At 36.0% G+C, this 288358-nt stretch overlaps 1 protein-coding gene and 1 long non-coding RNA gene across 5 annotated transcripts; both read right to left on the bottom strand.

The window, feature by feature from the left end:
• Positions 1 to 32921: 32921 nt before the first annotated feature.
• On the bottom strand, positions 32922 to 63151 carry LOC107322263. The gene is made up of 3 exons (XR_001558877.2): positions 56392 to 63151; positions 54811 to 54847; positions 32922 to 33043 (listed from the first exon to the last, which is right to left on the bottom strand). It is a non-coding gene; the product is annotated as an uncharacterized LOC107322263 (long non-coding RNA).
• Positions 63152 to 105164: 42013 nt separating this feature from the next.
• GBE1 (1,4-alpha-glucan branching enzyme 1) lies at positions 105165 to 245386 on the bottom strand. 4 transcript variants are annotated; one of them, XM_015880095.2, is made up of 17 exons: positions 245215 to 245386; positions 214719 to 214888; positions 210614 to 210729; positions 192755 to 192880; positions 190673 to 190808; positions 188645 to 188735; positions 187992 to 188201; positions 173374 to 173489; positions 173030 to 173157; positions 168418 to 168516; positions 166310 to 166420; positions 162287 to 162458; positions 136531 to 136715; positions 132971 to 133101; positions 119411 to 119528; positions 117632 to 117694; positions 105165 to 107220 (listed from the first exon to the last, which is right to left on the bottom strand). In XM_015880095.2, the coding sequence occupies exons 1-17, from the start codon at positions 245313 to 245315 to the stop codon at positions 107164 to 107166; spliced, it is 2130 nt and encodes a 709-aa protein (XP_015735581.1). In that variant the 5' UTR covers positions 245316 to 245386; the 3' UTR covers positions 105165 to 107163. The 4 variants fall into 4 exon arrangements, with proteins under 4 accessions (XP_015735581.1, XP_015735591.1, XP_015735609.1 ...); XM_015880105.2 differs by having other exon boundaries at positions 117632 to 117691; XM_015880114.2 differs by lacking the exon at positions 105165 to 107220 and adding an exon at positions 116377 to 117235.
• Between the last annotated feature and the right edge of the window lie 42972 nt (positions 245387 to 288358).

Below are 288358 nucleotides of genomic sequence, written 5' to 3'. Positions count from 1 at the left end.
GTGATGCCTGAGTGTAGGCTTTTAGCCAGTAACTCAAGAAGGCTGATTTGTCAGCCCTTTGAATGGTTTCTGCCATGTAACTGTGCTTTTGATGGAAATTATACTAACAGTGAATGAACAGAAGTTCCAGAAATTATTTTCTATTTTATATATAATTATTTTACAACATACTCCTTATTCAGTATTTACAGTTCTCAAGCTTTGTGTAAAGTCAGAACCACTACTTACAGTAAATACAATCCAGCATTTCATGTGAAACACAGGCTGTACTCAAAATTCATGTCTCATCATTCTCTATAGTTATACTTTGTAAGCTTACTATTAAAAATAGGTTTTAATCAGTTGCTAAAATGCAAGCAGGGAATTTCTCTTCTATCTTACACAACACATACAGGCATGTAATGATATCTCATGGAATTATTCTTGAAATTTAGGCTTATCAGCATTCAGATGTAACTTTGCTTTGCAGTCTGCAGTATTCAATGTAACAAGGACTAATCAGAGCAGAAATTTTTAATCTGAATGAAAGAAAGGTAATGCAAAATTACTTTAAGATATGGAGTTTTTCTGTTGATCCTTTATTATCTTCAACTAACATTTAATCTTACAAACTCATATATCTTGTATTATTTTTTAAATTACTTAGAGTCAAACTAGTCATCTATCTACTTGGAAAACAGACGACAGTCAGTATTTATTAGCATACAAATGCTGCTAATTCTTCAAACATTAGTGTTTCCTGCATTATATTTGAGATTATATTTTAAGAGTCAAAAACGCTGTTTGTTTCCTGATTACACAGATGACTGTGTTGGTTCTGAAGGCTGCTTCTAGAGGCTTTGTGTTAACAAGCTACTTCAGTTTGCATATTCCATCTTTCAAAGTAACATATGCATAATTTTATCATCGTTGTGTGCCATCTGGAGCATACTGATTGAACTGCAGTTTTAAAGTGAAGTCTATGGAGTATTTTGGTTGATTTTATGTGGAAGAATTACACACTTCAAAGCTTCTCTCAGATAATGTGCATGGAGTTTGTTTAGGACTTTGCACATATTTATGTTAGCGTATGAACTTCAGTTTGAAATTAAGCTTTTTTCTTTTTTCACTCTTTTTATTTTATTTTTACAATGAGCAGGAGTCCTGTAGAGTAAAAAGCAAACCTTATGCTTATCACACAGGAGATTTTCCCATCATGATTCCTCAGCCAAGTGGAACAAGATAAGGACAACAAAATAGCTGTTTGCTGCTTTATATTTCTAAATCTGAAGAATTAATGGAGAGGTTAAGCCACAAACCTCCTGCAAAGAAAATGTAATAAGCTGGTGACGCCAATCCAGGGTCATTTGACAAGGAAACCTGAATGCTATTAGTTCCCACTAAATCTTTTCAGAAAAATAGGTGGGAAGTCACTTTTTAAAGGAAGAAGGTCAAGAGAAGATCTGGAAAGGAATTACTATAGGATCAGAAATGTCATTATCGGTGCTAAGTTCATCCAAATAAGAGCAAACTTATTCACAGAAAAGAAGGATTCCATGGCCAAGTAATGCAACAGATAATGAAACCCAGAAATAATAGATTAGGGGCAAAGAATATAAAGAGAAGACACGAGTGTCATATGTTCATTTCATGAATGAGAATTCTATTTCCTTGCACTAAACAAGAACTCGTTTGCTTGTTGTTGTTGTTGTTTTCCTTTTAAAACATAAAAATCTATGTCTGGCTCCATTTTGCTCAAGACCATATACTCCTAAAAGGTGAAACTGCAATAATTGCATTGTTGGCACACTAGAAATGGCTGAGCTGAAGCCTTCAATGGTGGATCTGTGGATCTAGAGGAGCTAGACACAAGATCCTGTTTTCCTAAGAGGCTCACAGACACAAGGCAGTGGGAAGCCACTTTCTAGGAAAACCTAGATTTTTGAAGGTGTCTTCCTTTATGAATTTCATCAGGCTCACGTGGCAAAGTGGTTTGATTAAAATTTGAATTTCTATAGAGATTATCTTTAAAAATGCATCAGTTGAGGATGATCTCACAAAAGGTAGATTGATCTGACATTGTTAATTCGGTAGCTAAGAAAACATAATTTAGATGAAGTTGTATTTGCATCTCAAAGTGTAGTACCAACTACAGCTCCTCTGTCACCCTACTCAAGTTCTTTAATGCATCTTTGTTAAATGGTGACAAAGACTAGACTCAGACAATTTATATCATGCAATCTAATGTCACTAGGACCACACTTGAGATTACGTTAGGTAGAAAAATTTATCAGGGTTCATCCAGTAGAAACAGTATAGATTAATTCTGTTGCCATAGAAACACATGATTTTGGCATTGCAAACACAAGAACACTACATCTATCCTACTATTTCACTTCCAACTAAGAACTATCTGATTCTTCCAGGGATGATTAGAATAAAACACAGGCCAGATGGACAGCTCTTTAAATCTGAGACTTTCAAAACACACAATGTTCAGAGATTCTCTAAAGCTGATGTTAAACTATATCACATTATCTTTCCCATAGAGACAAAAACATAAGGATTCCAATCACAAAATGTATTCAAGTAAATTAACTTCCTCTAAGATAAGACAAGATCTGTCTTTTGCTTCTGGAAGCTAATTGTATTTATTTTGGGCATCTTTCAGACATTCTTAAATATAATTTACAAAAACAACTTTATCTGCTTGCAAATAAAATAAATAACATGTAAAACCATATTATTATAGCAATAACTTTTCCTGTGTATTTGATTAGACCTGTGATTGATGTTTGATTTTGCTTATTTCTAACAATTTAATGTATTTAAGTGAGTGTTCGGGTTTTTGTTTTGTTTTGTTTTGTTTTGTTTGTGTTTGATTATTTTTTTTTGGTGGTGTTTTTTTTCTGTTTTTTTTTTTTTTTTTTTTTTTTTCCTTATGTCTATGTGTCTGTGAGACTTTCTTCAACATTCACTTTTATTCTGTCTCTTTACAAGTGCACAGGACACAAGTAAACTCAAAGTCTGTGTTATGAGTCTCACAATTACTTTCAACTCAGCTGCCTTGTTTTCTACCAGTGCACATTCCTATGTATTCATCTAGTGAAATTTAGATATGTATAACTTCTTCATAGGTAATGTGTTACTAATTCAGATCAACTTTCTTATTAACCTACTTTACAAATAAATTTTACAAATACATTATTAAATATATGCATAAAATTTATGCTACTTAGTTTTTCACTTCAAGGATTGTCATTTAAAGACTGCAAGCAAAATTTATGCATATATGCATTGGAAAGAGTAAGATACTGGTAGCAATAACTCAGTGGAACCAGAGCCTGTTTCATTACTGTAACATCTTTGCTTTAAGGTGGTATTTATTCTACCAAGAAATGTAACTCAGAAACTGCAAAATATCAAGACAATTTTCACTGAACTAAATGTACTCTTTCACCCCATATTAGATGTCACTTTCTCTTCCCCATGGGTATACCTTACCAGTATTAAACACAGATGGAATCTTACAAGTGAGGAGAATTCCCCCGTTTCCATTTTTAAGTGCAGCCTTTTATTACTGCTCTGATACAGCGGTTCTGCTTAGAAAGATCTTTGTATTATACTATATTCCTCATTGTAAATAGAGGCCGATGAACTGTTTCAAAATGTGCTACACTTTTAATGCAAGATAATCCAGATGTTTAACTAAAATATCAGTTCCAGCAGAAATCAGTGTTCTTATTAAACAAGTATCCTGTATAATTCTATTGTTACTTGGGGTGATAACTGCTCAGTGAAAAAATACTCTAAAGATCTTCAAGATGTACTCTACCTTAGTAGGTGAATAGAAATAGAGATTATTCAGGAAGATATACAGGCAGATTTTTGATAGGATACAATCTCTTTGCTCTAAGGAATATTTACTGCTATTTGAGCATTACTCTTAATATTGTAAGATTCCTATAAATCCTTTATCTTTCTACAGTGAGCTGTACTATGGTGGGTTGACTTCAGCTGGCTTCCAGTTTCTTCCTCAGATTCCCCCACATATCCCCTTTTCAGTGAAACCAAGGGGGAAAATATAGTGAAAAAGCTTGTGGGTTGAAATAGACTAGGAGAGAACCTACTATTTGCCATCACACAAAAAAACGGGCTTATGAAAAACTAATTTAATCTATTGCCAATAAAAACAGAGTTTAGTAGTATGACACAGAGACAAAATCTTAAAATCATACCTTTCCTCCTCTTGTCCAGATTCAGCTTAATTTCCCAGTCCTGTGCTTCTTCGCTCCCCAAGTAGTATAGGGGATGGGGAATAGAGGCTCTAGCCATAATAGATCTTCTCTGACACAGAATGGGATCTTTACAGAGTGCAGCTCCTTCAGGAAGTACTCACTTGCTCCTGCTCGGAGTCCTTCCCAGGCTGCAGTGTGGATACTTGTCCTCTACATATACTGCAGAAAAATACCTTCTTCATCTAAGGAGATGTTTCTTTGATTTCTTTTCATGTTTCTGGAGCTGCCTGTAAAATTTCCAGTCCCTCACCACCTCCTCTCACATGCAGTATTTGATTATTCCATACCAGTGTTTAAGTACTTGCAAAAGTGCAAAAAAGTTGTCCCAGACTTTATGAATTTTCTCTCATAGTATTAAGCACAAGTCAGAGTGAAAATTTATGTATAAAGATATATTTTAAGATTGTTCTCTCCTTCCTCATTCAGCTTTTTACTAAAGAGCAGGAGCACTAATTATTTCTGCTTGGAACCAGAGGAAGGATGGCAGGAAGCAGGTGTGGAAGACTGAAGACATTAAAGACCAGGTTCCATAACTCCTTAATTAGCAATTGGTTTTGATATGAGTTTATCTTGCAGTATACGTGTTAAACTGTAATACGTAAGTAATGTGAAACTTCATTCTTGACTACAAGGTGCAAATGTCTTTATTTTTAAAGATTATTAGGCTGGAAGGGAGCTTAAAAGAGTTTGTTGCGTTTCAACAATGCATAAAAAGATCAGACAACAGATTCAATTCCTCTTCTTATTTTATGGTATATATATTGCTTTATGATTAGTATTTATGATTTTCTGATTTAACAGTGTTTTGTTCAAGTTTGATTTGCTCAGTCCTAGAATTATGCGTCTTTTGTATCACCGTCCAAAATTAGTTATGCTTTCACACACAATTTTAATACATAAATTTTACTCCCTTGTGTCTTCCAATATCTCTTTTTTGCACTATTTTTAATAACTGTGTTGATAAGCCATTACATATACTGTTCACAATGATCATGTAAACAAGTCCTATAATATCTGCACAAATAAGAAATTTCTTTTCTGCAATCATCTCATTAAAGTGAAATATAAGTAGAATTAGTCGAGTGCACAAAGCAATATAGACATGTAAAAGACAATTATGTTAATTTCACTCCATTTTAAGTCAAAAGGCATTTTCCCCTTGACTGAATAGGAGAATGCTTGCATTATTGCTGTAATTCTGCTCATTTATTAGAAATAGTACATAGAACTATAGGTTCTCTCAATTCTAACTACTTGAACTCAGGTGCTTTTTCTTTTAAGGATAATCAGATTGGTATTCAGAATTTTCTAATATATATTTATACATGATACCCACTTTTACAAAGTAAACCCCAATAAATTTCTATGGTTAAAAAAAAAGTCCACTTTAATACCTTTAATACTTTATTATTGTTATTGTTTTATTTTTACTTTTATTTACCTAGCTAAAATGTAATGTTGGAATTTTGTAATTTGACAAAAAGTTGAATACCTTTTGATAGCTGACTTTCTGTAAAGCATGATGCCATAGACCTCCAGCCTAGATAGCAGTAAAACATGCTGCTTCAGAAGACAGGCATGAGCAGTACTAATGATGAAAAAAAAAACTCCAAGGGTAAGCTTGCTTTTGATGGCTTCCAGAATTTTAGATCTTTACACAAAAATTTCTTGCACTTCAATTTTTCTCTACGATTTTAGATATTGGGAAAATATAATCACTTAATGACATTCCAATACTGTCTTTTTTCTAAGTCAAACAAGATTTGCCACCAGGATTGCCCATTCTACATTTCTACTGTACATCCAGTTTTTAATTCTTAATATGTCTTTTCGTGTTTGGTTTTTGTTTTTTATTTTCATTTTTGCTAACCAGCAGGAGCTTGGCCTCATTCTGGTTTGGTTTCAACAAGCTGCTGACAGCTATGAGACAGTGCCTGGGCTAGCCTGGTGTCAGTGTTTTCATGCTCTATGAAGGACAAGCCTACAAATTTACATCTGCATATCAATGATATTGTTGATACAGACGTCAAAACTGAAAATATCTCACTAATTTCTATACCTTTATGAAATGTTGCTAAGAACAGAAAAACAAAAACAATGAAACAATCAAACAAAAAATCAATCTAAAGCCAGACTGTTTTAGTACCAGTCTTCTCTGTCTTGTAATTTCCATTATGTAGGATATTATATCACTGCAGGCAATGCCAGAGGCACACGACAGGCCCAAGCTATTGAATGGAGAAATCATCCTCCATTAATTAACAGACAGTAAGCAGTGCTAAATACTATTAACCTGGTAAAAATCCATGACCTCCAGACTGTTTCAAGTCTAGGATGTAAGCTTAAACTGAGATGATGTCAGAGGTTGCTATTTTGCTTCTCAGTAGAATAGACCATTTGGCACTCAGTGGAAGTCTGAAGTAGCAGGTGAAATCACCACAATGTTTAGGAACTAAAAAGTTGCTGTCCTGTCCAATATTGGCATTACCATCTCCAATTATTTTGATGCAGGGAGACAGAACTTGAGACTGTGATATGTGTCTCTTATTAAGACAAGTAACTGACCTCTGTTAAATCAAACAGTGGCCAAATCTCTACAAACCATAAATACTATCCAGAAGTGATGGACAGAACATCTTACTGTTCAATTGACTTGAATCAGATCAAAGAATTTCAGTAAGCTGTATGTCTTCAGCATTGATCTTTCTAAACATGAAAGAAGTTACGTCAAATTCATTCAAAGATCACACTGGGCTGTAGGCATGTTATTGAAGACAAGGGACATAATTCCATATTTCATACAATCCAGTATGCCTTTGGAGCCTTTGCTAACATGCAAATTTCTACCTATATGTGTAACTACATTTGACATATTAAAGGTTCCAAAACTCAAAAGTATTTTCACATACTGAAGATTTTCTTCCTAAGGAAATGATAAATTCAAGACTCATACTCTTCAGCAGTTTTACTGCATCTGCATCCACAGTGCTTTCCTCAGAAAAGTAAACAACTCCATCATGTCTCCTCTTAATCTTTCATAAAGACTACAGGCCTAATTTTTCCTTTTACAATGCAAAAATTCATCATCCTAGTGACAATATTCTTCTACATGCCTCAAATATGACACCTAAAATATAGAATTACTTTAGACATGTTTTTACATTGGGGGGAGTGGGGTGGGGTGGGGAATTCTTTTTGTTTGTTTGTTTGTTTGTTGAGAGAAAAATAGCAATCTATCTTCATTTTCTTCTTTCTCTTTAGACCAAAGAAGTTTTAATTTCTTTTCTCTCAATTTTCTTCATTTTCCTGGACATTTTAAACCAATGCTCATTGGTTTAAAAAGATGCACTCAAAAACAAACAAACAAACAAACAAAAAGTTGGAACAATTCCAGATTTTAAAATCTTATGATCCTGTATAAATATTAGAGCAAATCTGTTAGAAGGTCACTCAGGCATTTCTTTAGAGCCACGTTCTATATTTGTATGCATTTACTTACCTTACAATTGTTCACCATCTAGATATGCTAAATCTTTCAATTCAGTGAGGCATCATTTAAACTAAATTGAACTAAATTATTCATGATCATTCATAGGCTATAATCTTCAAGTATGCTAACAAATGGCATGACACTTCTTAAAATTTGAAAGCTAACCCTGATAACATATTTTGGAATTTGACCAGAAATAACACTGCAGCTATTTTAATGACACAACAAAACAAATTACTTTGATACAGAAAAACCTTTCACTAAAGGTAAGAAATGGCTGTTCAAAAAGAAAAAAACAAGGCAGGCATCTACAAAATGGACAATGCCATTACGTTACAATCAGAACTGTGAGAAGGTAAATGATTTATTCTTATTAAATGTTGTGTTTTTGTAGGCAGTTTAGTAGTCCATGACAGGTATTCCTCAAGTGTTCCTTAGTTTTTGGCTTTTCTTTGAAATTAAAATGTCAAGCACTGGAATAAACAATTCCATTTTTTCTATAGATTCCTAGCTTTTTACTCCTCATCCTTACAAAAACACTTATAATCAGATTGGTTTAGTACTCATCCATTTGTTTCTATCTCTCACTTCCTCATTTCTAGGTATGAAAAAACCTACATAAGCCAAGAAATTGCCCTTTGCTTAATGAGTCAACTTCCTCACTTGTTGGGTTTTTTTTTTCATCTTAAAGACTGGAATTGTGTAAAAGAGAGTGCTTCTCTGTGGTTGCTCCAATACCACAATACTCAGCCAGGTCTCACTGCTGTCTCTCTGTACTTAGGTTTGGGGAAGGGGTTGTGCACCCTTGCCACACTGGGTCCCCAGTGCAGTTCTCGCAGGCACCTTCAAGCCTGACGGCCTCTTAAATCTAACCTCATTGGCAAAAGGACAACTGACAGGCACAAATGGAGTAATAGGAGGGAATCTATTACACAAGAAACAATTACCAAAGGTTTAAGAGGAAGACCTGCAGATTTCCTCACAGAGCACCTTCGTCAGTCAGGGACAGATGAAGAAGCATCCAGGCGTCACTGAATTTAATCAGTTCCAGAAATATTTGGGGCTCTGTCTAAATACAAATATGTCCTTTATGCTACTTCTGGTAGTAGCATTTAAAATCCCATAAGGATTTTGAAGAGAGATACTACCTCATTTTCTTATTCCTTAAAAGCCCAAGACACCACCAAAACTGTCAAATTCAGTAGACTGAAAAGGGACTTATAATTTGTTAAAGGTATCACATTTTGCCACTCATGTTCTTCAGTGCTCACTCACACATCTTACCACCACAGCTTGTGAGTCTAGGTATTTAAAAGCTTAAGTAAATATGTAAGTTTTCTAACAGTCATGCAGTCATATGACTGTCAGCTTCATGCTCTCTTGATTTCACTTGCCATAGTTACAGAAAAATGTACCATATAAATTTCCTAAGAGCCACTTATAACAAAGAATATATTCCTTTCTCTCTTCACTGTTTCCCAAATCCCTTCTCTAAGTGCAGTGAATTTAGAGCTGTGGTATTTTACATCTTGTGAGGACTTCTGCCATAGGACTTCCAATACTCTGATTTCTGTCCTCCTTAAAGGTCAAAGCACTGAACAACTAAGTTTTGAATTCTACCTAGATAACTCCTGTGAGTTGCAATAACCAAGAATATAGATTCATGTAGCATAAGCACATTTGAACTGATAACCGGAGCCAAAATGATGTTACTTTAGTCCACATGGAAACTCTGTGCATTTTCAGCAGCAGAGATTACCTACAATATTGTCTTATATTTCATTATTTTTTTTCCAAGCATTCCCTAATAAACATAAGAAAGAATAAATAATAGACGTTTTATTGCCCATACAACTGTATTGATCCCGGTTAATCTGTAAATGTGACCCTTCCTTCTGATGTCACAGGCCCAACAGCAGTATCTATAGTGTTCATATGGTTACAGATTAATAGAATCCATGTCACATTTTTTGAAACAGTATTACACTTTGAGCCCGTAAACATACTAAACAGATCATTTTAGAAATGTCTGGGATAATTTTTCAATTCAGTCTGCAACCAAAACATAGCAGATACGTGAGTGTAATTGGAAATGAAAATTCTGATATCTTTTTCAAAGACTCTGGAAGTAATCATTTTGTGCAATAATCTTCTCTATAATTTCCTTTTGCTAGAAACACCTTGAGAAATTATTTTTAACAAGTGTTATATCATATACTAAGTGATGTGAATATAAAAAAATCCACAAGTTCTTAATTCCCAAAAGAACAACTCTGTTTGTGTACTTCACTGTATGACAGGCAGAACTCAGAATGAGGAGACATAGATTCATAGAGTCACTGTCCTTGGATAATGCTATCAAGATCAGAAGTCCAGCCATCAACTTAACACTAAAAAAGTCCACCACTAAACTAGGTTTCTAAGTGCCACACCCATACAGTTCTTAATTGTGATGATGTCTCCACTACCTCTCTGGACAGCCTGTTCCAGTGCCTAACCATCAATTGAAGAAACTCTTCCTGATAACCAGTCAGAATCTGCCTTGGTACAGTTTGAAGTTTTGCTTTGTATCCTTTCACTTGTCACCTAAGAACAGAGAACCACCCTCCTCACTGCAACATCCCTAGAGGTAGTTAATGGCAGATTAACTAATACAGTATACATTAATTATAATGGCAGACCATCTGAGCGAGTTCAAAGAAAATCTATACATAAATATTCAAACATATACAAAACATGTATAAAAGTATCTTTCCCTTTTAATACCTGATTTGATTAATATTTGTCCATTTATTTATTTATTTATTTATTCTTAAGAATAAGAACATTCTTGGTAAACATAAGACTTGTCAAACTTTAAAATCTCCTAAATTTGATCTCCTTTATGTGTCCTTCCCCCAGGCAATGTTTACTTTCAGTCTCTGCTGTGCAGCTCTGACATCTATTGAGCTGGGCAAAAAACATTTAACTAAAAGATACATGGCTTCCAATGCTGGTCCTGCAATAGTCTTACTGTAGAACACCTTAGGCCTCCATGTCTACTTCCATCTCTGTTCTTTCAGACACCTCAACATCTTCATCAGGTCTATGATGGAGAAGAAGCAGCTAAAGAATTTTAGATTTTAGCAGGATAATACACTCAGACCAAGAAAGCTGGTGCTTTTCCCACAGTCACGTCTTCTCAAAGGAAGAATCAACATTTTTTTTGGACAAAAATGAGGAGCACTCCACAGAAACTATTATAACAAGGTGACTGTGGCTTTGTATTCTCCTGATTACTTACAACAGCATCCTAAGTGAATTACTGCTGAGTGACAAAAATGTAATTAAAGTCCAGAAGTCATGTACTTTATCTGAAATCTTGATAGAAATATAAATTTAAGGACATTTTGCAGGCTCTCTTTTATTTCACATAGTGTTTATCTCAAAAGGTGTTCATTATAGCAGTGCTTCCTGTTCTGGCCCCAGGTCCCTGAGGAACTCATCAGTGGTCCTTCAGGAATCAATAGGAAACTTTTACTTGACCATGAAACTGAGCTACAGATTATAAACTGGGGTCCTTGCAGGACAGTGGAGGTCATTTCCGGGGAGTTTTGATGTGGAAAGAAGGAAATCAATATGTAGTTTTAAAAATAACTTTGTTCAGAGGAGAAAGATAGCAGTCATACAATGGAGAATTTTATAATTGTTTACCTCTGCAGTACATCCAAAGGCACAGAAGACTTTTTTTTTTTTTTTTTTTTTCCCCAATTGAAACTACATAGATGGCTCATTTCTGTGGAAATACGTGGAGTACAATAGCACTATTTGATATAGCAAATTCCGAGCTACAAAACACTACTTTTCAACACAATCACACCAACAAGCACTTTCACCAGTGATTAACAAGAGACTGCGTGGTACGCTAATAAATATCTGAACCAGTGGAGGTGACTCACAGTCACTATTACCACTGCTCAAACAAAACTCCCACTGCCTCACTGTACTCACATCCCCTGTTTGGTCTCCATAAATGTCCAGCAATTCTTGATGAATATCAGTGGGTCCCTTTTTTTTTTCTACACAGAGAAATTCAGTGACACATCTTTGCTTCCTACACACTTTCATGTCAGATACCATTCTATCAGACTGCCCCTCCGCTGCCATCTGTCACATGGCAACAACATGTTATGATGTATTGGTGGGAAAGGTACAATTTCTACTGCCATAGCACCAAAAATAATCCCTGTGATTGTAGACCCTCATAATAAAATAGGAGTCATTACATTTGGAGCAGTATTTATAATACTTATAGTTGCTATACTAATTTATAATATATTTCAGAGACAATATGTTTCTAAAGAGAAAAAGAAGCATCTAACAAACATGGAAAAGAAATGCTAAATGACATGTCATTACAAGCTCTGGTTTCAAACACTGCTCCTTCTAATGAGATCTCTTATAACTACTTTTCTTCACTGGACAGAGGACTGCCGCTCAAGTTTACAAGGGAGAAATGTGTGTCCTACAACATGAAGACTGCACCAATTAACACCAGATTTTCATAGATTAACCACCTCTCACTTGGTCATGTAAGTTTTGACAAGTGTTTAATATTTCAGAGTTCTCATTTGGGAAAATAAAGTCCTCTCCATTTCCAGTTCCCTGAAATTTAAAAATCCACTGTTAGATGCTAATCAGTGCCAAAACTCTTTTGAAAATCTGCCCCGACCATTGTTACAATCACAGTAGCGTACCTATAATCTGTTACATAGACATTCACAGGCAGAACATTTATTAAAAAACTAATTTAGTTTTGAGATCTTTGCAGAGAGTAGCACTTTCAGGGGAGAGGGGGATCAAATCTCTTAAACTGTGTGGTCAGAGGAAGCCTCTGTTGCAAAGATCCCTGCAATGACTCCTTCATCTAGGCTGGACAAAGATCACCAAACCATTATTTTTCTCATCTCCTATAATCCATCTGGTCTTAATGTTACCAAACTAGCACATTCACAATCCGTGGAAATTGGCTGTGTTAAACTACATTAAAAACACCTCTAACACACAAAATTCCTACATGACCTTTTCTGCATCTGTGGGAACACTTTTTATTAAGTTGTAAAATTTCATCAATTTTGCATCAGCAACCACCTGGGGAGACTTTTTAGAAAGAAGATGCACATTCTCCACCATGGATGTCAATCACATTTAAGCACACAAAGTAGACCAGTGAACAGTATGAATAGGTTTTCTGTTTGTTTTTTTTTCCCAAGCTCTTCATTAAATTTAATTATTTGAAACATTTATCAAAGCATCATTTGAACAGAGCTGTTGAGAAGCACCTGCCTGAGCAATACAGTGCATGTTTTGTCAAAAAGTATGCAGTCAGGATAGGTTAGGAAACCTAAGATACCCGTTGAATTCAGGGAGGCATATTTAGACACATATAAACTCCTCGACTTATGTACCACATCAACCAGCTTCAAAACACCTCATCGTGGAAATTACACTCATGCATTAATACTGTTTAGCAACAGCTACTATTATAGAATCATAGTCTTGGGTTGGAAGGGACATCAAGAATCATCAATTTCCAACCCTTCTGTCACAGGCAGTGTTGTCAGTCACTATATCAAGCATTAGACCAGTTGCCCAGGGCCCCATCCAACCTGACCTTGAACACCTCCAGGGACGGAGCATCCACAAACTCTCTGGGCAACCTGTGCCAGCAGCTCATTAAAAAGCTTCCTCCTGACTTATAATCTGAATCTCCCCTCCTTTAATTTAAAACCTTTCCCCCCTATCCTACCGCTACATATGTAATAAGTTGATTTCCCTCATGTTTATAAACTCCACTGAAATAATGGAAACCTTCAACATGGCCTCTCCACAGCTTTCTCTTTTCCAGGCCGAACAAGCCTAGCTCCTTCAGCCTGTTTTCACAGGAGAGGTGCTCTCCTATGCCATCTCTGTGGCCTGCTGCTGGACCCTCTCCCAAAAGCTCCACATCTTTACTGTATTAGGGGCCACAGACTTGGATGCAGTACTCTAGCTGGCACCTCAGAGTAGAGGGGGACAGTTACCCCCTTGCCCTGCTGGCAATGGCATACCAGAATAGAGCAACTGTATGGGTTTTTAGATTGGATAATGTTTGCATGCAGTTGAAGGGGACAAGGATTGTCTATGCAGGTGTAGACACTCTGTGAACACTGGAAAAAGTCATTCTTAAGGCTGAATTCAGTAAGCTTCATGCCTCTGAAAAGGGATGAATTTTCACAAGTAGTTTATGCTAATCTAGGTCCATGCCACTAGAGAAAATGAAAACTAAAACTTTTCCCTAGGTATGTTCCTATCCTTTCTACTCTGGTCAACAATGCCCCTGTGTGAAGCCAAGTTGTGGGCAGGACGGAGTATAAATACTCATCTCACGGATCCAGTTCTGCTTAAAGTAATGGTCTAGTGAGATTTTTGATACAACTACAAGAGAGTCCCTGAAAACCTTGTCAGGCAATACGTGGTATAAGGGAGAACAAATCTGAAAGCAGAACAGAAGAAAAAGATAAGGACAGAAGGGAATATGGACGGTTGCAGAAGTGTAGCAGAAAACTAGAAGAAATTATGCAAGGAGTTTCTTTTCTCTTGCAGCCGGGTGAAAATATACTTTTTGGCTTTTTACAATGACCTTTTGGAGAACCAAAATCTGTGTAGAAGCCTACAGCAAAATGAAAGATATCAAAACCAGTTATCAGTTTAGCCCATAAGTTTCAAATATATGACGCCCAGAAAGAGATTTTTTTCTTGAAAGTGAACAATTTCATCTGGGAACACCAAGATGGGAAGAAACATGTGGAAGAAACATATGAAGCCTTTACAACAAATCTGAAGCTCAGTCCAGCTCCTGTTGAATAGAAATTCCTTTGAAATCTTTAATCTGAACTTAAACAGTAATTGCTTTAAAATCCAAGTCAATGAGTAAGATTACTATATTAATAAATTACTTAAACAATTGATTACATAATAAAATAAAGTAGTATCAGAAAGAATAAAGTGAAACTGACCAGTGAAAACTAACTGATGGACAGAAAACAAAGCAGTGTCTCTAGTTAGTAAACATTAAGGCTTAAGGAGCATAAAAAAAAGAAAACAGCTGAAGGTTAAAAGGACATATCTGCAGAGTTCTACTGAAATTAATTGATGTAAGATGGTACTAAAGGTAACTCAAAATTCTGACGATGACACAAACCCTTAGCAGCATTCTGTGCTTAAGCAAGGTCATTACACACAAAATGTAAACAATTTGCAGAAGCCTGCATTCAAAGAACTGAAGCTACCTAAAGAGAAACAAAATATGAATCAAATGCACGTTGAACAAAGAACTAAATTTTATTACAGGAGCTGCTCAAGATAAGGCTACACTGAGAGGCTTTATATATCACCTTGAATATGAAAGATGCTCTATGACTTACAATTTAGACACTGATACATAATTTAATATAATCTCTTGTATTTCATTAAATCATGTCGATAAAAAGACAGTCATATTGAACACAGAGAGATAAAACTCAGCTTGCATAGTGGTAAAAACACTCCTATTGTAAATGAACATATGTTTGTTGTAAAACAAAATCTTAAAAAAGTGGTTTGTATTGTTTCAGGAAACAGTATGTATACCTGGATAGAAAACACAGCAAAGCCTACAGCTCACTGAAAGAAATACTTTGGAAGAAAAATGGTAGCCAATGTGCATTTTAAGAAAACATTCTTCAGCTACATATATTCTACAAGTCTATAGAAATGAAAGAATCAAGGAATTTGGAAAAGATCTTCAAGAACATCTAGCCCAACTGTCAATCTGACCTACTAAGTCGTGTGACGAAACCACATCCCTGCCTGCCACCAGTATCAGTGTGGCAAAGATCAGACTTTTGTTTGGCACCATGTAATTGGCATCTTCAAGATGAGAATAGCTTCTTGATATTGAGTAACTATTCAATAGAATGCTTAAAGGGAGACTGCCCGATTATACAATAGCTTATAATATATTTTTAGAAACGCTATGCCAACAAAAAGAGCAGGAAAAAAAGTACTGTTGATAACCAACTGCCTGAGCTAGATTTTGCAGCCACAAGAGAATTCATACAATACATATTCAGAGCAGCTAAATCAGAAACAGCTGGAAAGACTACTTCTTGTCAAGTTGCACCTGACTTCTACACAGAACAGAGAAACCACTTTCAGCTTCTTCAGCAGAAAAATATGGAAAAAGAAATGGGTATTCAAAACTGATGCTGAGTGCTCAGGGGAGGAGACGCTGCAGAAAACAGACAGGAGAGAGCTTTAGCACCTATGATGGTTTGTATGCTTCCTGACAGGGTCATGTTACAGACTGGCTGCAATACCTTGATGTGAGGCTCAGAATACCAGACCTAGCTGACTTTTATGTGCCACCCTGAGATGCAGTCTCCCATGTGTCCAGCCTCATCTACGGAAGGTCAGACCGTATCACTGCTTCCCTACAACTCCTGTTTCTTTCTGACTTCTTTCTTGCTTCAGGTGTAGCAGTTTGGCTTTCTCCAAGGAGGAAGATCTGTCAGAAAATACGTTGTCTGAGTCTGTTTAGTAGCAAACTAAAGAGCCAGATGGACAATCTGAGGCCTACAGGACCCTACGGTTTAGCTAATCTGATCTATTAATTCAGGAACCATTTTCTCAGTTTTGACAACATTATATGACGTGATTTTAGAACAATCTCCACATAAGCATATATGCCTTACTGGTTTTGTACTCAGACTATATCACTGGAATATCTATAACAAGGCCCTTATCCCCTATATATATATATATATATATATATATATATATATATATATATATGTAGAGTTCCGCACCAAGAAGGAAGAAGGGCTAGAGGGGAATAAAAGAGAACTAAAACTGTAAGGAAACACAAATCTGTTGACTGAAATTTCAAACTCTGATTTCAATAGCTGAGATTTCTCAGAGTTCACCACTGGCATAGCTCCTTTCTTCACTAAAATCTCCTTTCAGGGTATTTAATAAGTAAAATTTATAAGCATACCAACACACAGTTTATTAGAAATTGGTTTATCCAAAGGCAGTCGCCTAAGCAACTTAATTATGCTGTGCATGCAATCTGCTTCCATTGAATGTTCAATACTGATCATTTTATGCAATCACTGTAAACAGAGACATAGACAATACCTGGTGTCTGGATGTGTGCCATGTCTTTTTAAGATAGATGAGGTTTACTATTATTCTATGCAGGAGAATAAAACTTTATGAGTAACTCACATTCTCTTACCACTTTGATCCTGTATACTTTCTTCCCAATGGCTATGTAGAGAATATAATTACAACCTGTCATTTTTTTTTTTTTTTTCAGCTACAAAAAATGCAATTTGGTTGAAGCAAAATGTTTTGTGAAAATGAATCAATTTCAATTAAACATTTGCTAAGATTAATTCTTATGCAGAGAAGGCTTCAAGGGAGAGCTAGAAAAGGAGAGGCTGTGGAAAGAATCTGTCAGATCCAAAATAACAATTGTTTAAATGTGAATGGAGAAAAAATAACAAAAACCCTTCTATTCCTAGAGAAGAATAGTAAAGAATCAAGTCCAGCCAGAAGATGACTTCATGAGCAGAAGACTTCATGCTCTAAATGCTCAGTAGTAGATTCTTCTGTGAAAACACAGTCTCACAATCATTTTACTGTAAAATTAAATAAACTTTGAACCTTCAATATATCATAAAATGAAATTGCTTTTCTGCTTTAATTAAAATAGTGCCTGACTTAGAATGCTGGCCAGCTTTGTGTCACCACAGAACCATGTTTCAATCGTGCTTCTCCCTGTATGCTAATTGGAAAGACGTAGGCCTCAATAAGCCTCTGTTGAGTCAATCAACAAAAGAGTATAATGCACAGTAACATTTCTGCTTGCAGAGACATTCCTAATATTTTATTTATTTGAATAAATTACTGATCAAAGAACAATGATGAACTTCTTAGATGAGCAAAGAAGTTCCTAAAGTAAGGAAGGAAAGGTAGAATGGTGAATAAATCAGGTGAGACAGAAACCTTCTCCAGTAAGCTAGAATAAATATATTCCTTTTTTAAGACCCAAAGATCCAGTTCCACACTGTTTCAGCTAGCTAGTAGTTGCTTTAATACCCACTAGGTCAGATAAAAATCTAATTAGCATCAGCCCACTGCTTGATATGACTGTGACTAAAGTCCTGTAGTCCAAGGTAGGAATTCCAACCTAGAAATGTCAGTGTAGCTGATAATGTCTATTAACGTTTGCTCTGTACACATTTATAGTAAATTACAGTTCTTACCACTATTGTGAAGTTAGAAGAAAAGATAAATTAATCTAAATCAATGCCTTCTCTAACTCAATCCTCTCGGTGTTATCAGAAAAAATACTATTTTGATCGACTTTGCTTTATGAAAACACACACACACACAAAAAGCACTACTGCATAATCCTACTATCTAGTAGTACATTACCTACCAGTAATGTAAAAGGATCTATGAAACATTCAAGTATTTAATACAAAAATTTCTGTAATGATATGTTTTTAAAATAAAATAGATTTAGTAATGTGAATAAATAATGTCACTTCTCTTTGAAAGTCAGTGCCAGGCAAATGGTTTAGTCTAGTATGAGTGCTGGAAAAGTTTGTGAAGAGACAGAAAGAACCATCCATATGAATACCCAGTAATATGTGGAAACAATTGATTTTGTCCTTTCACTGGTGACACTTCAGCAAACTGTCACTGATAGCCCATATGAGCTATGAATTCATATTGCATATTTCATTATCAGATTGATCACACAGTAAAATCTGTGTGGTTATACAATTTAAATGACACAAGATACAGCTATGTATGTAATTCCTCATTGTGCCAGCTCAGTGTGCTATAGTACAGGCAATGCACATCCCACTATTCACTCTAAGTTGCATATATGTATATACACACACATGATGTATACCTATATGTTCACACAGCTCCTCAAATGATACAAAATGATATTGCTTAATTGTTCTCTCTCGGTAGAGAAGCAGAGGAAACATTATCTAAGAGGCCCACAAATACTCCTGAGAAGCACATCCTATGCATACCCATGCACCACATTCCTCTGTGCCCCTGGGGTCACAAGTAAGCTCTCCAACCCTGGTGCAGCAGTGACACGCACTATTAGGTGGCAGTACCTCAAGCCTTCTTACCACACTTTCTGTGTAGTGCTCCCCCTCACCCTGCTCACTACCTACCCCCTTTTTTTAATGACTAGCCCATAATACATACCCATATCTTTAAGGCAAGGTAGTGTCTTGCTCCAATTTATTGGAGGGAGGGAGGTTCTCAGATATTTGTATATCTGGCATGAGATTAAAAAGCAACGGTTCAAATGTTAGTCTGACCACATTATTACAAATCTTAATCAGGAAGATGGGGAAGTGGAGGACAGACAATATTATGATTTAAGGTAATGGGGAAGGGAAGGTGGGCAATAAAAAGACAGAAAGAGGCAAGAATTGTGAAAAGTGGGGATCCACCAGGATCCAGCAGCGGTCCCATTGCACAAAGTTTCAGTAGTCCAGGGCAAAAGTGCAGGCAGAGAGCAGCAGCAGAGTGGGCAGCCTTAGGCAGCAACCAGGTAGCAGGAGGAAGCCACAGGTTAAGTCTGGGAGAGTGAGGCAGGTTGTGGGGCTTCATGTGTCAGCAACCTTTTTGTTCTTCAGCATGTAGGGCTCAGATCATGAGGAATCTGTTGTCAGAAACCTAACTAACTTCATGATTGCTGATCCCTCTTTTTTCCTTCTTTCCTGCCTATGTGACATCCCTGGGTGCTTGAATAAGAGTCATGTGCAGCATCCCCTGAGATGGCCACCTTCCTTGAGATAAGCCCACACAAAAGATTGCTTCCCAACCACGAAGGTGCAGTTTACCTGTCTCTCGTTGACCCTGGCCTTGTCCTTCTGTGTCCGCAGACAGGATTTCTCAGCCCTTGACTAGGACTTGCTTGGACTAGTTCATCTGTGTCCTTCAGCAAGATTTGAGACAATAGTATAAAAGAGTAATCTCTTACAGGCAGAATATCAAGCTGTTCCAGGTGATCACTCCTTTTATATCAAATCTATCAGTTTTAGCAGAAAATACAAACTATGCAAGACCAGTGTATATGCACCCTATTTTCACCATGGGTGAAGATGTTTCATCCTTTTTTTCTGCAACATGCTGATACTTCTGAGTGACGTTTCCTATTTCCAGATGCTGCTATGTTCAGATCCGAAACAGTAATCACGAAGTGTAGCATGTGCTGTGTCCTGATTGAGACAGTGGAAATATTAGTAAAGGTTGCATTTGTACATGCATCTGGGGAATTAATGAGTAGCATCATGCATGAAATACAAATAAAACAGCATACTAGCTTGATACTAAGTCAGATCTAATCAAAGGTCCATATGGCTCAGGATTCTGCCTCAAGATAGGCCAAAAGAAAGGTAGTTAGAGAACACAAGACCAAAACAAGTGCACAGCAATGCATACCCAAAATATCATGGCATGGTTATAGATTGGGTTACAAATCTACACTGTTTGTTTAGACACAGATATCTGATGATTTCATTTTATGTCCCCATGTAGTGGATGCCCAGTCCTTGGGGACATTCAAAGTCAGGCTATACAGGGCTCTGAGCACTCTTGATCTAGCCCCTGTTCATTGCAGGGGAGTTGGGCTAGACGACCTTTAAAAGTCCCTTCCCACTCAAAGGATTCTATGATTCTATATTGCCATACTAAAGAAGGTAGCAAACAATTTCAGTCATCTCCCATCCATTCATCAGTGCACAGGTCTTTGCCATATTCTGGCAGGCCCTTCACTGTATGTTTCCCAGAACGAAGAAAAGATAACTTTTTCATGCCATCTGTTGGAGTTCTATAAATAGCTGGGATTTTATACACGGCCCTTAATAGCAATTCCTAATGAGCTCAATACTTCCTAAAAGTGGGTCAAAACTCCTCAACATTTTCTTGGATGGATGCTAAGCTTTAGCCGAGATATATCATACACACAAGTACACTGACAAGAAACACACTGAATGCAAATTTCTCAATATTCCAGAATGAAGAAAAGTTGTTGGACAGCAGTTCAGTAGCACAGTCATTTTGTTGAAGAGAGAAATTACCTAAATCATCTGAGTACTTACAGGTATTTGGTAAAATTAGAAAAATTAAAAGAAACAATAGAAATGTAATGTTTATTGTCACAAGTAGCATCTTGGCAAGTATAAGCAGAAATTGAACTTCCAAGATACAAAAACATCTGCTTCCATCAACAATGTCCCACTAAAAAATACTGGAAAGGTCAAAATATTGCTCTCAACTACCTGTTTTTCCTAGCATTATGTAAACAGTAAAAAAAAAGATTAAGATATAAAAGATGTTTAGACTTCCATCTTTATCTGCTATCAGTGGAATTTAGACACCTATGTATTTTTACAGATCTGCCTACAAGTGCTTATATTAAAAATTTTTTAAAATTAAATACAGATCTAGATCAGTTTTCACACCTTTGAGGCTCTTTTATCTGCTACCTATAAATGCTCTCTCTTATTCTAATATATAGAAAGAAAATATAATTTTATGTCATAATTTGTTTTACCTTTGAGTTATAAAAAACCTTTTGTTTCAAAGACATTTTAAGTCATGAGGAGATCTAAAATAATTGGCAAAGATATCAATCTTTTCTCTGTCCCTAGTGAGTGATATAAGGGCTGCAAAATAAGGAGAAAATTGCATGATAATTGAAATGAAATGTCAACCAGAGCATTTTTAGAGGACACTGTTTTCATTCAGACTAAGAATTTAAAAGGAAAATGTTGCCTTTCTTGAACTTATAAATCAGAATATAATAGTGTAAATAAAGTAAGTAAGCCATGCTATGAATTATCTTCTCTGTGATCAAATACATCATCTGTTCAGGGACTTCCTTCCTTGCTAGGTCACTGAAATCATGAGATTCAAAACCATATCTTTATGATGATGAGGTAATAGAAGAGAAATCAAACAGAGGTTGCTGTTTGCCTCCACCCAGACACAGATGATCACAGGCATCTGGTCTTTCCATTTTCAACTTGCTCTAAGAAGAGTATTAACTGCACTATAATAAGCTTTACTAGATGACTCCAGGTCATGAGAAATCAGGTTCACCAAGTTATAGTGCTAAAAATTATTGAAGAGTGGAAATTAAAATTATAGAACATTCCAGTTAAATCATAAGTCTTCATGAATAAAGAACATAATATTTTATAGATGAGTTATTCAGAAATGTAAATATCTCATGACTCAGAAATGCTCAACACTACAAATTGGCAAATAAATAAATAAATAAATAAAAATTCAGAAAAGGAGATATTGGCAGTTTCAGACAGATGTAACCTTCCAGTTGTCAGCGGTTTATGGGCTGGTTCGGCTCAGTTCCATGACTAGTGGGGCAGAGGATTTGTAGATCCATGCCTCCAGAAAAGGGAAATAGGGGACGGCAAATAATTAAAAACAGCAGCAACAGTCTAAGAAGAAACAAACTGATTTACTAAATATGGTATCAGAATTCAAGATGACACACTATAATACAGTATAATTAGAAATTAAGCTAATAAATCAAGTATAATGAGAGAGAGTGTCTGAAAGGTGGAAAGGCCTCACCATAATGCTGAGGTGAGATGCGCAGTCAGGTTGAGCAGCAGGGAGGAGAGCACGAAAAAGGGAAAGGATGGTCAGATGATCTACAAAAGCTTGTATCCTCTGTCTGAATGCAAAGTCTTCCAGGGTATGTAGTTCTTCTTCTCTTCCAGACAGGTGCCCAAAACTGGAGCATTAAATTTTTAACTCTCAGTGCACTACATGATGTTATGATGTGGGATACCAGTAACCAAAAATCATAAAATTGTGACACCAATATTGAATTCTGCACAGGACAGAAAAAAATCACTTGACCCCTATTTCTCTAAGGTATGATTTTTTTTAAAAAAAGCCAACAATAATAGCAATGAAATGGATAAAAATGACATTAATATAAACTGTAGCTTTACATAATGCTTTCTAAGTCATTGCTCAAAGAGTAATGACTTCTAACATTATTTTTAAGCCATGCAGTTGTTCAGCACTGACCCATGTGATGTAGCTCTTTGCTACTGTAGTGCACCAAAGTATTTTGTAGGAGATCTGGATCCAAATTCTTCTCAGGCCCCTCCTTTGCTGAAGGTTTCATTTCTCATGAGATCACTCAGTTCATGAAGTATGACAAAGAACAGTATGGATTTCTCTCTAAGCTACTCTTCAAACTGTGAGCTGTCAATCTCTGAAAGAAAGAGCAAGCAAGTGAGGGAGGTAGAGGGATAAGGGGAAAAAGGCATGCACGTTCGCACATATGAAGGAGATAGAAGGCATTACTGATGATGGATACATAAGACACTGAATTCTGAAATCAAATCCCCAAATTCACCCTCCCCCTTTTCATCTGTCTTTTATTTATGTACAGTTTGTCATATTCTGTTTTCCCATCTGGTGGCAGTTATGTGTGTCTGATGAATCCTCCAAAAGTTTCAACTTTATATTCTTTACTCTCTTAGTGCATTTATGGATAACTTCTTGAAAGCTTTTCTCAAAAGCAGTCACTTGGGTAACATGCTTCTACTTTGCAGGTATTATGGCTACCCTGTGTGTTACCTGCCCTGTTTTGAAGACCATTTTTATAACTCTGTGATTACAACAATAGGTATACGTTATACGAAATAATATTCACAAATGACCACATTGTTCAGTATACTGCATCCCATATGTTTACTTGTGGCAATAAATCCAATCACGTTACTTCAGCTACAGCAGATTTATATCTGCTTCCTTTCAGTCAACGCATTGACTTTAAAATTTTGTTGTGAGTTTTTCATTACCTGTCTGAAACATCCTTTTCATACCTATCAAACCTGATCTCCATTTATACATACCCTCAGTCCCTACTTTCTAATAATAAATCTCAAATTCATCAGCCTGGTTGTCAGGTCTCTCATCTGTGGGTAGCAGAGCATTCGCCTGTTACGCCCCTGAGCTGTGGGATTCGCTGAACTGGTCTCATCTCCAAGTCCCCTGAGCTCTTCTAATCCCTCTTTGATTCCCACTTATTAAAAATTACTTTTAATATTTGATCCACTACTGACACATTCTGTAGGCTTTACTGACAAGAAAATATTTCTGTGTTCTTTACAGAGGATGCAGTGACACTTTCAACACTAAAAATGCAATTATTTTTTGCATTCCACATGGATTACAAGTCTTGCCTTTCTTTGCCTTTCATTTCTGAAGTTAAACATCAGTTCATCTGCTTAGTCTGTGGTCTCCAGACCCCAGATCTAAAACAAACAAACAAATGAACAAAGTGCTGTTGCTTTTAGTAACCTACCAGGAATGAAATACTGAGTACTGAGTAGGCACATTGCCAAAGCTCTCCTAATTTGTATTTTCTTATTTCAGGAGTGTTATGTCGAAGCAGTAAAGTGAAGTACACACAACTCTGAAGCATACTAGGACTGTAATTCCTGAAGGTGGATACAGAGATTCCTAGTGACCTAAGCTTCATCTCGCTCCTTCAAGGTATAACAAGTGATAGCTTCAAACCCCAAGCAAAAGCTGAAAAGAAAGCACATTTATAATTTGCGTATTTATTGTTTGTTTTTTATCTAATCCTTCCAAGTATGTTTAATCCCACATATAAATTTGTATACATGATCACGCACACTCTAAAGCTGCTGAATTGATGCTGTATCACTAATAGCCCATTTAAGAATTGCTTGGAGAAGTCAGCAGGGCATTGTCTGACAGTTTGTGTAAGCCCAGTGGGGATCAAATACAAAAGCACATTTGTGGTATGTGAACATAAGAAGGGGATTTCTTTTCTGTTCATGAGAAATGGCTGCACTTCTGATTATACCTATTCCCTGACCAAGTTTCATAGAATTCTTAGTAAAATGCAAAGATGTCTCCTGCTTTGCATACTCTACTGAACATCATGCACTAGGGCATTTCTGAGCTCTGGCTATAGTGAGTGCAAGCAGATTTTCTCTCTGCAGCCCCACGGAAGGCTGGTGGGAAACACTGTCCTTTACTGCTTGTTGCTGTCCTAACAGCAGCACTAAACAGCATTAGGCCAAGGAGGAACCCAGGCAGAACAAAGCACCAAATGATGATGATTTCAAGTGTACACTTACATTCCCCATACACAGTTAAACGGTTTATCACAGCAGGCTACATATATTTACTGATTTGAGTTCCATAACAGCCTTTCTGAGTCTTGGCGCAAGATTAATGTTGGGTTGCCAAATAGACTTATTGCAATATATTTTAGCTCATTAATTATTGGTACATTGAATTTGTTTCAGTACTCTGGAACTTCTTCATTGTTCCATAGTTTATTTAAAATCAACATTAATGGTTCAGAAAGTTTCACAGTGAGCTCTTTTAATACTCTTGGGTGCAAGTTATCTGGCCCTGTCAATTAAAAAAAAGTTTAGCTCTGACAGTTGCTGTTTAACACCCTCCCAGCTTATTGATTGAATAGGAAGTAGTTCTTATCACTGTCAGATATGAGTATATCAAAATGCTTTGTTCCAAAGCGGAATAGAAATATATAGTGAGTTCTTCTATGTGTTCTGTGCTATGGTTGATACATTTACCATCCTTATCTAGTATCAGCTGTACACCATTGGTAGAATTCCATCTTTCTGCAATACTGAAATTATTTCTTCCTCTTCATCCCACACTGTGTTATCCTTAACTTTTCACATGTATCTGTAATTCCTAATTAATGGTGTATGCTCCTTCAACAGTTTTCTGTTTTTCCAAATGTTTTACATTGGCTTTAATGAGAATTAATTTAATGTTCCCTTCCTAGCACCATTTTGGAGTAAGCAGTTTTTGAAGCTTTCTTATACCTTTTTGGAAATGTGTGTGTCTTGCTCTGAAAGCAATGCTTCCTATTTATTTCCATAGAACCTACAACAGAAACAAAGAGCACAATAGCACTCTTTGATGAAAAAAAATTCTCAGCTACAAAACACTATTTTCCACCATTAGCAATGCATTTTCACCAGCAATGAACAGGAGTCTGCATGTTGCTCTTTTAAAAATCTGCACCAGCAGAGGTGATCCACTGCTACTATTACCGCTGCTGAAACACATCACACACCACCTCATTGGGTTCACATCCACTCCTTGGTCTCCATCAACATTCTTCAAGCATTGATAAATGTCAGTGGGTGCTGGTCACCTTAGTTACTCTCCTGGAGCAAGTCTATTATAAATACTTTCAGAAGTAAAAAAATATATTCTAACATTTTTAGTTAGGAAAATTAGGTTATTACAAAATAACTAAGTTTGAAACAAGCTTTACTTTTTCTTTAATAAAGTGAAGCATGTCCTCCCCTCCCCTCCCTTTTCATCCTCTCTCATCCTATACCTTCCTTTCCCCTCTCCTCTCCATCTTCTTCTCCCTTTCCTCTTTCCATCTTTTCCCAAATGTAACAGAGCTCTTTTGTACCTTGGCAGAGAATATGGTTAAAGACTTCCTCTGTGCTTGCTCTGAAAGCACTTTAATGGAGGATGGTCACAGCCAGTAGTAAGTATCTTGGCTCTTCCTGCCCCAGCTTCCACAGCACTCTCACCTGGCACCTGCTTATGAAACTGATGGAAACTGCAGGCTTTTAATTTCCTCAAGCTATTTGCTCTTGCCTCACCTTACTCAGCTTAGGGAGAACACTGATAGGCAAAACTGGCAAGAGAAAGGTGTAATTTTTACAAAGTTAGGCAGTATTTTAATCAGCATGAGATTTCACATGCTTATCTTGCCTCTGCCTTAATATGCTGCCTCCTCCTCACAGAGTTCACTCCTCTCCCCTTTCTTTCTATCTGTTCCTCACAAAACTTACTCCTTTTTTTTTTTTTTTTTTCTTCCTAAAATGCCTTGAATTCAGAAACCATCTTGCTGTTCACTACTTCATCAAGTCATTTTTTTTCTTTTTCTGTAGTGTTTATTTAAAATGGTTATAAAGATTGCTGATAGGAGGAGTTCCGTTGTCTCTTTTAATTACATCTACCAAAATAAACCAATATTTTGTTTTCTTTTCAGTTGGGTCAATTAGAAGTTGTAAAACAGAAGGAAAAAGAGGCAACATATCTATTTTCCTCCTTTTTTAATGAAAGACCGTAAAGCATTGCTCAGGTACACACCACTCATCACAAAGGCCTGTTGAAGAAACTCCTTTATGCACTGAGCAGAGATACATGCTTCAAATTGATGGTACAATGTGCCATAAGATGATTAGTAACTTATCATTGTGGTCTCTTCAGTTACCTACAGCACGAGTCCTCAGGGTTTTGTATGATAAATGCCCACCATGAGTTACAGAGCTTCAGAGATCTAGTTACATATGCTGGGGACAGTAAGCAATGGACAACAATATTTTGGGCTTTGAACTCAGAATTTAGAAAGAGGTAGAGTCGAAAGTGCCTGTTTAGTTTAAGTTTCTGGCTGGAGAAGCTCTTCCAAGCATGACAGGCAGCACAGGAGTACATACACAAGTGGCTGTTTAAAAATTTAACGAGTAGGCAGTGGAGGCTGCTGTAATAGGTTGATCAAAGGCAAGAGTCAGCATCTTGACAGTGAATGAGTAGTAATAGCTACAGCAAGGTTGGACTCTAAAGAACCTGGAAGGCAAAAGCAGTTATTTCTGATGCAATATAGAAAAAGGAAAGCTGTGAGAGAGGGATACCAAAAGAGAGTGATCTTTTCAGCAGTATCCTTCATGGCTACAAGTGGAGCAGAACGCTATTTGTCAAGGCCAGAGTGAAGGATGTTGCTGTAGCTGAGATAAAAGAAGAGACTGAATGAGCTGGATAGAAAATCTTCTGTATGGAAATATTTTCAGAAGTGCTGAAAAGGAAGAAATGGTAAGGCTGAGACACTGTCCAGAAACCTCACTAGTCAAAATGAGCAGAACCCGGGACAGACTGACAAGTACAAGTGGGCAGTGGGCAATGAGCTCTTCAGTTGTACTGAGCCTGCCTAATGGCTACCTATATCGATGTGGTAAAGGCAGTAAAATAGGCTAGTTAAAGTTAAATATATTACTAAGTAAATGAAAGGAAAGGGAACTAAACTAGGGTTTGCAGAAGGCATTAATCAGAGAAATGGAGACAGAGAGATGAGACAAATGAGAGCTTCTGGTAACCAGCTACAGAAAACAGGAAGGGGTTAGTTGAGTTAGATCTGTTTGTCAGTGAATTTGGCCCTGATTATTGAAAGCCTCATCAGTTCAATTACTTCATTCCTTTGGCATTCACTTTTATACTATACAGGCCTGCAGTGGAACAGTCATCTCATGGCAGGGAGCACCAGGACCTTTTTCTGCCAGGCTCAAATGGGCTACCAAAGCAGGCAAGAAACAACACACGAAGAGCTAAGTCCATCACCTGCATTCATCTGGCCAAACAATCACCATATCTTAGATAAAACAATCTGTAAATTGGAGAGAATCTGTGAGTCTTCTCTGAAATGTAACCTACTGCCTTTTTTTTTGTAATGCACCATTTTTCTTCTTCGCCTATTTTGCTTAGTCATTCTAAAATGTTCCCCATCTGTTTAGTTATACACCACATGGCACAGTGGGAGTACTGTCTGGTTAGAGACTAATTCTAAAAGCAATTTAAATCAATGTGAGTGTAATTTACCATGTATAAGTCTCTGACATTCCCTTGTCAGTTTTACCCTTTATTGCAATCAGGGAAGCATTCTGTTGCAGTTCCCTGTTTTTCCACTCATTACTATTTTAAAATAATATCCTTATCCTCTGAATGCATATTAGAAGTACACATGATTCTTTCAGAAAACTAATCCACTTACCTCTCTAAGATTCATCCCATGAACACGGTACGCTTAACTTAGCTTAAGTTTTTGGCTCTAGTCATTCTTACTTGCAGTTACTACAAAAATTATACTGCCAAGAGGGAAGATGAAGAAACTGATTCCCTATATTTTATTTTCTCTGAAAGAAAAAGTCAAAGGACAATCTATTAAGAACCAAAGAAAGGAAGTCTATGAAAGAAGAAATCCCTGGTCAAGTATGGATGAAACTATGAAAGGCAATTAGTACTACAAGAAATATAGTTTTGGCTAAAAACAAAATCAGAAGCTTCAGAATCCTCATGAAAAACAGTCTGCAAAGGACTGAAGCTAAATTTTAGAAGAGCTAGAATGGAAACACAGTTGATATACTCCAGACAGAATCAAATGGGACACCTGCATTAATTTATAATAGGAAGAAATTAACCAAAGGAAGGTGAGGATGAAATACCAATGAATGAATCAAGAAAAACAAAAAGAAGAGGGAAAAGAAAGAAAGAAAGAAAGAAAGAAAGAAAGAAAGAAAGAAAGAAAGAAAGAAAGAAAGAAAGAAAGAAAGAAAGAAAGAAAGAAGAAAGAAAGAAAGAAAGAAAGAAAGAAAGAAAGAAGGAAAGAAAGAAGGAAATAAGACGACGAGAAGGAAAGAAAGGAGAAAAGAAAGAAGAAGAGAAGAAAGGATAAGACAGGATAATAGAAAGATAAGAAAGAAAGTGAATCGAAGAAAGAAAGAAGAAGAGACAGAAAGAAAGAAGAAAGAAAAGAAAGAAAGAAAGAAAGAAAGAAAAAGAAAGAAAGAAAGGAAAGAAAGAAAAAAGATAAAGAAAGAAGGAAAGAAAGAAGGAAAGAAGGAAAGAAGGAAAGAAAGAAAAAGAAAGAAAGAAAGAAAGAAAGAAAGAAAGAAAGAAAGAAAGAAAGAAAGAAAGAAAGAAAGAAAGAAAGAAAGAAAGAAAGAAAGAAAGAAAGAGAAACAACAATAACAAAAAAAGTAAACCAATGAATCAACCAAAAGCACTGAAGGAGAACAAACCAGAGGGACCAGAAGGACAGTAAGGTCACTTCTGTTAGTCTTTACATAGAATAAATTTTCAAGAACCCTTGAAGAGGGAGGGGAGGAATCAAGATTTGAGACTGCAGCTGCAAATTACCACCCTACCACTGAATTAGAAAATTTGGCAGAAATGGGAAAGTAATCAGAGAAAACAGTTTGATGCTGGAAGAGGACTGCTACCTGTGATTGCTATAGAACTAGACATTACTGCATTATTTAAATAACATCACTCTAGTTTTTTTTCCTGAAATTATTAACAAATTTAACACAAAAATACCAAATACAAAAAGAGAGGGCAAGATGTAGATCAGAATCTAAAAATATTCCACTCTTCTTTTGTATAGAGATACAAAGTGTTCCTAGGACACTTTTACAATTTCCCAAATAAAGCTGCTGCTTCATTTGCATAATATCCATTCATTTTTACTGCATTAAATTCATAGCTAAAGACAAAAACAATATATATTTCTCCTACCTCAAATGTACATAATATACTTAGAACATTACCAGGACCTTGGATCTCTCAGGCTTTGGCTTTAGTATTCATTGCCTCTTCTGTCCCTCTGAAAACAGTCTGACCTCCAGATCCTGTTGGTAACTAGAAGGTAAGACTAGGAATTATTTTCATATATGCAGTTATTTCTTATCAGAGCGAAAAGAATGGGCTAAATTTATCCCTTCTTGTATCTTCACTGAAGGTCAATGAAGCACCACACAATAGAGCAGAGCAATCCCTACTAATCCACTTTAACTCAACCAACAGAAGAATGGTTTTCTGTTCTAACCTAGAAGATTAGAAAAGACAGGAAAAGCATTTCCTGGAAAACTACAAGCAATTAAGTGCATTTCAATATCAGGCACTATATGTGGGGGGGGGGAAAAAAAAAAAAAGAGAGAGAGAGAGAAGGAATGCACAGAAGTTAAATCAGGCATTTAACTCAAGAGGTCCCACATTTGTTTCTCTCACCTTTTCTATCATAAAATGTCAGATTGCACCTTTCATTACCACTTCCAAGAACTATTACGGAACATAATTGCATAGAATGTGGATTGATGCTTTGGATTGCTAGTTCTTAACAAAACAGTTTCTAACAGAAAACATCAAAGAATTTCATAGGGAGATTGGATTCCTAGTCAGAAGAAGAGAGCATAAGCCCAGCGCTGAGCTCTGTGACTAGAGCTAACTACAGGATGGCAGATACAGGATCTGAGCCCAGTTCAGAGAAGAAATCTGAAATTGCTCATCTCATCTGCAACCTCTAACTAGCAGGAGATCTGCATACAGCAGGGCAAAACAGAAGAGGAGGAAAAAGTGATTCTGTCTTTTGCAGCTTGTCTCTACTATGCACACCATGCCAGCATCTCAAAAAGCAAAACCCCCGAAAGTCAAACCTCCTCATTCAAGTATACAGGCTCACAAGCACATTAAACAACAGTAAGCTCTGTCTTTTGATCAAAGGTCATCACAAAGTGCATGCCAATAAGCTTCCCCTTTTGTAGTGGATCATGATATTCCATTCTTTAAACTTTTCAAAGCCTTCTCAAAAACTGCCAGCCAGAAACATAACCAGAGGAAAGAGCAGAGTGTTCTTTTAACCAGGAACATCCTGCTGTCCTTTGTTATATGCATACTTAAAAACAGTGCTGATTCTTTTGCTCAGCTGCAGGTATTACCCAGAGTACAGAAATATGTTTCACGTGTTTCATTAATGTCAATTATATAGCAGCAAATTTTCCCACTAGGTACAGGCATTTGATCTTACTTGCAGGAATGCACATATAAAGACAGCTTCATCGGTTCAAGTGCACTGCTAGAAAGACCTGAGCTCATGCCTTCAGACGTCATTGAAAAGAGCAGACAAATAATGATTGCAGAGGTTATCCAATTTGAACGCAATGTGTGTGTCACCCAGCGTCACATATATAAAGCACAGGAAGCATTTATTCCCCACAAACCTGTTTTCAAAATGTGTCTGTGGCACAAGATTAAAAGAAAAAAAAATCAGAGCAAGAACTCAATAAAGCATGAGACATGGTACTCCGAAGTTAAACAGAAAGGGAGATTTTGTGTGATTCAGACATTTTATTATTATTTTTTTAACCAAGATCCTATTCATTACATGCCACAGAGGTGTAAGGAATACAGCTTTCACAGAAATTGTTTCCAATTTCCACTGTCTTCCAAAAGAGATGCCAATGTTTTATGTCAAGAAAGCAACCAAGCTTTTTGTTTCACTGAAAGAAAGTGGTAGATGAAATGGAGCACAGAGAATCAGAGAAACAGCTATTTCCAGTTCTAGCACTGAGAGTGCCAGTGCAACCCTACTGTACTCTTTCCATACTCTCAAAGAAAGCCTCTTGATCACAGCCATTTCAAGCAGGGAGCTGAAAATAAGCAAAGAAATACAGGATATTTAAGGAGAAAAGAGTAGGTTATAGGAAAGCCACAGAAATTTTTGAGCCAATCTTTTGCTATCAAGAGGTAATGATATTTCCTCATCTCTGAGTGGTAGCGCAACTCTCTGTAACAAGTGGTACAATACAGAAGAAGCAGCCAGTGTGTGCTGGATCAAGGAATACCTCCAGAGCTGACATTCATTCACAGAAATAAAGCAATGTGTACTTGGGTGACACACCAGGCTCCAGGAATTTAAGTTGATGCCTGTTCATCAGACAGTTTGAATAAAGCTTCTTTAGACTTGTAGATTGCTTCTCAAAAAGGAGATATATATATGTATTGCCATATATTTATATATTTTTTCCTTTTTATACCATGAGGAGTGAAAGTGCACTTTAATATCTGATTTCAATTATTTTCTTAGTTTAGTTACAGCAGGCAAATAGATAACATCCTAAATTATCCAAACTCTTATCATTGCTTTGTAAGGAAAAACTTTCTCAAGCTATCCCAGATCATCCATCATCTTTCTGTTCTGGAAGGAACACTGGGATTTTTGTGGGCTCTTTTTTACCTCCTGTTTCTTTCCCTTAGAATGAACAACAGCCTAACAACAATCATACCAGCAAACAAGCCTTTCCACAACTATCAACACAGAATGAAAATAGCACATTTCTATAGAGGAAGATAGTGAAAAATAATTTGTTTACCTGTATACACAGCAATATAATTAACAAAAGACAACTTACCTGACAATATGGGTACACTGTTTTGTTTTCACATTCTTCCTGGAACTTACACCTTTAAAAGATGCCTCTGAATCACCATCAAATGATGAAGTAGCCTCCCTTTCTAATGTCCAGGGAAGAACTTTTAGCTGAAAGAAGGAGAAATAGATAAATAAATAAATAAATAAATATCTTGATTAAAAAAATGAATTCTGGAAACCTTTTGTCCATTCTGGAAACTTTGTGTCCTTGTGGCTATTTTAATAATTTATCTGGAGAGACAATGATTTGCTTGAATGTGTGTTAATTACTGAAAACACTAAGCCAGTATAAAATAAATTTGTATGGTAGCAATTCACACCCTTTGTATGTTTTCAGGCCTATTGAAATAGAAGGGGAAAATGTCTTATGAACAATTAAGTAGTGCAAGGTTGCAACTTTGAAGGTGCAGATAGAAAACATTGCTTATTTCCATTAGAATTAGTATTGTCTTTAAGCTTCAAAATTACCATTACCAACTATAAAATGGAAAGCTGTAGGGTTTTTACAGGAAACTAAAAGTGTTGCAGAAATTTAAATGTCCTTAAGCTCATGTGGAGGTTTCAGAAAGTCCTTGATTTGAAGTGGTTCTTTCATACTAGCTAATTAAACTAACTGTTCTCAAGGTTTAGCTAATTACTAGCCATGTACTCTTTTTTTTTTTTTTTTTTTGTGCAGCTCAGATAACTTTGGAGGATGTTGAATTTAGGCCAACTTCCCTCTCTTGAGAAGTCTGAAAGAAGAACTGAAATTAGAACCAAACTCTACTAAGTATGAACCTCAAAGTGAAACTTGGAATTTCCACACATATCAACCAAAAACTCTACTAGAACTACATAGGACAGTAAAGGATGAAAAAGTAAAAATAAAAATAAATGAAAAACAAAGTAACAACTGCAGAGCAAATAGGAAGAAAATCACTGTGAGTCCAGTAAGGAACACATTAAATGATGTGAGACTCCTCTGCACCTATGGATCATAACCCACCATCACCAGCTTGGTTTCCCATGCACAGCTGCAGGGAGCTCCTGCAGTTCTTCCTGCTCCCTTCCTAGAGCAGCCCACCACATACCTCCTTCCCTCACAGATGAGCCATGTACAGGACAGGCCACAGCACCCTCATTGCCAGAGGTGCTTTTTACCTGGGCAGCCAAGCAGAGCAGGTAGTCACCAACCCACATTGCAGCATTTCTGTCTTAGAGGATGTGAAATGCAAGTCACCAAGGTGACTTTGAACCATATGAGTAAGAACATGGTGCTCCCAAACCTGTTGCCTGCATGCAAAGATTTGTGACAAAGAGAGAGGTGGAGCGACTGACATAGAAAACCTGCACATTTTGTTGTCATGAGGAAAAAAAATAAAAATGTTTAGAGGGAGAAATTACCAAGTTTCTCACATTTTTCAGTCTTATGATACATTTTTGTCCACTTTCAGCTATCAGTTCATTATTTCAATTCCAGCACTACCTGCTATGTTATTCAAGTACCATACAGTAAATTCATGCTGGGTAGTTTCTCTGTACTCTGCTATTCATATTTCCTAAGGAGACAGCACAGCTCTTGCAAGAACAGGCATTTAATTCACAGCCCTGCCATGGGCTCCCTGCCTGACCACAGACAAGCCACTTAACCTTTCAGTGCTGTGGTTTTCTCAGCTCTAAAAAGGGAAGAATAACGATGCATTTCTTGCTTTTTATTCATTTTGCCTACTTAGACTGTATGCTCTTTAGGGTGGAGGTTATCTGCATGAAGTTATAGTACTGCAGTATTTATCAGTATAAAGATATCAATTGCCCACATAAAATAGTTCAGAATTTATTCTTTTTATGCGAATTGAAGTTCATCACTATCAGAGGGAGCACAAAAGGTTCAAATGTTTTTAAAAAGCAAGCAAATTTCTCCACATTGCCTGTATTTATAGATACTGTGCTGTCAGCCTCTGAAGTTAAAGTAGCATTGCACATGTAGCCTTGGTTTCTGACAACTGGGAATCCTACAGCTGGAAAAGGGATTAGGATCTGCCTCAGCACTGAGCTTCCCAGCTTTCTTGTTCAGAACATAGGAACTGCAATTTTAATGTAGATTTACCACTATTTTGTTTCTGTTTGTTACAGTGGTGATAAAATGCATAGTGGCCAAGACACACACATAGTCCCTTTTTCAGACCATAATGGGTAATAATATTATCATTTATACTGTTAGACTGCTAACTTGTTAATCTAGCCAGCTACTTTTATATGACAAAGAAAAAGAAAAAGCACGTGTACCTGCTTGCAGAGATTCTTAACTCTGTATTAAGAAAAATCTAGAACCAAGCATAGATACTACACCTTCAGTGAGATAATTTATGACTCTTCTTTTGAGGGTGAATGAAATGGACACAAATTGAGACATGACATGGAAGACAGAAGAACTGTCTGATGTCTGATTATGGTAATGGAAGTGCATTTGTTTCTATACCATTAATGATGTAGTTTGGCCTACAGGCTTTATTTACTTAAGATGTCATACATAGTGAGGTTTTGTTCATCACTGGGAAAGTCCCCTCCCTCCGTTTAATGGAATTCAGCAAGGCTGACTTACCCTTTCTAGAAAATTATCACAAAAATCCTGGGGAAAGCAAGGTGAGAAAGTGAGTATGGAGGCTGCGATGAAGAAAGGAAATTCTTCAAACCACCTACACTATTAATAATGTGCTTCCAAAAGCATTACTAATTTGCTATGTCACTACTATGAAAACTTTTTTTTTTTTTTTTTTTTTTTTGTGCTATTCTTAGGGCATATGGGACCTTTGTAAGGTTGAAGTTTTTAAAAAAGATCTGACTATCCTGGGATATTTTCCTGACTTTTTTTTCTTTGTTTTAAACTTGCACATTCAGATGTACTCAAAATACAAATTTACTGGTACTGTCTGAAATCTGTATCTGAGGTCGTGTTTTACATTTGTAGAAATAACAAAGTTCCAAATCACAGTTTAGATTTATCTTAATATTCCATACTGCTGGTGGCACAGGTGTGTCAGATGCTTTTTTGTCAGACTTCCCTTCTTCTGTCATCTGTTGCATGACAACAAAATGTGATAATATTGGTGGGAAGGTTCAGTTTCTACTGCCATGCCACCAACATCCACCTCTGACACTGTGGACCAACATAATGAAATAGAAGACAGTACTTTTGGAGCATCCCTAATATGTATGCATATATTTACATATGTATATGGTAGCATGATGGTTTGATATACTAATTATAGCAGAGGTTTGCTACCTGCTAAAAAGCTGAAAAAGCAAACATTTTGTAGAATGAATACATGCATGCATTCACACATGGTTTATTTCCGTTGCAAAAATGTGTTACTCAGTATTGCAGATGTTGTTAACCTGATGTCCTGCCTTTGTGATGTATCCTAGAAGCTGCAGGCATAACAGAAAGATTCTTTTCTGCTAACTGGGAAAATAAATTAATAAGGTATCATGAGTTTTCTTCTCAATGGAACAGCATCATTAATACCATGTTACTTCAGGCATAATTCCTAAATAAACCCTTGAGGTTTATATGCACCAGAACCACAACCAAGGCCATTTTCTATCAAAACAAAACAAGAACAAAACAAACATAAGGCAAACATATATGTCTGAATATTTCATTGAAACCACAAATTATCAAAGGAAAACTACTTGAGCAGTAAGAGAAAAGCTGTTCATTTAGTAAACAACTGTAGATAGTAAAATGTAATTATCACAAAAGCAAACTTTGCTAAGGGGATAACTGTGAAAGCTGTTACAGTAAAAGGTCTCTTTATATTTCTGTATTAGCAGCATGAGATCTCTCTGGAGAAAACAGTTCTTAATAAAACCACACATGGAGAAGATCTTTTCAGTCCTTGCTCTCCACTGCACCTTTGCTTACAAAACAAATTAAGCTCATTTGTTTGCAGTAATGACCACATGCAGAAAATGAACAAAAGACTTTCTCAGTATTTCTTGGCAAAATAATTTAATCAGATTTTAGACACTAAATCACTCTTGACTTACAGGATGAATGACTAATCTGAGCTCCAATTTTAGTTTCAGGCTTTCATTTGATAAATCTCTAAACTGACTTTTTGGAACTAATCAAGAGGAGAAGTTAAAATCAGGCTTCTTTTGAGATCAGTTTTCTAACCTTAAGGACAGAGATAAGATACAGTTAGACAAAGGCAACAGCAGACTGTAATAGCAACCATACACACACAGTTTCTTCTTATATTGTACCTCTAACGTCATTTTCTAAGGAGTATATTCAACACTATAAATAGTATAAGTGTTCATTTTAGCAGGGAAAATTAGTCTCCAAATTCTATAATATATTTTCAATTATTATTAATTTAACCATGCTTATCTCCAGCGTCGACATACTACTTTCTAAACTAATTTTGAAAGATGCTAATTGGCTTTTTTTACTTCTTGGTCTTCAAAAATACATCACATGTAAAATTTTGTCCAATAAAGAAACAGATGGTGAACAAAAATCTACATCCAGGATGCTCTTGGCTTCTGTCCCTTTCCTTAGGGTGAAGGTATTCTGAAAACTGTGAGGAGACTCACACAGATATGAAGGATCAGAACTACCGATTGCAAAAAGATAAAGACAACAACAACAACAAAAACAAAAACAGCTGATAGCTGATAATATTAGAAACACTTGTTTGTTTTTAGCTTGCCCAAAAAAATTAAAGTGCAATATAAGAGGACTAGGATGTTTAGATAACAAGAAGCAATCTAAACTTCCACTTCCTTACTTCCCAGGGGAATAATTCTGTAAATCCCTGCCATGCATGTCAAAGCCCAGTCAGCCTTTTGAAGGTCTAAAAGGTCTTCTGAGAAAGAAGGTTATCTGGTTATCATTTCATCACTTTAGTCTGTTCGTGAACATGCAGTTTGATGCTCTGAACATTCATTTCTTGCTTTCCCAGTCCCCAAGGACCAGAAGATCTTTGAACCAAGAAATCAGTGATGTTGCCTGTGTAGTTTACTTAAAGACCAATCTTTTCTTGGTTAGTGACCTTAGTTCAGCACAAATGTTTGATTGATAATTCTGATGACATCGCTCCACATTTTGTACTTGTTTCGACTCTGCCTTTTCAGGCAGAGTTCACACTGAAATTAAAAGGAATTACACTGTGGTAAAGATGGCTGCTTTCAAAGTAGCACGTTTCTTTGCATGCAGATTAGTAGTTTGTGGTATCTTAATCACCCTCTCCATATGATTAAGGAGCATCCATTGTCTTAAGTTTCAGGGATATAATTTCACATTGATTTTTAAGCAAAGTCATCATTGATTTCAGTAGGAAGTTCTGCCTTGAAAGGAAATAAATAAATAAACAAATAAAACCAATGATATATTATGACTCTTAGAAGGTAAATAGTCTAAGAGAAATCATTTGAAGATGTTTCAGATGTTGCAAAGGGAGTTTGTTTCAGAACACGAAGAAATGAAACTGGTGCATTGTCTGAATTTTCTCACTGATCTCTAAGAAAAGAGAATTTATAAAGAACACATACTCAATGTGCATACCTGTCTCAGGGAAAAATATATTCAAACTACAAAAATTATGGTGCTGATCATGTCCAGAGCATGACGATAACAACAGCTGCTGGATGAAGAGCTCTGCAAAAGAAAAAAGTGACTATAGTTTCCTCCACATAATTTATTTCTCAGCTAGACACAGACAAAGAAAATGTCTTTATTCTAACCTACAACCACCAGATTTTTATTTTTATTTTTTTTAATTTAATAAAAATTGCCATTTGTACAAAAATTTAGGTCCAGAGCATATTTGTTTTAGCAAAATTAGAAAAGTAAATATAGAAAATACAGAGAAAATATTCTGCTTCTATTGTTTCAAGATTTGTCAGGAAGAAACAAACGAACAAAAAAAGTTGACAAGACAAAGAACAGAATACAAATCAAATCAAAACAAAACAAAAACCCAGTGGTTCACCGAAAAGACCTCACAAGGTGTTCCTGTGATTTCGTCTCTCACTGGATCCTTGAGAGAGTACTTAGTCTCTAGAAGAGGTTGTTTCTCTTCTACGACAGCATTTCCAATGGTTTCTCTCTCCACACCTGACAAAACTTTATGGCACATTAGTCTGTCAAAAAAAATCTCTGTAACAAAAATCTCTTTCATTCCTTGTTCACTTAGCTTCACTACAAAATAGCTGTCCTCATTAGGTTATTCCTCATTCCACTGTATGTAATTTATTGTGATCACTTATCCTGTAAAACTATCAGCCAAATGGTTTATAGATATCTATACCACCCAGGAATAACAGACTTGTACCTAACTAAGCATGCAGAATGAGGAGAGGCAGCTTGAATCCACCTGCAGCCAGCCATGCATGCTGTATCAAATAGCAGTTGGATGCACTACCAATCTCATCTTGATACCTCCTTCCTCCATTTTCTGCTATTTCCATTACAACAAAGAGTGAAAATAGGAGCGAAGTTGAGCAATATGCAAGTCCTTCTTTGCACAGACTACAGCATGAATAAACACTTTTAATCCCTTGCATATAGACTGAGATCACAGCTGTCAAAGTACAGCTGTATCTGTAAAGCTGAAAATTTAAGTTGCTACTGTCCAAAACAAAGAAATAAAGTCTCTAGATGGGACTATAATAGATACACTCTGTATACTGACATGGGTAGGTCGCTAACATATGCTCAGCAATAGGTTACATGTCACCACTGACAATGTCAAACAGAATTATTCTCTCCACTTCCCCTTCTTTATTTGTGCTCGGATACAAGATACTTGATCTTTTTTCCTTAGGAAGATCTTTCTACCTTAGGAGGATCAAATTCACACTCAAATTACAGCAAGAGGAAAGAGATTCTATCCTCCTTTGGTATGGCAGTAGCAGTCAGAACCAGGAAGGAAAAGATTTCTCTCTCTCCAGAATTCCCTAATTACCTTTCACCTCTATGCTTGTGGCAAAAAGTTACTGAAATTTAAAAATGAGTAGATTGCACAAAATAAGATGTTAAATAATATATAAAGCTATTAGTTATTTCATCATTTTGTCAACAATTCAACAAATAAATTAAGAGTTTTTTTTTAATGCATAAATGTAGTGAAACAATAAATTAATCTAAATAAAAGGCCAACTGATTAAAAAGAAAGATCTATGCAACCAGCTCCACCCACAGAGATATATGAATGCCTCTGTGATCATTTTTCTCCTTGTCGCAAGGGAGAAATAATTGATTTCAATATCAAACTTTCTCTCCCTTCTAATCAGCTGCTTTGATTCTCCTAGCTGCCAAACAAGGGGCAGTCCCCACACACACATACATGACTTCCATGGGTCAGCTTTTGTAAGAAAGAATACGATCCCCAAAATGGGAGAGAGGCAGAAATTACTTTACTAACACAATGGCGATAAAGCTACCTCAACAGACCTTCCTTCAAATGCTATGCACTGACTATTCAACGGGAAAAATAAAAATGATTGAGATGTTATTTTTTTCTCAAAGTGAGTCTGAAAATGCAGTACCATCTCCTATAAAACTCTCAAGGGGATTTTCAGCTTGAAGTCTTAGCACACATTCATGACAGATGAATAATCCATAGCTCCCAAGGTCTGTACAAATCCATGGACATGCTACTCTAGGGCTTCTCAAAATTAAAAATAAATAAATAAGGCAGAAAGAAGTTTTCATTACTTGCTGCATTATTAGCTTATAATGTACCTTTTGAATGATCTTTTAATGACAGTTCCTAAAATGCAGGTTAGTCAGACAGGGAATACACATAATACATTTTTTTAGGACTTACCTATCAGTTTTGCATTCACCTGAGAGATTCAAATGGCTCCTACAGAGCAATTATTACCATCTAGAAACATAGCGCAGTCTGGGACAATACTGTGCTAAGAAAAAATGGAAATATTCAGAGCACTGTTTACACCACAAGAACCTAATTCAGAATTCAGGTTGAAGCTGTGTCCTGAATGCATTGCACTGGGAGATCAGCCTTTCCTGCTGGTCAGAGACCAGCTGAAAGCAAATCATAGCATGCGATCCTAGGGGAAGAGGAAATTTTATATATACTTGTTATTCAAAACAGAATTCCCCTGAAACTGTCGCTGTAAAGTGACCCCTTGAAATTCTTTAAATTTCAAATGCATCTCCTTTCTCAAGTAGTAGCTTAGTACTTAATAAGAGGGAGAAAAAAGTGATTCTATTTTTAAAAATACTTACGGTATAGGTGGTGAATTTCAAAGCACTTTATATTTCTCTACTATTATCTAGAGTGCAAATGTCACAGAATAATTCTGCTGTTATTTTTCCACATTATTTCTTGAGTTAAAAGACCTGACTGCTATACAGTCCAGGGTTGCTGATTTCCATTGCAATTCCTCTACTTTCAAGCTTACATAATTTATACTGCTTTGTCTGCTACCTTCATGCTCAGCTGCTGTCTCCTTAAGTATTCAGGGAATATTAGCAAATTTTAGGCTTGCTTTATACTAAAAACAGTGCAGCATGGCAGAAAAAAAAAAGACCTCGTTGTCAAGACTAAAAATCAACCATTTTACTTATTTCATTTCTGTTTGGCTCTAAGATAAAGTACCCTGACATATATTCCATTGTACTGTTTGCATTTGAAAATCACAAAGAAGCATTATCAAATGGCTCTGTAGTCATACAAGATGATCTAACTGAAAGAGAGATCATGTAAGCTATTGTTAGAAGAAAAGGACAGGTTAGCGGAACATGATAAAACAAATGAACAAGCGAGGCAGCAAATGAATCAGAAGAATTACCCCATCATAGCGTATCTGTCACTGAACTAAGGTTACATAGCAACAACAAAACTGTCTTCAAATAATCCACCTTGCTAACATTGATTCTTCAGTTCAAAAAGATGCTGCTCTTTGGGGACTATATATAAATGCTGGTGTTCAGAGCATCAAAGCTGTTTGCTTCAGAAAGGAATGCTCAGGTGGATTAAACAATTCCAAGACCTTCTCAAAAGACTTTTTGGCCTGTTAAGGAGCTGGCTGGTATTTGCTGTGCAGTACAGGGATTTGCAAAGGAATCTCCCTTGAGACTGTCACAACATGAGCTTTTGACTGATGATAGACCTGACTGGAGGCCTGGCATCTGGGTCCAGAACAGAATAAGGAATCTTTGCAGTGCAGACCATTAGTTGGCACCAAAGACAGATAAAGTGGCAAAGAGGTGCTTGCAACAAGAAAGAGACTCTACATAATATGAGGTCATGCTTCTAAAGGAGGAGCTACAGTTCTGCTCTCATCAAGGCTCTGTCCACTTAACTTTTGGCTGAAAATAACAGATATTAGGTTTACTCTGCACCAGCTTCTCTAATTCATGATGGGTATATGTAGAATACTAGAATTTGAAGATGTGTTAGCCTTTTTTTTTTTAGCTGCAGTTTAAACAAAGTTTTGTTTAGATTTCAGTATCTCTGGAATAGAAAAATGTACACAACAGTTAACTCCCAAAGAAAATTAGACAAAGAATGAAAATTTCATTGGAACCTTTCTTTGAAAATGCTGATCTTCTAAGACTTGAATGTTTGATTTGGATACATGTGCAATGAATAACAAGCAAAGCTTACCATTTCTTGGATCTCACATACGAATCCCTCTGATTTTTCTAAAAGAGAGCTTGGTATTGTAGAAATGGAAATCTTGATTTTTGTAGTTGTCATTTGTTACAAGAGAGAGGGAAGGATTTTCAGTCAGTTTCTCTGGATTTCAAATAGCATAGAAGAGAAAGTTGAGATATGGAAGCTGATTTATACCAGTGTCTATTACTTGTTTTAGTTTCCGTTTAGTTGATAATTAGGAGAAAACATAATCAGGTCTTATCAACAGTGTCTATAGGTAAAGACTAACATTTCAATTTAAACATAGATTAATTAATTATAACAGATGGAAAAAAATAAAAATAAATCTGACTTTCCATACAGACTCCTATGCTATTAACCAAATAAATTATTAATGGCTATATTCCTCTTCCCTGTCTGTTCAGTGTCTAACCATTGCTGTGCATATACATGGAAATGGAGAGAGATGGTATAAACAATGTGCACCTTTAAAATATGAAGGGCATTTATTTTTTTTTCTTAACTGGTATGTCCATCAGCAAACAGGACAAACAGACACTTATTTTTATGGCAGCCTTCTAGTTCAAGATTTAATGGAGAAAGAGGAGCAGAAAAAACTATTTTTCTTCAGAAGGAAAGAAATGTACACCTGGGACAGTCATGTTTCTAACACAAACAATAAGCATTCAGATTCTATTATGGCATAGTAACACTTTTAATAGCAATGGATTGCATTTTAAGTCTGCAACACTACTGACGAGACTAGCCTCTTCTTTCAAAACAAGTTTTAAAACAAGTGAAGAAAGCAGCATATTTTGAAATGTTAGCTATTTCATAAAAGAAAATCTAAATAGAACAGCTGTGGCAAGACTAACTTCTCACAATTATACAGCATCACAAATCCCCTTGGGATACTGATTCCATTATATTTTATCGTTCCTGAGTTCAGTGAAATTCTTTACAGAAAGCATTTTCCTAATCAAGCTAACAGCAATTCTGAAAATGTTGCAGTAATCTGTATTCTTTATTAAGCATATATTTGCTGACTAAACAAATGACTCTTGTTTACTTCCATGAGATAATAGCTCTGATGCTATGTTTTCCTGCAAGTCTAATATATGATTTGATGCCACAAAGAAAGGAGAATTTTAGCAATGAACATGATCCAACTGCTGAACAAAAACTTGTTTTTGTAAAACTCACCTGATCACACCCATAAAATGGTAATGTTCTGCTGCTCTGTGTTAACAAGACCGACCATTTAAGTCTATTAAGATACATTTCATTACCTCTGCCAAATGCAAATGACTTTCAACCTTTTCACAGCAGTAAAGATTTACTGTACAGTTTAAAGAACGATTGTGCCTTTCTTCTTATACAAACAGGATTTGTTTTCATGACTACATTCCCAGCAATTTAGGAGCTATAATTCATTGGGCTTGATATACTTCTGTAAATGTTTGTTAAGGAATTTGAGTAACAGCCCAGGCACATCCAAACTGATTTATTGAGAGATACTTGCAGGAATGCTACCTCATATCACACTATAGTAAACATTGTCACTAGTGGAATATTTACTCAGTTATCAAATACCACACAATGCAGAGATAAATACAGTCTGTAACTCCCCTTAGAAATAAGATATATAATTTTATAATAAGACACAGGGTGAGGGTTATGGTAAAAGTTAATCTTTATGAATACATTTTCAGCCTCAGACTTTGATGTTTATATATCACAATAAGTAGGTTATAGAATTAATAAGCTTAGTGTAAACATATGAATACGTCCCAGAATATGCAGATCAGGAAGGAAATGAAAGTTCCTGTTCGACCAAGTTCAGCATACATTAAATTATTTGTAGGACGTTGGCCTGAAATGTTTATTTCTACATTTAAGTGGAAAATTGTGTGTACTACTGAGGCAACAAAGCTTTCCTCAAAACCCAGGAAACACCACACTACTATAATCAGTTCTGCTCAACATCTTCTGTATCTTGTTCTGTCACACACCATTACAGTGGCAAGAATCACAATGCTGCAGTTGCAGCTTCTTCCATCCATCACCTCACCATCACTGACAGCCAACAGGGTAGATGACTGAAAACTCAAGTACAAATATATACTTATTACCAAACACCAACACAGGTGTTCCACAGTTACTACTTGGGTGAGTGAGTAGTAATCTGCAGTGATATAACAATGTGCATATATATACAGAAGACCATGATGCTGATCTCACAAGTTCAGTATTATTTTTTCCACTTGTAGTTGCCCAAAATGATACTAAGCCTTTAGTAACAATTCTTCAAAAAGGAAATTCTTTTGGTATTAAAGTAGAGCCCAGAACGGAGTACAATTATCTAATCTTCCAAACTACATACTTTATTTTTTTTGTTGGCCTCAACTCAGAACAATATGTGAGGTCCTAAACAAGCAGTCTTTTGAAATGAATAAGGCTGTGCTTGTATTGGAAAATAATCATTTTCACATAAAGGTCTCTGACTAGGTTTGAAGCAGTAATATTAAGTAATATGAAGGTAGATGAGTAATATGGAGAAATAACTGGAGGTAGTCCCATATGTCAACAGCCTGACAAAGTTGTTAATCTATTTTGTTTCCTGTATCATAGAATCATAGAATTGCTCAGGTTGGAAAAGATGAGATCATCAAGTCCAACAGCAGCCTAACCATTCCACCCTAACTCCAACAACCCACTGCTAAATCATGCCCCTGAGCTCCACATCCAAATGGTTTTTAAACATTTGGGGATGATGATTCAAACAGAAGAGCTTAGAACACAGTTTGCAAACCTAGAGGACAAACTATACAGTGTCATCTTAATTACTATGAAACTGTTCAAAGATGTTAGCATGGGAATTATTTGAAGTTAATCGCACAAAAGAAAGAAGAATTGAGCAGTAAAAGGGAGTTAAACCAATACTTCAGCACCAGGAAGACTACAATTACTAAGCACAGGTTTGGGAAAAATCTGTTTTCTTTTTTAATATCAACTTTCTAGAATTGCTGTGGTAAAATTCCACTTGAAAATAGATCTGATCACCCACTTAGAACCCAGTTCAGTAGTAGGAAGGCTGTGGACTCAGAAGGCATACAGTTTTAATATATAAGAGTTAGTTACATTGACAGTTAAGTCAATAATTACATCCCTGAGTGGCTCTCCTGGCTTCAGATTACCTTTTTCAAAATACCTTCAGCTCATTTTTTTTTTTTTTTTTTTTTTTCACTATAATGAGATGCCTGGAGCAAAAACATATTGCTTAGTCTGAGAAGCAAATGGCAGCATAGATCTGTCTGGTTTTCAGGAGGATCCAGAAGGTTTGGGTCATCAAAAAGTAGCCCGGCCTCTTTCCACTAAAACCAGGGATAAGGCAATGCCTTTTTCATCCTCACTGTTGGATTCTTCACATTTGGTAGCTTTCTGGAAAGACCTGAAGTTACCCCAGGTCCTGAGCAGCACCCAAAACTGGTGATGTTTAGAGGCACAGATGGACCCTGCAGACAAGCCTCACATCCTTTCTTGTGCTCTGCCTTTTGGCTGCAGATAAAACCATCAGTTAGCAGGGGACATTCTGAGTCCTCAGCTCACCGGTAGGAAAAAAATTCTCCTTCTACTGAGAGGAATGCTTTCATGTATTGGTAGAAACCTGATTTTCAGAGAGCTTAAGTTCCTATTGGTGTAACTGCAGTACCAGTTAGTGTACCTCTGAGAAGATCAGTCACTAAAGCTTTCTGGGAACCCCACAGCCACCTCTGCCAATGAGATCTGAAGCAGAGACTTCAAGATATGCTTCTGATATATTCTAGCCAGAACATAAAACTGTCGATAAATGTTACACAGTCAGCGTGTGGAACTTTGGAATGATAAGAAAAATATAGGCTTCTTGAAGGAACAATGAAAAAACAATAAAATTTTTCCTGAGAAACAGTGAACAATAGGATTTCTCCATGGATGCATAATCTTTTAACCCAAATTACATTACAGTTTTTATAAGAAAAACTCACATAACTCACTGTCTCTATGAAGCCATCTTTTGCTGGATCAAACTGCAATAATTGCCAGGTACACTACACTTGAGTAGCAATTATGGGAATAGAAATTTAGGCTATTAAGGTAAATGCTCACAATAGAGAATTCCACAAGAGAGCACTAATTGTATGTCCAGCCACCTTCATTATGTTCCGGCTTTAACCTGAAAGTGATATTCTTTCTTGGAATTAATGTTTTTCTTTCTTTTTGCTAATGAAAGATTGCTGTTGTGTGTGTGTGTGTTTCTTTTTTTCCTATACTTGATATGTAAGTATACTTTACACAGTGAAATTAAGCTATGAAATATAAAATATGCATATTTACAGTTTCATATACAAAAGTTTTGAATAATCTCTCCTTTAAATAAAAGGATTCCAGGACAGAATGAATTGGAGTGAAAAATTCTGAACACTGCACTTTGTTAAGAAGAAACAATTTACATGGTGTTTAAAAGTGGACATGAATACATGTAATGGATTTTTGCCCTGGTACTATTTCAGACACTCTTATTCTGGCTATTCAAATTATTGTTCTATCTTAGTAATACTATCTACCTGTAATTTATAACAGTACAATACTTTTTATAATAAAATAATCTATGGTCACTAACAATATAAATACTATTACAATTTGAGATGTGTATGCACCAGTCATCACAAATCACAAAAGGAGAGAGAAAGGGACAGGGAAAGGAAAGAAGAAAATGAATGAAATGTACAAGTTCAGCACCACTTCACAAGGTTTCCTAAGTCATGTAATTACATCAAAACATGCTGAGCTGGAGATAAATCAGCTCATATTCATTCTGTAATAAAAACACTCACCTCAAGTGCGTCCACTACCCTGCAATCTCATTCATATCCTAGAAGTATATTTTTTAAGTTCAGTAAAAATTTTCTGGAACAGCTTTCAGAGATCTGCTTTAACTTACCACATACTTCCAGAGTAGACATTATATTCTTAATAAAAGAAAAAAAAAAAAAAAATCATAACAAAAAAAAGACTTTTTTACCCTCTGCCTCTGGGGAGTTTTAAGGGTTGACACCAGATCTATGTAATTTTCTGTGAATTTACAAATTCCAAAATACTTATAAATAGGAACAGTTACGTCCAAGTTAAACAGAGACTTTCGGTTTGTAATACATATACGATGTGAAAGCAAAAGTGAATTGGTGAAACTATATTTTATATTCTATGAATTTCAGAATCTGAATGTAAGATTTTAAATATACAGGTTAATCTTAGCTGTAGTTTTTACATTCTAAGCAACAGAACTGGCCAGTAGATATCAATGCATATTGCCAGATGGAGATTTTTACATATCTGCATAAAAGCACTGGAAAGACATACAGTTCTCCATCCAAGCTGTTCCACATGCTGACTCCAGCATAAACTTTTACTGAGGCAAATGTAAGAGGTTGAGAAAATGAGGTGCTTGAATCTCTTAAAGGGAGCCAGAGATAATTTGGAGACCTGCAACATGTCAGAGGTGCAAAGTTTCACTCCCAGAAAATGGGGCATGAAGCCCATTTCTTGATCATCATGAGGATGCTTGGCTAGATTATGATGAAAATGTAAGAGCAGAAGTGTAACTCACTGACAAAATATGAATCCAAAGTTTTCTAATTTGTTAGTAATGTTACATTATTTCCTTTTTATCTAATCATAGCCCTGCTCCTAGTTCTCCACAAATGAAAAATGTAAAATAGTTTTACTTTCAAATTAAAGTATGATTATTCATTATCAAATTATCAAAACACAAATGACATACTGTATTCCATGTATTTCATGACAGATGCCTGGATTAGAATTTCCTCATGTAACCATATTAATTCTCCTGGCATGCAAAACTCAGAAAGAGAACAAACTGAATCCCATTACTTCGGAAGTTATTCAAAACCATGTAAACCAGATACTGTCTTCTCAATCCAGCAAGCACAAATAGTACTGTGTAGGTGCATTTGGAATGACAGAACAAGACTGTATCTTTTAACTTTGCAAAACATGAGATTCTAATTGGTATCTCAAGAAGTACATTCTTGTATAGTATTCAGATAAATAACATAAGGCACACATCAGTTCAGCTTAATATGTTCGCTATTTGAAGGAAACAGACAACAAACCCTCACAGAATTAAATAGTGTTAAAAAAAACTTGGCTAAGATTCAGAAAGATAGGTCTTACAAAACAAAACAAAACAAAACAAAACAAAACCCACAAAAAACAACCAGAGCCTTAGTTCAGTCAAATACTTCATTATAAAGGTAGATATAATAAAATGCATAGTGATGGTTAACAAATGTCTTTTGAACCAAGAAGCTTGACACAATAAAACACTGTGCTCTTTTGAACAAGAATGTAGTTAGATTGACCAGGAGAGGGGAAAAAAGGGAATTTCTTACACATTTTTCTTACATCACTCTGTTCCTTTTCTACCTGCCTGTTAGAGAGCTTCTAATTAGACAGCTCCGTATTCTTCTGAGGCATGTGGTGTCTGTAATACACCAGCCCTGCCATGATGGGCAAACATATCACAATGATGGGACTTCATCAGACTCAGGATCTCAGCATCCCCTGATTTGGCCCTCTGTTTTCAGATAGGTAGTTGTGTTCGGACCATGCCAATGCTGCCACTACTCCCATGCTGTAGCAAGGTCCAGAAAAGTAAAGTCATGAGTTCCCTCTGCTTCTGGTTTGTATTTCTTTACTTTCTGCCAAAGCTTTACCAGCACTACCTCACCTTCTTATCCCAGTCTATCCACATCAAAAACTCCCTGATCAACAAGTCCTCAGCAAAGAAAAGAGAGATTTTTCTTCTTTCACTCATACATTGTCATTTAAAAACCACTAACTTAAAACTTTAATTTAGGAATACCATCATAATGGAGTTTACCAGAAACTGCTTTAGAAGAATTCAGCAGTACTGATTGATCCTGACCTAGACTTGTTTCTGAGATGTCTGGACTGCCTAGGAATAATTATTTATCACCATTAAAGGGTTATGCTGTCAAAACCTTAAAAATATATTGTATCAGGCAAATGAATCAGAGTTGACTTGGTCATTCCTGTATGCAGCAGCCTCCTTGAAAGCTAAATTTTTATATTTGCAACAAATGAATTGATTTACTGTTCATTTGTTAATTTTTAAAATCTATTCCATGTTCATGTCTTTATTCTTCACTTCCTACAAAGTCTTAGAAAGCGTATTTTGTCTGCTTGCTGTGCAATGATGTAGAAACTGTTGCTGAAGATATAAAATATATTATTTCATTTATCACAAACACTACCACCCATTGGCAGTACCACACAGGTTACTGAACGCTGCAGAGTGGAGGGTAAATCTTTCTGGTTTTCATCAAATGATCTGCCAACATGGAGCTGACAGCAGCTGATCTGATGCTGAAGTTCCTGTGACAGCCAGAACCAGTCCCCAAACAAGACCTCTCTCTGCTGCACCAACAAAACATTCCAAGCCTAACATCATAAACTTAGGGAAAGCTGAAGGACACTGTTCTTTTTGTGAGATCATACAGCCAATGCTTTGCAAATTCATTTTACTGTGAAGTTATTCAAGACACATGACAGAACAAACAAGCTTGCCTTTCTCAGACCTCACCAAAGATGCAAAGATTGCTTTTCTACCACAGAGAAAGCTAATTCTCTCTCAATCCCATGTCCAAATACTTTTGAAATTATACTAATCATATATGTAAGCCAGCGTGGCTTAGGGAAGGACTTAGGGTACCTAGTCCTGTCATTTGTGTTCATAACAAAGCTTCAATCAATGAATAACTGCACACTTTTCTTTTATCATTAAAAATAATGGAATAATTTCTTTAATTCTAAAGGTATTCTTCAAAGTATGGTTGTCTAGCGTATCATACAATGACTTTTAACCCAACGAACGCTCTTTCCCTACTGTTTTGGGATTCTTTTTTCTTTGCCAAAAAACAACACTTGATAACTGCCTAATTCGTGATGGAACTGAACATAGTTTCCTCATGTGATACTGTGTGTGACCCAGATATGTAGCTTACTGCTTTGCAAAGCATATTCTCCTATACTGACAGATAAATCAGTTCCTTGTGGCTGCTTAAAAATAGCATCTAGCTGTTGGAGAAGTTCTCTGCAAGTACAGCTGAAAGAGGAAATTGCAAGAGTAATCTACCACACTCTTGACAAGCCCAAAGAGAGCCTGATTCACGCTATCGCGAGCCCCACATGCAACCCCACTGGCAAAGTGACAAAGCTGAAAAACCCTCACGGTACAGTGAAGACTGTCAACAGAGTTAATATGATTAGTTCAGGCGGATCTGCTTGTTTTCCTCACACAGATGTGATGTGCTAATGTGGTTAAACTTAGGCACTCTTGTTAACTAGGTCATCCCTGCTGTAGGCCCTAAGTAGACATAAAAGCCATCAATCCTTTCTGACACTGTCAAAGCTAGCCTGTCACTTTTCCTCAGGTGTCTGAGCTTGACCAAGAGGTAACTCAACTATCTGTTTATATACCACAGCTTTTAGCCAAGGGCACTTCACCATTATGTCATCTTCCAGTACAGACAAGCTCCCACATTAGTCTTGAATGGTAAAAAGCAAAACAAATGAACAAACAAAACACATGCGCACACACACACACACACACACAAATTGTCTAAATTATATTTTCCCACACTTGGAACATTGAAGACTAAGCAGAGTGTCATGGTTTTATGATTTTTGGTTACTGGTATTCCTCATCATAACATCATGTAATGCACTGGGAGTTAAAGTGTTAATGCTCCAGTACCTGTCCAGAAGAGAAGAAGAACTACATTACCCAGGGGGTTTTGCGGTCAGAGAGGAGATAGAACTCCTGGCAAGGTCTCCCGATCCAGCTTTTCTCTTCATCGCTCTTTTCCTTCATCTCTCCTCGTTGCTGCCTGTCCCGACTATGCACATCACTTCAGTGTTACTGTTAGACCTGCAGCTCTCAGGTACTCTTTCATTATATTTGATTTATTATCTTTAATTCTAATTATATCGTATTATACTGTGTTATCTTGTATAATGATACCATATTTAGTAAATTAGTTTGTTTCTCCTCAGATCGTTGCCACTGTTTTTAATTATTTTGGGGCCCCCTGTTTCCCTTTTCCAGAGGCACAGATTTCACGAAATCCCTCCGCCTCACTAGTCACGGAACTGGGCAAGACCAGCCTGTAAACCACTGACAGAATGCTAAACAGTCAAGAAAAAAAGAATGTCCTCCTCCCTCATCTGACTTAATATAGCATTCTTCACAGATGTTTCCTAAAATGGTTTTCAGATAGGAAATTCTAAAATATAATGATCTAAATAAAATTTTAAAAGAACAAGTAGTAGTAGAATTGGCTTCAGAAACTGATCGAGTGAGAGGATCTTAGCTGCAATTCATCATCTAGTCAATATATTTAATCTATGCCTCGTGTAAAATTATTCTTCTCTGATTGATTTTACTTCCAGGAAACAAGAAGGAAAAAGTACAAGAAAGATATTGGTAATTATTACTTCCTTACCCTCTTTTTCATGCCAAAAATTAGTATTTGGTTATGCATTTTATGCATGATGGCTGCTCTAGAAGTGATGTCTCCTATTTTCTTATGTTGGCCTGTGATATCAGAGTCATATGTTGGTGGTATGGTAACACAGGTTGAACCTTTCCACCAATATTCCATTATATTTTGTTGCTATGTGACAAATGGCAGAGAGGGACAGTCTGACAAAAAGGCATCTAACATGGAAGTGTCATTGACGTGTTATTGAATTCCTCCATGCAGAAAAAACAGCAATCACTGACATTCAGCAATACTTCTTGAAAGTTTCTGAAGGCTGAACAGTGGATGTGTGCACGGTGAGGCAGTAAGTGGTGCATTTCAGCAGTGGTGACAGCAATACGAATGGCAAGCCATGTTCTAGACAGCCATGCACATTTTGTTAAGTGTGGCATGCACACAATTGTTCATTGCAAGCAATGCATAGCTAATGGTGGTAACTACATTGAAAAATAACATTTTGTAGTTAAGAATTTTCTCCACCAAAGAGTGTTATTATACTTTTTAATCTGTTGTAGTTTCCATGGAAATTAATAGAAGGCACTAATTTCAGAGCGACCTATATAGATTTCATGTCTTTGAAGAGAACAGGAGTCTCATGATAGATGTGTTTGACCTGTATGGGTCTCAAGTGAAAAATCCAAAATAAGCAAAACAAACATATTTGGAATGGTGAATTTTTCCACTGTAATAATTAGGTCAGCATAAGCCATTCTCAAGATGTTCTTAAACACATAGGACGAGTATGAAGCATATGTACTAAAGAACAGCAATGCTATGTTGATTGATTCTACTGAAAATATCACATTAAACTCAGACTAATTAACCGTCTGACTTGATGGATATAGTTTCTAAATTACAGCATATTTTCCTGCAGCGTCACAGATCTTGAATATTCACATTAAGCTGGTCAAGGTGATCTGAATACAGCGAGATGAAAATATAATCTTCTTAGGGTTTTGTGATACATGTTGTAGACAGGAGATCAAGCTCTGATCAGAATGGTCTACTCTGACCTTAGGTGCCTTTTCACATACATGTGAAAATACTGGCATGCCTAGATTTTTATCCAAACTGAATGCTGTCCGTAATGAAGACTTTCATATGGCTCTCCAACTACCATGAGCAAGATTTTCAGCTACTTGCCTGTCCAGTCTTTTTTTTTTTTTTAATTAAAAAAGATTTAAACATGAGTTAAAAATAAATTAATGTTATACAATTTACTTCATAAAACAGCAAATTAAAAAAAATCTCAATTACAGCATATTCAATTTTATGAAAAATGACAGAAGATAAATATTTCTTCTCTGCTGGTTTTCATTGAAAACACCCTTGTTCTTTAATTGCTTTGTAGCTTTTCACACTACATATATTTTATACTGCACATTATTTTACTCTGACCAATGAGATCAGTCAGCAGAACTCATTTCCCAGTGGGAACTAATTCTAGCAGTATATTCTCGAAATCAATTAGAAGCAAGCCAGATCCAACCAGGAAGCTGCAGTGGTGTGAAGTTTGATTCAAACTGAAATGTGATGTTTCTCATCCAGTTTGTGGCAAGGCCACCCCTGTACACATATAACAGTACAGAGACTGATCTTCTCTGGGCATGAGCTGAACGGATGCATGACTGCCTCTGCACAGGGATATGAACTCACTGAAAATGATGCTGAAGCAGTTCAAAGGCTGAATATTTGTAGCCTACTTATAAGTCAGTTTTGCTCAATAGGACTGGCATCTTTAGATGTCTCTGCAAATACTCCTTTATGAAGCTCTAGCCTTAAAAGTCTCCCTCACTTCTATCCTCATATAACTTTCTTGCTCCAGTATTTTCCCCATGTCAGTAATCAGTTGGGTTTGTGGGAGTCATACAGAAAGCTTCTAATTAAACTGATACTGCTACTGCAACACTGGTGCAAAGGTGGCCTTAGTGGTATCCAAGCAATAAACTAAAAAGGAGGAAGAGTAATTGCTGAAATTAATTGGTGCTTTAAAATGGGAAAGAAGGAGGGGGGTGCGAGGGGTGTATAAAAGTGTACTTACTTGTGCTATACTGCGAATACCAACTAATGTTACCAGCTAACTTCAACCCTTGTCAGAGCTGCTTCTGAACTCAATAAAAGCAGGTTTAGACCTTTTGAATGCAGGCAATCGCTTTCATGATGAGAATCATCATCGCCAGTATCATCATTAAGATGATTAATGGGAATAGCTTTGTTGCTAGCATCTCACTTCATTTGTAGCAGCATCCAGAGCACAGTGCCAGTTAAGATAACTCCCTTGCTTGGTCACTGCATGAATGGATTTGCCTTTAACTTACTGTTCTGTTTTCTGTTGAGACAGTGCTAACAGCACACCAATGTTTTGGTTGTTGCTGAGAGATTGGAGCAAGGCCATTTTGCTTTCCTGTCTTAGTACATAGTACTAAGGGGGAGGGGGGAGTGGGAGGGGAAAGGGAGGGAAGGGGAGGGGAGGGGAGGGGAGAGGAGGGGAGGAAAGAGAAGAGAGAGAAGAGAAGAGAAGAGAAGAGAAGAGAAGAGAAGAGAAGAGAAGAGAAGAGAAGAGAAGAGAAGAGAAGAGAAGATTAAAAAAAAAATAAAAAAAATCAGCACACAGGCAAAATGTGCAACTTACTTTGGAACCAGCTGCCTTGATACTCTCCGATGACTGACTGGAGTGGCCAGAATTTTCAGAAAGGGAAAAAAAAAAATAAAAAATTAAAGTCTTGCACTTGTTGGAGAAGTACTGAACTCATACTACACTAAAGGAAAGAAAGAGAGGAGAAAATTATGTACTGTGTTTAGATATGTAGTAGATGATTTATGTAGAAACTCAAAGTTGTGTACAAAATCCCCAAATCTTAAAAACTGTGACAAATTAGGCTAATTTTATCTCTGAGATTTGTATCTAATAGAAAATGTAGTAACCATATCAGTCAGTTTAAAACTAATCGCTTTAGGGAGTGATCATATATTTTATTTTTCTACAGCTCTGGAAATGCACATTAACTTCACAACTCCATTGACTGCACAACTGCACTGTCGTTCTCCAATGTTAAACATGCCTGCAGCAAGACAGATCTCAACTTATTAGCATAGACTAATCAGTTCACCTCCTCTCTTTTTTCTCTTTCTCTGTCTTTTTTTTTTTTTTTAAATTACTACTTTAAAAGTGCTTTGTTGTTCTTGTTGTTTTTACATAAAATTTAAGTTGATGCAGTACATAAAAACCTGCGCTATACCAACTGGCAATAAATACATTTATCTTACAGACTTGTTTCTTTACTAGCCATGTGTTCTTCCCAAGTTACACTCCAAGGTTTATTGTAATACATCTGGCTAAACAATCTTGGTTTATTTTTCAGTAAAAATATAGATTCTTGCTGACAGCGAAATTTTATTGCAGAACTATTGGAAAGTAATATCTGTTCACTATAACAAGATCCCCTGAATCTGTGCTATCAACCAGAAACCTGTTATGGGCCATTTGTTCTGTCTTTTTACTTCCCCTCTCTCTTAAGCAAGTGTAATTGGAGCAGGAACAAAAAAAAATGTAACCTTGAAGGACAGATCTCAAATGGTCAGCCTTCAAAAGCATTAAGCAGTATACATTGCCTCTTCGGATGCAATCAGTCAGTGCACCTCAATTCCCACTCATATGAGAAGACTGCCTGTCTTGCATTTCTATTGCATTTTGACAGCTTGAGTTTCCTTTCAGGTTTGTGAAATGAGAAAATTCCATGACCCAATACACCTACTTGCATTAACAAACTGACACACACACACACAAAAACAACAACAACAACAACAAAAAAAAAAACAACCCACCAAACACACACTAAAAACACAGTATATTTGAGCAAGAAATTCTTGTTTACCAAGACATCCTCCTTGCACAGAAAACGTAGTCTGGATAGAACTGCATTGAAGAAAGCATCAAATCTTAGAGAAATACACTGGTTCAAATTCTTTCTTACATGTGACAGATTTTCTATGGAAGGGACATATATTCCTTACTGAGCAGACTGAAATACATATTTAACTGATCTAAACTACCGTCACAGTGAGAGTTGGAAGCCAAAAGAAAAAGTGAGTGAAGTAAGTCAGGGATGGGAGATCAAGTACACCCACTCATTGTATTTAATGTAATTGTAGCAGTACTTAAAAGAGCAGCAGCAGAAATTTAAAGAGGAAAGTTCTGTCATAAACAGGTTACCTTCTTAACATCCTCTAACATCAGTAAGATAAATTTGCCCCAAGAGCCTCTGGAGAGATGATCTTTGGCCTTAACTGAAACAATAAATAGCAGTATGAGTTGGCAACTGGTTCGTGTTGTCTGGGGACAGGAAGAACAGAACTTCATCAAAAATCATACAGACAAACAAACAGAAAAAACAAAAAAAACAAAAAAAACCAAAAAAAAACAGCAACCCTGGTACCCTCAACATACACACAAAAAGTAAAACCATATGAAAAACCACCAGGGTTTTCAGACCAGCTAAAGCCAGCAGCGACTGAATAAATGAGGAAAGACTTGAGTGGCCCACTGGACTGACATTACTTTATACATAGCTGACTAATCACTCTAGGACAGCTAAGCATTATTCCTTTATCTGATTCAACAATACACTCAAGTGCATTTCTTTTTGTCTTACATAAATAACAAGAGAAACAATAAGATGAAAAAGAAGATGCCTGTGAGCTTATGGAGAATATTCGGGAAGAAATCTCTTCAGATTTAAATAACTCTGTAACAATGATGCTTATTGGTAGTATTTATGTTCCAAGACAAATCTGTCTTAGGATTCATTTTACAACTCCTCTGCCCCACTGGCAGGGCTGATAGGGGGTTGAGGTTTAATAATATTACAATGACTGGCATTTTCCTACACAGATATTGTTCTTTTTGACACATTAAGCAATTTTGCTTCCCTTGTATCTTTTAAATGCATATGATTACTGTAAGAGATAAAAGCTCATTCTCAGACAGTTCATCAGCAAATTCAGGAGTTGCAGTCCTCCCCACTAAAAGCAGTTGACAGTTGTACTGGTTGTAAAGAAAATTTAAAATACATCTTTAGAGTGTGCCCAGGAATCAAAACACAGAGAAGCACTACTGGGAAGAAAGTTGTCTGTTTGTCATCACCTACTTATAAACAGTACTTAAGTATTTTCTAAACACTGTTCCACCTTTAAGGATTTAAAATTAATGTGCTGTTACAATGTCAACAAGTGAAAGCTGCCCTTCCCTTTTCACACTCTTTTAGGAATGAGAGGAGTTACAGCGATGCCTTTACTCCAGCAAATATATCAGGCATGAGACTATTGATAGGGCCCATGAGCTCAGTTCTGAGTGGCCCCTGAATGTCCATATGACCTTGATAGTCATCCTAAAACAGATCCCTAAAGCTGTTTAGGCACTTTTCTGCTAATGACAAGTATAAAACGGGATAACCCAACAGCTGTGTTGTTTAGGTTATACATTGTTCAGGAATTGCATGAATGGCATGCATTTGTCCAATGCCTACCATAACTGAACTCATCACTGTCAAGGTCTTCGGTCATGAACTGAATACAAATAAAATAACTGCAGGATATGCTGCAGGAACTTGACTCTGCTGTTACAGCTTGGGTAATTATAGCCCTCTGTACTTAGCAGCACTTCACCATATCCTAACTATTCACCTTCTGTTCTTTGAGAATCTCTCCTTGCTTTGTCCCTCATTTTGGTCTCCCCAGCTGGTTACTCTCCACCCACTCAATGTTTCATATAGAGGAGGATGGAAGAACTTCCAGCAACATGGTGCTTCTTGGATATTTTGGTCAGAGGTGACTGATTGCAATTAAAAAAAAAAAAAAAATTAAAAAAAATCCAGATATTCTGCAAATATCTGCAGTAATGACTGAAGATACTGAAGATGTGTTACACAGTGATAATGTACGGCATGTATAAATACTCATGAAACGCACGTATTCATCTGACAGTGATAACTATTTCTTCAAAGAAATATAGATGTGGCAAGTTGATCGTGACATCTGTGGAGTCAAAGAGAAAAACAGAAAATGCTGAAGAATAAATTTCTTTCAAAGAGGCTTTGTGTACTTTGTCTCCAAACTTATTGTAGCATAACAGATATGCATCCCTGGGAATCTAGATACAGAGCCCCTTTTCTGCAGTTACAGATATTAATCAGACAGACTATTAAAGCAAATTTGTGTTGTTCTTGAACATGCTTGCATCAGTTTGAATTCATGCACTGTCATGAGTTGCTTCAGAATCCCAGGACTATTTTCCCCATGTTTAAGGTCAGTATACCAGAGTGAGAACTTAGTATCAAGAGTCTCCATTTTGTCAAATATTCACATTAGAGGAGATGATGAATCCAGAGCAACACTGATACATTCTTTAAAGCCTTCTGAAGCATCTACCATATGGAGTTCAGGATGAATGTCCGAGCTTTTCTGAGAAGTGGCCCTTCATCCTCTCCAGTCTTTCAACATAAGTCTATTTCAAAGTCTCAAGGCTTGCAGTCTTACACATTCAAACATTATTTTATGCACCAAGAAGTGCTTCACATGGGGAAGAAAAAAAAATGCACATGGAAAATAATTTGCAGCCTGTCTGCTGTCAGCATTTTTTTCTAACATTATAAAAAGAAAAGAAAGGTGGTGTGACTTTAATGTCATAGCTGTTTGAAACATTCCCTTTTCATAGATGGCAAGGCATTGCTGTTAATAATTTTACAGCATGATTAATATCTTACATTAAATTTGACCTAAATGACTAAATCAATGCTCTTTAAAATCAGGGTGAGGCCTTGATCTAGCACTTGATGAAGTCACACACCTAATTTCATGGTGGTGACTCATTCTCTCCTGTGCAGTGAGGCTGTGTCTACAAAGAGCTCTGCCGTAATATGGTTGAGACATCGAGTTCATTGGTAGCAGAGCACACACCTGCATAGAGCTCTTGCATGTCAAAATCGTTGTAGTTGTGTTAGAAAGGAATCACACTTTGCTGAATGGAGGCATCACTTAGAGTTCTCAAAGGAGAATACCAGTGTTGCTGCAGGGAGGTGATGCACTTTGCTGAGGAATTTATTAGGGAATCTAAGTAACAAAAATCTGATGTTGTTCACATTTAAAGTCCTGCTGAAATGGAAAGTGACATCACACTAGTGTATGATTTGAGGAGTACTGTTAATTAGAAGAGTTTTAAATGAAACATTTCCCTATGGAGTGCTAAATTTAGCAGCTTTTCAGATGGTCATGCTTAATTCAAGGTTAGTCTTTACTAACACTAAGCATAATCTCACAAGAGATTGGGTTTTTTTTGTTTTTGTTTGTTTGGTTTTTTCAAAAGGAAGGCACTTACTGCCTTAAAAAGTTCTGACTAGCCCATAATATATTCTTAGCAAAAGCAAATAAGTGCTTCTTTGGCTACAGGTCATTAGGCTAAGGTACACCGTAGTCTTCATCCCAATGTTTACTTCAGCCTAATACTAAAATGACAGCTTTTACTAAGATTTATCTTGTGTTATTTACTCTATTATATAAGGTCTATAAAAGCCTTTTTTTCTACTGTGGGTTTGCTCTGTGTGTTCAGTTCCAGCTAATACTGTCTTTGTTTACTCAAACAAAGTGGCTGCTTTAGCATCAAGCGATTTTCACTAAAGGGTGAGCAATGGGCAGGTCCCACACACTGCCTACTCCTCCAGCTCAGCAATGAATGCAGGAGCAGAAGTCTCAGCAATGGCTAGCAGATAAAAAGCTGCATCAAGTTCTGCACAGGGTTGTAGATTTCATGCTATTCACAAGGCATGGAAACTAAACAAGAAAAATCTTATTCAAAGCAAGAAAAAAATAGAATAAACTAGCAAACAAAAAATCCTTTAAATTTTTAGCCCTATTTGTCCATTCTGTATGTAAAACTATCCATAGACCTAACACCTAAAAGTCGAGGGTTGTTTTGTGTTCAACCTTCCAGAATACAACAGTATGCATTTATATGTAGATTCAGTAGCAGTGAAAATCAGGACAAGATTCTCCTATTCAGATGACTGACAGAGCCAGCCCAATGTAATTATAAATAGAATTAGGAAGAGTGATGTAATTCTTCCCATTTATTCTAGGATTTTATTAGGGGAAAAAAATAAATGGTAAGGAAGGTAAAAAGCATGCTGAGGGTCTCTGTGTGGCATTTCTTCTAGTCTTTTGCACTGTAACCTATTTTTAAAGGTTCTCTTTCAAAACTGTCTGCCTGAAAGAACTTATTCTCTTAAAAACAATTGTGTATAGTTAGGACCTAAAGAGGTAGAAAAGGCAAACCATAAATTATAGAGAAATGAGCTATTTACTACTACATAGTAATGAGCAGACTGAGGTTTCTCAGTGTTACCACTTCATGCACATATGATGATCCCAGAAGAACAGCCTATATTTTCAAACACCACACAAAGCAAATTTCCAGCAGGGCTACAAAAAGATTGAAAAAAATCACCTTGCAACACAGTTCACTTTATTTTTAAAAGCTCACCAAGGTCACAAGCCTTAGGAAAGCTTAATTAAAGTCGATGGAAGATGCAGAAGTGAGGCAGAAAGAATAAGATGGCTAGAAAAATCATTTTTTAAAACATATTAGATTATGTGAAGCCAGAGAGGCTTGACACCATCGATTTCAGAAATGGGTTAAAGATAAGGAACTGAGTATTGTAGGAATTACAATGAGGCAAAGCATTCTGGGAACATCTGCTACACACATCCACTTTCTAATTCCAAAAGATAAAATGAAGGCTAAGACTTAAGGGTGCCTAAACCCAGCAGGCTTTCATTAGGAGCTGTGCACTTTACTCCTTAGAATCAAACAAGAAACAAACAAACAAACCAACCAACCACAAACTAGACCATGACAGACCAGTCATATTACATTTTCAGTCTTTCTTGTTGTTCACTGCTTTTAAAGTAACAAAACATTTTCCCTCCATAGACCATGCTATTTCTGTGTTTTCTCCTGTCCCACCCTGTCCATAAGTCCTGGAAAAGATGTAAGTAAAATTATTTCCCATCCAAGAAAACTAATAAAGTTTCCTAGCAAGGCCGCTTGCTCAGGAAAGAATAGAAAATGAATCAATCCACAAGCTGAACTAGCACTTATTATGCATAAAAATATTGGCAATACATAAAATGTCATGAAACTTCCTCATCATTGTGCAACATTTAAAAACAAACAAACAAACAAAAAAAAAAAGAACAACGACAACAACAGCACAGGTAATACAGAGATATGAAGTAATGTTTAAGGCTGTCTTTTCTACAGCTGCATCCTAAACAGACTTAGATGAATATCTCATTCATAAGGCCAGTGCCCAAAATTGTACTTCTCTTCAACAGAGATTTTCATTACCTGTGAAAAGATTTTGCATCTTAACCTTAAGTCACTCACACCCTCTTAGCAAAAACATGGCAGTTGGGAGTCCATGCATTGCTGGTCTCTGGGGCTGGATGCATTCGTAGAGCTGAGATTGAGAGAGGTTCTCACCCAAGGAACTCCAGAATAATTCTCAGGAATTTTTCAGAATAAAGACAAATTCGGACTATTCCTTTGGTCTTCCACACAGCACAACACTAATAGCTTGTTTTTGCAAAGCATTTAAAAATGCACTTCAGTACTTCATAACACAGAGTTAGAGATGCTGGAGATGCTGCTAGAAGAGCTGTCTGATTCTAACACATTAACTGCTTTTTACCTCAAGGCAGTGCTGACTACAGGAATATTAGATTTGCAATCAATTTCGCTAGCCCCTCTGTTGTTTTCCAGATGTGCATATTAAATGTTATTTGAATAAAGAAACAGTTTGAATAATGTAGGTGTAGTTAGGAGTTATACAGACTTTTAATTGGTTTGGGTTTGTTTATTTTAAATGTGGATTATCTAAAGTATTTTAGGTATATCAAAATCTATGACACCTGTTACAATGCCATTTGCCTGCAGGAGACTGCAACATTTGCTGGATAGCCCCATGAAGCAAAAACAATAGAAAAATTACACTCAACTGAATGTACTGGAGTACTTTCAAATGACGTGACTTCAGAATTATATGCCTGATTATTGGTGTCAAGGAAAGAATTCAGTGAAATACAAATATTGTATTAGGTGTAGAATTTAGCAAAACATTAATATTGTAATAGATTTAATACTGTTAAATCTATGAAAAAACATTCTCATGTTTAATTTAGGCATACTGTTTTCTCATGTTCTCCACCACTCAAGGTCTTCTCATTACTACTGAAAGCATTCATCTGAGTAAAAAGAGCTATACATTTCCTAATATCACTTGTCCCACATACAGGCTATATGAAGCAAACAATTAAGAAAATGAATTGTTCACAAACGTACTTTTATTTTTATGAATCTGACTACAGCCTATAATTATTTGGAGATCTGATGTCAGTAACATTTGGCCTATGACATGCTTGCAAATTGTGTTTAGAGAATTAATGTGGCTGTTTGTATTGGGTCACCTTGGGATGTTTTTCTGCTCTTCCTTTTCTCAGTGATAGACTTCATTATATTTAAGTGCATTCACAGAGGAAAGAGAGTGAACCAAAGGCAATTAAGGGACTGAGGTTAATGAATTAAAAAGGTACAGGGAGGAGGGTACTCCTTTCAAAATGTTCCCAAGGTATATCTTTCTGGGCTTTTGAAATATCAATCGACAGAAATTTTGGTTTATTCTAAGTAAATTTGAATCCATAAAGGAAACACTTAGCTTTCTTTTGTTGCAAGGGTATGTGGTTACGTCACTTGGAGTCCAGTCTCCCTCAGAGCTTTCTCCTCCAGCTTCTACAGAGAATGCATCCATAGGCATTAAAAGAATATCTTCTTATAGAACTTCTGTCAGAGTTCATTTCAATTATGCTTTGCTTGGTTCTAAGCAGCACTGTTTTGCTTCATATCTCTAAGTCACTGGAACACAGATATCATCTGCATGCAAAATGACAGGAAGCAAGAAGGACAGGGAAATATGTGGCAAACGGAAAAATTTCATTAAACAGATCCTTCTAAACATTTTATAAATATTCAAGATCAAGGTTCAAATTGTAACCAACACCATGTCTCTCTGTCCATCAAAATAGTTCTGACTGGGAAGAGGCATATCAAAGACAGTCTGAAATAAACAGATATACTGTGGATTAAACACAATCAAGGTGGATAAAAATTAACCTAGGGAAGGTTACCAAAGCCTTTTCACAATGGGACTGTTAAAAAAAATAAATAATAATTTTAAAAAAAAAATCTGAGTTATATGGAGTTTCCAGTGATTATTCTAAAAAAGAAAAATATTATGGATGTTGTTATTTCATTACTGGAAATATTTATTTGCTATATGGAGTATTGATTGAGTGGGTACATGGAAGCATGCAATGGCAGTGCTTGGGAAAGCATGGAAGTGGGCTTCATGGACCTTATTTACTCTCTATTCTACCTAAGGAAGAGAGACAGAGAGTAGGGGAAGACAGAAAAGACCCTTCTGACAAATTCAATCAGAAAACCAAATAATCTTTTAATTCCATTTCATCCAAAATGGATTTGGTTTACTATGAAATAGATTTCAACTTCCAATGCTCATGAACATTTGTACAAACAAAATTTTACTCACTGAAACACAAATATTTGAGAAGAGATGAACATGAAAAGAAGAAAAACATGGCCAGCTGTTCCACTTTCTGGATTATCCCAAATATTCATTAATTATTTTTTTTTTAATTATTTGCACAGCATTAAGTTAACTTAAAGTCTAACAATTCACCTTTAGGGGAAAACACAAATATTCCTGTTTTGGGTGGGCTACAGCAAAGCCCTTAGTCTAGTTCACAACAAAGAAGCTTTCTGGTTTAATTTGCTGAGCTGTCTAATCGTTTACTAAAGTCTGGATACAGCATCTTGATTAAAATATATAACCTTTAAAATTACACTGTAGTTTAGTTTATAAATAGTAGGCTGCCACAGAAGACAGATAACTTTGCTTCTTATGCTTCTCACATGACACTTTATATAAAATCTCTCAAGTCAGGCTCAGACAGTTCTTGTAGTACTGTGTAATGTGAAGATTTGCCACTGGGCACTGCCCTTATAACTATTACTCTTATCAGTGATGATTAAATGAGGAGAGAGAAAAGACACATTTACTTGGTCCTAGTTTTGATAGGGTAATGGATACAGTATAATCTTAGTGAAAACCAGAGATGCAAAACAAGGTTTGATCCTGAAAGTCATTCCAGTGCTGGAAACAGATGCTTTTTGGAATAATGCCCAGTGAACTGCAACTTTCACAAAGTCGAGTCTGTCCTATTAAACCTAAAAGGTTGGTTTGGCTGGTATAGAGTAGATATTAAACTAACTACAAAAGTCAGACTGACTTATTGAGACATTTATCTACTGGAAAGATTGCTCACCTTTCATTTGCTTCTGCTGAACTACCTTGCTTCTAATCAGATTCATATGCCTATGGAAGTAAAAGAGTGACACAAGGCAACATAATCCCAAGGTGCATGACAGAATTATTAACATTTATTTTTCCCCATCTAGGAACTAAAAACACATACAACATTTAAACATTTGACAGGACTGTTCCTTTCTTTTCTGAACTTACTCTTATTCTGTGTGACCACTGTGATCAATTCCTCTCTCTGTCACAAAGTTTCCTGCATTGTTACCCACACTGAGTCATGGGGAAGAAAGCAGAAAATGATTAAATTCTACCGAAAACACGATATGCTTTCAGAGAGGAAAGGGGTTGCTACGAGGCAAGTTACTTTTTGCGTGTGCACATCTGTAGAGAACTTAGCCCATTCCAGGATACTGTTTCATTGGCTCCCCTCAAATAGAATTTTATACTCTATAACATTGTAATCCTTTTCTGAAATGAAGAAGGACACATACATCAACTTCTTTCTCTAGCCCTCTCCTATTTCTGCAGAAAAGAAATCTTGCAAATCATACAAGAGACATATAAGAGCTGAGGTGGTGATAGAGGTTACAGGTTGCACTGCAGAGTGTGCTAAAAGTTCATATATGACAAAAAATATTGGACTTGGTCTTATCCTCTGTGCCAGACACAAAGACAGTATTTGTCCTCCTAGGCTAGCACCTCACAAAAATAATTGTTGCAGATCCAGGTATTGCCCTTATTTAGTAGTCAGAATAGAATACTAAAATTCATTTGATTCCACAGATATTGGAGATGCCACTTGATCATTCCCCCTTTCCTTCAGTCTCAGACTGAAAATGAGAATGAAACTGAAAGAGAAAATTAGCTCTTTGGTCACATGTATAGACACATGAATGGAATCTGCATCACCAGTGCAGTTTATTTTAGCTCAGCCTTAAAAGCAGTCAAGAAAAGTAGCCCCACAATCATAAACTTTGATCTTAGTTTTAATGAGTAAGAGAGAACAACACTGAAAGGACTTTTACATTTCAAATCACAATAAATCAGGCTGTCAGAAACACTGGAATGTTACATTGGAATGTTTAGTCTTTTTCTCTCACCATAATACAGTCAGTACAATTATAGTGATGCAGCAAAATGGGGGAAAACATATCAAGACTAAATTAGTGTATCAGAGCTATAAAATGTACATTGCAGGTTGTCCCATTTCCAATTAAAATTAAAGGATTATTATGGAATAATTAAATAAGGATGTGATTTTTTATTTTTTTTTTAAATTATTATATATTAAGAAGCTCATTTCTTTTGTCTTGCAGCAGTGCAAATACTTTAGTGCACTCATGACCACATGCAATACTATCAGTGACAGGGAAAAATACATATGAAGCCAGGTTAGATCTGTAATTTTAAAACCAATATGTAACAACAAACAAATCTGATGGTGAAAGCCATTATTACTGATCTTTTTGCTTGCAATAGATATGATGGTAAGAAAAAATACTGGATAAAATTAAAAAGATGAAAACACATATGCATTTCATAAGTGCTGATTATACCCATGACTAAAAGTAATGAACAGTAGATAATTTGAAAAACCTTACCTTCTTCCAGTTTCCAGGTTGAATTCATCTGCCTCAGACTAATCAGAGTGGCTCAAAAGCCCCATGCAGATTTTGGATATTCCATAACCGACAGCTCTCTGTCATACTAAAGATACAAACCTAAAGGAACATATTAAAACACAGTAAAAGAGAAAGACCCTATTTGTCCTCGTCATTACTGTCAAGAGGAGGATAGTAAGAAGAAAATATTAGAAAAACAGGTAGAGATGACATATTTGGAGGTTTTTCTAAAATTAATCTGTTGAGATACAATAGAGTTTCTGTCAAAGATAGAACATATATTGTTGAATTGGAGCTTTATATCTTTCTATCTGTAGGCTTTTCATTCTTTTGGAAGCTGTGAGATGGAGCACTGGTGGAGGGTGAAGCCTTAAGCACAGTTTACAGTTCACAAATATGTCTCCTAACGATTGATGTAATATGTAAGTATAAACGCAACATTTTAAAAAGAATTAAAAACAACAACAGTAACCAAAACCAAACTTATTTCTGTCAAGGTAATAAAATAAATTATTCCTAAATTCATTTGTCCAAAATTTAAACCTGAGATAAGTTGTGAATTTTTTTGTCTTCATTTTGATCCTGAAGGATTTTACAATGAGCAGTGGGTTCTGATCTGTTGACCATTCCACATGACTGTGTTCTCCTGCAGTTCTGGAACACATTAAGTAACTCACTTAATATCTGGAAACATATTACTGTTTTAAGTGTTGGTTTAGTTTGGAGTCTGGTCCCCCTTATTTTCAGTCTAATGGATTTGGTGTGGATCCACAAAAATGCAATTGTAGCTCCAGTGACTTAAGGATACAAGCAAGACAAAGCTTTTAAGACTGTTGTTACCCTTAATTAGGCTAGTATTTACCTATACATCATTCTCTCCAGACAGAGAAATTGGTGCTAGATTTGGATCCACAACTCAGAGCTTCTTCTGTTGGTATATAATTGGAGGTCTTTCTCTCTGGTAAATCTAAAACACTTCCTAGAACTTGAACAAAGATACAATTGGCTATCATCTACAAACACAAATGTTGACTGAATGCAAAAAGACTTGCTCTTTGCTACCATAAACAATGAAGTAGTTGTATGTAGTTGTGTATCCCCATTCCTGGAGGTGAAGACAGGAAGCAGCTCACCTGACTCCCTTCAAGGTCTTATCTCACCATGGTTTCATCACCACAAAAATACATGGAGTGTAGGAAAGCTCATGCAGAGTGTCACCCTTCAAAGACTTTGCATGAGACTGAGGCACACGATCCAAGAGCTGAGCTCTCCTGGCTCCACACTACGGATGAATCTGTTTCCGCATGTATCAATTTCAAAACTGAATTGAATGAACATTGTTTGTTTGCATGGATGAGCTCTGCACAGAGAGGCACTTGTGTGCTACTGTAATAGAAGCCACAAACTTAGCTAAAAACAGTTGTTCATACAGGAGCATTACTCACATGGGTATAAAATAACCGAGTCATTGTTTTTCTACATTTCTTTTTAGGATGCTTAAAATGGCTTTTGTTAGCTCTGTCTGATACACTCCTGTTTAAACACATATATCCCAGTCAGATAAAGTGTCTGTTTCTAAGCAATTATATCCCTGCCCACATTAGTGAAGGCACTGGTGAACTCCTTTCAAGGAGCTGCCTTCAACATCACATTTGATCAATTTTATGTACACAAACAATGTTTGAAAAGCAAATTCAGTCTGAAGTGGATAAAACTTTTTTGTAGATACTTCTAACAGCAACATTCCATTCCAACTGAGAAAGATCATATTCTTTCTGAAATATTTTTCTCCTTTTTTGGTTATTAGCTATAGAATGAAGTAAAGTGCATGATGTACCACAATAAGAACACTAAGCGGTTTACAAGTCTTAGTAATTAATGAGTATTTTTATCACAGAGAATATAGACTACTTTCTTATATCTATCTGAACCTCAATATAAGCCTCTATAAGCTTCCAGGCTGCATAATTGGTGCATTAGGGCCGAAAATCAGATGGAGGATATAATACAGCTCAAGTAATCCTGTATTTAGCTGAAATTGAACAGTGAAGAATCTAAGCATCCAGAAATGTTGTTTCCATTAAGATTTAAAGCCAGTCAGCTGTTACCTTATTTAGTGTACTTTAATTATTTAAAGTAACACAACTGTATATTTTTTATCTCTAGTAAATTATCTCAGAGGTGGACAATTTTTCCAGAGGAGATTCACGAGGGATGGTACCAAAGGCCTTACTAAAAACTAGGGAAATTAGGTCCACCACTTCTCCTTTATTCAACAAGTGAGTGATCTTATTATAGAATGATATACCAAATTACTAAGACAGGATATTCACTGGATGAAGCTGTCACGGGTTAACCAAAAATCTACCTTTTGACTGTATCTGCTAATGGCTTTTTTCTTTGATTACCTTTCAGTATCATCCAGGACAATCTTCTCCAAGACTTCTCCAGGGACTGTGGTTAGATTAAAAGGTGTAGCTTCCAGGATTTTCTTACATGCAGATTGGTATAACATTGGCTAGCTTCCAGTCAGCACAAATCCCCACCATACTTCTGCAACCTTTGTTACATAAATTGTTGAGAGGTGCCCAACTAGAACGTCTTGCTAATTCCATAAGGTCCTATGGACGTACAAATGTTGAGCAGAGAAATTTTTCCTTTACAGTTTCAGTGACTACAGATGCAAAATCACTTCTCCCAGTGGTCTGCCAACTCTAAAGTCTGGGCAAATTAAAATCTGTCATTATGCTTGAAAATTGAGGCAAAAAAGAAAAGGCATCAAATGGCCCTTATTCTTGTTCTTTTTAGGATTATCTTGCTTTTGTAAATTACACTACAGAAGAATTGCTACGTATTACTCAAAGAGATAGTATGGAATGTTTGGGTAAAACTAGTTTATCACATTTACTATTTTACTACACATTTTATATCACATTTACATTTTATTACACATTTATCAATGGTACTGAATAATTTTTAGCATTCATTGGGGCATAAATAAATGTATTTCCTTTTTATTTTAAAATTTTACATTTGTCCGTCGTCAGTTTAGAACTGCTTTGTCTGACTGCTTTTGTCAACTCTCCAATAAAGTAGGAGTAGGGGAAAGTTTGTTAAGATGGAGATTTTCTGGACTTCAAATTATTTTATTTGATACTCAGTGCCTATTTGACCATATGAAGCATTTCCTCCAGGAAATTTCAGACCACTGTTCTTGTGAGGGAACTCTACTTGTAAGAAACAGGTTTGTGAGTTACCAAAAGTTTTAATGATATTTCAGGAGCTATAGGTAACTAAGGGAATAGAGATTTGGTTAAAGGGAATACGGTATTTCCACAAAAAGTCTTCAATTATAAATAAATAAATGAATACATAAGAAGAAGGATTTAACAGTCACTAACAGAACGAGTGATAGATCTGTTCTTAATCTCTTTAAATTACTCATCAGAATTTTCATTTTATTGTTAAAGTCACCTCTATTTGTCTCTGTAGTTCTTTATATGCTTTGAATTTTCTATTTGAATATTCTCCTTTCTACTCTCATCTCTTTCTTAATAACTCTTATAGGAATTGTCTTCTCCATATCATATAATTTATTTTTCCATTTCATTCTCAATATTTTCATTTTGTTTCCTCTTTATATTAAATGTTTTTAAGAACAATTCTCCTGTAGTGTGAACATTATAGTTTTTTTTGTTGTTGATTTTTATCAACCTGTAGGAGGAGGAAGCACAAGAGCCTTTAGCACTGTAGTATTGATACTGACCATATATGATGATATTTCTGCCTGCTTATATATATATGAAGCTAATGGTTTTTAACATGTCCCACATTCTAATGTGGAATGTTGGCCCATTATTCACATCTGATAGCATATAGAAAGAATGCTTATTCCATCCAAAGTTGTTGCAGGAGATCTTGTCTTTTAAAGCATTTTTCTTAAGTCTATTTTATAGACTTGAACTCACAGTTAAATGTAGAGTTCATAAACCTTTATAATACAGAATCCTGCACCAGGTTATCCATTTCTTAATGTTATGCTACATTCTGGAAATTGTGCCACCTGCCCACAAGATAATGTGTACCTGCGTTTTGAAGCAGACCAGTGTCACCAAAGACGTGTTTCTCACATCAGGGTGGAGCTATGGAGAAGAAAAATACAGGAAACAAAAACATAAAAGATTTGCAATAAGGAAGTAGTTATGGAAGGATATATATTATTAAAGCCATAGTTGCGGTATCTGATAAGTCTATGGTGTGAAGATGTGCCAGCATGTGAATCTGATTAGATCTGTGCTTGAAACTGACCTTAGAGGCACAAAAAGATGGATGCTCAGGGGAAATCAACAAATTTGTTTTCCAGCTTAGTGCATTCAGTCTCCTGCAATCTTATAAACTTCCTTTGTCATACTGCAGGATAATGAGGACTCGAGCTGCAGCTACTTTAACATTAGTATGTCTATGACATAAAATCTGGCCTACAGGAGTGGCAGTCCAGGTGGGCGTTAATAAACCTGCCATTGCTTATTACCACATGTACTGTTCTGTGGCAGGAAAAGCAAGGAAACACTATGCTACATGCCCCTAAGGAGCCGATAGTCCTATGTATAGCAGGAGTGATGCAGAAACCAGTAGGGAGCTAGTGCATATTCCCCAGAAAGGAGACAACTTAATTTCCTTTGGGGAGGCTGTAGTTTTCTGAAATCATAGAATCGCTGAGAGTAAAAAAGACCTTCAAAACCACCAAGACCAATCATCAAACTGACCAAACCTCACTAAACTATATCCCTTACTGCCATATCCAAACCTCTCCTAAAATTCCTCCAGGGATTTGGAATATGTCTTTTCCCTGGGCAACCCCTCCTAATGCTTTATCATCCACTCCATGAATAAATTATGCCTAATTTCCAATCTAATCATCCCCTTATACAACTTGAGAAGTTTTCCTCATCTGTCACTTTCTCACCTGGAAAAGGAGACCAATACTCTCCTCATGCAACTTCCATTCAGGTGTTCAAGTCATTTTAGAGGGTGATGACTCTTCTTTTCTGTACTAACCAGCCCATGTATCCTCAGCCACTCCTCATACATCTTGTTTATTAGTCACTTCTCCAGCTTCACTGCTCTTTTTTGCACATGCTTGAGCAACTCGGTATCCTTGTGCATTGAGACATTCTTCTTATTTTGGCTGTTTTGCCCAAGAATGGCACTTCTGAATAGCCTGAACCGGAAAAACTGACTTCTGTGATATCAGTGTTTCAGACCAGAGAGAACAGATCTTTGATTAGAGGGAGGATGGAATCAGGGAGCCAGCAATGGAGCAATCATTACCTGGAAGACAAAGGGCAGCGGCTTTCCCCCCCACAGTGAGTGCTGTGAGGTAGGCCTACATGCTTCTGGGCAGCAGATCTGCTTACTGCAAACAAAATGGCAGGAAAAAAAAAGGTAAAAAATAGAGTAAACAACCATTATTTATTTGTGTAATTAAAGGAGTCTAAAATGCAATAGAAATATCTAATCTCTACAAGAAATCCCATAACCAATTTCCAACATGATTAAACTCTCATTGTTGCGAAATGAAACAATCTAATCAACCTTCTGTGTTCTAATTATGTCTACCTGATCTTGAAATATTTCTGAGCTTGTTTATATCCCCAGGCCCTTTTATCTTGATGTACTATAAAATCATTTCTAAAATGAATGGAGTAGCGCGTTTTTCTTTCTGTGGCAGGTACCGCATGTTGAGCGCAGGGAAGTTCAGAGCCTGCTGCTATGTGATGATTGAAAATCTCAGGCAAGGAGGGAGCAGTGGAGAGAGAAAGGGAAGAGCTCAAGGGGAAGAAATGTGTTTAGCACTGGTACAGAAGAAAGAAATCACTGTATACAACTGAGGGTATAGCAGACAGACTGTTAGAATGAGTAGGAGCTGTGCAGTACAGAATGAGAAAGAAGAGCAGGAAGATGAAGGCAATATAGTCAGTCGGTCAGAGGCACCTGTAAATAGAATAGACATGATAGAGAATTCATTACTCTTTTCAAGTTACTATCAATTAAAAAGTCTCACTTCTAACTCTTCCTCACACTCTACTGTTTTATTCCTTTGAGCACTTCTCCAGATCTGACTTTTGCTCTCATAACCATAAGAGCTCAAGAAGTAAATGACAGTTGTTAGAGGGAGAGATGAATGAGAGGTGACATATGAAAACAGTACAATTGTGAATACTGTAAAACAAAAATTACATTACCTCTAAAAGGTAGAGAAGGACAGGAATTCTGGAGAGGGGGAAGAGAAAAAACATGTCTTCTTATTTCACAGCATAGCAAAGTGCATTACAAGGATTTGATCCTGAAATAGGCTTTTGGAGGCCACTGCAACATACAAAATTGACAGAGTTGCTATGGCAGTAGGAAAAGTGAACACTCCTTAAATTATAAAGACTGAAGTTGGGAGCCCTAGTAGTTCAACCGGTAGATTAACCACACAAATGATGAGAGGGAAAATGAAATGCAAACTTTCAAGTTGTCTTTGTGTTTCTTTTTATTATAAATTCTTATCAAAATCAAACTTCTTAAAAAATATTTCTCTGCTCACATACACATTCTAATTCCCAGGAGATCATTTAAATTAAGGAAAGTTTCTTCTTGAAGTTCTGAAAATCAAGTAGATGGGCAGAGACCCAATTAGAAAAGCTCCCATCAGAACACTAAACACTAATGCCCATCATTTCTCTAGTAATATGAGCTTACCCCAGGTAAGAAAAAGAGTTTGTTACTTTTAATCAACGTGACAACAGCAAGACCATTTGGACAGGGTAAAAGGCATTGAAGATACTTTTCCACTAATGAATATGAAATGTTCTGCCCTTCTTGTAAAGGTGAGCACTCCTATGTTTTCAGAACAGTCATAAACACTTCAGAGGTTCACTGTGAAACACCTCTGGTTTCTTGTTTCTTTGAGTACTCAGAAGCAGATACAGTGGGAAAATTTTTTCTTTAATATTTTTGGAATAAAATTCACTGCATGAAATGTTTCAAGCTTTAGAGCCTCAAGATTATATGTCTTTATTATCAGTAGTCATTGTTAATGATAGCAAGACTTTATTATTTGAGCAATACCTAGGAGAGTGGTCTGCCCTCAAGGAGAAGATGCAGAGTTCTGAAATTTTGGCAGGNTCTAGTTGCCTCCCAGTGCAAACAGGTATTCAAAGATGCAGCACCAGCTGGAAAACTGAAAAGACAACAATTATAATTTTGATAGTGATCACTGTGTCAGGACTAAGGAGAAAAACAAACAAAAAAGAAACAACACATCACCAGTTTTCTCTCTCTCTCTGAGCTGTCAAAGGAAAGCCTCATGCAAGCAGCTTCATAGGTGGAACAGAGGAAAGCCCTAGTTCACACCTTCATATTTACTTTGCCCCAGTCAGAGTCATGTAGTAAGATCAAAACAACTTCCTGCATAAACTAATTAGCTGCATTATGAACACACTGAGTTTGGAACATACTGTATAACACATAAGTTCCACGGGAGATTTTCCTAAGGAATGAAATACCCAGGGTGCCTGATCCAAGGCAGGGGTGGGACAAAGATGTTCTCATGAACAGATGAAAGAGAGAAAAAAAAATGGAATATATAAAAATATAAATAAATAAATAAATATTGTGGCTAAAAAAACAAACTGCAGTTCTGGTACCAGGCTAGTAATTTCCAAAAGTGCTTACGTGACCTATATATCTTTCATTAAATATACTGTTGTCCATAATACAGTGTAGAGATCAGAATACCTTTGAAATATGGTATGTTTGATCACAGGGAAAACCCTAATTGTGACTACACAGAGCTCAATGTCTAGCCTTTTTTTCTTTTGTTATGCATCTCTCTGACTGCAATGTATGTATTATTTGAAGTGTCTAAATCTCATTTATTGCTATCCTCCATCTTTAAGAAGCTTTCTGAACTTACAAGGCTTTGCAGTTTCTGGAAACAGATAGACAGAAGAAACAGGCTGATTATAAACTACCAATTATGCAAAAAAGTTGGTGTGGTAGCTGATGATTTATATGTTGCTTCATCTTTTATAGGTCATCTTATAAGTTAACATTTAAATTATTTGAGAAATTCTGACTTTTAAATTGACTGTTTTAATAACATCATTGCTGCTGACTCCCCTGAGTGTTTCTGCTTTTACTTTCCTGATTTTAATTATTAATTCATCACCGCATGTTGCATTTCTCTGAAGCAACAGAAAAGTTAATATTCATAACCGATATTCTAGGTTATTTTTAAAGGTAGGTGAGGAACAGTGGAGGGAAAGGTGGAGAGAGGGGGAGAGGGAATCAATTTTTAATTACTGGTTAATATTACTATCTAGGTTATGGAGCTGATTGCAGTTCTGCTTCTTTCCAGCTCCTTATGTGCACACAAGAAGTGCAATTCCAACAGACGCTTAACACAGTTCTCTTCTATTTCTACCATCTGCACATAACCTCTGCACCAGTTGCTCCTACAGACTTGTGACGAGCAGCTTTTGTAAGACCAGCCTGCTGAAGTGATAAATGAAGCAAAACATCAGAGAATGATTTCATAAAAGGAAGCACATAAGTGCAATATCACCTTATGTTTCATCACCACATAAACAAGGATGACTGGCTTATTTCTTATTTTGGAAGGGCTAAAATCCAGCTTCCACTTCTAGAAAGCCACTGGAGACCCAGTCTTCTCCCCAGTTTATTCATTAGTGTCTCTAAAAATGATTTTTTATCCTGAACCAAATCTAGACTTAACAATAACAAAGCACAGAATTTCTTCCTAATGTCTGTCTGATAGTCTATAAAGTGCTAAGGGTGGTGGGTTGTTTAGTTTTTGTTTAGTTTTTTTTCTTCTACAAAGCCAAACTGACAAAATCTTCCTTTATCTCAGCACACACTCTACTTTACATCAGAATGTAGTATTATATTATTATTTATATTATTATATTATTAGTTTATATTATTATATTAATAGTTATATTATTAATACTGTCTCAGTATAAATATCACACTGGATTACTAGCATTATTCAATTCAAATTCAAAATCTAATATTTATGGTACACTCCTGCAATATCCCAGTAATGCAGAATACATTCTAAAGCTCAGAGGTTTTAATGTAATGTAACTATAGTTATGCCACATAAATACAACATCCATGGTCACCTTGACAAAAATCCCACATGCTTAATGGTGAAATGGACAACTAAGGGTTACAGCTTTTTATTTTAAATGCTAGTATTTGTCATACACCTGCATTCAAAAAGTCAATTTTTTCTACATGTTCTGCCTCAAAAAGATGAACCAAATAAAAGCTGAAAGTCTTGCAATATATATAGAAGATAACAATTCTGAACTATAAACTGCAAGTTCATTTTATACTGCTTTTTCAGAGCAGAAAAATGATTAAACTAACCTCAGTTTATGCCTTGCCACCAATCAAAATATACGCATGCCCACGGTTTCATGCAGAAAGGTGAGTTTTAACTAGGATCATGTACAGCTGAGACAAAAGACAGAGCGATGCTACAGTGGCATTTCTCTGAAGACCCTGAACTGCTATTTTTGCTCTGTCAAAGACCTCTAGATGGCATACTTTAGTAAACTTTAATGGTCACAGACATTTTGGCCTCAGTAAACTGTTTACAGTGTTCTCACCAATGTTTTTGAATTAATCTACTGTAATGACTGTCATTTTAATGAGTTATTAAAAGATATTCATGCTTTTGTAGTGCAAAGTGTAGAGAAAATAGAATAAATAACATTTCATTTATTACAAAAGTTCCAAGAATAAAATATTTTTCTCTGTCTGAACTGCACTGAAGACTATAGAGGGAATAAAAGCAACAGTATTTTCAGACAATAAATTATTTTTCCAGAACAGGACATGGGCTTGCAGCAGTTATTATAATCAATTTTCCTTTTGAAGTAATTAAAATTTTTCAGAACTTTAATAAATTTGATTGGCTTATCTAGTAGAGATTTGAATGGTTTTACAAGCAGAACAAATAATAACAGAAATAGAAACTTACTTCCAGGATCCCTGTACATTAATCCACCAGAATATTGCATTAATTTCAAGTAGATTCCCAAATACAGGTACAACTAAATCAGAAGATACAGATTTCTGTATAATACAAGCTGTCTGTTACTGCTACATGGAGCCCATTAATTTGCATTTAGATATAACCTACCTTTCAATGCACTGCATTTTACAGAATCAGATCCTAGCAGTAAGGCTGTCTGTCTTGACAAAGACAAGCCAATATGATGCTGAATGTCCCGGCCATCAGACAAGCTCCAAGTTCTTGTATGTATATGTGATCCAAGACATTTTTGTGCTAATTCAGCATCAGAACTGGACACAATGTGATTACTACATGGTTCTTCTTCCTTTCATCCTACATTATGTCTGAGGCTTTCTGAGTCGAAGAAAATCAATGCAAACACATGAACTCTAGGGCACGTGACCTGGTACATGGAGTTGGCTTATGCCAATCCAGATCTCTTACTGAATGCTCTGGGCTGGATCTTGTATGCCTGCGTTGCTTTCAGGCCCTCACTAGTGCAGGTGGACTGAACAAGCTGCACATGATCTCTTCCTGACTGTTTCCAGACCATAAGCACACAACTTGCTTTTCCTGCAGATTTGCAACTCTACACACTTTATTTTAGGAATATAGTTGTGAGATTGGAAGATTTGAAAGCCAGCCCCAAAAGACTGAATCATTGGTTAATTATGTTTGATCCAGTATATACACAGGTGTTAACATTTTTTTAACCACCTCAAATTAAGCCATGCATGTTCTCTCTGTATATACTCTAGTGGGTGGATGATACAGCATATTTTATTCAGAATGCCATTGGAGAAGGGAGAAGAACAAATGCTATTCAAACCAAGAACAAGCCAAAAGTACCCTGGGGTTATTGTAAACTCCAGCAGATTTTTTGCAGGTGTTCTAGTCTTCAACAGCACAGTGAGACTTTTTCATTCATGTTTCGCCTGCTTCCTGGAAAACCATGCTGATGTGAATATCCAAGCTAAAGAAAACAAAGCCCAATGTAAATTTCAAAAAAAGAACTGGCTTTATATCCCACGGATTATTATATAGCTGTGTTCACAAGCTGTGCCCAGGCATCTCAGGCATGTTGAACTATTCAAGAATAAACAGAGCCAAGATTATTTATAGTTCTTTTGTGTCATACTGGATGAGGCTGTTTTGCAATTGGATAAATAATAGGGCCCAAGGTGACACGTACTATAGAACTGGTAGAGGGGAAGAGGGGGAAATAATGAAATTGAAGTGCTAGAAAGTCTACAAACTATAGCAAGAGTAACCAATGTCATGAGAAAGTCATTCCTCTCTCACATCACGTGGTTTTGGGTTCCTTTTAATCATTTTGTCTAGCTGTGTACTCTGTTTTATGATGGTTTAATTGTAGCTGTACTTCAAATGTGGTACGCTGATGGGGGACAGCAGGGGAGCATTAGGCATAAAATTTAACTGCAAAGCTCAATGCAATCCTAATTATGGTGCTGCTATGACACCTCCATAATTACTCTTTCTTATCCACTGGCTCTACTAAAATAATTCACAAGACAAAAAGCAAGCTGAGAATGCCAGCATTGTCACTACAATCCAAATCTAGACAGGACTAAAGCATGGTGATGGCTGGCTTTTCGACATGCACATCCCTCCACAGAATTTACAAAAGATTTATTTTAAGCAGCCAGTTTCCATATAATCCAAAAGACATCTAAACCAGCTGGAAGGAAATGCAAAAGAGAAGCGCCTAAAATCTCATCTTTCTCTGGCTACTCTATGCAATTTGAGTTAGTAGTTTTTTCTGAAATCAGGATCTACAGTCCTGCAGGATGTAGGAACTTTCTGAGCACACGCAGACTGCCTACACTTTTCCTCTTAAAAACAGCAAGAAAAGTACCATTTTTCTTATAGCAACCTAAAAGCAGTGCATTTCGTTCATGGACAAAATGAATAAGTATCACTGTGCTTTACTCCCTCTCTAGATCAGGAGCGCAGTGACAGGGCTGGCATTCTCAGCTTGCTGCTTGTCTTGTGAAACACTCAGTGAAGACAGCACATGGGGATGATTAATGATAAATGTGTCATAGCGGCACAGTAATTAGGATTGCCCTGAGCTTTGAACTTGATTTGGGAAGCATAAATCAATCTTCAGTCCTCTCTTTGCCTTATTGCAGGACTATGGAGGCAAATTCCTCTTGCAGACACTTCTTTTGGACCCATTAATTCACTATTTTTAAAAGACTATCCAATCTAGTCCCTCACTTTTCACTTCAAATGCTCTCATAAGAAAGGATGAACGAGAGTCTGCATTTTTGAGCAGAGGATCAATTCAAGCTCTGACCTTTGCATTATAATGCAATGGGTACCAGGCATGAAGAACCCTCTTAGTACTTCTCCCTCTTCCTCTGGCCCCAGTTGCAATACAAAGAAATCTAATCAAGCCTAGGTAACTAAATAGTTTTATCAAGAGAATAGTAAATTTTACCATTCTCAATGACAAAACTTGCAGCTATCTTGAGTAGCCCACTATGAAAATGCAGGTGCACATTCACAGGCCTTTCAGTACCAAGACTGTTATTATGTGCTCATCACTCTTGTACTTGGGTTCCATTTTGCCTGTCTTTGTGTCTTACAGTTTATATCTCAAAGTGTAACCAGAGCTGGAGGGTCACTGTGACTCCAAATAACCTGTAACACAGTGGTGGTACAATGGTATCAATCACATTATCATGGTAAGATTAAACAAATTTTTGCTTTTGGGCTCTACTTAGGAGGTTGAGGAAAACTGCCAAAATTTTCATTGCAGTACTTCTGTCTTTCAGACCTTCTAATTTGAAAGCACTTTACATAGGATACAAAACCATTCAATGGACTGTGAAGGATGGGATCCTTACATTTGAGATGGATATCAACTGTGATACAGTTTTCCACCAGTGCTTCTGTACTGATAATTCCAAGTCACCTTGAAATCATAGAGCTTGGATTGAAATAATAAGCTTTGAAAATATCCTGAATATGATGCAAATATTTTAATGTTTTCCCTCTTGAAAAGCAAAGAATACAGATTTTAAAAAACAAAAATAAACACCCTACATAAAGATTCTTAAGCACCAACATGCAACGATGAAACTAGAATGAGACATCACATGCTGCAGGAATTTCAAATAATTGAGTCTGCAGCATTGTCCCTTCTCAGCTAATGCATTTTCAGACTGCAGGGTTAGGTGACAGATACTGACAGCAAAGGTTAGATCAACTTCCCAATCTGCTTAGGAGGGTGCTTAAAGGATTACTGCTGAGGGACTTAATGCTATTGAAAGTACTTGATTCTCTTCAGTACTTCTAGCTTATTATGAGGAACTTCTTTCCTCTGCCTAAACAACAGCAAAATATCTCATCAGAGCTAAACCCAGGCACCGTTATTTCACTTCCAGCTACCTTCATGGCTTATTTCTGAAAACTAAGAAGACCCATTTCCCTTCACCAAATCTGTGAATCAATCTGTATGCATAGTGCTCAACTGCCAATCAACACGTTGGAACCTGAGGCCATCTAACACATTAGAAGAGGAATTGTTGACTACAAATGTGGTTATATTGAAACAAATGAACACGTATTTATAAAGTAAACAAAACATTTCACTCAGGATTTAGTACATATACATGTACATATATGCACAAGCAAGTATATATGTATTTACACATACATACACGCATGCGTATAAACCCTTAGTGTTAACTGAAGTTGTATTGGGCTTATGTGACAAGGTTTTTGTAGCTGGGGAGATGCAGCTGGTGATCTCTGTGAGCAGTGATCAGTACTGCACCACGTCAGAGGAGTATAGATAGATTCAGCTGCTCCAACAGGCACTTGCTGCTGTTAGAGTTGAGCTATGAACAATGCTGGGCATGCTCATGGCAAACCAAGAAAGGCAACTGATGTAATCTGCCTGGACTTCTGCAGAGCCATTGACAAGGTCTTCCACCACATCCTTGTTTCTAAATTGGAGAGAGATGGATTTGAATGGTGGAGTATTCAATGGATAAGGAATTAATTTGGAGGTTGTAGCCAGAGGGCTGTGATCAATGGCTCTATGTCCAAGTGGAGGCTGGTGACAAGTGGTGTCCCCCAGGGGTTCGTCTTGGGCTAGTATTATTTAATATCTTTATCAGTGACATAGATGATGGGATCAACTGCACCCCCAACAAGTTTGCTGATGACACCAAGTTTAGTGGTGCAGTTGATTCAACATAAGGAAGGGATGCCATCAAGAGGGACCTCTATAAACTCAAAAGGTGGGCCCAGGTGAATCTAATGAGGTTCAGCAAAGTAAAGTGCAAGATTCTACGTTTAAATCAATGTAATCCCAGGTATGTACATAGGCTAGGAGAAGAAGCACCTCTCCTATGAAAACATGCTGAAAGAACTGGGCTTGTTTAACCTGGAGAAGAGAAAGTGATGAAAAGACCTCATGGTAGCCTTCCAGTAATTAAAGGGAAACTATAAACAAGAGAAAAATCAACTTTTTTACATGAGCAGATAGTGATATGACAAGGGAACATGGCTTTAAGCTAAAGAAGAGGTGGACTACATGTCAGTATTATCACTCAGAGGACGGTGAGGTGCTGAAACAGATTGCCCATAGAGGCTGTGCATGTCCCATCCTGGGAGGTGTTTAAGGCCGGGTGGGGCCCTGGGCAACCTGATCTAGTACTTGATCCATTGCTTGAGGTCCCTTCCTACCCCAGACACTGTGTGATGACTCTATTAAGGAGCAGAGTTAAGGAAATGAACAACTCAACAGCAGCTGGGAGAGAGGACTGAGAAACATGAGAGAAACAGCCCTCCAAACACTAAGGTCAGTGCAGAAGGAGGGAAGGAGGTACTCCAGGTGCTGAGCAGAAGCTCCCTGCAGTGCAGAAGAGGTCCATGAAGGAATAGGCTGTTCCCAGAGTAGATCTTCCTAGGCACCCACAGTGCAGCAGTAGCTAAGGCCTGAAGGAGCTGCAGCATGCTGAGAGGAAACCAAGGTAGGACAGGAGTATGTGTATGTTTGTGTATGTTTGGTGGCCCTGCTAGGCAGGGGGGTTGGAACTACATGATCCTTGAGGTCCCTTCCAACCCGGGTAATTCTGTGATTCTGTGATTCTGTGAGGAGGTCTTTACTTCAATACATGAGACCTTTTTCATTGTATTTTCTCCTTCCTGTTGTTTTGAGGAGTGTGAGTGAGCGAGTGAGTAGTGTGGTGGTACTGAGCTAGCTGCTGGTATAAAATATCCAGAAGAACATGGACTAAAATGCAAAGATTATTTTTTTAACGTATATTGACTAAGTGAGGCCCAGGCAGCGTCAGTGCTTCTTTCACTGAAGTCAGACCGAGTCATCTGATTGTTTGCAGACATCTATAACTTTGTCAGCTTGACTTTTATTATAGTGAGCACTGTAATTTAGGTTTATCCAGAATATAATTGATCTCAGTTGAAGGAAGAAGTCTAGATTAAAAATCTGGTAAGAAAAACATTATTCTAGCCTACTTGAAAATTCATTTCACAATATGAGAAAATAGCAGCAAGTTTGCATTAAGTAACAAGAAAACAAGCGAAAATCAAATGTGTCCAAAACTAAAACTATGAAATTCAAATCTCATTTGCTTTTTCTTAAGAGCTAAAAATTGAGTACTAAGTCATCCATTAAGTGACATCTCGACAGCTCTCTAGATTTAAAACATGGAGAAATCCAAAAGTTGACTGACTAAATTTTATTTACTTTCAGAAATGTCACTTCTGATCTGAAGCCAACCATGGAATACATTAAAGAGAAAGAGATCTGAGGAAGCTGTGGAAGCGTTTATTCTGTATCTGCACAAAATAAAATAAAACTTATAATAAAGAAAGCTTTCAAAAAGTATAAAATGGGGGGGGGGGGGGGGACGACAACTAAAACAACATATTGTTCATCTTTTTTCCTCCCCTCCTCTCTGAGAGCATGTAAAATACCCACTTAGTGACTCTTATCTCCTGCAAGTATAACATAGCAGGAATGGTTGACTGAATACACCTGTAGCAAAGAGGATCACAAGGAAGAGTTTACAGATTCATGCGGATACATTCAGGAAGGGATGATGCAGAAGTACAACATAAAATTAGAAGAATTATGTTTTTCCTACAAAATAAGTTACGTGATGTCAATGATTTGTTAAGGGAGTTTTACTTCATTAATAGTTTATCGAATAAAAGGTAATGTGCACAGAAGAAAAATCTTAAAGCTCAGTAGTTTTGGTAATGTAGAACAGAAGTTCATGTCTAAGTCTCCATATGTCATTTATTTAGTGGAGAAAGGCTTCATGCATGATGTAAAAATATTTATAAATACATAGGGGGAAGTAACAATTATTTTTGTGACCTCTGCTATTCATCTAAAAGGAAAAATTGGATGCACAATAAACATGTAATTTTTGTCTCTTCTATAGAAACAAATTATTATACTTGCCCTTTAACAATACACTGTGACTCTTTTACCATCAGCTTATGCAAACAGCTGAGGGAATTTTTCTAATTAACTGCAAATTATGAACTGCACAATTCAACTGTCAGCTTGCTTCTTCTTTAAAACAAACAAAGAAATGCATCAGAACATTCACATCCTCCTGTTAACTTTATCTTGTATTTCTTAAGGAAAACTGAGATATTTAAGAACCAGAATAAATACTGATAGTACTAGCTTCTAAAAGCTAATGGTTGATGCAGCCCCATGATGCTGGAAGCAAATGCCAGAATACTCCAGCAAACTAGGCCATTAGATTTCCTATCCTCTACACTGCCAATAACACAAATGCAATGATTTCACTTACATAAATAACTGCTGCTGTTCACAGATAATGGAAGCTTAAGCTACTCAGTGTGCAGTAGGCCACTTGAAGAAGTGAAATAAAAATAAATCACACTGTAGAAGTACGGAAGAGCTGTGCAATCACATGGTTACCTTTACAAAGAGAGTGGCTGTGATTTCTGGCTACTGGAACAAGCACAGAGATGAACAGATAACTACATGGATAAACAAATGTTCTAATATAATTAGGACACAGGCAACTAGCCCACAAAACAGATCTTCACAACCTTGAATGTAACAGGTTTTCTTTTTTTGTTATTTTTTTACTTTACTTTCAATGGCTGCATGTACTAGATAAACTCATGCTACTCACAGGCAGTGACTAGAACAAACGAGCTGGTTCAAAGGGCCATTGTGAGGCTCTCAGTTATTTATACAGGAGTACCATTTTTCCTTTGTATGCTGAATTCCATCTCTAATCCAAAGCAATTGCTCTGAGGTGCCAGACTTACATGCAGCACAACAGCCAGCAACAGCAAATAACAGAAGTGCCTGCTTCGTCCAGATACTAAATACTGCTGGACAGAAAGCTCACACTGCATTCTGCCTGTGGTCCACCATTCCAGCAGCAGTCATAACCTCAGACTCTGCTCCTCAAAGAACTACAGCGATTCTCTAAGAAAAAGGGCAGGAGACAAAAGTAATGCAGATTAATTCAAAACAGAATGTAACATTAGGGAGTTTATGTCTGCAGTTTTGGACAGTTCTGAATGCTGAATTTTTGCCCTGCCACCACATCAAAGATTTAACAGCTGATCACGAAGCAGTCCGTGAACCACCACAGTTTACAACACAGAGTAAATGGCATCAGACAGTGATTTGCACTGAAGTTATTCACACTCTGCAGCTGAGGGTGGTTATATCCTCAGCCATCTCACACTACTCATCCTCAAGCAAAAATCCAGGGGACAGCATGAAAGGAAATATGAACTGGTAATATTTTTAGAATCTACAGTTTGTCAGAGGGTCATAGGACATGCCATGCTCTTAAAGTAGCCAAAATACTAAGAAAACAGTGAATGAATCATCCATTTCTGTGACTGCATGTCTGTAGCATCATTACACTCTCTACAATTCTCTCTCAGATCTCTGCCTGCAGAAGGAATTGCTTATTGTAGTACCGCAAATGAAATGAAATAATCCCCAATTTAGGATTATCAGTACTCTCATAACACACAGAAGGACAAAAGTGAGTCATTAAGATATTGATAAAATATTCAATACTGTCAGTGAACTTCTATCTCACAGGAAGATGTTACCACATAAGATCAAGGAAGTGTTCTTGACCTCTTGAAATTTGATAATTTTCTCACAACAAATATAAACAGGTATATATCAAATATACAAAGATAACTTAAATTAATCAGATCTCAAAGACTTCTTTCACATAAATATAAGAAAGGACTGTCCATCTCCAGGCAGATGTGAAGATGAGCACAAGGACTTGTTGCAATATCTCCTTATCAGAGAAATCAGGGGCATTGGGGCAGCTGTCTGCACAGCCCAACCTAGGCATCTTTCTAAGGGCTAGAAAAAGCTTTTCTTGCTAATGCACAATTCTGGAAACTGAGTCAAACCTTGAACATTAGCACAGCAGCACCAGGTATGCTGCAGTTATCTCAGTAAAGGTGCTCTTCCCAAATCTTGAACATTTTTGAACTAGAGAGACCAGCCATGCCATCATGCCAGTTAAAGCAATAACAAACAATTAGGCTCACGTGATCTTAACATGGGAGGGAGAGTGAGATCCCAGAAGCCAGCATCAGCGATCAAAGCACAACTGCTTTTTTGTTTAGTAAAAGTTCTTGGTTATTTATTTGGTTTTGGTCATTTATTTGAAGCACTGCCATCAGTTGTGACCTAGGAAGAGTCACTTCTTTGCTTCAAGCCTTTGCCTTCCCCACCTGTGAAACATCTTGAGAGCTGCTGCTTATCTCCATCTGCTATCTAAAGACTACATATCATTACTGTATCCTTCAGTCTTTTGTAATTAAGTGCGATGAATGTAAATTTGATTTAAGACTCTGTGTTTTAAGTCCAGCACATATTTCAACAGAAGCATAGCATTTATTTTTAAAGAAACACTTCAGTTCTCTTCTGTTAATCATACAAGATGTAACTGCTCCCCATTAATGTCTTTGTGGTGTAGAATTTACTTCCCACTATTTTCCTTTTAATTATTGCAAGACATCTATGCAATAAACTGAAGCAACGTATTGATGGGACAAGCCCTTTAAATGATGAGACATAAGAATTATTAATTACAACTTAAAAGTCCCCAGCAGAACTTATTTGCTATAAATACTGTCTGACTTCAAAAGCTGAACAAAGGCTAGTATTATGCAACAGTCAATTAATTACACATATACACAGATACCATTATTAATGAATTTGCCTATGAATAGAGCAACTCTCAGATTGAAATACTGACTCAAGTGTTAGCATCCATATATTTTTCCAGGGATGAATATATTAGCTCATACAAGCCACCTAATTACATCACAAGTTATCATTTTCTCTGATATAGCGTTAAGTACTTTATATGTGGGTTTCACATTTTTACACTTTTACAAACTGTGCTTAGCTATGTGGCACAACTTTAAATCCTCCATAAAGGCAAATATCTTTTCTTAGTTTTCTGCAGAACACAACAAATTTTATTGTTAGCTTGAACAGGACTGTAAAATAGCATGCCTGTCACAAGTAAATCAACAGAGCAACCTTCTTATAACATTCTATGAAAATGCTAAGCAAACCTCTGTCTTAATTTCAAGTGCTTTTGGGAACAGGTAATTCATTTTCCAAAGAAATTATTCTAAAGGTAAAGAAGTTTTTGCCAGTTTTGTGAAAGAGATTTTAATTACCTTCCTTTAATCAATTCTTGTACATACACATTGCAAAGCAATTTATGAGGTTTACGGAGCCTGCAGCACAGCTCACAAAATAAATCATTCCTTTTGCAAGATACTTACCCTGCCTACTACTGACTTGGAGCAATGATTTCTTGTATTGTTTTTATTTATATATTTAAAAGAAAAATGAAAAGTACAGAGATATGGTCTTATGGTACCAATGACGGCAGTATGGGCCAGGGTTTAGTGCATGTGGTCAGAAGAGGACAACTGGGTTTTCTTCCCAGCTGCACCAGGTAAGCAGTAGGAGACAGACCAGTCTGATACCTTTTATAGTTTGCTACTATCTACACATAAGAACGAGCGAAATTTAGCAGTTTGCAACCATGTTTGTAACTTTTTGCAGAACAAATGGGAAGGAAAGACAAATGACTAAATCTGTGTGGAAAAAAACGAATATGTTTACCTCCCTGGAAATATCAGTAGAAAACTCCCTCTGTTCTGATGTGTTACTCAGATGGGTAGGATTGAGGACTGTTTAGGTTATCACTGTTCTTAGCTGTTTGTTTTTAAACCAGACATTAAGGCCATTTTGTGGACAATTAGATCATACAATACACTAAAAGTAAAGCATTAATCATACTGAAGAGATGGTTGCTCTTGTGGGCTCCTAAAATTCCATGTCCTAGAAGGATGACACAGCAGTGAGGAGGTTTTTTAACATGTTGTTACCGCACTCACTGTGTACTAGAATTAATACCTCTAGGAACATTTGCAATACTAACTGTAAAACAAGCTGATGATTTCTAGCACTGTGAGCAAAGCAGTGGAAAACATGTGACTGTATGTCACAGATGTATGTCCTCCTGATACTTTGCTCATAACCCTTTGAAATTCCTATGCAAGCAAAGATTAGAATAGGTATAAATATAACAAGCAAAAGGAAAAACATCAACAAAGCTGGTACAAGAGTGTGGTCTAAACTGTACAGCTATGCTCACCTCCCAAAGAATTGTATATTAAGAATGGTGCTGACTCTTTCTGAAAACTTCAAGGCATTCCCACTGAAAAAAAATAAAATAAAATCCAGAGACAGAAAGACTCCTAATGACATTTCTTCATAGTTCATCTCCCTAGCACTAATTAGTGGGGGATATTTGCATTGAAACAATCCCTTTTTCTTCTTCATTCATTTGATCAATTGCTTATCCCTCACCTGGAACCATAATCTCTTGTCTGTTGCTTCATAATCTTCTGCATTGCTAAAAGGATTAGGTATCCAGGTGAAGCATAAACAGCAGGAACAGATGATCACATAAGAAACAAAAACTATTCTGACTTTTCACATGCCAATTTCCCTGGTGGTAATTAAAAATGAAGTAAAGAGGAATCCTAACCACCACCACTTCCCAGGAAGTTAAGCAGCAACCTTAGGATACAACTTTTTGTCTAACTCTCACCAGGATTAAAGCTGCATGAAACTACAAAATTAGTAGTAGAGAAAGAGAATGTATAAGAAGATTAAAGAAGAGAGAGAGAGAGATGATTCTAATGTTTTATCAAAACTGCTGCAAACCTTTATAGTACAAATATTCTCTATCTTTAACATATATATATATATATATATATATATTTGTCTTAGCTTTCTAAAAAAGAATAGTAAAGGTGAACTAGTGCTGGGAAGATTGCACTTTTAATCTACAGTTTTTCAGTGAGTAAAATTGAAAATGGCTACTTACAAACCAGATTTATTTCATAAAATTATACTGCTTTCTATGCAGAAAACTTCTTTAAGCCAGTATAACTGCTGAATAGTTTTCTATACCTTTCCACTGCAATTGAAAAAGACCCTGATTAGTTGCGGTAATGAAAAAAAATGAAAAGAGAAATATTTCTAAAATTCAATTTGCTTTTTAAAAGACTAGAGTTCAAACCTAGCCAATTCATGCTCTTTTGACCCACCCACTTTACCTAATATATATATATATCTTTTGTTTTGTTCTTTCCTGTTATATTGTTTTCTTTCTAGTAGACTTCTGATATTAAGCTTAAGGAGGGCCACTGCTAACACACTGCACAACTGGGAATCTTTCAGGAGTTAAATTGCCTACAGCTGTGAGAAAAGAATACAATACAATCACAGATGAAAATGGCTTTCTGATTATTCAGTTGTTCTTTGTTGTGAGAATGGAGAAATCTCCCTCCTAAGTGGACAGATTCACCCAGTAGAAACAGCCGTTGGAGAAGCAAAAACGAAAGTCAAGCTGCACAAAAACACATACATCTTCATATCTCCCTTTTTCCCTTCAAGTTAACACAAGGCTCTGTATATTTATTTACCAATATTGTTTGTGGGTTAGCAAAGCATTGGTTTATTCCTAATCAGCTTAGTGGGCAATAGATCTACTTTTCTCCATTACTAACATATAAGAGATTTACAGTAAGTAAAGCAAGAATACAAAAAAAACTACTCTCAAGAAGTTTACCTTCCCTTCCATCAATTGAAGTAGATTTCAGTAAGAGAATGGATGTAATAGATAGCATAACATTAAAGAGGTTTTAAAGGTCTGCAAAAAATTCCTTTCAAATATATATAAAATTTATGTGTTTGTTTGTTTTTCCTGTGGACAATGTGTAGGCAGCATCTAGAGAGCTGCCAACAGGCTCTAGCTGACAAACTGTAATGAACTCCTGAGCCAGGGGAGCCAATGTTTGCCTACATCTACATTTATTCTTAATGGGTTTGTTAAAAACCTATCATTTAGCAAAACCCACAGAGACAGAATACTCAAAACAATGGCAATTCAAACTTTATCTGGTACTCCCCTTTACTATACTGTACAATACATGTTCAAGGATGGATATACCAGGGCATGAAATTAGCAGCAAAAGTTCAAAATGAACACTCTAGAAAAGTTTAGGCAATACAGAATACGTATATTGAAGATACAGCAAGGACTGTGCCTGGTACTTCAGTTTAAGGATAAGCAGATTTCAACACAATAAATCTGCAACAAAATAATTGAAGATAATGCAAAAAGACATCCACTGAAGGGAATTTTTAAGCTGTGAAAATGACACCAGGCTCCCAGGAGATATAATCACTCCTTGGAGGTGTACATGGAAAGTTAGCCTACCAAAATTTTTTTTGGCATGTAAAATATCCTCCAACTACAGCTGCAGTCCTGAATTTGGGAAAAGCAGTGAGTAGTGTTTGTCACACGGGCAGCTCCAGTAGTCTCATCCCCCCTCCTTCTCTGGAGCAACCCCATGTCACTGACTTCAGGAGCAAGCTGAAAAGATTCTCTTCCCCTGAACAGCAGAAATGGACAAATGATATGAAATACAGGAGCTGGGACTGAAAAAGCAGTGATATATAATGGACTGCTCTCTTTTACATTTATATTCATTACTTTAATCACAGGGTGCATCAGAAAAGCCCAGTATCTAGGACAGATGTGTTGAATTTCATATATAACTCCAGCCAAATAAATATTTCAGAAAATTGGAACATCAACAGTGATTGCTCAGGAAACAATTAACAAGGAAGGTCAAAAAAAAATGACTGAAAGTGTGCTATTTGGACAAGAATTGACTGAAAAGAAAGGCATTGAGAAGATAGTAGATGTGTGCTAATGGAATAATGAACAAACAATTCTAGGAAACAAGCATCTGGGAAGAATAGCATTATACTTTCTCAGATTGCCTTAAATAACAGTAGAAATGACAAATTTAGATATCATCATTAATTAAAAACTTTTATTTTTGAGCAGTAGAGCTTTAAGATATTTTTAAGATATTTCTCCACAAACACCAAAGAGTTAAGGTGTGAGAGCACAGAAAAGAACTTTTTATCAATTGAGATTTATATTAATTAGTTCAGAACCAAATGCACCAACCATGCTATGAAACCAAGAAAACGTTAGAGAGGGATATGCTATATCTGAGACTTGAAAAGTGCTGTTGCACAAACACTTTCAATTTCCTGAAAAGAAGAATATTTGAATGATTGCATATCATTGTGTTATCCTGAGTACAGATGCAATTCTCTCAGTGCTAATTTACCACATTTTACAGCCACATAAGTTTTAAGATCCAAGATGAGGGAACACATTATTTGATGGTAAAACAGAACAGAATCCCTAAAAAAAGTTTTATAACCAATTAATTAAAATGCAACAGAGAAAATGAATTAAAATGCACAAGAAGCCTTTGATATAGAGCCACACAAAATTAAGGTCTTTGATGTGGTTCCACATGGCATCCTTTTCTCTAAATTTAAGAGATATGGATTTGAAGATTGGACCATACAGTGGATAAGGAACTGTCTAGATGGCTGCTGCCAAAGTTGCAGTCAATAGCTGAATGTCCAGGTGGAGACGAGCAAGGAGTGGTGTCCGTCAGGGTGTGATCTTGAAACTGGTGCCCTTTTAACATCTTTATTGATAAGATCGATCAAGGGATCAAGAGCACCCTTAACATTTTTGTGGACAACACTAAGCTGAGTGATACAGCTGATATGACAGAAGGAAGGGATGCCACTCAAAGGTAACTGGACAAGTTTCAAAAGAAGACCCATGGGAAGATAATAAGGTTCAACAAGGTGAGGGCAAATATTCCCCCCCATTTGTGGGGGCTTGGGTAGACAAAAAAACCATCCATGAACCAGCAGCGTGCTCGTGCAGCCCAGAAGGCAAGTTGTATCCTGGGCTGCATCAAAAGAAGGGTGGCCAACAGAATGAGGGGGCAGGGGATTGTCCCCTTCTACTCTGTTCCTGTGAGGCTTCACCCAGAGTACTGCATCCAGGCCTGGAGCCACCAGCACAAGAAGGCTGTGGAAGGGGGCCTCCAGAGGAGGACCACAAGGGCTGTAGCAGCTCTCCTATGAAGAAAGGCTGAGAAAGTTGGGGTTGTTCTGCTTGGAAAAAGAGATGGCTCTGGAAACACCTCATTGCAACCTTCTAGTACATGATGGGAGCTCAAAAGGGGGAGTGATTTTTATACAGGTAGATAATGTAAGGAAAAGAGGAAAAGGTTTTAAACTAAAACAGGAGATTTAGATTAGTTATTAGAAAGAAATTCTTTACTCAGCATGTAAAGGCATGGACACAGGCTGCCCAGAGAAGCTGTGGTGCCCCATCCCTGAAGGTGCTCAAAGCAAGGTTGGATGGGGCACTGGGAAGTCTGAGCTGGTGGGTACGGCCCTACCTATAGCAGGGAGTTGGAACTAAATGGTCTTAAAAGTGCCTTCCAGCCCAAGCCATTCTATAGTAAAAGAAGAAATTGAAGTTATAGATGAACCATTTGACTTTAATATTCAACACTTGCACAAGATAAATAGAATTTATCAGATTTATGGTGCTAGAGAGCAGATAGTATTATTGAGCATTAGAAGATCTTTCTTAGTAAAGAAGAAACAGTTTCCTTATTGAATCTGAACTGACTTGTGCTATTTTGCTGCCAACACAGACACAAACAACAGATTAGTAAAAGGAAGAATGCCTCTTTTATATATCTCAGGATAAAATGTGATCTATCATCCATGAACACACTATCTGCAACTTAGTTAAGATTGCCTCTTGCAACCATCTGGTACAGAATGTTTCTAGTTTTTGTGCCTCACTGGACACCCTGACACTTATTAGTACTGTCTGGGCTTTTCTTTGTGCACAGTGAAAAATTTGGCTCAGCTTTAAGTGAAAATAGAGAAAAGCACGTGCACAGAGATGAATAGTGGATGGAAATAACTGAAGAAAGAATGGAACATGCAGCACATGGAGTTATGCTTTTCATTCTTTTTTGTTTGCTTTTAACCTTGACAAATGTAATGATAGAAGATTTTACCATTTAATTTAGGGAGGTTCAATTTCTGACATGTTACCTTTGGTCAGATGACAAAAAAATTATCCTACTTTCATACATCAGTCCTAACCAAGCAGTCCACAGTTTCATCAGAAAGTTTCTGTCTAGGTTGCCCAGAAGCACTAACCTTCCAAAATATAAGCCAAGGCACTCAGGGTCTTGGCACTAGAAAAATGATTAGTTGTCACTTACTCTGTTTCATAAAGTCATTAAAATAATAAAAGTACTACCTTCACTCAATAATAAATAACATAACTAACATTATATAAAATAGCTAACATTAAATAACAGATGTCTACTCTTGAAGAGTTACCAATTCTGACCAGCATAGCTTATTCTGAGAGCACACTAACATGCTGAAAATAAGAATGTATACAGAGAATGCACTGATAGCTTGTAATAACAGTAACAACTTTACATGCAGAGTCTTTTACCAAGGATTTAGGAAGATGTATTAATGTTTGAGGAAAAAGCTAAACAGTTCTGAAAAATACCCTAGAAGCTGATGTAGCAAGAAAACTTAAAGTCATCATTATGTGTCAGCCAATAAATGGTATCTCCAGGGAAATAGTGAAAAGTACCAACATTTAATCCAGTCTAAAGACCCCGCAAATCATAAAAAGCAAGCAAAACAAACAAACAAACAAAAAAAAAACCACAACACCTTCTACATTTTGAAACTATACTGATCTAGTAGGGGCATGGAGCAGATGAAGTAAACCTATTTCCAACATCTTAGATCAAGGCATTAGAAAGCTGAATTTCTAGTTTGTTACGTGAAATTGTCACTTGCTAGCTCAAATATTTAAGTTCTTTTTTTCCTCTCAGTTCAGAAATGTTAAGTCTTGTAGTCCATCAAACTAACTATCTCAGAGTTGCTATAGAAGCTAGAGGACCTTAGAAAGGAAGGGGAAAAATTAAAATGAAATTAATGCAAGAATATGAGATAAATCAAGTAGCAAAGTCAAGAGTAAATTATCGTAAGATCTTTTATCAAAAATGAATAATTTTTTCTACTTCAAGAGGAACCTATTAATTTTATTCCCCCACACCCTATTCCTTGACATGATTGTAGTTCTAGCAGCATAATAAGAAAATAGACTTATTAAGATTTGAAATGTGTTTAACTCATCATAAGCACTGCAGTGCTTCAAAAATTAATTTAAAAATATATATAAATCAGGAGAACATAAAAGGGTTTGCACTTGGCAGTATTTGAGGGGTAAAAAAAACCAAAACGTTTTTAAGTAAAATGGAGCCAGGAAATAAATGGCATGGGCTGGATTTGACAATCACTGACAGCACTGAGGCTGCTTCTATTGATTTTAAATGAGGCTTGGGGGTGTTCCCTATGGAGAGATTCTATGTTTTGCAAAAGACAAGATATAGGAGGGCCAGCATGATTTAACACAAGTCAAGAAGAGAGATTCTTTGAATATCCATACCCCAGTTCTGTATGAAAGTGAACTCTCCAGTCCTGGTGAAAAAGGAAAACAAAATGAGAAGCATATAGCATATTCTCAAGTTTAAGGCTTTTATCTCACTAGCATCCCTCATTTACTACAAATTAAGCAAAATGCTATAATTGCTTTCTAGATTTGCCAAGGTGAAGCCAGGGGACATGGAACCACCTACTGGTGGTATGTAGTACATAAATCATTTTATAGCGGCATGTACCCCATGTAGACATCTTCAATTTGGTTATTCATTGAAACACCATTCTGTGCTACAATTTCCCCCTCTTCCTTTTCTGAACTAATTCGTAAATGAGAGGCCAATTAAAATGTCCTTGGAGTCAGGCTCTCTCTTGCTAAAATTAACTTGCAAGGAGTCAAGAATATATGCAGATATGTGAAGATATAGAACCAAAAACTGCTACAATAAGGACAGACTTCAGGAAGTTAGCTGTAGTAGTTAATAAACACCCCACGCTAACAGGCATAACACTGGCAGTGACTACTGTGGACAGAGCTTCTTGAAACCACTTGCAATAAAATAATTAGATAAGTCCCAACTCAACCGACTGATGATACCAGAACAGTACTATGAATGGTGATGCTGAAGTAATCTAATTAAAAATATAAGATCTGATAATGAGGAAATTATCAGGAGATATATATTAATTGGTTGACTGATGTATAACTGAGGATATAGAGAAACAAATTCAATTTCATAATTCATATGCAGTTTGATGAGGTAGGCAGAACCATCTGAGGTCAGAATACTGAAAAAAAACCTGACTGCTCAGCCTAGATAACACCAAACACTGGCATGCAGGTAGCACCTGGGGCAGCCCTGATGTTGGAACAGCAGATGCAAAAGCACCACAGGTGCAGAGCCTACAAGTGCAGTGTTGGAGGTGGCAGGACAAAAATGGGTGCTTTAGTATCCCATGAATTACTAGGGGGGAGAATCGTGACGTTTTTCTGAGCCAAACCACATTTGATTATTTCATATCATCCTCAGACTGGAGCCTGTATCACATTAACACCAACATCTCTAGCTGAAAAACTTTTCCGAACACATTTCAGATCTGACCCTTGGCAGAACTCATCCATCAGTTCTCTTCTGTTCTTTATCTGTTCCCAAATTAATCTTGTTATTTTAGGTCAAAAGAAGCATTTATAGTACTACAAAACACTGTGATTTACTTCAATAACAAGTGATAAAAACTGCTAATATAATCTTTAAACATTTGTACTTTATTGGTGTGCTGAATGAGGCAATAAATTCAATTATTCACCCAGAAAGGAGGCACTGAGCTCTACTTAGAAAAAACCCACCATTTTAGTTATTATAGGATTTTTATGAAAACTGAAGGATGACTTTTCCCTGGAGGACTAGAATGAGAATGACAGCTTTAATACATTTGCTTAACCCTCTTAAAGTTTCTTCAAGATAAATTTTTTAAGCTTTAATGGGAGTTAAAATGTATTTATAAATAATATTCTTTCTGCGGTAGCAACTGAATACATAAACAGGGATTACACTATAAGCAACAAATATATTTAAAGTCAGTATTTCCTATTAAGTTACAATCCGTACTCAGCAAGGTCAGAACATGCTACTGTACCAGAGAAGTTTGTGTCTCAGATTCCTTACAGTAAGTGTGAATTACTGCACTGCTATTATTCAGCCAGTGTACCTCTAAAAAACTCAAATTAATGGGACTACTGCAACTCCCAAGGTACTGAATTCTATGTGAGATTTTCCAGTGAAAAACAATAACATTTCCTCCCCAAACTCTTCCATAATGTTGCACCTACTACCTGGTTCAGCACACCTACCATTTACATGTCCTTTGGATTAATATAGATATGAATTTTTATCTAGGTTACCTAGATATTTAAAAGAAATTAAATTTTTGCTTGTGATTACTAATATTGGCCATGCGGGTATATTTGGTTTCAGTACAGTGTAAAGATATTTACAGTAGCTATATATGGTCTATTTACACAGAAAAAATAATAATAACAATAAAAAGTTAACGCTGCATAAATCAATCAAGGTCTCATACACAGTGTTAGAGAAAACAATATCTGCACATCCTTGTATATACAACTTTTGCATATTTTAATAGAAACTTTTGTGTTTAGTGACATGCATCACAACATCCCTGATGTTACTGAAGATCCTACATGTCAGTAAAATGGAACTTTGCACCAGTGCAAGCTGTTCCAACAAAAGGCTGTGCAACAGCAGGCAGAAGACTTATCTGCATGATGCTACAATTGCCCACTCTTCTGCAATGGCACATCCACTCCTGGGACATTGGGACAGCATTGCCCATGCAGTCCTGTTGAAACCTCTGTTAGGGCTCAGCTAAAACCACAGGCACAGGGCTCATCCTGTATGTGACTTTTACAGCTGAGCTCCATGCTGATGACACTATCTTCCTCTCAAGCACTTAAAATCTGACAGGATATCACAGCACAAAAAAAACATATCCACATTTAATCTCCTCAGGTGTCAGGCAGCAGCTCCAGCAAGCCTGAAGGAAAATATTTGTTCCTTTCATGAATCCAGAGTAGTTCTCCCGCACACTTGTAGGATGATCTGCATTCCTTAGCCCCGTGGTGCCTAGGTGATGTATGCTAACATGGAATGAGCATGGGGAGCACCAAGAAGTCTCATGTTTTTGCTCATATCTATGGGAATTACGGGATCCAAGAGAGGTTGTGCATGACAGAAAAGAACAGCTGAGTCCAAAACTTCACTGAGGAGCTGCTGGGAAGCTGTAAGAAGGGCTGACATGGAAAAAAACCACCGTATGATCATTTACATACATCAAATGCAGAAGTTGGTCTCTCTAAAGCAATAATAGTACAGGAGAACATACAAAAAAAATAAAGTATATGTATTATAGGGCAGTATTTGGCCCATTTAACCCACAGGTAGGCTCTTCCTCAGTGCAATTAAGTAAGGAAGAACTTACAGAAGAGTATTGGAAGACCTGAAAGGAGTGAATCCTTCTATTACCAAAGCATCACAAAGTATGTCATGAAATACAAACTCTGAGTGACAGATCCTTGCCTATAAAATGGGACATACCACTTTTATTTCCCTTGTGCTATTCCTCATGTGAACATTTGCTATTTCCCTGTGCTACAAACCAATCTCAAACAGGACTGAGATTCAGTACCAGATATCGGATTTTGAGTTTGCAAATATACAAATGGAAACAGTAACCCCTAAAGGCATTGAGATGGAGAAACAAACTGACCTCCACTATGTGCTTCTAAATTAAACAAAACAACAACCAAAAAAGCTATATAAGTTCTTATCTTAAAAATCTTCTGGCCCATGAAAACGAATTAGGATCAGTTAGAAAAAAAGAAACAAAGCTACAAGACCAAACTACAACTGCCAACCAAATGTCTTATTGGTAATAATTTTGTGCACTGAAATATTACATATACTGCTTCAATTTATAAATCTGCATTTCAGATGAAAAAGTGTGAAATAAGCTGCAGCAAATTAAAGATCTTGCTATGCACTCTGGTTTTTGTTATATTAGACAAGAACAGTGTCTGCCTTAGTGGGCTGAAGAGCAATGACTAAAGGCTGTTGTTATGCCAGAATAGCTGCATTAAGATAAGTGTAGAAATAACTGTAGATTCACATCATCAGTTCTGTGTAAGCATTTTCTAAAATGTTTCTGCATCTTTGTTTTGCAGTGCTACATAAAGAACAATGTTTAAGCCAAGGAACATCCACTGACAATAGTAAAGTCTTGTAAACTGAGGCCAGTACCATTGCTTCTATTAAGCTACATCTGCTTTAGCAAATATGTTAGGAAGACAAGTTCTAAGTGGCCAATGCCAGGCTCTTCACATTGCTACTACTTATGATACTTCACATGTAATTTGAAGCTCTTTGGCAGGGACACGAGATGTCCATCAGAAGTCCTTACAGAAAGAAGGGACCATGCACAGGCATATCAGGGTCTCAACAAATCACACACCCAATAGGCATTTGGAGCACTTTTGGAGAATAAACTGCTGTTTAGTTCAATTTCTAAGGAACAAACATTGTTTGCTCCCAAAAAAGCTCTCAGAACCGAGTTAGCACACAGTAACTGGAGTTCCTCAGAGTACTTGCTTCAGAAATATTACCTCTCTGATTCAAATCACAGTTATAGACTCAGCCTTACAAACAAACACCAAATCATTTGTAGTACAGCTCAGAAAGATAAATATGCTATCACTTTTGTTATCGTTTCTAAGAGGTTCAGGTCTTTCAGGATGTACATTTATAAGGTTGTCATCTCTTGATTAAGCAGTATCACTTATAGAAATCTTGTGCAGCAGTGGGCTGCTGGTGCTAATGATATGACCTAGAGATGTAGAAAATATACAAAGATAGATACAAAAATATTGCTGAATGAATGTTTAAAGAATAGAGTTCAGCTTTTCAAGTTTCTGTAACCACGAGATACATTAACAGAAGATATAAAAGCTACAACAGCTTCATTGCAGATATCTACCTGGTATATTTGGATTCTTGCTCCCTTTCCACAGCTCCTTCTCTGCACAGATCCATATCATGCCCATCACCAAGCAAACCTAGCCCTCCCTTTATGCAGGATTATCACTTAAATACCTACCACTGCCTCCTTGCATTTTCTGCCAGCAGAGATCACTACGAAAGGATGAACACCTGTTTGATCTTAGTAAGAACCATCTGCACGATGTGCTTTAGGTTGCATACCCTTATTCACATTGGCCTTTCTGTTGTCTGAGTTCCTGCCATTGCACTTGTAATTGCTTGACCATATGGAGCGTCTGTGTACTGATATGGGTACAATGGAACTTCCTTGGATGGTAAGAGGGTTTATATGATTATCTCAATCCAACAGGTTGTGAGATTCTCTCATTCTGAGTAAGTCATTTGCCACACTGGCTTTTCAGAGCAGAGGTGTCACAAAAATGACAAAAAAAAAAAAGCAGAGGGACACAAAAAGGTGTCAAATATATGCAAGAACATGCTCAGACCTAGAGTTTTTGCTCACAGGGAAAATTCCCTATACCAGTAACATGCAATCATTACTCAGCAGATGACACAGAAAAGTAAGTTGAAGAAATGGTTTATTTGCATGAATGAACCACCAAACTGGATTGACAGAACTCATAGAACCTGGGGAAGTTTAGAGTTAGGAGCTGGGCCCCCTTGTGACCTTTAAAGACAGGGTGAAATGGGGGCCAGTGCATTTATCACTGCTGTAATCCTCTCTGCCTCTGAGCACCTGAGATATTTGGCTCTAGCAGAACTTTCAATGGGTCAAAAGCCATGCAAGTGCTTCTACCAATGCAGCCTTGCTAGGCAGTGGGGATTAGGGACAGGACACAAGGTCTGCTCAGCATGCAACTAAAAACTTCCAAGACTAAGCAAAGAAAAGTCCTGCAGGGTGTCAGGACACTGTAAGGGTCACAAGCCCACATCAGCCAAAATAAGCAGAAAGGTTCACAAGCTCTAGTCTGAAAAAAGCAAATGCAAACAAGACAGGCTGAAAGCTGTATCTAGCATCAAAGCATGATGGCTTGATGATAGCATCAAGGCCGTTAACACAAAAGGTCAGTGTATTTAATTATTCAAAGGAATGAATACATATGAGTTACTTCCAACAAAACATCAGCAACTATCTTTCATGTTCAAATATCCTTGAAGTATTCTACATAACATGCTGTGTATCACCACTCAAGTTTAAATTGGGCTATTACAATCAGCCTACATAAAAAGTACGCGGTGCAAGACAAGAATTTCCTAAAGAGAGTTTCCAGATGTATAACTCAGGGATATTTGCTCATGTCATGTTTCATACCAGAAATAACATGAAGATTTCTGAAAAAAAAGCAACCCAGTTTGTGTAGTGAAGGAAGATTAGGACTCTCCTCCACTATACCAGTACTTCAAGCCAACAGCTGACTGGTTAATTTGATAGGAGAATAGCTTTCCTTACTTAATTTCTAGTTGTGTATCAATACAGCTTTGCATTCCTTTTAATATGTGTGCTTGGTGATAGCATTTCTAGGAATGAATTAACTACTGATACCCTGTGCCAATTCCATGCACAGGAAGACAAGAAGGAAAAAGCTAATAATGTACTAAATGAATACAATTTCTCCATTATCACTTCCAGCCAGGTACCCCTATCTGAGCAGCTCGTGCTCAATTTGCTTAAAAATACTTAATTATGCTACTAAATGATTTCTTAGGGTCATTGTTATGAAGAACACACAGTTACTGTGTTAATCCATGCATATACATCGCATTACACTAGTCCAATAAGTCTGAGGAACAAGGACAGATTTCTCTAGGTTATTGAAAATTAGAAGGAAGAGTTAGTTCTGCGTCACAGCAGTTAGTGACACAGGACAACTAGGAAAAAAACAACACAAACACATACATATTGGATATCATGTTGCCACCCCCCAGCAGGCTGCAGGATGACTGACACACCTATAGCAAGGAGCCCATTTTCAAACTTTGGTTACATAAAACAACAGATAGGCTCTAACTCATGACCAAAAATAAATAAATCACAATTGGCTGAAAAATTAACTTACATTCAGATAGACTGTGGAATACAGAAACATTTAAAAAAAAAAAAAAAAAAGTGTATTTGGTTGAATACTACTGCAGTGAACTAAACAAGAAAACACCACAATGAAAGAAACAGCCAATACACGAAAGGAACTTCCTACAAAAATAATGATTAGAATTTCATGCATTCTACAGAACAGATTCTCACCTTAGTTCATTTTCCATATCTCTACAAAGTATAGCCATTTGATACAGTATTCGCATTTAACAAAGAATATATTTTTTCAAAGCAATTTACATGAAAAACAACTTTTTTGAGTAGAAAAGTTTTTCTATACTTCTTTCTTAAACAAACCTCTTCAATAGGAATAGTCACATGCCAGCAAGTCAAGACTTCCACAAAGAACTGGTCCAGTAATTTTTACCATTAAATAGTCTGGATACATCAACTTTGGTCACTCACAAAGATATGTAAAGTACCCCAGTTATCTTGCACTATAACTCAACGCAGAACACACTGAATGCTTTTGGAAAGGCAGCTAAAGTTAAGTTTCACCCCCACCAATTTCCTTCAATGAATTTTAAGTGACTTCACCTAATTTCAAATTGCTAGCTAGCTTAACAGGGAACGTGAAAGCTGCATACACAAGCAAAATGGGAAAAGCAATTTATTCATGACTTGACATCAGGAAGACGTCCAGCCACTTCCTGGGTTGCCTTTGGGCAGTTTCGTGTCAGCTCTCCTGGCCATCCTCCCACTTGCTGGAGTGGATGAAGGCAGGGAAGAAAACAAAGGCTTGACATTGTGCTAAAGCATTGATAATGTTATAAACACCATTTTAGCCACAAATCTAAAACACGGTACTACATAGCTGCTATGAAGAAAGCGAACACCATCCCAGCCAGATTCAGAGCACTAAGACAGCTAGCTGCACATGTCCAATTCCTTCTCAACCATAAAAAGAGTAGAAAATATAACAAAGCCATTTTCTTCACTACAAAACACTCAAGCAGACCACTGGGAATTGGAATAATAAACTATCGTGGAGAAAACAGTATAACATCATAGCATTTACCGTTTAGTTTCTTCAGTGTTTATAAGACATAACTATTCTTCCAAAATGCACTCTGTTTTCTTTCATAAAGATCATACTTATCCTGAACAAAGACTGAATATTCAACCGATTAAATTAACATCATCTTATAAACTATGCTTACTCTATACATTTAAACTGAGTTTTGTGAGGCATAGTCAAAAAAGTAAGCTTAGAGGGAGTTCCCTGAGTTTCTAACAACACTGAAAATCACTTTGTAGTCAAATGGCACGAGCAATTAGCGTTGCATCAATTTTAATACTCTCCTAATACTCCAAGAAACGATCGTCTTTCAAAGACAGATTTCAGAAAAAGTTCAATTAAACTTGGATCACTTCCAGGGCTCAGAATAGCTTTATAAAAATGCAGAAATACCAGCTAAGCTGAGATCTATTATTTCAATGCCTGTAAGTTCTTACATTTTCTCTTAATTCATTTTAAGCTTTAATTTACCATGAACATCCACGAGTTATTTATATTTACAGGGGACATATTGTACTCACAGGCATGAAAAATATAATTTGTCTCATCTAATGACTCATAATTAACTTTTGTTTTTACCTTTCCATAAGCAGAATAGTTTCAATATATTCAACTGGAGTTATTTCTATGCCAAGATTTATATAGGTTTTTTTAATAAGACAGTCACACGTCAGACTCTCATTATTACTGCAACATGTTTTCAGATAAAGCAGAAATGAAAAAACCCACATAAAGGAAACACTGCATGAAGAAAAAAGTATTTCTCTAGAACCAAGTAAACAAGACCAGAACAGTTATGGATTTTTTAATTTTCATTGACTGCTTATGGAACTTTTGGAAAGTTGCAGTTTCTTTCCTCAAGAACTTCAGTAACACTTTAAGTAATTTGGAAGCTCAAAGAATTAATTCTTTTCTTCCATCCTAAGAGACAGCATCCCATTACAGTAAATAACCTCCACTCCTCCTTCCAAAACACTTGCAGTATTTACCATGAGATCTGAAAACATGCAAATGCACAAAGTTAGCCTCAGCAGAAAACTTTCTGTTAACCACAAGGAAGATACCACTTTCAGAATGACTTTATAAAACTGAGATCCTACTTCAGGGACTGTGGGAATACACAGTGGCACATATAGATACTTTAAACCAGTTTCGGATCACCTTAGAAAAGCAAAGGCCACAATCCAATAATAAAGAAGGAATCACTTACCCCTTTCCCAGGGTCAGGGCTCACCAAATACTCTGAAGGAAGCAACCTGAGAGTAGCAATGCTTCCTCTGCGCCTCCCAGCCCTTAAATGAGGGTAGGGAAGGATGGAGACAGTGTGCTCCCCTTCTTCTCACACAGGTGAATTGCTTCCATCTATGCTCCCAGTGCTAGCTGTGTCCCTTCACCAGGTGCTCAATCACTGTTTCATGCTGTGACCTAATACTTCCCATACAGGCACTAAGTAAGAAAATATGCAAAACTGATTTGGCTTATTAGCAGTTGACCTAGAATGGCAAAGAGTTAGGAAACGTTAGTCGATGAAGAAACTTTTAAACACCATATATTTAAATTAATCAAAATCAAATTATGGAGGAGGACAATCACGTACTTTCATGTGTCTGGAACAGAATAGCTATATTTTATTAGGTTAAAGGAAAGGTTTCTGTTGTTCATTCAGATAACTCTCCCTTTTCACTACTTAATTAAGCTATTTCTGCCTATGAAAATCGAGACTTTTAAATAAAAAGAAACTTTATTTCTTTATCCATTGATGTGCAGTTGAGAAGAACTTGGACTCATGAAAAATTGAGGCAACTACAACTTATTCAGCTGCTTAATCTTAATTTGAAAGCTGAATTGTGACTGATATAGTGATACAGAAAGTATCACCTTACATTATGTTCAAGTACCACGCAGCAACTTACCTACTGTTTTCTTATTGTTTTTACAGCTGTTTATACCTGTTTATAAAGGACTCCCATTTTCAGAGGATTAGCTACAATGCATTCCTATCTTTCAGAAAACTTGGTTAACAAACTCTTTACTAAATTGAATATAATGTGCAAGATAAATTTCATAGGAGAAAAACAAATGGAAAGGTCAAACAGATTTTCCATGATGGTCTGTTTTTCAGAAATACTGACCAAGTTGATATAAGTACCCCATTCCTTATCTTCAAAATAAAGTTCAGGATGAGGCTTGAGTTCGTCAAAGAAGGAGGAAAAAATAAGGAAATTAAAAGTAACTGCTCTGAGAATATACCAGTCAAATGGATACCTCTCTGTCATTATAAGAATCACCTGAGATGAAGACGAGAGAAGAGAGGTTATCTTTAAAGGCAGTTCCTCCACAATGCCTCTCTATGGAAAGAGATTTACCCACAGATAAATGACCATGGAAAACTTTATTTATTTCAGTGACAGAGATAAGCTACCAAATTTGACAGAAGAGTGCTGATTAGAGGTGTACCAACAGTCCAATCATCAGCCCACCAACACCATGCCTACTGACTCATGACCTTCTACATGGTTCTTGAACATGGTGACTTTCCAATGCATAATTACTCTTTCTGAGAAGAATTTTTTCTTAATATCCACCTAGAACCTCTCCTGGTGCAACCTAAGGCTATTCTGTTTAATCCTATCAATGTAACCTGGGAGAAGAGGCCAATCTTCACCTCAACACAACCTCCTTTCAGATCATTTGATAGAGCAATAAAATCTCCTGAATCTCCTCCATATTAAACAATCCCAGTTCGTTGCCCTTCTCTGAATATGTTCCAGGGCCTCAATGTCTTTCTCGTAGTGAGGGGCCCAAAACTGAACACAATACTCAAGGAACAGCCTCACCAGGTCTGAGTACAGGGGGATGATTGCTTCACCGCTCCTGCTGGCTATGCTATTTCTCATACAAGCCAGGATACTGCTGGCCTTCTTGGACCCCTGGGCACACTGCTGGCTCATGTCTAGGTCAACATCAACCAACATCCCCAGATGTTCCACATAGCTTTCCAGCCACTTTTCCCCAAACCTGTAGTATTGCTTTGGGTTACTGCAACCAAAGTGCAGGACTTGATCTTGTTGAACTTCATCTCACTGGTCTCAGCCCACCTATCCAGCCTGCCCAGATCCCTCTGTACAGACATCAGACTCTCAAGCAGATCAACAGTTCCTGCCTGCTTGGTTTCATCTGCAAACCTATTGAGGGTATACTCAATCCCCTCATCCAGATCATCAATAAAGATATTAAAGAGGGACAGCACCAGTACAGATCCCTGAGAAGCACCATTCAGCCATCCAGCTGAATCAGGGAAGAGGAAACCTGTGGAAGACATGGGCTGCCAGCTTATTCCTGTGAATGCTATGGGAGACAGAATCAAAAGTTTTATTAAAGTCTAGGAAGATTATATCCTCCTCCAACAAGCCGATCACCTGTCACAGAAGGATATTAGGCTGGTCAAGCAACACCTGTGTTTCATTAACTGATGCTGACTGGGCCTGGTCACCTGGCTGTCTTGCACATGACCTGTGATCACATTCATTAAGTTTTGCTCCATAACCTTTCCCAATACTGAGGTCAGGATGACAGGCCTGCAGTTTCTCCCTCCAACCCTTCTTGTAGATGAGTGTCACATTTGCAAGTTTCCAGTCATGTGGGACCTCCCTGGTTGACCAGGACCGCAAATAAATTATGGAAATCTGCTTAGTAATCACTTCGGCCATCTCCCTCAGTAATGTTGGGTGGATCCTGTTCCACAGACTTATGACAGTCCAGGTGAAGTAGCATGTCACTAACTGGCTCCTCCTGAATTGCAGGAGGGTTTATTCTGCTCCCCATTCCTGTCTCATGTTTCAGGGGGCTGAATGTACATAAGGACTCCAAAAATTTCCTAATTATTATGCTTCTTATATTTACATGCTTACCTTGCAAATCTTGTAATTTGCTTTTATTAGTCTATTAATGCAGAAGAGTGATATGTGTCTGTCAAACAATACACCATTCTCCATAGATTGTTTCTGACCAAGACAAGTTACTGATTCCAAGACGGTTTTTGATATTGGTCTATCCAGTGTTAAGACTACCACACATTCCTTTCACAGTACAAGCAATGAAACATATACACATTTGTATTATTCTCCTCAGTTTATTTGCATGTAATTTTACAGTTTTTTCCTTCATGTCACACCTTTATTCCTTCCCTTTCAAAAGGCTTTGACAAGGGGACTTGCCTTCCATTACTTTTGGAAACCCAGAGATGGTGTAAATAAAAACAAGAAAGCAAAACCCCACCTACTGAACACCTACTAAATAAAATAATGTAAATACAGCATACACATTAAAATTTCCTAATTGTTTCAATACAAGGAAAACAATTTGGAAGAAAAAAAAACCACAAAACACATCAGTTCCAGTTGCTAAAATAGTTCAGTGTATTTTCTTCCAAAGACTTTATTTCAAAGTTTCAGTATAGAAATGCTTTTACTTGCTCACTACCAAGCAGATCAAACTGGTATAGCGGAAAATGAAGCATGATAGCCCACAATATTGTAGTACTCTGCCACAATACAGAATTCTCTTTCACAACGAATATAACAGACTAGGGATGTTCATAAAATCCCTTCATTGTGAACACTACCAAAAGACTGTTTTCCATCATGCCGCAAGATTCCATCATGTATCTTACTTAGCTTAAGAAATAAGCTATATAGAAGTACAAGTAAGCATTTCAAAACCTGTGAACAGATTTTCAGTGTTGGCACAGTTTTTCAGTAATTTACACAATGGTTCATGTAGTAAGCTGGGTAAAAAACAAGAAACAAAGGAAAAAGAAAACTTTCTGAAATGGTTACGGGCATCTTCCTCTTTGGCTAACTTAAAGTCACAAAATTCAAACTTGTATAAAAGAGACATTAACTTCATACCCAATTCTAATATGCCTTTGAGCATATTAGTGGAACAAAATAAAATACATTTCATTAATTCGGTATTAATTTTTCAGATTATTCCTTAATACATTTTCAATACATAAAGAATCTTAATTGTTACAAAAAGAAAAGTTCCACTTACTAAATAATTCTCTTGAACAATCTTAGCAGCATTCCAATAATTAACTGTCTTGATTTTATCAAAAACAACAAGAACAACAACAAACCTTGATTACTGTACTTTGAGACAGCTTTTTCTCAAAACAGAAACATTTTAGAAGTTACAAAAGTGCAAGAGGAAGCTCACATTCCAAGCTGAAAGGCAGCTTCTGGAAATGGTGAAATCATTATTACAAAGTCCTAACATCAATGAAATTAAAGCAATAAGATGAATTATGTATTTAGAACATTTTCCAGTGTAACATTCTCCTTAGTGAAGATCTTAGCAGTGTACATACAACAGTTAAGTTTTGTTTTGTTTTGTTTTCAGCTGTAGCAAGTGAGGTGCACAGACTAAGTGATTTCACAGACAGCGAGTAAGCAACCCAGCAGCATCAGCACATTGGCAGCCTGTTGTCTGCCCACTTTGTTCTTAAGCACCTTTTTGCAATTTTAATCAAATTAAAAAATGGCAAAGTACAACACTCTTAAGGATCTTCTCATTAATTTGGATGAATGTCTTAAAGTGCATGTTAGAACTCACTGCAGAAGAGGAACCTCCAATTAGGTCTCACAAATCCTTAAGGCTGCCTTTCAGCCAAAAACTTTTGTTTTATTTAAGCAAACCACTATTAATAAGCAGCATTTACATATAATGAGTATTTTAATTCACTTTTTGAAAAAGAAGATTTCAAGAAATTACAAACACTGGAGCAGGATCACTTTTGGTAAGAATGTTATTCCTCATAAAATTCTGTAAACAACACTTTAATTGAGAATACCTGCTGTTTTGAAGTACTGTTATCAAAAATTTTTGTTACCAAAATGACAACATTCTTCTTTCTCTTCCTTAAAGTTTTCTCAAAATAGATTCTAGCAAGCACAGACCTTTGCAGTTGCATGTGAATATTAGTCTTGTGTTTTAAAAACATTAATATTACTAGATTCAGCTTCAGAAAGATTCAACAGATCTAGTTTTGTTACACTTAGTAGTAGTACAGTGTAGTAGCACTTCTATCACTTGCTTCTTCAGTGACAGAGATCTTCACTGTGGAACATCCATATTCTGAAGCACAATTGCTACTCTGCTTGGAATGTACACCTAGTAAAAAGATGATAAGAACAAGGAAAAATCCATGAACATCACAAGATTCATTTTCTAAAATACAGCATCTGAAACAACATATGTCATACTTAGCCATTCAGTATTTCTTATTTTTGTGATCTTGCAGGTCATTCTAATTGTATTTTAAATGTCACTGGCTGCTTAGTTCCCAGCACTTGAGTTATACAAGATAATCTAAAAGTTTCAAAGACATCTTAATTACAATTTCTCCTCTTTTCTCTTTTTATAAATATTGCTTTGAAAGATTTAAAGTGGCTACCAGTAGAGGGCCTCATATGACTTCCAAAGTCTGATTTATAATATTTGAGGACATCTAGGTCAATAGGCTATGTAATGATAAATGAGAAAGTTTTACAACAGCATTTGAACACTCCTCTGCTGTGAAGTGGCCTCAAGGCATTTGATATCGTTTCATACAGGTAAGTACCAGCATTATGACACAGCTTTGCATTCTTCTCAGTCTTGGCATCTATGGAATTTCAGTGCCAGTTGCTAAAAATCACTCTAAAACCTAGATATAAATTCATATTAATCATTACACTATTGCATTTTGCTTTTCCCTTTTTTATCTGATTACCATGAGACAGATATGCAAATAATCAAAAGACTTCTCATAGATCACAAAAGAGCTTGTGGCAATATATTTTACATGACATTCCTTCTAAGCAAAGTAGAATCACAATCTGAAAACGAGACTGATATGCACTACCTACCAATTACCTTGATATATGGTACTCCATCAATTGTCAAGTGTATGAATGTGTTTGCTGAACAAGTCAATAAAAATGCAATTATAAAAGGTAACACAAGATTGAAGATTATCGGCTTCATTCTGACAACATCCTCCTTTAGACTACTCTCCATCCCTGTGGAATATCTAATATCCCACAATTTCAACTATGTTATCTGCAAACTAGAGCTTGATAGCATGAAAGGCTTTCATAGTTTTCAAAACAGAATGAAGGAACAGAGAAAAGAGCTTTAAGAAAAGGAGAAACAAGAAAAGAATAGCTGATCTTCATTGAATCAGACAGAGCCATGTCCAATGCTTCTTGAAAGGCAGTGAACATAATGATTTCCCCTAAGGTTTCAGTGATAAATAGCTCCACTTTTCAGGGGAGGAAATACTTAATGAACTAGCTCAGAATGTATAGATAATGCAGAGATTTTTAAATTGTGTATTGAGAAATTCAGCACTCCTATCTGATATGATAAAAATGGAAAGGAACTACAGGGAATCATTTTTTCTAAGAAAATATTCATAAAAAGCTACTTTGGTTAAGGCAACAAAGATCGACATTAATAGAGGATATATCAATTCTGTTATAGCCAGGACAATAATATATCAGATCTTATGAGAAATGTATTATCTCTGTTCCACTGGTACAAGTCAACTTGAATCTGAGAGCATTGTGGAAGAAGTCCACCAGTACAATGTCAATCAAAATTTTAGAATTGGTTTTAGGTACAATTTTGGAATTTGTGTAATAAATAATAATATAATTAATAAATTAAAAATACAATAACATATATTATCTTTAGATTGATTTTCTGCTTGTTTTTCTTCTTGTCGGGAAGAGATTCAACTGCAATTTTATTACATTATCAACTGCAATTACATTACATTAGTCACACATTTCTTTCCATACCTTGGAAAACTGAACATAAGTTCTAGTGTTTACTGACTTGGTGGGCTTTTTACTGAAACACAGAAAAGTCAGCTATGACATTACTTCCTAATCTGATCAACTTATGTCATTAATCAGTTTAAGCACCTCTAAGGCCTACATAAAAGTACAAGAAATATCAAAACAGCTAGGGCATGAGCAAGGAATACTTTCAATTGTAGGTTAAATATTTGTTTCACTGGCATGAATGCTTTTTTTTTATTATTATGTTTTTATTTTTAAATAGCAATATTACACAAGCATTAGATAATTCATGTTACTTTGTTTAAAAAGAATTCAGAACACCTGGGTGAAGGAGAGGTTATAAAAATGTGACCAAAGAGGTTGGAAAGATTGCCCACCTTTCATGAGGTGAGATCTAGAAGACTATTCGCTCAGGATCCAGCAAAATTTTCATCCTTCCCAGACCAGATTTCTAACATTTACTCTTCCTGCTTCTGGCACTCAAAATCCAAAGCTTTCCCAGCCTTTTCCAGTCTTCACATTTAACTTCACATTTAACAACCACTTGTGTAAAAACATATCCCCACACATTTCAGTTTATTTTCTCTATTCTTTTCCTGTTTTCCTCCTAGTCATAGACACTCCTCCTCCATCCTGACTAAGGGTCATCCTACTTGTAATTATTGAACTCTTCTGGCAGCCTGGCAGTAGTGGTGTATTGGTTAGATTACACACCACCTGTGTTTTGAAGAAAACAAAACAGAACAAAAACAGAAGCCAAATTTTTGAAGTGGCCTTTAAAAATTCTGCGATTACATATCATCTGTTGCAACTAGCAAATCCAGAAACAACAAGGAACAAACAGTTGGCATTTCAACTTTCTCCAAGAAATTCTTAATCATATTGAAAACAAGTGAGCAGCATAAAGCTGTATTACAGAAAGATATGCTCTCTCAGAGTGAACTAAATTTATTATACTAAACCCCTGACATCAAGCTGATATCAAGAGTTGAAATTTAAGGTGGCATTAATTGAGGCTGTATCTGTATGAACTGATCTCTTGTGCTTCAAGTTGACCAGAACAGTCAATACTGTTTTATTGAGCTAACGTTCTTTTGTTTGAACAGTCGCTTCAAGGGGTGTGAACTCATCAAGGATAGTCCACAAACAGCATATTATAAATTTATTTTTGGCTAGATGCTGTTGATTATTTGATACAATGTTCCCTTCTGTTTGCACTATTGCAATGCAATACTCCTGAGCATGTAATTACCGTCTTTTAGAAAATACAGCTTAGTAGAGAAGGCAACTATTCGAACAACATGAAAATACAATATGAACTCAATTCACATACTGTCTTCCAACAGTTAATAAGTTTATGTCTTCAGATTGTTCAAGGGTTCACAGACTACTTCACGTATTTTCTGAATTTACTGGAAAATCTTGACTGCTTTGTCAAAACTATAAAATGACGCTGTATAGCAAAGTGCATTTATAATGAAGACATTAAGCGGAATGGGTCTAAAGCTGGGGGACTGTGCAATTTCATACTCCCACAGAAATATGAGCTGCATTTCTTAGCCTTTGTCAGAATATGGTTTGGATCTCTCCTTTGAAGAGGGGAAGTGGAAAATTCCAAGACAAGTATTATTGCTATTTTGAAAGATTCATTTATGAAGGGTAAGAATTTTAAGTACACTATTAAGTTACTCTGTCTTTCACACCTACCTCTAGGTGGATCACAGCATCCTGCCTAATTAGTAATTATAAAAATTAATGAACCTTAAATAATTCTATAAAATCATGATGTAAAAAAAACCCAACAGCAACAACAACAAAAAACCAACAAAAAACACATAAAATCTATGGTAGAAATAGTGATATATGTGAATTAATAAAAAAATCAGTGCAGTTGGAAAAGTTGATATGAAACTTAAACTATCTAGATTATTGGTCTCTTAGTAATTTACTACAATCCTTCTCCCTCTTGAATTTGTAATTCATATAACTCAATAATATTTAATAGGAGATAGCACGCAGCATATTTTCTGCCCATGCTAGAATTTGTGATCAAGTGATACAGTTAAAAGAATAAAAATAATAAAAAAGAAAGAAATCCATTAGTAACAGGTTAAATTGAAATGCAAGCATCTGGTTGTATTTAAGTCCATATACATTTGAATATATAAAGAATAGATAAATCACAGCTATAAGCAAATGAAAGCATGCCTTAATTAGTGTCAATACATATATTTTAATTTCTCTATCCAATCTAATTAAGAACTGTTTGTTTATTGTATTTTAATCCATTCCATATCAAAACACATACCTATAGTACTCAGTATTGTAGAAAAAATAAATTTACAATAGCATACAATAAAAGGCCAGCATTCCCAGACAGACACATCCATGTTTATACTGTATTACTCAGTTCTATCTTCTTTAAATTCTGGTGAAAAAATGACAACCATGGTTCTTTTTGCATTTTCTAAGTAAGCCACCATATGTACTTTTTGCTTTGTTCACTTTTTTTTTAAGAAAGTCCATGTTATATTATTTTAACAATCACTCCAACACACTAAAATGCATTAATGAAGATGTGTTCCAGCACTGTATGTTAAGTGTCTGTGACAAACTCCACTCAATTCAATCTGGTATCCAGCATAACCACCAGTTCTTTTTATGAGGTCTCCTACTCAGCATACTGCTTTTCTAACCTTTACTAGTACATGGGATTCTTCTGACTTTTCCTCATTGACTTTTCTACTGGCTAAATCCTCAGATTTATTAAGATGCATCTGGATTGTGCCTCTAACATTCAATCTATCAATGACTGACCCTAATTCAGCGTCATCTACAAATCTTCCGGGGATGTGCTTTGTGTTATTATTTCAGTTACTGCTAAAGACTCCATCAAACAGCACCAGCCCTGGCACCTATTCTTACAGCAGTCTTCTTCATATCAGTCAACACCCGGACACTGAACCTCCAACTACTAAAACTGCAGCACTCCAAGAGTTTTCAGTGTGTGTAACTATCTTCCCATCCAGCTTGTACTTCCAGTTGTAGGAGACAAAGCTTAAAGCTTAAACTACACTGATTGTAGTTCCCTCCTCCACATACCTAGATATTTCATCAGAGAAAGCAACCAGGTTATCAGGTACATTTTGCATTTACTAATCTGAGTTGTCTTTCTGATCAATTCAAACATATCTCTTTAGATATGAATTCCAAGGGGATATGGTCCATGAGTTCCCAGGAGACTGAGCAGGTAAGGCTCACTGGCCTACAGATCCCTTCAGTTTCTTTTTTTGCTTTTACTACAACCTTTCTTCAGTTGCCAAAATTTTCCCCTGGACACTGATTTTTCACAGATGATTTCAGCCTTGCAACCACTCCAGTGAAATCTTTCCAAATCCCTGGATATATCCCATTTATCCAGGTTCTTTAAGGTGTCCCTAACCTATTGCTCTGTTGCTGCTACATTATTTTTGATAGTGTGTTGGCACACAAAAGAACTGGAAAGCAGTTTTTGCCCTCAGAGGCTGAGGTTTAAAAACAAAAAATCAAACATATTTAGCTTCTCCTTTTCTCAAGGATCTCACATTTTTTCTTGAGCTCTTCTGATATTTGTACACTTACTGAACACTTGTAGAACTCTTTTCTTGCCATCCTTTATATCTCTAACTAGTTTTTAACTCAAACTAGGTTTTGACCTCTCTGATTTTTCTCTTAATAGTCTACAACTTGCTTGAATATTTCTTCATTACCTGCCTTATTCCCTCATTTTACATGTGTAATTAAGTTTACCAAGTAGCTCCTCATTTTTTTATTGCTGTGTTTAGCATACATGTTCTTGTCATTTATGATTTTACATAGAACAGTTACTGAGGTGTTGACTTTCAATGAACAATTACGAAAATAAAAGTCACTTAAGAAGTGATAACTGACTTATCCTTAAAGGATGTTCTAAAAAAAAAACAAACAAAAAAGAAACAACCTCAAGACAGACAACTTAATGTAAAGTGTTATTACACTACACTAACTCAGATCCTTAACCTTTGTTTCGCCATAGAAATAATAATAATAAAAAAGATTTAACAAGAACTGTTTTTTTCCCATTTTAGCTCAGTACAAATATCTTAGCAGCAACATCCATGTTTTCCCTCTTTTCCCTCTTATTATTCCTCGTGATGCTGGTCACAACAGTTAAAAACTTGATATTTTTCCAGGCTTTCTTACCCTAAATGAATCTCTTGAAAGCCAGGAGATGTGGACACTAAGAAATTAATTCTGGAAGCCTTTCTTAAGATGTTCACCTCCTTGTGCACCAATTGCCGACTTCAAAATGTCTGTCTAGCTCAGATCATGTAACAGTATATAAAAGCATCTTGATTCAAAGCACAACAGGAAGTCCAGACATTTATCATCAAAAGAAATTACAGTTAAATGCCTTTTTTCCTGTTTTTCTATACACCACTGAGGAGAGTTACATAAGTATATTCTAGTCTTGCTTTTCCTTTCATATACTTCTGCTGAATTATATAGTTTCAATTAACAGCTTCAGTTTGGTTTACATTCTTATATCTTCTATCCTGCCTTTCTGATCACAGATTTTATTTCATTTGTCTTCATAATTTCACAAGGCTTACTTAATTAACATGGATATAAGTGAAAATTCAAAGTATAGAATATTAAGGAGAATACATTCATAGGAAATCAACTTCCTGACTATCTTTCAATCATATCATCCTCTCAATGCTGTTTCAAGCATTCTGTGCTCATCCGGCAGGGCCTTCTAACTCCTTCCTCCCCTTCAGGATTACAAACTTATTCACACTGGAATGGGCCTCAAGAGGCAGGGCCAGCTATGAGGTCAAACCAGGTTAGTCATGGCCTTAGATATCTCAATGAACTGAACCTTTGTTTTCTACACCAACTGCTTACTTAGAGGTCGCCTACCCTCTGTGTTGTCACACTAACTCTGCTATTTTAGGAAGCCATCAAAAAACACATCAGGAGACTCATAAGGCCTTCACTAATGGAGGGAGTGAAATATGCAGAAGGGAGAACATCATAACCTCTGGGGACAGTTCGGGTGACTCAGCTGTGAAAATAAAGTTTTTGACAAAGTTAATTTTCAGATGTTTAGTCATCAAGTTATTGAAAGTCTTTTTATTCCCAATGGAATATTCAGTGGAAATAAAGTGGAATAGTTGTGGTTGACTTCATGGGCAGAATAGCTAACAAAGATGATGACTGAGGACAGAAACGTTTGTAAGTCAAATACATAGAACATGTTTTTCTTTATCTCCTCTTTGACCTTCTCATACGACTTGTCAATTTAAAATGTCATAGTGGCAGTGACAATGTTTGCAATTAGGCAAATTTCACAGATCAGAGTTTCTAGTACTAATACAGTATAGCCAATATAACACACACATGAAAGCATTTCTTACAAGCAACCTGTTTTCCACCTGCATTCATGGTGCTCTATCAAGATCATATTCTGTTTATGCGGGCTATCGTGTAAACAAGGAAAAGAAGATGGTCTTGCAACCATTTGACAGGAATTTGTAAAATGCTTTTCAGTATTCAAATACTTAATTTCAAGAAACAAGAAATGAGAAAAATTAAGAATACAGAAATATAAAATACAGGAAGTATTTGTGAACAGCAGCAGTCATAAGTACGAAGCTCACCTTAGATATTTCAGGAGGGTTGAAATATATAGCAATCTCTAAATATATATTAAAACAAATAAATAAAAACAAAACAAAAAACAACAAATAAACAAACAAGCCATGAGCAAGAAATGTTACAAACTACATTTCTACTTTCAGATCCATCAAAGTAGATTCAGTACCAGGTGCAAGCACAACTGAAATTGGCTGGAACCATAATGAACTACCCTTCATCCTACTTTGAGGGTTGGAAAACATCAAGTCCTAAAAATCATTTCAAGGTCATTTTGCAGCAGATGGAAGAATTACTGGAACTCAGAGCTAGATCAGGCACTGCAGAAAAATATTTGATAGTGCATATTGCAGCTGGTGGATGCAGAAGGCAATATCACAGGAGTCTGTGCCAACATTTTCCCAAACTTTTAATTAAAATGAGGGCTTTGGACAATCTCACGTCTCTGTATCACTACTAATTGTCAGACACTGAGACTATTCTGAGAATATAATTAACCATCAGTGAATAAGATACATGATAGCTTTTACTTCCTGACTGTAACTTGTTATAAAGAAATTCATATTTCAGATTTTATTTTGCAAGATATTGCATATGAAAAATAAGGTATGCTTACAATAATGTGAAGTGCTGCCTTCCAATTTGTTTTTCAATTTACAGCTGTAAAGCATGAATATGCAGAAAAACATTTCTCTGACTGTCTTGCTTCATTTATGCAAAAGATCTCCAGATCTCTTTTTCAACATTTCTATTATCTTTTGCACTCTTTCTTAAAAAAAAGGTTACTTCAATAAGACAACAAACTCAAACATGCAGTCCAAAAAAATGAGACTGAATGAAAGTGGATAACAGACTAAGTTTTGATTCGTTATACTTGTTTCTGAGTTTTTGTTTGTTGAAAAATTAAACTTATCAATGAATACAAGCAAACTAATTTATCAATTTACTGTTAATTTATCTTAATCAACAAAAGGCAAGATCTTGCTGCTATCTGAACCTAGTTAGAACAGTCAATTTTCTAACCACAGATACTGTGTCACATATTGTGTATATCTGTGCATGTTAAGGGAAAAAATAGTTAAAGATTACATCATTCTTTTAAAATTCAATATATAAATCCTTATCCTTAAAGTTTTCCAAATTACTGTTTTCAAAGCTAAGGTCACTAAAAGCTTTTAGATCATTTCAGTCTATGTGAATATTTTTAATTTGTCAATAGACTCATGGAGACATGAAGTTGCACTTTGACACTGAATATTATACATTAAGGTCAAGGTTAAAAGGTCCAACCCAGCAATAAGGATATTCTTAGAATACACTATACAATTTCGATTTGATGTAATGAAAGGGAGAAGGAGTATTTCAGCTTCCACTAATAGTTTAGATATTTGAACTGATGAGAACTACAGGAAAAGTAAATCTATAAAAACTGAAGTATGTTAAACAATTGCACTTCTCATTAACTGCATACTGTTTTGCCAATGACACAACACTCTGCAACTTTAGACTGCTTATTACTCACTTCTGTTGGTTCAACAAGTATAAAACAGTGCTTCCATACAAATCCTTAATTCTGGTGTATTAAGAAAATATTTAAGTTACTATGACGCACTTTTAGATCTAATTACCTTTTCAATAAAAATCAATCAAGTCAAATGCCTGATAAAACATTTGGAATGATGAACGTTATTAGAAACAGACTTTTCTTCCCCCACCCTCTTCTTGCCCCAAATCAATGTTTCACATCCAGCTACAATAATCAGGTAAGGTACAAACAAAAAGGAGCACTAGGATCTTACAGGAGTTGAAACACGTCTGCAGCATTTAATTTGAAATGTGAAGACGTATATAAAACTAGAAGGTAATGCAAGCATTGAAAAAAGCACACATCTTTCATAAAACACAGAATGTCTTGGGTTGGAAGGGACCTTAAAACCACCTAGCACCAACCCCCTGCCATGGGCCAGGTTGCAACCCATGAGATCAGGCTGCCCATGGCTCCATCCAATCTGAGCTTAAACACCTCCAGAAATAAGGCATCCACAACAAACATAGCTCAAAAAGGACTACTAAAGCCTTTTTTTCATGGCAGCAATACAAACAAAAATGTGACAGTTTAGAAGTCCATCTGTACAATGACAAATATGTTAACAGCTTGTTTTAAGAAGGTTTGATCACATGAAAAGTTATGTACATTTCATGTATCTGTTAACAACCCACAGCAGAGCAAGCAGCAAAATGGAAAAAATGACATTATTTACATAGAATACTTTTGATATATTTTTCTACAGAATTTTCAAGGCATGCATGATGATCTTGAAATCTGGCCTTCTACAGAACCGGAATTACCATATATTCATCAGAAAAATTCCAGTGTCGAGTAGTATTTACAAAGTTTACCCTTCATTCAGTTTTCTTCACTCCAGGTATTTCAGATTTCTTCTCATTTTGCAATGTCACTTTGAATACTTCTTTTATTAGGTGATGTTTCTAGAATGAATTATGTCACGTCTAATCTCCTACTTCTATAACATGTTTGTGCACTATTTAAGCTTGACTTGAGCAGAAGAATTATTGCATGTAATTTCATTTTGTCATAGTCCTGTGGGCATGTTTTACTGGCAGTGTTTATCTAGCACACCTTAAGGGAGGTGCATCTTTCACTGTAAAAAAATATTTGTGGTTAATTTTGAAACTAGATACTTAACTCACATGCAGTACACAAGTATAATAAGATAACTACAAGAAAAAACCTTTTCTGAGTTCACTAGGGTGGTGTCATTGAAAAGAAAAATTGAGGGGAAGAAATCTGTTTGGATTTCTTAACGTTAAACCAGGACTAAAGTAATTTTCAAGGATGATGGATTATCAAAGAACTGGGATCTAAATTTCTATCCGTGATAAAACATTTATGTTTTGTTGTAATATACCAGCTGCTCGTATTCACTGTAACTCTTGTTCTTTCTTACTTGCCATTGTATCTTGCTGGATTTGGTCTGAATCTCCACATTTTTTCCCCCCAGTTACTTTTCCTTTGTGTCCTCTTACTACCATTTTACCTTTATGAGGTGCTTGTGGCATCTTCTGGAGTGTTGGCTGAGGCTGGTCTGTGAATTGGACTGCTGAAGGACATAAGGGAAAGTTGTCATGACCCACTCTGATGGGTATCTATCTGACTCAGAAGTGCCAATGCCATGCCACAGCTTATGCTGCAAAAATGCATTTGCTGCTTTGCTTGTCACATGCTTCATCTTCCACATGCTCCTAATTAAGACGCGTCTTCACGTTTTGTTGTATTTTTTCCATCCTGAATGATTTGCACTCATCATCTAAAAGCCTTAATGTGAAATATACACTCTAAATTACAGTTAATTGGCTTACAGAAGTTAAGTTAGTGGCAGACAATTAAAATGCTCTCTAATCACTAAAGCACTTGAATTGGACACAGGAAGCAAGAATTCTGGAAGCATTAATTTGCTGTATAACCTTCAGGAATGAACTTTTAGTTCTTCAGTTTCTTAGTGTGCTTATGATAATAGATACTTACCTATACTCAATGGCACTGTCACATTCAAACACTTAAAAAAACAAAAACAAATGTTCCCAAGATGCTTTAGGCCAAGCACAATAAAAGCATAATGTAACAAAACTGTTTTAAAACATGCCAACAAAAGAATTGTCAATACTCTGAATATAACAAAAGAAGGTATAAGAGAAAGCATGAGAGACAGAGATTAGAGCACACAGTAATTCACAGGAATTTGTATCTCACAAGAAATGTGAAACTTGAAGATCATTTATTCATTCTGTCATGGAAGAAGAATGTCACATACATACTGGTATAGATACTCCATATCTGTAGTCTGTTACATTACAAAAATAATACACTATAAGTATTTCTGTATACAGATATACCTGTGTATAGAGATGCACCTTTTCACACACATTGATGATTTTGACATAAAAATGTGGTCAGAAACATACGCATTCTCAGAACATATCCACTGAAGTCTGACTAATTCATGGCCTTATTGAATCTTATTATCTGTTGAACTTGTGAAAATACATACAAGTGTGTAATACACACACATACACACACACACACATACACATATAGTATATGCACACATGTATATGTATACATATAAAAATAATGGGAAATGGTAGATTTATAAATGAATTGCGGTAAGGGATTATGATTTCAAGAGTAATGACAATAGGCACTATTTTGGTTTCGATTAGTCACCACCTCAGCTAACAGAAATTGTATATGCAGCAATACAAGAAAAGTGATAAGAAGGTGATCTGAAGTGATTTGAGGGAAAGTCTTTGTTCGCTGTTTATAACAATTAGGACTAAACATTCTTGATGTGAATAGAGAAAGTCTGTTCTATGTTTTTTCTGTAAACTGAGGTGGATAAAGCCAGCTGCCTTTGTGAAGTTAAGCAAATGATTTTAAGAAAGCAATTAAAAATTAGTTTCTATAGCTTTATTCACTAATAAAACATGCAGATGGAGTTTTTTCAGACATGAAAACAAGGTTTTACATTAAAAGTGGCAATTCAAAAGTACATTAGAAGGTTTTCATGCATATCACATGGCAAGACAGTGCAGGATGACATGCAAATGAAAAGTTAATGTCAAAAGAAAATTAGTAAATATAATTAGACATCATAAAATTGTAACATTCTCTCTGATGTATTCATACGCAAGCTAATTTCAGAAAATAAAAACAAACAAAACCACAACAGAAATACTCCTAGAATAGTCTCCATATTTGTATGAAGTCTTTTCAAGTTGTTCAATTATTCAGATTAAAAATAGAACACCTTTCTTACCATAACTGAATTAGGTCGACAATTGTGAGGATATTCTTCAGAGAAGTACTCTGTATTGTGGTCCAACCTTTGATGCCCTCCATATTCTGAAGCATCAGAATCCATAAGGATTTTATACTTAAAAAGACTGTTAAGGTATTATGTCAAAAATATGTTAAATGGGAAGTAAGTGAAAGTGAAAATTCTGAAAGAACTGCAATATTTTATGCCAACATACTCAATATATAGGGAATTTAAATATATATACATAAGTATATATTCCTGTGAGCGAGAAAATATACAGAACCTATAAAAACTGTTTTTCTTTTTGGTATGTTGACTCCAGTAAATAAAGGAGCTTCCCACCTTGTCTGCAATTTTCAATGAATTATAAGTTTACTCTATTACAGTAGATATACACAGCAATTTTTGCAGTGATCTAGACTAAGGATACACCAGTAAACAAAGTAAGTGACTTTGATGTGAACTGCATTTATAAGAAATAATACAATTATGAACAATCACCAAAATAACAAGTAGTGTTTAACTGCCAAAGAGTCTGATCAAGTGTTAAAGAAAAAAAAAAATATATATTTATAGGAATAAAACCTTATAATTCCTTTCAAAGTTCATAGAAGAACAAAAGAAAAGTTATATTTAATAGAAGACAAGCATTATTCTGACTGCAGTTGCTAAAATGGGGGTGTTACATCACATTTTAGCAATGAGTTGGAATACCTGTATGGATACATATAAGAACTTAAACAAACAAACAAACAAACAAACAACAACAACAAAAAAAGCAAAATCCAAAAACAAGTGATAAAATAATTTTGAAGGAAGAAAATAAAAAATATAAGGGAAGAAATAAAGAGCTAATACTTATTCTAAAGTACAGTTCTTGTTTGGGACAAGAACAAATGGAGTACTTTATTATTTTCTGGCATCACTTCAGCTGTAGATGTTTATTACACAAGCTATTTAGAACCCTTGAATTTCAATAGGTTTTAATTTCTTGTTCTGGTATAAATAGAAAACCTTTTACCTCTTGAAATTACAACAGAAAGCCTCAGTCTATACCTCTTATCTCCCTCTCACAAAAAGCAAACAAACAAACAATAAAACAAAACAAAATCCAAACACATACGGAGAAATAAATGAATGTTCTATAATCACAAACTGCCTTTTTAATTTAAAATCACAGAAGAAGCTTATTCTGACAGAGTGTGTATTTGTTAGGATTAGGGAAGAATGAAACGTTATGCACTCAGGAGTTCTTTAACTGCTCTTGGACTTCTGTATTTGCTCACTCTTTTGAAAAAGGACTGATTAAAATCTGGGGATTTGGTATTTACAGAATTGTTTTTGTTACAGAATTTCTCTATCTGTAAGAGGTACTGATGAACTTACTTAGAAAACTTCCTGACTGCCACAGTCCTACCAGTTTAAAACCCCAGCAATAAGAAAGACTGCTCATTTGAAGCCTGACATAACACAAAAGATGTCTAAACTAAAAGTAAGTGCAAATTTATTCTGTGATAGTTCAGAAGACCAGCAAATTGCACAGGTTTTGGGACAGAAGAAGGAAAGAAGAAATACAGGCGCAGATGAGGGAGAAAAACCAAAGCTGTCAATTAGCTGTGTATTAGTATAGTGTAATATAATGTATTTGCAGCAAAAGAAACCAATCTCCTAACTGCCATGCTAGCTTCTAATTTCTATAGGGTAGGTACTGAAGAAAGAAACACTACACTGTCCAGCAATATTCTTGTTTGTTGCTTTTCTTGTTTCTCTATTAAGAAAATATTAGGGAAATTATACTTCATTGCTGGCTTTAATTCTCAATGCCTTATGTGCTCACTATATACACCCTCCCCTTTATTTTAAAAACATGCCCAAATTGTCAGCCATTTCTTGGCATGCACAACATATCTACAAATTACAGCTCCAACTTTTCCAAAGCCAGTATCAAGAAGGGCTGCTACTGTTCCATTGTATGTTTTATGAACATGGCAGAGGAATGTCTCCCTCAAGCATTTCACTCATTGCTACTATGATCTACATTATACATTAAATTTAATAATTTATCAAGTTTGCTGAGGGGCCTGACATCTCTAATGGTTCCTTTAAAACTATCTACAGCAAGTGCAATTGTTATGGCTATACTAATCGGAAACAAATTATCCAGTTTCCTTAATCTACACTATCAAAGTATGACTAGCAGTGTTCTCTAGCTATCACTGCTTCTCCACACCTTGCAACACAGCTTATTTGGAAGAATTACTGTTAACCAGATCCTGTGGACATGTGGACAGAAGCATTCTAAGATCTTCATAAATTAGAAGGAAAAAGACTTAGTTTGGTAAACAAGACCGTTTCCTTTCCAACTTAAACCTCATAAAGAAGTTGCATTCACTTTTGAGAATTTTATGAGCATTGAAGTTTTAGAATGCTACCTTCATATAAACATGAAACAACAGTTTTGCATTTTAATTAAGCACACAATAGAAGTATTTTATTTTACAGTGAAGTCTCCTGTTTCACTGACAGAACACTGGAAATACTACCCCGATTCAAAAAAAGTCCAATTTCTGTTCAGTTTGATTCTCTGACTGTATATTTCTTAACTACTACAGTGGAGAGAAACATGAAAAAGCAATGAACTCTAGTACAGATAGAGCTGGAAATGGAACGTCTGTAATTATACACCACATTAATTACCGAATTACCATGCTTTTTTGATATTTTGAAATACATATTTTAACACAGATTTTTAATTTAATCTTTTGCATGCTTAATGACACATCAAGTACCACCAAGTAAAGGCATACTATAAAATGAAATAATTTGTATTTTGTTCCTCAACTTCTAGTATTGAAAAAAGAATACCAGTATTAATTGTGGGGATGATGGCCCTGCATAGTTAGAAACTTTGCAGAAGAGCAGACAGGAATTTCTACTGGAAAATGATGTGAAACTTATTGAATGTGTTTCATCTATGATAGATGTTTAAGTACAGTTGGGTCCTATGTATTATACATAACAGTCTTATTAGAGTGCTAACTTACACAACAGATTACTTGACCCATCAAGTTAGAAAGTCTGATTATGACTGATTAAGACTGGAAATGTAGGAAGGATAATTAAGCGTATGAAAAGACTATGTCAACCTGAGTTTTGCCTCCACCTTTCATTACATGTTTTCAAATTAGGATCAGGCACTGTTATAATTTTGATGTTATCATACTATTAAATGTTTAAGCACCCACACTTCTGTTTCTGTGATGTTTTCCAGGCAAGTAACTAGAGCTTGAATGTATACATAAATATTTATTTTTCAGATGTCTTTCTATGCTTCTCAAAATATGTAAAAAATGTCTTGACAAGATTTCATTTTTATCCCTCGCTACTATTTCTTAGCCAAAAAGAAAAGGATATGGCTCTGACAATCCCTGAAGGACAAAGATGAAGTACAGATAAGAAAGGATCAAAAACTGGTTGAAACACTTACTTAATGGTTGTATATAGGAACTTTCAGAAAATGAATTTAGGCTAGAAAGAAAGTAAGTTATGGAGAACAGACATAGGAACATTTGAAGAAGCCTTTGATCTTTTAAACAGTCCTGGGATCAACTGAGTCACTTATAGAGGCAACAACAGTAACAATGGCGTGGCTGCACACTTAATTAATCTGTAAATTGTAACATTATACAAGATTAGATTTACTCATTCTCATTACATGCATACGTATTGGAAGATTTTCTCAAAAGGAACAGCTAAGGTACACTGTCCTATTTAGGATGTCCAAAGAAAAATTTCACACAGAATCATAGAGGTTGGAAGGGACTTAAAATGAACTGTTAAAATTTTTAATTAACACATCTTCCTAGGTAATAATGCTGGTGAAAGTTGCATGTTTACAGATGTTGCCATGTGCAAGAACATTAAGAAGTAGTGGCGGGAAGGAGAACACAGAAATAAAACACTGAGACCTCCAGGAACTGTAATTTTAATATTACAGATAGGAAAGAAGTATAGGATACTGTAGTACTCTCTCCTGTTAGGCAGCAACAAGTTGACACAATTTCTGTACACGTTTATCTAATGCTCTTTGACTGAAAAGACAGAGAATTTGGGTCTTACTCAAGTTGGATGTACTGAAGTTTTTAATGAACATGCATTTAGCAACTTAAAAATCATTCTTAAGTGTAGTAGATGGAAATCAAGGCTGACTCTGTCTAATACAAAGCATTAAACTGTGTTTTAGTACAATTAGTTTATTAGCTATATACAAATTGATTGCATAAGATAAAAAAAAATCCAAATAAAACCTTCAATGAGTTGGAAATATTATGACCAATCTAGCCTTCAGACTATGGTAAAATATTCTTGCCCATCTGAAATAGGAATCAAAAGCCACATTCAAGTGTTGTACCAGCATTTCTCTTTTGTCTTGTTTTAGAAACTAGCATACAAGCAGTCTACATCTGAACTAAATTCAATATTGTAATAAGAGGATGATTAGAGGTCAGATTGAATATCTAGTAAAGCAGCAGAATGACTCATATCAGCATTTAAAAGCTGAGTATACAAGTTTTTCCAACTTTGCTCATTAAAGAAAAAAGGTCACTCTAAGTCAACAGCATAGAAATAACTAAGGGTCAACCCCTGTAAGCGTGGATTAGAAATCTGCCATGAATGCACCAACATTCCCTTTCACTATTTTAAATTAAACACAAAAAATAGCTTATCCTGCTTTTTCAGTACTTCTCTATTCAAAATTGAAAACTACAAGAGGCAAAATATGAAGTTCACAGATTTCACATTTCATTTGAAGCCTTCACAGATACCAGTCACTACCATGAAGTTTGTATGTCCTTAAATGCATCATTATCTGAAATAACTTTTTTCCTTACTTCAACACATAGTGCAGCATCCTAAACCTCTCTGGGCAGTCTGTGCCAGCACCTCACCACCCTTTCTGTGAAAAAACTTCCCCATGACATCTAATTTAAAACATTCCTTTCTTTGTTTAGAATCCAGTCCCCTGTGTCCTATCATTATCTACCCTTGGGAAAAGTTGATTTCCCTTCTGTTTATAATTTCAGCTTCAGTTCCATTCCACTACTTCGATCTATTTAAAATCATCTCTGAGAGTGGTCTGGCATTATCAAGAGTGCATTTCCCAAATTTAAGTCAGTTCCAATTATTTACTTATGTTTACTCATCTTTAAGAGCTCTGCTGACAGAAATAACACAAAGCTGCTATTTAGGAAAGCTACTGCTAAATAGATGCAAGTTAATCAGAAGAAACAAACAAACAAACAAACAAACAAAAAAATAAATTAAAGCTAATCTAGGTAAAAGAGATATAGATGCCCCCACTTACCACAGGAGTTTACACTCATAAGAGTAGAAAAGAGTATCAAAAGACAGCCTAAAGGAAAATAAAGGAAAACTGGGATCATCAAATATGTAGGTTGAAACTTCTGGAAGTCAGCTACCAAGTTGCTCAGGGTTTTATCTAGTAAGATATTAAAAAGGTTACTCTAAAGATTGAGCCTGCACAGCCTTGTGGAAAATCTGTTACAGCACTTGCTTGCCTACCTGCACTGTGGAAAGTTTCTGTTTGGAAAAGCAACATCCCTGCAACTAGACTTGTAAGTAATACAGAATCACAGAATTATCAAGGTTGGAAAAGACCTAGAAGATCATCTAGTCCAACCATTACCAATACTTCCCAGCTAAATCATATTCCTCAACACAACATCCAAACGTTTCTTGAACACTCCCATGGTCAGTGACTCCACCACCTCCATGGGCAGTGCATTCCAATGTCTGACTACCCTTTCTGAGAAGTAATACTTCCTAATGTCCAGCCTGAATCTCCCCTGGCACAGCTTAAAACCATTCCCTCTAGTTCTATCACTGATTACACGAGAGAAGAGGCCAACCCCCAGCTCACTGCAACCTCCCTTCAGGAAGTTATAGAGAGCAATAAGGTCTCCCCTGAGCCTCCTCTTCTCCAGGCTGAACAATCCCAGCTCTCTCAGCCTCTCCTCATAAGGCCTGTGCTCCAGACCCCTCACCAGCTCTGTAGCCCTCCTCTGAACACGTTCCAGGGCCTCAATGTCTTTCTTGCAGTGAGGGTACAGTTGTACCATGGTTGTAATCTCCATCAAGGCTACTCCAACACAGATTTTAGACTGGATTTACTGGAACCATGCCCTACTAAAGAGCAGAAGATATCTGGGAAGAGAACATCATTCTGGTTTTCAAAATTATGCATAAAAGCTGTTGAAAGAAGCACTGATACATGGAAATCATAAGGATGACAACGCAGGTAATATGTGCCTATTACATACAAATGTATCAGCTGATTTGAGAAGTCGAAGCCAACAGTAATGAACCAGGGCTAAAGGAAAACACTTACAGAAAGCAAAAACAGATAAATTGTCCAGGCAACAATTTTCATTGCCAAAAATGTTACCACTTGAAGAAGATACCCTGTCAAAGAGTGAAGATAAGAAACAGAATGAAAAGGAAATGAAAGCACATGTAGAACTGAAAATCATTATTATAACACCGATTTTGTAAAAGAAGAGCTACGGCCACAATCATAACTTATTAATTATAAAAATGCACAACAAAACCAATAAATACATTCACATATCATTATGACTAAACAATGAATGCTTTAATCACCTCAAATCCTAAAAAGCAGAAACCAGATTTTCAAATTAGATCAGGAATACCCAGGTAACAAAAAGGACATTAAAGGGACAAAATTATATGCTGTTAAGGCACATTAAGTAAAACAAGAACTCATTTTTTAAATGCACCATGTATGGAGGAAAGATGAAGAAAAGAGAAGCCTCCAGAACAACTCAAAAAAGCCCATATTTTTTAGGATTTTTTGTTTGTTTTGTCTTTAATGGTTCTTGAATTTCAATAACAAAGCAGGTAATTGGGCAATTTCAAGGCAAAGGGTATCTGTTTTCCTCCTCTCAACAAATTTTGGAGAGGACTAAGGTGTCAGCTTTGAGGAAGAGCACATTAGAGTTTCTAGATGAGTTTTTAGATCAAATTAAATGTCTTGGCTCGATGATCTTCAACTTAGAATATTTATAGGTTAGCCAAAGCCATTTATAAGTTAACTAATGATGCAGCACTTAAGGGGAAGGGGTTTGCTTCAACCAAACATACATATGGATGTATATAAACCAATATCAGCTGATAGTCATGAAGATAAAATGCTAATTTACTTTTGTTGCAAGATAACAACCTTTGTTTAAAAAATAAAATAAAATAAATTCATATATATATATAGTGTAATTTTAATGAGACTCCTGACATGGTAGAAGATTTAGTAAAAGTCAGCATGAAATCTTATGGAAGGAAAAAAGATTGTTTACGAAATCTTTAAGAAAGCTGCTTTTAGAAACATTCATTTTGTCACAAATTCTTCTCTCTCTCATGCCAAATCACTTACCCAGGTGTACACTCCAAATGTACAATGCTTAAAGCAACGTCAGTTACTAACACTTCATTATGTCTCTTACATTCTTCCTGATTCATAATGAGGATGCAGCTACTAGACACATCTTTTACATTCTCTGGAAGATTACAGTTGTTCTGAGTTGTTATTCTTCGCTTTGGAATTTTCCTCACTGCAGTCTCTGTAAGTGTTAGAAAAGATTGCTGTTCACTGTCTGCTTATCCTTGTTTACTTGCAATGTGTCTGCTTTCCTACTGTGCTAATGGGAAAAGGAATAGCATATGTTAAATCTTGTTGCCATCCCACTGCTGTTAGGATGCAGGGTTGTCTGACAAGTCAGCTGTGCCACAACAGAGATGGTGACACTTATCTACCCACCTGTCTTGATAAGAAAACTGATTCCTTTGTTCTGCTACTGGGAACAACAGCCTCCATTATCAATACAGATCATTCTTTTAACTCCTATTTTGTTGTTTCTGGCGGTACCTTCACAAACGTTTCCATTTATACACTTCGTTCACATCAGTAATACATTTGTTAAGAATTTGGTATTATTTTGGAGATGGTGAAATACACATTTGCTTCAATTACGCCACAGGATCACAGTAAATTTGAGAACAGACCAGGGTGAAAGGAGAGAAGTTCAGTTGGCATAAATGCAAAAAGCTACAAAAGTAGGAATAAGAATTATTTAACTGTAGGGAATAGTACAAAATGAGAGGAAGTAAACAGTTGAAAAACACTGGCGTAAACATCACACAATTTAATTTTTCAGGACTGTGAATCTTTAGAGCTCTGTGGATTTGGTGAACTGTCAGAAGTATGACTCGGTTTTGACAATGAAGTTCAAGAAAGCTGATTCCAGAGGAACGGTTGAAAAATTTTAACAAGAGAAGATCAAAAAACTGACAGCAGTATAATCTAAACAGAAAGAATCTCTCTACTTCATAAAAAATGGGACCAAGAATAACCAGTGTTTAAAATATATTTGAACAGATTTCTATTAAGCAGTAAGGAAACCATTCTAATAGTTGAGACAGTAACACACTAAAATAGATTTTACTACAGAAATGGGAAAGTTAATTTGAAATTACTATTATTAACTTTAATGGAAATCAAAGCTCCTTTCCTGCATCCTTTCAGCCATCATCCTGCTCAACAGAGGTAAGTTTTACTGCACACAAGCCTTTGAATCAAATTAATCACTATAGCATAGAACAGTCTAGGCAAAATTAGAAAAAAGAAAAGAAGAAAAAAAAAAAAAAAAAAAAAAAAAAAAAAAAAAAAAGGAAATTTATGAATGGTTTTCTGTTACCATTCAAAATTCTATCTACAATCAGAACTAGAGACAGATGATCTAGATGTTGATTATTCTTCCACTTCCAAACTGAAGCAAATTAGGCAGAAATAATTTGTTAACTCAAGCTGCTTGTTTCTCATGAAGAGGCTTCTGAAAGAGCATAATTTATGAGGTAAAAATTCAGTATCAGCACAGAAATGTTTTCTTCACATTAAAATATAAAAAAATAAAAAAAAAATAGAAATTAAGAAATAGCATATGCTACCCTAATAGTTACACAGATTCACGGTGCTATAAACCCATGCTTTTTCCTACTCAGATCAAACTTTTTCAAGATGCATTACTAGGCTATATTAACCTTAACGTATGAACTACCTTGATAGAATTTGGCATTTGGCTGATCCTAAATTAAGTTCTTTGTCTTCATTTAGTGTATACACACTGAATTCTAATAGGTAGGGACAGTTACATAACTGCACTTCAAAGCAGCCTGCAAAGCAGCATCTTTGCCTTCAGCAATCGCACTCCAGTGACTCATTCAAGTGACCTTATTTGCTCATTAGAAGCTCTTGGTGCAGGTTGCAAATGTCAGAGAGCCTGAATTACCTTTTTTAAAGAATATTTCTGCAGCATTTCAGTGACAATATTTGTGATATTTCAGGCTTCATCTAGCTACTTTCATATCAGTAACTCTGACTTTCAATATATGAACTGTAAATTCATGCCAACAACAACTGTATGACTTTTTGATATTCATTTACTCTAGCTTCATAGCGCTTTGGTACATTATTTTAGATTAAAAATGGCAATATCTGTAATGAGGTAGCCATTTCTTTTCACATTTCTTTTTCTCCCCTTGTATTTTAGCAGGTGTATTAAATGACAATATAAAGCATCAATACACAGACATATGCTAGTTGAGAATGAGTACTGCTCAACAACAAAGACTTAAATGCCCACATTCACTATTAAGGTCTCAGCCTTTGAATGTCTCACATTAGGATACATGATCTCAGGCATACAAGATGTAGAATAGAGTAACTCACATTCAAGGGAAATACATCAACAGAAGACAGTGGTATAAAAGGGAAGAAAAACAGACTTCAAGATAGCTGTGAGTCTTCATTAAGCTGCCTGTTCAGAAAAATAATGTCCAAACTAACCAATACCAGAAGGACTATAATGTCTACTATTACTTCTCTTACAAAAGTACAAGTGAAGTTTGCTATGCCAGCAGCCTACAAAGAACTGCTGAAAGAAGGATGATATTTTCAATGAGATAAGAACAGCCAAATGCCTACAAAAACATTGGCCAGAGAGTCAGGAAGCCATGTATCCTCTACTGTAAGTAATGACATACCTGACAAGCTACAAATAGCAACACTGTTGTTATATATACATTTATTTGAATATGTGTCAAGGCTATCCATTTACTGCAGACAAATTTAAGACAAGTGTTACATACACAGACCTCATTAATCCAATCCACTAAACAGACTGAAGCAGACCAAAAAAGGTGTGGGTAAGTGGAATGATCATCGCTACATTTCTTACAATTTTCAGTGTCATTTAGATAAACCTTTTATTAAAAAGAATTTAATCAGTGCATTATAGTACTTGGCTCTTAAGGCTTATTCAGCAAATTGCCTTTCAGAGTACCAAGTAAAAAATCCACTCATTTCTTAAAATAAGAACAACACAGAGTAACAATAAGCTCTTGTCTTTTAATAGACAGATAGAAATATCACAAGTGATAGCTCACGTGTTATTTGGAATGATTTAAATCATTTAAAATCTTTAATGAATCTTTAAAATGCTAGATACTGAAAAGAAGGTTCTTGTTTTCAAACGTAAAAATACAACATTAATCAGGATGTGATTCAGTTGGCAATAGCTAATTCCCAAAGTTCGCTCACCTTGCTCATGCACTAAACTGGTGCAGAATAAAACTACTAGGGAAAGGATGGTTGAGAAGTTGATTGCTGGGAAGAATCAATATTTGGAATTCTCGAATAAGACTACTAAAATATCAAGAAGCTCACTAGTTCCACTCTAAGTTATGAACAGTACAATACAGTAAAACAAGACAGCATTTTCTTAATCAAATAAACAAAGCCCTCAGGTAAACTAGCATGTTTGACAGAAAAGAAGTAGAATGACTGCACAGAGAACGCTCAGCTCTACCACAGAAAGCAGCTAATGCAGCACACCAAGGAAACAGAACTAAAAACTTCACTATTTGATTAGTGTGGGAGGGGTCAGTACAACAAAACAGCTCTAATAAATGCAAATGTGGTGTTTATAACTGGCAGTTCTATTAGCCACAAAAACTTTAGCTCACTGAATAGAAAAGTTAGTATGTATCTTTATGCCTTAACATACGCCTTTTACACTCTCCCAGAGAATGGCCTGCCCAGGGAGGTGGTGGAGTCACTGTCCCTGGCAGTGTTCAAGAGGCATCTGAATGAGAAGCTATGAGATATGGTTTAGTGGTTTGCTGTAGCTACAGCAATGAGAGGATGGTTGGACTAGATGATCCTGTAGACCCTTTCCAACCTTGTGATTCTATGATTTTACATTTAAACTACCTGCAACAGATTTTGTAAATAAAATTATACATTGCATGTACTTAAAAAAACCAAGAATGTGGTTTGAGACTAACATATTAAAATAAATATATAATTTAAACTGTAAATATGAAACATCATGGAATCATAGAATCATAGAATGTTTTGAGTTGGAAGGGTTATTAATTAAGATCATCTAATTCCAACCTCCTTGTTATGAATCACCTTTATGATTTTTTTATAACATGCTGGTTTTATATATACTAGAGCTGCTAAGTTTCTCATATGATTATCAGTGAAGTAATTTTTTTTAAAAAGCATCTGAAAAAATATGATTATCTACCACTAAGTGAAAAACAAAAACTTGCCAATGAATTTCCACCTGCTTAATAAAAATTAAAAAATCAATCTGCATTGACTGTGCCGCTCACCAAGAAACAATACAGAAAGTTGTTTAATGACCAGAGAGAACTAGTCTCAAACCAGCTTACTGAAATCCAGCTGGGCCTTGTGATCTGTAAAGGAAAAGCAGTGAAGACAAGATTTTCCAATTTGCTTCTCAACAACTACTATAGAGCAGTCTCAGCTGAAACAGGAGCAACACAATCAGAATTCTACACAAACAACAAATGCCTAAGGAGAAGGGAGATTCTGGTGCTGTAAAATAGATTTATGAAATGCTTCCAAAACTACTGAAAAATTTAGAGCAGTGGTAAAAAAAAAAAAAAAAAAAAAGCCCAGAAGACTGCTTATATAAAATATTTAGTCAATAGATTAATCATAAAAATAGTTTCACAAATACAAAGATCAAATAGTTTCAAAAATGCCTGGGCACAGCTCAGTCCCATCTTTGTTGTATGTGATACAGAGTAAAATTTTTGAAAAACTGTAAATAGAGCATTTAAATACATGTGCAAAAATAAAGCCTGGGTATTTAATTCACTTAGAACAGAACAGAAAACAAAGCTAAGGAAACAGACGCATCTGAAATTGTACTTACACCCAGGCTTAATCAACACATTTGTTATAGAAGAAAGAAAATAAATAATATGAAGCTCTTGAGAGTGAGCTTTCCTGAAATATTTCTTGAGTATTTCTGAGAACTGAAACTCTACTATGTTTGAGAAAAAGACAGAAAGTGAACAACAAAATGTGTCTTGGGTTTAACTGCATCTGTATACATATTACAGCAAGATAGTCAAGCTGAATCTATTGTTACGTGTTATGTGCTATAGTCTATAAAATTGATTTTACATTTTTTCCACCTGCAAACTCAAAGCATTTCATATGAGACAGAGGAAGTACTTTAGCATCAACCAAAACAGGTGGATATCTGATGCCTGTGACAGTGAAGTATCGGTATATCTCACAGCATCAGATTAAGATTTTACTAATCCAAATTACTGACTTATTCTGTCTCTACTAGGAGCTCATGTATTATCATACAGACAGCAGAGAACAACAATGAAGAAAGATTTGACCTGATGCTTCTAAACCAGAATCCTGCTATGTTTTGGAGTTCCTGTCAGTATATTCAAGCAGTACTCAAGTAATAAGGTGCTACGCTGCATGAAACCAACTCAAATACAGCAACAGTTTGCTGAAAATGCTAATTAAAAAAAAAATAAAACAAAGTTAGGAGCTGCAGTGCTTTAAACTGATGTGGCAAGATTCATTAGACTTCGCTTGTCAATGCACTTGAAAAACTGGATTTGGACACAAGCAAAACCAGCCAATTACCCAAGATTAATCATTTACTGTTTCTCAGCTGAGCTAAGAGCACATTCTCAGTCTACCCAATTATAAAACAGAAATTGCACAATCTTCCTGGAGGTTTAAATTAATACATTTCCTTGTGCAAGCGTGTGCATCTTACTGTGGTCAGCTTCTGTAACTTAAGAAGCAGGAGTTCCTTGATTTCTATGCAATGCTTTGGGATGCAGGGGGGAGATTCACAAAGAAATTTTCAAATGGCGCCTTTAAAGCTCTACTTTTGCTTGTGTTCTACAAAGCGATCTCATGAATATGGTAAATTTCTAATAGTCACTATGCACTAAGAATTAAAGCAAAACTGTACTGATGAGAAGTACGTGATGTCTAACCTTCTAGTTACAGTTTGCATTAATATTAGAAAACACACACACATAGACACTCACACACACACACACTAATCAAGTAGGTTTCTTTGTAGAAATGAAAGAGTAAGAAAAGGATATTTTCCTGGAACTTCAACACCCACTCTGTAGTCCACATAACTTTCATACGGATGGAAATTGAAAATAAAAAGGAGACCAGCTCTCTCATATGCAATGACCTTGTTGGATTCATGCTTTTCAGAGACAAAAGCCTAGAAAGGAAAAAAAAAAAAAAAAAAAAAAAAAAAAAAAAAAAAAAAAAAAAAAAGAAGGTAAATTTAATGCTAAAAAATATTTTCCTTCATAGAATCAATCACAGAATAATAGCATGACTTGGATTGAAAGAGACCTCAACAACCAGTAAGCTCCAAATACATACCACTGGCAAAGTTGCCAACCACTAGATCAAACATTAGATTAGGTTGTACAGGGCCCCATCCAACCTGGCCTAGAATACCTCCAGGGATAGGGCATCCACAGCCTCTCTGGGCAGCCAGTTCCAGCACCTCAGCACCTTCTTGGTGAAAAACTTTTCCCTGTTTTAGATTACTAAATCTCCCTTCCTCTAGTTTAAAACCATTACCCCCTGTCCTATCACTAACTACTATTGTAAAAAGCTGACCTCCCTCCTGTTTATAACCTCGCTTTAAATACTTCAAGGCTGCAACGTGGTCATCTCACAGCCTTCTCTTCTCCAGATTGAACAAGTCCAGCCCCTTCAGCCTGTCTTCTCAGGAGAGGTGCTCCAGCCCTCAGTTCATCTTTGCGGCCCTCCTGTGGACCCTCTCCAAAAGCTCAACATCCCTCCTATACTGGGGACCCAAGATCTAGATGCACTATTCCAGGTAGGGCTTCATGAGGGTGGAGTAGAGGAGGAAGAAGGGGCAGCCAGAAGGACAATAACCTCTTTTGTCCTTCTGGCTACTCCTCTTCTCATGAAGTCCAGGTTACCATTGGCCTTCTGGGCTGCAACAGCACACTGCTAGTTCATGTTAAGTTCTTCCATCTACCAGTACCCTTAAGTCCTTCTCAGCAGGGGTATTCTCAAGGAGTTAGTCTGTATACATACCTGAGATTACCTTGACACAAGTGCAGAACTTTGCACTTCACTTTGCTGATCGATCCTCATAGGTTGACAAAGGCCCACCTTTTAAGTTAATCAAAGTCTCTCCGGATGCATCCCTGCCTTCTGTTCTATTAACTGCACCACTAAGCTTTGAGTCCTTGCTAAACTTGCTGAGAGCACACTTGATCCCATCCTCTATTTTATCTCACCCCAATTTAGAGATAAGGATATTGTACAGGACCAAATCAAAGGCCTTGCAGAGATGACACCAGTTGACTTCCCTTTGTCTACAGATGCTGTTACTCCACCATATATGGCCAGTGATTTAATCAAGAATGATTTTCTCTTAGTGAAGTTATGCTGGCTGTCTTTGATCACCTGCTCAACCTCACGTGCCTTAATATGTATTCAAGGAGGATCTGTTCCACAATCTCAGGCATGGAGGTGATGCCCACCAGCCTGTAGTTCCCTGACTCCTCCTTCCGCACTTCCTTATAAATGAAAGTGATGTTTCCCCTTTTCCAGTCACCAGTGATTTCACCTGACAGCCACAACTTTTCAAATATGATAAAGAGCAGCTCAGCAATCCCATCAACCAGTTCCCTTAGGACCCTGGGATACTTGCTGTCCAGACCCATAGACTTATACACATTCCACCCATGAGGTGGTCTCAGACTTGCTCTGCCCTTACATTGTGTAGGAGGAAACTCCCATTTCTCACCAAGAGTTTCAGGGATGTGAGGTTCAGAAATGTGAGAATCCTGGCTGAGCACGAAGACTGACACAAAGATATCACTGAGTACCTCAGCCTTCTGTTGTAGCTAGTTCTCCCTTGTCATTTATCCGAGGAAGTACATTACACTCTGTCTCTTCTGATCAGTGTACCTACAGAACCCCTTCTTGTTGTTTTTAACATCCCTCATCAGGTTGAGTTCCATCTGTGGCTCGGCTTTCCTAATCCCACCTCTGCAAGTCTGGACAGCATCCCTGTATTCTTCCTAAGTGTTATGTCCTTGTTTCCATTGCTGATATATCCCATTCTTTTCCCTCAGTTTGACAAGTAGGTTCTTGCCAAGACATGATGGTTTCCTGCATCCTCTGCCTGCTTTCTTATTCTGCGGGATGGAGAGCTCTTGCTCTCTCAGTAAGATAACCTTAAAGAATAGACAGCTTTGCTTCACTCCTTTGTTTCTAAGTACAGCTTCCCAGGACATCCCATTCAACAATTCCTTAAACAGCCTGAAGTTTGCTCTTCCGAACTTCAGGGTCCTGACCTCACTCTTTGCCAGGCCCACATTCCTCAAGACCACAAACTCAACCAATCATTTTTAATGATCTCTTCTGCACCAGATCCACCACACTTCACCACTGGTTGGTCTGTCCAATACTTATACCAGAAAGTTGTCACTGATGGACTCCAGAAGTCTGCTGAATTGCTTGCAACAAACTGCATTGCTTTCCCAGCAGATATTTGGATGGCTGAATTCCCCTGTCAGGCCTTGTCAACAGATTCTTCTTGATCAAGTGGCCTGTAGTAGACCCTGACCACTAGCAGTCCTCTACTGGTCTCATCCCCAGTCTTAATTGACAGCCTCTCAGCCTGCCACAGAATTTTTCTAATTTAATTCACAAAAATAAGAAAAACAACAACAAAAAAACTGCTGCAATACCTCATTTCAAGTAAAACAATAAAACGTTCAAGCAATATAGATATGAACATTAAATGTAAACAGTAACTGTTATGCCCATGTAACACTTTATATAGTGTTTATATATAAATTTTATATAATTTATGAACACTGAACTGTAGCCTACTTTTTAAAAGGATATGTTAAATTAAAGTGGAAGAAGCCCATTTTCCTTGTGTCAAATCAATTTTTCCATTTACACGGGGTGAGGATCAGCATCACTTTTAGGTGTTCTTTTTGGCGTTTTTTTGTTTTGTTTTTAAATTGTGCCCAAATAGTTCTGATAAACTTCATAAAACACCTTTGCTGTATTTGCTAGAGCTATTAATTACTAGAAGCACACTTAAAAAAGTATATATATCTGAAGTTGATCAGGACTAGAATGAAATAGTTTAAACACTGAGAAATTATAATTCAGTTGCTTTAATAAGTACAGTGCAATATTCAGGAAAAAAAAGGCAAATACAAAAGTGACAAGTTGAAGACTAGGAAACTATACCTTGCATTATAGCTGATCAGAAGCGTTTCCTCAGTATTAATTATATATGTAAAAGTAACTTGTCAGAACAATTCACACTTTCCCAAAGCAATTCTTGGATTGGATTACACACAATTTCATAGTCTGCTTTATCCAATCTGCAGTTAGTTAAATAAAATAGCAAAAATAATACTTCTATGAAGCTAGAAGGAGACTGTTTCATATTTCCATTATCTCTGAAAGATATTTCAGTGACAAGTTTCGACAACTTGAAATATATAGAGAGACATTACATGGCACATAATAAAGTGCTGTTTAAAATTTCAACATGCAAATTTTGCATTGTTGTTATTCTGAACATGTACACAACTGGTGACTAAAAGCTTATCATTTACTATGTACAGCTTACCGGAGGAGATGCAAGCCAGCCAAATTTTTCTTCCAATTTATTCATATCTCTATCAAACTCATTTAGGAATTTATAGCGAAGAAGATGATCATCAGTAAGATTGAACTGTCTTCTGGCATAGTGAAAGCTCTCATTATTCCCTTTTCTGGGGAAGTCAAGCCATTCTGGATGCCCAAATTCATTACCTGTATTTAAAAACATTGAGGAGCTGTGAAATCATGTGCTAAAAATAATAATAAAATCTAAGAAATAAAATACATTAAAAGTTATTTTCTTTCTACAAGTTTTAAATTTCAAAGAACAATTATTTGTACATTAATTGGTCTTTCCACTATTAAAATCATTTTTTGAACATTCATGCTCGGTAACAGGTTTGTTTGGTCAATAAAACTAGCAGAGAAAAATACCCATGAACTTGAAGGGAAATCTGAGTTGATGGATGTATTTTAACCTCCATGCTATCATACCATAATAATTTCTCATTGCAATTCCTTAAAATAAGGGCAACAGGAATTCAGTCAGCCAGGATACAAGCTTTACAGTTGCTATAAAACCATCACCATAGTAAGTTCATTACCTTAGAGAACTTATCAGAAATCAGCACTGTCAGTTTCCATAACCACAGAGGCATAACTTTCCCCAAAAAAGCCATAGGACCAGGGACCCACTTTGAAAATCTTTCTTATTTTTTTAATAGTGGCCATAAATACTGTCATCACTGTTTCCAGTGGTATAAAAATAACAATTAGAAAAGTGACTTGAATCACTGTTCCTCACGTCCCAGGAAAATACAGAATGACAGTCTAGTTCAAGGATTGGGCTAGATTGTATAGAATAAAGCACAGTGCTTAAAAATGATGAATGCAGTGTTTTATATTGAAAATAAGTGACTTGATGGGCATGACATTTCAGTGAAATACCATAACACCTCCAGTGAAGCCCCCCTGCAAGCGGAGTTCCTTTCCTACACATTGTACTTTGTCTCACACACACAAGACCCTTTTAAGGACTGGAGCGATGCATCTTTCAGTTCTGAATCCATCCACACAACAATGGTTCGAGTCCCACTGACTGTGCAAATGTGGCATTTTTGTTTTTCTCTAATGGTAATTTTTTGTATTCTTATCAGTCTCATCACAATTATCTAGCCGACACAACTACCCTTTATGGAATGAAATTGGCTTATTCAGTCTTAGTTGAAACTCTGTGTTAAAAAATAAGAAAAAGCTTGACTTACATAGAATCTCCAAAGCAAATTCCAGTTGCCAAAGCTAAAGAATCATGTCAACACTTCAACTGGAACAGTATATCCAATGTCAGTCACATATGCAAACTTTGTTTTGGTTATATACCATAATTATTACAGTTTGATGCAAATCCAGATGAACTTAAATGTTTCTAACTCAGGCTATAAAGTACTGTCTTGTATACTCCCAGCCAACTCGGACTACTCATTTTACACAAGATTAATTTTCAAAATACTGAATGCCATCTAAACACATTTCAGTATCTACAATAGCTAATTCAACACAAACTTTTTATGGAGTGTACACAGAATACCTCCTTGCTCCAGAACACAGACAACAAGTGGTCTATCTGGAAATATGTAAAGTAACACAATCAGACATATAAGACATACTAAGAAAAATCCTAATCTTTCTACAAGCAACTACTCAACTTCTGGCAATAAACTACAGTTTTGTGGGCAGATGAAGGACAGGGATGCTGAGGGAAGGTGTGTGCTGTTTCCTGGATGGATACCCTGCATGTGTAGCCACCATCTGCTGTCTCACACAGCCTGCATTGCCTGGGAGGCTCTGAGGATATGGCCAAAAGTGACAGCTATGAATTTAGATTTTGAAAATGTTTTTTGTCTATTTCCACGCTTCATGGGAATGAAGAAGTGAACAACAAACAAAAGAGAGAGGCTGCATATATATTTAGGACAATCCTCTGCACTGGTACTTGTTTTGTAAGCAAGCTGACAAGTTGTAAATTAAATTTCCTGTTCAAAAGCTAAGCCACTAAATTTCATATTCAGCTCAGAACCAGAGACAAATATTAAAGAATCAGAATCACAGCAGGACTCTCAAAACAACCTTGGAATAATGCTGGACTGAGCTCTTAATCAGTGATAACAGTAAGGTACAAAAATGGAGAAAAGATATTGCTGCAAAACAGTTTACTTAACTATATTCAATTTTCTCTTAAAAGCTGGACAAGGCACTACCTTTGTTCTTGATCTACACACTATTGAAAACATGGACTACACAAGATACTTAGTTAGAGAGTAAAAAGCATCAGAAAGCCAGAGATGATATGTATCTTGAAAAGATAGTCAGGGAGATAATAAATTTTCATTCAAGGAAAACGTACAAATGGGGAAATAAGCAATCAAAGACAGCAAAGATAGACCGAACCAGCAAATCATTTGAATGCAGTATTTCAGTAGAAGTGTGTATCTTCATGTTTAGACCACACAGCAACTCCCCTGTCTCCATCTCCTTTCCCCACCACAGTAGCTAGTGTTGTTTTAATGCTGTTTGTGTTTTTATGTTGTTAAAAAAAAAAAAAAAAGAAAAAGAAAGAAAAAAGAAAAAAAGAAAGCAAAATGAAAAAGTTAATAATGTTCAATAAAAAATAAAGAATTGAATACAGAATTATATAATCAAAATATTGGAAAAGATCTTTAAGTTCATCTAGTACAAGTACATAGTCCCCATCGTGCCCGCTAATGCTACCCCTTACTGCCATATGCACACGTTTCTTGAACCCCTCCAGGGATGGTGACTACAAAATCTCCCTGGGCAGTCTATGCCAGCGCCTCACCCTTCATCCTGAGAAGAAATTTTCCCCTTGTATCCAACTCGAACATCCTCTGGTACAACTTGAGACCATTCCCTCTTGTTCTATCACCTGTGAGAAGAGGCTGACCCTCACCTCAGCACAACTTCCTTTCAGGTTGTTGTGGAGACCAGTAAAGTCTCCCAAGTCTCCTCCAGACTAAACAGTCTTAGTTCCCCCAGCCGCTTCCTGTAAGACTTGTGTTCCAGACCCCTCACCAGCCTTCTTGCCCTTCTCTGGACGTGCTCCAGGGCTTCAATATCTTTCTTCTTGCAAGGAGCCCAAAACTGAACACAATATTCAAGATGCAGTCTCACAAGTGTGGATTACATAGTGTGGCACCTTAATAACAAGACTATACTGATAACATTAAGGATACCAGCAGTCCTTCTAATAAACTTAAATATGCTTCTGCAACTTGAAAAAGCATTAATACTACACATCCCTTAAAAAGAAACACACATCTTGTACTACTTCTTAAAAATCTTTTCAATTGCTTTTTGTCCTATTTTAACTCTAGAGCAAAAGACTGGAGGAGTTAGAAAATGGAAGTAGAGGGTAACTGACTCATACCTACTTCTAGCCAAAGGTATCGGTGAAGTACATGTTTCAACCTCTCCTATGTTCCACTTCTCCTTTCTGATGAGAATCAGAAGCATTCACTTCTTAATAACTGTGAAAACCTCCAAGCGTAGAAGTACTATTGGGATTTCTTTTCCTGTAATTAATTTGCTGTTTGATGTAAAGGTCCAAAGGACAGATTAACAAGAAGCCAGATGCTATAAATGATGCAAGTCAAGACAATGGAACTAATGTGGGGGAGGCTGAGAACAAGGCTGAAATTAACTGAGATTTTGATTAGAGAAACAAAACAAAGACAAATCATTGAAGTGCAATGCATACTAATTTTATTTAGGAATTAATTCAACTTTGCTATTCCCTACATATTGTGAAACTTCATTGTGTACAAGATTTCAAGATCATAGTCCCAACAATGGAATTAACACTATCACTATAATGAAAATTTACATCACACTTGTTTATTAGGGTAGAAATACATCTACAGCACAAAGTACTTATGATGATGATGATTACTTTGCAGCTAAGCCCCACAGGTCATTAAAGTTTTCTTGATCTCCCCTCTTAAGACATCTTTACTAGTTATTTCCTCTCAAAGAATAAGGCTAAACAAAACTGAGGGCATATTTAAAAGATGTAGGCAGTGCTATGAGATGCCTGGTATTTCTGTTTGTTTTTGTTTGCTGGTTTTTTTTGTTTTTTTGTTTTGTTTTGTTTTAATAAATTATGACGTTAAATTTTTAAAAGTAGTTTAAGCAAGTAGTCTGCTTCACACATCAAAAATTAGAAGCTTTAGTAGGTGTATAAATACAGCAAAAAGATCCTACTTAAGGCAGATAAGCTAGAGATCAGACACACTGAGACAGATACACAACTGCTCTACCTTACTACATTTCTACCAAAGTAAGCAGTAGTTTAAACAAGCCAGGTATTCAGTTCATTCATTAGTTATAACTGATTTGAATTTAAGTTCACTACCTTTGTGAACACTGATCACAATATAACAATTTGCACAATACAGAGACAGTGTAAATCAGACCAGATCTATGATTCTAGATAGACCTGTTTCAAAAATAAACATTTCAAATAATTAATTCCCATTTTCCCTAAATGAGGAGCCCTTGGATATTATGCAGTTCTAATCCCTTGTACTTATTCATTGCTGCACTGAATCTTCTTCAGCCCCCTAAGTAACACAACAACATTCTTATTACCTGAACCACACAAGAAACTCTGCCTTTCCTTCAAATTACTAGAAAATGAGTTTTATTCATTACAAGCAGTCATTTAATCCTGTAATTTGAATGAAAATATAATAAATTCCAAATTGACTGCTGTTGAAACAGGTCCAGTGAAACTTTCTCATATGTGCAGTGCCACTTGCAAATATTTTTTTGAAATACATTTTTGAAGGCTCTGAATTGGTATTTCTATTCCTTATTAAAAACAACGACGACAACAGCAACAACAACAACAACAAACCATATGCAAAAATTTGCATTTTCTTTGCATAAGAAAAACCATGCAAGATAAAATTTGCTGGAAGCTAAAATTTGTTTGAAAATATTTAGTGAAATAATCCATTACAGTGGCCTGGATTAATCTATTTACTATTATGTAAATTTAATCGATATCAATGTGGGCTTATCAGAAATATAGCATTCTAGACAAGCTTAACTTTTGATGTCGTAAGAAGTGCAATATATTAAATCTAATTCTACAATATATTACAGAAAATTTCATTTAATCAGAAACATAAACATGTTTGTATAAAAAAAAAAAGATAAAAAACTATTTTTTTTTTATTCTCGTTTGCTTCTTTTGCTAAGCATGGATATTGCACTTGTTAGCATCAAGCTTGGCAACACAAACTGTTATTGTGCTTGTGCAGTAGTACTCAAAAGATGTTTCCTGGCTTTTCCCAAAGTCAGATGAGCGTGTGGCAATTCAGGCTGACTGAAAATCAGCATGAAGGGAGATGATAAAGGGTAACAGACATTTATTCCTGTTGCAGAGTATAATAATACAAGACGAGAATATTTTTTCAGCTATATACAGTGAGTAATCGATACTGATCCTGTTTTGTTATTAAAACTTTTCTGCGCTGTATGACTGTGTGCACACATATACACATCAGTTATAAAGTCTTCTGTTGGGATCCTTGACTCCAACTGGAAAATACTGTCATCACTGATTTGTTGTATATGAATCAGCTGGAAATGGCTCAAAATAGAATAAACAAGGGGTCGCTGCCTGCATTACAGGAGCAAAAGAATGCATCTCCTCTGGTATTGAAAAAACACAAGCATTTCTCTAATGTGCCAAAGGCATAGGAAAGTACTCGGTCCATAAAATGGTTACCCCATATCACATCAGAGATACAGTACTTTACCTGAAGTAGCTGAAATGAATCAGGTCAAGTACTCAATGATTCTTTTTGTAACTGAATTTAAAAAAAAAAAAAAAAAAAGCTCTTTCATTATGAAACAATTTTGTGCTGGAGAATACCAGCTCTGGCAAAATCTTAATGAGGGCAAATACTCTCTTTGAGGCTAACAAAATAAATAAATACTGGGTCATAGAGAAACTGTTGCTGTATTCTGTCTGAGAAAGAAACTAGGGTGTTAACTCTGTTATGAATGTTACTGTTCTTCTTTTCCTTATCAATCTTTGGCTGGTTTAACTAAACTCAAAACACTTCAAAAAATGTGAAAATTGTCTTCTGTTCTTACATTCTAAGCACTATTACGGTGAATTTTCAAGTTGGAAAGAATAAAGTACAACATAAAAATATATATATATTGTAAGCCTATGAAAACTATGTAGACAAACATACTATTTATGACATGTAAAAAAACATTTGGCAATCAAAGCTTCTTCTGTGTGGAAGAAATGGAAGAAATGGTTGTAGGTAAACATGAACATAAACAAAATAAACATTGTGTCCAGGGAGCCAAGAAAGTCAACGGCATCCTGGCCTGTATCTGAAACAGTGTTGCCAGCAGGAGTTAAGAAGTGATTGTTCCTCTGTACTCTGCTCAGCTAAGGCTGCACCTTGAGTACCCTGTTCACTTTTGGGCTCCTTGCTGAAAAAAGACACTGAAGCCCTGGAGCATGTCCAGAGAAGGGCAAGAAAGCTGGTGAGGGGTCTGGAGCACAAATCTTACAGGAAGCAGCTCAGGGAACCGAGACTGTTTAGTCTGGAGAAGACTCAGGGGAGATTTACTGGTTTCTATAATGACCTGAAAGAAAGTTGTGGTGAGGTGGGGCTCAGCCTCTTCTCCTGCGTAACAATCGGACTGGCCTCAAGTTGCATCAGGGGATCTTCAGTTTGAATGTTAGGAAAAACTACAAAAGAGTGGTCAGGCAGTGGAATAAGCTGCCTAGAGAGATGGCTGAGTAACTGTCCCTGGAGATGTTCAAGAAACATTTAGATCTGGTACTAAGGGACGTGGTTTAGCGAGGAAATACTGGTGGTAGACAGATGGTTGGACTATGTGATCTTGAATGTCTTTTTCAGCCTGATTCTCTAATTCTACAAAAAAACATACACATCACTTAGCAGGAAAACATTAGCTTTACAAGTTATCTTCATCAGTCTAGGGATTTTATTACTATACATACTATGTGTGTGTGTGTGTGTATATATCTCTATATATATGTGTGTATATATATATACATATATACACATACAGTAATAATAACATATAGTGCAAACATACAAACACACTTATTTAAAGATCATTCACTGGTTGCTGACCTTTTCTCCTCCAGAAGAGATACATTTGCAGTATACGTCACTTACAATAAATGTCTTCTTGTCAAAGCAAAGAGATCTACTTCATCATTTTCTCAGTCATTAAGGCAAAATGCCACAGGTTAATACAAATAAATCACCCAGAAAAGCAAAAATAATGATATCAGAGACTTTGTATTAATAGTAATCAATGAAGCCTCTTGCATTTATATTTCATAGAAGTGGACAAATGCCTACCAGATCTATGATCTTGCAAGATATTGTATTATTTTTCTATTATTATTAAAAGGTTTAGTATTCTCATTTTTTTTTCCTATTTAATATGCTGACCATTTTACATCACATTAGGCTATTGCAACAACATGGGTTGTTAAGCCTAGACAAATACAGTTATCCTGTACCAGTATGCAGATTAAATATACTGCAATTTGCACTATTTAGCTTTTATATTTTTTTTCATTTTTTTTTCCCTCCTTATATTAGATGATCACAGTACTTTCAAAGTTCATGAGTTCATGATGACAGACACTATGAAAGATACTCTTAAAATTTTATGTATTGTTATCTATTCCTTATGCAATTTACTTGGCAAATAAGAGATCAACAGAAATTCCACTAAAAGACATTTCTCACAGTGCCACATTCTTTTTATGCTGGAAAAATAAATGTTTTGAAATCTCAGCAGAATTCAGGATTAAAATACTGCTGTAAAGCCATGGAAATAAGCCATCATCCCGACTTCTATGAAATATATTTTACTTGATTTCTATTACATTTATATGCCACAAAAATGATACAGTTGACACCCCAGTTCCCATGTGTCTTTCCAGGGCTATATCTGGCTTATCTAAGGAAGTCTTTCAGGAAAAATGACTGTAATAGAGAACACTGCAGGAATACATTAAGATCTTTGTGCATGACACACATTTGCATGACATGGAGTAGAATCACTTGACCTCTAGGGGTATCCATGCTCAGGATCATTGCCCATGTTGCCAGAAGCTAGGCAGAGACATGTGCTGGCTACTTCCACGCAAATAAAACTCACAGTTTTTATTCTCCTACCTTTCATTATACTCCCCAATCCTTTTGCTGTAGTTCATGATAAAGCACAGTATAGCTAGTAAAGCATACTACTATAGCTAATAAAACATTCATACATAGAGAAAGGGTACCATTCTTGTATAATGCCTAGGCATTCCTAGCTTCTCAGCTAAGAGCATACTTTTTTTCTTAAATGAGCGCAACTAATCCTTAACACCCTTATTAGGACATAGACACATCTGTACAGAATCAAACACACTCAGAGTGCTCAAACTTACGTTGTTAAACTTACTTTATACTGTGTATCTGATGAGTTTTGTAACTTCCCTAATTTACTTTAACATAAAAAAACAGTGATTGTTTACCTGACTCATTCAAACATAAGCTTGCTTTGCAATAAATGAGAGGTAAAGTCTCAAGTACATTCCTTTGCGTTTTATTATTGCATAAAGGCTTATGTTGCTTTATAGTAACATTTTGTCTGGTTTTGAGTTTTGTACTCAACAGGGACATTCAAGTCTGTAGTAAGGATGACAATCCCAGGTGCAGATTAGAAATATGTTCCTTTACAGTTCTGCATAAATATTCAAAATTAAATAGTCTGTGATAGCATGGAAGTTGTCTATGACTTCGACATTACCAGTAAGTAATAACATGTGTGTTATAAAATCATAGAATCATTAAAGTTGGAAAAGATCAATAAGATCATCTAATCCAACCCATTTCAACTCATTCTACTCAGAAATACGAACTCTTCAGATCTGTCTCTAGGAAGGCAGGACAGTGCTGGAGCTTGCTTACATAGAGGGACAGCTTGGTGTAGGCAACAGTGGACAGAGCATGACACTGTACAGTATGATTTAAGTTAGTTTCCAACTTTTTTTTTTTTTTTTTTTTTTTTTTTTTTCCCCCCCCATAATACATTAAATAAATAAAAGTGTTCTTACTGGCTCCAGTTAGTTCAGAATTTCATCCTCTAATTTTTAGATAACAGATAAAGGATTAAACTAGTGAAATTAAATGAAAACTAAAGGAAAACACTACTTAAATAATATTTGATAAAAGAGAAGGTTAAAGCTTTTCACATGGATAAGTCAACAATGAAAGTTTATATTGTTCAGAAACATTCAGCACTTGCAATAGAAGAAAATGCAGTTAAAATTAGGTAAATATGCATTTTCTAAGAGCAACAAAATGATGAAATTTGATATGACTCCAAAAAAAAATACGAAGAGGGGAAAAGAAAAGAAAAAAAAAAAAAAAGAGAACAAATAGTAGACTTGCCTTTGGAATTTGGGGAGTCAACAGAAACAGTTACACCAGAAAGAGGACTGAAGTAAATATCAAAGTTGACAAGAAACTAAGCTATCTGGGAGCATAACTTGGGTTATCTGCAAGAGTGTGCAAAAAACACAGCATCTTACTGCTATCTACTCTACTTTATTTCCACAAAGAGATGGAAAACACCAAAAGCAAGTAGAGCACCTGAAGTAAATTGCACCTGAGCACCACTGCACACCAAGGTGCTGTTCTTGAAGGGTCAGGATACTTACCTCTGATATGCCAGTCTTAGTGCTGTGGCTACCAATGTTAGACTTCTGTAATTTAAAATAGTAAAAAAAACCACAAAACCAACCAACCAAAAAACAAACAAACAAACAAACAAACAAGCCCACAACAATGAAGCCCAGCAACAACAAACAAACATAAGTGAGAGCCCTTTTTCGTTTTCTGGCTCAAAACTTGCTTCCTGAGGTATTTGTAGTGATAAGACTCTAATTGATTTATGGAGGAGGCAAGTGATGGTTGCTAACTGTGACAATCAACATCACTTTGTAGGCATTTGAAAGTACCATCCTTCAGAGCTGTTTGCCTCTAGAAGAGAGTTTTCAGGAGTGTTTACTGGCGGAAGATCTGGCCTGGGACTAAATAGCTCCAGCTTGGTATGGGAAAATTAGGGAATGATACAATCAAGTCCTGTGAAAAACAGGATGCAGTTGGGCATCCCTGGTACTATCATTGGAAACTGTTGCCGTGGTCACAGTCATCGTCAGCGGAACAACAACTCCTGATGACCCACCACTACTTAAGATCAATGACTGAACTACAAACCTCACTGGATCCATGGTGGTAACTACCTCCCTCTTGCTCCCTACAAAGACTCCTTGCTTCTATTTCCTATCTTTACTACTGCCTGCCTTCCCTTCTCTTCCCCATCACCCTGCACTGTAATAGCATCTGTCCTCCCTTTCCCCATCTCCCTTATTAAGATTTGTAATAAACTGGTCAGACCAACATTTGAACCTTTGTTTCTCAATCTCACGCTGGGTATACATATATGAAGGAACCTTGCCTTCCTCCTATAAATTGGAGTGAGACCATATACTAGATATATCTCAGGGTAGTTAAGGAAACTGATTTATTCCTATTCTGAATGGTACATAAGTTACTTATGAATTTAGACAATACAAACAGTATTTCATTTGCAGGATGTGGCACTTCTTCAATGCAGTCTACTACTGTAACGCCTCCCTACTGTTATCTTGTATATTATATAAATATTTAAATAAATAAATATTTATATGTACACAAACACACACAAAAATATATATAAATGGCCCAGAGATGTGGTGATGTAGTGGATCTCCTGTCCCTGGAGACATTCAAGGTCAGGCTGGACCAGGCTCTGAGCCAACTGATCGAGCTGTGGATGTCTGTTTATTGCAGGGGAGGTGGAGCAGATGACCTTCAAAGATCCCTTCCAACTCTAAGGATTCTATGATAAGTATATACACAAATATAAATATTTAATATATATATATTTAAATGATCAATTTGTTTCTAACCAGAGTTCTCTAAAACAGCTGAAATCTGATGCATGACAAATATGTAACTTGAGCCACACTTTAAATACGCAAGCAAATTTGTTCAGAAATAAGTTGAACAATCAGAAAACTGGTAAAATCAAGCAGAAGCAGCTACGGAACAATACGTTCCCTGTTCTGAAATGTTACTAATATGTCCTCTTCTGAAATGTTTCCAATTCGTAGCATTCCTCTTACAGAGGATTCCAGTGCAATGGCAGCAGCATTATCCTGCCTACTCACCCTTCATCATCTCAGTGAAATTGCCTATGCAATAGAAATTCACATGGATAGATCATCTTTGTTGTTTTCAAATGCATATTGTACAAATTTTTATGTGGACAGCCAAGCTAAAAGCATGGCTAGCACTTCACACAAAAGATAGCAGTATTGTGATAGCCCTTACTTGAGGAGCATATCTCACATCCTCTAATTGTTTCATTGATGCTGATTCCTACAAAGACCTGTGTCATTTACAAAGATACCTTGGAGCCAGAGAAGCCTGTTTGTGCACATGGTCCTTGACAGGTCTTTATGATCCTAGATCATGCCTTAGGATATCTGGACATGCAAGACAGAAAGGGTTGCGAGCACCAAACACTAGCACCAGATTCCTCTGAGATACAGAATAAACAAAAAAGTTGTGCAGAACTCCTACACAAAGAATGACAAGTAAGTCTGATGTACTGCCAGCACATCTCATCAAGGCATGCTGATTGGCATATAAATTTTCTGTGCTTAAATAGGCTAGGCTTTAAAATCCAGCTGAATTCTGATGAATTTGTAGTTAACTCATCTGCTGTGAGTGACTGCAAACCACCACATAATTAGGTCTGTGCCTAGTTTAGTCTCTGAAGTAAGTTAGAAAACTCACTGCCTTATCTGACTACTTGGGCTGAGAGAGAAGGAAGCTTCTATCATGTAAAAAAATCTTCTAGATGGCACAGAATTTCACAACATTAAAGTTTAAAAACAAACAAACAAACAAAAAAAAAACAACCCCGGTAAAACGATTCTCAACCAAGTCACATATATCACATTCAGTACGAAACTTTTTACATTAACGTTCTTGCAAGTAGCTAACTAAGCAATTAAACAAGATGGGTGCGTATGTCAAAGAAGTTTTTTGAACATAATCACTTCTTCCAATTATATACCCTTTGGAAATAAAATAATAATAATAATAATAAAATCGGAATATATAATGTCTGTTTCTTACAAAGTTTTCATTAGAATCTTTTAATTTTGGTGACACCATTCCATGCACTGCTTGGCTAGCACATCCAAGCTCATTGTTGAAAAGAAAAGCAAACGATTTGACCCAATGTAACGTATTAACAATGATTCAGGATATAGAAAGCCTTATAAAATGAGAAGAGTTGAAAACGTTTTCTAGTCAGTTTTCTTTTACACAATTCTCTCAAAAACAGATTTGCCTCAGCGAGCTGATAAAAAAAGCACAGTCTTGGCAAAATTCAGCATTCCTACTGCTCAGCACAGCATAATTTCTTTCTACAACAACTTCAATTTCACTACTTAGCAGGAAGACATTTGAATTTTTATTGTGTTTTTTTCTTCTCAGCAAAATAATATAGAACGTTGATGTTAAATAATAACAGGCTGAAGATTTCAGGTTAGATCACTTTTTTTTTCCCCTTAAATACACACCAAAGATGAAAATAAATAACAGCCACTGGCAGTGAAAAAGAAGTTTGGCCAACTATTGCTTCAAGGCTACTGCTGTGCTATAAATGAAATATTAGACATCTGTAAAATTCAAACATGCTGGAGAAAAATACAAAGACAAAAATGAAATTTTGAGAATCATATCTTTTGCTAACAGTTTAGAACAATCCTAAGGTAACGTTTATCTAATCAATATAATTTCTTGTACAGTTATCAAAGTAAATGAGGTACATAAAATTAACAAAAATAATAATATGCATAGACAAAGGACTCTGTGGGCAAACAGGACCAAACACTTAATCCTGCCATTCCCAAATGCTCATACTAAGTACTTTTTGTAGAGAAATATACTAAGTGAGCTGTAGAGGAATCCAAACACACCACATGCTTGACTTTAAAAACTCACAACTACTTTGTGTCACAGAAGTCATCTAATGCAACAGTGCTTTGAAGAGAGAAAACGTAAGGGCTGAACAGGCCCAGCAGAAACCAGACAACCGCACTTACAGGAAGGACAAGACTTTGTCAGTCAGGAGTGACAGAAGCCCTTACTGAGTCCAAGATCAGCTGAAACTGGCCTATTACACTGCTCACACAGATTGAGAGGCAAAAATTCCAATGAAGTTCCAAACTGACAGCCACTGCCTTCTACAGATTCATGGTATCAGCTGCCCCATGCTACCTTGTTCTGAGATAAACAACTCTGCGCAAGTCTAGCTTCGTCCACCTGGAATGCCTGCAGTTTAACTTCAAGTCCTGAACATCACAGTAAGTTTGCTTAAGACATTCTCTTGGAAAAGAGAGATAAAATTTATGTCTTAATTTTTAATACAAACATTGATGTAATGTTTATTAGCTCTACTTAGAGACAAAATAAACTCACCAACCTGATTATGTCATAATATTATGTATTGCTCATTTGGCATTCCCACTCAAATCATAGCAATTTCAGTAAGATTTGCTGGGGTGCAGAAGTAATTTTTATCTAATAATTTAGGGATAAAAGTTGAGGCAACACAGGAAGCTCTGTGAGTTTCAAATTCTTATTTGTGCTAAACCAAATTAAACACTACATTTACATTCTGATTGTTTTCCATTCTGCTTACTAGTAAATAAACACATTAAAACAGAAGTATAAACAGCTTAAATTCTATCATTTGAAAACCACTGATTTTTCATCTCACAAACTTTTTACTTGTCGTTCTAATTTGCAAAGAATGCTACCTTTGAAATATACTGGTTTTGCAAAGAGTGAAAATCTTCCTTTGCAGAGAGCTTTCCATAAGAGGTATCTTCAGTAGTTCATAAATATTGATGCTGATATGCACATAATTAGCTTGCATATCAGAAAAGCTTTCCATCAATCCACCTACTTTGTGCCTTCACTGCTTCTGAGTCTCCTTTTTTCATTTCAAATTCTTCACTGTTACGTTGAGGGTGTTCTTTTGTTCTTTTGTTTCTGTGTGTTTTTTTTTGTTTTGTTTGTTTTTTGTTTTTTTTTTGTTTGTTTGTTTGTTTGAGATACACTTACATAAGAGATGAAAGAAGGTGACTGCTTATTCAAAAATATAATCAGGCACTTAAAAAAAATAAGAAGTGATGGTTATTACTTTTAGAGTATTTCCGAAGTGCTAGTATAATAATTGTATGGTAACAGCACAGACTGTTCCAAGATCCTTGTTCATTACAGTCAATCAAAACAGCAATGCTTAGAGGCAAAATTATCTTTATGCTGAAATCTTTGTTCCTTTATTTTGATGCATGGAAAAGGATACTGAAGCCTTCAAGTTTGGATTTTCACTAAGAACACTTACACATAGTAGGTTGAGTCTCTGTATGTAGTCAGACTACAAAATAGGCAAGTTTTAAATACTTAAAAGTCATATCAGACAGTTTATTGAACTGACTGAAAAGTCATCTGGGCAGCCACAGAACAGAAAATGTACAGTGTGAATGGAAATGGACTGTCTGTATATATTTTCTACTAATGAAGATTCACGGAAGTCCTGTATTAATTCACAAACCTCTGATTATTTAATTCTGACCTCAGTAATTTCCCTGGAATTCTCTGCCCCTGACTGCTATATAGCATGTGTCTGCTCTGGGGATGGCATGCAGAGCAACAACGATGCTATAGCAGACCATTACAAGTGTCCTGATAAATGGATAGACTGCATTTAGAAGTGCAATTTAAATATAGGATTAACTTGTGTGTACATTTAATCAGCATCAGCACAACTGAGAAATATATGAAGACACAACACAGGAAAGAAAAAGAAATATAAGAAAGAAGAAAATTAATTTAGCATGTTTAGGTATAACCCATCAGGCAATTGTCCAGCAGGCAATAGTTCTGGAAGCTAAAGTGAAACATCACTTCTCACAGAGAAAAAAAAAAAAAAAAAAAAAAAAGGAAATTAGTATAGAGAATTGGTACTGATGGTAACTTCACTACAAATAGCAAGTGATTTATAAAATACCATAGAAAATCTATAAGATTAGAGAACAACTGTCCTGTGAGGAATTAATCATATTTTTTTTTGTTTTTGGAGTGAGAAAAGAAAAAAGAAATCACTGTAATACTTGGAGAACAAACTTAAAACATGATCTGTTCTAAATTTTGCCAAGCATAAGGAAGCAGGAAAATTTATTGGGAATTCTTTAATTAACAAACTAGATCACAAGTAAACATTACCATATTATTTCTTTGAAAAATTAATTGCAGCAAAAAATGTCCTGTTTGAGTTTACAAACAGAAACAGTAGATACCGGTTAGATTTCAAGCTAGTTGTGAGATTTTTTTTTTTGTTTTGTTTTGTTGTTTTTTTTTGTTTGTTTGTTTTTTAACATCTAAGAAAAGCTAGAAAAAGTCTAAAAAACTTTGTTCAAATTCTTTAAGAAACAGGTAAATAAATAGTTTTTAACAAACACTTTAACTGTACAGACTTGTGAGATCCAGTTTTCAAGAAACTGGGATTCACCAAGAATTATCTGTTTTCATGAGGGTATATCATAGTTCTTTATCTTCTGATTACAGCTACTTTGATTTTCGAATTCTAGAATTTGCTATATAAGCAAGTGGTAGTATCCCACTTGTACTTGAAACACGGTTAGTCTAGCCCTAAGATTTAAGATTAGGTGAACTGGGATCCTTTCAAGATGCACCTAACTAATACGTTTAGGTCTTCCTTGTGACACCAAGTTAACACATACAGAAAATTACACTGATAAATGAGAATCAGAACAAACTATAGGTCTAGATTACATTACAGATGCTTAAAACATGATAACTTAATTTTTGCAACAAATATTTCTGAACGACCTGTATAAACTGAATAAATTCATTTAAGTAGTGATCGCCAACATGTTTTTTCTTGCGCAGTTTTTTAGTAGAAAAATGTTTCTAATATGCACTCCTTTTACAACTCCAAAGTTTGTGTACTTACTGGAATTCATTTTGTATGCATATATTCACTATTTTATTTTAAAATATTATTTCCATAACTATTATTCAATTTCTTTTCTCCCCTGTAGCAATGATGTATGGAAATTCAAAATGACAAAAACAAAACAGAAGACAGAGAAGAAATCATTACTGCTTACTGGCAGAGAAAATTTTGATTTGGACTGATTAAGAGATTTCAGTAAGGATTTTTCATTTTATTTTTTTTTTTCTTTTTATATTTAAATAAAGTCAATGAGGTGAAAAAGGTCAATCTTCTGAAACAAGTAAGACTGCATACTTACTGCCCCAAGATTTATTTACCTATATCATTACTTTTATTTCATTTCATTCTTTTTCAAAGCTGAAAAATACTGGCCCTATATTTGTTTTCTTATGAAGATCATAAAGGTAACTGAAGAGGTAAAATAATAATCCTTCAGACATACAACATAGTGTTTTCTATTTCTTGTTCAAGAGTATCTGTGTCAGTATTTTCAACATATCCGTGTAACAGAAGATACCAAGAATCAAAAAACTTACAAAGATATTATAAAACTAAACTCTGCTCATAGCAGGGGGGTTGAAATTAGATGATCATTATGGTCCTTTTCAACCCAGGCCATTCTATGATTCTGTGAGTGTGAACTTAAAGCAGTTATCTGTGTTATTCAGAGTAAAGCAAAGGATATAATCATAAATTCCTGCGTGCACTGTTCAAACCAAACAGGGAGGAAATGAAAAATTACATCGTCCTATTGTTCTACAAATATAAATGCAACTAGTAAATACACAAAAGTAAATTTCACAGTTTATCTGAAAAACTGCAATTAGTAAAAAGTTAAATTCAATTTAAAATGGTTTTCATCTTCTTAAGAGACTGCCTACTTCATTATTTTTAATTGAGACCCCCTTCTGTCCCATACACAGGAAGAAAGGATATCAACTAATAGCTTGTTAAATTTCTAAGACTAGTCACAGCTAGCACTTTAGCAACAGCAGAGCCCTATTTATTATTTTTGAAACTATAAAAAGAAATTTCACATAATGTAGAAGTCTGCACAGGTAAAGTCCTTTTATGATGAAATAACAAAGTCAGTGGACAAAGCAAGAGCACTGACATCATCAATCCGGATTTATGCAGAGCACTCAATACTGTCCCGCATAATATCCTGGTAAAAAACCAAGAGAGAAATTGAATTGATGGATGGACCATGTGCTGCATAAGAAACTGGATGGATAGTTGCGTTCAGAGAGTTGCAGTCAACAGCACAGCTGGAGACCAGTGATGGGTGGCATTCCTCAAAGATCAGTACTGGGATTGGTGTTATTTAACATCTTTGTAGGCAACATGGACAGTGGGATCAAGTGCACCCTCAGCAAGTTTGCAGACAGCACCAAGCTGAGTGGTGCTGTTGATATGCTAGAGGGAAGGAATGCTACCTAGAGGGACCTGGACAGGTTTCAGAGGTGGGCCCATATAAACCCTGTGATGCTCAAGAAGGCCACGTGCATGGTCCTGCAGCTGAGTAGGGGCAAACCCAAGCATAGATACAGGCTGGCTGAAGAACAGCCTGAGAACAGGCCTGAGGAGAAGGATTTGGTGGTGTTGGTTGATGCAAGATTCAACTTGAGCCAGTAATGTGTGCTAGCAGCCCAGAAGACCAATTGTATCCTGGGTAGCATCAAGGAAAGCATGACCACTAGGTTGAGGGAGGTTATTCTTCCCCTCTACTCTGCTTTTTCAAGATCCCATCTGGAACACTACATCCAGTTCTGACGCCCTCAGAACAAGAAGGACACAAGAAGTAAGTAGCCTAAGTTTGCACGATAAATTGTAATGACATAAAGCCTGCATAGTTCTAAATAGATCTCAAGAAATGAGAATTAAGAATTTATAAAGCTTGTTTTAATATGCTTTCCCCTGCAGAATTTTTTTTTTTTTTTTTAATCTGCATAGAAAATACTTTCACCCTGGAAGATCAATGCAATGGTGTTAAAATTCATATTCTAGTAAATTTATGACTAAGTTTCAGATTGATGACCTCAGAAATTTAAGACAATTAACAGATTTTAAGCTAGTAAGGCTGATGAAAAGAACAAGTTCATGAACTCAAAGGCATAAGGTTTTATTCCAGTGTCACCACAGAAGGTGTTAGCCCAGTTTAAACTACATTGCCTTGGGGGATTTAATGATGCTACTGAGAAGAATTCATTTAAAATTACCACAACAGTACACATTAAAATCTGAATTGGAATGCATGCTTACAGGTCTACTATTCAGACTTCACTACTACAAAATGTCTCCTGCTTATTCATGATCAAAATAATAATTTCTTACTGAGTAACTCATACAGTTTAATTTTATTTGACTATTCACTGACCTGTGCCAGCCTTAAGAAAGAGTAATGCAACTCTGTCAAATGCAGAGTTGCTGATGAACAGATTCTTATGCATGCTATTACAGCAGCTTACTACAGTCTTTTTTATCATCTGATTGGAAGGTAAAGGAAAACACAGTTCATATCATCTCTCTCTTTCTTCTAAAGCCAGATATATATATATATATATATATATATATATATATATATATATCACTAGACCATGCAATTCTTAAACATTTTCCAGATCATCTAACACAGAAAGACTGCAAAAAGCAGAAGTAAAGCACATCTGGCTGTGATAAAAGGCTGCTGTATTTGTTTTCAGAGTTGAGAGTCCCCGAAATAAGTAACTTAATAAATCAAAGTAATATAAAACTTGACTACTAACAAATTATCAGCATCAAAAATGTATGAAGAACACTGAGCATTAGTGAGAGAAAAGACAAACTTTAACATAACAGCTAGGTTTCATTTATCAGATAGTTTCTTTCATCAGAATAAATATGAGACACAGTTCATAACAGATGAATTCTTGCATCCACCCTTGCTGATGATTAAACAGTTCACAAACAATGTGCTTGTCACTGTTTTGATTGGGCACTCTTACCCGATGCTCTGCTGTTACACATAAAATTCTTCAATTGATGGCCTTGGAGAGATTTAGCAACTCCAGTGGGTTTCTAATCAAGTAGACTGTTTCTGTAGATGCATGGCATTCAGAAAATGACTGGCCTCCTGTACTACGCAAGTAATTAGTGAAGCTGATGAACTACAAAATAAACATTATTCCTTGCTTTTGCTCTAACCCTATAAGAAAAGCATATTTTATTACACAAATTCAGTGGAGATACAACTAAAGGGAAGAAAAGCAAGACTAGTTTCTCCCAGAAATGCAGATGTTTATTTTTAATTAAAATAGAAACCTTAATGTTGGATTACATTCTTATCTATAGATCATCTTAGTTACAGAAAAGTCTAAAAATACTATTTTCTTCCTTTTGGTATTGCACAGTGTCTTCCAATTAAATGTATCAGGAGTTGGTCTATAATTTCCCCACATAACTTAGGTATAAAAATGATATCTCTCTGAACAGCAACAGTTAAAGAAAAAAAAAAACAAACAACTAGAAATACATCCATCAAATCCCAACCATATATGGCAATTAAAATGTCAGTATGGACTACAAATATGTACCATTCATGATACTTGAATATCTGATACTCTGCAGACCTGAGTCATATAAAAGAAGGAAATATCAGCGTTGCTCTGTTTTATGATACAGTCCTGCTCTAATTGCTTCCCTCTTAGTTTCTAACATGTTTTGAGCAAGCATATAAATTAAATTTATTTCACTTAACTGTAAATGAACACAAGTATTCACAATTTGCACTGGAAGACCTTTTCAAAGAAACTCTCAAAGCAATTAACAAAGCCTATCCTATTTAACAGGATAGTCCCTCCCACTCATCACATTCTGACATACAGACTACTGAAGAACAATGCTGTAACTGGTCCATTACTACTAAAAAGGACATATATAATTACATCCTTCTTATTTTGCACCTTACGAGACAACCTTAAAGGTCTTTTCCAACCTAAATGATTCAGAGATTCTAATTGTTACTGTCCAGATGCCAGGAAATTAAAACACCTAGCAGAACTGGCAGAACAGAAAGCACACTTGCCAGGAATACTAGCATATATTAAGAAGAATGACTTCAAAATACATATCCTAATGCTCAGTCTTTTTACCACCTGACAATTTCAAGACAGTTCATCTAAAAGAATCTGTTCTTGCAAAAGGCCATTTTTTTTTAGCTCACAATAAAAAAAGTCACAAGGAACACTGAAACCAAAGCAGAGCAGTAATTAGCACAACAAAATTACTAGTGGTTTATTTACAACATCTCTAAGAAAAACAAAAACAAATAAACAAGAAACTCTCACCTTTGGTTTGAAATTGATGTCCTTGTTTTGGACAAAATTGTATTTTTTGTCCAAAGTAGTTCGCAGAAATAGCATTTTAGACTTTACATTGTTAGATTATAGATTTTGCTTTAAACAACATTCCTACTTGTACTTTTTATTTCAAACTTGAAATTAACATTCTTCAAGCAAACTTTATGCATGTTTCCCACAATGATATTGGTACTATGGTACTGATGCTTTTGCACCATTCCTTGTTTGTTAACATACTTTTGCCTAATAAATGCTTTTTTACTATGAAATGCTTTTGTTTACAAAAATCTATGTTTCTTTCTGTAAAATGCTCACTTAAAGGAATAGATGATGGATAGTATTTTTTTAAAGGACCAGGAGAAGACAACGTTTCAATACATCAAACATAAGAGAAGAAACTATTTAGTGCATTAGAAAAGCTTCAGCAAAGAGATAGTAGATAAACTACTGTCTAAATGAACTAACAAGTGGGAAGAAGAAGCAGCTTAACAGATTGACTTGATGGTACTAATGAAACAGAGTTAAATGTCAACTCAATAATACCATCATTCAATGATCTTTTCTTACTTCTACTTACTAAACAAACAAACAAACAAACAAACACAAAAAACCAACAAGAAAACTGCAGGAAAAGACAGATGTGGCCTCTGGAGCCCTCATTAAGAGTTATTTTACTATAGAAAATCCATGCAAAATAGTACTAGAGAGATTCATGTTGGGATTAATCTTCATTTAAACCACTAGATTTGAGTTTAAGCCAGTTTCAAATGAAGAAGGAAGCAAGAAAATGATTGCTAGCTAGGTGAAAAACAAGATCTTACAGAGGAATAAAACAGTAGATATGATGGCTGTGCTGAAAGAAATGCCTCCTAACTTACTATGGTGGCCCACAACGTCACAGGTGGGTATCAGTGGTATGTCTGTAAAGGTTGAATCTTCCCACAAATATTCTAGTACATCATGTTGCCATTTGAGAGACAGCAGCAGAGGGGCAGTCTGACAGATTGGCAGTCTGACATGGAAGTTCGTATGAAGTAAAGGTGTTGCTGAATTCCTGAATGCAGAAGAAAAATGGCACCCACTGACATTTATAGATGCTTGCTGAATTTTTATGGAGCCCAAACAGTGAGTTACCTCCACTGGTACAAATACTTATGAGTGGCATTCAGGCTCTTGTTTATTGCTGGTGAAAATGCACAGCTAATGGTGGTCACTGTGCAGAAGAATAGTGTTATGTAGCTGAGAATTTGCTCTATCAATTAGTGTTGTGCTCTTTGTGTCTTCTGTAATTTTCACAGAAATGAATGGAAGGCATTACATTCAGAGCAGCCTATGTATTTGTGCTATAAAGTATCCCAAGGACACATTCTGCTGTTTATTGGGTTGGGCTTTATGTCTGTTCTGGGTAATAAAAAAGCCACCATTGCTTGTCTAAATCAAGACAGACACACACATGAAACTCATGATAAAGAGAGATTAGGGAAATAATCTGTATGGAAACTGCTGTGTCATGGCCTTAACAACTAACTGATTGATCACCTGGGGAAAGGACTAGCTCAGCCCTGGGAGCACAGGTGAAGGCACTTCATCTGCGTGACTGGAAGGGGTTAAGCCTGGATGAACCTCTTTTAGACCACATTTAAGGGCTGACTGCCACTGGGGAAGAATCTCTGGTTGGAGATCCCTCCCTTGTGGAGTTTTACCCTAGAAGCCTAGATCTTGGGAGATGGGTGAGCATTCTTTACCTATTTGCCTCTTTTGCCATTCCACTGTGCTAATCTTTCAAGCTGTAACACAAGCTTGCTGAAGAACTGCTACAGCTCTTCTGTGTGCCCTGCAGTGTCCTCCCCCCTTGGAGGGAACTAATACAGTTGGCTTTTCTTCAATAACAGGATGGAAAATAAAGCCAAATACAAATGAAGGAATGTACAGACATGATAGTTTTGTAGTAATAATTTCAACTATTATTTTCTTGGAATATACAAGCACCTTTACACTTAAACATTATCCAGTGGATGTCAACAGTGTTTTCTGAATTTATAAGGTCTGATATTCCAGTAATGCTCTAGAAGCCTTACAACAATTTCTATTTCTTCTTGTTATGTAACTTAGCAACTAGAATCAAATCTTAAGTGTTTTGTTGTAGTTTTTGTTGTTGTTTTTTGATTGAACTTCTAGTTGCATGTAAGATATTTAGTCTGGTTTTGAATCTTCACACTATGAAAGGCAAATACTTATCACTTTCCTTCTGCTTTGAATTACATTAATATCACATGCTTGTTTTAGTTCAATATCATTACATTTGCAAACATAAATATTGCTATTCCAATAGAGGTGTTGCCAACATTGCCAACAGAAGAATTACTTCTACTGTATAATATAGACGCATACTGTGAAAGCTTTGCACTCTTTTTAAAAGTGTTATTAAAGGTCAGACAATCATGTGTGTGTGATCTACATATATCAGCATTTTCATGGATGCTTGTCCATGGAGGAGAGAATGCTGTGGCACTACTTAGGCACTGTACAAAAGAACTTGAAACTTTTGTGATTTCCTAAAATCCTGTAATGTTTTCTGACCAGCAATGTCCCTTCTCAGTATTAAAATCTCCAAGAGCAGTACTATTACAGTAGAATTGCTGTTCCCTACCTGATTTGGAAGCATGAGTATCCAAACCATTACTAGTTTATGATGATTATTATTAAGCAAACTGTCCTTCCTGAGTGTATTCATTCCCTAAAGCAGAATGTTAATCACTGTCATACTCATTTTTCAGCCAAACATATAAGTTTTCCTTTCTAGGTTAAGACTTCCATTCCAGATGGGCAAAAGAAACCCCAGAGATCACTTGCAAAGCTGTGTTAGAAACAAAACAGCAGCAACAACAAAAAAACAACAGAAAGAAGAAAAGAATACTCCTAATGGTTTGAATTACTAGGAAAGTAACTTACAGACAACACAAAATGTTTCTTTTTGTATTTAGGTTTCCATAAACCACTGCTTGCGTATACTAGGCCTTCCTGGATTTTTTCAAGAGAATTTAGACAGTATTAATGTCAGGAGAAAGCATTCCATGGGCACAACTTTCTCAGAATCTGCTTGCACGTACAGAATACAAATGATACTTCAGCACAGATGTAGTCAAATATTACTCCAGATCTTCAAAGAGCAAGTCAAGCATATATTTGAGCATGAACAAATTTCTAACCCCATGTATAGCTCTGCTAAAAAATACTTTTAGAAGGGGTTTACTTTTCATTGAGGTAAAGAAAGCAATGAATAGGCAGCATATTGCTTTGGTATCTTCATTTTCAGAAAAAATAAAAAAATAAATTAAAAAAAACATATTATTATTATCTTTTTTTTTTTTTTTTAAATAAACCTAAGGATGCACAGAGGCAACCAGAGTGCCTTCTCCAGTTCTGAAAAGAGATTCCTTGTCCTCATCCACCTCACTTGATCCTTCTCTTTTTAACTCTTAGCTTCTCTCCAAAAATAAAGTTAGAGAACTCATTTGTCATTATGTTTGCTTAACATAAAGCATGTTGCAATGTGCATTTAAATTACACTAAGTTTATACATTTTTCTCATCCAACATTCAATTGTTTCACCTTTTACATATAGCATAATAATTTATTTACTGAAACATTTCCAGAACTGAAGGATACACAATATTAATTGTTCAATCAACCAGCACTGACACACTGAATTTAACATGCCACATTGAATTACTTATTGTTTCTCTAACCTTATGAAGTTAATCTGAGCCAGAGACATCTGCAGTTCAGTAGGGATATTTTCTAAACACCTGCTTACTCAACTACTGTAGTATCACTAGTTTGAATGGAACAGCACAAGTCATCCATTGTACATTTTGTGGCCTGTCTACAGCACTCACTTTTTTTTTTTTAAATAATTCTTCACTGTACAGACAAAAATCTGTATCTTATTGGAAGTGATATTTTTACTAGTGTAGTACATAATGAAGTTATTAATGCACTGTAGTGAAGTTACTTTAGTTACCGAATAAAAAAGGAAAAAAAAAAACAAAACAACAAGCCCCAAATCAGGGCATCTAAATTTTCAAGTGCTCTTTTACTGCTGAGGAGCAGAATAGTGCAGACACACTTAAATCAAATGTCAGCATTCCCCTTTTTAAGGTTTTTTCTTTTTAATTGGATACTTATTAATACATATTATTTTAAACATACTATTATGAAAAGAGAACAAAGTACAACTTATTCTTCTCAAACTTGATAGTAAATGTCATTTACTAACAAAATCTAAAGGCAATATTAAGCTAAAGCTTCTATAATTTTCAAGTATTTCATTGAATGTCATCCAAGATGATGGCTTTCAGCATGCTTTTAGCCTTTTTTGCCTTTCATGTGACTAACAAAAATGCTGTATAAAACTTGACCTACCACATTACAGAATTGTAATTTTATTTTTCTTTTTTATAAAAGATAACTAAGGGTTATTTTGCAAAGAGGTCATCAAGCACAATTTGTTTCAGCATTGCATGTAAATCTAATAATATTAATTTTTTAAGACCACCACACGAAACTGTAACTGGCTGATGAAGTGAGAACTATGGGATGGCTTTGTAGCAATAGTGTTTAGGAAGCAATGCAATAGTTGTATTTTAGAGATTATGAAGAAAAAAGTACTGCTAGCTCTCACTATTTCCCTGCTTCCACAGCAGAATGTACCTCTTGTCTGTGATTCATCCTTGCCTACACCTCATTAAACTCCTGGTTTTCACTTGGAAGCAATGAAATATAAAACAACTGATTCCAGATTACTTTCTTGCGCTAATTATTTGACACTGAATAACTGAAATGACAGCTATCCTCAGTTATTTCAGTGCTATCCTACAAATCTTAGGAGAGAAGAGACAAAAGACAACCTTGTTTTGTAAGACTTACACAGGCAGAACCACAGAACCACAATTAAAATACTCACTTGAACTATAAATATGAATAACCAGAAACTTTAAAAAACTTATTTCTTTTTACAATTAGAGGCCCCACTGATTTTATTTTCTTGTTTTACAATACATCTTAAAGACAGGAAAAAAACCTGTTACCATTTGTACTAAATCTTCATTAAAAAATAGTTTAGCTGTAAGATGATATATTTTTATTTCCCTCTGTGGATGAGAAAATGAAAGACATGCTCCTAAGATTACTTACCCATGAAGTTCAGATAGCCGTCTCCTCCAAGTGTGTGAGTAATGAGGCGAATCATTTTATGAAGCTGGATTCCACGATCAATAACTGGAGTAAGAGGTGTGAACACACTCATGTTTGTGTACATCTCTGCATCCATCAATCGAAATGCCAATGTCTTATCACCAACAAGTGCCTATTGAAAAAAATATAATAATAATAATAATAGTAATAATAATAATAATAATAATAATAATAATAATAATAATAATAATAAATAAGAAGAAACCCCTTGGAGTACTAGAAGAGTTTCTAATTTATTTATTTTTAATTTTTTTTTATTTTTTTTTTTGCTTTTTTGGTTTTTCTTTTTTTTAAGCTAGTTTTCTATTTTGTAACTATGAGAACTATGACCTAGTCCTAGCTCATAAAGCAAACAATTTGCCCCTACTTAGACTATAATGTTACAGTGAGCCCAGTTTTTAATTACTGCAGCAATTATATTTTTTTATATATACTACACCCATGTGATTCTATAATCTGCTGTCAAAAAGAAAAGTGTACGTTGGGGCAAGGACACATCCCTGAGCTGAAACCTGCCCAGATCCCTGATCTAGCTGCAACTCTGCTTGTGTATACAGTCAACCCGCACCATCTAACTCCAGCTATGGTATTACGTTTCACCTGATGGCATTGGACCACACAGTTAATTCTGAATACCTTTTTGTAGATCAAATAAAAAATGTTAGTTTCTGCTCAATAAGCCACAAGTAGCCCATCATTTTGGATTTTTTTTTTCTAGGAAAAACATAAAATGAGAAAGCAAACACCTCAAGTACCTGGGATGCACAAATAAAAGGCTATTAATATATCTGATTCAAAGATGCAGAAAGATTGTAAAGCATTCATTTATATGCTATCAAGAATATGATTTGTTCTCTGATTTTACACAAGGGAGCAATATAGAGTAGTATTTCTACCTAAAAACAGTAACTGAATTACTAACTTGCTAGTTTTTTCAGTACTTAAGAAAGGCCAAGCAAATCTTTTTAATGACAAGGATTATTCTAATATATTAGTATACAAGTAGTTGTAAAATGTTTCAGAATGTTTGTGCGTAAATATGTAATTTTTGTTCTATCAGCCTAATTCTCATTTTATACTCTATTATGAAAACTTACTATGTTCCACAGAGACAGCTGAGTTACAAACACGTGGAGGTGAAAAACCCCATCATCCTCTAGTTTTCAGACTGAAAATATAATGACATAAATAGATAATTCCACCAAACTACTCTCATTTCTTTGGGGGTGTGGGGTGTGAGAAAGAGTTCCTGTCTAGAAATGGAAAGACTGCAATGCTAAGATCTTGTATTAAGTAGACTTGTATTAATATGTCTTCCATTTGGCTCTATCTAGTCTTTTAGTCATTAATGAATATTCTTCTAATTCAATGAAAGAGAAAAAGTTACTTGATACAGATACAAAAAGTGTAGTACAACAGACAGCAGTTTATCTGGCTTAGTACACTTATTACACATCTCCAAAGCCAGTCAGTAGCAGATGTGAAAGAACAGAGCATGAAGAGAGCCAAACTTTAAGCAATACTTCCCAAAAACCCTATCGCAAAAACAACAGACAGATGTTGAGACATAATGTTGGAATTCATGAGTCTTCCAGGAATCTTCTGTGAAACAAATTCAAACTCTTAAAATTATGTAAACGTGGTACAAACATAGAATAACATGACAGAATTTGCTTCAAGCTGGAGAAAGGGGGGAGGAACAACTCTTCATGCAGAATCTGGCATTTCTTCATTTAATTTAACATCCCCTAATATTTCTCCTAGAAGCCAAAGCAATTCTTCACTATTCACATTTTCTATGTCAGTTATGACTTTATAAACTGATGTTCTTCCAATTTTAATGATCTTTTATTTATCCTGAAGAGTCTTGGTCTATTTAGTTTTCTTCTGAAAGCCATTCCATACATCTAATTATTCTTACCAACTCTTCTCTTCCAGTTATGCGGTTGTCCGGAGATACAGGACTATACCTGTCCACAGCATTCAAGATGCAAGTAAATTATGAAAGGCTACAGTGACATAATGATTTTGCAGTCTACCCCTTTCATAATAATTCCAAGAAAAATATATGCTTTCTGACTGCTATTAGCATTGAGCTGATATTTTCATGTACGTATTATAATCACAAGGCCCTAGACTCTGACTGTTTACAGTCTGCTCATAAAACACTATTACATGTAAGAAATTGGAATCATTTCAGACCCTTATGTGCTTCACTGCATATCATTACATCACACTTTAACGATCATCCCATTTTGTTTCTCTGTCCTACTTTTCACCTTTTTACATATAATCCTGGTGTTCATCCTCAATCCACATAGCTATCTTCCTGTTTAAATTTGAAATATACATACAGATCTTAGTCCAAAGAATAAGATTTTAAAATAAAAATACACTGTCACATGAAAAATAATTCATAAAATCCAGTATGAAATCAAACAAAGTAATGCTATATGAGAACTCCTTCAAAAGTAATGCTTCCTATTCCTATTTCTATTACATTAGCCTGCAGTGTCAGAGGCTGTGATGCTACGACAGAACAGGTTGACCCTTTCCTCAAACACTCCACTACCTTCTGTTGTCATGCAACAGATGGCAGCAGGGGGGCAGCCTGACAAATGGCATCTGACATGGAAGTGTGAATGAAGCAAAGGTGTGTCACGGAATTCCTCCATGCAGAAAAAAAAATAAAATAAAAATGGCACCCACTGACTTTTGTAGATGCTTGATGAATGTTTACAGATATCAAACAGTGGGTCACCTCCACTGGTGCAAATATTTATGAGAGCACCATGCAGGCTCTTGTTTATTGCTGGTGAAAATGCATAGCTAATGGTGGTTTCTGTGTAGAAGAATCATGTTATGTAGCTGAGAATCTGCTCTATCAGATAGTGTTGTGCTCTTTGTATCTACTGTAATTTTCATGGAAATGAATGGGAGGCATTACATTCAGAGCAACCTTCACATTTCAGGATGAAGACTCATCTTTTATAAAAGCATATAAGCAGAAAAATATGCATTTTCACATAATACCTCAATTTTTCACCAGAACAGGAACTCCAAACTTATGCTTAAAGTGAACGCTATGTAAGAATCTCATAGATAAGAAGGCAAATAAGCACACAAAAGTGAGTTGATAAATACTTATTTTAAACGACAACATAGATGTTATTTTAGGCAATTTTGTTGACTTAGTTACATAATAGAAGGCATAGAAAATATACATCAATCTCTTATGTAAATGAAAGAGTTGATAAAAGGTTACTCTAAACCTTTTATTAGAAAACTATTTTGTCTTTGTTCTTATTTTTAAGTTTCTAATATTAAAACTCTCAACTATCATGTTTTCTCAGAAATAAACAACTAGAAAGACAGTGGGAATTGAGTGTTATCTAAACTAATCATTATTTTTTGTTTTTCCATACACAGAACCACTACAATTGCTGTGCTTGCACCAAATTATTAAAGAACCCACTATTTAGATCTCAGAATAGAATTGGAGTTTGCAATCCTTTAAGAGATGAAACATTTTTCTGAAGGGAACACAACCATTTCAGACAGTGATTCAGTAAGTAAATTTGCTAACTTGTCATGTTGTTTATGCTTATCATAAGCAGTGCTCCAGCCCACCTTATAGAAACTGCACTTTTTGAAATTATAAAATATATGCTTCACTATGCCCTCTGACAGGCAGGCAAAACTAGAAGCCAGACTTGTTTATTAAATTACGAAACTGAATTGCACCCACCCCTGTGCAAGGGAAGATCAAGAAAACAAATCAAAACAAAAAAACAAACAACCCAGAACAAAAATGCCTACAAGCAGTGTATGAGACCTCCCCATGTCTATCTACCTCAAGTCAAGGCACAATTTTACTAACAAAAATCATCTAAGCCTTTAAGCCTCTTTTTTTTGTGTGTATTTATAAATAATAAATAAATAAATAGGCATTGTCTATCATACCTGGTCATGACTCTCTGCATATGCAATATATTTCTCATCATATCGTCTGTTTGTTAATGTATACACAATATTGCCCATATTCCAGTCTTCATCTTTCAACTCCTTAATTATCTACAGAAATAAAAGAAAAATCAATGAGAAGTTCATGTTTTGTTTTTGTTTTTGTTGTTTTTTTAACTAAAAGCACAGTGCTACCTTTCTGATTTCTGTTCATTACATTCAATTCAGTAATTCATTCATTATGTTCAATATATTATATTTATATAATATACAAAATTAAAAACAAACAAACAAACAAAAAACAACAACAAAAACTGCAGTGACATCAAGAACACTGATGTGGTGATGTAAAATTTAACATTCTGATTGTAACTGGCTACGCACTCCTCAACAACTTTTTTTTATTCTCCCACTCATAAATTCTGGCTCCGAAAATATTCGGGCACCAATGCAGCACTTACTAGATAAAAACTTAATCTGAGCAAGTACATTCACTCTTGTGGCAGCTATCATGTCGTAGCAAATTTTATAGATCCATCAGAACAAGTTTATAGCATGCTGGATATCTTTCAGGTCTAAAACTTCTTTTAGGATGGTGCTCAGAATAGCAGGTGATTAAAACATGCATCCTTAAAAGCTAGAGAGAAAAGTCAGCAAGTAACTGATAGCCTGCAATATTTACCCTCCAAATCATTGCAGCTTTGCTTTTGTTCCAGAAGTGTGGTAACAGACTAAGCACATCACCTCTTTCTTAAATCAAAGTCATCTTCTGTGTTTTTGTAAAATCAACACACTCCTGAACTAAGAGTAAACTAAACTAAAACACCTCAGCAGAAACTGCTGTAGAAGATTATCCATCCAGAATAAAAAAAAAATTCAAACATTTTGCTTCTAAAAATTTAAGTCTTTTTTCTGTACAACATAAAATTCATCCACAAGCATTTTACCTATGCAGAAAAATCACTCATTTTTGTCTATCAAGGTGTGGCAGAGAATTTATAATTGAAAAAGATCAATAAATAAATAAACAAGCAATATCACAACAGGTTATTACAAAATTATCTGCCCACACCATATTCAGGATCTAAACTTCTTCCCACTCCAAAGTTCAGTGATGCTGTTACAAAACCTGGCAACTTAGTCTTCCACACAGAAAGAAGGAAAACTGTTTTTCAATTGATCTACTCTCAAGCTCCTAGTTACTAAAGCGAAAGATTCTAAAGATAAGTTAATTCACTTTTTATTTTAAGCTACTCACTACATTTACTGGGGCATTAATGCTTGTATAAAACATTTATTGTTTTCAGATTATCATGATAGCCCCGGGGATTTGGATGCAATCTTATATCTAACTGAAAAACATTTTCTAAAACATTAGTAAAAGCCTTTTGAGATTATTTAATTCTTTTATTGTTTTATTCTCCTTTTTTTTTTTTTTTTTTTTTGTGTGTGTGTGTGTGTGTGATTCTCTGTAACAAGGTAAAGGTGATTTTAATCCTTATCACAGTCAGTGTTCGTTAGCATATTATTCTTCTTGAAGAGCACTTACAAAGTTATTATTCTTTTTGTTACCCCATGCTGCATATTGTTGATGTTAGAGTAATTAGCTCATGTTTATTTTGGTTAAATTTTCAGCTCTGTCTATGCTCAGTGCCAATTGCTACATCCAATTTCAGAAGAATTAATTGTATGTTTTTGTTTGTTTCATTCAAACTTATGTGCATATGGTTATCTTATTATTTACCTGTTCACATTCAATATTGACTACACATTCTACTGTTGCTCCAAGTTATAGGTTACTTCAAATAAAATGAAGTCTATGCCTGTTGCGTTGAATAAAGAAATGAAATAAGCTAAAATGCAAAGAACAGCCCATAATCTCGCTCATCTTCTCAAAACTGAGATATGATATCTGACAGCTCTCATTTCAACCACTAATATCTGTGCTCAAGACTGTCAGAATTTATTCTAATAGGGCATTAAGTTAATGGATGAGGGAGACAGTTGAATTCATCAGCAGAATTCCTAGAAGTGTTTCTATATATGTGTGGTTAGAGAAACATAGCACTCTGAAGAGCAGAACGTATTTTTAGAACACACTTTCTCACCTTTATCCACTTATCTGGAATAGCCATGGCTAGTCGATAATCAAATCCCCCTCCTCCCTCTGCAACAGGACGGCAAAGAGCTGGCATTCCAGACACATCCTTAAATAATACATAACATAATTTGGGTAACATAGTAATTATTTGTTCAGCTTTTCCATCATGCAGTTGTACTTCACTATACACAAGTGCTATAAACAGGTTCTATGATTGACTGGGGGAGAAAGGGATTAGGGAGGGAAAGAGAAAGAAAAATCTATGGGTGATTGCAGCACAGACTTACTCTTTGAATGCAAGCTACAGGGAAGCATTATGACTTGTCTCAAGTATTCCACTATAAAGCATTTTGGTAGAATAGATATTTGAAGAGAAAGAATAGATATTTGAAGAGAAAAGAGACCTCAGCAGAGGCAGAATTTGAAATAATTAGCTCTCTTGAGCTTTAAGTAATCAATAGTAAGTAAAAAGTAATCAACAAAAGACAAATGAAACCTTCATTTTGTTTATTGATATTCTGCATAAGGAATGGCATAAAAGTAAAAGGCTGAATTAAGTACAGCAAGGAAGAAAAATACAATCTCTACTATTTTCCTAAACACATAAAACTACTGATTCAGCTAGCCCTGGAAAGTAACACACTCTAATTGCATAGTTCTCCAGCTTTATATTCATGGAGGCTAGTCACTCTTAATTTTGTAATTCAAAGTTCTTAATATTTACAGCATCATTTTATTAGACAGTTACATCATATAGTATCTTTCCTATAAAGTTAGATAATCTAAGTAGAAAATGCAAAACCAAAAATAATTGCAAAATATCTAGCAACAATCAGTTGAATTACCTTATATAAGTGAGAAATGGCTATGGATTAACACAAACATCTTTTGTGTCTACTCAAGTGTTTATATGGAACTGAATTTATCTTAAACTAGAACATTATTTCAATGCAAAATCTGTAATAAAATCAAAAGATGTGGAATTTCCTTCAGAATGAAAAAGGTATTTGCACGTGAAGTTATACATATACACTTACACAGCAACCTCAGGAAGTTCAGCAAGGGCAAATATCAAATCCTGCCCATGGGATCAAATAACCAAGGCATGTTCAACCCACAGCTTATGAGTCACAGGTGGCCTAGCACTGAAGTCACCCTCTATCCCAAGACACCATGGTGGTTGCTCTATCTCAACAAGCAGCTCTACCAAATTCAGACAATACACCCATCTCCCACAACAACCAAATGTCGATGTGCAACTGTCACTCTCTGGGCTGAATCCAGGGCAAAGGCAGAGCACAGTGCAGTGCTAACTCTACTTAGGGCAAATGAATTTTGATTATGCATTTTGATACACTGACTAAACACAGTTCTGTGAACAGTGTAAAACATGCAGGTGTGCTTTCCATTCCAGTAAAGGAATTTGAGGGTAGGTTTCAAGATTGACAGAAAAATCAGCAATTGTTTTGCATATTTGTGAATCCATTTTCAGTCAACATAAATATGTTAACCACAATTTTTCAAATGGAACATACAGAGTTGCCATATCCAACTCAACATTTTGATCATGTCTCTTTACCAGACTTTTAAAAGACCTCTCTTCCCAGAGAAAAAATCCCCCTATTCACAGTCATGCCTTACATGTTATCACTTTTTGGCAGTACGTACATTTGTGAGCAACTCTTCAAGGATGAAGCACAAGAACAGTAAAAAATCCTGTCAAAAATCCCTGGCAAACACCTTCAGAGCACATTAAGAATTGCAACCACTGCCATCAAACCACCCTGATGCGCTAGTTTCACAAAACAAGGTCAAATAGCATGCTAGTCGAATTAAAAAAAAAAAAAAAAAAAAAAAGTTTTATTAGTTAAATATATTAAATGTATTATCTCTTTTATATACTGCTTGACGATTCCTCTTCACCCATTGCAACCCAGGCAAGTCAAAAGGTTTGACACACATGGACTAACCCCTTTCATCTGCCAAGCCAGAGAGCCGCTCTGCTGAAAAGGCCCTGGGTTGGCAGCATGCTGAACAGGAGTCAGCAGCATGTCCTGGCACCAGAGATGTCTGGCATCAACCTCAGCTGAATGAACAGACAGATCAAAGGAAGGGATTATCACACTTCACTCAGCAGTCATTAGACCACAGAGAAAACAGCATCTACTTTTTTTCCCTGCCCAGCTAAAGACAGACACTGCCAAACCAAAGGGAGTTTTACCAGAAGGTTAGCAGGACACCAGGCTGGAGCCTTTGCCAGGCTGAAGACTAGGCCTTGTTCTGCATGAGCAAGAAGTGACTGTAGGGGACCTAACAGTGCCTGTGGGGTTACTGAGAAGACAGTCTTCATAATGAGTTAAGCAGCAGGAGAATGAGTGACACAGGTGCTAAATCAATATAGAAATGGTTCTAAATGAGTATAAGGAGAAATGAAAATCACTAGGAGGTTAAATATACAGACTGCCCAGAGAGGCAGTGGGAGACACATCCTTGGAAGTTTTCAAGACCAACTGAAAAAAAGCACTGAGCAGCCAAACTTGCCTAAGTTCAGTTTTGAACATATTTTGAACAAGAGGCAAGACTACATTATCCTAGTTACATTCCAACATGAACAAATTTATGTTCTCTTTTGAAGTATTATTCAAAATTTATGTCTTTATGATTTTCATATGAAACTTCACTCTTTCAATTTATTGAAGAAAATTAATAGAAGAGTTAAATTTAGTGGTAGCCATACTGAAGGGAAGTGCACAGCTTTAAAAATAAGACAGGTTGTCAAAAGAATTTCTGTACTAAAACAGTATTTTCTACAATATTCAGTCTCTTTATGTAGGTATCTTCATGTCAAGGTAAATAAATATAGAGATCCCATATGTTGTAAATCTCAAAGTTTAGTAAAGTGCCATTTCTTTCCACTGTAGACACTAGAAAACTAAGTTAAACAGTTCTCCTAAATCAAAAGAATGACTAATGGTCTCCAAGACATCAGACTTGAAACACACACTTTTCTCTGTGGCATCTTACCAGATCAACAGTGGGAGTCTGAGATTTAAATACCTTCCACTGACTTTATATCATATTTTTGAAAGTCAGATTTTGCAGAAGTAAGATTTCAAATTTAATATTTATACTCATCTATATCTACAGTTTGCCTTAATACTGAAAAAAAGAGAGACAGTATTAGATTGTTCAACATATTTTCCATTAGATGTAAGCAGCCAAAGCCTAAGCACTTGTTCACACTTGTTTGACATGAGCTGTATGCAAAAAATGCAGTCACTGCAGTAGAGATTTTTTGTCTGTTTGCTTTTATAAACCTTCAGGCATGATATAATTCTACTTATTATTTTTTTCCTTCTAATTATACAAAGCCTTAATCACATTTTTATTTAAAAGACAAAATGAAAAACAAACATACAGACAGAAGTATCTAAAAATTTAGAAGCTACTAAGATCTTTAATATACAGAATATTAAAAAACTGTAAAAAATATGAGAAAAGTAATATAAATTATGATTGGTTATGGTTATACAAAACCACATTTTACTCCTATGGCATTCATTCTATCATTATAGGCAAACAAATATTCTTCATTATCTTTCGTAGTTTTCATTTATGCCAACAGTTTCTCCTTTTGATCCATTTGGATCAAATTTGTCTTTTGTACTCCCAAAGGATGAAGACTGATGTATTGAAACAGAAGCAGTTTTCAACACAAGGAAGAGAAATAGATGAGGCAACTCATGATAGAGAGTTCTTAAGCCTGGAAATATAGGCAGATTGAACTCAAAATTTCATTGGCAGGAATGCTTATCATCTACATCTTCTTAGAAAATAAGCCTTCCCATTTACTCACAGAGTAACGAGACCATTTATTATTAATTGCTTACCAGATGTGGTTTTGATAGCCTTCCACTAAGCTTTTAGTCTATAATGTAAACTTACCCAAGTACCATGATTTTGTTTTCTGAAAAGGAACTAAGAACTCTAATACAAAAGTGTTTCATTAACAGTCTATATAGTCCCATAATGAGATATATATATATATATATTATTTTTTTTAATGAAAAGAATTATTTAAATATAATAACAGAAGAATCCACAAGAGAACTCAAACAATTTAAACATAGCCTATTTACTCCCTCAGAAACCTGAAGGAATTTAACACTTAATATAAACTATCATACACATTCAGTATTTACAAATTTATCACATTTATTATGAAAGTTAATTGTCAATTATGCCAGCATAATTCAAAATATGCAAAACAGCACAAAGGCTCTTAATTTTTAGTACCATGAATTGCTAGTGACAAATAGCGATCATGAAAAAGTAACAAAGTAATAAAAACAAACATAATTTCAAGTTCAAGAAAATGAGAGGTAAAAAAGAAAAGAATATAAATCTTCACATTAGTTAATGACCCGTTTATGTGGAGAAAATTCCCAATATGTGTATTCCAGTTGTTTTTCCCCCTCACAAGGCACAGACTGTCCTCTAATAAACATTTACCAGTTCATGCCACTTCCTGAGTCCCTGAAGGATGACTTGATAATTACCAGGAAATCACATCCAGAAGCAAATTGATCAATACTGAGTATGAAAAATTCTGATTTTACCTCTGCTATTGTTATGCAGTCTGGATGCAAGAAGTTAATCATGTGGTTGGCCAGCATCAGATAACACAAAGCATCTTCATCCACATCTAGGCCAAAATATTCATTGTAATCCCCACTGAATTCTTTGCCTATTAAGACAGGAAGTTTAAAAACATACATTATAAAAATATACTTTGTAATATGTAAATTGTTATTCAAAATTTCAAATCTATCTTCATAGGAGCAGAAAAAAGATACTGGCAAATCTAGATTAGTTTCTGAGTATTCAGTTAATTTTTGTAACACATTTTCCACAACAGAGCTGCAACAGGACTGCTTACATCAGAACTGATTAAATCACTTACCAATCCCATGATCATGGTAGAGCATAGATGTAACACCATCAAATCGGAAGCCATCAAAACCATAATCTTCAATCCACATTCTCAGATTAGACAAAAGGAATCTCAAAACTTCCCAGCTGAAATAACATGAATGGAAAATTTTAGAAACCTTGGAAGGAACTATGGTTCCTTACACAATGCACCTACTCGAATATACTACATACACTACTCATAGTGGACATTTTATTTTTTCTAATGACTTTTTTCCCATTCCTTGACCTGTGTCTCTTACTGCACAGAATTTTAAGCTACTGGATGAGAGCTAGGAAAAAAGGTACAATCTATCTGCACATACATATATTTATAGGTTGATGTTTTAACATATTATAATACAGAATGTGTTACTGTATGTATGGTTTGCATCTCTAAAACTGGTTATACTCTGAGGAAATAGATCTTATAAAAATGGAAAGGAAGTTATGTTAAGATTTGCTCCACAAGATGTTATGGATTTACAGCAATTTCTAGGCCCAATAGAAGTTCGAAAACTTCTGTAGTATTTTTTTCTTCCCCCCCCCCCCAATTATGCATGTAAATAACATGTCATCAGGAAGTTACTAGCACCATATCATATACTGTGTTACAGAAACTGCTTAAAGCACAAGCTAATGGAAATCAAAAAGATATTATTTGCAATTCAGAACAATGGGAATGAGATTTAATAAATACACAAACAAGGCAAGAACAGTAAATTGAAAATATAAAAGAAGTTCCAAAGTAAGTAAGCACAGCAGCATTTGTGAACAAAATTTGTAACAAAGAGCAGAACAGTCTCCTCCTACTCCCAGCACACTAACCACACTAGTTTCAAAACCACTCCTGTCTTGGTTCCACTGACTGTGCAATACTGTGCTCCTGTACTCTCGTACCCTCAGTACAGGCTGCAACCAAGTGCATCTCCTACAAGCTAAGGTTCAGGACAGCTCATTCACCTCAACCATTCCCATGAAGTATTTTTTGCCCACACATACAACATTTGCCAGTAGAACATAACGACAGTCCCACCCACTACCAAGTTTGAGCTTAGGGAAAGGAGCAAGATACACAGAAGCACACGGGGCACGTCCACTCATCACCCTCTGGCAGGGCGAGGTAGAAGGGGTACCACGTAACTCATGGTGCATTTGTTAGCATCACTATCGTAATTTATCTATGCACATACATGGAATTAGCCAGTGAAGGAGATCCTTGATATTTTCCATGTTTTATTTAGGAGATAATAGATGCAGCACACTCATAAGGCTATTACAACAAAAAAGCCAAACTCTATTTTGAACAAATAAACATTTCCACCTTCATTCCTCCCAGAACTATCCTCATGTGAAAGCTGCTTTAAATCATAAAATACAGCAGCATCCTACATGTATTATAAACCTGGTAAAATCCTGATCTCATTGAATAACAAACTCTCATTTCTCATTTTCTTTGCATGCATTGCATATAAATGTTTGTGTATATAGAAACAGAAATATTACTAAGTCAAAATTTCCAAAGCTGGAAATGTAAATCAATTGCCTGAATTCAATCATTTAACACATTTTGAGCATGTATTACATGATAACTTTTTTTCCTCAGAATTATTTAATTTACAAGATAGCATTATAGTAGGAATATCCCAACTTCTTGTCTGTAGAACTTCTCAGATATTTCTTATTTTTTATGTGAGATGATTTGCAATGAAAGAACAATAAAGACAATGCTCTGATGGTGAAAAGACTAAGAACATATCAACATTCTCATGAACTGGCAAACTTGTTCCTTCAAAATGCAACATTTTGCCAATGCTTGCTGAATCTTTTCCTGCCAGCATCAAATACGCAGCAAGCTCTCTGCTGTAAGCTAAGCACTATGAGTCACATCAACAGTAGCTGCACAGTGATAAAAATAATCTCTCATGATTAAGATAAAACATGTACAAAGAGTAGATGAATTGTCACAAGCACCAACAAGTCTTAGAAACTGTTTTTTCTCATTACAGACTGCTTGACTTTATAACCTTTTAGCACTTAGACAATGATTAGGATTTGTAAAACATACACAGAATTCCCAAGATGGTTCACATGCAATTTTTCCCACATTGTTGGCACTGAAGACTGATCTTTTGAAAAGGATGGAAAGGAAGTATGAAAATAATTTGTAATTACTCATACATTAACAAGTGACTACAGAGGAAAGTAAACAAGATGGATTTGCTGAATCAAAACATTAGTTAATAAATCAATTACTTTAAAAACCTGTGTAGGAGCAGGAGGTGTTTTCCAGCCATCTGAATGCACATAGGAGAGAAGATTGTGAATAAATAAGAAAACAAACAGATGAAATCTGTTTCTCATATAAACTTGAGAAAAAGAAAAAGTGTTTGAAAAAAATTTCTAGGGTGCAATTCTAGGCCATAATTGTCACCCTATACGGTGACATGGCTCCAAAACAAGAGCCAGAAGAACACCTTCAAAGAACAAGCAAATAACAAATCATACAGAAATTCATTAGTTCATCCAATTCAATTTGCTTATGGGAGCAGCAGCACTAGAAATAGAAGTTGACAGAAGTAACAAAAAATTGTGGAATTGCAAAATCGTAGCATACATGAAACACATCCACAATATAAGCAATAATTCAGTAACATTTCTAAAATAAATAGATCCCGTAATTTAACAGATATGCAAACAGGATAGCATTCATTAAAAATGTAATTTCTTTTGAGGAAAAGTTGTGCATTAAATTACATCCTAACAGTTTCTCACAATTTTACATGTCATAAAATTGATAAAGTTCTTTTATTCCTTGAAAGAACTAAGACAGAGAAAAAAATACATGCTGTATTTGCATTTAACAAAATGATTTACAACATAAGAAATTTAACCAATTGAGAAATCACTCAAATATAATTCAAAACAAAGGCGGTCTTTGCAGGGAAATCTTGTTTTTTGACCCCCTCCCAGTGAAAAATAACTTATGTATTTCAACTGAGAAATCTGCTTTTTTTGTGAAATGAGCACACATCTGCTTAGATGACCTGGTTTTGCAAGGTTATACGGAATTTAAACAACTAGGTTGCCACAAAACCTGTGAAAATTCTTGTAAACCATTCTCATTACCTACTTTTTTTTCATCCTTTGGTTATAAAGAGAGCAAACAACAATTCACTCTGGAATTCTGAGGCATTATGCCTCATAAGTGAACATGGTACCAGAGAGCTGCATTTTCTTTAGTCAGCTCACAGCACTCTCAGCTATTTGCACTTCCTGGGTATTGGCAGCATTGGCTATTCTTACATGAGTTTCAGCTCTCTGAGAGGAAGATACACTAAGAAGAGACAGACTACAGTTCCCAGAAGTTTCCAGTATTCCCCACGTTTTCCGATTCCGGGTAAAAGAGGCAGGAGATGGAGGAATAACCTCCCTTCCATTTATAGTAGCGCAATGAGCAACACGGTCGAAACTTCTTTCTCTCCAATTTATTTGATTTGTTACCTGTAACTCCTTTTCATGTCATACATTTTGTCTTACATTTATTATCATCTTAATTATTAGTTATCCTTCCTTATATTGGTTACATCATTCATACTTCTTCCCCTCTGGAAATGGAAAAAAAGGGGCAGGGTGTGAAGCCCTAGCACTTGTGAAAGAATCAACAAAACCACAAAACCCACTTACTATATACAATCATTTATCACTATCACTCTGCTCCCTGCATTGTGAGGTTCTGTTTGTTTTAAAGAGAAACAGATCCATCTTATGACCTTTCCATTTCACTTGATTAGATTATGCTCACTTTGTTACCTGTATGGAATTCATAATACTGAAAACATACAATTTATATTCTGAGATACATCAAAGCTGTTGACAATGCTACAAGACTTACAGCCTTTGATCTTTACTGTGTAAAATAGCTTTATCTTTTAAATGCTATTTCACATTAAAAAAGCATTACACTAAATAACACCCATAATACTACAACTCTCTGCGTTTTATCTTTCCTTTAGGTTCAATATGACAAGCAAAATCTTCTCAACTGTGTATTCGATAGCTTAGTCTAAAGGTTTCATGGCCAGCTTTCCTTCCAGCCCTTGCTAAAAAACTGACTGACACTGCAAGATCTTAAGACACAACTGTGGAACAGAGAGCTCTCTACTGAAAAAGAATGCACATGTGTCACTGCAAGAGGATGAAAGGTGTTGGCAAAGTAGACCTGCTATGCAGTAAAAAAAGTGATTTGCCAGCTCAGGTTAATGCACAAGTTAACAGTATTCTGACACCAGAATGGAAAGATAGACCTTCATTATGGACACATATAAGAATGACCAATCAATAAAGAAACAAAAATCCTACACATTTGAAATCAGAAAAGATGACGTATTCAGATGTAAACATTTGACAGCAAACCAGATCTTAATTTCAAGAGATGCAAAATCCCTCTGAGGCAGTGCTAGATTGTTTGACTTGTCAAACATCCATTTGTGTCTGTTGTAGATAATCGTGCTTCTACTGTATCTTAAAGAAGAGTAGATGTCTGCACCAGAACACAGCAGTGACAGAGGACTTCAGTGACCTGAAGTACATAGCATACCTTCAGGCCAGAAAAGGATGCAGTTAAGTACAAAAGTCTGAAACACTAAATTAGGAATCAGGGCCTTGGGATGACTCAGTGATTGTGAAAAAAAAAATGCAGTGTAAAATTTCCTGTAATCTCACTGCCTATACTGTGGCCCTCTGGAGTCTTTTGCCACTGGAATTTTTTAAAAAGCCAACTAGCCCTCATGGACTTAAAATAAAACAAAACAGATCTGCAGGAAGACCAGTTATTCTTAATCAATCTTATTGCAGTGAGGTGCCAAAATACCACAAAGTGGACATGTTAACAAAATGACACAGTCTTCTTCTGTTCAGGTATTTGACTATCAAATGCGCAGCTTTTATGAGCATTTTTACAAAAAGATAGGAACCACTGAAAAGGATTGATAGGAAAATGTTTTATATGGTTTTATAGAACCCTATTCCATTAAACTGAACAGTATGAGAGGTTACGATGCAAAAAATAAAACAAACAAAGAAGGCAGTTGAGCCCTTCAATTCTTCAGAATCTCTTTTGAAGAAATGCAGAAATCTTGCATGTGTAAGATCACATGATTACCATGGAACTTAATTACACACCTTTGCTTCACATGCACTTCCATGTTAGGCACAATTCTGTCAGAATGCTCCTCTGCTGCCATCTGTCACATAGCAACAAAATGAAAGAGAATATTGGTGGGAAGGTTCAACCTCTGCCACCATACCACCACCATTGGCCTCTGATGTCTGGACAATGTAATAAAATAGGAGATGTTACCTTTGGAGCAGTTCTTGCACACTCTGATAACTAATAATCCAACTGTTGCTACAGAAATGATGGTTAAAAAAAAAATTGAAAGGAAAAAAAAAAAAAAAAAAGAGGGCAATGCACAAAAACTATTAGTTAAGAATCATTAACACTGCATTATGTTCATCAAAATTAATTATGATCAAGCTATTTTTCATAACTCAGAATTAATTGCTGTTTTAGAGTCTGAAGTCATAATTTGATATTCTAAGACTAAGTGAAAGGTGTATAAAATATTGATTACTCTAAGTAAAAATGAAATCAACAGAGTAGTTTTCCTCATTTAGTTTTAGTTGAAAGTATTTTATTCAACTAAAGGTCTCCCCCCTCTCCTTTATGAGTAATGAGGAGCAACAGAAAAACATCTTTGAAGATGCAGAGGATTTTGCAATTTAGTTTTAGCCAGTGTTCCAGAGTCCCATATCTGACAATACCCATTCTGAAAGCATGTCCTGACACCCATGAGTTTGCTGTTATGCAGGGAGATGAAACTTTCAGTCACATCACTCTAAATGATACAACAGCAATATGCACTTGTTAGACTTACAGAATCATAGAATTGTTTGATTTGGAAGTGACCCTTAAAGGCCATCTAGTATAACACCCCTGCAATGAACAGGAACATCTACAGCTAGATCAGAGATTCCTCAGAGCCTGGTCCACTCGGACCTTGACTTGATACACATTCAATAATTACTTAGGGAAAATGATTTTATTTTTTTTATTATTTTTTTTAAGTAGGTCTGTCTTCCATTCAAATATAAGTTGTTATGCTGAAAATATTCCTAAGTAGCACTTTTCTAAAATTGCTACTTCATCTGTTACTGCAAAGAAGTGTTATTCAGAGAGGATCTGTTAGAACAAAATCTCACATTAACTAGAATGCATCCATATAATGCTCTCACGTTTTAAAAATTTGAATTCATACCTATATCAGAGCACCTTATTTTCTTCAAAACAAGGAAAGAACTGAACCTATGCTGACTCCAGAGCTTAGAAAGCCCATTTGTAATAGGAACACAAGGACATGGGGGCAGGTTATTCATTCAGTTCCTAAGAATAACAGTATAGGAGATGAAGAAATTCAGTTGTGTAGTGCTAGATGACAGATTTCTGGACACCTTCCATTACAATCACAAAGTTGTTGAAATATATGGAAAAATCACACTAGTGAGCCATATTTCTTTGAAACTTTAAAAGGAGAGCTTATCCACACTCCACATTTTCTAAACATAAACTAAGTGATTTTGAAAATAAACTTTTAACAGATGCCAATACCAAAATACTTCTTTGAAAAATTACTTTTATGCTGTAAGGTAAATGAAAAGTTCAAGCATGCTAGAGACTCGGTCTGTATCATTACATTCAAAGTGCTGACAATATAAATAACAGCACCTGAATTATTTTTTCCAAAATCCATCAAAAATCTGAGGGACACACTTTTCAGATGTGATTTTGTATCTGGGCTGTCATTTCCATAAGCTCCTTTCTCTACCCTTTTTCTTCAGAGCTACCACATACTGAGATCACAGTGTGTTCACTGCGGTCTACTGGTGCTGAGAAGATGAATTAAAATAAAAGTTTGTTACTAATTACTTTTAACTTATAGAAGCTGTGTGGATAGAGTTTCTGATGCTTTACCTTAGTTTTGAAGTTAAATTGACTATGTACGAGGTAAATAGACAAAGGCTCTAGCCTTTCGTCTAGCTAAAATTAAGAGATGATGAGAGCAATCTCGTCCTTCTTAGAGGTTCTCCCAGAGTCACTGTTACTGACCCTGGTGATCCAATGCTGTTTCCTTATCAGTTAATTTCTCTTGAGAACGAATGATCAGGAGGAAAAGAAATGCTAAAACATGGGAACTTGACTCTAAGTATTGAACACTGATTGTCTGTGTATCTAATTCCAGATCAGATGCACTACACCTTGATATTTAGGCGTTACCTAAGAGGTAACGCATGTATACACTTTTGCATTATTTACACTCTTGACTTTTGGAAAACTGTTACTTCACATACAGTATTTCAATAGTTGTTTGTTATCTACTTATGTTATGGTTCTTAATTATTTTGTCCCATTATTATTAATTTTGTCTCTTTTGAGTGATCTTTCCAAAATCTGATTGCAACTATCTGTATGTTAAATAAAAAATACATTAAAGTAACAAAATAAAAATAAAGGAAAAAAAAAACCCAACAAAAAATAAAAAAAACAAGACAAAGAAAAGATCCCTTAAAGTTCGTATTCGCTGCCTTGCATGTACCATGCCTAATTTTTCTCCAGCGTCGATCTTCTCTGCATACATCACTACTATGATAAAGCCTATGTTCCCTGCTTTGTGTGTGATAGTTTCCATAACACCTCTCCTTAATCTCCAATCTGTATAGCTATCACCTTTTTTCCTCCCAGCAAAATGGTCCTATTCACAACAGATTCATTAACCTGTTAAACTGCTCATGCAATTTGGTGAAGTAATCACGTAAGAAATCCTGTGAAATATGTCAATTTAAGCGTGGATTACTAAAAGCAAAATCATTATGACATTTAAATGGATGAGGAACGATTCTTTGCAGCATCTTGAATCTAGCCTAATTTCAGATCTTTATTGAAATACTGTGATTAACTTCAGGTAAGAGTCATTGTGTCTATTCAAAAGAAGAATTAATTCAATTGGCTACCAGCGGTGACCTCTATATTTTAAGACTGACTACTTTACAAAATTTTGAACAATTGCTTGCAGTTTTTCAGCGTGCCTCTTCCTCTCATGTTAATTTATTACTTAAGCACACATTTCAGAAACTTCATGTAAAGCTTGCACTGCAAGTTACTGGATCCATCATGGAGACTGGATCCATCATGGAAATTTATACATTCACACCTGGTCTTCTAAGCTTCAAAACATCTGTCTTTAAAGCCTCTTTGTCATATCAGTACAGTGCAGTAAAACAATCAAGCTTCCAGAAGAACATTAATTAAAAATTAATTATATATAGCAAGGTTAGACTGCATATATTCATATGCTCATGGTTGGAACATTACAGAGAGCTATTATTTTAATCATTTCAAATATACTGCACTTAATTCCACTACCTTCTGTTGATGCTTTCACTACTCCTTCCCCTCAAGGAATTTATTAACACCACATCCACAAATATGCATTTGAAAGTGCTTTCTTGACAGAATCTATAGTGATAACCAAAAGGAGGAGAATACAAAGAAACCAAGATTTTCAGAAGTGTATGAGCATTTATGTCATAAAGTAGTTTGGTGCTCTTATAGTCACCTTCAAAAAGTCCAATCTATTAGAAGTAGTGTTAATGACACACAGTTGTTCTTTTTTTAATGACACGTAGTTTTTTTACAGGCCATTTTATAAGAAACATAAATTTATGAGTTTTGGGGAAAAAACAGTAATCTTCCTACTGCATCACAAATGGTATTTTCTTAAAACTTTTAGTCATTAAGAAACAATCTTTGCTAGTCAAATCCAACACCAGTGCTAATGTATACTATAGAAACTGTCAACAGAGAACTTTCCTGTACTTAATGAAAGAGGACAGGTAGAATACAAATTGAAATAAGAATAGTTGTATCATGTTGCATAAACCTTCAATCTACACTCTTGTTCTTATGATAACTACCTCACAATCAACAATGTACTTTAATAATATATATACACTTAAAAAAGCAAGTGTTTAAGCTCACCGACAGCTGTTTCTGTACTACCTTTAATTTTGGCCTTAGTTTAAGCTAGATATCTAAGACATCTCCTCAGAAAAAATACATTTGTGATAAACACGACCTGCCACTGGATGTCATTGCGACTGCATAAATGCAGCTGGAAGAATATTGACTGTATTTGGCTAAGTCCCAAAAAGGTGCAGAAGAGAAGACTTTAGCCACTTACCAGAAATTTGGAGAATCCTCTCTTTTGTATACGGTAAATAAATTGCTGTGTAACATTCCCCTACACTTTTCCTTCTCCCATTCCCACGAATGGAGGATCAACTACATCCCAAACCAAGAATAGATTAAACTAAGGAAATCACATAATTGAGGAAAGTAGCAAGGAAGGAGCTAGGAAAGGTAAGAAATCAGAAGTTATGCACAAGTTTGTTGTGATAAGAATTGCTCAGATTCAAAAGGAAAGGTGCAAAATTGTAAAGGAATAAGAGCAATGAGTGAGAAGAGGATTATCCAGAACCATCAAAGGTCTCTTATATCAAGCAGTGGAGGATTCCCGTCTCTTAACTGACTGATACCTACCATGCCAAAGACTCCTCATGTGTTTTATTGGATACTGTGACTATAAAAGCAATTTTTATAATCTTATCTATCCTTTTTATATGATAATTAATAAGTAATAGTTTGCATAGTTTACTGTGGTCATCACTGCTTTATGTAAAACACAGTTTAAAGTCTATACTAGATTTAAACACTGGGTGGCAGAAAGGGCTATTGTCTCAGCATCCAGACATAGGTGCAATATGCCATTTCAGATGCAAGGCGACTTCCAAGGTACCTGCATGAGGCTGGAATATGGTATATGGAACAAAACTGACAGATAAACCACACCATTTTGGAGAAGCAGCTGGAGGACAAGCAGTCTAAAATATAGTGAAGTACATATTTGGGCATCTGAATGACATCCCAGCCAGTTATCATACTTCCACTGTACTGACTGCAGGCTAAATCTGTTTCAGAACTGCAGTAGTTTATAATTCACTATAAGAATAACTAGAGAAAGAAGAGGGAAAAAAAAAACCAAAAAAACCCAAACCATATTCATACAAAAAAAAAAAAAAAAAAAAAAGAAAGAAAGAAAGAAAGAAAAAAAGAAAAAAAGAGCAATGAACTCTGTAGTGAATTCTGTGGAATTCAGGAGCTTTGTAAATGGTTCTGAAGACTGCACTGGAGAAGATAGTGGCAACCAGAATATCATCCTTTGTTGTAAGCTGTAGAACAGTGTTTATACTTTGAACCCTACTTACTTCATTTTGAAGCATATTAAATAGAACATCACTTGAGTTGTATAGTATAGAACCGAAGAGGGAAGAATGAAGAAAATATGGCTTAGTTAAGAAAATTACCATTATTCTAAAACATTTACAAGAATGTATTGCCAAAATAGAGGATTGTTACCAAGAAGTACAAAAAAGACAAAAGCTGTAGGTGTAGAGTTCCCACTCACTGTGGTTCAGGTTTGGTGCCTGCACAGAAGAACCAAAGCACAGGCTCACATTTGGTCCAAAAATTTGGTCCTAAAAAATAGAACCAAAAAAAAGCCTGAAGAGAGACTCTAAGGAAGTCTTCTGGCCCGAGAACCTTGTAGCTAACATCATCTCCTATGGCAGTGCTCAAGGAAGAAAGTCATTCATTAAAAACAGGTTTAAATCTAACCTCTAACTTTTGTGCCAAATTTATCTCAAAGCCTGAACAACTTAAAGTTTGGGTTAAATGCTCCGATGTCACCATATTAAAACCAAACAAATAAAAAATTATCTAGAGCAACCTATGATTTTTACCAAGTTTTACTTCTACCATTTTCCTAAAGGCACACCTTACACATAAATATATCGGGATACCTATTGTCACTTAGATTAAGTGTCGAATCCAACAAAACCTAACGAGAGAGAGAAAGAAAAAAAAAGTAATTCAAAATAATACACTCAGTTTTCAACAAGCTGAGGAACAGCAGACTCATTTACAGCCAGAAAAAAAAAAAAAAAAAAACTTTGCTAGCTAAAATCTTGCTCTCAATTATTTTTAAATTGTTTTACCTAATTAGTATTTTAGACACATTTGCTATTTGGAGAAATGAATATAAATCAAAACACAATCACCTACTCTAGTTGTGATCCCACCTGGTCTACAGGGTCTACAGTGACACTTCTAATGAATTTGGCAGCTGGATAATGTTCAAATACAATTTGAGGAGGGAAGAAGAGATACACTTAGCTTGTGTTATGCTAATTATAAGCAGAATCCTTACTTAAAATGAAGATGGGTGAAGAGAGAAAATTGGCTTTTTGCATGCATTTTGAGTGAGCCATCTCAAACAGAATGACAGTAGAGACAAGGCATTTAATTTATAACAAAATGAAATAGATGGTGCCAGGTAAAGTACAGAAAGCCCCATTTTATTAGAAATCAAGGCAAAGAATATAAAAAGTTCATTGCTGTCTTAAAAATTATTAAAATATCACACAATACTCACTAAGAGTTTGTTAGTTTAGCTTTTGGATTACTTTGATTTGAGGGATGCAAGAGGAAAACAACAGAATGAAATAAAAGAGTAGATTCACCAAATTACTATATTTTTAAAACACAATGCCTCAATCCAGATTTTAGAAAAAAAAATAGAAAAAAAAGAATCAGATCTGTGAAAGTTTATTTCTGAATTGATTTTTGGGGTAGGTGGTTTTCGGGGGCTTTTTGTTTGTTTTTCACATTAAGAATATTTTTTTACCCATAGAAAAGTTGGGCAGAAAATACTATTTTGCTGATCCAGTTACTTTATCTGTTAGTATCTTTCAATGAAATTCAGGTTTTTTTTCCCTCATATCACACCACTTTAGCTATTTTTTAGCATGTCTGCAGTTTACAATACAAGTCTTACATAACATGTTCATCAGGTATTGCTGTGAAGTCCACAATGCAAAACCCACTTTTATCTTCTTAAATTATATTACTGTGCTAGATCTGAAGCACAAGTTTTAATACCACTTTTATTGGACCTTCTTACTACTTACATGAATATAACTAAAAATATTTTAAATACACCATGAACATAGTTTGTATGGATATAGATCCTTGCCACCTTCTGCTGTGGTAAGCAGTCACAGTAACCTTCCTAGACAACCAAATAATCTTGCAAATGTTGCAAGACAATTTCCTTATACCTTGGCATTCAAAGAAAATGTAGACAGACTAAAGTGATAAAGCAATTGTTTTTTCCATCTCTTTCATGGCAATGATTTAGTTTCTCTCAATTCCAAAATAAATAGAGTATTGTCTGTATTTGATGTTTAAGTACATATAGATTTGACTTCATCCACTACAGAACAATAAAGACACTATTCTGTATGCTATTCAATAGGTTGTGCTTGGCATCATTTATTTTCAACAAACTTTGAGCAACTGCAAACAATCTGAGTCTATCCCACAGATTTTTATTCTCAATCAGAGTGTAGCTGCTCATTTACCAGTATGGAAATCTGCATGCATGTCAATGAGCCATAGATGGAAAAAATAATATTTTCAGTTAGAACACTTACCCAATTTTGTTTGCAATCTTTATACACACACAAAAAAAGAAAATATATATTTTTAACAATTTCTGAGCAACCTAGAAGAAACATGATTGTTGTACCTTTTAAGCTTTAAGCTTTGAATGTATGTATAGAATATTTAATGTACATAAATATACACAAGTATAAAAGGTAATAAAATGCAAAGCATCATTGTATTATATTCAAGCTTTAAGATTACCTGAAATGGAGTTTACCTGAGCATAGATTCAGAGATTAATAGGAAGCAACCCAAACAAGAAGTGGTTATGTTGAGACCTACTAAAATGCATTAGTTGCAATACAAATAGGCCCTCTGAATTAATCATAAAATTATCTCAGATAAAAGAAATTAAATTCATAACAGTTTATCCTATTAAGTAACACAGTGTGTAAGCCAGTTATTACACTCATCACTCAGTTTAATTAAAATTGTGAGTTATGATAAGAGAGTTTCCTTTAAATAAAAAAAACGACCTATGTTATATAACAATACCTCTTAAAGAGTGACATTCTTAAACAGTTATAATCCTCATTAGCTATGAAACTGTCAGTCAAGACTACAGACTGAGTACAATACATATAGATTTCTCTATCTAGCAACAAAAACATATATGTACACTTTTTGTTTTGTTTTGTTTTTTGTTTTTTCCAAGGGGGGACACTACATGAACACACAATTCTGATCTAATGTTTAAAGACATCTGCACTGTAAACATAACTAGTTAGTGGCAACAAAAGATAAGCTAAGAAGAGAAATGGGAGTTAAAACAAATAAATAAATAAATAAAAATAAAAAGCAGTAAATTGAACATGCAGGCCCACAAACCCTAATAAATAACATATTAACAAGAGACTAGAACTCTTAAGTCACTGACTGATGAGCTGGTGAAGGACCTACTCAAGCAAAACCTTGAAGAGGATAAACCAGAACTTTGTAATTGATAGCAAGATTTAAAAAAAAAAAAAAAATGCATTTCAAGGGGCTGTTTAGATGAAGAACAGAAGACAAGAAAAGGGGGAAATCAATATGGTTCAAGTAAAAACATGCATAGCAAAACAAGAGAAGACAGGAAGACAGAAATAAGCTGTTTGCCTTTCTCTCTCTCCCTCTTTCCATGTAAAACAACTATAAATACTCAGTACACATGACAAATCTCTCCCAGTTTACTATCTTAGAGAACACAAATTAAATTATATTAAATGCTAATCATTACCTGGCATTATTATGAATCTCTACCAAAAAACTAAGTGTGCCCAGACAGGGTCCAGGTCTCCAGATTTAGGACATGCTATTCAGAACAGGTTCCACATATAAATCCTTCAGTCTCCTAAACCGGATGCCTGCAACCAAACTGCCTACTGAAAATGACCCCTGATTTGTATTACCTGTTGATCTACCTCTGGAAAGTTTTAGAATATTGCTAGCCAGGTCCACAACCTTTACTGAATTGTAACAATCTTACAGTTTGATGGTAGATTTCCAGAGTTCACAAGATTTCTTCAGCTTTTCTTATTCTTCTATTTTATATATGAATATATTTTCTACTTAAATATAATTAAATATATATTAAGTGCATATGTATATATAGGTAGTTATCTATATATTTTAACATATATGTGTATTAAATATATCCACAAGATTTATATAGCTACCTATAAATGTTCATACATATAAAAAAGTAACATACTTGCATAAGCTTTGTAATTACGTACATAACATATGTAGTCATAGATCAAAGAAGAATAACAGAAACTGAATATAATTATTTAATCTTCAATTTTAAACATTTCGCAAAGCAGATGAATTTCACTCAGGATATTTTAACCATTAAGCAATCCAAATCAGCTTGGCAAGTACTGAAGCTTTAATATAACTGCTAAGGGATTATTATCTTTAAAATACTTGAAACTATAATGTATACTTACTTTGCATAATCAAAGAGCCTGCTGTCCCAGACCTGATGAGTTCCTCTAGGACCAGAATGGAAGAAACAAGAATCTGTACCATCGAATTTGTTGAGACCATCTTCTGAATTTTTTGATGCATGGCTGTGCACAACATCCAGCAGAACAGTGAGCCCCATTGAATGAGCAACGTCAATCAATTCTTTCAGATCATCAGGAGTTCCATAACGGCTATCAGTGTAAAAAATAAACGTGTTATGAAGGGAGGCACCCAAACTTAAGCCAAAAGTAGTTAACATCACTAACAGAAAGTACATCAATGTCACTAGTCCTTCATGACCTAGATTACATTTGTATGTAGATTTGTTGGTTTTTTTTCATCCTCAGAAGGAGTGATTAAAAACTGACAGTTAAAAAGATTTTTTAACTATGAAATGACATCACCCACATAGGCATGCAAAACACATGCAGGCAGCTTAAATTGGATTAGATGGTATATACTGTGATGGCTAAAGTTACTTGAAACTTTTGTTTTTATGATAAGCATTTTGAAATGGCAAATGCCCAAGCCTGTGCTTTCTTCTTCCATTAAACTTATACTTGCAAAGACATACTGATTTTAGCAGATGGAGAGAAAGGTAAAAGAACAAATGAGATTAAGCACTTGTACCTACCTTGATGCTGCAAAGAAGCTTGTGACCTGATAACCAAAACTGGCATAATATGCATGTTCCATAACAGCCATCAGCTGGATACAGTTATAGCCTATAGAAATATAAGAAATAAAAAAAATAAAAATAAAAATACACCCTTGCCTCAAGAATGGTTAACTAAAAAATTCAACTCCTGTAACTTATGAGTTCAATTTGTGTTATCCTTTACCTATTTTAGCTGGCTTAACTCTCATGCATAGTTAACAACTAACTGCAAATTTGCTCTCTCTCTCAAGAGGTAACTCTACCTAATAGCTTATACTTACATGACCTTCTTTTCAAAACGGAAGGTTCAATCATCATCTTTCAAAAGGAAGAAAATACGAGTGTTTTTGTTCTGAGTTTACCAAAGAGCCAAAACAGCACAGAAGCATAAGTAACTTACTCTCTCTTGCATTACCTAAAACATTTCAGTGCAGATAAGAGGGAAATCTAAAAGAGAAACCATGCACTAGTAGTGAACTTACTTACTATATGCCTCCTCCAGTCTATCATCAATATCAGCAAATAAGTGCCTCAGCTAGCTAGTAATTAGGGACAGTCAACAAAAGGAACTTTCAAGTTTAATGTACAATCTGCTGAGACACCTACAACTACATAGCTTAGCCTTATTAGTTTAACCAAGCTCATCATTCTTTAGTGTAAACCAAAAACTTCTGTTGTTGGGTTTGTTTTCAAATTTCACACCCATAAATGAGCTAGTTATAAGCAGGAGTTGGCATAAACTCAGCACATACAAAAAAGATCAGATAAAGCGATGCTTCCTAATTCAAGCTCATTGCATTTATTATTATTTACAGCATTTTTGTAAATAAAAACTCAAATAGCATCAAATTAGTATGGTTTAGACTGTTAAAAAAAAAAAAAAAAAAAAAAAAGACAGAGAGAGAGACACAATTCCCACAGAGCTTACTTATTTAAATAAAAAAGAGAACTACCTATCATATTCTGAATATGCAGCCTAACTTTGAATTGCTTTTATGGTATATCAGTCTTTTCACAACATTTCTTCTCCTCCAAAACAGAATCAGCACATAAAACAGAAAGTTGTCATAATTCCATTCAGCCTATTAACCTCCTGGAAAGAAGGAAGTACTTTGGCTCCAGGAAAAGAAGCACAGGTATTTAATGGGCATTTCAAATGAATTTTTTGAGAGCATTCAGATTTGCAGACGGCAACTCTCACTATGCTTTGTGAAACACTGACTCAACAAATAAGCCTAGAAGAAAAGCATACAACTTCTTCAGGCACTCTGAGAAATAAAAATCAAACTACAGATAAGTACAGCCAACATCTAAGAGCTATCAGTCATGTATGGCACGACATTTGAGTGTAACAAAACATATTTCATCACAGTGAGTGAAAGTTAACAAGTTATAACATTGTCCATTGCATGAACAGTGCAAAGATGCCACAGGAATTTAAAATATATATCATTCAACAGATTGAGGTGAATGGTTCACTCTGCTTCTTAATTTAATCATGCCAGCTGTTTCACATATATGTTCCACTATACTAGAAGTTTCTTTGAATGATAGGATTTCTCATGTTTAAAATTTCCATATTCTGACACCTCATAACAACTGTCACAACTATTAAGGGATTAAATACAAACAAACAGACAAAAAATAACAACACAATTAGCACACTTTGTATGGCAAACAAAAAGGACAATCCTTTCTATTCAAATATTTATTTATCTTTTGTAAAAAAGATCTTTTTATCTTTTTGTAAAAAAAAAAGATGTACATTTGCAGGGCCAATTAAGAACATGGTATTTTCCAAAGATTAACACACAACAGATCTGTTTTCAGACCAAAGGAAGCCATGCCAAAAGCAAACTGCCCTGCTTTTAATTTGAAAATACAAAAATCAACAACAACAACAACAAAAGAAAGAAAAAAAACACCTCATAATGATAATTACATAATTACATATTCTAATAAGGGTACAAGCACATATCTGCAAGCATCCTTGTTATTACTTACCAAGATCCCTTATTCTGGGTAGTACGTTATACGTGAAGTTTTTATAAGAAGCTATTTTCCCTTCTGGAGAAGCAATTCCCACATGAGATTCATAGATTCTCAGGCTTTTCAATTTCTTGGGGGAATGATGCCTACGCTATGAAGAAAAATTAAAACTGACTGTCAACAGTATACAACAGGAAATATGAGAAATTTATATCTAATAGGGATTTTATTTTTTAAAAAACAAACATCCTACATGAAGAAACAAATGATCTACTGTTTAAAGTATGCTTTTCCTCCAAGCTTTTTTCTCATCTAATTTCTCCCAATTAAAAAAAAAAAAAAAAAAAAAAAGAATGTTGCAAGACTTTATTTTCTATTTGTCAGTTCAGTGAAGTCTAAGTTAGAACAAAAACAAAACCAATTAAAATGCTTGCAGACATGCATATTTGCAAAGAGTAGGCAGAAATTTAACTATCTCTCTTATTCATAAAGAGTCAATTCCTTTTATCTGACAGAACTCAGTAAAGCCTAGTCTACAACCTATATGTTCTTGCCTCCTTTTTACTCCTGGCCATAAAAACTGATCTGCTTCCAGCTGCTGGAAATAATCCTTTTCAACTTGAGTAACACTTTCAATGCCATTTCTCATAGTAACCTTCTCGACAAAGCGTTCAGAATACAGCTTAACAAAAATATAATGTGATATGTGAACAACCAGATCATGGGTTGAACTCAAGGGGTTATAGTAAATGGGGTTACATCAGGTTGGCAGCCAGTCACTGGTGGGGTTCCAAAGAGCTCTTTGTTTCAGCCAGTGTTCTTCAATGGTTTCATAGGTGACTTTAATGCAAGACTCAATGGTATCCTAACTGAGTTTTAGGATGACATTGGACTTGGAGAAGCTGTTGACTCCTTCAATGGCAAGAACACCTTTCAGAAAGATAGTAACAGATCAGAGGGTTGGGCAATCACCAGCTGCATGCAATTCTATGAGAGCAAGCACTGGATTAATCACTTGAGACAGGGAGACCCTGGATCTGAGTACAGACTGGGGAACAGAGGCTGGAGAGGATTCCTGCCAGGAGAGATCTGCATACTATGGCAGTTAGTTGTATCTGAGTCAGCAGTATGCTTTGGTAGCCCAAAGGGCAAATTGTACCCAGCACCACCAGCTGGGTGAGAGAAGGGGCTGTCCTGCTCTGCTTACTCAGTGATTCTGTAAGATTTTGTCACTCAATTTTTTCTTCTTGTACAAAACTTAGGAGATGCAGACATGAAAAAATACAGTATACCAATCAATTCACAGGGACTGTACAATAAATTTGAAAGTTACTGTAGCTTATGTAATGTTTAAAGAGATTCTACATGAAAATTACTCTTTCTCTGTCAAGCACGTTTCATAAGTTGACATGGGTGCTAAAATTTAACTCAAAACAGAACCCGCAATATCTCTCATACAAAAAGCTTCGTATTATTTTAAATCAAACTAAAAGACAAAGCAACCCCACAGAAAACAATACCAAAGTGTAAGAATATGCTAGTCAGAAGTTCTAAGCACTTTCCTAGGGTACTTATATATCAGAAGCTGTCAACCCTGCAAGTTACAGCTCTGCATGAAAAGTAAAAGGCTATAAAATATGTAAACAGATTTTCCACCCCCCAAAAATGGAATAATATTGGAGCACAAGCACCTTATTTTTGAGGACTTTTTTCCTGGCTTCATACAATGTTAACTTACTACCGGCACTGAACTTCATACTTATAGCTAATTCTAAACATAATTCCATCCTCAAGAGCAGAGTAAGACCATAACCACCTAACCCTGGAAGAATTACTAAACTTACCCATAATGTGGAAAGACAAATATATCATCTTAAGAAATAACCACTGTTTATACTCAATGGGAGACAGTGAAAGTAGTCCAGAAACATCCATCATTAAAGTCAGTTGTTTCTGTCGTATCATTCCTCAGGTGACTATCCCAGCTAGTATGTTACTCTATTTTCAAGTAACAACTCTAAATTTCCAAAATAGGGCTACAAATATGATGTGATACATGTTTTTATACACCTCTCAAAAATAATATTTAAGCCTTACTATATATGTCTGTGGTGGATTCCAGTGTACCCAGTCGTAATTTACTTTGTCTTCATAACGGACTACGTATCTTGCCCACGGTGAAATACGATAGAGGAGTTCGCCATTTTGAGCACGAATCACCACCTATAAAGCAATCATCACATACCAATGCAGTCACATAAAATTCATGAAACATTCACTGTGTAAGCCATAGCACAGAATGAAACAGTATGGTACACAGAAATTCAATTTAAAGAATAAACAAATACACAACGCTAGTTAAGAAAGAATAACCCTGTTTGTAAAGTGATAGCGAACCAGACATGTCAAACACACAAACGATTTTCACAAACATGTAAACTTCATTAAGTGATGGGAAAATAAGCCTTTCCAAACATATTACTGCTAGGTTCCCTTACTTCCCATCATCACTGTTTCACCACTACATTCTAATAATTTAAATAGGCACGTAGTATAATGCCACCAAGATGACAACCATGATTTGTTTACTATGCCAATTTTAATATCTTGATTTCTTTTCTATGCTTCATGAATCATGGATTCATAGAAAATGTCTGTATAGATTAGAAACATGGATTTACACAAAAGGCACGGGAAAAAAAAAAAGGCATGGTAAAGAAGAAAATTAAGATTGCTGGATTTCCTTTGTTGTCTTGAGTTCCTTCAGTTGTTTTCACCAATCTAATGCTTTAATAAGGGCAAGAACATAATTTAATTTTCCTTTATTATTTGCTGCCACCTATTTACACAGAGCTGAAAAAATGTCTTTTTAATTACTCAAAAAATCTCACAAAACTTCACTTTGTCAGAATATGTGATCAAACAAAAGAAATCTGTTTTGCTTATTACCATTTTACACAACAAAAGCAAATTTGAAATGATGGACAGCATCAGGGGCTCTATCTGGTGCTACACAAGCACAGGTGCTCAGCGTCAGAAGGGATGCAAAAAACTTGTTCACTATCTGTATTTTCCTTCTTATTCTTTCTTATTAAAGCAGTTAACAAGAAGTCAGTTGTTGTTAGGGTTTTCTTACTAAGATCCTGAAAATGTCTGCTTCATCCCTCTCACTCATTTCCTCTGTAGAACAAGTGTCACTTTAGTTTTGTTTGTTGTTTTGGTTGCCATTCGAGCAGCGACACATAAGAATTGCGGATTTAGACCCCAGAAACACACAAGTCACTGAAGCCTTTCACCTAAACTTTATTCTGCATTTGTTAGGAAACTGGATGTGTTTTTATTTTTTGTGTTGGTTTTGGTGCTTTGTAAAAGAGAGATGTAAACTCAGTAATGAAGGGTAAAAGTTGAGCTTTCTCATCTTTAAATTTCCTAACAAAAAGTCTGGTTGAAGACAATTATCAGCCTATGGCAAGTTTTTTTAAATTGTTTTGATAGATTATCTGTATCCTCAATCCAATCACATGAGAAAAAAAGATGAAAATAAGTATATGAGGCAGGTTAATGGCAGTTGGTTGAATAAAGGAAGGAAATATCTTTCAGTATATAATACCAAAGACTACCGCACCTTAGGTTCGCTGACAATTGAAAACAGGCTTTGATGAGAATAATTTATTGCATAACTCTGCGTAGCTGCATGAAAAATTCCTTCTGCCAAAGCACTGTGCTAGAATGTGGACTATAAAGGTTTTTTTTGCAAACTGTATCAACAATAAAGATCCTTTTGTCCAGAAGCATTGATGCAATTTGCACATTACTACTAAAAACTACCTTTTCTTTCTGATTGCACACTTATGAGGGTGTTATTGCTTGTTTTATTAAGTTTGTTCCAATTTATTAGAAATAATGTAATTACTGCAAATAATAACTATAGCTAAGCATCTTCACATTCCTTTTTTTCTCTCTAATGAACTAGTGGAATTTATAGGATTATGAGATGTGGACACATTTTTATGAGGTAATTCAACTAAACACAGAACATCAGTTGATTCGATGTAGGCCAAGCTTAATCTAAAAATGATCCTGGGAAGGTGAATGGGGAGAGAAAAAAGTTTATCTATTATGAAACATCGAAAACAATCATACATACTCTTTAATTCATTAAGCAACAAAAACTCATGAAAACAACAGGTTAGAAACATTTAAATATGACCACATAGCTATTTCCCTATTTTTAAGTCACACTTCCCAATTATGCTGCACATATGATAATTTAATTGCTCTCTATTCTGTATATCCCAAATTACAGAATTTTCTTTCTTCCACTGTCATGCATCTCAAACAGACTATACTTTTTCCTCACCTCTGAATTTATACAAAATTAGTTTTGAAGAACTGATAAGTACTGTAAGCATCTATCTGATCAAGTTTGTTAGACTTTTAATGAACTTACAGACGTTTGTAGAACAATGAAGTCCCTATGAGTTTTAATAGTCAGAAGTCAAACTGCAATAAGTGAAACTACTGAGAAGAGGCAGATTAATATCTCTATGCTGTAATATGAATAGTAAACAGTCATAACCAAGTTGTGCTAATATACCATCTTCTGCAAATGTTGGGTTTACACACTTAAATTTATTAAAGAAGTGACTTTTCTTTGCTCTTCCAATATCTAAATTTTGTCTTCATTTTAAATTTAGAACAACTCAGGTTACAGCTGGACTATGCAAATATAATAACACTCAAATAATCTACAGAAGATAACTTTTTTCAACAACAGAAGCAGTACATTTTAACTATGCAAATATCAGAAAACCTCTGAAGATTAGGAATAAGCACCTCAATTAGACAAGTAGTTAGAAAATACTTCTGTTGCTTTCTTCACAGCCTAAGTCTTCTTAAACCAAGGAGCATTTTCAGATACAGCCATGGCTGAATCTGGTTGAACCTCATACCTCACCATGATTACCACTGGTAGAAAAACCTCAGCACCTCCCATGTGTTGCTGCTGTGTTTTAACGTCATGAGTGCAGTTAACTCAGGAAATAAATCATTACACTTCTAACATTAGTAAGGTCAAACTCACTTTTTACAAGGAAAGGAAGGGAGGGAAGGAAGGGGAGGGAAGGGGAAGGGGTAGGGGAAGGGAGGAAAGAAATAGTTTATTTAGAGCTATTTCAAGTTATCAACCTAGAATTTTCAATTATTGTTTCCTAAGCTTGCTTAACACTGTTCTTAAATTTACATGAATGCCATTTATGAAACTTTTCTGTAACTAGGTTCTATAATTCATCTTATTATTCCTCTATATGATAGTACTAAAAAGAAAAAGACTCATAAATTACAAGTAGAAAGACCTAAATTTTATAGTGTATTCTGAATATAGAACTCCTATACCATTATGTTTAGCTGAGCGATGACAAAACACTGCAAAATCTTGAATGGTGCCCCAACACAAATAAAAATTCAGCCCAACTGATAAAAACACTTCAAGAAAATGGTCCAGTATCTTGTTTCCATACTTGTCTAGGCATTTCTTGAAACAACAAATTAAAACGAAAGTTTTATTTTAATTACTTATTTTATAAAACATACATGTAAAACTAAAAGATGCATAAATAACCCATGCTCTGCTTGCAAGCAGGATTACCTATGATTCATTCTTTGCAGTGCTCATAGATAAGATGTAGCCACCACATACAGGCTGCACATACTGCAGCAGGTTATAACATGAAGAATACTGAACATAGTCATTACACAATGCACCTATGAGTCTAATTAGCAGATACTGCATTTCTCCTCTAAATTTCATTTTTTACTCATTTAAAATAATATTTAAAAGTTATTGTGCATAGCCTAAGCTAGTTATAGCTTAGTCCATCAACGCTTTATAGCTGAGTTTACATTTCCTAATTACCTAACCAATGTTCTCTACAGAAAAATGTATAAAATGATGATTTTTTTAATCAGCCATTAAACAGGCTGATTCAAAATGGTCTTGGGATTTACCTACTTCATCTTTAAAAGGTACGTTCCCATTCTTTGCTTATTGTATATTTGGAAGACATTATACTATTTGGTATAATCCCTGTAATCCCACTAATAAAAGCACAAAAATGCATACTGTAACATGATACACATTTGTGACATGGACCAAGCAAACTGGCAATAGATTAGCTACTAATGACAACAAACCTGTTTCACACTTACTCAGCTTTTAAAAAAAAAAGTAGATAAAAACATTCAATATATTTCTGATTTTATTACCATTTCTTCAAATACTGATGACTTCCAAAATCATACAGCATTGTTTTGCTGGCTTTTAAGAACATGGACCTGTTGGAGCAAGTGCAGATGAGAGCCAAGAAAACAATAAGAGGGCTGGAGCACCTCTCCTCTGAATGGGGGATGAGGGTGCTGGGATTGTTCAGACAAGATGAGAATGCAGTTATGAACCTCTTTCTTTGGTATTTAGGATTTAAATTCCTTTCTAAAAACCAACTATGCCAAAATGGTCAGAAAAGAGATTCATCGTTGGTCATTACAGAAAAACCTCCAAGAGGTCAAGTGTGAGGGAATAAGGAAACTCAAGTTCTACGTGCAAAACAATACATCTGCCTCCATTTTATATTTAAGATGTTTTTAAGATTTTATGTTTAAGAAATGGCTGAATCTAGGTAAAGAAGAAATATCTGCATCAGAAGAGTTACATACATGTTGTCAATACTTAGGCAGAAAAACAGAGTAAGCAAATAAGCAAACAAGCAGGTAAACTACTTGCCACCACCTACATTAAAACTTCCTTATCTCCGTTACCAATAAAGTATTTTTTTATGAGAGCTACTCCAAAAGTAACGTCTGTCATTTTCTTATATTGGCCCACAACATCAAAGGCAGATGTTGGTACTATGGAAGTAGGCACTGAATTTTCCCATCAATATTCCATTACATTTTGTTGCCATGTGACAGATGGACAGTCTGACAGAACGGCATCTGACACAAAGCAAAGGTGCATCACTGAATTCCTCCATGTGGAAGAAATTGCATACACTGATATTTGTTGATATTTTTTGTGCATTTATGGAAACCAAACAGTGGCTGTGAACACAGTGAGGCTGTGGCTGGTGCATTTTAGCAGTGGTGACAGTGATGTGAAAGGCAAGCCACATTCCAGACAGCCATGGTTGTTTGATATGGGATTTTTTTCATTGATTGTTTGTTGTGTTTTGTTGTTGTTTTTAAACAAAAAAAAACATTTTTACCAGCACTTGTTCATCACTAGCAAAAATGCATAACTAACATTGGTGACTATGTTGAAAAATAATGCTTTGTGGCTCAAAATTCAGTCCATCAGAAAGTGTTATTGTGCTCTTTGTATAAGATATATTTATTTCCATGGATACTACAAAGCATTACTTTCAGAGCAACCTATGTACTACCAGCAAACTGCATAATACATAGGCAATCAGATACTTTTCGTCTGTGGAAAGGAGGATGCATCTCACAATAGGTAATCTACTATGTGTTTGATATTTACAATGTTATACAAAAATAAAGTCTTCTGTCTACTTCCCCATGGTAATTTACAGTGCAAACTTCCAGAAAATTCAAAATTAATCACATAGAATTTGCCTACACTAACATTAGATTTACCTCATGCATTGCTGGTGTTGTGTTTTTTTTTGCTCCAGTGGTAAATACATTCACACAAGAAGAACTCTGGCAACCGCAGAAGCCATAAGCACACAACATTCAAAGTGAAATATCAGCATAAGTACACATTAAATAAATGCTCTCAGACAAATATGCAAATGTCAGAGAGGCAGAATGAAAGCATTCTTTAAAATCTGACATTTAAAAGCTACATTGTTCAACAAATGTATGGGCACAGATATATAAATCACGTATGCGTAACTGTAGTAAAATAAAAAGTGAAGTGCTACTGCTAAGCTGCTCACGTCTCATATTTGAAGTTTAAAAATGTGCGCTTTATTTACATTTTCCATTATAGACACATTTAAACATTTATGATTGAAACTTTCAGCACACCTGAAGTTTAGTATCCAAGACCATGTGATTAGAGAAGTAGAATTTGCATGAGAGTACACCCAAGGTAGCAACAAGATGCCCTGGCATCCTGAGGCATCAATGCTACTGAAGCGATTAATTTTGAAGTAAGAAATTCCACATCTAAGTAAAATCACCATAATAACTGGAATGTACAGCTGTAATAAGAGCAAATGTACATAAAGAAATTGCTGACCTTGAAGGTATGTTAAAATCGGTGAGCAAAGATTTATTCCTGTTTTAATAATGCTGGACTAACACAAGAAAAAGCAGGAACTAAATCTCAGAATAGCGTTAGTATCAAAATGACAAGGTGTATGTCCCACTAGAGTAGAGATTTATGAAATTGAGAGTAAGCTGTAGGATAAAACTAAGTACATTCTCAAAAAGCAGTCTATTACAGTTAGCAAAAAAACACTCTGAGGGCAGCCTAGCCTTACAGAAAAGGCAATAACACACTGGAGTAACTGAAAAGCTGAAATAGTTCCATTTAATTTAATGGTGCTTCCAAGGCAGGACAAGTGAGATTCAGTGGCCTCAATTTACACATACATTAAACATTTTAGAACCTCTCAAATACCCCGCTATTCTTTGTGTCTTTCCATATGGCCTACAAGACATTTGCCAGTTCCTCATAGAAGTCTCTGGTATTTGAATTAAAACTAGGCTCTTACATTCAGTCAGCTTTCCATCTAGCCTGAGTTAGTGGGAAAAAAAAAAAAAAATAGGCTTTTTATGACCTGTAAATCATATATTTCTTTCTTAAATTATTTATTACAATGAGCAGTCTGAAAGGTTTTCAAGTCTAATACATGCTCGGTGACAAATAAGAATTAAGAATTGTTTAAACAAAGTATAAAGCTACATGCAAAATAGAGCTTCATGTGATCATGCTATTTATGACAGATTGAACTATGCATCAAAACACTGTTTAAAATTCATGCATGTTTATGAATTTCATTTCTTTCTTTTTTATTACTTTTCTATCCTTATTTTCATGTAGGATTTACTGGGCTATCTCACCTTCCTGTATACACACAAACTCAGATCTTCAGAACAGCATGAAAGAATCATTTGACTGACAGTTACATACAAGACCATACACAATTTCTTTCCCATTTGTAGCCTCCATGCCCACTCATTTAGCTTTCAACTCCTGCCTTGAAAGCAGACAAAATCAACATCAGTTACAACATGACTCCTTAAGTCATCTACCTCCTTTTCTCACTAATGGTGATGCAGAGCCAAGCACTGAGAACTGAAAACAAGGAACTGTTGTTGAGACATCATGATTTGTACTTTTCAAATTAAAAACTTGAGATTTTTATTTATTTATTTATTTATTTTCCTCCAAAGCAGACCACTAGTTCCTAAGGAATAGAGTGTGATATTTTGCAAATCAGTAAATTTGTTACACTTTGTTACACTGTGGCTTGGCATATATACCAGCGATGAGGAGACAAACTGAAAAGAGGGGAAGATTAAGAAAATAACATGTAACCAATGAACTACTATGAAACACTGTGTTATTATATAATTACTTTAATGCTTGAAGGCCCTTGGAAAGATTGTTGGTATATGTGGCTTTTAATACAATGATGAAATTAAAACCAGCATCAAACTAATAAGAGCTAACACATAATGAGAGTGCGGATTACCTTAAATACAAATATGAAAGTGTCAGTGATTTGTTATTTACAAGGGCAATAGGCTGCTACTTCCATACATTATGACATTCTTCTTATTAGCTTTGTTTGTTTTCATTTCTGAGGAAAGATAATATTAAGTGAATATTTAAAAAAAAAAAAAAAAAAGACAAAAACAGGTACAAACACCATCTCAACTCAGTTACATACATGTGATTAAAAGAAAAAAAAAGGGGGGGGGGGGGGGGGGGGGGGACTGGGGCGACGGGACGGGACTGAAAAGAAGGGAATAAGTTAGAATTATATCAGAATTAGGACTGAAAGACTTCCCAGAAAGTTTAAGTTAGATGATGAAATATGACAGTAATTTCTTCCCACTCTATGATTGGAACTTATTTCCCTTCCTTGGTTGGAAAAAAGAAAAAGCCTCATACAACAAAACTTTTTCTAATAATACATATACTGTATAGCAAGAAAGATTTTTATTTTTATTTCAAGAAAAATATGGGAAAAGAGAGAAAGCACAGGTTTACAAGAATAGAAAAGAATCTGAACCAACTCAAGCTTATCTCTCTAAAAATTTGTAGCTGAAACTTACTGTTACAGTAAGAAAACCCAGTCTTACATTTTATTTTATAAATGCAGTTTGGTTTCAAAGCCTATTCCTGTATTCGATCATTGATGCAATCCTGCTATGTGATCATTTTTCATTTTTCCTAAATTGATCATACTTCTCTCCTCAGCTACCTCAAGTTGCCACATATACAGAGAAGTTTTATAATTAGTTGAAAATAGCTTTTCCCTGGACACCTTTGACTTTTACTCCACAGAGAATACCCGGTCCTCAATACTCAATAGAATAAATGGCTAAGATTATCTTCTTTTGCTTGTGGTTGATTCAAACCGCGCATATTTACAAGACTAAATGAACACCAACTCTGCATTCTGCATGTACACACCAGAAACTACAGGGCAAATATTACCATTATTTCTACAGGTCATACCAGTTTGTGAGCAAACTACTTCTACCCTGCATCTGATCCAAAAGTAATTTTCCTATTCAGGAAATAATGTATCATATATCCAAAAAACATGTTTAAAAAAAAAATAAAAAATAAAAAAATCCCCCAAACCCAGTCTGCTGCTTCCAGTTCAGCCTCTCAAAGCAAACTGAGGCAGCTTTACAACTGGCAGTTGTTGCACACCCAACAGTTTCATGTTCATGGGCTCAAACTATTCCAATGTTGGCTTTTCTCCCTATTCCGGAGTGAGGAATGCTTTTGGTAAGGCAACGCAAAATGCTGAGCAATACAGAACCAGAATGTGAGGTTTCTTGTCTTCCACAGAGAAAACAGAGAAAATTCAAATGCCTGGGAAAAAAACAATACAAAACAAAAAAAAGAGCAGTGCAGAAACAGTACAGCAGTAGTGAAGAAAATGAATGAACAAGCAGATGTTGCTTGTCATCTACTACAGAGGCTGCTAAGGCACTGCTCTCCTTAAACTCTTAAGTTTCAGAAAACACATAAAAGTATTTTCCGTCTGTCAGGTTGTTCTTCATGAATTGCAAGTCAACTAAAATGGAAAGGAAAAGTAAAGGAACACTCTAGGTACAATATTCCAGGTCTCCCCTTTTCAACTTACTGCCAAATCAAAATTAGTAAAAACAAAGCTTCCTGCTTTAGAAAAATAAATAGGAATGTGCTAAGCAGTCAAGCCTTTATTTCAGACATTGAAAAAATGCTGCTTAGTTATTGGATACACTTGAATCCTTCACAGTTGGATTTATGTTTAACAATAGTTTTGTGAAGAAGTATCTGTGGTTCAGAAGTCATTGTGGGGGGAATTTCCTATGCAGATTATTTGTCTGAAAATATATCAATCACACCAGATTCTTAACTTAGCAGGCATACTCAGAATTTTCCCCTTCATTCCTTTCACTGTGAAAAAATTAAATAAATAAAATCAAGATATGAAAGAAGGAAAAGCCTAACTCCAAAGTTAAGCCATGCACAGATTTTCCAAAAGAGGGAGATGTAACTCCATTTGTGAATTAAGCTAGTATTTCTACTTCAATAGAGAACCTAAAAATGTGTTTAACTAGTTTACTATTAGGTATTTACAGTCAACTTCATAAAAAAGAAAACACTACATATTTACCTTGCACGGCATCATTCAAACTAGAATCTACAATCCATATTTTGAAAAACTCTTTTAAAGATACGTTAATAAAATGAAAACTGTAATCTCTAAAAATGTAATTCAATAAATATTTTTTCCCAATGTGACTTAACCAGAATTACGTTACCATAAAAACAATGATGAAGATTAAAAACTATAAAAAACTTTATACACAATATAAAAACATTCATATGTATTAAATAAATTAAGAGGCTTGGGACAGCATGATTTGAAAAGCAATCATAGTTACAAAGCAGATTACACACAATAAGTGCAACTTATTAGAGTTGTTTCAAGCCATGTCAAGTAGAAAAGTAGCTACTGAAGTACATAATTGGCATACTAAAGCATTATGACATACCCTCTTCTATAAAGTATTTGCGTAAAGGATAACTGATGCATAATGAACCTTGCGGTAGGGGGGCTGTGGCATAGCTGCTTACTTTTTGTTGCTCCCACTCAGAGTTCTTTCAAAGTGATGAAGAAACATCTTTGGATGAAGTAGCACAGTTTCCTGTGACATATTCACAGTGTTTTTACAGATGACTGAGGTAGCTTTTGGCGATGGTCCTTTCACTGTCTGCCTGTCTTCCTGCTATTTCCCTCCACAACAACACAGTAGTCTTGACCATATTTGGTCACAGCCTCTTTGGTAGATAATAGGGAGAAAACACAAACCATCCACTTCACCATCCTGATGTGTTTTCTGCATTACAATGTCATCTTCCGGGGATAAGCTCCCCTGAATCTCTCTATACATTGTAAGATACATTAATTTAGCTACTCTTTGATAACCTAAAAGAGAATACCATTAATATTTCATTATAATGCCTCAGAAAAAAATCTTCTTCCACTGATGCCTGTATTACCTGCGGAGACACCAAGAACAGGACTTGATATCAACCATATTGAATAGTTCCATTAAAATACTGAAGTTTATTCATCCTCTACCTACCATTTTCTCTTAACAATATTATAGAGAAATACAGCTGAAAATTAGAATTTCTAAATTGCCAGTAGTCACGATGTAGTATTAATGGCTTTAACCCATTAGTGACTCTATTCTAAAAACTAACACGCAAACAACAATGACCAAAAAAAAAACCAAACCAAACAACAACAACAAAAACAGGAGAAAATGAAATATATGTAGAGGCTCCAGATTCTAATTTGAGGACTTCTTCCTTTTTAAGAAGCTTTGAATTCTTTACCCTAAAAAGAAAAAAAATACATTTTTGCTCTAGTGCATACCCATTATCAATTGAAACAATTCATCTTTTGTGTAGCTAAACTAAATGGAAACAGTTTATTTTTTTTAAATGGCAAAACCTCCTACCAAGGAATTGTGCAGTCAGCAAGTCACAGGAGAGCTCATCCTGCCAAAAGAACTGAACAAAAACATTCTGAAGTGCTGGGCTCAATCTGAAAATAAATAAAATAACCCCCCAAAAAACAACCACAAAAAAACCTAAGCCTCTAAAAGGCTCTGAAGAGCAACAGTCCAGTGTACCACAATGATTAATGGCAGGTACAACCTCTCCTATGTGCCCACAAGTAGTTGCACATTGCCTATTTGGATTTGATAAACAAAGTAAGAGACCATTTTTGTCCCATTGAGAAAACAAGTCTTCCTGCCAGTAAATTTAATCTGTAGTTAACGGAGAATTGGACAATAACTTGCTAACAATCATGCAATTAAACAAAAGGCACACACTAAGGCTTTACTTCCCATTTAGCTCTGCTGAGGTACTGAATGCATCTCATTGTAGAAGTGATATGGAGATAGATAAGCTACCCCAATCCTATTCTCTAGAGTTCAAAATGCCAGTGACACCACATCTGCTCCTTGCTGCACACAAATGATGTAGCATGATGCCTCAAGACACTCATCTCAGTCACTGTTCAATTTAGCAGAGCTGGGGTTTTGCCCCTCTCACTCACTTGAAGACATTATATTTAAGTGATGATGCACTTAGTCTATGAGCAAGAATATTATCCCCACATACAGTTGATGTAGAAGCAGGAAATATATTTGTACGTACAAGAAAACAAGGAGTGATTCTTCAGAAAACTTCCTATGGAATTACCTCATCTAGGGCTATCTGGGCCCCTTTTGTAGGTGTAGACTATTGCCTGACTACATAGGATCTAACTTATGTTTAAAGGAAAAAGCCACCACATCCCTAACACTTTTATACCTAGCAACCTAGCCACAAAACTGTTATCCCATTTATTCATGTTTACTATTCTTTCATGTTCACATTAAAAATGGTTTCACACTACTTGAAACATATAAGACTTGAACTTGAAACCTGTCTTATACTATGCTACTAGATGTCATGATCAGTAAGGTCAGCTGCAACATCATCTACTTCATTACTGGCAGTAATTACACTTGATGAGTTTTACCAACAGTGGTTCCCAGACACTGATTAACCTACTTGCTCACCACATTTGATTCTTTTTCAAGGTTTCCGTGTTAAACACAGAGCATGCAGCTCTATGAGATATTACATAGAGTGGTAAAATATTCTAAGTATGAAGTTTTGATAATATTCTTTCCAACCAATTTTCCTTTCCCCAGAATCTCATAGGGTACACAAACGTACTTTCAGGTACTTTAAACATGGCTAGTGTGTGTTTAAGCATCCTGATGCAAAGCAGTTCCACCTTTGCATACATTACTAATGATTACATACATATAAATACATACATACATATATATATATATAAAAAAAAGAAAATTATATATAAACAAGAAATCAGCAGAGATGGACTTGTATTTTTGTACAAAATAAGATATTCTGACTTATTTGCCATGGTGCCAACTTCAATTTTGTATTTTGGATATATTTTTTTCTTACTGTCATCTATCTGCATACAATTACATAAAAGCTATCCAAGAAAGCTACCTGTTGGTAGTAAATCTATATGGCCTCAAAAAGACTACATAAAACCAAAAAATGTAGTCATCCTTGAAATTTTTCAGAAAACTTTCCTAATCTTTACCATACCTTTGGAAAAAGTTACATTGTGAAGACATCCTAACACTTGCCTTCAGAAGCCAACAGGAATAAACCAGAATCAATTACACTGAGCTAAATTTCATTAATGTATGAATAAGATTTGGATATAGCGTGTTTTAATTTCAAGTACCTACTCAGCACGTTGTCAGTTAAAGCATCAGATAAATGTATTACATGATTCATAATCTGTCACTTAAAAAAACAAAAACAAAAAAAACACTGTCACTACTTGAAAGTGTAACAATTATTACTATTTTAGTACTATTTAATTTCTTCAGCACACAGAATAAAAACTTTGTTGTTCAGCTTACACAAATGCCATACTAGAAATTATTTTCTATTCAATGTTCTGAGGCAGCAGATAGTCCATAATCATAATTGCCACCATTTTAAAAGTACTATGCTTTATTATTTTTCTGTCAAAATGTTTTAGAATTTGATTATTAGTCTTAAATTTGGAAGACCCTTTTCTCTAGATTTGAATTTTCATTAGCTGCCCCCCAAGCCTTTAACACTGTTACCCGCAACATCCTCAAAGAGAAGCTGGTTGTCCATGGTTTGGATGGGCATATGCTCTGCTCGATAAACACCGGCTGGATGGCCAGGCCCAAAGAGTTGTGGTCAATGAAGTTAAATTCAGTTGATGGTCAGTCATGAGTGGTGTCCCTAGGGCTCAGTAATGGGGCCTGCTCCTATTCAACATCTTTATTGATGATCTTGATGAGGGAATTGAGTAAACCATCAGTAAGTTTGAAGATAACATCAAGCAGGGAGGGAGTGCAGATCTGCCGGAGAGGAGAAAAGCACAACAGAGGGACCTGGATACACTGGATCAATGGGCCAAGGTAAGTGGCTGGAAAGCTACTGATGGAAAGGGACCTTGGGGTATTGATGGACAGTCAGCTGAATAAGAGCCAGCAGTGTGCCCAGGTGACCAAGAAGGCCAATGGCATCCTGGCTTGTATCAGGAATGGTGTGGTGAGAAGGACTAGGGAAGTCATCCTGCCCCTGTATTTGGCATTGGTGAGGCCTCACCTCGAGTACTGTGTTCAGTTTTGGGTACATCAGTACAGAAAGGACATTGAGGTGCTGAAGCAGGTTCAAAGAAAGACAACAAGGCTTGTGAAGGGCTTGGAGAATATGCCATATGAGGAGTGACTAAAGGAACTGGGGCTGCTCAGTCTGAAGAAAAGGAGGCTGAGGGGAGACCTCATTGCTTTCTTTCAGTATCTGAAACACGCTTACAGCAAGAGCAGGGTTGGTCTCTTCTCATTGGTGACAGATGACAGGATGAGGGGAAATGGCCTCAAGTTGTACCAGGGTAAGTATAGGTTGGATATCAAGGAAAAACTTCTTTACTGAAAGGGTTGTTAAGCACTGGAATAGGCTCCCCAGGGAGGTGGTTGAGTCACCATCCCTGGATGCATTAAAAATCCATTTGGATGTGGTGTTTGGGGATAAATTAGCGGAGGGTTGTTAGAGTTAGGGGTAGGACAGTTAGGTTGTGGTTGGACTTGACCTTCAAGGTCTTTTCCAACTTAAACAATTCTAAGATTCTATGATTTATAAATAACAATCGAAAAGAATAGTGGAACACAGATAAATTCCTTCATGTGTGTGATAACACAAGACTTAAGAAGCCTATCCACCTGAATTCCTCTAACAGCTTGTTGTATACTATAAAAAAGAAATTGGGAAAACTGTCAATGCAAGAAGAATTGAGTCATTTCTGACAATGAAAGTAGATAACACTCACCCCCTCCTCACAGATTAATTCCTTAGTAAGAGATTTACTAAACAAACAGATCCCATTAGAATGAAGAAACAGAGGTACACCAAAGTTCAACTTATTGAAGCAGAGGTGGCTTCTTTATTTGTTTTAAATCTGTGCTAGGCTTATGACATCTGTCAGGAAAAAAGAAAAAAAGAAAGAAAGAAAAGGCACTCATATGAAAAAACAGCAACTAAATTTGTTCACCAAGTAACTAATTATAAGCTCCCGTTTGGACCTAGGAGGAATTTTGGAAATATGGAAAAACCTAGTGGTATTTTCACGAAGTAACAACAACAAAAAAACCAAAAACCAAATCAAAACAAAAAAAAACCAAAAAAAAAAAAGAAAGAAAAAAAGAAAAAAAACACAACATTGTTATTTCAAAGAAAAACGAAGGTGTCCTACTGCTCTACGCATCCATTCCTCCACACACACAGAGAGCATACGCAGAGCAGCGTAAAAATCATGTGAAAATGCAAGACTTCATTGGGTTGTTTGTTTTTTTTTGTTTGTCTGTTTGAACTCACCTTCTTTTATGTCTTTGGTTATGAGAAGGTTGCTTGAAGAGCTACAGTAGATAGCTACTACTACTGTACACACGAAAATGTTTGACCTCTGTTCCTCATTTATTTTCCTATAAAAAAATGTTGTGACTTGATCTAAATAAGTGTCACCAGCTACACTCCATCCATTTCCATTCTGTATCCAAAATTACTTATTTAAAAGAAATGACCTTGTCACAATTTCAGAACTAGGCATTCGCCTGTGTAGAACTGAAGATGAAAATAGTATAGAGAGAAGCTAAAGATAAGGAACGTCTGGAGGAACAGTTTTCCTCCAAGCAAATTACTCAAATCTCTACGTGAATTTCACAAGTTGACTACTTAAGTATTTAAGAATTAACACCAGCAAAAGAAATTTTAGAAACTTATGACGCCCTTATGCTTCTTACGATAATGCGATATACACACATACACACCTTCAGTATTAATTTTTTTTGCCTTGCCTATTATACACAGATAACACTGCCTGTGTCTTTATACATTACCTCTGCAATATGCATTATAATTTCTATCTGCATAAAATCCAATATTCTTAGTTTCTACATGAATGATAAAATGAAAATCATTTTTCTACTACACCAATTCTAACGATCCTCAAAATAAACAAATCCATGAATGGCTATAATGCCTAATTAAGCCACTGATAAAAGAGCAGCAGTTTTTTGAATCTGTTACTAGAGTGACAGCAGATAGAAAGATCACCCATAACATGAGGATAATGTACACTCTCACTACATGAAATATTCCAACCTCACTTCGGATTTTGTGACAGATAAGCCATCTCAGAACCACCTTACCTAAACTGAGGAATTTTTCACACAGTAGTTTATGGTACATAAATACACAGGAAGGAAACAATGATGTGTTAGACTCACAGGCCCCAGTAACACAAAAATAATCATGAAATATTTTCAGAAAAGTTACATACAAGGTAGCAATGAATATTGTGTGGGTGAAGTTATACATATAACTATGTATACTTCTATTTTAAGTGCAAAGATTTCAAAATTTGATTCACATCAGGACATATGCATTCAAAAGCTAGTCAGACTTAGGGGCAGACAGAATAATAACAATTTACCTTCATAGACCTCTTTAGTAATTAAATGTTTTGAGTGTCAGTGGTAACTGCACATATCTTCGTTAGAGCAAATTGCACAAAAGCACAAATTAAGGACAAAAAGAAAAAAAGCAAAAAAAATGAAAATAAAAAGGAGGAAATGAAACCCATGTTCTGCTCTGCCAGCCTTTTCAGAACAACTACAAAACTACAGTGAATAACATGACTAATATCAAGCGTCATCCTGGGTAGCCGAAATTCTGTATAGTAAACCAATTATGAGCAGTATTGTCTTTGCCTTACAGATGGAAAATGGAAAGAGAGTGAGTACTATACAGATCTGCAGTTTCAAAGTAGGAAATATGACCATGATTATACTAAGAGAAGGACACAGCTCACAATTTCGCTAAGCATTCTTAGGAATAAACACTATTTGCTAACAGTTAGCAACATCTCTCATCATTCACACCTTTTGTCTCTACGCTGAGCACAGAACATTCTGTAGTATGTAAGCACAAAAATTTTGAAAATGCAACATAAATAGAAGGTAAATTTAGCAACAGTTAGAAAACATAACTTAATCATCTCTAAATTATAGAAAATATCAGTAACCATTCTCTAATGTCATTAATTATTGTTTAATCATCACATTTTAGTTGCAGAGAACAGTTTTCTCCCCTGCTCTGAAAAATAAAATCAGCTTTCTTACACCCCTGAATGATTAATCCTAAATTTCAATTCACCCATATTTATTACCGAGACAATTTTCTATACTATAATAAACACAGTGTTAAGCACACATCAAGCAAGTATTTCCAGTGCATTTTTAAACATTTTTGTTTGTCAGATTCCATTTCATTCAGATCAGATTTTTAATGGAAAACTGAAGATTTTTTTTTATGTATTAGATTTGTTGATAGGAGCCCTGAGACTATAGTATATATTATACAAATAATCCCAGTTGATCACTTTTCTTATATATGATTTCCTTATATTTCTTTCCTTTACTACTCATTACTGATCTCTGTTATCATTTGATATCTCTAGAACAGAAGCTCAAACTGCAACAAGTCAAATACTCAGAAGTATACCTCAACGACTGAAATCAATACTCACATGTAAATAACCACACATCCAGTGATAGCTGTTGTCACACATGTAATGATTCTAGGCTTAAAAATTGTGGTATTTGACAGCTCAAAGAAACCTTCAGTTAATTTTTGAAAGACAGGACTTTATATTCATGAAATACAACTGATGATAAGCATTCCCTCATTGAGTATTTAGCTCAAATTCCTTAAGTTAAGTCCACTGATCAATACTCCTAATTACTACGTGTTAAGAGTTAAGTTTTAAGAGGCTAGATATATTACATACAAACAGAACACCTGAAAAGTTATGGTTAAAAGCACAGCATGTCCCACCAGGGTACTAAGATTTGAATAGAATACTAAGTAGTTGCATGAAATACAAACAAAACAAAACTGTATACTACTGTTTCACCATTTAGGGTCACTCTGCACAAAAATATAAACTGATTGAGTTTTTTATAACAACTAAAACATATTTAGGAGAAAAAAAATAGGACAAAATTAGTAAGAAATGTCACAAGAATTGAAAAGAAAAAGGTAAGAACAAGCACCTTTAACTTGGATCCATGAGGCACGGGAGAAAAACCATCTTGTCCAGGTGGAATGAACAACTCCCATTTCCCATAATCCATTTTCTTATACGGATGAGAAAATGGATTCCAGCCATCTATAATAAAAACACAGAATTAAGTGCATTTATCTTAAAATATGACCAATTCAAAGACATAAAAGTATTTTCAATCTTTTTCAGAGCATATTTCATTTTCAGCAAAAGCAAATACTTTTAAATCAGCTAATGCTGCACAACTCCTTTAGGAGACGTTCAATATGATGTTTACTGGGAAACTATATTCCAATGCTACTTTGACAATTTCTGATTACAGAAAAGGAATAAAAAAATATTATATTATTTTAGACAAAATAAAAGCCATCTCCATAAATCATATTCTTAAACCAACTCTGGATATGGATACACATACCTATAGTTGCTTCTGTTTTGACTAACTGATGTCCTTAATAATGCAAAATATGTGAACTAGGAGAATGAGGAAGGGGCAGACAAACCTGGTAGCAATGTCCACAAAACCACTTAATACTAAGCACTTTGTAACTTTAGCCTTAAAGACGACAGTTATAATTAATTAAATCCAGAAGAGGGTTCCTTTTTCATTAAAAAGACCCAAAAACACAAATCACATTTACTCAACCAAGCGTAGTTTCTATAATTCAAGATTCTTCATACTGTTTTGACTCAGTGAGTTCTGGAGAGCTGTGAGGTTAGTCATTATGACATCCTTAACTAAATAAATGCCTGCCAAGAAAATTATGTGCATTTCTATAGATGTTCACGGTTAATTCTTATGAGTGCAACTAAATATAAAGCTTCTGAACTGACTGACACAGGCAATATACCTATTTCTGAACTAGAAAAAAATGGCAAGCCAAGTTTTAAAATGACTTCTTATTTTTGCTTTGAAACTTGTCCACCTCAGGTAGCCCTCAACAACAGGCGAATCAGGGTAACAAGAAAGTAGTCAAAAGAGAAAACTGAATTGCAAGACGTATCTTCCTTCTTCCTGATCTCTTTGCATGATTTCCTGCAGTAAAATGACACATGGTTTTCATCTCAAGTATAGAACCATAAGCAGTCTTCTTGCAAGCTCCTACGTACATTAATTACACACAAGATCTTAAGTACATATGCTAACAGCTGATAAATGCTATGTTTACATCTTCAGCTGTTCTGTTACTTAAGCTAATATAAAACAATGTTTCTACTAAACATGTTAGTGAGTTGAAAGTAATTAAAAAAAAAAAAAGAAAAAAAAAAAAAACTAGACATGACAACAAAACTTATTTCCGTGCTCCAGTGGCAGCAACAACTTACACTACTTTGAAATCATTAGCTTACTTGTCTACAGGTTCTGATTGCTTGTTCTCAGGGAAAACCTAACAAAAAGATTTTCTTACTTCTCAGTATGTAGTAGTAGATGCCAAAGAATGAATTACTTGAATACTTATAAAAAACTAAAAATTTAAAAAAAAATAAAATAAAAAAAAAAAGTAACAATATCTGACATTATTCAATATATCATGGTACAAAGCTCTGAAAATACAGGAATTAACCGAAATTCATGCTCCAATTTCATTCTCCAATTTGAATACAGATTTATGTGCCATTCTGCCTTTTCCCAGCAGATATAACACACGCACACACAAAAAAAACAACAAACAAACAAAAAAAAAACCAACAAAAAAACACACAAATAATTTGAGCACTATCAATCTTTACTTGTTTTCTATCCTTGAATATAATTAACTTAAAAGGTTAAGTAGAATTCTGTGGTGTGTTTGGTTTTGTTTTTTTTAAATTTGTTTTTTCTTGTCTTTGAACTGAACACCTTAAGAGACTCACAGATAAAACCCAAGTAAGTAAACCATTATGAGAAAACACTGTGATCCATTTATCCACAGCAAAACTAAAACAAGTCATGAATTGTCTTGTTTTTAAATAACATATCATTATATTTCAGCTTAAAACTGAAGAGCTGCTATTTTAAGTTTGGTTTGCTTCCTTTTAACAGTTCAACCCCTCCTCCCTCCAGTACTTCAATTACAGTTTCCTCTTTATAAACCTGAGCTTTTATTAAAAAATCTTATTAACAGAAAACCTGATATTCAATTTAAATACAATACGATCATAAATGTAGTTTGAGACTTTAACCTGTTTGAAAACTTGAAGAAAGGTTAAAGGGATTCAGTTTTAATTAAATGCACCTGTAGCAGCCTGACACTAAATCTTAGGGTTTTGCAACCCAATTTCTCATCAGAATATTATTAAAGCCAAATCATCTGAATTGAATGACAATCTTCCATTCCTCTATGCTTTCTGAGTACATTATCTTCCCCTCTGGGAATGAATACTTTACTATGAGTGATGATGAACATGATATATAGGACAAATGCATTTTTTTCCACATTAAAATGAACTTCATTTTTAGTCTTTTGATTTCTCACTGCCACATTTCATTAACATAGATACAACTATTCTAAGTCCTAAAATTCTGCTTCATATGATGTAATACATTCAATATATATTTTTAAATGAAAAAGGTTTGTTTTTGTGTGTTTCTGTTGATTCCTATGTTGTTGGTTTTTCCAGTACCAATACATGTACTCTCCTGCAAACTCCACTCCAAGGCAGTTTACAATTTATATCCTCATTTTAAAATCTAATATTTAGCTGATGGTGTTTGACTGCAAGCAGGAAAGAGAAAAGGAGAATTGTGTGTGTTTATAAATGTAAAGTTTAGCTTTTAAAATTCCCTCACACAGCTGCCTTACAGTTACTATTAACAGCTAGCAACACTGTAATCTATCAGGAGGTGAAATATAGTCATGAGTTGTTACTGAGTTTGGGAATCAAAAGATATATCTGATTCCTGTATTAAAATTCACATGCCATATATCAACACTTATTCAAGTTAAATGGCACAGACTGTTCGAAGGAAAGCTACTCTGTCATTCATTAGGTCAAACTGTATCAAATGGGACCACTGCTAAAAGCACTGTTAAACAAACCTTTCTGTTCATCTTCTGCATGAAAGACTTTCCTAAAAGTAATCAACGCCTACATGCTCAGATTACAAGTGAATAGCAGACATAGACTATTTAATCAAGTTCTTAAAGAAGGAAAATAATAATAAAAAACAATAGAATACAAAGCCTGACAATTAAAATAGATGCAGTTTAGGACTGATGTCTGAGAACTAATGTACAAATTGCATATTTAAATATTTCTTTTGCATATTCTGTTTGGAAGTGTATCTTAGGACTATATAGCACATATATGTAGTTGAATTAGTATTGCAAGATTTAAGAGCAAAAATGAACTTGATTTGCATTTAAGAGTTTGTATAACATGACCTAAGTGTAGCTAACCTTCTGACAAAGATGCGAATTTATTACTTTGTCTCAAGCTTTAAGTAAGTAAATCACTGTCTTCCCAGTTGTCATACTAAGCAATACAGCTCTTCCACTGTGATCCCACCACCTTCCTGTTCTGCCAACACCATTCCTTCTTCTTTTCCCAGAAGAGAATAGTACTTTTCCAGGAATATGTTCACATAAGATTTGATATTACCATTTTGAAGCAGTACTTGTTTCTGCACTCTCGTGATTAGTTAGGATCACAAAGAGTCTTAGTTCTTGAGCAGCGCTGCTATTACACTAGTAGAGAAGATAAGTCTGGTTATTCCACTATTATTTCTTCTTCCCTCTACACAATATCACAAAATCCTTACTGTATATCTTCAGGGAGGTTATCAGACAGCCTAGGCACATTCAGCTAATGCTACAGTGTGATAAGGCTAAAGTCTTTAGCGTAGTCATCATCTTATGGATATAAAAATAGAAATACATAATTATAATAAATAATACTGAATTCAATAGAAACACACACATTATTAGGCTATTCAAATATGGAAGAAAAGATGATTATTTAAGTTACTAACTGCCATTACATTAGCAACACATAACATGTATTTTTGCTATCAGAATTTAATGTTTACCACAGCAAACATTTTAAGTGAAAAGGGCGCTGATCTAAAACACAGTGGTAGAGGAGTGCAGGGTAAATGTTCCTAAAATACTTACTGAAATCACCCGTGAGAAACACCGCTTCTGCACCTGGCGCCCACTCTTTGCAATATACTCCACCATCCACAAATTGGTTAACTCCAAAAGATTTGTAACTTTTTGAAAATTTGTTAAGACCTCCTTCATTGTCGTCAATGCTCTTCAAGCGTTTATAAAACAAAGCATACCTTTATTGTAAAAAAAAAAAAAAAAGGAAAAAAGAAGTTAGAATATCTGAGACATGACTCTTTACAGAAATAGAAAATAGATAATCAAACCACGTAGTATTTATGATTGCAACACAGAGAAAATATGCAATTTTTTTCACTTCTGTGTTTTCCCTACTTCACATGAATTCCTTACACTTTAAATCTTATATCTACAACTCCTGATTGGCAGCTCAAAAATCCTGGTATTACAACACAACAGGAGAAATTCACACTCTGAACAGCCTAGCACTTTTTCATCTACTTTATTAATACTGAGCAAGGGCATCATAGCATCATAGGGAGAATTGCATAGGTCTGGTACATCTGTCACAACCACCTTTAATAGACAAACTGAACACTGAAAAACCTGCAATACAGCATGTAGCAAGCATGGAGGAAATAATCTGGCACTGCTTAACCAATTTCTCTAGAATGACCATCAGCAAAATTATGTAGTCTTCTGCCACTGGAACTAGTTGGAGAGAATTATACACATTTACTTACACACACACACTCAAACTTTATGGAAGTAATTACTTTGCACTGTCCTCTACTTGCCCCTGTTAGGGCTATAAGTGTAATAAGCCTCTAATACAAAAAAAAATTGATATTAATAGCTTAGATTTTTCCTGTCATACCTTCCCAGCAATTCAGAGAAACATCAGATGCTACACAAAGAAAAGGGTTAGATTTGCTTCCCAAAGAATGAGCTACTATGTGAGGAGTAGCTAAAAAACTTCAGTTCAGAATTTTATTAATGCTACCTGTAAGGTTATTTTATTTGTAAATCAGAAACGTATTGGTGCTCTTCATAAATGGAAAGGAGACTTCTGAAAGGTATAAAAACTAGAAAGAAACGAAGCAAAGCCAACTTGTCTGCCTCATTACACTTACTGTACTCTGAAAAAGGAAAAATAAACAGTAGAAAAGCTAACAACATTATAGTATTACATGTCATTGGTTTAGAAGAAAAAAAGAGTTACTTTGACTGTAATGTTCAGACTGGTACTACTTCTCTCAGGTTTGTTTTAATGTTTTGCTATGGAATTGGCCTTCGTTAGTTCAAAGTAGTGGATCAAAATGTCAATTTTCTGCTTAAACAGGACAACATATTAATTTTGAGTACTATGACTACTATCAAGGTTAATCTCCCAGCAGGTTTGTCATACAGAGACTGATGTTCACATTTAAAAACAGAAAGATTTGAAAAATACCTCAGGATTCACTACAGAAAAAATATTTATAGCATGTTGCCCATCTACTTGCACCATTCCTTTAAATTTAGTCATGTGTCTAATCCTCAGAAACACATTACAAATAACGACTCTGGTAATCGATTTCATTTACAGTGCTTAGGGGAGAATATTTTGTCAGATTTTCAAATATAAGTGTATAACCGATACATACATACCCAGCTGACTGAATTAAATTTTAATCAATTGCAATCATAGAAAGATTTATGTAAATAAATAAAATGAAAGTTAAATACAGAAACAGAACAAGTGACTAAAACAACCTCAAAAGTTCACCATATGGCATTTGGTAACAGAAATACTGTTCCCTACTGAAAGTATCTATTTGACAAATAAATGTATTCTGATTTGTTTAGCTCAGGGAAGGAACGCAGTCTTTTTTGTGGTTTCATTTTAAGCTACTCTTTAAAATATAGCAATTATACTAGAGCATAGTGCTTGTGACAGAGTAAGTTCATTCAGACACAACTGCTGTGCCATCATTATAGAAATTATGAAAATTGAAACAACTAGTGCCCTCTGTGTTTGTTTTACATGATAGTCTAGAAAGCATTTGGTTTTAATACTGTCAGTGACCTCCTGAAGCGATCAAATATAGGACTATTGGTTGTTTGAAGTTCATGAAAAAGCCACAGGCTTCTAAAATGGATCAATTACTTGCGCTGTGAACTATTCTGAAAAACTCATCTCAGGAGACAAAATGCATCTGGCCACAAAACAAAGTTATCTTCCCTTGAAGGTCCTGTAAATCAGAACAGAAGTGTATTTCTCTACCTGCTTTAAAGGGGATGATTCATTTAAGAGCATTCTTATAATCCAGGTGTAGCAACCTTAATGTTTTGCTTTCACAGAATCTTCTTTTATTTCTACATCACTGAAACATTTTCATCTTTCAGACTGAAAGCTGAAAAATCACACAAAGGAAATGACAGGAAAACCTTTTTGTTTGAACCATTCCAAAGGTTTATATGTTCATTCATGGCACACAAGTGTTAAAAGAGGTAGATATCTGTCTGATCGTTACATCTAGCATTCCCCTCTGAACACTGTATGTTACCATAGGCAAACATGCACACAAATATACATGACATATTTAGCTATGCAGACTACAACCAGACTGTGAACAGGGAACAATCTGAAGGTGAGAGAATCTTGCAAAATTCTAGATGCATGACAGGAATTGCCAACAGCATTTAGAGCCAGAAGCCAGGATTAGAAGCCAAGTTCTGCATTCCCACTTCTTAAGCCATTATGCCTTCACAAGCAACTGCAAAGTCTCTTCAGACTTTTCTACTTCCTTATACCAAAGTTGACACTGAAGAGATATACCTAACTATGATTTTAACATTGTGATACTTTGAAAAGTACTACTGTTACCTTTGTGACAAAGATAAGGAAAAAAAAAAAAAAAAAGAAAAAATAAAAGTTACAAGAAGATCTACATATTTTCAGGGCTCCGTTCAGAGGTAAACAGAAGAAGATGTATGTTAGCTTCCTTCCTACAGGGACAGTGATGACAAAGCACACCAAGTACAGCTGACCAGGACTGCTGCAGTGCACTTCTTGCTCCAGGAATTCTTAAGAAAAAGTAACCTCATGCAGTAGGATGGGATCACTAGCTAGTCCCAATAAAAATGAGAGAAAAAATGTTTATATTAGTAATTTAATTATGGCAAAATAAATAAATACAATTTAAGCTTCCTCCTTCCCAAACTTAACTGCCTCAGTGAAATATGACTTCCGGCAGAATACTGAAGTCTGATGGAAAGTCATAATAATGAAATATGTCTCCACATAAAGCCCTCTGACCTCTAATTTTTAAAACAATTGGAGGCATCTACTCCACCCCTAGCCACCCTGTGTTATATAATTTTAAACATTTGTATTTACTCTAAATTTCTAAGGTATCACAGGAATCTAAATAGAAACTAATATAACCAAAGAGGTCTTGGCAGCATACATAATATCCTCATTTAATCACCATGGTGCTGCACTCTAACATGGCTGCATAATTTCAGAACATTTTTATGCCCACTCTTGCACCTTTTTAGGAAGTCGTAATTATTGCAGTTTATAGAGCAGTCAATCAGCCTATTTTAAGACCTGTAGTGTCAACACTGACATTAATCATTTTCATCCCTCTTCTGCTTATGATGTTCACATTTCAGTAGCTGTTCATTTTCTAGGTGTTTGGGGGTTTTTTTTGTTTGTCATTTTTTGTTTGTTTGTTTTGTTTTTGTTTGTTTTTGTTTTGTCCACATTAGTTTTTGTGCCATAATTTATTTCTACAACATTGGCCCAATATTAATGCAAATTTATTCAAAGCATGAAAGCAAATAGAAGAGGCTTTGATGATGATATCTGGCATCCATATGGAAAGCCCAATACTGAACACACCAAAGGGAAGTGAATATGAAAGAAAACACCCAGTAAGGTATTCTCTGTAACCAAATTCTCTCATTTTCCAACAAATAAAAACATTCACAGGAGAATCAGTGTTAAAAATAAAGGTACAGCCAAAAGGAAAGAAAATAACACTCTCAGCTACTTAGGTCTGTTATATTTCTTTCAACTTCTTCTAATGAAGGTATTGAAAGGACTGAAAGATAGAAGTAGAAAGAGTAGAATGTTTCGGAGACTTTATTTTTATTATTATTCTTTTATTTTTGTCCTGTCCTTTAAACAATAAATCTTAAGAAAAATAAAGAAAAAACAAACAAACAAATAAATACCAACCCAGTTTGTTTTGATGTTTTGAGATACATTTTTATTCACTTATCCTGATCATTAACTTACTCCTGAAACCTCTTAGAGGAATGCTAGGTCTTATTTACGAGCTTCCAGCAAACAAGAAATTCCTAACTGTCATTGCTCCATACTTTCACCAGTGTAATACTGTTTACAAATTATCCCTCTGTAGGATGAGGAATAAAACTCAACAGTCTTAAAGGTTTATTTTTATATTATATAATGTATTATTTATTTAAAGATGCTTCAAAAATTGGCAAACCAGGAATTGAAGAAAAATTGATTTTAGCTCTGATAGATTGTTCCAGTGAGAACAACAGAAAAGATTAACAGCTGGTTTTGATTGATATATCAAGAAAGGCTCAGGAGCGGCAGTTCCTTTCTGCTATCACAGACAGCCCATCTTTAAGATATCGATGTCCAAAATTTTGCAATGCTGTCATCTCCTAGCAGTGACAGGTATCATTTAAGTGCCTACACTGACAATTTATACAGCAACAGCTTCTTAGAAGAAAAAAATAAAACACATCTTGACAGTCATGCAAGAAGAGGAACTCCATATCTGAAGATGTGGTGTTAACACTTGGGTCACAAAATTCTATAAAAAAGCAGCTCTGCATTCTCACTATGTGTTCCTGGAAAGCCAGTGTGGAATTACACACTTTCCAAGTAGCTGAAGGAGGAACATGCAGGAATATTAAACAGGACAATCATAAAACAATCACCACTAATAACGCCCATCTCTATTCCTTCTATGCCCCTACCATTTCACAGAAGGTGAAACGGATTGAAAAGATGAAAAAGATGATGAAAGTGTAAGTCAGAAGTGTAGACTCAACATCTCTAAATGTTTCAAAATAAACAACATGGCTATTCACAAAGTACTTTTTCCAGTATTGCTGATATTAATTTGTAGACATAGTTACACATACTTTCAATGACAGTCAAGTCCATACAGTTAGTTGTTATGATTACTGAGTCCCTACCTCTCAATTTCTTGTTTACTCAATAGTTTGTCATTCCCTAATACTGTCCTCATTCAGCTTCCTGTAAGGGAATACCCTGAAAGAAGACAGGAGAAACATGGATAAAGTTCTTCCCAAAGGAGATTTCTGTAGTTCAACAAATTAAGCACACCATGACTAGCAATGTGCAGGAAAAAAAAAAAAAAAAAAAAAAATTCCTTTTTGTTTCTTCAGCAGGTATGGTCACTGGTGAGAGAATATAAAAACAAAAGCATCTGATTTAATTTAATTCTCTTCTTTGCCTCCCTTTACTCACCATTCTTTCATCTAACCGTAGTATAAGACTCATAGAATTGTGGAATGCATTCAGAACCTCACCAGGCAACCTGTTCCAGTGTCTCACCACCCTCACAGTAAAGAATTTCTTCCTAACATCTAGACTAAATCAACCCTCTTCTAGTTTAAAACCATTTCCTCTCATCTTGTTGATGCACCCAATTATAAAAAGTCCCTCCTCAGCTTCCCTTTAGCACCCCTTCAGATACTGGAAGGCCACTATCAGGTCACCTCACAGCCTTCTCTTCTCTTGGCTGAAAAACTCCAGCTCTCTTAGCCTGACCTCAAAGAAAGGGTGCCCCAGCCCTCTGTTCATTTCTGTGGCCCTCCTCTTTGTCCTTCTTGTGTTGGGGGCCCCAGAACTGGATGCACTATTCCAGGTGGAGTCTCATAAGAGCAGAATCACCTCCCTCTACCTGCTGGTTACACTTTGCTTGATGCAACCCAGGATGCCCTTGCCATTCTGGGCTGCAGGCACACATTGAAGGCTGATGTCGAGTCTTTCATCAACCACCTTCTCCTCAGGCTGCTCTCAAGCAGTTAAGTACTATTATTTCATAACAAAAAAATTAACTGCACTGTAACCTAGATCAGCTTTATAGTTTTAGGTGACTGACTTGCACTAGCTAAATAGAAAGAACTGGTTAACCCATTTGAATGTTAAGTGTGTTATTTAAGTTTTAACAGCATGTAACCCTTGAAGTGTCTGAAGAATTCCAAGAGGGTATGCTTCAAAATTATGAGATACCAATGGGTAATGCTTGCAGAGACACAGAAAAAGACATTTCATTTTGCTTTTCTAAAGGATAAAAGATTTTTTTGCTTCTGAAATCATGTCTGTGGGTGGCTAAATCAGAATTTCCCATAGACTCTAGCTGTTATTAAAATTCTTCATTATACGAGTACTTTGACTCTTTATCTCAAAAAAAGAAGCCATGTAACATTGATTTTCAGCTAAAAACGAAAGATTTCATAGACTGTCCAATGATTACCAGTTTATATTAGGTGTCATACAAGCAATTTGGATATACAGGTATTCCAATAGGAAACTCTCACAGTTAAATCATTTCTCTTCCTATTCCTACCAATAAGGGAGTGCTCAAAATTCAAGAACTGGTTCCTCTTTTCAAAAAAAATAAAAATAGAAAAGCAGCTTTTCTAAATTTTTCTCTACTCTGCAAATAATGAATGCCAACATGAAGAATACAAGTAAATGCACTAACTCGGATGTCTTTGCTACATCTCTCCAGCTAGAATGAGACTGTAATACTAGAAGCTACATAAGAAATGAAAAAAGCAAAAAACAATGTTAAAGAATGCGAAAAAAATCCATACCTCCTTAATTCAGCAGTCAAAATTCTGAGGCACATTCCATAGTTGAGTAAAGGGATACAAAATCCCAACTCACCCTGGATGTCCCACTATTTCAGTATAAGGAGATAGCGCAGCTTTGTCTCAAAATAAATGCAGTATTTTAAACATTAGGAAGATATCTGCTTGGGATAATTAATGAGTAATTAAAACTTATTCAAACGAGACAAAATAACTAATGGAGCACAAACTTTTTTATCCAAAATATAATGCAGTGATTTGCAAGTCAAGGCCTAACAATACTATACAGTCTATTTTATGAGCACAACAAACTCTAAAAATTATCAGAAAATAAAGAGCAACTATAGAGATTTTCTCAACATCTTATCAGCAGCTGCTGTTTCTCACAAATGTGAAGACTAATAAATGAGAAGTTTAATAAAGACAAATTTCAGCAGCATTTTAGCAAGAAGATTATTTGCTGACTTATGTTCTGGCACAGCACTTTCTGCACAATAACAAGGCCTAGAAGCAAGCCTCTTTCCTCCTTCACACATTAGGTTAATTTAGTGACTTCACCAGAATTTGACAGCTGTAATATCTTCCCATCAGTCTCATAACAAACATATACATTGCTTGATTCAGAACCAAATGCAAGAGCGACTACAAACTATCAAATTCAAACTTAACGCAATCATTTAGTAAAAATTCCTCCTCTGAATTATCTAAACCAATCTACATCTAAGAATACCCTTTAACACAATATTTAGAGGTTACCTTACCCATATCTCATGTGTTGATCTCACCCCCTTCAAACACAAGAATGCACCTCACAGAATAGCTGTAGCAAACTGCTAATGTTCAGAAGGAGCAAGTGGAATTTTTTTTTCCCTCTCCACATTGGAAGCCTAGAAAACTAGTTAAAGACAAAATCCAGCAGGAGATAAAAAGTATACTCATACTTCAGCATTAACCCTTCCTACAAGCAAGCTGTTTCACTTTTTTAGAGATAAAAGTTATACAATTTTTTTTGTTTAAAATCCCAGTTGACCCCCCCCCCCTCCAAAAGACAGATACTAACCAGCATTACACTTTTTTGGAACAAAAAAGCTATGCATATTCTGTGTATGCCAAAGCATGCAAACTAGCGCCCCCATCATGAAGAATCACTATTTTGCAATTACTATCTAAAAGCTCCATTTTGTGACTTTACACACAAATGACAAAGTATAAATTTACCAGTAGCGTTCTTTATTTTGTTTTACACATCTAAATAGTTGTCAGCTAAACACTTTAGTTATCAGATTTCTTCATTTCATAGTCATTGTTTCACTATCTCTCTGCAAAGTAATCTTAATTACGCATAAATTATGCTCTAGAAAAAAAACCCTTAACTGTAAAACTTCGGATGCCATCTTAACAGAGAAGCAAAATAATCTGAGGTTGTGCTTTCTAAATTAACATAACTAGAGAGAAATTCTGTATTCAAGCAAAAAGCTGTAGGAATGTAAAGAGACAGATTTCTTTCTCAAAACCAGTAGACTAAGACTGTGTTAGCTGATGTTTCATATTACACAAGAGAAAATAAACTGAAAGGTCAGTTGAACAGTTACAGCATTGCCCTTTTCCAAGGTAATCAGCAGAGCATGTAGCAAAGACGTGACCACGAGCGTGACTGGAAAGACGGGTGCTGATGAAGAGGTGCTGCCACAGGCACGTGGGACACAACACCGCTCCCCATACGGCACTCCACAGGCCACACTTCTGTAACTCTGATTTATCACTTTATTTCAAATTAGCGTTCTTGCTAACCATTCAGGTTTTCATATTGCCAAAATACTCTGGAATAACTAATACTGAACATTAATCATGTTCCCAGGTAAATACAGAAAAATCAGTTATTCATTTGTTTTTAATAGGGGCCCAATACAGACAAAAAATAATCCATATGGATTACTAATGCATTTATTGTTGTGTTGTTTTTTTTTTTAAAATCTTGTTATTCAGTATTATTTAACTGCAGCCTGTAGAGCTCCATTCCTCCCTGCATTCCCACACACACCAAAAAAAAAAAAAAAGTTCCTTTTTTCATTTCAGAAGAATGCACTGGTAGAAAGCTCCGAAATTGTTTTTAATAATTATATGCTTAACCCCCTCCAGTAGCTGGAGATAACTCACTCAAAAGTTTTATTTACCAGAATAAACCAGTAAACAACACCATATCCATTCCCATTTAACCCTATCATCAACAATTTTGAAAATACTTCCTTCATATTAACTAAGTTAGTTAAAGGAGATGTCAAAAAAAAAAAAGGCAATGATTCCCACAGCACTAGCAACACACAGGCATCAAAAATCAGTTTAAAAGCAGAAGCTACATCACAGGTTTCAGAAAAAGACATAGGGACTTCTTAAAAAATAAACTTACAATACAGTTTTTGCTAGGCAAGCTGTACTGCCTCATGAAGGTCTTAATCAACTTGAAAGCATCAGTCAGACCTGTTTTTCATGCTGTTACCTGCATGGTAAGAATCTGACCATGTGTGTCCTATGTGTTTTAAAAACTCTGCACATCATGACAGGATAATGTGAACTTCAGTAACTATTTCATTTCATTTTAGTTGTTAAAAAGAAGCCATTTTCAATTTATTGTTTGTTTTTTTGGGGTTTTTTTAATTAGCTTTCCATAGTAGTAAACATAAGAAGCCATCTGTTTCTTCTCAAATTTGGATTCAAAGTATGTTGCATCAGTTTCGCTTTCAAATTCTTAGGAATACTGCAAGTAATTTTAATTGGCATAACTGAAACTCAACACAATGCTATGAATGATTTATCCTTTTAAATAACCCCCAAGAAGTTAATGAAAAGTTTCAGTTGGCTACCAATTTTTTGGCCTATCAAGCTTCTAGGTCAAAGTAACTCCCCATTATTTCAAACAAAACATTGGATATTTGTCTTTATACTAGTCTCCCAACCAGCTTTAGAGGACACATTACACAACAACCCAAATTTCATAACAGAGCTAGCTACAAAATGATTGTTTGCTTTCATAATCCTTACTTCATTTCCTATTCAAACCTGTTCAAAAATTAAAAGCAAACTCTTAACTTAATTGATCAAATCAGTGGGCTCTATATTCAAGCAGTTTACAGCCTGAAAGTCAAGCCAGAAAGGTAAATAGAAGTTCTGTCATCTGCTGACAACCACAGAGCAAACAAAAATCTTATTTACAGAGATGTTTCTTTACAGAGAAGCACATCAAGCTATGGCTTGAACAGATTTAAATAGATAGCCGGAGTTGTCAAAATGTTGGCTTAGAGGAAGGGCACCCACAGTTGTGCCTGGGTTTTATACCACATTAAATGTTGCTCCCTTGCACCACTTTTCCTCTCATCTAGTATAAAACCAAAAGTACTCAAACAAATTAATAATCCTTTGAATCACAGAATCATTAAGGTTGGAAAAAACCTCCAAGATCACCCAGTCCAACCACCATTACCCCCATACCCACTAAACCACATCACCACATTCCACAGCTATACACTTCTTAAACATCTCTAGTGGCAGTGACTTCATACCACCTCCCTAGGCAGCCTGTACCACCTGCACCAGCAAGCACTCAGGAACTGAGCCCCACCCTCAGAGCAACCCCACACCTCTAGCCCTCTGGGTGCCCAAGCAGCCACCAAGTTCCTGCTACATCTTGCTGCTCATTGGAACTGGAGCATTCCATCCTCCACTTGCAAAAAACTGAAAATTAAAATCAGTAATTTCTGTTTGCATTCAGTCTTCCTACAAGTGTATTGATTTTTGTCCATAAGAAACAATAAATCTTACCACTTCAGTCTCAATTCTGAGATGTGCATGTATACAAACTGAAAAAGCATTGTTTTCCTCTCATAGAGAAACAGCTTTATTCCTAACATAGGTTTTATTTCCTAGCCCTTAAGTTTTTTATCATTCAGATTACATCTCTGTATTTTGACATAACAAAGAAAACTTCACAATAATCCAGAAATACACACATATTATTTTACATATAAAGAATAGACAGAAAAACAGCCATTAAATATGGAATGGGAAGAAAGGTATACTTTTCCTTTTCTGGTTGACCACTATAGCAGTTCGATCAGTCTTCACTGGGTGGATCAATAAGTCTTTTCTATTTAGGTTCAATGGCTCTACACAACAATTCATATTGACTGCAGATTCAACTTCCCAAGCAAACCTAGTCTGCTAGCTGGGTTCCCTGTTATGCCAATGAATAGCAACCCATTTAGAATAGATTTTTGAGGAAGAATGCATTTCCTTTACAGACTATAAGATCCTAGAGGGATTTGGGGCTGGAGAAGAGGAACACCACAGAACTCCTTTATATACTAAATAATTATGACAGCTTTAGGCACCTTAGCAGAAGCACCATGCCATCTTTGCAGCATGAGTTTGCCTACATTTAATTATTAACTGATTTCACTGTAGACAAGATCAACCGAAAACGCAAAGCAGTCATAAACATTTGCACTGTATACAAAGCAAAAAGCTTATAATTCAATATGAATAAACTAGAAGAACAATTAGACCTTGGGTATTTCAGAAGAATTTATAACTAGCCCCAGCTAATCAAGCCTATTCCCAAGGAAGATGAGCAATCAAGAAGCATGCATTTAACTATTCACAGAAGCAATCTACAATACAAAGACTTCATTCACAGCCAAGCATTTCCACTCTAAAAAGCTCTTCCAAACTTTGGCAGCAAGGAGCACAAAGCTAAGAAATACAGGCCATTAAGTGAGTTGTACCATCATCTGGAGAGGCATGAACATCAAATTCACAATAGTATTACCCTGAATATTCACAACTCTTTAGCAAACAGAGAAGAAATGTGGAGGCTGACTGTTCTTCTGAAACTTTGTATCTCCTTCAACACAATCTTTTTATTGGAATAAAAGTACATGAAATGCTGCATGTCAAAAATCTGTTAAGGACCTCATACCTGCAGAGTGAGCATGACTCAGCAGCTATCAGATTCATCTCAACCACATATCCATTTCTACAGGATTGGAGCTCTGAAGGACCTGACAACTTTGAAGACATCTGCCTTCTGATGGGACCATGGCTGTATTCAAAGTTACCAGACAGCTTGATAATCATAGAAGTCACTGCTACTTTGTAGCCTCCAAGCATATGCTGATCACCTGTCCGTAATTCAACTTGCCTGTCAATGCACTGGAAAACTTATGGTTCAAATATTGAATTGATAAAGAAAGTCGTAAACTTTTAGAAAATTAATGTGGCACTACTGTTCGAGACTCACAAACCATCCACTGTACATAAGGTTCAAGACTCACTGAAGCTTACATCAGAGTTTTCAACAGACCAAGCAATGAGGTAACTCAAAACACAACACAGAAGTGACTTGAAGCTATCAGTGGGGTAAGAACGTAGAAAAAACTCAACTCCACCAGTACATGCACACACATCACTCCCCTCAGAAAGCCTTGTATTGCCAGGATGAGTCACTCTGACATGCTGCACACAATAATCTTACTTTTAGAAAGGGCTACTGTGAAAGCTTCAGAGATTACTCTAGTATTAACACTTCTCTAATGCTAGGAGTTACAAATACAAGATTAACATACTGTCTACTGGGTGGATTAAACCTATTTTTACAGTTGCATATTCATCTCACCTGTACTAGCACTTGCTAGAGACAGTATGTAAGTTAGAGAAGATTTCATGACAAATTTTAACAAAAGCTTTATTTATGCAGAACCTCTTGTACCAAAAGTTAGTACTGTAAGTATTCATTTCAGAAGAATAAAGTTAAATGCCACAAAGGTTGAGCAACATAGTAACTGGCAACAAATTGAAAAGAACTTCCTTTTTAGTAATTTTCCACTCCGTGACTAATACCCGTTCTCCTGTAGAGAAATGTGGATGGCTGGATAAATTCCATTTCAAAGTATCTGTCCATCTCTGAAGTACAAACCAGGGGAGAAAAAAAAAAAAAAAAAAAAAAAAAAAGCAGTGCACTATACATATGTGCACCTTCAGTCAAGTTTATGTGATTTTCTAAGTATTTACACTAGGTACTTAAACAAGCATCCCTTCCTTCCCCACTCCCTCAGCTGCAGCAGGTACAAGCAAACATACAAGTAGTATCCTTTTTGGAACTAAGCCCAGGAAAACACCACTAGCTTCAATTCTCAAACTGGAGAGCTGCCAACATAAAGCCAGTCAAGCCCACCAAAGTCAAGTATCCAACAGTTTAGCCTCAGAGTTTCAGTCGTCACAGCCTCCTTGCACCAGGCCAGCAGAAGAAAGGAATACCAAAGGGGAAAAGAAATCAGCCTAGAGCTCTGTTCACTGTTCATCAGGAACCTGATCTCTTGATTTAAGAGAATTCAGAATAAATCTAGTAAAGACTTCTGAGGCATCATGAAATGCTTCCATCACAATATATTAATTATAATGAAGTCACAAAGGAACTTATTATTCTATAAGCACACACCAACTGTATAAAAATCCCCCCAAAAAATTCTACACTTCAACCTTTTCTCCCTCTTCTGAAGAGTCTGGGAGGCCAAATATACTGCAGCATCCACAGCTGTGAATTCACACACTGTCAATTACAAGTCTCCAATTGTCACTTGAACAGATATAAGATGAAAGATTAAGGTGAAATGTATGCAGAATTGACATATAAGGTACCAACTAGAAAGAGAAAAAAATAGATTCCATTAGGAATCTGAGAGATGCTGCAGCACCTGTGTCTTTACAGGTTTAAGATCCAAGTGAAGAAAATTCTAAGCAATCAAGTCTGAAGTCAATATTGACTTGTTTCTGAGCAGAATGTTGGTTCCTGCCAACCAGAATTTTCTATGAATATTTACTACTTTATGTCTTTTGAAGCTAGCCAGTTTTGCAACAGGAAAACAAAGAACGTGGTAAGATATAAAAAGAACAATGAAGACAATGGATAAACACAGCAACCACTGCAAGTGTCAAAACATTCTAATACATCTTAGGTTAATGAGAATTACATACACCTCTGCTGAGCTTGCATTCATTTTCTTTGTATGTGTATTTATATACATAGATAACAGAATGCTACATTGATAAAAAAAAAAAAAAAACAAAAGACAAAACAATTCATACTCTTAAAGTTGTGCTGTTGTTGCGGTTCGTATTGTTTTTCCCCTTAAATGTCTTATTAGCACAATTGCCATATGATTTAAAATCAGTTAAAATAGTCACTGAAGCATGTCAAGTGATCTTCTACATCAATACCACTTTAAAAAAACATTACTCGTACAATTCCAGCAACCAGACTTTCACAAGGAACTGATATACCTGCTTATTTCCATTTTAATTTATCTTGTACATGTTAGATAGCTGTATGGTATGCACTTTTATATATATATATATATATATATATGTAAATCTGTATTTATTTAAAGTACTGTTTCAAAACATTCTGGAACTATGACAACAAATTACTACTGACACAGTTTTCCAGAGTTTTCAGCACTGAAGTATAAAACACTTTAGGAATGAGGATGTTATGGATTCACAATTATATGCATACTAGATATTACCCAATCCTAAAGATTTTTTTTGCTTCATCTTTCTTTAACTGAATAGTACTGGTGCGATTTTTGTGTCTTTCTTCTTGGGAAAGCAACTCAAATTAGAAGATCCATATTCTCTGTGTACTCCACATCAGAGGGGGACACTAACATTCATCAACATCTGCTGAACATTTTGATAGACCCAAAATGGGTGTGAGTACAGTGAGGCAGTGGGCAGTGCATTTCAGCAGTGGAGACAACATAATAGACAAGTCTCATTCTAGACAGTTATGCACAGCTCTTATACCACAAGATAATGAAAGTCTGGACCAGCTCATCCATGCAAACCAGCTAATGGTAGTGAGTACATTGAAAAAAAAATGTTTTGCAGCTGAACATTTCTTCTATCAAGTAATGTCATCGTGTTCTTTGTATCTGCTTCCACAGAAATAAGTAGGAGGCATTATTTTTGGAGCAACCTGAATACTACCAGCTTCCAGTACAGCATTAGCAAACAGGAGCACCTTACAAAAAGGCCCCTTTTACTACCATGCCTGTAGTACAGTTCAGATTTCTAAATGCAGGCCAGAGCTGTGTCCTCTTTCCCAGTCCTAAAATAACATACAGCTGGTAAGGGAACAGTTCAGTCTGCTACATAGAGCCACATGAGCATGAGAAGTTCATTCAAGGTTACCAGCACACGAACTAGAAGTGCTGCACTATATAAACAAAGTAAGCAAATCTTAGGTCCAAAGTGACATTTATTTTTTTTCTTTCCTAGTGTTAACCATGTGTGCTGCTGAATTCAATTTAAAAAAAAAAAGTAATTTTCAACCTGCCAGATGACTGAGAGAAACCTCTTAAGAATACCAATTATTCCTAATTAAGGGTATACTTTCGGATTGCTTACTGAGAAAAATCCATGCTAAGAAACAAAATTTTGCTAGCACAATAGGATCTGTAACAAGCAGCGTGAACAAAAATTGATACGGACACTAAAAAACAGAGCTCAAATTGATAATTAATTCTTCTTTTACACCATTTAGGATTTGCTAGAACTGCATTTTGCTTAGAAACTGAGTGACTCTAATCACAACATAGCTAATATGGATTTCAACTTGCGCATAATATATGGCAAGCCCCCCTCCTGGGGGAGAGATCTTTACTGAAGTACTCTTCTACCATATTGCTGACTTTTTCACATGGCCTCTTACCCCAGCATACGCTTGCAGTGTAACATGCATTATAAACAGCCCTCCCAGTTTGCTTGTGCCCTCACACAAAGAACACTGCAAAGAGAGCTCTGATCTTGAGAACAATACATTTTGTTTTTCTTTACGTATAAAATCAGAAAGCTGAATGCTCAGGGACAGCACACAACCCAGGCTCAGTACACAAAGCATGTTACTGGAGTGTGTTCTTTCACAGAGAGGACCTGAAATTCTGACAGCTTTAACCCAGAGCCCAGGCAATGTAACGTACTGGGGAATACGGTAGATGAAAACACACATCTTTACTAAGATCCTCCAAGGCCTCCAGCTCCAGGGCAGGAACCAAGCCGGGGCCCAAAGCCAGGATCTGCTCTTTGCCCACAGCTGTCCTTTAACAAGGTCTTTTCCCTCCCCTTCTTCATTTCAGTTTGGAACAAAACCAAGCTTTGAAATCCCCAAGCCACATTTCTGCACGTAGTTCTAAAAACAAGTGCAACTGTCAGTGATGTAATTCTTTGCATCTAACACCTCGAACAGTTTGCACATAGCCACAGTTTAAGGCCACAAACATTAATGAAATCCATTCTGTTAAAAGTTTAAGGTAGCGTGAAGGGAAAAGCTGTTCTTTAATTAACTCATTATTTACATATTAAGCTATCAAGCAGAACAGGTAAACAGTTTCGGAATAAATATCTTGGCAGAGGTAAAAGCCTGTTAATTTGAGCAAAGGTGAACCTGAAGTATGGCAGCTTTTTACTAAAATGAACAGAAGGCAAAAACTACAATGTAAAACAAAATATTGTCCCCTTCGCTCATCAGTTAGCTCTTTTCAGCATCAGGTATGCTTTCAATTTAAGCTTGTGTTTGCAGTCTTCATTACAAACTAAGGCCTCAAAATATCACCTCCATACACACTGACCATATCCTCCACTGTTTCATCTACAGGCTTTATACTGTGTGTTATGACTAACATATTTTCACAACACCAAAACACTAGCAGTTACAACAATGAAAAATGAAAATCTTATTATTAGGAGCCTAGGAGCCTTGAACCCCCAAAGCACTGGCATGAATACCTCAAGTACATACTACAGATTACTCCCAGTACAAGAAGTACACAACCAGCTAATGCTTGCAAGCAAGATGAAAAATAGTTACGGTAGCAGAAGAAAATATGAATGTGATAACAAATGAGAACAGCAAATAGAAGACGTAAAGTAGAATATCTGTCCAGACGTGGATACACAAGAAGTGTGCATATTTTACCTTTCCATAACACTTCCAACTAAAAAAAAAAAAAAAGATAAAAAAAATAAAAAAATCACTACTCTGCAATAATCATAGAGCTTTTCTATTGTTAAAAATTTATCGTGATTTTTTTTTTGTTTTCTTTTTAAGGTAGAAGCTCTTCCCATAGCAAATGGCATTCAGAAGGCTACTGATATGATGATATCCAGTGCATGTTGTATCAAATAATGTGGAAACTATTCTTTTAAAATCTGATGGTAACTGGTATTTCCAGCAATGTAACAAAAAGACATTAAAAAATTCCACCTACTATTAAGAGTTTCTTAGCAATATCTAGTCAGGCAGTCAGAACAGTAAAAACAATTAAAGTCACGCTGAAATATAGAATTATTCTAGCCAAAGGTTTGAAGTCATCTTACTCATATATATACGATATAATTATGCAGTTTCTTAAGTTCCCTGCATTTGACTAACTCTCCCATCAGAGCAGAGCACAAAGGAATGAGCCAGGCAATGCAACAGTCCATTACTAGTCCTCACGGGGGATTTCAACTTCCACGACATATGCTGGGAATTCAACACAGTGCAGAAGAAGCAGTCTAGGAGGTTTCTGGAGTGTATGGAAGATAATTTTCTGATGCAGCTGGTGAGAGAGCCTACAAGAGGAGCTGCCCCACTAGACCTGCTGTTCACAAACAGAGAAGGTCTGGTGGGAAATGTGGAGATCAGGGGTTGTCTTGGACAGTGACCATGAAATGGTAGAGTTCTCAATTCTTCAGGGAGCCAGGAGGGGGAGCAACAAAACTGCTACCTTGGACTTCCAGAGAGAGGATGGACTTTGAATTGTTCAGAAGACTAGTAGGGGGAGTCCCCTGAGGTTCAGTCTTAGAGAGTAAACGGGTCCAAGTCAGCTGGTCGCTCTTCAAGAAGGAAGAAGACAGGCATGGATGAATAGGGAGCTATTCTTGAGGCTCCAGAAGAAAAAGAGAATCTACCTGCTGTGGAAGAAGTGACGGACAACTCAGAAAGAGTGCAGAGAAGTTGTTAAGATGTGTAGAGAGAAAAATCAGAAAGCCAAAAGCCCAGCTTGAAGTCAACCTGGCCGCTGGGGTAAAAGGAAATGAGAAACTCTTTTACAAATACATCAACAGTAAGAGGAGGACTAAGGAGAGTCTCTACTCATTACTGGCTGAGGCTGGGAATGTGACCACTGAGGATAAAGAAAAGGCAGAGGTTCTGAATGCCTTCTTAATGTCTGTCTTTAAAGATCAGACCAGCCATCCTCAGGATACTTCACACTCTGACCTGATAGTTTTGGCTGGAGAGCAGACAAAACCCCTGATGATTCAGGAGGAAACATTCAGGGACCCACTCCTCCAATTAGACTGCCACAAGTCCATGGGGCTGGATGAGATTCACCCAAGAGTGCTGAGGGAACTGGCAGAGGTGATAGCTGAGCTGCTTTCCATCATCTATCAGTGCTCCTTGTTGACTGGTGAGGTCCCAGAAGACTGGAGGCTTGCCAATGTGACTCCCATCTACAAGAAGGTTTGTAAGGAGGACCCAGGGAACTACAGGCTTGTTAACTTGACCTTGGTGCCAGGGAAGGTTACAGAGCAGATTGTTTCAAGGGAGATCTTGCAGAAAGTATGGACAACAGGGGGATTAGACCCAACCAGCATGGGTTCACAAGGGGCAGGTCCTGCTTTACCAAAACCTTAAGCCTAATCTTCTCACTTAACAAGCCACACATTCATTGTCAAAGCACATGTGCAACAGAAGTGTCTTATCTCCACAAAGTCTTTTAGATGCCTATTTATAACTTAGAGCATTAGATTTTATATTATCAGATGAAAGCTTATATCCCCTTGAACGCTGAGGTTTCTCCAGTACTTTTATCCTTCCATAATGGAAAGCAAACCACATTTGGTACATTTGTACATCACCTTGAGAAAGAGTATAAAGTTCCCTCCTATCTACTCTGATAGAAAGCAGTTCATTGAGTCTCAATATCAGACACCTTATAAAAAAATATATTTGTATGCTTTTTTACACCTATTAAAAAAGGTTTGTTAAAAGTCAAATAAGCTATTTTCAAGATGCTGTGGTTTGTATATATACATTTTCTTTTTTTTTTTTTAACAGCGAAACAAAATGAAAAAAATTTACAAAACCAGCCACAAATTAGATCTTGACAGAGTTTGTATTTCCTACCTCTATAGGGTCTCTTGGAAGATGCTTCTGTCATAAACCACTACAAATGACACTCAACAAATATAAATGATATTTACAGCTACCTTCATTTTAAACTGGAAACCACTCAAAGTCAACCGTGAATGCTGCTGAGTGCTCAGTCTGATACCTACTTTCATGTAAATACATTACCTTACTTATGATATTAGGAAAGAAAAAGCACTACTCAATGTTCTGAGATTCAATAGACCCAACCACAGAAAATTTTGGCCAATATTAAAAAGTAGGTTTTATTTTCATATTAGTTTGTTTCTACTACTTCTCATTAAGAAAAAAAAAAATTGAAGCCAAAAGACAACAGCTGACAGGCATATTCAAATCTATCACTTGTTATAATATTTAGGTCATAGATTCATGGTCCAAAAGAGATCAGAAAATACCAAGAAAACTTCAGTCCACTCATTTCTATTGTACAGTACCAACACTCATGGTTATTGTATAGTACCAACACTCATGGTTTACTGGCTGTGATGAAGTAGTTGCTATCCAAATTTGCTAAATTTTACAGCATAATGAACATTAGGTCTATTTTAGTACCTAACCTTTTACTAAACATTCTGCTTTATTTCCAGAAGTCTCAAGTTAAAGCTGAAATACATACATCACCATATGCAAACTGACTCCTTAATTTTACCAGTTTTGGAACGTAGCTTCACAGTTTGTAGTAGCTTCCGCCAGCTAAAGGTGTCAAGGAACAGGTAAACTACTGTGTTGCGAAAGGCACATTTTCTTCCTGCTACCAGTTCCTGAGAAGTGGCAGATGGCTTTCCTCAGAAGTCAGGGGAGGCAGGGACAGTATTTTTTGAATAATTAAATATCAAGATAGAGCCTTCTGTGGCCATTAAGAACTCCATGAGCATCAAGGAACTTAAATTACCTGATTTTTTTTCCCCTTGCAAAGGTTAAGATTCTGCTGCTGAAATAGGGCAATTATTCCATAAATCTCAAAACCAGAAAAGACAGCTTGCATCACAAGCAGCATTTACTTTGTGCCACGTTATGGTGATAGGCAGGTGGAATTCACATACGACAGGAAAGTTTTGCCAAACAGCATCCATTCTTGGCATTATCACTCTATATAGTCACTACTTCTTAAATTACATCTGGTAATTAACATCTCTAGCTTCACCAAGTCTCATCCTCTTTACAAAATGGTGTTAAGATACAATATAAATGAACAGCTTTTAAATTTTTTTATTTTTTTTTCATTTTACACCGATACTATAATTCAATATAGTTTTATTTCAGCATGACAAGTAGGAAACGACTAGGAAAAAAGAAATCTTCTGTACAGAAATGCTTAGATAATATGAGGAAAATCCAAAGAAATTTGACAAATAAATCTATGTACTAACAAGAATAATTTATAATTTTCTATCTATAAGAGCTACTCATTATAATCACATTCAAATTACACTGCAAGAGCATTGCTATTAAAATTCTGTTTACTGTTATGTAAAGGGGACTGTTAGAAGCCCAGTTTTTTCTTAAACATTACCCAATTGTTGTAAACAAGCTTAAAATAAAGCAGCAATATTTTAGGAAAAAAAAAAATCTTTCAGATCTTTATGACAATCCAGCATTAGTGAGCTCATTCTTACTTGAAAATTCACAGACATGTCATTGAGAGTACAAACTCCACAAGCCATCGTTGAACTCAACAATGAGCCCAGTGGAGGCTGGACACATGGACATGCTAGCTAGAAACTCCATTGAAGAAGGATAGTTAATATACTTAAGTGCATGCATGGAAGTAACAAAAACACTTCTTAGTTCTCTCAAAAGCTATAAAGCAAACAACAGGAAAAGCTTGCTTTCACTCTCAAATTGAAAGCTTCATCACTGAAGGCTAAGACATAACCAACTACCTTGATTTTTGCACCGGCTAAGAAACAGTTAACTGCAGATTGAGTGACATCTCCACACAAGCTCCCCCACAATCACTTTAAAAATAAATAGATAATCCTCTGGCACTTTAGATTTTCCTCTCACTTCCAGAAAAAAAAAAAAAGTATAGAACAAGAAAAAAAACTGCTTAGAGCATGAATACAATCCAAAGTAGCTAGCCTAAAATGCTATGCTTTAGCTACGGTCTCCCTCCCACCCCTCTGAGGCTTGTCAATGAAAAGATTATTCTTCTACTGATTCTATATGCTGAAATTAGTTCAGCATCCAAACAGTACCTGCTGCTGTTCTAAATAACTGCCAGTAGCAAAAAAAAGTAGTGAGGAGCTAAGCAAAGAAGGAAACAGAAGCAATGAAATGGGGGCAAACAGATAAAACTGTTTTGTCTCCTGAAAACTGCTCCAAAGGGAGAGGATGGAATGGACACCATATTACCCACAAAATGGAGAAAAAATAAAAATAAATATGAGATTATTGCTGCATTTATCATTTTTAAAGCCTCACTCCTCTAAACTCACTTAAGTCAGAAAAATTCATAGAATGCATATGATTCCTTTTGAGAGAAAGAAAACTGAACGTCCTCTGCCAACAGATTACACATCATTTTAAACCTCATATATGTGTTCAAAGAACCAATGCCACTGCCAGTATTAGATGCATACCATCTACACCATTTACTTGCAAAAACTGAAACATTTTATTACAACAAAATCCATTTGCTAAACTTGAAAGACATGATGACTTATTAATGTACCCAGGAATATTTATACTAGAGATAATGACCACAATAGAAATTAAATGATGTTCACGGCAAGAGTTACTTCCCTAAAGATCTGTGGGCGTGTTAACCTGAAGTATTCAATATACCTACTATCACATACAACAGAATTCATGAGCATTCCACAATGTTTTCTGGAATAACAGTTACAATACACTCAGGATAACCCCTAACGCTTCTAGAATGAGCCACTAGACTTCTATGTTTATGTAATGAATTCATTCTAGATGGGCAATTCCTGAGCAGTTGTGGTAGCACGGCGTGTTAGACAGATAAAATATACCAAGTGTATAATTTTAATAGGAGCCTTTTAGACAATTCCCCGACCTTCCTGCTTCTCTCCAAATCATCTAACCAAATGCTCATACAGTCAAATACCTTATGTATGATGGGACTGCATTCACATATGACAATGAGCAACACCTGCCCATGAGTGACAGATTACAAAAAACTGCCCTCAAAACAGATGTCTGGGCATCAGCTGGCACAGATGGACTTGCTTGGAGTGAGCACTGCTTTGTCAAAAAAGTCCCCACAGTAACTGTTTGCAGCAGTGTGATCAGTACTGTAGTATTATGTTACTCTAGTCGTTCCAATATAAAGAACATTCTCTATAATCTTCCCAGGAAAAAATAACCTAAGACCAGCTCACACAACAAGGGTGGAAACCTCATACTTTCTATTCTAACAACTGAGTACTCAAAGTTAATTTTGCATGACTAAGCATCACTCAATTCCTTTTGCAGATCTGGGCAACATTTTCTAAATCTGTCATACCTCTCAAGCAGAGAAACTCCTAGGAAAGGTGATCCACCTTTGTTGAAACTTCATAACCCTGTTAAGTTCTTTTCTCTAATGCTAAGCATAATGGCAGACATGCCAGCACAAAAAGCAGCAGCACAGCACACCAAGAGTGTAAGGACATGTGGAAGCGAGGACGCTGTGCCTGAAGACCCAAGGAAAGGAGGAAAGTGTCAAACATTAGAGCTACCCACAGCTGCTTATTGAGGAGGCTGACAGTAAGGTCTGTGTTTTCTTTTGTTTGTTTTGTTTTTTTCTGTTTGTTGTTTTAACTACACAAGACAATAGATTAAAATAAATTCAGCACTAGAAATACCTAGATTAATAAAATAGTCTCAAGATGTTCACATAAGTGAATATATATTTCAAACAAACTAGTTGACTTGTCTAATGAGACAGGTCTTCAGGCATCTATTCTGAAAAAACAGATCATACTAGATTTTAATTGTAAATAATGTGAAGATTATATTCATCAGTAAGGTGCTTCTGACAGCAACATGAGCAAAGCAGGCTTTGTTGTTCTAGGCAGCTTGAGAGTCCTTTGCTTTGCAGCATGACCAGGAATCATCACTAACAACCGGCCTTCAACTCATTAACATGAAATGCTATAAAAACATCGAATAAATTGTCAAACAGTTGGGGAAGAGGCAAGCTGTTCTTTAGCTACAAACTCAAACTCTTTTTTTCTTTTTTTTTTTTTCCTTTATTTTTTCAGAAAAAAAATATTTTTTGCAGAGGAAAACTGAAAGCTCATGTTTTAAACATTTTAAATACAAAAATCTTACGTTGTTTCACTTGACACATTGCCTTAAGACATTATTTTCTTTTTAAGCTAATGAATAACTGTATGAAGCAAAGCTTCAGAAGTACAAAGTAAACTGAAGCAGAAGTGAGACAGGTTTTAGATCTCTGACACCATACAACTGGAAAGGAGCTTCCTTCATGGAAAGACAGGAGATGAAGGAGCAGCCAAGATTAGAAAGCATAGCGGGAAGAAGTAGAAGGTAACGGGGAGGCAGAGAAGAAAGGAAAGTATGTATACATAAGTACTGAATGGAAAGAAAACACATCTTCATGAGATAGGTTGTCAATTTAAGAAGGCCCTTCAGAATATGAACACTTTATTTACAGTTTAGGTGTAGTAAGAAAGCATGCATAAACACTTGAATGTGAAGTATTCAACACGACAAGGCTATTTCTCACTATTACAATGAGACAGTAATTAGACTCCTGGTCACGTACTCTTTAGTTTCAGCATTCTGGCCAAATTCTCAGAATCTATCTGACTTTCTTGAACACGATGCTAAGTAGCAGAATTGAGGGGCCTCCAGTCAGTTTTTCAGAGTACTCAGCTCTAATTAAAATATAGAGGCAACTGTCCTGTCCTGCTAACAAAATCTAGCATCTATTTCTAATTCTCTCCTGCCTTCCTATAGATGTAGAAGCTATTAAGCCAATAGGCAGCTGGAACCTTCTGATGCAAACTATGGCAACAACACATTGTTATGTCCAATCATACACTTGCTTTTGCAGTCAGTAGGTGCCAACGTGTCAACTCTTGCTCTAAGCATAACTCCCAACTTCTAGTTTTAGTCAATAATATTAAGACCTAGATTTGTGGCTCTCACCAATGTTATGCTCATCCCAACTCTTTAAAAATACTGATTAATCCAATGGCCTTGCTTCTGGTTCTCTATTATCAGCTGACTGGTATTGTTTTCTACACAGTTCTGAAATCATTCTGACTTGTTCAACAGAAGTCCACTGTATTCAGGGTAAGCCATAAGAAAAGAAGTGGGAAAAAGAAAAGACAGCAACATACAAAATTTAGTCTTGCAGACAATACAGTAGACTAGGAGAAAACAGAGGTGATAAACCTTTTTTTTTCCCCCCCTCCAGTTAGCATCATCAGTCCCTACAGAGAAGGCAAACAGTCATTGTGTAAATTCTATGACAGAGCTTATTCAGATTTACCTTACTCCCACTATTATCCATGACTAAGATGCTACCTGAGGCACTCTTTCAGCCATCATCCCCTAACTTAATAAATTCCAACAGATGCTTTCTTTCTCAGTGCTATCAAACCTAATTTTATACTTTTCCTTTTGCAAAACTTCAAGTACTCACTACCATGAGTCTCTGAAAGTAGGGGGAAAAAAAATAAAAAAAAATAAATAAAAAAAGCCACAATAAAGCACCCATAATCTAATAGTAGATACAGGAGGAGAATGGCAAGCATTTCCCTTGTGAAGGGATCAAGGAACACCACCAGAAACCTATAAGCCACCTGACAGATACCTTTTTAATCAATCCAGCTACTAAGGCCAGTAGTAGATCCAGTCTTCTCCAGTCTTCTTTACCAAAAACTCAGCAACACTCTAAAAGAAGTGGGACAATCCCCTTCTCTCATAACCCTTGTCAAGTGCTACAGCAAGTGTTTTCTGAAGCTTTAGTCAAGATAAAAACTAAAGACTACAGAGCAGTTCATTTTTAGTTGTTTACTGTATAAACTGAACTATTCAATAACAATTTTTCAATGAGGACTATATAGTTAATAGATACTGAAACAGTTGCAGAGGCTGGTAAAATATAAGAAGCTACGCACGCTGTAACAACAGAAAATTCTAATGGGCAGCACTTTCTGATTCCAGTTTGTAACTCCATAAAATGCAATTACACCACAGGCATTAATGGTTTTAATTGAGCCAATTATGTACTAAGAGGTAAAAAGACTAAAAATACACACTAAATTATACAAAGTCTTTAGACTAAATAACACTTGGGAGTTAACAAAATACTTGTGGGAAAACATATCACAGATGGTCAAACAATTTAAAGCAGTGGTATCCCATGCAAAGACTATCACTTGGGGTTTTTCCTATCAGGATTTTTTATTTTTTTTTTCCTTTAAAAAGTATATTCTTGTTCTGTAGAACCAAATGCCTTTAGGTCAAAGCTGAAGGACTCGCTAAATACACTGAAATGATTCCTTTCAACCCTAACAACTCATCCCTACACAACTCAAGGACCAAATTCAGGTATTTGGCCCAATTCTTCCCATAAGCCACTCACTTAACTATGGCAGTCCATTTTTCATGCTGATGACTTTGCAAGGCCCTAGGATCACTTTAGGTAGCTCCCCTTCACAGAAACACTTAGTTCTTATAGAAGCACTCAGAATGTAAAAGAAAGTTTCATATCACTTCCATGTTTTACAGATGCACACTCACATATCAAGATTTGGGTCAAATAGAGATTTCTGACCCACATATTAGGGCAAGCTGGTACAGTTTAAGCATTAAGTAACCAATGAAGGGGTACACAAAGCATCTACTGGTAATCCGTTACTAAATGGGTGTTAACTCATGGTACTGATAGACTTCCCCTTCCTCCCCTCCCCACTGTGCATTTGTTAGCTCAAAATAAAAAAGAAGTACAGCCTAGAAGTCAAACAAAATAAAGAAGGTAACATCTGCAGAATGGCTTTTTGTAAAGACCAGCTGTTCACTGAAGGCCCACCCAAACAAGCTTCCAAGGCTGTGGTGAAGCCCTATACAGTAAGATGTAGCAAGTAGCTTAGTCCATTTTAGACACTTTTCCCTTTTATTTGGAGCTTCTTACAGCAGTGATTAAGCAAGAAATAGCAAGATACACTCAAGCAGAACTACATATAAACAGTTCTGAATGCAAAAGCAAACAGTACTTGGCAATAAAAATTTGGATGAGGTCACCTGAGAAACACTGCAGAAAACTAGTTTAGAGACTGTTGACTACTAACATGGGAGAACATAGCTTTAAAGAAAAATTCAGCAGCATCAGCATATAGTCCATAACATCAAGGTTTGCTTAACTTTGCTGTCAAGAACATTAACCAAAATCCAAGCAGACAGCTTTGACAGCCTCTGCTAATCAGGACTTAAAGCCCCCTCAAACACAATGTACCTTCTACATAAACAAAAGAGAAATAATATCAAGACTGTGTCTGCAGCAAGTACATCTAAATGACTGTATGCAAAATTGTGTACAAAACACATCTTATCCTAGCTGTACCACCCATGATTCGCCTCATTTTGTTTAACTGCCAGAACAGCTTTAAAGAATTCAGAGGCACAACACATTACATAAGCAGAAGACATCCCTTTTAGCAATGAAATTCACAGTTGGATATTAGGAAAAATTTATTCTCAGGAAGAATGGTGAGGCATTAGAACAAGCTGCTCAGGGAGGTGATGGAGTCACGGTCTGTGGAAGTGTTCAAGTAAAAGGTAGATATGGCACTGAGGGACATGGTTAGGGGACATGGTGATAATGGACTGGCAGTTGAACTAGATGATCTTAGTCTAACCTTAATGATTCTATGAACCTTAAAAGTCATGTTAGGCAGCTGTTTCTGAACGCTGAGAGCTGGTTTCTTCTGACTAGAGAAGAAAAAAGTAAACTTAGGGAGGTATGGATGGCAGATGTTAACTTACAGTCCCCAGCTACCAAAGGGACAGGCAGAAAAGGAAATGTCAAAGAGAAAAGAATGAGCCAAGCTCATCCCCAAAGTACACAGAAAGAGAGCTGAGACAAGGGACAACACTGCAGCAAGGGAAGTTACAGAATTAAGACATTTTTAGTCAGGGTAGCCAGGCACTGGGACAAGCTGCCCAAGGAGGCTTCATCAATGCATCTTCAGAAATACAGCACAACATGATCAACCATCAGAAACAGCCCATTTTGAACAGGAGAAAAAAGCCATCATTATGAAGTTAGCTATGTCTCTTTTAAAAACCATGAAGAGAAAGTTATGAAATTCTCCACTAGCAATAATCCATGCTAAGATGATTCTGTGGATAAACAGCAGGCAGATTCAAGCCCAAAGGGTGAGTCAACAGCTTGCTGATGTCACAGCCAGAAATAGAGCTCAATTCCTTTCCCTCCCTTCTATTAGTAAGGGAGGCAAAGGAAGGCCTATTTTTATGTGTTCTTGCACAAAACACAGCAAAAACAAAAATATCTCCCCAACCATATTTGAGAAACACATGGTGGTTGTTTTCTTTTGTTTTTTAATCTTTAATCCTGTCAAACTCCAGTTTTTATTTCTCTAGGTTACACACAGCTGTAAGCCACAAGGTTCCCCACCAGTTCTTTTTTTTTTTTTTTAATATTGAATTTAACATCACTGTATACACTTTATAAAGAAATTTAGACTACTGCACAAAAAGTACTCACACACACTGCATTTCATCAAGTCTGTTTCACTTCTTGCTTTCCTAACCCAAGCAAGAAAAGCTCTCTAGGTATTTTCACTTTTTGCAACGTGCCAAGGACATCTGTCTTGTCCCCTTCACCAGGAACAACTCAAGCCTGTGAGCTGGAAAGCTACCTGCATTATTGTTTAAGCTGTTCAACTGGAAAATAACACCACCGATGAGGAGAGGAGGTAGAATCAGCAGCACAGGTAGGAAGGTCAGCCAGTTGGTTCACAAAGAACAGTGAACTTCATCATCTAGGAGTTCAGTTGTATCATGTCTGCACAATTTTCCTACGCTGAAAAGATTGCTATTTCAACAACAAACACTAAGAATAGGCCCTTCCTAGCTACGACCACTATTAAGGCAAGCAGTTAACAGCTGATCAACTAATAGGCAGTAGAGCTTAACAGCATATATTCCTAGCTGCCCCATCACCACCTTTTGCTACTTTATTTCAGACATATCTAATCCACTGGTTTAGTGAATGACCATGCCCCAGAGTTGCAGGATCAAAATTTAAGCAACCACTTAAAATAACTGCTATCCTTCTAGAGGCATGAAAACATACTGTCAGAAGGATTCAAGACTATGTGCAACTTGATTTTGTACATATACTTGAAGCTCCAAAGGTAAGTACACTGCTCCCCCTAGACAGCTTACCAGGTTTCTTCACATTTTTACATGAGTGCAGTATCATTACATAACTGTATTAACCATAGTATTAATCCATACAGTACGCAACTCAAGGACTGTTTTCAGTTCTATATCCCATCTCACAAGGGAATGTCACAGAAAACTTGGCACAGACACATAAATCACCTTATAACATCCAGTTGAACATAAGGGTTCTTGAGCCTGGAACAAAGATTACAAAGCTACACACTGCTCAGGATCTTAAGTCACAGTGGAATTGAACAGAGTTGTTCACCTCTTGCAGCACAAGAATCTGAGAGCAGAGAGTGAAATTAACACACCAGAGCTTCAGGACACTCCAAGGAACCAGTTCTTTACAAAAGTAGCAACTAGGCTAGGAAAATCCCTTCTCCCCCGCATTCCTGAGACAAGCTGTTGATACAAAGCACACCTGGAGCTATTAAATACACTATCAATGACAGTTTGTAGAGCTGGGATGAGTATTGCATGGACACCAAGAGGCATTTTAGTCTGCCTCCTTCCCCTGGGCATTCTCTCCCATAGCATGAACAGCTGGACTGATTGGGCTTTGAGAAAAACATTTTGTTCATCGCAGGTTGTTACAGAAATTGTTTTCTTTGAAAAAGAGAAACCCGTCACAAAAACAAAAAAAAGAGTTTACGGATTTCCACAATACTTTTATCATTAAGGAAAGGCTTGAGTTCCAGAAGGAAGAGAACTGACAAAGAAGATCATCTAAAGTTCTGTATGCAAGATGGATAAACCTAAAAACACCACAGCAGTTCTGCAAACTCACTGTTTCAGCACAATCACACAAGAACACTGCTCTCCACAATATGCCATTTAGATGGCAGGTGCATCCGGGCTTCCAAATTGTTTTAATGAGCAGTTTCATTAAGTCAGATCTGCCTAGTCATTACTTCCTACACACAGGCGTTCTAATGAAAGAATCAGGTGCCTTACAGCACTGCTGTAAACAGAAGCTTGCCAGGAATCACTGCTCGAAACACTCTGCTATTCTATCATTAAGAGATTACAGTTGGAGAAAACACGCTATAAGCTAACGTAGCAGTTTACTCAATTCTTAATCCCATTTTATAAGACCTAGCCATGCCACTACTCTTCCAAAAGCCCACAGGAAACCTAGCAGCCCTAAACCAAACGTGCTATTTGTAACACAGATCAAACCTCAAACTCTGTACTGCCTGCCACACACACACGCAAAAGCCTTTCTCAGGCTCTGAGGACACAGGCCATTAGTTAGTATCATACTTTAGATTATTAGGGGACGGCTAACAAAACGGAAGGCATCGAGGGAAGCCCCAAAATCCTATTCAAAAATTGCCACTGGGGATTTAGTGACAGCAGAACAGGAGCAAGACTAGAAAAGGCAATAGGGACACTCGGGGGACGACCTGTACCAGTATGGTGCTCAGTCTGCTGCAAGCCTGAGCTGGAAAGGAAGAATACACCAGAAATAAAGAAGCCCAGACGAAGTTTATTTACAGGTTACCACAGCTGGACTGCAAGAACGTTTAATTATAGCAACAACGGCCTTACTAACTACGTCCACAACTGTTTGTTCCCCGCCCCCGACGTGCAGGAGCTCGCTAACGAGCCCTCCCCGCCCCGGCTGCATGAAGAAGCGCTACCGCTTTCAGGCGGTCCTACGGGGGATGGGGCGAGACGCCAGAAACCAAGCTGCGGCCGCCAGAAAGGCTACATGGGACGGCCCAGCCCGGACGCCTGCATCGCTTGGGATACCCGTGCAGCGTCCCTTGCCCGCCCTAAAAGACCGCACCGGCGGAAAGCTTCCACCACCACCGGAGCGGCGTGAGCTGCCTCGTCCACGCCGGGGCCGGAAGCGGAGCCGCGCCGGCGCAGGGACAGCCCACCGCCACAGGGAGTGAGGGAGGGAGGGGTACAGCCACCGCCCCCCGCCCGATCAGGCGCCCCCAGAGGCGGGCGGCCGTTGCTTGCTAGCTCGGAGCTCGTCGCGCAGGTCTAATCTGCCACCACGCTTGGGGCCTGTACCTGCGCTGGAAGTCCTGCTCGAAGGGGGCCAGGTAGGGGTCCCGCTCCAGCAGCTCCGGTAGCTTCGGCGCCAGCGGGCCTTGCGTGCCGGAGGCGGCCATCTTGCCGCCACAGCTCTGTAGTGCCGGGCACGGCTGCTATATACCTCCGGGCGGGGGAAGGGGGGGGGTCTCGGAGCGGGGCGGGCGGGGGCGGGCGAGGAGCCACATGCTTCACGCCGGCGCCGCCCACCGGTGGGGGCAGCCCCGGGACCGGGAGCCGCCCGCCTCCGCCGCCACTCCCCGCCCGCCGTGTGCTTAGCGGCCTTGGGCGGGGTGGGAGGCCACGGCTGTGAGTGGTCCTGGCCGTGACACCCGAGCTCCCTGGAAGGGGTATGAGGTGCGAGCAGTGCGATAGAGTCCTCCGCCGCTCAGCGGGGTGCTGGGCAGCTCGCCGCCGAGCGCAGCTCTAACGATGTCCGTGAGCTCTCATAAATCGCAGCTTGTCTGGCAGAACGTTGCTTTGCGGGGGCCAGAGGAGGCTTCAACAACGTAGTGAGTTCAGTGGATCCTAAGGCAGCTGTAAATGCGGAACAGCACAGATAGATTGTAAGTGACAGGGTATCTATCAGCGTGTCTCAATCTTGGATAGGCCTCCAGATATCCAAGGCAACTATTCACCAGCCTGACTGTGGCTGCAGGCCAACATCCAGCACTTTTTCAACATCCAGCAGTATTGTTTTGTTAAGACACATACTGACAATGTGTATTTACAGGCCTCTTTTTGAATACTTTTTAGCCACAGGTTATAAACTTTCCAGCACTAGGGTACTTGACATTGCTTCCACAACCATCTCCATTATTTCTGTCCTTGGTTTGTAACTCATCTCCTCTGCCTTGGCTTTCTCTGGATTTAGAGTGGCTTCCTATTCTGCTGCTAGTTGACAGCCTGTAACAAACTGCAGCAGTTCATTTATAGCCTCTCCAAAAATTGGCTGCAGTGACAGTTTTCAAAATAATTTGTTTCATCAAATGGTATGCATTTAACTACACTGTATTTCCTTCCTTGCAGCAGCTTGTAACTACGCGCACAAAAATCCAAGTACTTTTGTCCTTTTGTCTTACAGAGAACAGAGAAATTGTTCTCTGTCTTAAGAATCTGCGGCTCAGTGTCTGGATGGAGATCAGTGATAAGTGGTGTCTCTCAGGGGTCAGAACTGGGACGAGTGCTGTTTAATATCTTCATGCATCACATCAGCAGTAGGATCAAACTTCAGCAAGTTTGTGGAAGACCAAGCTGTGTGGTGTTGTTAGCACATCTGAGGGACAGGATGGCATCTAGAGGGACCTAAACAGCCTTGAGCAATGGACCCCGGTCAGCCTCATGAGGTTTGATGAAGCCATGTGCAAGGTTTTGCACTGGGTTCACGGCAACCCCCTCTGTCAGTACAAGGTGCCAGTGAAGGAATGGAGGACAGCCCTGCAGAAAAGGACTTGTCAGTTCTGATGGATGGAAAGCTGGACATGAGCCAGCGTTGGGCCCTCACAGCCCAGAAAGCCAACCATATTCTCAGATGCATCAAAAGAATTATGGTCAGCTGGTTGAGGGTGGTGATGTGTCCAGATGTGGAGTCAATCAGTACAAGATAGAAGAGAGCCTGTTGGAGCATATCCAGAGGCCTGGGAAATGATCCAAAGAATGGAACACCTCCCCTGTGAGGACAGGCTGAGAGAGCTGAGCCTGGAGAAGAGATTCCTCTGGGGAGACCTGAGAGCAGCCTTTCAGTATCTAAAGGGGGGTGTGAGAAGGGTACAGACCCTTTAACAGGGCCTGCTGTGATAGGACAAGTGGAAATTATTTCAGACTAAAAGAGGGGAGACTTAGACTAGATATAAGAAAAGTTTTTTTACAATAAGGCACTGAAACTAGTTGCACAAAGAGGTGGTGGCAGACCTGTCCCTGAGGACATTCAGGGTTTAGGCTGGACGGGGCTCTGAGCAATCTGATCTAGTAGGTGTCCCTTTTCATTAAAGGGAATTGGACTAGATGACCTTCAAAGACCTCTTAAACAATTCTAGGATTCTATGAAATTGTTACACAACTTACCCCATCAGAAGGCCTGAGCAGTTTCTGTTTGTTTTGTGAAATAAACGACATTATACAGTAGAGCTGCCTGTCATAACCAGCTTACAATAGGATTTCTTTTTTTTTTTTTTCCCCCTCGGTATCTAACACTTTTTCAGTCTTGGTCAAGACTGAAAACCTGTTAGGGTATTGTCTGTGTAGTAGTGATTCCCTTGTCTGTGTTAAACCAAAGTTTAATGACTCTATCTTATTTCTGACATCATGCTATGCACATTATGTTTTCATTTGCAAACTGTCTCTGCTATTCCCATAGTTATCTGGTTGGGCAAGCTAAAAGAGGAGCAAATCCAGCTGTTAATCAAGAGCCAGGAACTTGTTTTTCACAATAGCTAGCGTTTTACCTGTACTGCTGTTTGAGGCTTCCAGCTGTAACTGAGAGGTTGCCTGCTGCTGAAGAGGAAGGAGGGGGGAAATCCCTGCAGTCTTTGAATATACTACCACAGGAAACAGGAGCTTCATTTTGAGCACAGTCTGTTTGGTTTTCTTAATTATCAGAAAGCTCAACAGGTTCAGAGTGCCATTATTAGCTATATGGCATAGACGCAAGAGAGATTTATAAATTGGCATTAGCAATTTATAAACAGTAGGAATATTGCTGTGACTTCTAGCGCCCTGGAGACAGAGACCCTTTCTTAACCTTTGTGAGATTGTAAGCAGAAATAACACAGTATCCAGACTCGCATCCAATCATCCTTGAATGTCAGGAAGCTAACTTCTTCAAGTAGCCCCAAGTGCTATGTTTAATACCTTGTGGATTGTGAAATTGATAACCATTCTATTTGTATCCATTCATATTCAAGTTTACAACTGAAGTGTGATTTTATCTGCCTGCTCAAAGATACAAATACATATATTACATTATTATTACATATATATTACGTATATACTGGATCATCCATTCCAACACAATCTGGCTGAGACTCTGAGGCAGAATTTGGCTCTGAGGACATTGCCATTTAGTATTCTACCTGGAGGCAAAAAGGGCACTCAAAATGATAAATGTTGTCACAGTAGATGAATGATTCTTTGTGTATTTGTCTGACATCCACGCAAGGATAGCAGCTGCCAGTAGAGACAGGATGAAGGGGTGGATGGTAATAACTGCTCTTTTGGGGGACAGTAATGGATCGTAAAGGAGTGGCATCTGAGGCATGAGCACCCAGTTAGCAACGAGAACATAGTATAACAAACCACTCTAAATTAGTCTTTCAAAGGATATTCATTAATAAATTGCATATACTTAAAATGTTGCATAGTAGTGCTCTACAATAACTAGTTACAATTCTTATAATAATTTCTGTACAAAGTTCAAAAAAATCAAAGTTTTGTATTGAAGAACATTCAAGAACTGACTACTCATATAATGCACTACAACAATTTTCATTTTCTTGTATTTTACTCTTACTTGCAAAAGCAGAAAGAGATGCTGTAGGAACAAGGTTCTTTGAAGAACTGGTTCAGATTCTCCCCACCATCCTGGCTCTCACACTGGCCAGAGACCACCGCATAATATTAGCTGGAGCCTGCAGGAAGACAGACATAGCAGTTGTCAGGGGTGATGTGTACCTGGTTTTCCTTCCAGTATAAGCATAAAGGGGACACTGCAAACATCCAATACATTTCTTAATTATCGCTAATCTACGTAGTCTTTACAGGTAGGTCAGACATTGGCAGTTGAGATTAAACAAGTTTTCTTATCTCTGTCTTTGAGCTTTCCCAGGCTTTGCTGAGATGCAGAAGGAGGAAAAATGGGCAGTGTTGCACAGTTGCTAAATCTCTGCAGCATGTAAGAGTTCTTTAATTAAAACATAGTTCTGCAGTTTTCGTAAGGATTGAACTGTTAATTAATTACTTAGGAAGAATAAAGGATATAAACTTGAAAATTATAGCAAACAGTCCAAAAATCCATTAGTATATCCCTTAATTAGCTTATGATTTGGGGGTTTTGTTTTTGTTGGCTTATTTTTTTCTTGTCAGTTTGTTTTAAGAAATGTATTATTCATTGAGATTGTCTTTTTAGGTCTTACCTTTGCCCTCTTATGGTAACAGGAGCTTTAAATAACAACACATCTTTAAAGATCAAGAGTAATCCAAAATCTTAACTACTAAAAAGCCACTTTCAGAGTTGTCAAATTCCACTAAATGCTCTTGATAGGAATGCTATTTGCACTTGGCATACAGAACCAAAATCACACTCTTGCAGCATGAAAGCTCTAGCTAATGGCTGCTTTTTACTTTCATGTTATTGAAGTATTACTATGATCTGGTGTCCTCATGGAACACCTTCCCTGTGAGGACAGGCTGAAAGAGTTGGGACTGTTCAGCCTGGAGAAGAGAAGCCTCTGGGAAGACTTGATAGCAGCCTTTCAATGTCTGAAGGGGGGCTGTAAGAAAGGACAGACTCTTTAGCAGGTCTGTGGTGACAAGACAAGGGGAAATGGATTCAAACTAAAAGAGGGGAGATTTAAGTTGGACATAAGGAAGAAGTTCTTTACAATAAGGAAGGTGGGGCTCTGGAACAGGTTGCTCAAAGATGTGGCCTGGGAGACATTCAGGGTCCTATAAAGGTCCTTTCCAACTTAAAAGCTTCTGTGATTCATTACTTCTTAGTAAGAATATTCCACTCATGTTATTACATCACCTCAGTAATACTCCATTTATTTTTTGTTTGTTTTGATTTATTCTCTTCTCTGTAACAAACATAAACATTTATAATTTAAATAGAAGTCTTTGCAGTTAAACATAGATTTTTATTTTATTTTTTTTTACCATAGTTTTGAGAATTTAATTACAATCGTATCTAAGGTTAATTTTGAGTTTTGTGAGGTAATGTTATCCTGCTTCAACTGGAATTATTGATTGATGTTTCTCAGTTTCAAATGCCCTTCATTTTTTTGGTATCTCTTTGATTTTTTTTTTGTTAATCTCTCAAAATTCTCCCTGGATGTTGGATTCAGTCTCCTCATTTCACTCAAGAAATATTTGATATCTGATTTTAGTTTAAAAATCAGTTTAAAAATTTTAGTTTAAAAAATACCACTCTGTATCTTGTGCAGATATTTCTCCTATTCTCCTGCTCCTACAGCAGGGCTCTCATACCAGTTCTGGTTTCCACTGCTTTCATATTTCAGCTTCTTTGTTAGCACTTCATTCTCTTTGTGTCTGCTTAATCAGAATAACCTTCTAAATTGTACAGATCTCAGCTTGTGCTAGTATTCAGTCTTTCTGCATTACGTTCTCTTCTCAGGCAACAACTAGGCTCATCATTTTCCAATTGTCCATTGGTTCTATCAGGACAGTAAGCCTTCCCCAGTGATCAAATTGTAATTTGGAGTCTATAAAGGTGAAGTTTAAGCCTTTTTGGCTGCAGCTGAAAGATATGAATAGCCTTTCTCCTTATGTCAGTTTTCAGTTGGCAATCCAATGGAAACCTTGTAGGAGATGCTGCTCCTGTACATTGAATCTTTTCCAGTTTCCTCACTGTATATGGATGTTTGTGCTAAGTTCAGCTGCTTTCTTGCTATGTTATTTCCTACCACTGCATATATGCACTGTCATCTCCCTTTTCTTTAGAAGAATGTAAATACTGATAAAAATAACAGTGTTACAGCTTCTGAGTCAACTGCTCACTTTGATATTTCTGATTTTGCTGTTTACTATCTATGATGGCTGATATCGCTTCTCCCCTCCATATATACTGATAGCTTATTCCATGTTGTTCTAGTATCTGTAGGCCCTAAAACTAAATACACTCCCAGCCATCCACTGTAGTTATTTAAACATTCAAGGCTTGTCAATTTCTACTGTGCTGCCATGCACAAAACATTAAACAGAGCCTGACAACTTTTTCCTGCTTCTAATGTGTCTCTGCTTTCTTTTGGCTTATGACCATCACAATGGTAAAATCATTCAAATTCTGGTCTTCCTTGTTAAGTTCATACACTGTTATGCATCCACTCATAATAATCAGTTGCTAGATCTTCTGAAATAATCTGGAGCCCAAAGATTTAGTCCCTGCTAAATACCATTTCCTCAGGGAAAACAGAGACAAAGATCTCTGATGACCTAGGACTATAATCAGAGGCTTTTAAAGCAATCTTTATGCCTCCATCCAGTGTCTACATAGTGTCAGTTTGCCAGATTGCCACATTTTCTTTCTTAGATTTTCAGCAGTTGGCATCCACCACAAAGACTGCCACCTATCTAAAAGAGATTTGCCCAGAGTGAGCTGCAGCCAGATCACTGAATGATTTAGCTACTGTTTCTCTTCTTTCCTCAGATCATCAGTGGTCTTGTGTCACCCAGGCTCAAAACTTACTTGTTAGACTGTATACAAACTATTTACAGTAAGATGAATGGTAGGATAACTGACAATTCATAGATGGGATGATGCCCTAAGTCTCCGGAATCTGCTACTTACTTTGTGTCACCATTTCATCTTATAACTCAGTGTGCTAAGCAAAATTATTCTTGCATATATATTTTTGCTTTAATATCAACCATTTAAGTTGATATTAAAGTTAACCATCAGTCTAAGGGTTTTTTTGTTTGTTTGTTTGTTTGTTATTTTAAGGTGCAATACAGTTCTCTATATCTGGTCAGTCAGGTCAGTAGAAGTCAAATAATAGCCATATTAGTACACAGTAAATGAGAAATGCTTTAAAAAGTTTTCCATGCCTTCATCTTTCTCTATCAAACTTGGTCTCAAAGGCCAGATAGAGATCCTCTACTGTTATTTTTCAGTTGGTCTTTGGTTCTTTAACCTTTGCTGTTAAACCATTGGTTTATGCAAATTGAGAGATTTCACTTCACTGATAAGATTGTTATTATTATGTTGTTATTATTAGGAATATTTATTAGTAATGTTTATTTGTAATGTTTATTAGTAATGTTTATTTTTTTCTCCTCTTTCCCTGTTTAAGCTGTACTGAAATGCTCATACAGTTCACAAATTATCTGTTGCTTCTTGGCCTGTGCAATCTTTCAGCTGTCTCCTCAGTAATTCTTATGTTGTCTTCTGTTTCAACACACACACAAGAAAAACTCACAACGGATTCCATCATGGGAGCTGAGTCATTCTCTAAATCAAGAACTATCATTCTCTGTACATAAAATATTCTTCTCTAGAGCTTAAGGGCAAGTATTACATATATGATTTTATGCTGTTGGTTTTTTTTGTTTGTTTCTCTTACTTTAAATTACTTGTGTATCTGACTCAAAATACCACATCATTTAGCTGTACACACCAAAATTTTCTTTGCATTCATATAATTACATAATGTGTTACATAATGCCAAAATGCTATTCTCATGTTCAAAAAAAGCACTCACATTTTCCGTGGTCTTGTATTTATACCTAGTTCCCTCGAACTTTAACTACTTTCCTTCCATCCAGGAAACCTCCAGTCCTCAAGGAACATGATCTGTACAATCACATTGTTAGTCCAGTCATACCTCTAAAAGACTGTCATGGTGAATTGCAATCTAGCTTTAGTCATCTGAGATGGCTAACATTTAAAAGAGCTGACTAACAGTGACACGTATAAGACATGGAAAAAACAAGACCAACTATTTATTTCTTACCCTTTTCTTAGCACTATAAAGTACGTTACACATTCTTTGTATTTTTAAATAAACATTTTAAAAAACTAAATTTTGTGTCTGTGATTGCCAAAAATAAATGCTTTAGTAGGCTGAAACCACTCTAGCACTATAAGTTATTATTGTTATGGTTTTCCCTGTTTATGTCCAAATTGATGTGTGGGTTACAGCACTGAATGAGATTTACACAGAGATTTCTGAACACCTCTGTCTTGAATTTTATTATACTGCTTGAAATAAAACTTCTCAGCTGATTTCTCCAGCACAATTCTTTTCAGGTGTTAAAAATTCTCTGCTTTTTTTTTTGCTCTGCTTTTATAAATAATGCCTTTATTAAATTTATAATTTATAATATATAATTTATATTTTTCCAGCCTATTATGTTTTTATTCCCCTTTCTTTATTTGCTTGCATACTTATCACTTTGTTTCAATGTGTTTTGTTTTGTCCCTTTAACTCTTTGTTTTACACTAAGTCTTGTTGCACTGCTTTCCATCACAAACTTATAACTGCACAGAAGAAAACAGCCTCATGCCAGTAGATGAGATAGACTTTATGACTTCTCCATGATCACACCACATATTGGTAAAAGCATGGAACTGTGAAATATAGGATGCAAATGTCAAAATATTTCTTTGTTTTTGTAAGGAGTTGCACAAGGAGTCATTCCTTTTCTGTACAATGAAGTATGGGTATTCATAACTGTAAAAAGAAAAATAAATATCATTCGTTGTTTTGTTTTTCTAATTTCCTTTCTGTAGAATTAATATTCTCAAAAAGATAAAAGCCAGCTCTAAGAAAAACTATCACATTGTCTACTGTCTTAAATCTATAAGTCTTAAAATAAGGTCTTATTTTAAGTCAGTTGTCTTGCTCCTGTTTTAGATCTTTAGAATAAACTTATTCTGGCTTTTAGCGTGTGTCCTGTTGTTCACATGATTTTTTTTGTATGTTGGGAACCAATTTTTCAGAAACATCAAGAGTTCTTCCAACACAGACACAATTGCAAGGAATTGAGGTAGGTTCTGATATACTTCTGTAATAAATTATTGTACAACAAATTGAGTAGCTACAGGAAAAAAAAAAAAAGAAAAAAAAAAAAGCCCTTTCTATAAGTAGGAAAATGGATACACCACACATTTCAGGCTAATAACTTTTATATATTGCTTTGAGTGCAAGTTTGCATATTAACCAAAAGGGGACTGATTAGTTTTATTCTTTTTGAAAAGTTTTGCTTTGCATATTACCTTCATTAGTAAAAATGTACAGAATGTTCTCTGATAACTTTCCATTAGAATCACAGAATAGCCTGGGTTGAGGAGGACCACAGTGATCACCTAGTTTCAACCCCCCTGCTGTGTGCAGGGTCACCAACCACCAGATCAAACTGCCCAAAGCCACATCCAACCTGGCCTTGAATGCCTCCAGGGATGGGGCATCCACAACCTCCTTGGGCAACCTGTTCCAGTGCATCACCACCCTCTGAGTAAAAAACTTACTAATATCTAACCTAAACCTCAACTGTCTCAGTTTAAAACCATTATGTTAGAGAAGATTTAGCAAAGGCTTAAATTTCTTTCGTCTTGCAGTGTAAACCTGGATAGCAAAGAAAATAAAATCATCAAGAATATGGTGTCTGTATGTAAATAAAATACTGTTTATCACAGTTAGACATAACTATGCAGAGGTTATAGCTGTGAGAGCTATTTAAAAATCAGAAGTCAGAATGTAGTCACGTTTGGAAGAGTAATACATAAAATGTTATCCCTCAAGAACATACCCTTCCAAAGTGTAACCAAATAAATATATTTCATATGGTGCTGTATCATTTATATGACTTGGAATTCCCCCTCTTATAACACTTTAGATTTAGCTGTTAGGTGTGACAGGGTAAGGTTAAATCTCCTTCTGTCTCCTCCTAGGAAAGACTTATTTCTAACAATAGCTCATTAAAGGACGATGGCGAGCCTTCTTGTCTATGTGTCTTTGTTTCCACAGGAACACCTTACCTTTAATTTTATTTTGCCCCAACTAATTCTTTGCCCCAGCACACAGAAGAATGACTACACAACTGCAGTTTCATATATATGTTATTATGCCGTTGCCTTCTCAGTGTAAAATATTTTTTTACTTACCTGCCAGTGTGCAGTCCAATGTGACTATGGTACATTCCTAAGAAATTATTAATACATGCAACTTGACTTTCCTTTTAGTAGCTGAAATAAGATAATTTCTTTACAAGACTGTGTAGATAGATGTCTAGAGTTTATGAACTGTCGAAAGTGTGATTTAAGGATAACAAGCAGTGCTGCAAATCAAACAAGAAGCTGCCCAGCCCTGGATAGTGACAAGGCTTGTTTAAAATCTTTCTAAGGATCCACTGTTCCTATTAAGATGTACAATACATCTGTAGAATTTTTCATATAGAACCAGCATCTCCAGGGCTTTATCATCACAAAGCTATAAATAAAGTATAGGAAGATTTCAGTATACTTTCAAAACACATGGTACTAGGAATAGATTAAGGAGTTTACTATTCATGATCAAAGACAACAGCCAACACTGCCATAGCAGTGGTGAACAAAAGCAAAATATAAAATCTTTGTTATTTCATACTTTTAATTAAAAAAGCTCAGTATCATCTTAAATCTGCGTCATTTTTTTTCAAGAACTAATAAAAAATACAATGTAATTATTTTAATACTTAATTGTAACCCAATCTGGTAATGAGAGGAAATAAAAAGCATGAAGTCTTTCAGAAACTTTTCGTCCACTCATTTAATATCTTTTCTATAAATTCAGAATCTGGTCTGTGCACTATTTTTGGTCTGTGAGTAATCCACAGATAATGTGGTACTAGCATTCACGTCTGGAAATTGGATATCCTTTGGCTTGTTAGGCTGAACTTGCATGATAGTCCTGCTGGATGTAGGTACTTAACACATCACTACTCCCGTTCAAGTATTATTCCAAGTGATTTTTCTCTGACAGTCATTGAAAGTCATTCTTTTTGTAAGGAAAAATAAAACAGGAACAATAGATAGCACATATATATATATATTATTTTTTTTAAATTTTTTTTTTTTTTTTTTTACTGATTTGACCAAATATTCACACAGAAACATTTCTAAGCATTCACTAATTGGCAGACTAACAGTGCCTTTATATCCAGTAATACCATCTCACGGGACAAGAATCATTGCTGGACCTCAGCTCCTCCCAGTCTCTTTAATGCTCAGTCTTTTTGAGTGACAGGCCTCTGCCCACGTGTTACCCACAGAAGAACTCCCAAGAAAATGGTTCTTTTAACCTGGTGGTGAGTCTACAGCATCCTGTGCTCTGTATTCCTGCATTTAAAACTCCTTCTCAGAAACACATCCCTTAAATTGCTAAATGGTAGTACATTTGATTCTTTCTAGTATAAATGCCCTACAGCTACCACTTTTTGTCTGAGCTCCAAAGAGGCATTTCTGTCTCTATTAGCGTGGCAAGCCAAACTACAATTTGTCTCTGCATGATGCTGCTGTATGGTACTACACCAGTGCACAATGACTTGCAGTCTCTCAAAGAACTATTTTAAAGAAAACTGCAAAGCATTTGTTCATCTGTATCTCTGTAAAGCTTACCCCTGTGATAAGCATCAGAAACGTGCCTGCCTTAGGTGTGCCAAGCAGTAGTTTAGAATAGCAGATCCAGCACTCAGCACCCATCTTGGTGTTTTTCACTTCCCTTTGGAGATACTGGTCGGTGATTTCCTTCCTCTCTCATTCCTTCCCACACTGGGTTTGCCCTAAGTTTTGATTGCAAGTCTTCAAAATGGAAAAGCAAGGGTATAACCTGGAGATAGGCAAAGCAGGGCATCCCTAAATTAACAATTCTGATATTTCCCATTCCAAAACTCTTATTATGTCCTTGGATATATCCCTAATCATAGTCTGGTTCTCTTCTTCATTCACTGATTATTTCAAGCAAATTCAAGATGAAAATATCAGTTAAACTGAGATGTGGATAATATCTATGAAGAAGATATTCCCCCAAGTTCTAATAAAGTCAGAGACACTTTTCCTGCTGGTTAGATTCCATTCAGTGTAAGCAAGAATCAGAATATGACCCTGTACTACAGTTATTAGAGAAACCAAGGGCTGTTTATTTTAACTACTACATTAACTAAGCAGGATTATTTTTAATGGAATGATTGTTGAAAGCTTTACAGGTGGCATAAAGGAGTTTCTGTAAGCAGGAACAAAGGAAAAGGACCTGATCCTTTAGCCACCCCAGGGTAGCTGATGTTCCAGAGTATTTGCAGTATGAGGCCTCAGAAGAATTCCCAGCAACGTCCTTAGAGCTTATCTCACAGATAAGACAGTTTCCTATGTTCATTCCCTAACCTACTTCCTGCTGGTCCTCAGTATTACATCCATCCATCTCATCCTCAGGGCTTCTTTCTGTTGCTTTTTCATCTGCCATACCTAAAGGCACGCTTCCGACCTCATTTAATCCTGAAGAGCAAGGATGCTAATTGAGTTGAAAATGGTAATGATGCATCTAATTCTCTCATATCTGTAAGCTTCCCCTCCTTTCGGAACACCTGACAACACCTGCATCCCAGAACAAGACCTTCAACATGTATTTTTCTGTGTTGCACCCAGCTACTCCCTTGACCTATTATCTGTAGCAAATTACAGAGTGAATCAAACACGATTCCCTTCACATTTCTCTTCATTCTGTGCCTGAATAAGAGCAGATGTATGCTCAGGACATTTTTGTATTTGTTGCCACAGTTAAAGCATAATTAGCTACATGAAAAAAGGGGGATTAACCAGCTCCACTTTAGCTGAGACATCGTCGCCTTTACATTTAAGGCTGCTATTTGGTTTTTCAGGTATTTCAATTGCCAGTCAGGGAGTGGTTTAAGCCCATAATATAATAGTACTTGCAATTACTAGTAAATAACATCTTACAGCATTAACTAGCCTGTCCTTATAACATCCTTTCCAGGCAGGCAAATAAATGTTATTATCCTCATTTTACAAACACATTGATTAAGTGACTTGCCTAAAGGCCACACATCAATTTCAATGTCAGTGCCAAGATTAGCACAAAGGAACTTCTGCATTGCAGTCACCAAAAAAAAAAAAAAAAATCTGTAATATTAAGTTCACCCTCCCCTGAAACAAGCAATCATTTTTCAGACGTTCAGCCTAAATAGCATTTCCCTGCTTTGCATCCCCCATCAGTCCTGTGCTCTGTCCACCTGTTAAGTGCTGCCTGTTAAAGACCCAAAATGGTTCTCAGCCTACCACTAGCAGGGTAAGCTTTCCTCTCACCTGCTAGTTTCATCCCAGTGGCTGGCAGGTGCTGCCTCAAGAACCTGTGAAGCTCCCAGGCTTATGGCTGAACCTGCACTCAGGCAAGTCAGGAAGGCTTGTGCAGCTCCTCTAAGGGCAGCCTGAGTATGAGCACTGATTTGAAGAAGCAGCAGTTGCAGCAGGAACATGATTAGGAAGAAATTAGAAGGATCTTCCACCATTTAATAGATCATTGGCCACTCCAACCGAGCACATTTTCAATCTCTAGGCTGTGTACAGCCAGCACACTTCTCTTTTCTATTGCTGCTGTAGCTACTGTTGGGAAATTGTGGTAGCTGAATTGGCAGTATTGGAAATTGAGCCTTCAGCTCTGAAACGCATTAACTTCTCTAGTCCTCAATCTCTTGAGCTACTACGTAAATTGCCCTGTATCAAAGCACCTGCTTTTATATTTGGAAGGAATTTTGGCTTTGATCTACATCGTTTGTTTCAGACTGAGGCATTGTGTCTGTGTTCCTTTCCTGACTGATGAGCAACGCAAACCTTACTGCATACGTATATGCTATGATGCATGGAAGTATAGCAAGTAACACTGTTGTACACAAAAATCTATTAAACACTGTAGAGTTTAACAGTGGTAAAACACTGCTCTGTTTGCAGGCAGTTATTGCTTAGAAAAAATACTTAAAAAAATAAATAAATAAAGAAGTAGCAATTGGTTGTCCCCCACCCCCCGCTGTAACATGTTTCCTACCTGGAATGGCAAAACAGAGGAAGTCACTCCAACACTTTTAACAGCTAATTAAGGCCATTGAGGTGTTAAGGGTGGCAATGTTTTGTTCTGATTTAGGCACCCTTTACAAGATCTCCATGACTCAACTTCTAAACGTGACAGAAAATCAAAATAATTGTGGATCTTTTGAACTTCAGTAGCATTGTTTGTCAGCAGATTCACAGATCTGTCATTAAAGCCTACAGCGTCATTTTCAAACACCTAAATTTGACCTAGTCATTGAAGCTGATACTGTGCCAATATGTGAAAGCAGATACATTGAAAAATTGCCCAGCATTTATGATAGATACTGGTATTTCAGACCAGAGTCCCAGGCGACAAATTATATTCTTAATAAGCATACATAACAAAGTTAAATTTAGAAGTAGACTTTGAAATGGTTGCCAGGTTTTTAGCTGAAGGTCATTTGTACTTTATTTTTATCCCAGGTGGAGAGGGCATGCACATATACTTAAATGAAACGTGTAAACTTAAGTACAAAATACCTCAAATATTAGCCATATGATTTTTTTTTTGCCCTTTAGAGACCATTTCTTGTATTAAAACAATACTCAATTGACTGCTTGCTAACCATCTATAGATTGCAGCATCAGACACATTCATTAGGTTTATGCCTGTCAAATGTTAATGTTAGCCTCATTATTTTTAACAGCAAAAAATAAAATGTCTCTCTAAACAAATGCATAAATGTGTGCGTGTTTTTAGCAGCTTACTGGCTTGACTTCTACGCAACTCTGTAATCCTTACTCTTGTACTTCAAACTGTGTCACATAAATAGAGATGCATTGAGCCGTAATAGAGGGGTACTCTCACTGGTGAAAGAGCAAATCATGGTTTGATGGCCGTAGACGTGATTGAGTTCTGAAACCTGATAAATATTTTATCATGCCACAATTTCAGATGCTCGAGGGCTTCACAGTTTTAATTGTGTTTTAATGATAGCAACTCTGTTCAATTATGTTCTCTGCCTACTTCAGATATAAGCACTTCAGTCTTTTAAATGGCATTATGCCATAACTTACCTGCAGGGCTCTGCAATATTTGGGGTATGTCCTGTAACCTTCAGCAATAGTTTTGTATGTAGTTTTACACACAAATACATAATCAAAAATAAAACATGAGGAAGTACTACAAAATGCATTAAAATAACAGAAGACTGTGTGTTAGTGTGAAAATGGCATGTTTTTCTTCTATTTAGTTGGACAAGTGGTATCTAGTGTTTTGTGAGCCATGTTACAATGCACAGCATGAACTTCATCTGTGGTTCCTGATGGATGTGACTATTAAAGAAAATAAGTTTTCTTCTAGTTCCTTCTGTTTTGTAATTTGTATTACTGCGCTTCTCTTAAACTCTATAGTACCTCCTTGCTAAAAAAAAGAATTAATTTTGAATAGGCACTTGGATTCCAGTCTACTAAAGTACTTAAATCCAGTCTTATCTTCCCAAACTTTTAACACTCTCATTGCCTTTGATGAATTTTCTTACATGATGGAAGTCATAAGCATGCTTTAGTGTTCCAATGGATTAAAAGACCTAGCCTCTTAAAACTGTACTACATCAATAAAACTTAAATATTTTATAATGTTTTTTTGGCTCAGTTTTGGTACTCAAATGTTCACTGATAACTCATCTCTTTCATTCACTTCCAAAATTCACTCCTGATTTTAATCAGTCTATAACAGTGTGTAATGAAATGTTCAGCTGTGCTTTCAAAAGAAGTTAAAATTACCTAGAGAAAGACTTATTTTCATTTTGAGAAGCTCTTGCAAACAAAATTATTTGTGTTTGTTCAGAAGTGCAAGAACTATGGGTGAAAATCTCTTTGCTTCTCATGCAAAAAGTCAGGCTAGATGATCAAAACACTCCCTTGTGACCTTAAAAATCTCTGATGTGTTTTAAAGCTTACAATTGCCACATCAGATCAGTGACATGTTGTCTTTGTTTCCAAAGAATAAGCTTCTGTGATCATTGCTGCTCTGTTAGCTGATCATTCTAAATTAACATAGCAAAAAACAATTAAAAAAAATAAAAATAAAAATAAAATCATATTCTTAGCTCCAGAGTTACAGTTCTAAATGTGGGTGGGGGAGGGGGGTAATGGAGTCAGAAAATGGAATTTGCATGAATAAAATGCCTTATACCTCCCAACCACCTCCTCTATTATCTCATGGTGCTTTTCAAATAAATGATTCCATGTAACTCACAACTTCTAAAGGGATTTGAAGGTTATTGCATTCCATTCACTTCCAAGTAGATTGGGTACTAAAAATAAAAAGTAATGACAGAGCTTACCTTTCCTGACTCTCGAACTGAAATGGTAAATATTTAATAAGGGAAACTCACTTTCCCAAAGTTTTGTTCATCTCTGTCTTTCTCTCTAATAAAAAAGCAAAATGAGTTTCTAAGAATATAGCTATTCCGATACCACACTCATGGATGATCATGTTTCTATCAGACAAAAGCAAAATCCCCATCCTGCAAAAATATGTGAGGATTATTACTAATGATAACAGCTCCAATAAAGACAATAGGAATAACAGAAAATCCCATGGGCACATAAGACACAATGCAATGACTAAATCGACTTGTTTTTAATCTACCTTACTAAATGTCTTGGTATCACCAGATCATCTGCAAATGTCTTACATAGGTAACAGCATATATTTTAAAATGTATGAGACACATATCTGTGGTTATTGTTAAGTGTGCTTTATGTACACATGAAAGGAAAGAAGTGGACACAACAGAGCATCTCTGCTTTAGTCCAGTTTTCAAATACAGAAAACTATAAAGGCATCTATGTTCTCACTTCGCAATATTTGAATAAGCTAATATAATTTGTTTCTAATTTTGATTGTTATAAGACATTCACATAGAAGAAAAAATATTATAACAAAACTTAATGCTTTGGGTGTTGCTCAGTGAAGAAAAGAACCTTTCTACTAGGGGCCATCATCCCAAGCTCCTTTGGAAAAATCTCTCCAATTTGCATAGCATTTTTAGCATGATATATTTGGCTCAAAGAAATAGATAAACATGGGTGTGCCAGGAAGACTTCTTCAAATACAATGTAGAAGGGAGTGAGTATGAATAAAAATACCAATCTGGAGATTTTAGCTCCCTCTCAACTCATCTTTCCATGTAGGTCCTCACTCAGATCACTGACCTCAATGACCCCTGATCTTTCTTTTTTTCTTTGCTTGGCCTTAAAATTGAAAACATTGTTTTGAAGAGAATAGCTGGCATAGGAAAATTAAGTAAAATACTCAACTATATTGATCCTAACAGTTTTCTACCAAAAGCGAATACATATACTGTTTACTCTGGAAATCTGAATGAGTTCTAAAAAAGGCTTACACATCAAAAATAGCAGAGAGATTCTCTAGGGCTTTCCCACTTTATTTGAAGGTAATGTGAGCTAGGTCACAGATGATATCATTATAACAGCCTCTGGGAATCAGATTACCTAAGCACTTCTTACCTGGCCTTTCCTTGGCAATGCAACCAAGATAAAGCCTTGGCATATGTACAGTAGTAATTATACAAAGGTAAAGTAGATGGATAGTCAGAGGTTATATAGGAAAGACTCACCAATGTTAAGGCTCACTGTAGAAACTCCACACAGGAGCAATCTCCAGAAAGAGATGCTACCTTAGTGGTGGTCAGCCCTTCAATGGGATCTAGGAGAGGTGGAGTCAAGCTCCACCCCTTCCGGGAGCACAACTGAATTACCTTAACCTGTGCTTCCACAGCTGACCGTCACTTGCCTCAGATGGTTAATCAGAGGTTCAGGCTGTGATTAACAGTTTCCTATACAGTGTGGAAATGGTTCTCAATTAAATCTGCCTTTTGCTGCCTCAAGCCAGCCACATACCACCCATATACATTAAAATAAGAAAAAAGTGAGGTCCTAGGTAGCGCTCAAAAGTGTCCAAGTTTAAAAGAATATAAAAGAACCCCACAGATAGCATATCTGCTGCTATTAGAGACAAACTGATTTTATGTTTCCTTTTATTATGTAAAAATTCAATTGGTTGTTTAAGAATCCAAGCTGTGGATTTATGACACTCAAGGAAAAGCTTTGTGAAACACAAGGACAGATTATTAGGTGTCTCCCACTTAATAACCAGTCAGTTTTCGTAAACTGCTGAAATTTTACTTCTCTTAGTTTGTAACATCTATCGTAGCTAACAGTTTGCTAGCTACTTTTTTGTTCTTGAGAAAGTAAGTTTTGACACAAGACGGTGAACAACTATGTATTGATGTTGCTCTTACAGATTACTACACATCTACTATTATTTTTACTTTAATTTTTAGAAAAATAAAGCAATGTTTGCTTTCAGTTTGAAAAAGGAAAAATATTAATTTTTCCTCTTTTCAAAGTATTCTCATTACTTCTGTTTCTGTACATTCATTTTCTCGCTTTACAGTTTTTACCATTAATTCCAGATTACACTCAGGCTTACAATGTGAAATAGTGACTTCACAGCAGTAACACATTAACTTCTACCACTTCTTTTTGTGACTACATGTTCATTTTACCCTCCAAATTATCCAACCTTCATTAAAACTGTTATATCTTATAGTATTTCTTGGCTAGGAATCCAATGTTTTATTTCTTCAGTCTCTCCCAAGACAAAGTAGTGATATTACCAAACTCTTCCAAACCTTGTGAACTACTCACAACAATATCATTAGTGTTATTACTTTTAACTCTTCCTTGCAAAAATGGGTGATTTGGGAGTCCAAGTGTTATAGGTACTGATATGAGTTCTTTCTTTCAGCTTAATAGTCACTCCTTCAGATGAGTACAAGACTGGTTCTTGTATTCCCTGATGGAACATTTTTGGTAGAGCTAATTAAATAGTGTCTGTAGCTCCAGGTTATGACATGTCACAAAATCTGTTCTATTGTGTTGATTCTTTATTATTGTTACTATTATTATTATTATTATTATTATTATTATTATTATTATTATTATTATTATTATTACTGCTTAGATGTTTGAAATTGTAAGATAAATGCAACATTTCTTTATAGAACTTCTGATTCAGTAGGCATACTTATCAAGTTATCTCTACATTTTCAAGCAAGTAATATTATGCCTCATTATGTCCATGTGCAAAGCAAGAAAAAAAATACTAGAATGACTTTTAGGAGACTGAAGAGAGAATCCAATCTCTCTTCCCCCCATTGTTGCTTCATTTGCCCCATCTCCTGGATCAACTTTCAAACAGGTTTGGTTATTGCATACCTGCTGATGTGCATTTGTTTGTATTGTCTTGTCAGGAATTTAATTTCACATGCTACCAACACAACTGTGTCACTGCAATTTAGCATGCATTTTGATTATGTGTTCTATATCTCATTAAAGTCTCATCTCTTTAGCCAATACCATATGCTACTCATCTGTAGAAAAGCTCTTAAACATAATGAAAAAGGTATAATCACAAATGAGAAGGCAAATGCTGACAAACAACCCACAGGTATTCAAGTTCCATGACACTACTGCAAGAAAAGCTAGCGCAACAGAAAGCCTTTTAAAAGTTTTAGAATTGTTACCTGATGAAAATAAATGTTGAGCTTGGAGGTACTCTTCAGTTACTCCATGAAACTCCATTGGAGCATTTTCAGATCACCAGACAGTGATGTACTAGTGTGAATGTAGGAGGAAGGCTTGTTTTCAACAGAGACAAAAGTTTCAAATTATTGATATACAATGCTGAACAATTAATGTTTTCAAAAATGCTAATTTAAAAAAATAAAATATTTTGAAAATATTTTCAATCTATTATACCTAGCTTTTTTTTTTCCCCTCAGATTTTTTTGTTTGTTTGTTTTGAGCCACAATGGGAACTTTATTTTTTTCCTGCATATAATCATTATGAAAACAAAGTTTGTGGTGATCAGCTGTATCAAGAGTAGTAGAAGAGATAAGCCAAGTTCTGTCCTCAGACATGTGAATATAACTGTCAGTAATCAATTGAAAGTGCAGCCGAGTTAGGTGAGAAATCAAGTTTAGAAAGAGGACCAGAGACAATTCCTCTCTACTCAGTATTACTGCTAATACTTTAATTCTTAAAATAAGAGAGATGCTGAAAGGACCTCTATAACACATATCATGCTAGGTTTACCATAAAGATGTACTAAGATCTTAAAAGTTTTGCCTAGGCACACAAAGACCCAATCCCAGACTGCTGGTCACAGGCCTTTAGAGAAGCCAGGACAATGCAGAAGGGAGCTATGCCTGGGTACTACCCAGAGCTGGGGACACCATGACAAAGAAATGGTAGAAACACAGTGATCGTGGCTAGGGAGGCTGCCTAGTTGAGCACCTAATCCAGAGTGAGGAACAGTTGGATGAGGCCCATGAGCAAATGGCTGATGTTCACCCACAGTTTTGTTCCCCACCTTTGGGACATAAAAGCCAAGCACTGGTTTCTATAAGCAGTGCTTCTCTCACTGCTCTCACTTGCCAAACTGTATTTCTCACAAATGGTGAATGTGTGATTGATGCTGTTGATGGGGGGCAATAATCTTGCTTTGATGGCTGACAACAACCACATCCAGTTAATCTGAAAGGTAGGCTTTCATTAAGTCATAACAGCTGGGAGAGCCAACAGACAAGATAATTTTTACCCCTCCAGTGTTAAGGAATGCTTCTTGGAGACATGTGTCTTGACTCCAGTCCATCTCTAATTAAATCTAAATTAAACTTCACCAAATATAATTACCAGGGCCTAAACAGACCTGGTGATAAATCCTTCTTCCTGATGCTGACTAGTACTCACTGAAGACAAAGATCCACTAACATGCAACAGTTTTGTCTGTTCATGGTAAATTAATTAAAATCATAAGAACTAAGCTAGTAGATTTCTTTGGATAGATAGTATATCATGTGTTCATTTAGACATATACTTCAATTGCACAGATCATGAAATTTATGCCTTGCATGCAAAGTAAAAGCCTTTCTACATTTCTTCGGTGGCAGCTCCTTTAAATCATTCTCATATCATGGATCTTCCCATATCAAAGCTCTATAAGTGGTTAACTTACTATTGGCTACCTTAGCCTCATGATTATTTATTTTATTTTTTTTCCTTTTTTTCTGAGAGTATAGTCATTTTTATCTCCACCTTCCATCAGGAAATAACTTGCAATAAATCAAATGCACCTTTTTTAAAGTGCAAAAGTTAACATTAATTTTTAATTAAGCAGTCTCTTTCATTCATTACTTTTTTTTTTCTTTTTTTTTTTTTTTTTTTGCCTAGGAGGCTCTGAAGCTTACTCTGTTTCTGCCTGAATATACATAGATTACTGGCTTATTTTATCTTTTTATTTTTAGACTCGCTTTGAACAAACTTTGATGATGGTATGAAAGTTGCTAAGAATCACATAATCCTTTCCTTCCATCTGTAAACATATGAATAATGGTCATTTTGTGAATCAAGCTCTGTAACATTCAGTAAAAGATAAAATAAAAAAATAAAAAGATTATTTTTTCATTAATCATTGACAACAAATAAGTATTCTGAAAAAACGAAAATACCACTCTCTTCATGAAATTTAGTAGATGACTGAAAATTTTATATGCCTCAGCTTTTGAATGCCTAGCTTAAAACTGAAAGGCCCAGAATAACAAGAGAAAACAAAATTGTCTGAATGTAGTTTATGTATCAATCTAACTTTGTGCATTGTCTGGTGCTTAGGTATACAATTAAACTTTCAATTAATGATACAATAAAAGGTCACTTCTGTGACTTCCTTTTAATTCTGTCTTTCTTACAGTCTGTGGAGAGCATCTGCTTGTTCTTTGTCCAGGCTGTTAGACAGTCTGAAGCTCTGGAGCAATATTGCTTAGTAGTCATTAGAAGTTATTATGGATTTATTCTATAATAATGATTAAGAAATATCTATTCCAGATGTCTGTACAAAGCTTTATGTGCTAAGTAGATATACTGTGAGCTAATAAAGCTGTTTCTCCTGAATGTTGCTACCAACAGAAAAGGAGCCAATTAATTCCACACAACTTTTATTATTATTTATAAACTGATTCTTAAATGGAAATGCTTACATCTGCCTCTTGCTCCAGATGGTGCAATTTAGCTGCCTATGTTACTCATGAATTGTCTTTGGTTTTAAACAAATTCTTAACTCAGCAACTATCTTATCAATAATTCTCCATTTCTTACAATTTAAACCTAAACTGCACTGATGCTTTAATTCTCAGAACAGATAATTTTCTGTCTCATGGGTCAAAAGTACAAGGAAAAAAATATTTTTAATATTCCACTGCAGCAGTCAGAGTTGTAAAACTGCCTGGGACTGTACCCTCATGTTACTAGCAAAAATCCAGGCAGCAGACTGAATCCAAAATTCTCATGAGGTCTATCCACATGCAGACATTGGGACAGACCTTTTATTATTATTATTATTTTCCTAGCACATCATCTGGTCATTGAGTTTACATTTATATTCCAGGCCCTATGAGTACTATTTCCAGCTTAGAACAAATGCTTCAGCATATATAACAAAGCTGTGTCCTTGTCCTAAAAGCTGCCCAGGAGGAAGCAATGAGCAGGCTTCCAGCTCTCTGCCAGGACAGTCAGGTGCTGGATGCTGTTTCTGTAGTTAAGATACACCGTGGGTACAGCTGCTCCCAGAGATACTGAGGGGAGAAGGGAACAAAACAAAACATACCAAAACCAGTAAGTAGGAATTATCCTATAGGAATGTAAATAGCACAGCAAGTATAGTCCGGCAAGGTCCTAGCAAAGGTTCAGCCCGGATCCACCATAAGTGTAGCCCTGATAGAGACCTTCAGATGTGATTGAGCTGTCAACTGGAACAATAAGCAGAAATGACTAAAATACACTTCTGCTATGTTATGCCATAATTTTTGCCTCAAACATTTATTGCCGGTAATGTATTACGAAATAAATGTAAATGATAGGATTACTTCAATTTGTCTTTGTACGTCATATTCTTAAAAACCAAACTTACATGAAATGCAAAACGGACAATAATCTTAAGACTTTCAGAATAAAATAGCTGTAGAGTTTGAGTTAGGCCCTTCAAATCAGTATCATGGAACTAGTCAGATTAAAAACAAAGCAAGCAATTGCTTTTCAGATTATTCTTCTAAAAATGGACTGGAATAAAAGTAAATAAAAAACTTAAATCTATGCATTCACAAAATTTTATTTGTGAGTAATTTTTGGTGTCAGTTTGAAAGGTAAAATTTCATTTGAAAGATAAAACTGAAAATAGGATAATTTTGTATTTATGATTTCCGTACATGCTACACTTTTGGTTTGGGTTTTTGTTTGTCTGTTTTTTCTCTCAAAATTACAAAAAATGCTTGAAATAGCTTAAACCTTATTTGACCTTCTGCTTCTGTACATCAGCTTGTATGTCCTTTCATTACGAAAACTTCCTAAAAGATTTACAAGCTATTCATAGCTTGTTTATACTTAGATAGAAGAGAGTAGCTATAACCTTACTGATAATAATCAATCTTGTGATTGTGTACTGAGTAGCTGAATTATTTATTTATTTATTTATTTACTTTACCAGAGTGGCCATTACCTGAGACATGATCTAATTTTAACTGAAGCTACTAGCACAGCTGCTCCAAAGAGGACTAAACCCATGAGTAGAGCTGATGCCTGAGGGATGTGCAATTAAAAGACATGTCACCATAGGCAACCAACAAACAGGAGGTTTGCGATTATAGTTTAGACTTGGTGATAAAATTTTAGGTCTGTTCCAAGTAATTTTCCTATGACTAAGCATTTAACCTGAACTACTGAAACACCCTGGTGCAAATTGGATAATTCTTTGGGCTTTGTGGTCATGGTATCTTTATCTCAAACCAGACTCTCCAAGCTATTCTACCTTGTTTGAACAGTGAGTGCAAGTCAAGGAGCACTTCCAGGAACTCTTTCTAGTCTGCTCTTGACCATTAATATTTTCTTTCCACCTCTTACAGCTGACACTATTGGAAAGCACTTTAAGGAATGGAGAGCCAGCACAGCAGTGGGTGGGCCTTGTTCTCAGCTGTGAAGTGCAGGTTAGGGCATTCCTTGTCAGCTCAGAGGTGATGGTTAACCACCTAAGAGCTCTTCTGCTCCTCTTGTTTGGGAGAAGGGTTTGGGTCTTACAAAGCCACAATTCACAGCTGAGGCTGAAGACGCGTAATTAATTATTTGCTGTAGGGGATATTTAACCTACTGATAAAGGCAGACACTTATGCCCATGTGCTTGGGACAGTGAATTCAGAATACCTGAAGATAAGTCAAATAGTCTTTGTAAAACCAGTTTAAATTAAGATTATACACTATGTAGGCTTTTTATACAGCTAACAGTGAGAGAATTGAAGGCAGAATTGCTTTCTGGAGGGACATAAGCTGTTATCGTAGCAGTTCCTCTCTGTCTGCATACGTTACGTTAATTAAGAAAATTGGATTTCCAGATTCTTTTCTCAACAGCAAAAAAGCTAGACACAGGCTGCAAAGAATTGTGGCTATGTCTCATGTTAGACTCAGATTTTAGAAAATAAGTGATTATGATTTTTATTTTTTTATTTTTTTTTCTTACTGTCAATCTTCAGGCACTTTAAGAGTTCTTGAAGAGTTAGCATCCTGTCACTAGGAGGACTTTCATTAATTTGATGTGCTCTGATACCCAGCACAGAATTAAAGGTGGGAAATTCCATCCTTCTCGTGAGATTGAGGAGTCACATCACCAAAATGGAAGTGCATTTAGCAAAGCACCACATGACTTTGCTCAGTATGTTCCCACAGCATTATGTCATCATCATTTGGCAGATACGGTTTTAATAAATCTTTTAAGATGCCACTTCAAGCCGTCTTCTCTAAATCTCAAAGATCCATGTGTTTAAGACTGAAAAACTGAAAATGATGACTTGTTTTGTGGTTTTTTTAGCCTACTTTTTTCAACACACCTTGACAGTAAACATTTTACAATCAATAAATATAATCTAAAGCTACCACAGGAAACTAGAGTCATCCCAGATACAGATAGCCAATTATAAAATGAGGTTCAGAGTTGAATAAATTATTTTCTGACCCCTGTAGGTGATAAAGCGATAGCCAGCAGCACAAGTTTCATTATCCATATCTTTATCATGGCTCATATGACTGATAATGTCGACAATTACTTTGCTAAGATATTCAAAGAAAGATTTTCGGTATGAATTTAGCAAACTACATTCTGATCACTTTGCTCCAGCTTTCTAAGACAGCAACATAAACACTCTGAATGACCATATATCTGTTGATTATGAGCTTGAACAGAATTAACACTCACACAATAATAAGTCTTATCCAAATGAGCATTAGGATCAAAGACAGATCAAGCATGCAGCAATTGTACCTACCAGCCTCATTAGCTAGCCCTGACCATCCTTCATACTTCACAGAAGAACTTTCTGCATTTTAAAATACCATTAACAGGAGGAAAAAAAAAAAAAAAAAGAAAAAAAGAAAGAAAGAAAAGAAAAAAAGTGTTTAGGATCCCAAATTAATTGCTTCCACATAACATTTTTCTAGTGTATTTCTGTGAGCATTGCAAAATATCCATTTATATTTCATTTAGGCTGTTTTCCAAACTGTCAGACCCATTCCTACATACTATAATACTGTATCAAGTTTATTTTATACTAAAGGAAAAGTGCAACAGAGAAATGCCTAGGGACAGCTATTTTTAGAAGTGAAAGTTAAGACTTTGTTCATCTTCCAACCAGTGGATTCCTTCCATTTATTCACAGCCCAACAAAACTTCCACTGTTATTCCCAACACACACAACTTCAAATCATCCATATTTGAAAAAGAAGCATTTCTCTGTAGTTGTTCTGTTCTGATTTCTGAGGAGTCATCAGGAGTAGAAAGATATTCTACACAGGTCAAAAGCCTATCAGGTAGAGGGAATAGAAACAATATATAATAATTGATCAAAGGACAGCAATCATGTATTTTAAATTCCAGTGTTTTGACACTTAATTTTTTCATCACACTGAAATGAAAAGTAAATTTAACAAGACTTTGCAATAAAGAAATTATACAAAACATTGGGAGTCAGAGGAGGGGTTCAAATATTTTTCTTCATTTGTTTTAAAAAGGATTTACTAAGAGCACAGAATCCTGCTGCATTGTGGCCAAGATAACATGTCCTAGGATTTATGGAGTAGAGAGAAGATTTCACTTTCCTGTCATTATATATTATATGTATATATTTTGTATACGTATGTATATGTTTGTCAGGGCAGGAACTTCATTGTGTATGCAGCTTTTAAATCCCAGACCACTCACTTCTGTAGTTGCCAGGCTACAGATCATTAGAGTCCATAACCTTCACTGTACCCATTTCAGCTCCTGGAAAACTATATGTTGTAACGACTTGAAGGGAAGCATTTTTCAATAAAATTTCATCTATCTTTAGCAGGACAGCTTCTGTATCTTTCTAGATATTACCAAAGAGTGGGAGAACCTAAATACAGTAGAAAGTGTTTTTCTGATGTTATAAGACTATAAATAGGACAGTGCAGCATGAGGAATGATGCCTACAATGGGAAGGTAAGCTATTATTTTAGGTATTATACATGAAAGTGTCCCTTCTGGCTTGCCTCCATTTGTAAGAATGAGCCATCCCAAAGCTTGCTTAGACCTTTCAGTCTGTGATCCTGCCTTTCTATGATTTGAAATAGTAAAACTTTGACATCCTTTTAAACTGAGTTCCTAACTGGCAATGTTTTATGAAAACTCTCTTCAAGAGACAACTCTAAGAAGAACAGAACCTAGAAGTCTGCCAGTGAAGTAGAATTATGTCTAAAGCATGGATACTCTGTAAGTTACTGGAAAAATGAAATCAACCTCATGGTGCACAGCAAACGAGGCATGAAAGATTGCTGGGAAGAAGGAAAAGTAATACACCACTGTCATAATTCCAACAGTTTAAGGACAGCCTGTGAACGGAAATTACGTAATAGTTTTAGTAAGCACAAAGTTTGAATGCCAGGAAAAGTCTTACCTATGGTCCCTTAGAACAAAAGGCATACTTCATCTATGAATAAAAGTTTGACCACCAGCAGCAGATTTTAACCTTCAATGTTGGACTCTCATTGATACTGAAAGTCAAAAAGCATAAATTAGGTTGCATAGATGTAGAAGACAAAACAAACAAACACAGATTTCTCACTTTCATTCCTATTTAATATCTTTGCCAGAGCATCAAGATGTGTTTTTTTCCTGAAAAAAAAAAAAGAAGAAAGAGAGAAAGAGAGAAAGAGAGAAAGAGAGAAAGAGAGAAAGAAAGAAAGAAGAAGAAAGAAAGAAAGAAAAAGAAAGAAAGAAAGAAAGAAAGAGAGAAAAGAGAGAAAAGAGAGAAAGGAAAAGGGAGAAGTAAAAGAATAGGACAAAAAGAAAGGGAGAGAGAAAGAAAGAAAGAAAGAAAGAAAGAAAGAAAGAAAGAAAGAAAGAGAGAAAGAAAGAGAAAGAAAGAAAAGAGAGAAAGAAAAAAAAAAAAGAAAAATCACTACTTCTTGCTTGGCATATGTACAGAACAGTGTTAATAATAGAAACAATAGAAAGTCTTTCTCTACCATGCTACTCACCCAGTGTCTAAAATGGGTACTGGCACATACTCTGAGGTCCACTTATTTTGTGAAATATATGCTTAAGACAAGAACTACTTTTTTATTATTATTATTTTTTATTATTTGTTATTATTTATTTCCCCTCACATGTTGCATTGCTTCTTTACTCTCCTTTTCCTTTCCCACAAACTGGGCAGAAACCACTCTGGCCAAATGCACTATATTTTAACAAACAGCATTGCAATGTATTCCCTGTACATAGGAATAAACAGATTAAGAAATTTTTAACAGAGTAGTGTATTTAAAGATGGACAATACTTCTGTGATCTGTAGACTTTGTCTCCCACTGTTTTCTTTACCAGTATATCCTAAAGGTGAGGAGAAAGCTGAAGAATAGTTCTGGTACTTACTCTCATGAAGAGAGATTTTTCTGTGTACTTTTTAATGATTAGACACGGTAGGGTTTCAGCCATCTGGGGCCTTGGTGGAACAGCCTCAGCACAGCAGCCTAACAAAGAGTCAGGTATTTGCTGCTGTATGGGTTGCTGTGAGTCCCTCTTTGCAGATTTGATTGGCTGTTTTCAAGATTTGCTGACCTATTTTGCAGAAAGTAAGGGAAGTGTTAATAAGTGGGTGAATGCCTGGTTCTGCCTCAGCATAGCTGTGGGAAGATGAGAGAGTACATCCCACATAGCAGATGGGCATACATGCAGCCTACTGCTCATATCAGCGGTTCTTTCATTGTCTCAGATTTTGTGGCACCATGATGAAAAGCATGTCTCTCTCAGTTCTGTGGGCATTGGTCTAAGCCCAGCCTCTCTCCAATACCATGGTTGCCACAAGTAACCCATTGGGAAGTTGCTGCTGTTTCACGTTTATTTGTAGCACTGTGTTAGGGAAGAACCATTTCCTGAAATCCCCAAGAAACTCCTGCCATTTGGATTCTTGATTTCAAAGGATTGGACAGAAAGATAAGTTGGTGTTTGTCTGAGAGTAGCTCTTGAATGTAGGGCAAGACAGATACACCTATTCCACCATTATCTTGAAACATGGGACACAAGTATGCCAGCAAAGAGGAGTGTGACTGCAGTCTTCAAGGTTATCAAACAACCTGGTTTTCAAATGAAGGATCAGGGATGTAGCATTATCAAAAAATGAAAATATCAGAAGTTTCTGAAATAATTCCAAATTTAGTTATGAAGTAGAAAAGGATAAAAGAGGAGTACATGACATCTGACAGTGAGGATGAACACAGCCAACAATACCCCCTGAAAGTTACACTTAAAAAATTACTTCCAAAAAAGCAACTGCTTGTTACTTACTGGGTAGCGAGAATGTTCCCTGCCTGCTCCCCTTATTCCAGGCACTGAAATAAAGCAAAACTAAAATGTTTTCTAAAGCTCTTCGTTATAAATCAGGAGCTTTGAGATAGCTTAGAAGTGCTTGTTTGCAGGAGCTCATCTCTCATAAAAAGCTTGTTGCCGCTCTAGGGAGGAGTAAAATAGCTACTGATGACATTCAAATCATGGTCTGCCTTCTCAGCCATTAATTTTAAATATGATTCATACTCCATTATGCTCTGGAAACCAAAGAAATTATCTTTTATTGTGTCTAGCCATTTTTCATCACTATGGACCCGTAATGACCAATTTTACTCTTATCTGTTATAATATGCTTGAAAATATGCAAAAATTAACCTAAATGTTTACATTTCCCTTTAATTCAGCTTCATAAGGATTTCCCAGTGTAAATATACATTAACACAATAGAACAGAATTATTAGCTTGTAACATATGTAAACAGCATTAGCTTTTAAATTGCTTAAATATTCATGTTTGTAGATTAGAAACAAGTTGGGTCAATCTTCAGGGTTGGGTCAAACACTACTGAACTTTGTCCTACTTAAACAGAATTCCAAATAAAAACATACATTTTAATGAATATCCAAGCCAGTTTAAGGCAATTTTAATAACTGTGAAGTCAAAGAATGAATGGGTTTTTTCTGTTCTTCCTCATTTACAACACCAAATTTTAGTTAAAATAAAAAAAAAATAAAAGAAAGGTCACAGAGAAAAGGTCCAGGCTGATGTTTTTCAGAAATCCTGGTACAATTCCTTATTTCAGCTATGTGACTTTAATAATCTGCTGTCTCTGTCACTCACAATCTCACCTGTAAAACCAAGGTATTTTTTCCCAAACAGAACAGGTATGCTGCAGGAAGGGGAAACAACCCCTCATTCACCTGCTGGGGACAGGATACATCCTCTTCCCCCAGGAGGAAGATGTAGCTCTGCATCCCAAACCAGGGCCAGATTCTTCCTCAAAAGCCTGCATGAGAATTTACTTTGCTGTAGTTCTCATTAAGCTTCACACACTGTGTGCACAGCAGCTGAATGCTAGTTTCAGCATCCATGTCCTGCCTTTCTCCCCCCAGGCCAGCCCCATGGTCACTGGGGGATGCAGGGTTGATGGCATGAGGCAGCAGTGGTCAGTGCATGGTGGGGAAACACAGCCTGACTCATCCGCTGGAATATTGCTCAAGGAAAGGAGGAGTTGTGGCATAACAAAGCTTATAAATGTCTGCTTTGTTTTGCTTTTTGGAATAAGGTGGATAAGGGTTGCCAACCTTACCAGGTGGCAATAATAAATGCCATAGACCTCATACAGCTTATCATAAGTAGAGCAACTCCCATACCCCCCAACTCCCCCACAAATACAAGCTTCAGAAAGCAAATTTTCAGCTTGATCACAAAGATTTTATCTTAAATTAAGCTCCTAATGGGTAACTGGGGAAGTTATTCCTATTTTTAAAAATGTTACAGGTGCTGCAAGGAATGAGGGACAGGGAATAGGTGTACAGGACTCAGGTGCCCCATCAGTGTTATGGGGCTGCAGGGCTGTGAAAGGCAAGGCCAGGACTGCTCCATGCTGGATACAGACAGTTCCAGCCAACTCCACTGGCCCCAGCACAAGGTGGGGCTGGGCCCACCAGCTGCCCTGTGGTGAGGGAAGAAAGGGAGAATGATAGCAGAGCTGTATGGGAGCTTGGCCTGAGCCAAAGTTAACCCACAACAGCAGGCCCACAAGTTTTAAGACAGTTCTTAAGTAAAGTTACTTAGAAGATGTACATATAATCTGAAGGATACACAGAAAAAGCATTAATCTAAAGACTGACAGAGCAAGGACCAACAAATTAGTTTAGGGTACTCTATAGATACAGAGGCCAATGCACTAATGGCTGCTCTGCGTTAATAACTGAATGAAGCAACCAGACATGTGGAGAGCAAAAAATGAGACAAGATAGCTAACAAAGTTAAGAAAAAGCAGAGAGGTGCTTCTGGAAGAGACAATCCCATGGAAAGGCCAGAGGTTGTTCCCTTCTACAGTCAGCTTTCTCTGCATTTTTGTAAATTGCATTTGATTATAACAGAAGATAACTGATGCAGATTACATATCCCTAATGAAAATAACAAGGCATCAAATACTAGCTACTTGATTAAGCAGAAGAATGGTAAAACCATATAATTTTCTCCAACCATTATTCTTATAATTCCAGCATCTTCATGATGCTAGACTTTTTCAGTTTTGGCCTCCAGTATCAAACTTTCATTTATAGTTTCCACATTTCTCAATTTTTAAAATATTTTTAAGGTATGTTTGCACCATTAAAAAAAAAAATGTTGAAGATGTTGAATTTATCTTGAATAAATAATCCAGATTCTCACTTAAAATTGTCCCCTTTTTGACCTCTGACTTGTCAGCGATTGAGTAATAAGCTGACAAGATGCCTGTGCTGCCCAAGTCATTTTTTGATCTGTGAAGGTCCCCTATCCATTCCTATCCTGCTGTATTCATCTACCTTGCTTAAGGCCAAAAGTCTTGAGCACAAGTCAATTAAAATAATACCAGAGCAATAAAAATAACCTGCAAAAACCAGTAACATCAATTTAATTGCCAAGTAGAATTCCTGAGCTGGAAAACAGTACACAGATTTTGTATATAAACTCTTACGATTCTTTTGAGACACAGAGAAAAGAAAGGTAAAGCAAGCAACCAGGATACTGCACAGTCACTTTCCCCTCACCTTCTTAAATCCTGTTTCAAATGAATGGTACAATTAAAATGAACTCTGAAGCAACACAACATGAATCTATCCATGAAATTTAATGTCCTAAAGATGGTTCAGTCAGCTTGATAATGACTACACTGAGGGGGAAAAACATTAATCTAATTATAAAACTTCTGAGCATTAAGTTATTTATTTTGCAGATATTTGCTGTGTTTCTTTGCTTTAAACATGGTTGGTTTTTTTTTTGTTTTTTGGGTTTTTTTTTGTTTTGTTTTGTTTTTTCCTGTAAATGGCTGAGATAATTGGTGGTAAGACATTAAAAAGAATTATATGGAAGTCGATGTGTAGTAACATTAGATGCAGTTCAGCTGTTGAAATTACCTTAGTATTGTAAGCTGTTAAAGAACACTTTCTCGAGTGTTTAACAACTATTTCCAGAACTATATTTTTGAGTAATATGCACAGGTAAGAATCATGCTGAATTTTCTTCCATGAAGCAGCTCAAGCAAAGATATTCTGATACTCATTTAAAAAGTGACAGCTAGGATCTCAGCAGGTTAGAAGGCCACATGCTACAAAAAATTTACTGTATAGAAACTAACCTAAGGAGGACTCTAATTCCTGAGAAATATAACCAGAAACTACATTCTACATTAGCTTGCATTTAATATTGAAAGGGAGAAATATAGGACAGAATATGTATGCACAGCATACTGCATGTCCGGTTAAGAGTTCACTATATTTTATTCTTTCCTTTTACGGTGGTCTTCAATAATGATCTCTTTGGCATCAGCATTTAATTTATGAAATACACAAAACATCATAGAAACAATGCTACAGATTTCAAGCAGCACTGGATCAAACTTGTGAGATAACTGTATTTCAACTTTGAACTGACCCTGCTCCTGCTCGTTCTGTGATCCACTTTGGCTTAACCGTATTGTCTTTTGTACTTGTGAAAGTTCACCCATGTCAACAAGGCAAAAGCAAAACTCTGAGAACAGCATTAATTCTTTTTCTTTATATGTCTTACTACAAAAAATAAAATAAAATTTCCTGTTAAATTCCCTGTGCCTATGCTATTTCTCTTTTTATTAAATTTACTTAAAGATCATCGTATACCTGCAAAAGAAGTCTTTTAAATTGCTAAACAAACAAGCAAAAATTGAAAAACTGTAGAAATAAAAACCTACTATAGTGCTTTTATCAAAGCATTTCCACACAAGTTTCGAAGCATGTCTAGCTCTTAAGGTTCTTAACAACTTTAGCTCTTTATAACCTCAGTTCTTTCAGCATGTGAAAGCACAGTAGCCATACTGCAGCACATGCTACAGAGCACCCCAGTCTGTCCTAGGATGCCAAAAGGATGAGAAAAGGAACCCCAGGCTAAGAAAACTTATACATTTTACTGAGAGGAAAGCTCAGGGTTTTTGCTAAGCCACTATTGTAGCTCCCTCACTTTGACACAGAACATAAAAGGGTTTCAGCATCACTAAAATCAAAACACAGCCACCTGTTTTTTGTTGTTGTTGTTGTTGTTTTTTGTTTTTTTGGGGTTTTTTTTTGCCAATTCTCCTGTACACACAGAAAGAACAGTTAGTCTCTGTATACATATTTGTTTTGCATACTGTGACATTCTCTTACCAGAATTCTCAGTCACAGAAACATGTCAGTTAAAAATTATTTTTACTACTCACAAATGCATGTTTCAACTGGTACGTGGAGCCATTAAAAATTTTGCTATCAAGCAGCATCTGCAGAACTAAATAATTTTCTGTTTCTACTGTGAAGAGATACCTCTGTTATTGTCAGTATGCCATGGTAAATATCATAATTCTGAACACGCCCATGGTAACGTGTGGCTGATACTGCTGGAATGCTCCACACTATGTATCAGCCATCAGTCACTTCTAATGTCAAACTGTTGCTTTCTTCTGAAAATAACTGACATAATCTCACTGTAGTTACTCTTATAAGTCTGATTTGTCCATGTACATTATGCATATAAATTCCTTTGTATCAGAATGAGAACATCATAAAGACAGATGTATTGATGCATACTTACCTATATATATACCCAAATACATGTTGTCTCTACAGAAGCAATAATACAGTGTATTATATTCAGCTTTAAACAGAACTTTGGTAATGTAGTTGTAGATCTATTGCATGCTGCTCTTGGCGCTACTAAAAATAAGTCATTTGGATTAACCACTTTCACGAAATATATTTTATAACTGAAACATATTTATTCAAGTTCTCTTTGGATTAACGCAATTTGTCTGAGAGCATGCACTAATTTCTGTTCTCAGCATAGCCTTGGGAGGTAAAATGTTAAATATGATTCCTTGCAGGTTTTAATACATCATTTTGCCTTACGAAGAGTTGATTATCACCACCCAGTGGCGCTTACATACTGACAGAATTCATGATTATATGCATCCAAAGTAGTACCAAGAGTACCATGTAAAAAGAATTGACTATATTCTATATGAGTAGCTACTAAACTGTAGTTAATATTGTAAAATATTGACAAGTTCTCATTATCTTAAAATTTGGAGCCTTTTGGTCAAGCAAACTGCTTTTCCTCTGACAAAATTTATTGCAGTAAGTTGCTGAACTGAAAGTTTAATTTAAGTTGTAAAATTGAAAAGCTCTTGTAATTGAAAGTGAAAAATACGGAGTAGTTTGAATGCATGAATGAGGAGTAAATTACAGATAAAAACACTGACTAGAGAGGAACCCATACGGATAGTTGGATGTTTACAAATTATGTTTTAATGCAAGACATAATTATACCTATATTTTTCATCTTAATTCATTTTCATTGTTTTCATGTGAACACAGTGGCAGTTACACATGAAAGCCAAATACAGTCTGTAGAAATTACTTCGGCCAAGTTTAAACAAAGTATACTGAAAAATCCTCTTATTTTCACAAGGGAAAACCTTCCATTTAGCTTTTACAGCTCCCTAGTGAAGCTCACAAAGGGAAGGAGTACCAGTAATTCATACTGCCAGTCTATCAAAATCCTGAGCTTTCTCTATACATTGAAAATACTGAGTTTTTGCACAGTTAATAAATATATTAGACTGCCTATACATCTTTTATGATTTATCCATTCACTTCTCACCAGTAAAAAGCTAAAACAAACTGACTTTTAATTGTAGCCTTGAAACTCAGAAATGAAAAGTATAAAAACAGGTGGAACCAATCATCTATTGCAGAAAGCTGAGGGCAGTTCTAAAGTTCAAGAAGCTTTTCAAAAAAATAAAATGAATGTAATCTTTATGAGAAATGTCAATTTTATTCTAGGCAACTGCAGTCAAAACATGAGAGTTTTAGCTGGAGCAGTTAAGAACCATATGCTCAGAAAACTAAAAGAAGGAAATAATAGTTTTGGTAAAAGGTTAACATCTTGACATTAAATTATGGACTTTAATAAAAATTATGATATGTTTTTATATGATCAGGTATAACTGACTGCTATGGCAGGTAATAAAACAGAAATGAAAAGACTCGTTTCATCTGTCAGTCTCTGGTTGCAGTAGAGCTCTGCAGGAAACCTAAATGCATGGGTCTTTGAACTGAGCTAAATAGCTGTGTGAAATAAACCTGCTTTGCTTTCAAGTCTCTGTGCTGGAGATAAAAGTATCATATTCTCTGGCTTTTTTTGTTCAATAGTAATGAAAACTTTAGTCCCAGTTTCAAACAATAGCCCCTGCCTTTTATGACCTGTTCTGCAGGTTTTTAATTGCATATTTTTTTATTCATTAAAATAATTACACATATGTATCTTCTATAATTGCAACATGGCCCTTAAACCATATAAATCAAATTTCTCTTTATTAGATTACTATTACTTTGGAGTGAATTTATTATTATTATAATTATGAAGAAAAAAATACTGCATTTGTGCAATCAATAACAGTAATTTTATAGATTTAAGCCTTTGAAAGATATAGCAAATCACTAACTGCAAATAGGACAAACTTTTTCAATGAGTGCCTTTCTTCTAGGCATCTAAAGCTGCTTAGAAGAGTCTAATGGCTTTTTGTTTCCCTGCAATGTGACTAAATAGATAAAGTCAGTGGGAGATAAGTACCTAACTTGTTAAAGATCTTTGAAAATCTCAATTGGTGTTCATCAGAATCATTAGATGCTTAAATCCCTTAGGGAATCTGGATCTAACTCTCTCTACAGCCATTTATAAGTGGCTGATGTGATGTATACAAAAAGTGTCAGTGCCGTTTCTGCATAAAGTAGTCATTTTCGTAACTATGAACAGCAAAAGGTATGTCTTTCAAATCTCCTGTAATATTAGAATGGTTCCTCAACTGTCTTATTGCTATTAAATGGGTAAAGATGCTCATACTATCAAAGTTCATTTCCACACTGACAGGGAAATAACTATTCTGATATTGGGCATACGCATTATGGTGCAACTTCACTCAAAAATGGGATATCCATAACTCAGTAATTTAAAAACCACATAACAATCTTATACACCAGTCCTATCAGTTCTTACACTTTAAAACTATTTCTACTTCACAGCATACTGCTGTTTAATCCACCTGTGATTTTAGGCTTACAAATGTCAGGTATGTAAGTCAGTCACAACTTCACCCTTCACACATAAGGGTGAAAACTTGTCTTAAACTGGCATGCCTCTATTTATGTACATGGGGATTCCCTTGTTCAAAGAAAGAGGTTATAGTAGTCAAAGCCTTACACAGAAACCTTCAGATTTTTTATAGTTCTGCTATGCTTATGTGACAGAACACTGCATGATGACAGAAGATAAAAAGCTAAATGGTGTTCCAATTAATACAAATAGATTATTTCCACAAACCTTTTAAAAACATTCAGAAAATTATTAAATACATTTTACTTTACCAGGGAGATTAAAAAATAAAAAATAAAATTAAAAAAAAATCAGATTGAGTGATTTTTTCTAATTATTTTTGCCATATAAATGAAATTATAAAAAGGACTGTTGTCCATTTAATGAATATTTCTCATTGTGCATTCCATTAAACAAGTTTGCTATTTATAAAAGAGAAGCCATACTTGAGATCTTTGTTAATAATCCTTCAGAAAATAAGGATACAAAAACATTCTTTTTTCTTTACATATTAATTAAAATATACCTTAAAGTATATTCCTTTCTTATTAATTCCAGATTGGTGAATCAAATTCTGTTTGGTACTTTTCTTACGTCTCAATATCATAAAGAATTCCACACAAAGAGAGAAAAATAAAGTGGTCCTATTTGAGTATATGTATATATCTGTGATTTCCTGAATCAAGCTTGCCAATCTATTCCTAGCTGCCTAATATTACCTTATCAAGTGCAGCAAATATGTTAAAAGCATTAATACTGACACTCTTGCAATGCAAATTACGTGTCAGATATCACATATTTATATCACATGTTTACAACAGAGATTAATTTGGAAATTGCAAAATATCTTCAAAAAGAACTACTATCCAAAAATTTTCAGTTTTTTTTGTTTTTGGTTTTTTTTGTTTGTTTTTTGTTGTTGTTATTGTTTTGCCTTCTAATGAAACTCCAAGTAGAAACTGTTCTTTGCAGCATTGTTCTCATTTTGTAATTGGATTTGATGTGCTTAAGTTTTTAATGTATTCTGCCTTTTGCTGGCTACCAAAATTGATGCTAAGACCAAAACTCCAGAAAAGATAAAGAGGAAAGTACAGAAGAGTGATGCCGGTTGAATTTTCTTTTCCAAATATACAAAAGGAGCTACGTGAGTGATCCCCACACGAAAGATACTTTATTGTCTATTACAAAATACCGAAAACCAAATACTGCACTCTGTTATTAGCTGCAATGCTCCAAAAATATATCTAAAAAATGAAACACTACAGCACATATAGGCCAGAGGTGTCACATCACTGGAGATTACGTATTTTGAAACCCCAAAGGCTGCACTGAGAGCAAATTGGAGAACAAAAATTGTACGTCTACATACACATTCGGAGGAAAGTTTCCAACAGTATTCACTGACGGTTAATAAGGTGATAACTGAGCTTACCATATGGGTCTATTTTCCCTGTTAAACAAATATCTAAACATTATCTGTCTGTATAGTTTGTCTTTCTGATGATATGATGCTTACCTAGGAAGTCATAGGTGCACTAATGGTGACACTGGGCATGCAACAGCCCTTAACAAAACACTTCATAAACTTGAAATATTTTGGCCACAGAGGCATGACCTGCACTAACACAGAAATAATTTCCAGTATTTCCTCTCCTTCTCTAGAGATATTCCTAGAATTCATTATTCTTCTGAGGAAAGACTTTAAAGTAAATTCTAAAGAATGTACTGTATCTTCCGGAAGCCTTCTGGAGAGCAGATAAACTGAAGGCATCCATCAGATGCAAAACACTGCAACTTCCACAACAGAATCTAAAAAAGAGAGCCTTCCTGATGTCACAGGAATGGCAAGAAAAATGCCTTTATCATCACAATGAGGTTCAAAAGCGTAAGCTAGCTAATCCAAGCTCAAAATACATAGCAATATGTAGTGAATACTCTTAAAAAACCACAAGGCAAAGACAGACTTCTTGAAAGCATTGTATGAATTTTTGTTACCAATAGGAAAAAATATAATTTCAACATGGGTTACACTTTTACCTCTGAATGTTATTCTCCCCCATATTATGAACAAGAATGGAGATTAAAAAATAGAAATGACTCACAATATCATAAATCAAGTATGATAGTTTGTTAATTAGTGTGTAGCATAAGTGAGTGCACGTAAAAAGAACTACAGATTAAAATTCATCCTTTTGCAGTGTGAAGCTGGTGGCAGACTTTGGTGACAATTTACTTTAGTAATAAATAACAAACCAGACATTACCATGGCAACAATTATATTGGAGATGCAGTACTTTATGTAATTGTTGTGTTAAATGAACTTTTATAAAACTCACTTAGTTTGAAAGTTTCCTCATTACTTGTTCCTCTCTAAAAAAAAAAAAAAAAAACCAAAAAAAAACAAAAAACAAAAAAAAAAACTTTAAAACAAGTGAAAATGTGAATACAGCTATGTTTTTTATACAGGTAAGGCAGCAAGCTTGTTAAGGTGTATGCCAAATTCTAACACCTCATTATTTGTATTGATGAGGCAGAATTCAGCTGGATGTAGCAATTGTCCCACAGGACATTATTTCCAGGCCACTGGCTCTAGTATTCACGAAGTAGTGGAGTTTAACTGCCCTGATCTGATACAAAACATTGGCTCATTATGATTCTTGATACACTCCAATCTTGTAAGAAATCCGAAATGTACAGATGCTACTGCTCTTGTGGCAACAGGAAGACTGAAGGCCATTTTGACCTATCACCCTTGGTAAAAGCAGACCTATAGTTTCAAAACACTACCAGCATTCTTACCACTACAGTTACATCCAGAGTAACATCTTTGACTTGGTCTTCTCTGTGTCTCAGCCAGACTGTTATTCTTCTGGTTCACATTTCTAGCTACACCACTATATTTGAGCTGATACTCTAGAAGCTACAGACAGATGGAGGCAGACAGTGTGCCCTGGGCGCCTCATTTGGCACTAGCTGTCTAAGTTTTAGCATTGAAATCTCATGCCTGATTTTGTAGAAATGGGCAAACATCTTTTTGACAATTATTGCCTTCTTCATTATTTTTGCTTCCAATTTTGTTAGTTTACTGATTCATACCTCTTGGGTTTCCTAATTTACCTTGTTCCTATGCCTTAACTGCTCTGTGGATGTCACTTGCAGCATCAGAACAGATCTACAAGCATATACAATTTGCTTGATTCAGGTACTGTCATGTAGCCTCTTTCAATAGAAAGGAATATGCTTTTCAAGACAACGAATCCAATATCATGGTCCCAGTGTCTTGTTTGAATACAGAATTAACTACACCATGGACCTTGATGCATGATTGAACTTTAGTGATTTGATACCTTGTTTATAAACTATAAAAGGAATTCACAACTTTAGAATTTAATAGAATGGATAACATGCAATAAACAAACATTCATAAGGAATCAGTGGATTCTTGATACTAGGATTCTATCTACACCCAATCTAAATTGGCAGGAGAATTGTAACTGGCATCTAAATGACAGAGAAGCAGCTCTGAGAATTATAAGAGTGAACAAAATAAAAAGAGAAAAAGCATGGTTTAAAAAAAGAATGTGCATAATCTTGGTAACAGAATTAGATTTTTGGATTAGATTTAGATTTTTGGCAACAAGTCAGCTGAATTTAAATGTTAATTTTGATCTGTAGAGTAGAATGTGCTTGGTAATAAAGGTTAGGTTTTTCTTTTGTTTGTTTTAGGACGTACCCTATCACACAGTGTGATTTATATTCTAATTAGTTCATAACCCTGTAGCTAGTCCATCTTACAAACAATTAGCTGAGAGATTTTCTTAGTCTAGTATCTTATATGGGTACAACAATTTCTGTTTTCTTCCTTCTGTCCTCTTCATTGCTTTCCCCTCTTGTTAACAGCCTTAAAACAAACAAACAAGCAAACAAAAACACAGCACAGGGATCTTCTGGAAAGAGTCCAGCGTACGGCCACAAAGATGACAAAGGCAATGGAGTGCCTCTTATGAGGAAAGGATGAGTCACCTGAGTCTGTTCAGCTTTAAGAAAAAAAGACAGAGAGGATCTTGTTAATGTTTACAAAAATCTTAAGTGCGGGGGTCAATGCAACATGGTCAACTTCTTTCCAGTGGTCTGCGGGGACAGGACAAGGGGAAATGGCCATAAAGTGGAGCATAGGAAGTTCTGCACCAATACATGAAGGGAGATTAGACTTGATCTCTGGAGGTCCCTTCCAACCCCTACAATTCTGTTATTCTGTGACTTCTTCACACTAGGGATGGAGAACTGGAACAGGCTGCCCAGGGAGGTTGTGGATTCTCCTTCTCTGGAGACAACCAAAACCTGCCTGGATGCCTACCTGTGTAAGGGGCCTAGTCTGCTGTAGAGGACATGCTTTGCAGCAGGGTTGGACTTGATCCCTTCCAACCCTTGCAGTTCTTTGATTCTGTGAAAAGCAAAACCTAAAAAAAAAAAAAACCAAGCTGAAGACAACATTGAAGAACATAGCTTCTAACATTTTAGCTTTTCCCTACGAAACAAGTTTGGACCATTATTTCTCAGATTACAACATCTCTGATTGATGTATGCATAAGAATATTTTGTGCAGATAACAGTATAAAGATTATACAGCTAATAATGGAAATAATGGAAAAATCTGATTCAAAACTTTGTGTCTGAGACATGAAGAATAGCTTTATATTCTTTAAGTTCCATTCTTGGAGCTAAATTAATCACTTCTACTGTTCTGTCATCAATTGTCCATTGATATTTGAAAATCACAGAGCCTACATTTTAAAGGTATTCTACTGTACGTGTTGTACAACAGCTGTTAGACATTATTTAAGGAGGAAAACATGTCTGCAAACACATAAGACATCAGGAAATAAACTTACAGAAGCAATTCCTTTAGGCTAAAATCTGACATAGGGAAATAAACTAATCCACGCTAAAACAGATATAATAAGCATTTCAATATAAAGCCTTCTTTCTTAAGATAAGAGCAAGTGTACTGATCTTGGTAGAATAAGCCAAGTAAGAAGACATATGCTTTGACCATAACAAATTTAAATGAGGATATACAGTATATTGGTGGTGTGCCAATTGCTGATGTTCCAAACAAAGACTAAGTACAAAGCATTCATAACCTTTCACAGTCAAGTTAGCAATTTAATTTGTGTTCACAACTGACTTTGGCATCATCAGGAATGCACACCCACAAATCAAGTGTTTTAGAAATGGATTTTCTGGTCAAGAGAAGAAAATAAAAAAAAAAAAAAGATTTTTTAAAAGGGAATTAACAAAATCATGAAATGAAAGTATATTTAAAACTACTGATAATTATTTAAATACATTTCAGGGCAGAGATAACAGCAAAACTTGGCCATGCTTTCTGATTCAAGGAAGAAAATGAAGAACATTTTTGTAATTACATTTTATTAATCTTCCCTAGAAAGCTTTTCCTGATATTAACCTAAGGCATAATTTATGTTTTCCGTTCAGAATATCCCATTAGTAACACACACTCAGCCTGTAATCAAAGTGTATACTTGTGAGGTGTAAATCATGATTTTTCAGTCAGGGTAGAATACAAAAAGTAAATTCCAAGTTTAAAACAGCCCTCCTACATTTTGGCTGTTCCAATAGCTATACCAAAATAGTGGACTGATTTTGTGTTGAGCTAAGATTTATGCTTCAACTCTCTCAGACCTAAAGCTGAAGAAAGTTCTTAAGAAAGTAGTTCTCATATTTTTAAGCTTAAATAGCAAAAAGATGAGTCCAAACTTTTAATCACCTGACAGATGAGCATTTTGCTAAAAAGTGCTTTTGGAATCATTTACCCCAAAAAGGAATCTTTTTCTCCTTGACAAAGTTACGAATAGCTATTAAAATCACAATAACTTCTATGACATGATAAACTGTAACAGCTCCCTGTGAATGCTGCAATCTGCAATGTCAATAGCCTCTAAATTAAGGGCTTTAATCTGGTTAGAAAGAGATTAAGAAAGTACTGACATGACAGAATTAGTCTGGCCTCATAATTAGCCACGGATTATGGTATTTGTCTTTCCAAAATAGTATTAGGAGTGAAAGTAAATATATTAAGGGAATGGGCAGGCACTATATAAAGTTGCACTACACAATGCCACCTCTCACTAAAGCTTTCTGCCACAAAAAAATACTATCAGCTCAATCATATCAATATGATATCCAAAAGAAACACATGTGTTTAAATTAGGACTTTAAGCAAAGCTCTGAGGATGGAGCAATATAAACCTCGTCAGTAAAGAAGTAACTCTAGTAGGCATCATAATAGAAACACCTGATCATTAACACAAGCCTTCCCCTCTTTTGCTTTGCTTCTGACAGTAATTTACTACGTTCCCGTTGCAGAACCCCATGCATTGGCTCATCTGTACTGTAAAAAGAGCCTAAACCAAGTTCTGTGTTTCCTTTTGAAAAAAATGGGTGAAAGACAATGCAGCTCTGAATAATCAATTCTCATGTCCTAGTAGTCCTTTGAGACACTTCCATTCCCAAAAAGATGGGAGACACTAACCTGGGGCCAGTCAGGAGCAATGTGTGGTCTCCTAGAGTGATGGTATCTACAGCGGCTATGTTGGCACAGTTTGCACAGGGCAAGCTACCTCTGAAAGCACTGATACACACATACCTAGGGGCAGCTTTGTTGCTGTTTTCAATGGAGCTGACTAAACACACACAGCATTATCCAGTTTGTTGTAGGATGCAAAAAAAAAATAATAAATAAAAAAAAAAATCAAGAAGCAGAAAATTCAAGCTATTAACAGGTCTTCCTACATGGTTTGAGCATGATTTCTAATTACTTGAATAAAAGTACATCTCAGTCCAGCTATATTAACTTGAAGATTTGTCTGATACTTAATCATACAAGAGCTTTAAGAACTCCTGCTATCCACTTTTTCTTCTCAAGAAAAAAAAAATGATAGCAATATAAAAAAAATTTAGAGCTTATGCTGTTGTTGTTTTATA

This window comes from Coturnix japonica, chromosome 1 (assembly GCF_001577835.2).
Source record: "Coturnix japonica isolate 7356 chromosome 1, Coturnix japonica 2.1, whole genome shotgun sequence".
Classification (NCBI taxonomy): domain Eukaryota; kingdom Metazoa; phylum Chordata; class Aves; order Galliformes; family Phasianidae; genus Coturnix; species Coturnix japonica.
Note: the sequence above shows the minus strand (reverse complement) of the source record. Positions and strands in the feature narration are given on the sequence as shown.

Excerpts from the sequence above, each read along its gene's own strand:
- GBE1 (XM_015880095.2), bottom strand. The coding sequence starts at position 245,315 with ATGGCCGCCTCCGGCACGCAAGGCCCGCTGGCGCCGAAGCTACCGGAG. Across the intron at positions 210,730-214,718 it reads GTTTCTCACGGGTGATTTCA|ATGGCTGGAATCCATTTTCT; the intron begins GTAAGTATTTTA and ends TTTTTATTATAG. Across the intron at positions 188,202-188,644 it reads AGCTTCTTTGCAGCATCAAG|CCGTTATGGAACTCCTGATG; the intron begins GTAGGTACAAGT and ends TTACACTGATAG.